Here is a 288,358-nt window from a genome sequence, read left to right as displayed (position 1 = left end):
GTCTGCCCTGTTCCCATGATGCACTGGGCCAGGGACAGACTAATTTGCATGTAGCCAGGTTCTGAACTGGGATGGTGCAGTGAGCTAAAAAACGGTGATGGATCAAGCCCTGATCTGTTGACTGGGTAGGAGTGTTCTGATTAACTCAGATACTCTGTCCATCACCTTCCCCTTTTTGAAATTATTTTGGCCACCATAAGTGTGGAAGGGTATGCTCAGACATGAGTCCCTTGCTCACTGCACCATCAGGATTCAAGCAAGCCGGGCCGAAGACGGCTGTAATGCCAGAAACCGGTCCCCGAAAGCTTGTTTCCTTTCCAGTAAAGAATTGGCTTGGTAGTTTGGTCTGCCCTGTTCCCATGATGCACTGGGCCAGGGACAGACTAATTTGCATGTAGCCAGGTTCTGAACTGGGATGGTGCATTGAGCTAAAAAACGGTGATGGATCAAGCCCTGATCTGTTGACTGGGTAGGAGTGTTCTGATTAACTCAGATACTCTGTCCATCACCACCCCCTCTTTGAAATTATTTTGGCCACCATAAGTGTGGAAGGGTATGCTCAGACATGAGTCCCTTGCTCACTGCACCATCAGGATTCAAGCAAGCCGGGCCGAAGACGGCTGTAATGCCAGAAACCGGTCCCCGGAAGCTTGTTTCCTTTCCAGTAAAGAATTGGCTTGGTAGTTTGGTCTGCCCTGTTCCCATGATGCACTGGGCCAGGGACAGACTAATTTGCATGTAGCCAGGTTCTGAACTGGGATGGTGCAGTGAGCTAAAAAACGGTGATGGATCAAGCCCTGATCTGTTGACTGGGTAGGAGTGTTCTGATTAACTCAGATACTCTGTCCATCACCACCCCCTTTTTGAAATTATTTTGGCCACCATAAGTGTGGAAGGGTATGCTCAGACATGAGTCCCTTGCTCACTGCACCATCAGGATTCAAGCAAGCCGGGCCGAAGACGGCTGTAATGCCAGAAACCGGTCCCCGGAAGCTTGTTTCCTTTCCAGTAAAGAATTGGCTTGGTAGTTTGGTCTGCCCTGTTCCCATGATGCACTGGGCCAGGGACAGACTAATTTGCATGTAGCCAGGTTCTGAACTGGGATGGTGCAGTGAGCTAAAAAACGGTGATGGATCAAGCCCTGATCTGTTGACTGGGTAGGAGTGTTCTGATTAACTCAGATACTCTGTCCATCACCACCCCCTTTTTGAAATTATTTTGGCCACCATAAGTGTGGAAGGGTATGCTCAGACATGAGTCCCTTGCTCACTGCACCATCAGGATTCAAGCAAGCCGGGCCGAAGACGGCTGTAATGCCAGAAACCGGTCCCCGGAAGCTTGTTTCCTTTCCAGTAAAGAATTGGCTTGGTAGTTTGGTCTGCCCTGTTCCCATGATGCACTGGGCCAGGGACAGACTAATTTGCATGTAGCCAGGTTCTGAACTGGGATGGTGCAGTGAGCTAAAAAACGGTGATGGATCAAGCCCTGATCTGTTGACTGGGTAGGAGTGTTCTGATTAACTCAGATACTCTGTCCATCACCACCCCCTTTTTGAAATTATTTTGGCCACCATAAGTGTGGAAGGGTATGCTCAGACATGAGTCCCTTGCTCACTGCACCATCAGGATTCAAGCAAGCCGGGCCGAAGACGGCTGTAATGCCAGAAACCGGTCCCCGGAAGCTTGTTTCCTTTCCAGTAAAGAATTGGCTTGGTAGTTTGGTCTGCCCTGTTCCCATGATGCACTGGGCCAGGGACAGACTAATTTGCATGTAGCCAGGTTCTGAACTGGGATGGTGCAGTGAGCTAAAAAACGGTGATGGATCAAGCCCTGATCTGTTGACTGGGTAGGAGTGTTCTGATTAACTCAGATACTCTGTCCATCACCACCCCCTTTTTGAAATTATTTTGGCCACCATAAGTGTGGAAGGGTATGCTCAGACATGAGTCCCTTGCTCACTGCACCATCAGGATTCAAGCAAGCCGGGCCGAAGACGGCTGTAATGCCAGAAACCGGTCCCCGGAAGCTTGTTTCCTTTCCAGTAAAGAATTGGCTTGGTAGTTTGGTCTGCCCTGTTCCCATGATGCACTGGGCCAGGGACAGACTAATTTGCATGTAGCCAGGTTCTGAACTGGGATGGTGCAGTGAGCTAAAAAACGGTGATGGATCAAGCCCTGATCTGTTGACTGGGTAGGAGTGTTCTGATTAACTCAGATACTCTGTCCATCACCACCCCCTTTTTGAAATTATTTTGGCCACCATAAGTGTGGAAGGGTATGCTCAGACATGAGTCCCTTGCTCACTGCACCATCAGGATTCAAGCAAGCCGGGCCGAAGACGGCTGTAATGCCAGAAACCGGTCCCCGGAAGCTTGTTTCCTTTCCAGTAAAGAATTGGCTTGGTAGTTTGGTCTGCCCTGTTCCCATGATGCACTGGGCCAGGGACAGACTAATTTGCATGTAGCCAGGTTCTGAACTGGGATGGTGCAGTGAGCTAAAAAACGGTGATGGATCAAGCCCTGATCTGTTGACTGGGTAGGAGTGTTCTGATTAACTCAGATACTCTGTCCATCACCACCCCCTTTTTGAAATTATTTTGGCCACCATAAGTGTGGAAGGGTATGCTCAGACATGAGTCCCTTGCTCACTGCACCATCAGGATTCAAGCAAGCCGGGCCGAAGACGGCTGTAATGCCAGAAACCGGTCCCCGGAAGCTTGTTTCCTTTCCAGTAAAGAATTGGCTTGGTAGTTTGGTCTGCCCTGTTCCCATGATGCACTGGGCCAGGGACAGACTAATTTGCATGTAGCCAGGTTCTGAACTGGGATGGTGCAGTGAGCTAAAAAACGGTGATGGATCAAGCCCTGATCTGTTGACTGGGTAGGAGTGTTCTGATTAACTCAGATACTCTGTCCATCACCACCCCCTTTTTGAAATTATTTTGGCCACCATAAGTGTGGAAGGGTATGCTCAGACATGAGTCCCTTGCTCACTGCACCATCAGGATTCAAGCAAGCCGGGCCGAAGACGGCTGTAATGCCAGAAACCGGTCCCCGGAAGCTTGTTTCCTTTCCAGTAAAGAATTGGCTTGGTAGTTTGGTCTGCCCTGTTCCCATGATGCACTGGGCCAGGGACAGACTAATTTGCATGTAGCCAGGTTCTGAACTGGGATGGTGCAGTGAGCTAAAAAACGGTGATGGATCAAGCCCTGATCTGTTGACTGGGTAGGAGTGTTCTGATTAACTCAGATACTCTGTCCATCACCACCCCCTTTTTGAAATTATTTTGGCCACCATAAGTGTGGAAGGGTATGCTCAGACATGAGTCCCTTGCTCACTGCACCATCAGGATTCAAGCAAGCCGGGCCGAAGACGGCTGTAATGCCAGAAACCGGTCCCCGGAAGCTTGTTTCCTTTCCAGTAAAGAATTGGCTTGGTAGTTTGGTCTGCCCTGTTCCCATGATGCACTGGGCCAGGGACAGACTAATTTGCATGTAGCCAGGTTCTGAACTGGGATGGTGCAGTGAGCTAAAAAACGGTGATGGATCAAGCCCTGATATGTTGACTGGGTAGGAGTGTTCTGATTAACTCAGATACTCTGTCCATCACCACCCCCTTTTTGAAATTATTTTGGCCACCATAAGTGTGGAAGGGTATGCTCAGACATGAGTCCCTTGCTCACTGCACCATCAGGATTCAAGCAAGCCGGGCCGAAGACGGCTGTAATGCCAGAAACCGGTCCCCGGAAGCTTGTTTCCTTTCCAGTAAAGAATTGGCTTGGTAGTTTGGTCTGCCCTGTTCCCATGATGCACTGGGCCAGGGACAGACTAATTTGCATGTAGCCAGGTTCTGAACTGGGATGGTGCAGTGAGCTAAAAAACGGTGATGGATCAAGCCCTGATCTGTTGACTGGGTAGGAGTGTTCTGATTAACTCAGATACTCTGTCCATCACCACCCCCTTTTTGAAATTATTTTGGCCACTATAAACCGGTCCCCGGAAGCTTGTTTCCTTTCCAGTAAAGAATTGGCTTGGTAGTTTGGTCTGCCCTGTTCCCATGATGCACTGGGCCAGGGACAGACTAATTTGCATGTAGCCAAGTTCTGAACTGGGATGGTGCAGTGAGCTAAAAAACGGTGATGGATCAAGCCCTGATCTGTTGACTGGGTAGGAGTGTTCTGATTAACTCAGATACTCTGTCCATCACCACCCCCTTTTTGAAATTATTTTGGCCACCATAAGTGTGGAAGGGTATGCTCAGACATGAGTCCCTTGCTCACTGCACCATCAGGATTCAAGCAAGCCGGGCCGAAGACGGCTGTAATGCCAGAAACCGGTCCCCGGAAGCTTGTTTCCTTTCCAGTAAAGAATTGGCTTGGTAGTTTGGTCTGCCCTGTTCCCATGATGCACTGGGCCAGGGACAGACTAATTTGCATGTAGCCAGGTTCTGAACTGGGATGGTGCAGTGAGCTAAAAAACGGTGATGGATCAAGCCCTGATCTGTTGACTGGGTAGGAGTGTTCTGATTAACTCAGATACTCTGTCCATCACCACCCCCTTTTTGAAATTATTTTGGCCACCATAAGTGTGGAAGGGTATGCTCAGACATGAGTCCCTTGCTCACTGCACCATCAGGATTCAAGCAAGCCGGGCCGAAGACGGCTGTAATGCCAGAAACCGGTCCCCGGAAGCTTGTTTCCTTTCCAGTAAAGAATTGGCTTGGTAGTTTGGTCTGCCCTGTTCCCATGATGCACTGGGCCAGGGACAGACTAATTTGCATGTAGCCAGGTTCTGAACTGGGATGGTGCAGTGAGCTAAAAAACGGTGATGGATCAAGCCCTGATCTGTTGACTGGGTAGGAGTGTTCTGATTAACTCAGATACTCTGTCCATCACCACCCCCTTTTTGAAATTATTTTGGCCACCATAAGTGTGGAAGGGTATGCTCAGACATGAGTCCCTTGCTCACTGCACCATCAGGATTCAAGCAAGCCGGGCCGAAGACGGCTGTAATGCCAGAAACCGGTCCCCGGAAGCTTGTTTCCTTTCCAGTAAAGAATTGGCTTGGTAGTTTGGTCTGCCCTGTTCCCATGATGCACTGGGCCAGGGACAGACTAATTTGCATGTAGCCAGGTTCTGAACTGGGATGGTGCAGTGAGCTAAAAAACGGTGATGGATCAAGCCCTGATCTGTTGACTGGGTAGGAGTGTTCTGATTAACTCAGATACTCTGTCCATCACCACCCCCTTTTTGAAATTATTTTGGCCACCATAAGTGTGGAAGGGTATGCTCAGACATGAGTCCCTTGCTCACTGCACCATCAGGATTCAAGCAAGCCGGGCCGAAGACGGCTGTAATGCCAGAAACCGGTCCCCGGAAGCTTGTTTCCTTTCCAGTAAAGAATTGGCTTGGTAGTTTGGTCTGCCTTGTTCCCATGATGCACTGGGCCAGGGACAGACTAATTTGCATGTAGCCAGGTTCTGAACTGGGATGGTAAAATGTAATGTAAAATGTAAATGTCTTGGTACTTATAGAGCGCACTGTCACCAGACGGTCACCTTGCGGTGTCGCCTATGCGGTTTCCTGGCGCTGATACTCATACCGCTGTGGAACCCATCCTGGCTTTCCCTGTGAAGTGTCCACTCCTGGGCACACCCAGGGTGAAGCCAGGCATCCTTAGCGCTGTTGGGGCCGGTGTGGAGGCTAAGCAAGCTATTGCCCAGAGTTGCAGCGTGGGGCCCGTGATTAGAATAGGCACCGAGGCGAGAATTAACAGGTCCGAGGAAATTGAGCCTAAGACCCCGCCGAGGCAGGAATTGAACCCTGGTCCCTGGCCAGAACTCTGCATCAGGGTCTGCCGCTCTAACCATTGAGCCACACTCCTCCATCAAGCCCTGATCTGTTGACTGGGTAGGAGTGTTCTGATTAACTCATATACTCTGTCCATCACCACCCCCTTTTTGAAATTATTTTGGCCACCATAAGTGTGGAAGGGTATGCTCAGACATGAGTCCCTTGCTCACTGCACCATCAGGATTCAAGCAAGCCGGGCCGAAGACGGCTGTAATGCCAGAAACCGGTCCCCGGAAGCTTGTTTCCTTTCCAGTAAAGAATTGGCTTGGTAGTTTGGTCTGCCCTGTTCCCATGATGCACTGGGCCAGGGACAGACTAATTTGCATGTAGCCAGGTTCTGAACTGGGATGGTGCAGTGAGCTAAAAAACGGTGATGGATCAAGCCCTGATCTGTTGACTGGGTAGGAGTGTTCTGATTAACTCAGATACTCTGTCCATCACCACCCCCTTTTTGAAATTATTTTGGCCACCATAAGTGTGGAAGGGTATGCTCAGACATGAGTCCCTTGCTCACTGCACCATCAGGATTCAAGCAAGCCGGGCCGAAGACGGCTGTAATGCCAGAAACCGGTCCCCGGAAGCGTGTTTCCTTTCCAGTAAAGAATTGGCTTGGTAATTTGGTCTGCCCTGTTCCCATGATGCACTGGGCCAGGGACAGACTAATTTGCATGTAGCCAGGTTCTGAACTGGGATGGTGCAGTGAGCTAAAAAACGGTGATGGATCAAGCCCTGATCTGTTGACTGGGTAGGAGTGTTCTGATTAACTCAGATACTCTGTCCATCACCACCCCCTTTTTGAAATTATTTTGGCCACCATAAGTGTGGAAGGGTATGCTCAGACATGAGTCCCTTGCTCACTGCACCATCAGGATTCAAGCAAGCCGGGCCGAAGACGGCTGTAATGCCAGAAACCGGTCCCCGGAAGCTTGTTTCCTTTCCAGTAAAGAATTGGCTTGGTAGTTTGGTCTGCCCTGTTCCCATGATGCACTGGGCCAGGGACAGACTAATTTGCATGTAGCCAGGTTCTGAACTGGGATGGTGCAGTGAGCTAAAAAACGGTGATGGATCAAGCCCTGATCTGTTGACTGGGTAGGAGTGTTCTGATTAACTCAGATACTCTGTCCATCACCACCCCCTTTTTGAAATTATTTTGGCCACCATAAGTGTGGAAGGGTATGCTCAGACATGAGTCCCTTGCTCACTGCACCATCAGGATTCAAGCAAGCCGGGCCGAAGACGGCTGTAATGCCAGAAACCGGTCCCCGGAAGCTTGTTTCCTTTCCAGTAAAGAATTGGCTTGGTAGTTTGGTTTGCCCTGTTCCCATGATGCACTGGGCCAGGGACAGACTAATTTGCATGTAGCCAGGTTCTGAACTGGGATGGTGCAGTGAGCTAAAAAACGGTGATGGATCAAGCCCTGATCTGTTGACTGGGTAGGAGTGTTCTGATTAACTCAGATACTCTGTCCATCACCACCCCCTTTTTGAAATTATTTTGGCCACCATAAGTGTGGAAGGGTATGCTCAGACATGAGTCCCTTGCTCACTGCACCATCAGGATTCAAGCAAGCCGGGCCGAAGACGGCTGTAATGCCAGAAACCGGTCCCCGGAAGCTTGTTTCCTTTCCAGTAAAGAATTGTCTTGGTAGTTTGGTCTGCCCTGTTCCCATGATGCACTGGGCCAGGGACAGACTAATTTGCATGTAGCCAGGTTCCGAACTGGGATGGTGCAGTGAGCTAAAAAACGGTGATGGATCAAGCCCTGATCTGTTGACTGGGTAGGAGTGTTCTGATTAACTCAGATACTCTGTCCATCACCACCCCCTTTTTGAAATTATTTTGGCCACCATAAGTGTGGAAGGGTATGCTCAGACATGAGTCCCTTGCTCACTGCACCATCAGGATTCAAGCAAGCCGGGCCGAAGACGGCTGTAATGCCAGAAACCGGTCCCCGGAAGCTTGTTTCCTTTCCAGTAAAGAATTGGCTTGGTAGTTTGGTCTGCCCTGTTCCCATGATGCACTGGGCCAGGGACAGACTAATTTGCATGTAGCCAGGTTCTGAACTGGGATGGTGCAGTGAGCTAAAAAACGGTGATGGATCAAGCCCTGATCTGTTGACTGGGTAGGAGTGTTTTGATTAACTCAGATACTCTGTCCATCACCACCCCCTTTTTGAAATTATTTTGGCCACCATAAGTGTGGAAGGGTATGCTCAGACATGAGTCCCTTGCTCACTGCACCATCAGGATTCAAGCAAGCCGGGCCGAAGACGGCTGTAATGCCAGAAACCGGTCCCCGGAAGCTTGTTTCCTTTCCAGTAAAGAATTGGCTTGGTAGTTTGGTCTGCCCTGTTCCCATGATGCACTGGGCCAGGGACAGACTAATTTGCATGTAGCCAGGTTCTGAACTGGGATGGTGCAGTGAGCTAAAAAACGGTGATGGATCAAGCCCTGATCTGTTGACTGGGTAGGAGTGTTCTGATTAACTCAGATACTCTGTCCATCACCACCCCCTTTTTGAAATTATTTTGGCCACCATAAGTGTGGAAGGGTATGCTCAGACATGAGTCCCTTGCTCACTGCACCATCAGGATTCAAGCAAGCCGGGCCGAAGACGGCTGTAATGCCAGAAACCGGTCCCCGGAAGCTTGTTTCCTTTCCAGTAAAGAATTGGCTTGGTAGTTTGGTCTGCCCTGTTCCCATGATGCACTGGGCCAGGGACAGACTAATTTGCATGTAGCCAGGTTCTGAACTGGGATGGTGCAGTGAGCTAAAAAACGGTGATGGATCAAGCCCTGATCTGTTGACTGGGTAGGAGTGTTCTGATTAACTCAGATACTCTGTCCATCACCACCCCCTTTTTGAAATTATTTTGAGAATTTGAGCCAAGGCATCTTTTAATTCATCCTCAAGTCCCCTCTAAAAAAATAGCAGTTCTTTTTAAATCTTGCCAATTGGTCTCCACATTTAGTTTGTTGAACTGAGCTAAATATCCAACTAAATCTCTACTACCTTGTTTTAACTCCAGCAGTTCATTATCACAAGCCTGTGAAGCAGTTCATTGATCAAAAATTCTATTTTGAAATGATCAAAATTATATAAAATCGGATCATTTAGGGTAACCAAAGTCATGAACCACACCGCTGCATCTCCATTGAGATAAGACAATATGAATGCCACCTTTGATTGGTCCTCTGAAAAAATTACTGGTCGGCACAAAAATGCAGGGAACACTGGGTTAGAAAAATATGTGCTTTCCGTGGATCCCCACCAAATTTCCCCGGGTGGGCAGTGGAATAATTGGGGATATTGCATGAATGACTTGGGTAGATATCTCTACAGAAGACGGGTTACTAGATACCTTAGGATTCTCCCTAACACCTGAACCAGATGCTAGTCATGCTACCCACTAATCTATTTTCTGTTTGAGCTGTATTGACTCCTGACTAGATCTCCTAATCTCCTCTCTCAGGGATTTTTTTTCTTCCAATGCACTATTCAGTTGTTTTTGCTTGCCATCAAATACGGACACCAAAGCCTTCAAGTTTGTTCCTTCAGCCATTCTGCCCAGTAGGAGATCGGATTCCCAATTAAGGGAGTAGCACTTCAATCTGTCAAGAAACCTGAATAGTGTTCTCCTCTGGAACGGATGACTTGTCCCAAGTCCACTCCACCACTACATGCAACAAAGCAATTACGCCTGTCGTGAACACTAGCAAGGGGAAAAGGGAAGCGGAAGAAAAAGAGAGAGACTGCCTCAATCATCTGGCGCATCAACTGCAAGTCTTCTTACAGGCGCCTATGAAATAACATAGACAATTATATTTAATTTAGGTACATTTCTCTTTTAATCTCTTTCTAAAGTCTCTTCAACTTGAGTGATTCTCTATTTACTGGTCTAGTCATGAGGGTAGCCCCTCTCTATAGTGTCAATAGTTAAAATGTAATCATGTAGAAAACCTTAGTAGAGAATTAAGAATGAGTATTCCAATTCTATTGTAATTGAGGGTTGAATGTTGCTCCCTAAGTTGCTTGAAAGGACTCTATTGACTTTATTTTCTTTATATCACCAATTGATGTTTAATGTCTCTTGTAAAAGTATTTTGATTTATTCAATAAAGAATTCAGCAAAATTTAAATTGACTGAGCTCAGTAGTTGCTAGATTATACATATACGTATTTATATATATTCTCAATGGGGAATGACAAGAACACACCGACTAACGGAACTACTGCCAGCAAAGCGGGAACACTGCATGCTGGGAAATGCGGTCCAATTGTGGAGGCAGAAGTGAGTCCGTGCAACATTTTCCAGGCAACCGACACTACTTTAGTGATCAGGCAGCATAAAAGACTGAGAATGGAGGACTGCAAGCACCAGTGGCGAATTATAATACTGAAGGGCATTTGATAAAGGACACTTCTGAAACGCGTCATGCCCAATATTAATAAAGATTGATTGAATCATGAGCCCCGCCGTGTCGCCTCAATCTGCTTCTGGTGAAGAAGATTACCTTGGGAAAATTTAGCGTGTCAGTGATGGCTCGCGAGGATGACCCTCCCTGAAGTGTCCTAGGGAGTCGCTGGTTTGCATGGAGACTCCCCGACCGCCCCGCACGATGCAGGACACAGAGAAAATGCTACCAAGGGTAGTCCATACCTGTATGGAGAGACGCCGCTACTTCATCGGTGTTTCCGACTCTGGGGCATGCGGAACTGCGAGGCAGAGAGTGAGGGACATGAACATCTGTCAAAACGCCCAGAACAAGTACTCCAGTCCTCGCTAGGGTTCGTTGCAAGTCTGCTTCTCAATGGGGAATGACAAGAACACGCCGACTAACGGAACCACTGCCAGCAAAGCGGGAACACTGCATGCTGGGAAATGCGGTCCAATTGTGGAGGCAGAAGTGAGTCCGTGCAACGTTTTCCAGGCAACCAACACTACTTTAGTGATCAGGCAGCATAACAGACTGAAAATGGAGGACTGCAAACACCAGTGGCGAATTTTAATACTGAAGGGCATTTGATAAAGGACACTTCCGAAATGCATCATGCCCAATATTAATAAAGATTGATTGAATCATGAGTCCCGCCGTGTTGCCTCAATCTGCTTCTGGTGAAGAAGATTACCTTGGGAAAATATATATATATCTATCTATATATATATATATATATATATATATATATATATATATATATATATATATATATATTGTTCGTAAAAGTTGACGCAGAACCTATTTTGATGAACTCCTTATGTTTTTGTACACTCAGCGGTTATAAAAGTTCTCTTATTTATTTCTGCCTGAAACAATGGAGCAAAAGATACACAATAGATGGACGGAATGCAGAACAAATCAAAACATTCACCCCCAGTCAAGAGATCTGGGTTAAATCCATCATTCTTTTTCTCACCATGCCGCCCCAGTTTAGACCCGGCCATATGCAAATCATTCTTGACCCTGTGCCTCATGGGAATAGTCCAGCCCAAACAGCCAAGCCAGGTCCTCCCTGGACCGGAAAGAAGCATCCTAGAACCGGTTTCGGGTTTCACCCCTCTTCAGCCAGGAGAGCTTGATTCTAGTGGCACAGTGAGCCCAGGACCCACGTCTGGGCATACCTGGTGCACTTAGGGCGAGAAAGCAAATAACAATGGTTCAGAAACCTTCAGGTACTGTATCAATGTGTCTCGAGCGCTAACAGATGCGCCCACTAGACACTGATAACTAGAACACTCATACTTGAAGAATCTGAGACCGCTTCTGTTCACAGAAGGTTCTCTTTGCTTAGGAATACTACTCCTCTTCTTACAAGTTTCCCCCCAATGTCTTCCAGGCATTTGCAGGGCAAAACACTTATCATCATCATCATCATTGATAACTTTATTTCGACCACAGGGGGCCATAAAAGTACATCTTAAAACAGACAGTAAAACATTAAAATCAATTTTTAAATAATACATAATTTAAGCTAAGAACACAATTCATATATATACACATATTTACGACAAAACACTCATGACTAAAAATAGAATTAAACCATCTAAATAGTTATCAAAGCGATGCATGACATCTGTGGAAACCTTTAATCTAAGTTCAGATCATTATAAAGGTTCTACGGTTGATCCACATACCATGTAGAAAACGGGAAACGGCAAATACAATAGGTGGATGGGTGTCGTCCTTTAGTACTCTGAGCGCATTTTCGCAATCGCGAAATCCCAAATTCCTGCAGATAGGCTTAACCCAACGGTTACGAGACAAACCGTATGCAGGACAAAAGAAAAATACATGACTTTCATTTTCCAGCGGGTATTCACACGCCGGGCACATGGTACTTTTGTTTGCATCCCATTTACTGGTCAGTGACCTTAGTGGCAAACTGCCCATTCTTAGTTGCAAAAACAGCTTTCTCGCTTGGGCAGGGTAGATCATGTCAAGGAATTCCTCCTTCTTATACTCTACTTTTATATCGAGGAATTGAGTTGTCAATCTCCCAGCAATCGTGCTGGCATGAAGAGTCAACAAATTGTGGGACCTATACCTTTTCACCAGATCAGCTCTGGTATAGGCCGGACAAGCTAACTCCGGAGATTCCCATAACTCAAGAACACCGATCCGTACACACAGATCCTTAATATGAGATAGCCATGGAATTTTCTTTGACCTGGATGCAGCCCATACTTCCTGAAACTCTGCACGGTACGGGGCAAGCTCTGGAACCGACCAGAGTCTTCTCCAGTAGGTTAGAGGCCTCAGGGCCACCTCCTCTTCCACGGGAAGAAGCCCAAGGTCAAGCCTTAATGGGACCAGGGGGGTACTAACAGGTAAGGCAAACAAATCTCTCATGAATGAATGTTCAACCCTTGCCAAGCTTTTTGGCCGGTAGTGTCCCCAAAGTTCTGCTCCATATAATGCGGCTGCTCTGGCTTGTACCTTATATATTTCTACAGTGGGGGCAGCTGGCTTAGAGGCAGATGATCTATAAATTTTGGATAACCCACCCACAGTCTGTGTCAATTTCAATGCAGATTTCGCTAGCTGTACGTCCCACCCCAAGTGTTCCTCATGAGTAATACCTAGATATTCAAAGGTTTTTACTCTCTCAAGGGGTGTACCGTTCAGGGCCGGGTTTGGTCGCGTCTGCCTCGGAGGGTTAAAAAACATGAACTTTGTTTTGGCCAGGTTGATATCCAGCCCACTTAAGGCACAAAAATTTGCAAAACCATCAAGGATGCGTTGGATACCAGTGGCTGTTCGAGACAACAGTAGAGTGTCGTCCGCAAACATTAGTGCAGGCACTCTTCCTGTGGCTAGTCTCGGGGCATCCGTATCCTTTATGCCTAAAAGATGTTTATTAAGCCTGTTAATATAGAGGCAGAAGAGAGTGGGAGCCAGCACACATCCCTGGCGTGCCCCCCTTTGCACTGGAAAACATGCTGACAGTTCTCCCACTTTTCCACATCTAACCTGCGCAAAGTTTCTTGAGTGTAGTCTGATCAATACTCCCAGAAGGTAGTGTGGCATACCGAGGTCGTGGAGGACTCTCCACAGTTTGTCCCTAGGGACCAGATCGAACGCGGCCCGCAGGTCCACAAAAATGAGGTAGAGGCTGCCACCCTCCACACTCACTGTTTTCCAAAAAAGGACCTGTAGCCGAAAGATCTGATCGATGGTAGATGTACCTGTTCTAAAGCCTGCTTGTAAAATACTCAGGATCTCGTTTTCCCCTTCCCATAACTGAATTCTATCCAGGAGTATCCGCCCAAATACCTTCTGCGGGATATCTATCAGGCTAATGGGCCTGTAGTTCGAGGGTTGCAGAGGGCAGCCTTTTTTAAAGATAGGAACTATCTCTGCACCCACCACGTCTCTGGTGGGTCTGTCCCCATTAGGATCACATTAAACAGGACGCAGAGATAAGGAGCCCATAGTTTGGGTTCAGACCGAAACAGGTCCCCGGGGATTTTATCAAGCCCCGGGGCTTTGTTGGGTAGTAACTTCGCGATGGCAGATTCCACTTCCAAGATCGATATCTCCTGGACCCCCCCCCCCAGTTGGTGCTCGTGGAGGAGGTTCAGAGACACCAACTCGGGATCGACATTGCATGGTCGGGCGTAAAGGCTGCCAAAGTGTTCTTCCCATGCTGCTGGGTCTATATTGGGGCTTGCTGCATTCTTCCCACCCCGACCCTCGTTACTAACAATTGCCCAGAATGTTTTGAGGTCTCTGCACTGTAGTTCCGACCTCAACTCTTCCCACTTATCTGCCTCCCAGGACTTTCTTACTCTCTATATAACTTGCTTATACAGCACCCTAAGGGACTTAATCCTGGATTTTTCTTTAGCCTTAATGGCTTTAATCAGATCCCCTTTCAAATTGCGGCAATCAGCAGTATACCAAGGGTGGGTCTTAACTAAGTTTTCCCTATAGGTCTGAAGTGGGAAAAAAACCTCTAACATTATTGAGGCTAGCTGGTTGTGAATTTCAACGGGCCTGTTGTCCGTCCCGTCTACAGGCCCCGTAGACATTACCTCTGCCATGTCACTGAGATGGGACAGGACCTGAAGATATATTTGCGACTGCCAGTTTGGAGAGCCCGTTATGTGGGGCCATTTTATTCTCCGTCTATTGTTGTGAAGGAGAAAAGGGCTGTGGGAGAAAATTTGGTTCTATCATATTATTAGTCAATCCCCAACTCCCTGGCTTTAGGGACATAACCAGGGCGTTATGGTCACTGTCCGTCCGTTGGTTAATCTTAAAATCCTGGACCTTGTCCCATGATCTAGATTCGATCAGAATATAATCAATGATCGATGAATGACCTGCTGTATTAAATGTCACGTTTCCAGTTCTGTCCGATTTTAACCGACCATTACAAGGCCTTACGGATAGAGACAGTGTAAGGGAGTTAATTTGTAGAACCAACAGGGTCCACGCTTTAACTGGAGGAATTAAGGTTTCCGGTATGTTCCAGTACTGATTTGCCTCGTCAGTGTCCTCCAAGCTTAAATTACTGAGGGGTTCAAACTGACAGTTGAAGTCCCCCCGATAATTATACCAACCTCAGGGTCCAGAGCCTTTGCGAATCCCCTTAGTTGTTCGATAACCATAGACTCCTGGCCACTCTGGGTTGGCCTAGAATAGATGTTAATTATGGCTAAATGCTTATTCCCTGGGAGGGTTAGCAGGACACATAGAATATCTGGGGAATTAACTGTCACCTGCTTAGCCGTGGCTCCCAGATGAGTGGCTACCCAGGTACTTAGCCCTCCTGACGGTCTTCCTCTACCTCCTTTTATTGCAGGAAGATTAAATGTGGCAAACCCGCACCGCTGGTAGTTGTCCAGGGCCCACGTCTCCTGCATAAGGCAGATGTCGTGTTTATCCATGAACAAACCCCAGTCGTCAGATGTTAATTTGTTTTTCAGTCCTGCCACATTCCAGAAAAGACGCTGATACTCCCGTTTACCTCGCTGTGTGTTGAACTTATACTTTCACCACAGTTAATTGATCTATACACACAGTCACCCATCTCTGTGGTTCCTTATCCTTTAGATGACAATTCTTATTCAAATGGAAAGCTGAGGCAGTGCAAAGAAGAGGCACTACCTCAACAGCCAAAATCTTCAGTTGAGGTGTACCGCACGTAGCTCACGTGTGCGCATTAACATTTCTCTTTTGTCTCGTGGCCAGAACAACTAGACTGCCAATCTTGCCTCAAAAGATTGATGGCCAAGTCAGAGTGTTTCCCATGCGGTAGTGGTAAACACTGCAGGATATTCTTGAGTAGAAACTTCCAGCAAGGATTCCATTCTTGAACAAAATACTTTTTAACCTAAAAGGAGGTCTTTTGAGGAGCAAACTGTTACATGATAAAGGGTTCCAAATAGGGAAGCCCATTGGCAGACTAGGCCACATAGTGAATTAAATTAATATTGCAAATTTGTTAAAAGAGATGGAGGCATGGCCACAACAAAGAAGACATGCAGGCCTATAGCAAAAGCACACTGGCTGACTACACAAAACGGCCGCCAGCCACATGGTCAAGCAACAAGCAGGAGGCATGGAAAACAAACAATACATGGAGGCCTATGAACATTGACAATACAAAATGGCACCTGGCCTCATGGCATGGGGAACAAAGACAAATGGTGGCCTATGGCATACACACTCACACACTGGCCAAACAAAGGAGACATGGTAACGCAGGAGAACACAACATTCATTCAGCAATGCCAGTGGTGTAACGAAAATTGAGGGCACCCTCCTGCAAAGTACGTGGAGGAGCCCTCCTCCAGACTCACTCAGTGGCTCTCGGGCCAGCGTACTGTGTAAGGGGGCCCCTGGAGCTTGGGGGCAGCCCACACTGCTGTGGGCTTTGTTACGCCAGTGGGCAACACCAAAAACGAAAATTAACTGGGCTATAACATTTTACAACAGACATCCTCTGAAGGCATCAAATATACTATCCCACCTATACCCTGTTTGCAGAAAAAACTTGAAATACCCCAATTTTTTTAATGTAATCCCATGCCGTAACTGATGTTTCAATTGAATTGACACCACAGAAACAGTTGTTTCATGTACCCATGGCCTACTCTCTATAAGGCCCATTGGCAGACTTGGTCACACAGTGAATTAAATGAATATTGCAATTTAATAAAAGACATGGAGAAAATATACTAAACTGTGCAACATTTTTCCTTTACAAAACAAGAAAAATACATGCAAAAAATAAGTAGGCCCCTACTGAAACTGCAGGCCACCCACCACAATACGTTTTCTAAAAAATTGAATAAAAGTACAAATAAATCCTGGTGCATGCCCTAAATCAAACACCCTTTTACAACAGTTTTTGAACATTCTTGTGAAATCTCAAATGCAAAGTCAGTAAATCCAGTGGTATATATGCAGCAGACAAGGAGTGTGATTCTTTCAGGTCCAAATCCAAATGAAAAGTGACCAGGAGATGAACAAAGCATTGGGAGGAGCCTGCTGGACAAGAACAAAGAGTATTGGTCTCTGGGGCACTTCCTTCCAGTTGGAAAAAAAAGAAACAAAAAGCTTTTGCACCATAAAAAACAACTCCGACCCGTTGGAGAAGAAAATCCACTTGAAAAGTCTCCCAGCTGCTTCTCGAACACAGAAGCTGCTCGAGTGGTGCAATTGTGATCGGCACTACATTATCTCGGCTGTAAGTCGTGCAAACGAGTGCAAAATATTGCGCAAGTTCGCTAGCAGCCCGAGATTACCGTGGCACTCGTGAGCGAGCGCCAAAGCAAATCTTGAGCACCCAAACAGAAAAGAAACTCAGCTTTTCTCCCAGTAAGGCAAAATTCAGGAACTCCATGCTCTTCTACGGAGCACAGACTACCCAAATTCCGCAAACTCTGCAAGTGAAGTTCAGCACCTGGGACTATTTTCAAGTGGCCCCCTTCGTCTTTGCGCACCAGTTTCCAAGACCCTCAGCACTCATCCGGGACTCTCCCAAACTTTTCCTGCTGGAACTTTGGACCTGGTCCCACCATTGACCTAAAACAAGAAGGTGAACTTCGTGAAAGCATTGCCTGATTTTATACGCATTTTTCCTCTTTTTCTCAATTGTTTCCTATGGTGTGTAATTGCTCACAAAAGTGATATATTTTCCGAACTTTGAAAAATCATAACTCCAAAAGTACTTACTTTAGAACTGTGTTCGTGGTCATAAACAATCCATAAATACATAAAAAACAACTTTTTAAAATAAATTGGTCTTGAATTTATTCTTGAGTGTGTGTCTCATTTATTGCCTCTGCTTAGGACCACCCTCTGATAAGCCAAACGTCTGTCCCACCCTACCACAAAAAGAGCATTATAACTATCTGCTTTTACTTCTTTGTACCATTTGGGGATTCTCTGGAGTCTCTGCACAGTGTACTTCTTTTTAGTACGCTATATAGAGAGCCAGCTTCCTACAATGAGGACTGCCCATTACCCGGAACACGAGACGCCAGATGAAAGACACACAGCTGCGAGAGCCCAGGTCTCCTTAGCATTGGACTTACCCGTCCCTTGAACACAAGACGTCTAGGTTTATAATTTTCTTTACACACGGTCCGCTTTTGGTTCAGACTACCCACCGGTCCTGCGATATTCATAATCCCTTCACTTAATTGAAAGCCCTGAAGAGTCACATCTAGACATGGTGTGACGAAACATGTGTCGGCTGTTTTTATGTTTTGTTGTACTGATCAAGTTGAAATACATCACTTTTCAAATGAAACATTGGATGTCGACCTCTGTCTTTTCTAAATACGAACAGTGAAGAAAATATTTGTGGTTTTATCAACCATCATTACTCTTGAAAAAGTGTGCACAGGATTTTGTACATTATTTATTGTATGGGTTTTCCCCCACCCTGGCAGGGGTTGTTTGTTCTCCTCTGGGTTTGTTTACCATGACCTCTTTGCATGTTGGCATTTGGTATTGGTATGCATGGATAGCAACCTGCCCATTTTTTATTTGACAGGTCACACTTAGTGAATAATAAAGTGATTGCGATAAAAGTGTGTCTGCCAATTTTAATCACACTTTGTCACAACGTGGAGTGTGATCATCTATCACTTCACTGCACTTACACGTTTTATATTTTTAGTTTGGACACTTTTTCTTTGGGACAAAATGACCACCGATGATGGGAAAAGTGGGCTTATCTGGTGAGTACCTACCAGTTACCCCGTTGGTGGTGCGCCTGTGAGGAGTCATTTTGTCCTGCGCACATTTTTTCACAGTAACTTGTGCTTTATATGGTTTTCTGCTTATTCAGAAAAACATCCCTGTACTGAATGTATTGAGAATTGTGCATGCAACATTTCAGTCATCACCTGTTTTCTTGTAGACTGTCTGTTGGAAAAAGGGTTTTAAATGAAAGGCAAAAAACGTGTTGCAAACTACCTCATACGAAATAAAGAAGAGGAGTAATTGTAAAGTAGAAAACTGCAGCAATACGCATACATTTTATTTGTAAAAGGTTTGCCTTAGAGACCGGGTTTTTGTGTGTATATCACTTGTGAAATGTGCCAAATTTGTTGAAATACTCAGGCCGCAGCTCTCCCAACCCACAATGGGTGCTCACAAGCAAGGGCAGAAATTAATAAACAAATACGCTGCCCAAATACTTTCTGACAAGAGTTAATCTGTCTGCCTTCAGCACTTGGGGGCCAGTTTCTTAATCTTAGTCCTAAACTGTTCTTGAATGCACTGACTGTTCTTCTGATTGTACACTGCCTATGTGCACAAGATATTTTAATTATAGTGCATTTTCTGCTCACCTGATTTGCACACTGGCTCATCGCAAAAGACATTTTAAACATTTAACAGTTTTAATGTGATTTTATCTGATTGTAATGGTTTTTATTAACTAAACTATAAAACGTATTACTATCTACCTAACTCATTAGGGCTTAGCACTTTTTGGTGCTATTTCTACTTAAAACTTTGTTTTCCAATTCCCCTTACTAGATTTTTGTAATTTTGGTGTTCTTTTGTTTATGACATTTTACTCTATTTTTCTAATGTGGTTTGGTTTTTTTGTTGGTGTTTTGACATTATTGCTTTTTTGGTACTGCATAAATACACATTGTCCTGAGTTAAGCCGGACTGTTTTGTGCCTTAGCTACCAGGGGTTTGAGCTGGGGATCTGAGCTGAGGGTAATTAAGAGACTTTGAGGGTTCACACAGGCTAGAGTTGTGATAACTGATTGAAGTGGGCAGTTGTCCACCCCAAACAATATTACAATTTCTTACAGCAATGATGAAGATTTGTAGAGCAGTGTGGGCTGCCATTATCTAAAAAGCTGTCATACAGCGACACTACTTGAAGGAAAGGCAGCAAAACTGACATTTTGCCTCCCATTGCATGACATCCATATCTTCCAGTCTTCTGAAAAAACATCCTCTGCTTCCGAAACCGAATTTTGTGCAATATAACCATCCAAAGATTATATAGATAATGGGAATACTTAAAAAGTACTGTAGTGTTCCTAGGGCAACTTCAATCTATGTTTAAAAATTCACAATGCAAATTTTTTCAATAGAGGAGACAGTCACTCAATGTACAAAAATACAAAATTGTGTTTTATTAAATATTTTCTATATTAATATCATATTTAACTGATTTTGACAGAGAAATTACTATATCATACTAAATGCCTACGGTACTCATTCACATACCCATGCATACAGATCATACATTTAATTACATTCTTTGGAAACATTCTTAACATTTGATTTGTAAGAATAGTGAAAGGGTGATGATACAGCATCCCATTATTAATCACAATGAGATATACAGACAAAGAATGCACCAATAAGAGAGATGTGGCAGCAATTCATCTACGCGCGTTTCAGCAGAGTTCTGCCTTCTTCAGGAATGCCACTTTCCAAGTTTTTCTCTAGTGGAGGTATAATACCTGACAAAGGGTAGAGAGTATTCTGACAAACAAGCTAATAACTACATATGCCGGTCCCGTTGAAAGGAAAGTTCTGGCATTCTGAGCATATATCCACCTCGAGGCTGGAGTAATGCTCCTGATTGGTGAAATTATGCCAATATGTGAGTTTTTTTTTTAATTGTAACATGGTCCTGAATAAAAGCATATAGTGGGGAGCGATGAGCTGTGTACCCCGGTTAAACAGCTGTATAAGTCACAACAGGAGGGTAATCCTTGTTGTGAAGATCACTGTGTCCTCAACTCGCGCTTCCATTTAACATAATGCGGTCCCGCTCAGATCCGAATACTAGCTACTTAATAAGTAACCATGTAATTTACCTTTGAGGGGTTCTGATGACATAAACAATAGGGACAATAATCTATTTGGTCTGTAAATGTCACCATTAACCCAAAGTCTAAATAAAAATCTATGGGCCACATGTGTTGTCCATTTTACCGGTCCCAAATGGCCCGATTCTGTGAATCGGGCTGGTGGCTACCAGTAAATTGCATTTTGGTATGTCTGAACTCCTATTTGCGATTTGGTAACGTGACCGAATCACAATTTGGAATTGCGAATACATACCGATTTGGTATTAGCAAGGGGAATGTTTAGGGCCTCCCTTCCTAATACTGAATCGCAGCAGTACATAGGAATGTTTTGCGACCAAAATGCACAAAGGGACCCCTGCCCCTTTGTGAATGTTCATAAAAATGGTTGTAAGAGCAGGCAGTAGTCCCACGGACCACTACCCGCTCTTTCAGTTTGAAAAAGATAACATTTTATTGGAAACAACAAGGGAAAGGGAGAAAATAAAATATAAATACACATAGATGATAACTTTGAATAATTCCAATAATACATAGATAAAATATATAGCAATATAACAAGATAAATACAAATATACTAAAAATCTGGTCAGGCAATAGAACAATGCATAAAATATAGTGAAACCAGTAATGAGAACAGTGATGAAGATAAGAACAAATGAGAATGTCAAGGGGGTTTCAACACTTCTTGGTTCGAAATTTGAGGTCCAGAAAAAAGTTTAGTATGACGATCTATAAAATCTGTAACTGGGGACCACATAAACAAGCGTTTGGGAGCTAACGAAATTGAGAATACGTAAGTAGTATCTAACCTGTGATTATAACACACGGCATACCACCAAGCCTGAAAAGACAAATCGGCCAAGTTTTTCCAATGTTTGGTAATCTGTTGAAAAGCTACTCCCAAAACCCAATCTATAACCTGTAAAGGTAAAGAACAGCTTGACCAATCCTCAGATAGAGAGCCTAAGAAAATATTGGTAAATGAAAAAGGAACCATCAAATGAAAAATTTGGGTAATTTGATTCCAGACCTTCTGCCGGAAGTCTTGAACAAAAGGGCATGAAAAAAGTAAGTAATTTAAATCAGCATTAGAGGACGAGCATGACCAACAAACATGTGGGAGTTCAACATTGAACTTATGTAAAAAAGGAGGGGAGAGAAGTAATCTATTATATATAAAAAAAGAGTGTTTGCGTGGTATTAGCTGCTCTGTATGTTTTCCTTAATTTGAGCCAAATACGATTCCAAACTGGTATAGGCCAACCAACTTGAAGGTCACGTTTCCAATCCAATTCTAGTTTAGTTTTATTCCCACTAGGGGTTGGTTTATGTAAGTATATATAAATTGCTGAGGCTTTGGGACCAGAACTTAAAAAAGTAAAAGCATTAATGGAAGGATCCATCTGTCGACCCAAGGAAGGGATCATTTTCTGAATTTCTATGTTTAAAGCAGGTTGTAATAGAGTATATTTATTAGAAAAAGAAGTAGGAAAGTTAAACATCCGTTTAGCTTGGGAAAAAGATAAAACTGTGTCATTTTGAAGTAGCTGATGAACCCAGAGGAGGCCTTTTTGTTTCCAAGATTTCCCATATATGGATTTATTGTTAACCAATAGACGATGATGATGCCAAATTGAGGAATTAAGAAGTGAATTGATATCAGAAGAACTCTTTAATAAGAAAGGGCCTAATAATTTATGTGTAAACTTGATAATGGGTGTAACTAATTTTTGAGGTTTCTTGGAAAAAGAAAGGAATTCTGAGAAGGAGAAGGGAGCAATAAAGGATTGTTCAAGTGAAACCCAGAGAGGATAGTCTGCAGAAGGGTTTTTGAGCCAATGAGAAGATTGTCAAAGAATAAAAGCTTTATGGTAAGAACTGAAGTCGGGGAAATTGACTCCACCTTTTGTTTTAGGACGCCTAAGCTTTGCAAGTGACATTCAAGCTTTATTCCTACTCCAAGGAAAGGAAGACTGCAGAGAATTAATTTTTTGAAATATTTGTGAGGTATATATTGATAGGAATTTTAGAATTAGTAAATAAGACAATTGGGGATAACATCATTTTGATGGGATCCAACCTCTCCAACCAAGATAAATACAAGGGATGCCCTCTATCAATAAGGGAAGACATTTTTGAACAACAATTATCTAAGTTAATGGAAACTGAAGAATGGATAGAAGGGGAAAAATAAGTTCCTAAGTATTTTATATGATCCTTGTTCCAAGAGAAATTGGTAGATTTAAAGTCTTCTTTAAAGGTAAATTTAGTTAGGGGTACAATTTTGCACTTGTCATTGCTTAATTTGTAACCATATACTGAGGAATAAGATTGTGTTTCAGATAGAAAAGCAGGTAGTGAAGAAGAGGGATTAGAGACAAACACTAAAATATCATCAGCATAAGCTTTGCAGATAAATCAGCACAACAGATGGCAAGTTATAAGACCCAGATTTATGAAATAGGCGAAAATACAGGGAAAATTTTGGCAAAAAGAACTAGACAAAAAGAAGTTTACAACACTATTAATATAATTCAAGATGAATCTGGACAAATGCATAATAAACAAGAGGAAATTCTGGAAGTTTTTCGTAAATTTTATCTTAAACTTTATACACAAGAAAATGACCACTATTTGTCTGATGTATGTTTGAACTTTGCCATGGAAAATCTCCTACCATCCCTCTCTTACGACCAAAAGCTGGCGTTATTCGTTGCGATTACTTGGGAAGAAATTGAAAATGCACTAAATTCATTAACAACAGACAAAGCAACTGGTTCGGACCTTATCCCACTAGAATTTTATAAGTCTTTTAGAAGTTATATAAAGCGCGATATGCTTATAACATTTCTAGAGGCCCAAAAAGGTGTACCACCAGAATCTTGGGCTACATCAGTAATCATGACGTTTCTAAAAAAAGATAAAGATCCAGTTAATCCAGCTTCTTATAGGCCAATATCCTTAATCAACGCCGACAGTAAAATATATTCGAAAATACTTGCCACAAGACTATCAAAGATAATACCGCTAATTGTTTCTCGTTAGCAACATGGATTTATTCCTAATAGAGATACGGCTGACCATATACGTAGAATCATAGCTATGATGGATTGGGCAGAGGCCTCTAACACACCAATAGGGATTACCCTGTTAGATGCTGAAAAAGCGTTTGATAGAGTGGCATGGCCCTATCTCTGGGACTTGCTATCCATGAAAGGTTTCGGATCAGGAATAATAAATGCATTTAAGGCATTATATAAAAATCCAGTATCAGCAATAAAAATAGGCACTACAAAGTCTGCATTATTCCCTATTCAGCGTGGAACACGCCAGGGATGCCCATCTTCTCCTCTTCTTTTTGCCATATACATAGATATCTTTCTTAATCAGCTAAATAGGGACGAGAATATAGTACCGGTACAGCTAGGAGGCACTGAATATAGAGCTCTCGCCTATGCAGACGACCTGGTAGTGGTTACTAAAGATATTGAAAGAACCTTTTTGAGGATCGAAGAATTAGCGGAGACATTTGGATCTTTTTCTGGATATAAATTAAATTTGTCCAAAACTCAAGTTCTTTTTATAGGTCCAAATCCACCGCCAATTAGAAATATAGTTTCTGAGGCAGTCTATCTAGGAATTAAATTGACTACACCTATTTCAAAAATTCCTAGTCTAAATTATACCCCGATTCTTAAAAAGGCAAAGTTAACCCTGGAAAGAATAAATCATTTACATCTGTCTCTCCATGGTAGAAATAATGTCTTAAAGATGCTTATATTGCCGAAATGTATTTATTTATTTAGAACAATCCCTCTAGAATTTCCTTTAAGCTTTTTTCAAGAAATTGAAAGAAGCGCAGTTAGATTTCTGTGGGGCTATAGAGGCATTAGGAGAGCATATAAGAAGATGATTATACCGAAAGATAGAGGGGGTTGGGCTGCACCACATTTTCTATTCTACTATCTAGCAGCTGTACTTCAATACATGTCTCCGTTGATTGTCGGTAATAAAATCCCTACTTCTTTGGCACTATACCCAAATATATTTGAACTTGTATTAGGTACTGAAGCTAATCATCATTTGCTAAAAATAATAGAACCAAGCTACTATAAAAAACAAAATTTAAGATTCTAACAGCAGCTTATAAAGCTTGGCGAATTATTAAAAAAGTGGTTGGTATCCTCAAAGTCACAAGATACACTCCATTAAATTCAATCCATTGCTTCCCTTCCATATTTAGAGACCAAGTGATGAAAAAATGGAATACTAAGGGGATTTTTTTTCTCTCTGACTTATACACAAATAATTATGATTCGTTACTTTCTTTTGGTGAACTTCAAAATAATTTCAAAATTCCTTCCCATGATTATTTTAAATATTTACAGATTCATAGTTTTTTACACTTACCCTCTAATGTAGCAAGGCAGGATTTAAAGCCAATTTTGCTTATAGATAGCATAACCAATAAAAGAAAAATAGGCTATTATTATAATATCTTAATGACTTACCTTCCGGATGACTTTAATAATTTGTGTGATAAATGGGAAGAGAAATTAGGAACAAAGGATTTATGTTTAAAAGATTCGATTAAAATGGCTACCTCTATCTTATTTTCTGGGCGCACCCGCACTCAACATTATATGATTATGTGTGATCTTTATTATACACCTACTAAGGTTTTGAAATGGGGTCTATTGCGGGAATTAATTGTAATCGGTGTAATATGAGAGGGGCTGACACAATACATATGTTTCACTCCTGTGCAAAGCTTGCAAGGTTAATCTCTGATATTCAAAACTTTATCGAAAACATTTTCTGTAAAACTATTGCTGTATCACCTGAATTATTACTATTTGGTGTCTCCAAAGACTCAATGGATCTAGAACAAACTAACTTATTATTTATCATGATGTCTGAACTGCGCGCATGCATCACGCAGGACTGGATCAGCCCAGAACCGCCGTCGTTCTCTACGTGGAGGGGTCGTTTCTTAGCCAGATACAAACTTGAACTGGCAATATATGCAACCAAGGGAAGAAAAAGGAAACTACTTGGCATAAAAATTTGGACACCAATTCAAAAGTGGATTGATGGAGTAATGACTTAAGAAGATCTATTTTCTTCCATTCTCTATTTTTTGCATCCTGCATTTCTTTTGAATATATTTTTTTACAGAATGTATATGTATATTTTGAATAAGGGAAGGATATGTTATAATCTGTATGAACTTGCAACTCAAATCTCAATAAAAAAAAAAGCATAAGCTGCTAGCTTAACATGCGAATCACCAGAAATGAAACCTTGAAAATTCGTATTTTGACGAAGTTTACACAAATAAGGTTCTAAATCTAAGTTAAAAAGAAAAGGGGATAACGGACAACCTTGATGGACACCTCTGCCTAAGGTAAAGTATGAGGAGGTAAGGCCATTAACAAAAAAAGCAGCTTTAGGGTTTGAATATAAAAGAGATATCAGTGAAATAATTTTAGAACCAAAGCCAAACCATTTGAGGGATGAAAAAATAAATGGCCAGTAGACTGTCAAATGCTTTCTCTGCATCCAATGCTATAGCCGCTAAAGAATCAGATAAATGAGAAGATTTTGAAAGAATATAAAAAAACAAACGAGTATTATCAGTAAGAATGCGACCTTTCACAAAGCCCGATTGTTCCTTACCTAAAAAATCTGGAATTCTAGATTCTATGCGTAATGCCAGTGATTTTGAGAAAATTTTATAATCAATGTTAACCAAGGAGATTGGTCTGAAATTTTTGCAGAGACATGGATCTTTATTGTCTTTAGGGATAAGACAAATGAGAGCTTCCAAGAAGGAACCTGAAGCAGAACCAGACTGTGAAAAAAGAGTCAAGAGTTTATGCAATTTAGGAAGGAGAAGTTGGGAAAAGTGAGAGAAAACCTCAACACTGAATCCATCAGGACTTGGGGATTTGTCCTTTTTAAGGGTACATAGAGCATTATGAAGTTCCTTCAATGAAATATCCGTTTCTAACAATTGAAAATCTATATCCCAGTCTGAGGTATTAACAATAGAGGAAAAGTAGTCCGAGATGGATTGATCAGTAGAACATGTTTCAGGAGTATACAAAGAATTATAAAACGTATGAAATTCTTGCAAAATCTCAGAATCTTTAAATCTAGGTGTCTGTTGAGCATCTAGTATTGAGTCAATATTGAATTTGTTTTTCTTTACTTTGAGATAGTTGACCAATAATTTACCTGATTTGTTATTACCACCATAAAATTTCGCACTCGATTTTAACAAATATAGGGAGGCGTTGTCGGTAGATACCTTATTAAATTTGAGTTTGGCAGCTACAATCTTTTGATTTAGATGTCTAATAGTTATGTTCTAGGGATTTTATTTTAGTAAAAAGGTCTGTGGCGGATTTCCAGGCTATATGGCGCTTCTTAAAGACAAAATTAACGTGCCGCTGCCTTAAAAGCATCACAAATAGTAAAAAAGGGAAGAGCATCTGATTCATTAAAAGATAAATATTCAGTAAAGAAAGAAGTAAAAGAAGATGTAAAGACAAGGTCGAGTAATAGTTAATTATTAAAGCGCCATTGTCTGGGGAAGAAGATTTATGAAGAATGTCTAGAGAGACGGATACCGGGGCATGGTCAGAAATTAGGATGGAACCTATGTCATAAGAAATTAGAGACTGAGAGAGGACATGAGAAACAAACATTTGATCAATATGTGACTGTGAATGGTGAACTGGAGAAAAGAAAGTGTATTTTCTCAAGGGTAGATTGCATAATCTCCAGGCATCAACTAGGTTTCTATGTTGAAAGGAGTGTAAAAAAGCCTTATGTGCTTTGGAGGGAGTAACAGAGGAAGTGGAATTACGCTCAATAAAAGGATCAACAATCATGTTACAATCCCCAGCTAAAATCAAATTGTCTTGAGGGACTTGCATTAATTTCTCTGAAAGGTGGGACCAAAATGAATAATCAGAAATAGTCAGGGCATAGACATTAACTAATGTAAGGGGGGTCTTCCTTACCACTAGTTCTGTAAGAAGCCAACAACCTATATAATCCGTCTCTTGAGAGATAAGTTTAGCCTGAAGAGACTTATGACAGAGGGTAGCAACACCATTGCGTTTGTCATCACCAGGGGAAAAGAAAACACCTTAAACCCAGTCTCTCTTCAACTTCAGGTATTCAGATTCATTAAGATGAGTTTCTTGAAAGATGGCTATATCAACATTCAGTTTAGAAAGATGTGAAAGAACACGTTGTCTTTTAATAGGGGAGTGTAAACCCCAGACATTCCATGTACCAATATTTAATGTCATCTAAAAATCATTAATAAGATAAGTAAGATAAGACCAGATAAAACAATGCATTTATCAAACAGTAACCGTAAATGTATACTAGTGAAACAAAATGTATTAACAATTGAACAAAAAGTAATGTACTTAAACAAAGAATTACTTTTCAAACAAAAAAGAAAGAGACAAGGAAAAATAGTTAAATATGAAACTGATTTGAGAGTAAATGAGGGAAACCAGAGAATAGAATATAGCGAGTAGAATTTAATATAAAGAAACGTCACAGGGAAGATGGAGAGAAAAAATGAGTAAAAGGAAAATAATAAAAAGTAGTGGGTAAGACCACGGAATAACAAGGGAGTAAAAAAATAAAATACAACTTATCCAGCAATACAAGAAGTTTAGGGCACAACATTAATAGTTAAATAGACAATGAAATAATCATCCATACTATGAGGAAGAAGCATTGGTGGTGTCCGTAGTGTCATTTTTACAGAAGTTAAGAAAACTCTTAAGCTTGAGAGGATCTTCATAAGTAGTGGTTTTGTTTCTATAAGTGACCTTGAAAAGACATGGATGAAAGAGTGTATTCGCTTAGCTTGAAAGAAAGTGTATTGTATTCAAACTTTGGAATGTTTATTGAATATAGTGAAATACTGGTCTGTTTGGTTGGTTGCTGAGAAAAGAAGAGAACACTCCTTGATCAGCTATCTAGTTAAGGATGTAGAATTTTAGAGAAGGCACCCTTTGTGTTGTTAAAAACCCATGGAAAGGAGAGACTGTTTAATCTGTATTTTGAAGGTTCAAGTGGATCAAAATAATATTGCCAGAGAATGTGCAGCATAATTCACCTTTTCTTGTTGAATAATTTAGATAACTCTGCTGCGTAAATTGGGCCTCCATTGCTAAATAATGGCCCCGGCAACAGTAGAGCTCTGAAATGTGGTTTGGTGGCTATCATTATGATGATGAAACCCATATTTTAGAGGGACGGTGAAATATTTTCATAATGCACTGGTCCCTCTTAAATATCGGTTTAATTCCACTTCATTTTGTGCAATGAAAGCACCCAAGTTTGTAATATGATAGCTTTTGCTTGTTCTTGTTTTCGCATACATTGTGTTCTGCTGATAGCCTATGCACTATGCAATGTTCTGTCTCTGCTAACATGACAGTTTTACAATTGGTCTCCATCCAGCCCTAAACAGTACTCCTCATAGCCTCTTAATGAAGGGCCAGGCCTACATTACGAGTAGCCAGTACAATTCAGAAGCCTCTGAAAAATCCCAGTCTGTAAAGGGTTCAGAATTTTAAGTTAGGCAAACTTTATTACGGGGTGCAATAAAGTGTAACTAGGCTGTCCGGAATTCGGTTTAAACCAATTGCAACCGACAGTACACTACCGGCTGAAAATGAGCTGAGCCGGTTTAAACCGACTAGCACTGATTTTGCGGGCGTGCAATCTAGACTCTGGAGCAGCTGAGGATCCGAGTGCCCCCGCCTTCCCTCGAACTCAATGGCCCTGCTGGGAGAGACTGGATTGGACCAGCCAGATTTCCCTGTGTGCACCCTCCCATTTCCTATCTCCTTGCCAACAAAAATACACACAGGCCAGCCTTGCCTGCAGCGGAGATTCAGGCAATCTGAGCCTGGTGTAAGCACGCTACCTTTGTGTCATCAGGCTCCGTAAATCAGCAGCGTTTCTTCTCCAGTCCAGTTAAATTATACGTGTGACGTATCTGGATTTGGCACCACCTCACGGTCCCCGCCCACTATGTAATTATATCTCCGTCCTCTAACTTCGACGGAAGGACTGGTGCTGGGACTCCTCGGAGAGGCTGGGCCCCGTCAGCCAATCAGAAGTTACAGCAGCCCTACCCTGGCCCTCCCTTCCAAGCAGTTTAAAGGCCAGTGTGAGTCATCCATTCCGCAAGAAAGCTCAGTGGGTTAGTCAATCAGGTGCTGAAATCTGCCTGAAGTTTGGTGGGGCTGACTTGTCTCTCCATCATTTGGAGGTTGGTAAATGCAGTACCATTGCTTTTGTTATGAGTGATGCACATTAGTTAGTACGATATAAACACACAACACTGTAGAAGTAAATACTGGATGTACCAAAATATTTTGTAGGTTCTGCAGTCTCACCACAGGCAATTAACAGGCAGCGCGAATTGTAAAGCAGCTCAGTGAGCTAGTTCACCGGCCGCGTTGATTTGAGCTCGAGCCCCAATGACTTAAATCTCTACTGGGATCAAGTAGATGAGTCAGACGCATTACATTTTTGGTAGCCCAATACTAGACTTTGATGGGTTTAAAATTCTACAGTACAATTATTTTGTCCCCTTGAGCTGTATACAGGCATGCAAAGCCCATTGTGCTGAAAGGGCTTCAGCTCCTCTCCCCGCCTCCCCCACGTCGTGTGTGTCAGCTTCCCCGGACACACACACAGCCTCACCCGAGTGAGCACTTCACAGGTCTTTAAAAGACCATCTACTTATTCAGGAGGCTTTGTTATGTTTTCACGCCTAATTAGAGCCCCAGCATCTCCACTCTGCCGATTGCTTTAAGAATTAGCACCCATCCCCCGAAATTTTGTCTTAAAAATACCCTCCCCCCCCACACCGAAATTTGTCTCTAGTTGCCTCTGGCTGTATATAATGATTGCTTGTCGTGTATTTCTGTACCGTATTTCTTTTTTTGGGCAGTTTTATATGCGCGAACTCGACTTTAGAGGCTTTAGAGTGCTTTCCATGAGTACCAGTTTCATTACAGACAGGACAGATTAATTTTGTGTAGGCACAGTGAAATTAACTTTTTTGCCCAGAATCACATGATGTTGAGCCGCTGCCGAGACTCAAACCTGGTTCCCCAGCCCAGTTTCAAAGTCGGCAGCTCTGGCCGTTACAGTTTCTTAGATGCTCACAATGATGTTGATGTAAACACAAGAGGACTTCCTTACAGAGAGGAACAGGGAGACGTTTTGACATGTCTGTGCAACTGGAGTCCCGGTGAGTGTTCTCCATACACAGACTGGCTCGTGAATATCTTTGCCTTAGTCCCACAGGGTTTTCAAGTCACCCTCCCCGACACACTTAATATGATGCCTACTCTTTCTTACCTTTATGTCTCAAAACTAAGGGTGTTGCTCAGAAATCTGTCATAAAAGAAGGTCTCGCAAAGGTATGTTAGCTGGGATGACTTGGTCTCTCATGCTTCTGATAAACTGTGTGTTCTTGAGTTCACTCTCGACAAACGGCTTAATTTGAAGAGGTGTTGGACTTTTATATAATTCACAAAAACAACTGTTATCAGGAAATGTTGTAAATGAAAATCCTCATGCATAAATGGCGCAGGAGTTCCTATGCACGAGTGATATTTTATGTGTTCTGGGGAAAAAAAATTCTCTTCATTAATTGCTATTTTCTGTGTACAGTTCTCTTTTACTTCCCTTTTCTTGTGACTGTTTTCTTTTGCTTCTCAAGCAGTCCCCTTTATTCCTGTAGACAGCTGCTTTTTTTAAAACTTCCGGGGTATGTCTCCTTATTTCTATGCCTGTTACTCTTTTACTGCCATAGGCAGGTCAGTTTATCCAGCATAAAGCTGTTCTATTACTTCAGTTATGTCCCCTAGGCAGGCCCCATTACTGCTGTGTAAATCTCTTTTTTTTACTTCACAAATAGGGCCCCTTATGCCTTTCTGCACGTTTTTTTTTCTAGGTCCACTTATTTCTGTGCACATGTCTCTTTTCCTAGTAGCTCAGCACAATACCACTACATACATTCAGTTGGGTGACTGTGTCATTATGTGCAGTGCTGAGATACAGTAAAAATCTACAAAGTGCTTTATAAAAACACATGTGCTTATGCTGAAGATTTGTAAGCCCACACTTATATTGTTACAAGCAAAGCTATATGTTTCAGAATGTGATTTGCTTTTGGAAAAAAGTTCAGGACTGGCGTAAGATATCGCTTGTAACTGTGTGTCCTGCTGGAGTACTGCAAACTATACAGACTTCACAATATGGTACCATAGCATAAGGTGTTCGTGAATTCTAAACCCTTAGCACTACGCATACTTGTTTTTTTTTAGCCTGTATTTATTTTGAAAGTAAAACAACACGTTCCATAATGGTGTTGACTATGAAGCCAGATCTGACAACAAGTGTCCCTTAAGACAAAAGGCCACAGAGTGGCAAACCGAGTCACAAAGTAGTTGTGACATACATCAGGATGTTTTACACGCAGCACATAAGTAAAGCCTGGCTATATTCATACATCCATCGACTAAAGAACACTAACTTTTCTAGCATCAAAAATCAGAACTGGCTCAGCTGCCTACACTGTACATGTAGTGATTTGAGATCTTTGGAAGCAAATCTAAAATGTACCAATGATGACTGTATACTGTCGGCCAAGATCGCTAATGCCAGATTTAGAACTTTTCAAAAAAGTTTCTAATCCTGGGTACATCACTTTTGTTCCACACGTTCTAGTTTGTACATTTAGGAAATTAAAATAAGTGACAACCAATTTAATCTATTATTTTCGTAATTATATCTTCCCACCCACCTCCCCATTACATCCTGGCTTAGGTACTCTGGTTAAAACCAGGGCCCAGACTCAATGTCTTATGTGTGTCTAATGTAAAAGGACAAAGATGCAGTAAATTAGCTAAGTTAAGTGGGTGATGTCTTTCACACTGGCAAGAGAAAATGCTTCTACAAAGGGCAGTGAGGAAGGAAGGCCTGAGTCCTTCAGCTTCTCATAGGACTTTTTTTTCTTTTGATATTTTTAGTTTTGGGACCCGCTCAGCATGTCCGGAGCTGGGAAACGGCGTAGCATGTGCACAAAAAGTTAACTTTGTACTGAGAGGATGAGGGCAAATTAGCCGCTGCGGCAGGAACAATCTAGAATGTATCTGTGTTTATGTTTTTAATCAACTCAACATGCATGCGAAGATAAACACACATCTATTAATGGATAAAGACACAGAGATACAGAGGATTTCCCATGCATGCTGTTTTACTATCCACAAAAATATGGGCATTTGTTAGATCCGCAGAATGTGTATGCGTGTTTGTGTTTTATAATATTTGAAAGAGTGTGAGTGGATACAAGGCCGTTGTTGCTGGGGTATTTGAAATAAGTTTTGAGTTTCTCTGTGCCCCTTCTGTTGACCCAATACCCCTCCCCCAAGCACCCGCTTTGACACTGGACCACCCTAGCACCCAGGACATCTGCGCTTCTTCTGGGCGATGGACACCTAGAGCTTGACAGATCCAGGCTGCTGGAAATCGTGGCCTCCAGGCCTTTCAATCAGACCCTCGCCTGCATTGTATTGTAGAATTGCTGTAGCGCTCTCCTACATCTTGTAGAGGACCCAAGGTGCTTTCTGGTGGGTCAAGTAAGTAGCTACTCTTTTGTGTATGACCGCAAGGGTTGGTAGAGGTGCTTGCTGTAGGCAGACCCTACTGAGGCCCTAATCTACAGTTGAGCTTTAACTTTGGGGGGTAGGGCCCCCATGCAGTAATAATATTACTGCAATCGAGAAGTAAATTGAGAATACAGGAGAAAATAAATTTGGTAAAACATGCAGAACAGCCGTCAATAGAGTAGGGCAGCCTTATTGTGCACACAAAGGGCCTCTCCTTGCCTCTGCTGTGAGTGAACCCCTGCCCTTCTCATGTGCCCTGGTCTGAACTCAGCCACAGTTTGCTGAGGCCCTTATTTGATGGTCAATGTTGAGAGGGCCTTTTCAGAGATAACATTTTCCATGGGAAGGAAGGAGCGAGCACGCAAGACCAAAGACTCACTAAGGAAGTATAGTATGGTGTACTACAATACGTTTAATTTGTAATAAATGTATTTGACCCTCATATACACTGTACGTTTAATGTTGATATACCATGCTCTATCAGTGCAGAAACACACCGGGAAAACACTGTTTCTGTTGTTTTTTATGGTGCGGAAATGTGTAACCACTAATAATCACTGTTTTTTTAAGGTATTGAAATCACTGGAAAACACTGAAAAAACCCCACCAGAATTTACCAAAAATAGAAACTGAAAACAGGAAAGCCTAAGGGTAATCCACAGATTTAGGTATTTCAATATGTCAGAGTGCTGGAATTTAACATGGAAAATTGCTTGGCAATTACTGGAACAGGTTGACTTTATTGCAGTAAGCATAAACTTATTTTTGCTATCCCCCACGAAACTCAGAATAGGTGTATTTTATCAAACCTGAAAAATTCCAGCCTCAGCAGAGCCATACTTTATCAAATACAACAAATATGCACCAAACACTGGTCCTCTCATAAAGGTGGTTGAAGGAAGGTTCCAAAACATGGCTAGGTCATAAAATGAGGGCTATGTACCCACTTTTCCCCTTACTTTGTTCTTCAGCTTGCACACCTTTAATAATGTATTCTGAATCAGATACAGAAATATTGGCATATGTCTTTCAAGAAAATTGAAAAGGAGAATTTTAATTTGTTTAAGACCTGATCTTAGATGGTATTATAATTGTGAGGGTTCAGAAAGATACACATTACTATTTAATATGCCTAGAATAGGGGTTCTTAACCTTTTAACTTGTGAGGACTCTCACTTATTTATCACTGGAAGCCAGGAACCTTGACTTGAGTAATTTCAATTAATTGAACCTCAAAATAATACTCAATATTATAAATGCAAGCATACAAACAACTACACAAATGTCATAATATTTTATTTTGTTTTACAAATATAAAGAAAAAAACTTTCATTTTAATTGAAAGGTTAAGGTTTGTACAAATACAACAGAGGCCACCTTTCATCCATACTGTATTCTGTTTGATACATTTCCACTGCCCCCAAGGGTCAATCTGAAGACATCAACTTAAGTTTTAGTCTCAAATTCTTTCACATTTACACAACATTTTAAAGAGTGGTGGATGCTTTGGAACAAGTGTGGTGTGGTGTGGTGGGGGGTGAAAAATAAAATTAACTTACATGGGACCGCCTCTTCTCCATCCTCTTCTCTCGACAGTGCACTGGCAGAACGGAAGCACCTAGGCTCCCAGACTCTCCCAGCCAATCACGATGCTGCTTTACAGAAGCATTGTGATTGGTCTGAGCACTGCCGTTTGGCGCTTAGAAAGGGACTGGAAGGCTCTACATGTTCCTCACCGGGCTGTGCTTTACAGCCTGGTGGGGAACATGGAAAGTGTGCATGACTGTTTGGCCGGCCCAAGAGGGCCAGCCAAATGGTCATATGCACTTAGGGGAGTGCAAACCACTATTCCCCTTGCACTGGCCAGGACCGCCCGCCCTAACCTGCCTCCGAGTCGGCAGTGAAAAATAAAATGATAATAAAGTCATGTTATTGTCATTTTCTTTTTTTGCACTGCTAAAAGAGCAGTGGGGTGATGCTCCTCTGCCTTAGCGGAGGAGCCACCACTGATTTTAAAATATTCAACTTTATTTAGCTTTTTTATTTATATACACTTTATTAATCTGTTAATATATATATATATATTTTTAAGCAGTTTCTGACCCCCTGAGTAGTGGCAGAATCCCTAAAGGTTAACCGGACCACAGTGTAAGAACCACTGGCCTGGAATATAAAACAATGATAAATTAACATTTGTTTTAACCTAATAGAAGATCTAAACCACAGTCCAACTTTGGTGGAAAAACTTAGGACTTTATGTAAAACACTCACCAGAAATATCCAAATGAAAAAATACATTGCACATGGGGGTTAAGTAAAGTGATTCACACAGACTACTACATTTATCTTGCATGTAAATCTTCATTTCAAAGAGAAATGATCTGCAGGCAGAGCTTTTGCTGATGTGAATGAAAGGCTGTAGTGAAATAAGGGAATGTTTATGTTAAGTACTGATAGCAAACATCTGTAGAGAAATATAAGGTACAGAGGATATAAATAAATATTTACATAACAAACATGAAATATAAACTGAGAGCAAAACATGTGTTCCTGCAATCTTTTGAATAACTGGCACTGGGTGGCAGAAAATTGCCACGCTTTGCTGTGAAAAGGCAAAATGCGATCAGCGATTAGCAGTAGGAAGTATCTGTGCATGAGCCGGAAATGAAATATTTTCAAGTTTGAATGCACACTATACCATATATAACACAGATATAATTAAAACCAGTCAATTTTACATTATATTGTCCGAAAAACATCCTTAAAATTTCCAATGAATACATTACATTACATATATCCACTGTACCCATCACAGATAATAAGTAGTTCAGTGAACTAACGTGCTAAGTTGATAAGATGACACTGACTTAAATGTTGACACAAAAAATTAAATTGTATATGTTATGAATTCGTAAACTGCACATCACCAGGTGGCGTCGTTCGGCTCCGCGTCTGTCGTATGTGCCAGAATGGAGTTGCAGCACCTAAATAGATGCTGCCCATGTGTTCTGACGTCAGTTCTTTCTTTTTCTCCGTCAGCCTAGCGCAGATCGGGAGAAAGCTACCCCTAGCCACTTTTTGGCTAACTTTTTTAGACTTTTTGTCAACGGACTTCAAGCCCTGCGGTTCCTGCCAACAGATGATGTCCTTGATGGATCCGCACTTCGTATGTCTTTGGTGTTTGGAGTGCGAACACAACCTGAAGTCATGCTCCAAGTGCAGGGCCATGAACCCAAAGCTTTGCAGGAGTGGTCCTGAAAGCTGCTGGAGGACTGGAGCTTGGCTCCACGTCTCTCCCGCTCTCTTTCGAGGGGTAGGTCTTGAGAACGGTCGCAGAGCTCACAATGCTTGCACTCAAAGTTGTCTGGGAGATCTTTGGGTAAGTCAGGGAAACACAAGAAGAAGTCACAAGCGTTCAACTTTCGGCCGTCACTCGAAGGCTCTGTCTCCGTAGCCTACTTCTGAGACAGCTCCGCGCCGCCCTCCTTTTCTGGGAGCCAAAGCGTCTCCTGACCAAATCCTAAAGTTCTATGAGGCCATGAGCCTCATATTTGGGCAGCCTGGCTCTGTCGGCACGCCTTCGGGCCACGCTGAGTCAGTCTGGAGACCTGGGACTCAGATGCCAGTGGCTCTGGCTCGGCTCAGGAGGGTCCCCGTGGATCCAGGCCTGGATCCAGATCGACGCCGGTCGATCTCACTCGACCTGCCTCGACATCGATCCCGACGATGATGCTCCCAGCATCGACCGTGCCCCCAGTTGGTGCCGACCACATCTTCATCCCCAAAGTGGACACAGAGCCTAACCAACGTCACTTCAGACACCAGTACGGACGATCGTCCCTGGGTTCATTTCTGGCATTCCTTTTGGGCCAGAAGGTGAGGAAGAGGACTGGAGGAGGCCACTGAACCCTTTAACTGAACAGCTTGAGGAACCGGACTGGAGATTGGACCTGGGTGATGCCAGTGGTCTGGACACTTCCCCTCACACTGGCCTGTTTTCTCACCCTACCATGGCTTCGGAGGAGGGAGTTTCCTATGCTCTGGTGGTGAGGAGGGCAGCTGAGGTCCTCAGCCTAGTGCTCCCTACAGTGGCACTTAGGACTAACCTCCTGACAGAGGTGCTTCAGCCAGCGGCTTCCTCTTCTAAACCCCTTTTGTCTTTCAATGCAGCTCTCATGGATGTCCTCCTGGGCACATGGTCCAAGCCAGCACAGGGGTTCCTGAGGATAGGACGGTTGCCCACTACTACCTTCTTGCTCTGGGAAACCCTGTGTCCTGACTAAACACCCCTCCCCTGAGAGCTTGGTAGGCCAAGCCTCTTCATCAAAAGGTGCATTCCCTTCTGCTCCCCCAGATAGGGATTCCAAAACACTGGACCTGCTTAGGAATAAAATATTCTCTTCCTCCAGTTTGGCATTGCGATCGGTGAATACTGCATGCCTCTTGGGCCATTAATCTCATACTATCTGGCATGTGGATGGTGCAGATGCTGCCTCAGTGCCCAGAGGAGGCCTGGGCCATTCTCTCTCAAGCAGTGGCAGATGGGAGAGATGTAGCCAAATTCACCATATGATGTGGATTGGATGACACCGACTCACTGAGCAGAACGATTGCCATATCGGTAGCTGTTAGATGCTGCACCTGGTTGAGGACTTCCGGCTTCTCAGGGGATGTCCAGTCTTCTTTGATGAACATGCCCTTTGATGGCACTTGCCTTTTTTGGTGACAAGGCAGACTGAGCGCTTGAGCCCTTAAAGGATTCTCAAGCTACTATCAGATCCTTACACCTCATGGCTACCTCGCGCCCATCTCACTCTGCCTTTCATGCATTTCGTGGCTTCTGAAGGGGTGCCCAGCCATGTCCTGTCCAGCCCAGTCACAGCGTCACACAAACCGTTGAGCCTCCGCGTAGCTGCGGACGTGGGACCCAGCGTCCTCGCGGGTCGGGGAGCCAGCACTCTGGGCAGTCCACCCTTTCCCCCCACTGCCGCCTCCAGACCTTCCTAGTCTGACATTCAGGGCCATCAACAGCCATATCCACCATCACCTCCTCCACTGGCAATCCATCGTGTCAGACAGGTGGTTTCTGCAAACAGTCGAGACTACCCCTTCCTCCATGCCACCTATTTACGATCGCATGACGGACTATCATTTAACACTTCTCCACCAAGAAGTATCAGCTCTCTGGGCCAAGGCAGCTATAGAGAGGGCCTCTGTGCCAGCAGTAGGTTGTGGTTGTTATTCCCGCTACTTTCTGGTATTGAAGAAGAACAAAGGACTGCGTCCTTTCTTAGACCTCTGGGCATTCAACTTCTTCCTCCGGATGGAGAAGTTCAAAATGCTCACCCTATCCCAAGTTCTGTCTGCACACAACCCAGGAGATTGGCTGGAGGCGTCGGATTTGCAGAACACCTATTTACATTTCCTTGTCCTGTCGGCCCACAAATGTTACCTTCGGTTCACGGTAGGCCACGAGAATTTTCAGTTCACCATGCTCCCCTTTCGCCTTACTGGTGCCCCTTGGGTGTTCACAAAGGTAAAGGCTGTGGTCACAGCTCATCTGAGCAGATTAGGGGTTCTAGTCTTCCCCTATCTCGATGACTGGCTGTTGAAGGCGGGCTCGCCCCAGGCTTTCATCTCCCACCTCCAGACTACGGCAGACTTCCTGCATTCACTTGGGTTCACTATCGACATGCCGAAGTCACACCTGACTTCCTCTCAGATGCTCCCTTTCCTCGGGACGGTTCTGGACACAGTGCTGTGTAGGGCCTATCCTTCCGAGCAGCGAGTCCAGGTTATTCGGGCTATGATACCAATGTTTCAGCCTCTATCCTGGATTTCAGTGAAAATGACTGAGGCTGCTGGGCCTCATGGTCTCCTGCATCCTGCTGGTGGGTCATGCCTGATGGCATATGCAGGCTCTGCAGTGGCCCTGAAGTTCCAATGGGCACAGCATCAAGGGAATCTTTCCAACTACGTCAAGATTTCGGAGGGAGTGCAGTGGTGGTTCACAAACCAAGATTGGGTCTGAGGCAGATACCTCTACCTTCCCCAAACAGATATAACAGCAGTGATGGATGCATCACTTTTGGGATGGGGTGGCCACCTGGGGGAGGCAGAGATCAAAGGTGTCTGGTCTCCGTCGGAGTCCGGTCTCCATATCAACCTTTTGGCGCTCTGGGCGATCAGACTGACAATAAAAGCATTCCTTTCCTCTCTCAGGGGGAAAGTAGTGCAGGTGTTCACAGACAACACCAATGCCATGTGGTACTGCAACAAACAGGGTGGAGTCATGGACCCTTTGTCAATAGGCTCACCGATTCTGGACGTGGCTGGAAATCTGGACACAACCCTGGTGGTTCAACACTTGGCGGACTCCCTGAACGCCAGGTTGTACGAACTCAGCCATTAGTGCATAGTCGATCACAAATAGCATCTCCATCCGGAGGTTGCGCAAGGTCTCTTTCAGCAGTGGGGAGAGCCTTGGTTAGATTTGTTCCCCTCTGAATAGAATATGTCAGCAGTTTTACACATTGGAGTTTCCAAGGCGGCTCTCACACGGCAATGTCTTTCTTCGCAAGTGGAACTTCGGCCTCCTGTAAGCCTTCCCACCTGTACTACTTCTGCCCAGAGTGCTCAAGAAGAACAAGCGTCTCCGGGCTCAAGTCATTCTTGTAGCTCCAGACTGGGCACAAAGAGTCTGGTACCACGACCTTCTGAGCATGGCCATCGATCCTCCGATCAGACTGCCCCTTTGGGAGGATCTTCTGTCACAGCAGCAGGGGAGGGTTCTTTGCCCAAATCTGTGCAGTTTCCAACTCCTTGCGTGGAGATTGAGCAACTCCACTTGACTGCTTTCGACCTTCCGCCTGAAGTATGTGATGTTATCTTGTCAGCCAGGCGTCCTCCCACTAAAACGGTATATGTCTGTAGATGGAACACATTTGTGGCATGGTGCGCAGCAAAGGTTATAGATTCCCTTTCTGATCCTCTTTCAGAGGTTCTCTTGTATACACTGCCTTTGGCCCAGCAGGGTTCTGGCTTGGGCACTCTTAAAGGATCTCTTGCAGCCTTCTCTGCTTTTCTTCAGCTGCCAGATCAGCCTTCTCTATTCAAATCTCCTATAGTTAACAGATTCTTTAAGGGTCTTACTCATCTGTTTCCTCCTTCTCTATTTGTAATGCCCCAATGGGACTTAAATCTGGTTCTCACCTTTCTTATATGTGCTCCCTTTGAGCCTCTTCATATCTGTCCACTCAGGTTGCTGACACTCAAAACTGCCTTTCTTGTTGCCATCACCTCTGCACACAGGGTGAGCGAGCTGAAGGCTTTATCTTCCAAGCTCCCTTTTCTATCTGTGTATCCGGAAAAAGTGTTGCTTCGGGCCAAGCCTTCCTTCCTTTCTAAGGTCGTCATGCCTTTTCATGTGGGGCAATCTATCACTCTGCCCACCTTTTATCCAACCCCACATCCCTCCAATAAGGAGGAGAAGGAAGCACTCCACCATCTGGACCTAAAACCTGCATTGTCTTTCTATCTTGATCACACAAAAGACTTCCAGGCGGATGATCAACTCTTCATTGGCTATGTGGGTGCCAAGAAAGTTCAGGCCGTTCAAAAAGAACCATCTCCCAATGGGTTGTCCTCTGCATCAAAATATGCTATGCTTTGACAAAGAAGGACCCTCCTGTGGGGTTGCGTGCTCAGTCCACCAGAGCAATGGCAGCAATAACGGCATTAGCACATGGAGTTCCAGGACTTGTCATCTGTCAGGCAGCAACGTGGGCATCCTTACACAAGTTTACCAGACACTACTGCCTGGATAGCCAAATCCAGAGGGATGGGCACTTTGTCCGTTCAGTTTTCCAGGAATTTTTGGTTTGATCTTGGTTCACAGACCCTCTACCTGGGATGGTATTGGTGGGGTATATATTCTAAGGTAAGGAATCTACAACTAACAGTCTCTATCAGATGAACAAGTTACTTATCTTCGGTAATAATGTATCTGGTAGAAACATATGTTAGTTGTAGATTCCTTACTGCCCTCCCATCCGCCCCACTCTGCGAATTGATTTCTAGGGATAGGGACTCTTAATGGGCCCTAGTTTTGACGCACCAGTGGTCAGTGTCTTTCATGGCTCGGCACTTCTGGCATGGAAAGTCGTGTTAGGAACTCATGGCAGTGTGCATGGACAGCATCAATGTAGGTCCTGCAACGCCGACGACGGGCCCGGAGCAGACCGACGCCACCTGGTGACGCACAGAGGTACTGCTGAAGAAAAAATCTCCGCATCCAGATTGACGCCTGGGGTAAATTCTAAGGTAAGGAATCTACAACTAACATGTGTCTCTACCAGATACATCATTACCGAACGTAAGTAACTTGTTCTTCAGGTGAAATCTTTACTGTGACAGGAACCCCATTTTGCAATGTTCCCTACATCCTATTTCTTAGGGGTGACCTTGTTCTTTCAGTTAGCATGATTTTTTTATTTTGAACTCAAAACTGCTAAGACCTTCACAACCATTATATTTAGTCTGGTATTTTCCCGATTAAATGCAGCAATGAGAGCTTGCAGGTTCCAACAGGTGCTTGTGTGAATATCATTCAAAGCACACCTCTGCGTTTAGGCAGCATGACCGCGCAGATACTATTATGTGTATCGTGGCCTCTTTTGCAGAGCTGCACACGGTTGCGCCAGCTGTGTTTAACAGTGGTGGAATTTGGTACAAATTATGAGTATCAAATCCTAGGCAATCAAAACAGCAGTAAATGGAACAAGTATGCAGGGCAAAACACTAAGGTGACACACTAATATAAAATCGATATCTTTTTAATGAGACAATGTAATAAAAAATCTTTTAAAGATCAAACATCAAATTGAAACACAATACATACAAGATTAAATACACAAATAAAAAACAACTGTTGCTCTTGATGAAGAACAGTAAAAGAAATGGAATTAAAAAACAATATTATGACAAAAAGTGGCAATTAATATAATCTCGACGCGCGTTTCGGCATATAAAGAACGCCTTCTTCAGGAGCCACACAATTTTTTAAAAGCAGGTTTTCCAAAAACTCCCGTAGACAGTCTCACGATGAAGAAGGATACAATTTGAGGACTTCTTCGTGATAGATATAATTAGTCTTAAAATCAACCATAGGGCAACCTCGCTAAAAGCGGGTCGTGCTCTCCTATTCTGTAATTGCTCCAGGTGTAGAAATGGCAAATAACGTCCTGGAAGTTTTCTGGAAACAAGCGATAAATGTGCCGTACGCAAATGTTTTTCCCTGTCCTAGGAATTGTAATATTTTCCATCCAGGAGGTCCTTGTTTTTTCACATATTGGAATTGGGTACAAAGACGGTTGTACACCAAAGTGAATGCACAGATACTTAAGTTTATTGTGGCTAGAGTATCCTATATCAAAATAGGATTGAGGTTTTTGGAAGCTATAACCGTTCGTGACTTACTAGACATAGGTGCGCTTGGCAAATGACCCTTTTTCTGCCTGAAAGTATAGTTTTCTAGCAGTGTTGTTGACAAGCCTTTTGATCTCTTTTACTGAAACTGAGATGTCCCACAGGCTTCCAACCTGCAACGATAGTTAGGAGGTATCAAAAGATCTTCTAAAAGCTGACTCAAAGAGTTACGTGATGATTTCTATCCAAGCATAATTAGCTAGAGTTGGCTAAAACCGATCTGCCTACAATTGGGCACACGGAACCATCGGGAAGCCTTGCGTATCCTAAAATTGGATCCTAGACCACTCTTTGTCTGTGGAGTGGCACATTTCCTAAGGGACATCCTTTTCGCCGCTTTTCACCTGCTGCCACATCTCATGACGGGCTAACTGTCCCAGGAGTACTTTCTCCCTGAAGAGAGGGGCTGCCGGTGCGCATTTAAGAGCCCCAGGACACCCACGGCGCAGGACACCCTTTCCGCCTCTTTTTACCCGCTGCCACATCTCGTGAGGGACTACCTGTCCCAGAAGTACTTTCTCCCTGGAGGGAGGGGCTGCCTGTGCGCATTTAAGCACCCTACAAAACCTGTGGCGCTGAACATTCTTTTTGCCGCTTTTCACCTGCTGCCACATCTCGTGAGGGACTACCTCCAGTGCGCATTTTAGCACCCTTCAACTCCCGCGGCATGGGACGCGTGTGGGACGTGCCAGGTCTAAGCCTGGGCCAAGGGTGGGCCCGTCATTGCCAGTAGGGTTACCAACTGGCATGGGTACAAATTCAGGACGGTCAGTGTAAAAATTAAGGACAAAGGGTCAAAATTCAGGACAAAAATTCAGGACAGAAGGTCAAAATTAAGGACAAACATTTGGGACAAAACATAAGTTTTAGAGACATATCAGACGACATGGCACAATAATATATAAGTAAGTAAATAGACAACCAAAATATATACAAGTCAAAATTAGTTTATATAAGGTAGAGCCAATCGTGCACTCCACAGTTTATCAGTATGCGTGCAGCTTTGCAAAGCGACATCGGGCCCTTTCTGCAATCAAGATTTGTGCTAGTAACAATAAACACTAATAAATAGTATTTTTTTATTTGTATGTTGAAATCTTTCTTTTAAATGTACAGTGAAAACGCTGTTAGTTATTTTATTTTTATTTTCTCCAGCATGGCGCCAAGACAAAAGCAGAATTCTTTGCACTAGTCCCATGCAGGAGAAGGCACACCACATGCTACTACAATTGGGCCCATTGTCATTCTAAAGTGCTAATCAGCTGTAGTCTCAGAATGACAATGGGCCACTCCACAGTCTGCACGGGGTCCATGGAGGGGCCCCTGCAGGCAGCCTCTGCAGTTTAAAAGATTACTGCGAGAGGCACCGAGTGAAATATTTTAAACTCATGGGGCCTCTCGCATGGGAAACAGCGATACTTACTGAAATTTCCCATTTCGATTTTAGTATGATGTCTGTAAGGCATCTGTAATTCGGGATCCCCAAATTACGGACGCCTTGTGGACAGCATACTAAAATGACAGACGGTCCATGAAATTTACGGACGGTTGGTCACCCTAATTGCCAGGAAGAGGCAGGGCAGGGACACCCCCATTTCATCTGGTAATTTTACAGCTCTCGGCGGGTTGATTCTGGATATTTAAGGTAATGTGTTCTCCCTCCCTCATTGTTTTTTCTTCCGAATGCTGGCGGTGTCCAAGATCAGACTTTGCATCTCCCTAATCACAAGCAAGATGGGAATTGTCTGCTAACTTGCTTAAGGACATTGTTATAGACTGCCGATGTTGATGCTGATTGTTTGTTTTCCATTTCATTTGTTAGCTGCGAGAGCCTGTTGTCCTCCTTGTAAAATCAAAACGTTTTCTCAAGTTAGTGCCAGTTTCCCTTGTTTTACCTAAACAGGCTATAGTAGTAGGGGGGAGAGCTTTTTAAGTGTATTCTCATTTGTGGTTTGATATAGTTTGGAGATAAAATCCCCCTGTTTATTATTTCACTGTAACAACCTGACATCTATTGTTGGCAAGGGGATAGGGCCTAGTTGGCCTCTGGTTATCGCAGCTTGTGTGACCGAGGCCACTGAAGTATGGGGAAGAGAAAAACTCTGAAGGGGCCAGGTGGAGGGCACACGGGAAAAGGAAAAAAAGTCAGAAAATCAATGAAAACCCCAGGAAGCAATTGTGTCCTAGAGCATATCACCTACATTGATGGTCTGATTAGCGAGTGCGGAGGAAATTTAGAAGTTTCCTCAGCCACTCTCACTGATCGACCCTCTTTAAGTACTATTAGTTCCAGTCGCCCTCCTGCTATTCCAGCGATGTTTAAAAAGTCACTCCCAAAGGGGACACCACAATGCGTCCCAGAGGCTCCACTCCATACAGTAAGGGTCCACACTCCCCCCACGAACCTCATAGGTACTCCTAGTAGGATCATACTACAGCCAGAAACCTTTATCCCCTGCATAAACAGGTTTTCTCCCCTTTTGGACTTGGCTGCTGATTCTGAAGAAGGCAGCCCCCAACAGTCCTCAGACGCATTTGATGTGACCACCTCAGCACCACACTCCGAATCCCTGAACACACACTATCTTATCAAAACGCTTAGAGCAGAAATAGGGACAATGAAATGCATGATCGAGTGCCTCACTACACTAGTCGAGTCATTGTTGTTGCAGAATGGCCCAACCGGCAGACACCGCTTTAAAGGATCCCATTTACCATTGGCTCATCCAGTCCAATTACATTTCTGCTTCCTAAACCCAAGCATCACCAAAACTTACTGCCAACCGAGTCACTCATTCCTCCAACCTAGCGGTTGCGAATGGGTCCACGAATTTGCCCTGGGACCAGGAATGCATTTCCAGCCCTGGGTCACTCGATGCCACGTAACATCCGGACTCAATCTATTATTTCACTCTTCCCAACCACTCAGAAAATGTATATGATCAATGTTCCGAAACTTGGTAAAAGGAAAGGGCACAAGGGGGAAGATTCCAAGACGAATGAAGTAATCATCTGGTTTCGTCATGTCAGGGGTTGCCGCTCGGTGATTCGTGATGACATTATCAGGGCGCAGAGGTGTAACTCGTCTACTAAGCCACTTGATTGTATTGAACATATCCTCAAAGGAGCGGACTTGGATGAAAACCTCCTTGCCCTGGAATACCAGACAAGAAGAACCAGCAGATGCACCAACCCCAGGAGGTGTATAGATGTTCGCAGATGATACCCTGTTGGTATCTAAGACCCCAATGGGGTTGCAGCGACTATTGAATAGGTTCCAACTTTTCTGCAATTCTAGGGGGTTGGTAATTAACACAGCAAAAACAAAATTTATGGCCTTTAACACACATAAGTCGTACAGTGGCAGCCCCTCACTTGGTGGAACTCCCAAAGATAGAGTTGGCACCTTCGATTATCTTGGTGTCCGACTCGCAGACAATATGTCTTAGAAACGCCACCTAGCTAAGATGTTGATGAATCACAAAAGGGTAGCGGGATCACTTGGGAAGAAACATCGTTCATCGCACAGCAGACCAGTAGCTCCAGCTCTGCAGGTCTACGATGTGAAGGCAGTTAGTACAGCTCTGTATGGAGCAGAGTTGTGGGGCTTTGAAAAGGCCCATTACCTCTGCAGATCCAAGCACAAATTCATTAGGGATTTAGTGATGCTGCCCAAATATGTTCCACTTACCCCCCTTTTGCTTGATATGGGCAGATGATCCATTGGCGATGTGGAAAGGCTTTGCCCGCTGCTCTTTTGGGCCCGCATCAGATCAACCCCTGAGCTCTCACCTCATGCGGATGCCCTATCTGAGGTCATCAGGCTTGATACAAGGAGAAAAGTGGGTTGGATTTCTGGTGTAAGAAAAATTATGTTAGTTTTAGGGCTTCAAGCACATTGGGACAAGTAGGACCCGCAGAGGAAAGAAGAGCTCAAGCGTCTCTACTGGGAATGAGAGGAACTTAGTAAACCAAATGTGGGGAGATTAACTGCAAAATGTTATCTTCACGAACAGGATAGACACATAGGGCCAGATGTAGGTAGCTAAATACTGGTCGGTAATACAGAAAATCGGTAGATTTCAGCGTTACCGATCGGTATTAAGCAATCTCCAATGAAGGAAAGGAATCGGTAAAAAGGAATCGGTAAATACCGATTCCTTATTACCGATTCCTAATTTACCGATTCGGAGTTACCGAACCCCCAAATACCGAATCTGTAAATAAGAAACGGTAAAAAACAAGAAAAGAGATGTCGAAAAATTCTGTAATACCAAATTTCCACAAATTCGGTATTTAAGAGTCGGTAATTACCACTGACCCAAAGCAGGTGGTAATCAGGTGCACTGTATTTAAACAGCGCCACAATGCAACAGTGTGATCACTATGGCGGCCCTCTATGTTATTGCAAGGCGGCTACGGCTACATACAGCAGGAGTGAGGATTTGGAGACGGGAGGAGCGTGTTTACAGACAGCGTATCACACTCTTCCAACTGACTGAGGCAGAGATCCATGCAAGGTACAGACTACACCCCCATACCATCCTGGACCTGATAAGGGACTTGCACCCACTCCTGGAGCATTCAACACCAAGGGCGCACGCTATACCACCACATGTGCAGGTGCTCTGTAGCCTACACCTACTTGCATCTGGCAGTTACCAGGGGGTGATAGCTGCAGTAGGTGGTGTGTCACAGAGTTGCCTGTCCCGTTTCTTTAACAAGTTCCTGGATGCCATGATGCAGAGAATGCATCACTACATAAACTTCCCAACCACACAGGCGGAACTGAAGAAAACCAAGACAGACTTTTACCAAAAGTCACAGTTCCCGCATGTTATAGAGTGCATTGATGGGACACACTTTCCAATCTGTCCAACTGCAGCCACTGAGTACATCTACCGAAACAGAAAACCCACCCACTCAATTAATGTGCAGGTAATCTGCGATGCAGCCAACTTAATCACTGACATTGTGTCCAAATTTCCAGGGAGAATCCACAACATTTTCCAGAACAGTGGGATCTACACACGCCTGGCTGTGGTAGAATTTAGAGAAGGATACCTGCTAGGTAAATTACTGTGCCACACCCTGATGTATACTACAGATGAATGTATTGGTGACTGTTATTAATGGCACTGTCTTCCCCACCTAGGTGATAGCGCATATGCTGTGCGGTCATTCATCCTCACTCCTTACCTAACCCCATCAACCCCAAGTGAGAGACAATACATTGTGGCGCACAGATCAACATGCAGCGTTGTGGAGCGCACGTTTGGACTATTGGAGAGCAGGTTCTGCTGCCTCCACAAAAGCTGAGGCACACGTCAGTACCTACCCATCATCTGCTGCAAGATCACCACAACTTGTGCTATGCTGCATAACCTTGCCACTAAGAAAGGCACAGCAGTTGAATTAACTGACTCTGAGGACAATGATGATGAATTTGCACAGCCAAAGCCCAATGCAGCAGGAGTGGCGCCAGCACCAGATGGGAGACAAAGACGGGCTGAGATCACACGCAACTATTTTTGAGTAAGTAAGGAGACACAGCCAGTTGTTGTATTTGAATGACGTAGTTTAATATATTGGCACTACGCCACCACATGAAGGGCTCAACATGGCAGTCCTATTTATAAACACCCTACAAAGATGTCATGGGTTAAGTCACCCAGTTAGCTAGACTAAGTGTGGCTTGCATTACCTCCTGCGGCCATGCACAACACTGCTGCATTTGCTTTGCAGACTGTCATCACGGGCAATCAATCCAGTGCCAGCACCTTGACATCTGCTGCTCCTCCTGGACTAAGTTACAGGGGGCGTTAAACTGCTGCGACTTGTTGTCTCCTCACTGTCCCCCACATCACCTGCACCAGTATTGGCACCCTGAATATTTAGGAGCACTTCAAGTGCAGCGGCCACTGTCACAAGCCCCTTGACACATCACGGCTGCAGTGTGCCATCCCTTCCTGCATGGCCACAGAGCGCCTGCAGAGCAGAGAAGTGGCAGTGGAGAGGCGGTTCACCGCCTTGGTATACTTCTCCATTTTCTGCCTCTCCCTGCGCCGTGCCATCCTGTCCTCATCAAGCTTGCTGCATAGCAGCCTCACTGACTGGGACATGTCCCTCATGCCCTGAGCCATGTCCCTCATGCCCTCAGCCAGTGTTATGTTCATTGAGCAGATGCCCTTCTCTATAGTCTGCATATTTTCTGTCACATGTCTCATCTGCCGCTAAACTGATTGGATTGCTTTCCCTTGCAGGCGCTGGACCTTTAACATGTTCACCTCCAGACCTGCAAACACACCATGCTCCTCGCCCTGCAAAGGTGGACTGGGTTCCCTAGCCCTGCGGTGTCTGGCACCTGTGTGTGATCGCTCTGTGGGGGACTGTGATCCTGCATTATTGCCATCCACTGGCACCGTTGACTGTCCTTCACCCATGCAGTCTTCCACGGACAACTCCATCTCTTGGAGTCTGGCAACTGCATGCCTACTGGGTCTTGGTAATGCCGGTGGTGACGCTGCTGGTGATGCAGGTGGTGGTGGTGTTGTTGCAGGTGGTGGTGGTGATGCCTGTGGATGTGTTGATGCCGGTGGTGGTGTTGATGTGGTGTGACCTACAGTTGAAATGGCCTCCTCCGTTCTCTCCCTCCGGGGTGCCTTCCCTGCCTTGACATGTGCAGACCTGCGCGATGTCTGTCTCACCTGTGGAGACAAATTGTACATTAGCTCACTTGTCTGGCAGCATTTTGAAAAAATACATGTTCATGTCTGTCAATCGATATGACTGTCCTCTGCTTGCTTATCACTAATGTGTGGCACATGCCTTTGTGTTCAGTGGGATGACAGGTATGATAGGTCTTACACTGACTACATCTCCCATAATGCATTGCTGGAGTTGACTAATACATGTACTGGAGTGGGATTCAGACTGCCTCATTGAGGGATGGCGTCAGGAAGTTGGGGGTGCTGCTTGGTGTGCATGCATCTTACCTTGTTTGTTGCCAGCTCTGGCTGAGCTGTCTGCATCCCCAATCCCGCTGACACTCTCAGGCTTAATGGTGGACCCCACCAGCAGTTCCAATGCAGTCAGTGCAGGTGCTCTATTTCTTCCTCCACCTTTCAGGCTGGCTTGTATTTTACTTTCGGCCATCTTCTTCTTTGCCAGGCTCCTGACGTCATACCACTTTTTCTTGAGTATGTCTATTTCACGGTGAGTCACTCCAATGGCATTTACATTTTCCTGTATTCCAATCCATATTTTCTCTTCTGGGATTCTGGCACTTGCAGTGACTGTTTCCCAAACAGCTTTGTGTGTTATCTTGCAACCTCCTCAATCAGGACCTCCAGCTCCCTTTCACTAAATTTAATTTTTCTTTTCCTTTCTGCATCATCATTTTCACTCTCCATGTTGGCCATCCTACAGTTTGTGTCAGGTAATGTTCTTTCAGTTGCTCCTGTGTTCTCCTCTGCACTCCCTGCCTCTCCAGCAGATTCTGATTCAGTGCAGCTGCATAGGTGTGGCCACTTCCTGGTTGGGAGGTGATGTGGATGCACAGGATTGACTGAATCTTCAATTGCTGTGTTTTTTAAGTTACGGATTCGGTATTTACCGATTCGGTATTTGGAATCATTAATACCGATCGGTATTAAGGAATCGGTAAATTTTACAGATTATTACCGATTCTGTATTTTTTTCAGATTTTTTATCTACATTGGAAATACCGATTTCTTAATACCGATTCGGTAAAATTCGGTATTAAGAATTCGGTATTTCTATTTTACCTACATCATGCCCTTAGAGCCCTTTTTAGATATAATCAAGGTCCCTTGGGACAGGACCTTGTATATCCACTTGAGGCTTGGGACACTCCCCGATCATGACATTACAGCTAACTGGCACACATGCAACATAACATCTAAGAACTGTCCATGCTGTAAGGCCTTGGTAGAAAGCGTTGCCCATGTTATGTTTGCTTGTCAGGCATACTCCACACCAAGGGGGAAGTGGCTTAAACTGGTTTGTCAAAATTTGGGCACAAGGGACCATCACACTGCCCTGTGCATTCTAAGAGCAGACCCTAGACCACTCTTTGCCTGCAGTGTGGCTAAGCTTTTAAGCCACTCGTGGTCTATAAGACGAAAGATCCTGACGGGAAAGCAGTAGTCGATAGTAGTTAGTAGGTTGCACATAGCTGATGGAGGGCTCTTACGATGGCAAATCATGGTTTATTATATATCTTTGCACATGCACTTTATTGTTATTAGTCTCCCCATAATGCAATTCTAAACTGGGCCTATATGCTGATGCACCAAAATAGATAGCATTTTGGTGCACCTGCCTCCCCAATCTAGAATGTGTTTTATGTATGTTTTTATTCTATCATGTTGTATAATTATGATATTTACAGCTCTATTTGCTGAACAGCATGCTGTGCTTTGGCAGCAGCAGGATATTGGGAGCAATTGATTGTATATACCTGTCTGAAGCATGCCATTGTATTAATTGTACTTTTTATATTTTTGTACTCAGAATGGTGTTTTATAGCTTTTATGACGTGAGCTGTCGAAATAAAGCTCATACAACAACAACTATGCCACATGTGGGGTATCAGGAGGAAGGTATTAATGGACGACCAAGATGTCCTATGGATTACCAGCTTCTCCTCCTATTTTTTCTGAGATATTCCTAGTCACAATGCACAAGCACTTTAACATAAATAACCACTATGTATTTTATGGTTATACATGTTGTATTTTCAACCTAAATGAATTTTATTATAGCTTGTAAAAACGAGTCTGGATGAGGAACTGCTTCCCAACCGGCTCTTGATGAAAGAGCATGGCACACTTTTGCTAGCCTATACTCAGGATCCTTCTTCAACTGAGGTGTTGTATGTAGTTGTATTGCACGTCCAAATCACTGCACACCATCTGCTATGAGGTCCCATTACTGTCGAGGGAAAAGCTTGCATGTTTATTGTAATGCCTGTTGTATGTATAGCTCATTCTCACTTTTTTACCTGTATTTAACTGTTTTTTTATCTTTTATGATACGTGTCGAAATAAAGGTTATACAAATAATACATATAATTCACCACTAGGGTAGGCCCCTAAACAACCCAGAGGACAGGGTGCAGCGTAGTTAAAAAAGCTGGACGTCTACTTTTAAGTTTTACTTGTCCTGGAAGTGTAAAATTATTAGATTCATTTGCAAGTCCTACCCCTCCCATAGGATGTAGTAAGCAATAACTTTCCATTAGGAGCAGTTAGGAATGTTGAGTTTGGTATGTAAAGGATTGTAACTTAAAGCCCTCTATAATAGCAAAGTCAGATTTGAAGTCACAATTCTCAAAATGCTACTTTTAGGGAGTTGGTATTTTCTTGTCCCAAACAATTAGTGTAGGCTGCCTGTATCCTGAGTGACATGACTTATTGTAGATGGCACTTCGTGTTTGTGTATTGCTTCCAGACAGACAAAGGAAAGATAGGAGTGGTGTGGCTCACTGGTTAGAGGCGGCAGACCCGGGAGCAGAGGACGGCCCGGGACCAGGGTTCAATCCCCGACGCGGCAGGGTCTTGGACCAGGGTCAACGGACTCGATAATTCTCGCCTCGGTGCCTACTCTAACTAGGGATCACACTCGGCAACTCTGGGCATTAGCTTGCCTCATCTCCACAACGGCCCCCCACATACGCCGGGGATGCCTGGTTTCACCTTGGAGATACCCAGTAGGGACCATCACACAGGGAAAGCCAGGACGGGTTCCCCAGCGGTCTACAGCGCAGAGATACTCCTTCGGGAGTCGATTCTAGCACTTTAGAAACCCACAATCAATAGGTGTTGGCAGGATAGGACATCTCTGACTTGATGAGGGTGGGGAGCTGTCACCTACCACGCATGTACATCACAAAGGTCTGCCTGAGCACACTCAGAAAATGTTTAACACTAGTTTATTGTGACCCCCAGACAATCTAGGGCCAGAGCTGTGAGGCAGGAAATTCTAAACACCTCTAAGGGTGAAAACCTCCAGAGCCTTCTCCAACTTCAAACTGTGCCTCAGACCCAACTATTCAGTACATCTGTAGAGGAGTCAGAAGAAGTGCGTGCTGCCCTGCCAGAGGAATGCTAATCTGTTGCTCTATTTCCGAGGGAAGGACTGCACCTGCATCTTGAACCCAGGACCACCAAAGTGACTCCAAAGGCCAGTTGGCTGGCCTCCTGATCAGAAGCCTCAGGGACAGAACTAGCCCCAATCACCTTGAACCCAGCACCTTGGCCCAGTCTGATGTGAGTCCTGTCCCCAATTGGTGTCACCCCAGTCCTGGACCCTTAGAGGTGGACCTGAAGGTACTCTGCCAGCTCAGCTGTGGTCCTGTGGGCGGAACCCATGCAGCACGACATACCTTCTCTTAGCTACGCTTCAGAGCCATCACTGCACAGCACATCCCCAATGCAGAACTTCACAATGCAGCCTGCTGTCTCCTCGGAACTACTGCTGCACAATACATCCTCGACACAGGCCTTCACATCGCTAGTCCTTCCTCGATGGCATCCTCAACGACAACGCAAGGCTCTGCATTGCAAGCCCCCAACATCTTTGGAACTGCCAGTGCACGATGCATCTTTAATGTAGGACTTCGCATCGCAACCCCTTAATCAATGGCATCCTCTACGACGACACAGCACCTCACATTGAAGTCTTGTAGCTCCTAGCAACTGATGCTCTGTGACACATCCTCGACGCAAGATCTCGCAAAGCTTCGTAACCAGGATTTAAAGAACAGCGGGCCTAACTTGGTCCCTGTACCCAGCCCATGCTCCATAGTGGTCTGCCTGAACATGTGACTTTGTCCCTTGTCCAGCGCAACCAGATGACCATAGTTGGCGCTTTGTGCTTCTAGGCATTATTTTTTTAACCTTTGAAAATACATATCACCAGTTCTACTAGTTGGATTCTTGTAATTTTAGTCTCAAATAATTTATTACATTTTTATATCTTTGTCAAAAATTGTGTGCAACTTTTCCTGTGTTGTGTTTTCACTTTATTACTGTTTGAAGTCCTGCATACATAACAAACACATTGCACCTCAGTTAAGCCTGATTGCTTTGTGCCAAGATACTAGAGGGTAAGCACAGGTTAATTTGGGGTTTACTTGTGTTCCACCTTGGCAGAGATTGTGGTCTCTGCTTGACTAGGGTCTCATCCCTCTGAAGCAGCTACCCAATTTCCAACATTGGTATTCAGCGGTGAGGAATTGGACTTGTGTTTGTTCAGTTCCATACAGTAAATTTTATAACACTAAAATCCCAGATAAGGAATTTTATATCAATTTGAGTTTTGTAAGTTCTCCTTGATTGGCTCTTTTGCTTTTTCCAAATCTATTTTCATTGCTACCTGTCTATCTGTAACCATACCTGCACTAATGGAATTTGAGCTGGCCAACTTGAATATATACACTCTGGTTGAACTCAGAGATTTCTTTAAGCAGAGGGGATTGCAAATCAATAAAGACACCAACCAGTTAGAGCTTCAGAAAGTTCTGAGGGCCTGGACAGATGTCCATTAGTTGCTGAGAGCAACAGAGGATACAAATGAGGAGGATCATAGGGACAAGCAGAAACAGGGTCTGGATACCAGCCCTGAGATGCAGCACTCAGAGGAAGGGAAGGCCTCTTCTTCAAGTTGGAACTCCATACCAGAGCAGGAATCAGTGTATCTTTGCATGTCTTGTCCCCAGAGGAGATGGCAGAGAGGAAGACAGAGAGAGGATTTCAGCTGCAAATTGCCACACTCTAGAGGGAGGCCATTTGCCATATGGTAACTGTCCTCATGCCTGATTATGATCAAATGTTATGAAAAGAAGCAAATCCAGGTGGAGTTATGTGGACATTTCTTACTGGAACATCTGAAAGCTGGTACCATATCTTGTTGACTACAGATACACAACATCCATCATATAAAAAAGGTTATAGCTGCATAGGTACAAAATGCAGTAGGGATTTCATGGGGTTGACCTTTGAAATGGCACAAAGGTTGTCAAAACAACAACTGGAAGAGATTATGAGCCTTGAACAAGAGATGAAGGATATTCAATCAATAAGTATAAAACAAAAGGGCTCTAAATTTGAAAAGGAAAAAAAGAACTTCAATCTTGAGACAGTTTACCCCTACTTACAAACAATCTTTATTCCCACCAGACTCAAAAGGGATTTCTTCCAGAATATCAGGCGACATCAAGGAGGCAGTTTATTTCTTTTTTGGATACTTCTTCCTCTTCAACAGTGGAATCAGATACAGGAGAAGGTACATTGAATCAAAACCAACAGACAAGGAATCAACCATCTTCTTCTTTTTGAGGGTGAGGCCACCAAGGAGGTCAGGGATGAAACAGGTACATAAATTAGACATGGGAAAAGACAACAGGACTGCAATTCTACAGCAATCAGTGAGCCCTTCGATTATTAATCTTTCAAACAGACCACTGTGTATGGCTGAAGAAAGTGGTTTGGAGAAAGGGTTGTCTTTTGTACCAATGAGACATACCAATTTTGTGAAAATGAAGACAGAAGTTTTAGAATTCTGCAGAAAAATCTGATTGAAATATTTTTTTTTACATCATGATATTCCGCCTAACAATGAAGCGAAGCGCCTTAGAAATGAATTGTCTTTTTGTCCGCCACTGAACACTATTCCAAAAGAGGTGCTTACCTTTATACACACTGTAATTTCAGCCATACAGGATATGGAAAAGAAGAAAAACGATGTAAAATATAATTGCTCTAAAATACAAAGGGAAGCATTGACTACATTGAAAACGTTCAATCGTAATTAAGCCAGTGCACACAGGCTGTGTCATTGTCGTTTTGTCTATGAAAGATTACAAAAGAGAGGGGGAAAAACAGGTACTGAATGAAGAATTTTACTGAGAAATATAAGGAGACCCCACGAAAGAAATCCAGGGAGAAATCACAGAAATAGTTAAACAAGGGTTTTGACCGAAAGAATAATAAAAAAATAAATACATAAATCTGTGTATACTGGTACTGTACTTACTTCCTAAATTGCATAGAAATCTGACAGCCCCCCAGGACGTCCAATAGTTTCTGGATGCGATTCGTTGCTTGAACCTATAGCTAAGTACATAGATATTTTCTTAAAACCTTTTTTAGAAGGAGTAACTTCATATTTAAGAGACACTATGGATTTTAATAACAAGGTCGAAGGCCTAGATTTTTGTGCCCAAAACCAGAGATTTGTCACACTTTCATACTCAGATACCACAAGAATATGGACTGGAGGCAATTCAATCTTTTTTGGACACTAGACCCAGACCACATCAGGTTCCTACTAAGTTTATTGTGGATGTGGCCGGATTTGCATTAAAAAAGAGCTATTTCAAATTTGGCAAATACTTTTTCCTCCAGGTAAAGGGGGCCACTATGGGCTGCCCCTTTGTGCCGGAGCTAGCCGTGTTGTACATGGCTAAATTTGAAGAACATTTTATTTTTCAGAACAATCCTTTTCAACATCATATTTCTAAATGGCTACAATTTCCAACATTGTTTGCGTTTGAACCGGCCACGAAGAATTACTGAATCAATTTTACTGCTGGCTAAATAAAAGGACATCTGACATCAAGTTAAGTCTTCACCATGATTCTTCTAAAGTTACATTTTTGGACGTTGAGGTGATTATAACAAATGGACAACTGAGGACTACATTACATTCTAGGCTAACTGACAGAAATAAGGCTTTACATTATTTCAGTCATCATCCTCAAAGCCTCCATGATAATGTGTCGTTTGGCCAATTTATAAGGATCAGAAGCAATTGCTCCAACACATTTTATTACTTTTTTCATGGCAATAATTTGATTTATAAACTGACAAATTGTGTATACCCTAAAAAATTGCTGAAACATTCAAAGAACAGAGCATTTTGGACCCTGCTGGAAGAACTATTGATTAAAAAGGATCACCAAATCTGAACGCTTTGTATTTGTGTCAACGTTTTTCACTAAAACTGACCATCTTAAAAGGATGATTAATCAAAATTGGCATTTAATTTCTAATAGAAATTAGTCTTTCAAGAGACCACTATTAGCGCTAAAAAGGATCACAGCATTAGAAGTCAAGTAGTCCGTGCATGTACTCAGCCACCTTCCGCAAAAAGCACTTTGAGACAAGTTTAGAATCTTTTTCTCGTAGAAGGACATCACAAATGTGGAACGTGCATCTGTTGTAACCAGACGATAGAGGTATCTATGTTCTTACACAGAAATGTAGTTTGGAAACATAAAACCTTCACAAATTGCAAAACTAAAAATGTTGTGTACGGGGTGATTTTTCCTAGCGACAAATTAAACGTTGGAAAAATAAATCAAGAAGTGCACCAGAAGGATAACCCAACATAAATCCAGGATACAAATAAAAAGTGTCTACAGCTTCATTGGTTAATTATTGGGTTACTCAACAACATTTAGAGAATGATTTACATTGGACTGTACTCTCAGTTATTTGTCCTTATCCTCGTGGCAGAGTTTTGGAAAGACTATTTATTCAGAGAGAAGCCCATTTGATTGTCTGGTATAACATGGCAATAGATGGATTAAACACAATGGCTGAGCATCACAATTTGTAATATTAGATAATATGAATGAATGAATTGATTTATTTATTGTGTGGTTACTTAAAACCATTACAGTATGCAACATTAAAACTTGTAGCAAAAGGAAAGTGCAAATCATTGTTAAAAATCAGATTTAGGGGGCGTGGTGAAGATGGCGGCGGAGTAGGACGTGCTTCTGAGTTCCTCCGGCACCACAAGATACTTAGCCTTGTTTAGCACCCTCTTGGGGTCCCAGCTACCCGTGCTTTTTACCGCCTGTGATCCTGTGGCTGCCTAGGAGTGACGGGTGGTCTCATTTCGTTCACCGGGACGGTGATCAGCTGCGGCCAGCGGTGGGGCCTGTTTTGGCAGTGACTGGAGGTGCGGCCTGTACCGCGGCTGAGTCCGGGTGTTGGTGTGGGCTCTGGCGGCGGGAGTGCCTGAGCCGGAGAGTGCGGCGGACCTGTGGAGCTGCCTGGACCGAGGTTGGCGGAGTCGGCGCCTCTGGTTGCTGCGGGAGAACAGCCCGGGGGGTGCAGCGGCGGCGACCCCGACGCCTGAGAGTGACTGATGCGGTGGGCAGGCGCCGGGATCGGGTTGACAGGACTCGGCTGCACTGCCCACTCGAGGTCGGGGCTTCTGGGCCTGTGTGGGCCTTCCATTCCGGTGCTGCCCACAGACCACCGCGCTGCAGGTACTGGGGTCAGCATTAGCTTTCCTCGGCAAGGTGAGGAGGTGGTTGAGCCTCGTTGAGCTGCCGGCGTGAGGGCAGCGGCTGGAGTGGGGCTCCTGAGTGCGGGCTCCGCACCCACCCGGCGGCGCTTCTGGAGGACATTGGGGATAACACGGGCCGAGATACTGCAGTAGGCCCTCGCCGGAGTGGTTTACGGCCCGGTGGGGCCTGGCTCCAGAGGGTAGAGAATCAGTCTGGCCCATCCGAAGTGAGTCTGCAGAGGTAAACGGCATCAAGGGCGGACATACCTGGTGGCCTGTGGAGCAGCGGATGGTGTGTGGCGGGTGCCTGGGCAGCAGGGGCTGACTACGTGGTGCTGATACTGGATTGCCCCCTACCACGGAGGACGACTGGAGGGGACCGGAGCGAGGCTAAGGGGTGCTGCTACCAGATTACCCCCACGCTCTAGCGGGTGATTTGAGGAGAGCTGTGCGTGGCGGGCCGCGGCGGGAGCGACCAGTGGTGCCCCGTTTGCAGCCAGCCTGGTGGATCTCCCCCGTGGTATAGCCCAAGCACTGCTCCTTGCGTGTGCTTACCGCCCGGGGCCTTTGGAGGAAGGGCTGCATGGAGCGTAGAAGTGGCGGACCCGTTGCCACGTGCAGTTCGCCCTGGGATCTGGCACGAGGGGCCTAGTCGGCTTGACGCCTGGTGCCCCCACCACAGGTGTATGGAACTCGATAATTCTCGCTCCGGTGCCTACTCGAATCACGGGGTCACACTCTGCAACTCTGGGCAATAGCTTGCTTAATCTCCACTACGGCCCCTCGCGGCGGGATGCCTGGCTTTCACCTTGTGGACACCCTGCCGGGGTTTCTCACAGAGGAATACCAGGACGGGTTCCCTAAGCAAGCGCCAGGATGCCCTTTGGGTGACAGGTTTGCGCTATATAAGTACACCTACATTTACATTTACATTTACGGAGAGCCCCTGATCCGTGTGGCGACACCCCTTGGACCAGCATCGAGGCCCCAAGTAACGTGAGGAGTGGAACCGGAGAGCACAGCTAGCGGTCCGCATTGTCGGAGGACGGTGCAGGGCCGCTTCTGGGGCGGTGTGGTGCAGCGCAGTGTCTGCATATCCGTGGACGGCCCCCCCTGCCTTGACGGAACTCTGGGGGCCGGGCGAGCATCGGAGGACTGGGGGAGAGAGAGTGCACCCCAGGTGCGGAGCGCGAACTCTGTCGAAAGGAGCTCCGGGCCTGTGGAGACCCCACCACATTGCCCCGTGCAGGGATCCCCTAATGGACATCAGTGACGAGCAGGCCCCAAACAGCACAACAGCGGTGAGGCGCAGCGGAGCCACGGGACGCGATAGGACCAGAGGTAGTAGTGCCGGATCTATTGAAAGGGGCCTGGACACTGGCTTTGGGGTTGCACCGGCTGATACGACTCTCTAGGCCCTCATTGCAGTGTGGAGCGAGGGGGCATTAGACGGATGTGGTGACCCCCCTTATCATACTCAAGATCTAGCATTGATGTGAGCACCAGCAGTAATGGCGTCAACCAGACTGAAAAAAGATAAACCTGGGAGAGACGGGATGCCGAAGGGAGTGGTGCAGTCCACCTCGCCAGTCCCCGAAAAATCCCCGAGACGGGGTGAGAACGAGGAACCCGCGACCAAGGCCTTCATGATTGAACTTTTCAAGGCCATTAAAGAAGACATATCAGGGCTGCGCTCCCAACTGGCCTCGGACCTGCGTGAAGTGAGGAGGGACGTGGATGGAGTGAGGGAACGTGTCACAACGTTAGAAGACCACGACGTGGGAACAGCGGAGGACATTCACCGACTTCAACAAGACGTAATTCGCCTGACGGAGCAAAACCTCGATCTACAAGCCCATACCAAGGACTTGGAAAATAGGTCCCGTCGCAACAATATCCGGATACGCTCAGTGCCTTGGAAAGGAGATGGGTCGGATTTGCGGGAGTATGTGGAGGCACTCTTCAAGCATATCCTGAATGAGGAGGATCCACAGGCCATACGAATGGACCGAGTGCACCGCGTTGGTTTGCGGCGAGGGCCCCAGGCGCCTCCCCCTGACATATTGGTGTGTGTGCATGACTTTCAACTGAAGGAACGGATCCTCCGGAGGGCACGCGACTTAGCTCCCCTCCAATTCGGGGATCATCGCCCCATGTTATATCAAGATCTGGTGGCCTCTACTCTGCAAAAACGGCGGGAATTCAAGCCTGTTACTACATACCTACAAGAGCTAAAAGTGCCCTACTCCTGGGGGCACCCATTCCGTCTCATATTCCGTTGGCAGAACAAGTTGGTCCAGGTGCGCTCTCTGGTGGTGGCATTGGATCTTCTGGGCTTGGAGCAACCTGACTCGTCGCCAGGAGACAGCGGCTCAACTAGCAGGCGACGACGGCGCTCTGCAGAGTGGCAGAGAGTGGGCAAACCCGTGTCGGCGGGGAGGCCCGGCCTATCAGCAAGGATGCAGGAGAGGGGTGCCGCGGTCGCTTCTGTGGCCCTGGTTACTGACGCAGCAACGGACGACGGTGAGGCGGCCTCATGAGACCGAGAGGGCCATTTGCAGGCGCCGGAGGGGGCTACCACTACGAGGTAACACTTGTGCTTTCTATCCATGCTCGTGAGGGTGGTCGATGTTACGAACTGGAAGAAAATTGACTGGTGCCATGTTCCCCTGTCCTTGAGACTTGTCTTCCTCTGTTATGGGTATTGTGGTTTTCACTTGGCGAGGAGGGAGCATACAGGGCAGAGAGGCCACACGGAGCCGGTTGGTCTTAGTACGACCGGGTGGTCGCACGCTGCACTCGTGACCTGGAAGGTGATGGCAGGTGGGGGAGCCGGCCATTCGACCACTCAGCACGGATGGGTGGGGCGGGCGACCTGTTGTACCACTCCTCCCGACAGTTTCCACTCCTTGTAATGTTAGTGATCCAACTATTATTCCCAGGCCGCATCACGCTCCTGCCTCTGTTCCTATCCATAGCTTAGGCCTTGATCATCTTGAAGTTCCTGAATCTAGCAGTGTACGGCTGAACTGTGATCTTCTTGATGGATCAAGTAACAGGGTATCAGCCGTGAAGCACAGGACCCATGGGAAGATCGAGTTTTTATTCTGGAATATCTCAGGGATTAAGGATAGGGCGCTAGATCCCTCTTGGTTGGAGTTTGTAAGCCCCTTTGGTTTCTTGTGTTTTCAAGAGACTTGGTCTGTTGAGCCTATTCATCTAAATGGGTATAAAACCTTTCATGCTGCAGCCCTACACTCTAAACGTGGGAGGAATATGGGTGGACTTTGTATTTATGTCTCGAATTTGATGGGTGTGGATAACATTAAGGTAATTAAGATGGGAAACTGTTATCAGATTTTACTAATCCAGTTGGTCTCTAAGGTCGATATCATCTTGATTTATATCTATAACAATCTACCTAAGTGCCTTGTTTCAGACCTGGTTTCTACCATGATTGATGACATCCATGGGATTATAACCTCGAAGGGGAGGGACTGTATAATTGTTTGCGGGGGGGATTTTAACCACAACTTGTGTGGACAAGATCGGGGGGGGCTGTGGACTCACAGGGGCGGATGCGGACGTTGTGTCTCCACACTTTTCCCATTTGGATGGGGGTGAATTTTTGAATGACATGCTGGCAACTTTCAATTTGGATTTTGTTAATAGGATGTGCAACCCTTGTGTGGAGTTCAGTGCAACCTTTGTGGGGAGAGGGCTTGGTACCATCATTGACTTTATTGTTGCCTCCGTCAGTCATGCTACCTGGTTTGCGTACTTTACCACTCATTCTGTAGGTTTTAGTGACCATCTTCCCCTCTCCTTTGCTATTGTTTTACCACATGTGAAACATGGTTCACTGATTGAAAGACTGTCCTGGCTAAAAATATGCGATATGCCCAGACAAAATGGTTATGCGATTAAGTGGAATCGGATAGATCCAGAGGCTATGCTTACCAAGATAGTTATGGGATCTCTCGCCTCAATTGAAATGTGTCTTGAAGTAGAGACTTCTAACGAAGATATCTTGTCAGCCTTCGAGGTCATTTCACGGACCATTCGTGACAGCCTGTCCCGGTCGGGAAGAGCTTGCAACTCCAGGCCGTCTACTAATTCCTGGTTTGATGCTGCCTGTTCCAGGGCGCATTCTCGCCTCAAAGCTGCGTTACATAATATGGTTAGGGATCCGTCCGAAGTGGCTTTGTGTAGGAAAGCATATCGCCTAGCACGGATCATCTGTAAGAACAACATCAAAGTCGCGGCTTGGAATGATCTGGCCAATGCCGCACAATCCAAGGATAGTGCCCTATTTTGGCGTGCAGTTAATGCACCATTTTTTAATGAAGCTAATAATGCAAGGGTGGAGGTTGCTATCAACGAAAACTCCTGGATTGACTTCTTTTCAGAAGTCTACAACCCGGAGGGGATTTCAAAGCTAGCCGATATAGAGGACATGGACATGGAGGCATCCCAGACTTTTTGCCAAATTGATCTGGGTATCTCAGTTGGGGAAGTATCCGCTGCAATTGTGCAGAGCAAGGGGGGTAAAGCTCCAGGTATTGATGTGGTTCCTATTGACATTTTTAAACATTCGGTCGACTTTTGGTCCCCAATTTTGCAGAGAGTACTCGAGGCAATCTGCGAACGGGGGTTTCCCAAGACCTGATCCGACTCGGTTATTGTCCCCATCTTCAAGAAGGGAGATAGGGAGAGCCCCTCCTGTTATCGCCCTATCTCCCTTCTTGACTCTTTTATGAAGAACAGGGAGAGTTGTTTTGAACCGGCTATTATCTTGGGTAGAAAAAGCAGGAGTGTTGTCCCCGGTCCAGTACGGCTTCTGCGAGGGGAAGGGCACCGTCGAACAGGTCCTGAACTTCACACTACTACAAGGGAACTATGTTCAGGCCAAGGCGGGCAACCTTTGTGCAGCATTCATAGATCTGAGTGCTGCTTTTGATTGCGTTAAGCACGAGTGCCTGTGGAAGGTGTTAGAAGATCTTAATGTGGAGGAGGCCATTATTTCGTTCCTAAGGCAACTCTATGCAGGGGCAAGGGCCAGAGTGAGATTCAGAACCGGGGGTGAGTGCACCAAGCCCTTCCACGTGAAGCGTGGAGTGAGGCAAGGGTGCGTTCTCGCGCCTCTTCTTTTTAACTTATATACCAACGACCTAGAGGATGTTTTGGTGTCCAAAGTTATCGATTCACCCAGAATTAATTCTAAACAAGTGGTTTCCCTATTATATGCGGATGATGCCGTCATCATGGCCAGGACAGAGAGAGGTTTGCAGACAGCCCTAGATGTCTATATTAATTTCATGGACTCTAGGGGTCTGAAACTGAATGTAAAAAAAACCTACGTGATGACGTGCGCCAGGGGCAAAACTAAAACCTGCAAGCTATTTGCATGCAGGATGAAAGTGCAGGCAACCAAATCCTTTTCCTACTTAGGTGTTGTTCTTGAGGGTGGGGGACATTGGGGTCCGGCTATTAGGAGCAGGACCTTGTCTTTTAAAACAGCGATTGCAGCACTCATGTCTTTTTCATGCAAGATGGGCAGAAGACCCCCTGAAATTTTACTTAAAATCTATTTGGCCAAATGTGTTAGTACAGCCATATACGGTGCTGGTGTCTGGGGCATCCAAGATACCAGGGAAATTCAAACATTAGAAAATGCTTTTCTTAGGTTAATTTTAGCGGTACCTTCTAGTCAGTCTGTATATAACTGTCACGCTGAGTTGGGTGTTCGCCATATCAGTGACCTGATAGCGATGCAGCCTCTGTTACTCTGGCATAGGGTTTGGACCGCAGCAGATCTGGAGCTGAACAGAGAGATTATTCGTGACGTTATGGCACTGGATAAATCAAATAAAATAGCTTGGCTAAACTACATCCAAAAGTTTTGCCAAGACATGGGGTACCCTGAGTTCTTTACTGTACCAGAGGGTTTATGTAAGGTCACGAGGAAAGATTTAAAGAACACCTGTTGGTTCCATCTGGAATCCCTGCGGCTTGGGGTTGAGTTCAACAAAGGCTCGGTCGTGCGGCACCATATGTCGCTAGTATCTGTTAACATGCAACCCTATTTGAATTGGTGTACAAAGGGATTCGACAGGTTTTTACTTACAAGATTTAGATTTGACATTTTCTTTCGCCTTGTCTCATTTCCCAAAACCAATGACTGGGCAAAAAAGCTTTGTAAGTGCCCCTGTGATGGGGAGGCTGAACAATCAACCCTCCATGTGATTTGCTTTTGTAAATTTTATTGTAAAGAGCGAGCCCGTTGGGTTAAACCTCTTCTGAAAAATAGCGGGACATGGTACCAGTGCCGCCCAGCCTTACTGTACCTGCAGTCGTTACATGATGAACTGAGTGTGGCCACCATGGTTGGCTTTTTAAAGAGTATTTTTAGAAAAAGGAAAAGCTTAATGTGCTCAACAATTACTACACCTACAGTTTTCTAATTGTAATGATTTATATGTGACAGTTACTGTTTTATTTATGCACAACATGTATTGATTTCATGCTGTGTTGCTTTTATGATTTTAAATTTTTGCTAAAATCGAATAAAGCTTTTCTACTACACTTGGGGGTGTTGGGGGGTGAGTGGGGGGGTGGATTAGGGGGGGTAGTGGTGGTAGCAGGGGATTGATCAGAGAGCTGACTCCGGGGTACTCACGAGCGAGGTGGGCCAGTGAGGGGGGGAGGGAGCATACAGGGCAGAGAGGCCACACGGAGCCGGTTGGTCTTAGTACGACCGGGTGGTCGCACGCTGCACTCGTGACCTGGAAGGTGATGGCAGGTGGGGGAGCCGGCCATTCGACCACTCAGCACGGATGGCTGGGGCGGGCGACCTTTGAGGAGCAATATCAAAGGAACTCCCAATGATGCCACTAACTTTACGGACATGGAATGTTAAGGGGCTGAATTCTCCCCAGAAGCGCCACAAGATCTGGAAATATGTAATTGATCATCAGTTAGACATAGTGCGCCTCCAGGAGACCTACCTGGCCAAGGACTCACGCCTTAAGCACAAACTGTTCCCGCTGATATATAGGTCCTCCGCCGCCACGAAGCAGAGGGGGGTGGCCCTTATGTTCCGCTCAACCCTACAATTCCAACATTGGGGGTACAGAGTGACAAGGAGGGACGATGGGTAATGGTTAAGGGCCTCCTGCGGGGCAGACTCTGCACCTTCCTCGTATGCACCCAACACTGGCCAAAATGTCTTTCTCCATACCCTGTTGGGGAAAGTCGTTGATTTTGCTGACGGGACGCTGATCGTCATGGGGGACTTCAATCTAGTGAGGCAGAAGGACCTAGATAGCACTCACTCACAAAGGTCAGACACGGGCACGTTTTCCCCCGACACGCAAAAAAGGATTTCTGACATGGGCCTTTATGAGGCCTGGCGCTTCCTATACCCCCAATCAAGAGACTACACTTTCTTCTCCCACGTCCACCGCTCTTATTCTCGAATTGACCACTTCTTCCTGAGTCAGTCCCTCCGAGGGGACCTCCGGGAGGCCAAGATATTCCCACTATCTGTTTCTGACCATAGCCTGCTCGTGGTGGGCCTCCGGTGGGGCACGAGGAGTAAGGACAGCCCTAGGTGGTATTTCCCAGCTTCCCTGGTCCGGGACAAACCCTCCTGTAACACGTTGCGAGGACTTATAACTGAGTTCTTCACACTCAATGACCCAGGGGACACCTCGGTCTTCACCACATGGGATGCCTTTAAGGCGTGTTTTCGCGGGCACTGCATGGCACTGAATGCTGCTCTTAATCGGCAGCGCAGTCGGGAAAGAGAGCAGCTAGAGGAGGAGCTATCCACATTAGAGAAAGCGCATAAAGAGAACCCCTCCAGATTAGGGTTGCAGCAGCTAACGGCCGTCAGAGTTAAACTCCGGGCCCACTATAATAATAGAGCCGAATACACACTGCTGAAACTACGGCGTCTTTCCTACTCCCAGGGCAACAAGGTGGGGAGACACCTTGCCAGGCAGCTTCGGGACAAGAGGGAATGGGAATACGTTGGGGGAATTCAAGACACTAGGGGGGGAGTGACGCATCAGGACGAGGCAAAGGCTGAGCTATTTGGGGCCTTCTACAAGACTCTTTATGCAGGGGATAACCTTGACGTTACTGCACAAAGCGACTATCTACAGGGATTAGCATTGCCCCAGGTTTCAGCAGAAAGGAATGAGGCGCTCTCTGTCCCCCTCACCAGGGAAGAAGTATTGGCTGCCATTAAGGCTTTAAAACCCCACAAGGCCCCGGGGGCGGATGGGTATACGGCCATTTTCTATAAGACTTTCGCCTCTGAACTCTGCCCATACCTAGTCCGGCTGTTTAACAGCTTGGCGGAAGAGGGCGAGACCTCTTGCACAATGGCCGAGGCACTAATAGCTATCATTCCCAAACCCGGTAAAGACCCTAGTAAACGCGCGTCCTATAGGCCGATTGCCCTCTTAAATTTGGATGCGAAGCTTTACTCCTCTATCATTGCCCAGCGGCTTAACGACTGCCAGCACTCATAGACCCGGACCAGTCAGGGTTCATCAAGGGGCGCAAGACCCATGATAACACACGACGGGTGATACACTTGATTGAAAAGGCCAATAAGTTTAAAATCCCGGCGGTTCTGGTGGGCCTGGACGCCGAGAAGGCGTTTGACAGGGTGGACTGGGGATTCCTGTTCCGCACACTGGCCGCCTTCGGCTTTTCATCCAAATGTTTAACAATGATTCGGGCGAATTACCTCTCCCGCCTATCCCGAGTGGCGGTGAATGGCCACCTGTCTCCCTTCTTTGAGCATTCTTGGGGCACTAGGCAGGGGTGCCCACTGTCGCCGCTGCTTTTTGCCCTTAGCATAGAGCCGCTGGCAATAGCGGTGAGAGCCAACCCTGACATTCGTGGACTACCCTTCACTGGGGAGTCTCATAAGATTACTCTCTTTGCGGACGATGTCCTCCTCTCCCTCTCTGATCCGGCCCACTCTCTTCCTTACGTGCAAGCCACACTGGAGTGCTTTGAAGCGGTGGCGGGGTTCAAAATTAATTATGACAAATCTTACGTCCTTAACCTCACAATCCCCCAGTCTGAAGTTCCCCATCTCAAGTCGCTAACACCTCTTCCGTGGACTGATTCCTCGATTCAATACCTGGGGATCCACTTGACCCCCACGCTGGGGAAACTCTACTCTACTAACTTCCCTCCGCTCCTAGCTAAGATCCAGTCCGACCTGTCCCTATGGAAACCCATGTTCCTTTCCTGGTTGTGGAGGATTTACGCAGTTAAAATGTCCTTCTCCCCAAGCTCTTGTACCTATTCCAGGCCCTTCCTATAGACCTCAACGGGGAATTCTTCAGGCGAGTGAAGTCTATGATGCTGCGCTTGATCTTGGCAGTTCGGGCTGGACTGTTCCCATGAGGCACAGGGTCGAGGCTGATTTGCATATAGCCATGTCTGACCTGGGGTGGTGTGGAGTGCAAAAAAACAATGGATTTAGGCCCAGATCTCTGTACTGGGGTGAATGTATGACATTGTTCTGCATTCTGTCCATCAATTGTTGTTTTTGCATTTGTCACCCTGAGTGGGATGGGTATGCTCAGACGTGAGTCCCATGCTCTCCACACCACTGGAGTCAACCTATCCAGGCTGATGAAGGCTGATAGTCAGAAACCGGTCCATGGATGCTTGATTCCGGTCCAGGAAAGACATGGCTTGGCAGTTCGGGCTGGACTGGCCCCATGAGGCACAAGGTCGAGGCTGATTTGCATATAGCCATGTCTGACCTGGGGTGGTGTGGAGTGCAAAAAACCGATGGATTTAGGCCCAGATCTCTGTACTGGGGTGAATGTATGACATTGTTCTGCATTCTGTCCATCAATTGTTGTTTTTGCATTTGTCACCCCGAGTGGGATGGGTATGCTCAGGCGTGAGTCCCATGCTCTCCACACCACTGGAGTCAACCTATCCAGGCTGATGAAGGCTGATAGCCAGAAACCGGTCCTTGGATGCTTTATTCCGGTCCAGGAAAGACATGGCTTGGCAGTTCGGGCTGGACTGGCCCCATGAGGCAGAGGGTCGAGACTGATTTGCATATAGCCATGTCTGACCTGGGGTGGTGTGGAGTGCAAAAAACCGATGGATTTAGGCCCAGATCTCTGTACTGGGGTGAATGTATGACATTGTTCTGCATTCTGTCCATCAAATGTTGTTTTTGCATTTGTCACCCCGAGTGGGATGGGTATGCTCAGACGTGAGTCCCATTCTCTCCACACCACTGGAGTCAACCTATCCAGGCTGATGAAGGCTGATAGCCAGAAACCGAACCTTGGATGCTTGATTCCGGTCCAGGAAAGACATGGCTTGGCAGTTCGGGCTGGACTGTTCCCATGAGGCACAGGGTCGAGGCTGATTTGCATATAGCCATGTCTGACCTGGGGTGGTGTGGAGTGCAAAAAAACAATGGATTTAGGCCCAGATCTCTGTACTGGGGTGAATGTATGACATTGGTCTGCATTCTGTCCATCAATTGTTGTTTTTGCATTTGTCACCCCGAGTGGGATGGGTATGCTCAGACGTGAGTCCCATGCCCTCCACACCACTGGAGTCAACCTATCCAGGCTGATGAAGGCTGATAGCCAGAAACCGGTCCTTGGATGCTTGATTCCGGTCCAGGAAAGACATGGCTTGGCAGTTCGGGCTGGACTGTTCCCATGAGGCACAGGGTCGAGGCTGATTTGCATATAGCCATGTCTGACCTGGGGTGGTGTGGATTGCAAAAAAACGATGGATTTAGGCCCAGATCTCTGTACTGGGGTGAATGTATGACATTGTTCTGCATTCTGTCCATCAATTGTTATTTTTGCATTTGTCACCCCGAGTGGGATGGGTATGCTCAGACGTGAGTCCCTTGCTCTCCACACCACTGGAGTCAAGCTATCCAGGCTGATGAAGGCTGATAGCCAGAAACCGGTCCTTGGATGCTTGATTCCGGTCCAGGAAAGACATGGCTTAGCAGTTCGGGCTGGACAGTTCCCATGAGGCACAGGGTCGAGGCTCATTTGCATATAGCCATGTCTGACCTGGGGTGGTGTGGAGTGCAAAAAAACGATGGATTTAGACCCAGATCTCTGTACTGGGGTGAAAGTATGACATTGTTCTGCATTCTGTCCATCAATTGTTGTTTTTGCGCTTTATCTGGCAGGGAGGTCGGGCGCGCTTCTCCTTCGCCATCCTCCGCAGACCGAGAAAAGAGGGAGGCGTGGGACTGCCCGATGTCCACTTGTATTATAAAGCTGCACAACTCCGTATACTAGTAGAGTGGTCACAACAAGAATCAGAAAAACACTGGCTGCACATGGATAGGAGCGTTGCAGGGAGAACGATCTGGGATTTGGTGTGGAGGCCCAAGTGTGATAGACCCAAGAATGCCTATGTCAGTACCCCCACTAGCACCACCCTGAAGGTTTGGGACTCAGTCTCCAGCGATGACAGGTGGACCACCTTCCCCTCCCCCTTCACGCCCATAAACTTTAACCCCGCCTTCCCCCCAGCGTTAACCGAGGGCCCCTTTGAGGCTTGGAAGAAGGGCGGGTGCTTAGTGCTCACACACCTATTTCACAACTTTGACCCACTCACCTTTGAAAGCTGTAGGAGGGACTACGGGGTCCTGGAGAATGAGCGATACCACCATGCTCAACTACTACACTGGGTGCTCTCCTCCCAGGTGAGGGAGGCGGCCACTCGGCCTCTCACGCAGTTCAAAGCTTTCTTGACCAAGACTTCCACCAAGAAAGGGGTCATCACTTTCATATATGGGTTCCTACTTTCCACTGCAGTTACCCCTAGGCCTCGGTATATGACCATGTGAGAGGGGGTCCTTCAACAGGACATTTCGGACGCCGAGTGGACACACTTATGGTCAGACATTGCCAAGTTTAATCATTCAGTGGAGCTTAGGGAGGCACACAAGAAAACCATGATGGACTGGTACCTACACCCGCCAAGCAGAAATTGATCTTCCCGGACACTTCCGATAGATGTTGGAGGGGGTGTGGGCTCTTAGGGGATTTCCAGCACATTTGGTGGGACTGCCCCATTATTCAGCCGTTCTGGGAGGAACTTCTCGCCCAAATTAAAGATATGTTGGGATACCCCATACCCACCTCAATGGCTTCCACCCTGTTGGGTCTCCGTGATCCTTGTCTTGAACACCAGACTAGGGCGGATAAGAGGATCATGTGGCTCAGCATCGGAGCGGCCAAAATTACTCAGGCCGCAGCGTGGTAGAAGAAGCACCGGCCACCTCTCTTTGGCATGCGAGGCTTTGGAAATTGTTGAGTATGGAGAGGATGGCAGATATTTTTCTGGACGACTTTAAGAACTTTGAGTTTCACTGGTGCCCGCTGGTCGCTTTCCTCTCCAAGGGCCTACCATCCGCGGTGTGTCCTCCTGGCGTTCAAACTCTCCACTTGTTTCAAATCTGAGTCTCTGCCGCTACAAGTCTGGTACCCTGTACTTTGCAAGCTGCTACCACCACTTGGGAGAGGGGAGGGAGGGGGAGAAGGGGAGGTGAGGGGGTTTTGTTCGTATTTTTTGTTCATTATGACGTCTCTCATATTGTTCCCTTATATTAATGCATGCCAAGTCACGTGTCCGCGGATGGTTCTGATAGCGTTATTATAGACTGATTGTGGTCAAATTACCGGGAGGCTTAGGCGTTAGTTCGCATTGATATGACCTTGCACAACCGGGACTCTCAGCTATCCTCTATGTACAATGCAAGCCGGATGGTGTCTCTCGTATTGCCGGACGGCACGTCTCAGGAAACCACTCTATATGCTAGAGGCTTGACCACAAGGTCCTTTCTCCAGCTCATCATGCTAACCTCGGGCTGCTGCTCATGCTACTCCCTGCGTGGGATGATGTGTGGGATTGTCGCATGTTTTTTTTACTGTTCAGCACTAAAATGTCAATAAAAATACCTTTGACGAAAAATCAGATTTAAAAAAAAAAAACCTCATAGTATTTAAGACCGGACCATCAAAGTGATCTGTGCACACGCGATATAGTTATAATGTTTAAAAAAGAACATCCTGACAGGATTAGAGCTTGAAGGACCCCATGATGAATCAACTGTTCAGGGGTGGACAGACCTCTGGGAGGGTGACCCTGATATTGTGGAGCACCCGGACTGTTTGTCAAACTCTGCTTATGCAGACTTGTCATTCAAAAGTGTGCGAGTATTGTGTACAAATTTGACAATGATTGCCATGTCCTTCACAATGTCCAAAGTATAGAGCTGATGGATGGCCTCCTTTACTGTGCAGGTGCCCAGTTGAAAAAGATTAGGTCTGAGGTAAATTCTGCAGACCTGGTGAAAGGCTGGGCAGCATAATAAGATGTATTCCCGGGACACTCTTTCATAATTGCGAACAAGACACTCTATAATGCCCGACCGTGCTTTCCAAGATGGATATAGTTGTTTTAAGGGGAGCGTAAGTAGTATTGCTGCTACAATCCGATGTAATGCTTGTCTCCCCACGGTCTGCATGAGGTGGGGCTTATGAGTGAGGAAAATTTGAAGGAGACATAGGGTTTCATGAAAGTCTCTGGCTGCCAAGGATTCCATGTCCGAAATGCGAGAGCGGGAGCATAGTTGTATTTTTATTGTTGTTTTAATGGTAGCGTAATTGATTACATTGGGATCCCAATTCTCTATCTCTAATTGAAGATGATCTTTGGCTACAATAAGACTGGCATACCAGGAATTGCTCGGTTTTAAAAAGATGGATTTATGAGGGCCTTCGTGGAATTATCAGGCACCGCAGTTGTTAAGTAGAAGTATTTTGTCAAGGTGGCCAGCTCTTCTAATTTTTGTTGGTTGAGGTCAAATTCGAGGCAAATCAAGGTGTTTCTTGTACAGGCTGGTAAGCAAAATAATCTTTTTGTACGCTGTGCAATGTATTTTTTTCCAAGTTCTGTGCAAACATTCCCTGTAATGCCTGTTGCGCATTATTGAGTGATGGTAGTAATTGGCCCTCAATACCCTTTGAATTGCCATGGTTGTTGGGCTGTCTAAGGTGGCATATAATTTGCAGAGAGCATGTGTGACCCTTTCCCCTTTCTGCCTTAGTTTTTGTAGATGGACCCATGGGTCTCACTGAGCCAGGCCCAGAGGTAGTTATAACTTTGTACACAGTCAAAATCAGGGGGCCCAGCCGCCATTTACCAAGTTTTTTCTTCAGGTGTTAGCCACAAATCACTATTTTGGACTTGCTTGCATTGGCTAGCAGCTCATTTTTGGTATTATATTCCGATAAGGAGGTGAGAGCTTTTTGGAGACCTATTTTAGTGTGATCCAAAAGAACAAGGTCATCAATGTACTGCATCATATGGATCTTTGTGTAGCCAATCTTAGAAGTAGTAGCTAGAGATGCTCCATGAAGTGCTTGGCCCAAGTCGGCAGTGTACAAATTGAAAAGCATCGGTCCCATGACGCAGCCCTACATTAACCCCCGATCTGTGTCAATTTTCTCTGTGGCAGACTCCCTGGAAAGTTTGACCCTTACACAGGTTCGAGAGTACAGAGATCTGATTACTCATAATAATGTCAGACAGATGTTCCACCATGCCAATTTCTGCAAAAGGACTACCCCATAGAAGGCTGCAGAGTAGTCGATGAAACAGGCGACGAGCAGAGGAGAGCGATGGGCCAGCACTTGTTGGGCTAAGTATGACAGGGCTGTGATGTAGTCAACGGTTTAGCCCCCTAGCCTGAACTCCATCTGCTAAAATGGCAGGAGACCTTTCAGTAATTTCCTATGCTGATGATACCCAGATTGTGGTTTCAGTGTCAAGTTCACCTTCAGACACAGCAACACAGTTCTATACCTGCCTTCACTAGGTTGGGGACTGGATGGCCACTAACTGTTTGAAACTAAATTACAGTAAAACCGAGGTCCTACTCTTCAGCAGCAACACTAATTTCTGGTCCCCAGCTCTGTGGTCTTCGGAGCTGGGCACTCTACCCATCCCTACAAAAAAGGTAAAAAACCTGGGAGTCACTTTCGACTCCATGCTCTCCTTTGAGGGCCATGTAAACCAGGTCACCTCTGTATCTTTCGTACACTAAAATCCTTCCATTTATTCCTGTTAATTTACGGAAGTTAGTGGTCGCGGCTCTCATCCTGTCCAGGGCCGACTACTGCAACAGTCTTTTCATCAACCTTCGGATGAAATGTCTAACTAAGTTGCAGAGTGTGCAAAATGCTGCTGTGTACTTTTTGCTGAACATTCCTAAGCATGAATCTGCCTCTGCGGCACTAAAAGAGGTACACTAGTTACCAGTGCAGAGACGAATCAAGTTTAAGGGTCTCTCGATAGCATTTAAAGAAAATCATGACATAGGACCTGTCTTATTTAAACATAACTTTCACCTATACACTTCTGCTCGCCATCCATGCTCAGCTCACATTCACAATCTGGAGATCTCCAGGTTCAGGAAAAGCTTCTGGGGTGGGAGAAGCTTTCTGGTCGGCACAACCAGACTCTGGAACTCGCTTTCATAGAAGGTAAAATATTAAACTCACTTGTTAGCCTTCACAAATGTGTTAAAGACATGGCTATTCAAACTTTGGTTCTGTGTTAAGACCTTTAGGCATTTTTCACCTTATGAGCTAGAGCCTTGACACCCTCTGGTAATTGTATTGCGCTTTATAAATCTCTTTTTCATTTCTTTTAAGTGAGAACCCAATCTGCTAATTCCTGCAAGAGTATGCTCCCATATGCCTTACCCTCAATGTCCAGCAGGGCAATCATCCGGCAATTCTTTGGGTCAGTATTTGACACTTTTTTGAAGATTGGTTGCAACAGTGAGCCCATCCAGGAATCTGGGAAGTCCTCCTGAAGCCTACATTCTGCATATAGCCGTGTAAGGTTAGAGGACCAGAAATCGATGTCCTCCCTGAAAAGCAACCCATTAGGGCCGGGCGCTCCATTTTGCGGAATATTTTTTAGGAAGGTACGAACTACTGCCTCCTCTGGGAGTGTTGGATCTGCCAGGGGGCTCTGCATTGACGTTATCCGCCCACCTCCGTGGTATGGTAGGCCCATTTAAAGAAGTGGCTTTCTGGTCGAAGGTGTACAGAAATTTCACATGAGCTACCCAGGTTTTGGCGTCGACTGAGTTCTCTCTGCTCGAAGTCTCATGAAGTAAGTTATTTAAATATTGCCAGAATTCTTGCGACTTGTACGGCGCCAGCAGCTTGAAGATCTTTGGCCATTTCATCACTGTGGCTTCCCGTTTTAACTTCTAAACAAGTTGCGAGTGGATCTGCTGCTAATTGCAGCTGCTTTTTGGCGGCTTCCGTTTCGGTTTTTTGATACGCCACCTGTTTAATTTATAATTGCTTTGTGCATTGGTTGATCGCTGGAACTTGACCAAGGTGTGTGTTGATTCATTTGTAATTCTGTAAGTAGTGCTTCCTGGCAGCAGCGTGGCCAGTTCGTATACAAGTTTTTCCCTTTCGCTTATGAGTGCCCGCTTGTTTTGGCCAATCTGCCAGCTAGTCCATGCGGATTTCCATAGGTCAAATTTGTTGATGGACATCTGCCCCCATTTGATGTCCTGAGGAGCCTCCGCTGTTCTTCACCCTCAGACTCTCTGATGGGGAGAGAATGTGACGGAGTTCCACTGTGGTGGTTAAGTGCAACAGCAAGGCAGCATGATCACTTTCACTCCATGGGAGCACTGCTTAACTTAGCATAAATTTTCATAGCCACTCGCTTAGTAAGATGTAGTCTAAAGTAGTCTGGTTGTTATAAGTAGGTACGTGGATCATTACTGGCATGTACACTGTAGATGAGGAGTGAGCTGTTGCCAAGTTATACGTCCGAAGGAGGGCATTAAATCACCCTGTGCTCCTTGAGGGGTTGATATCGGACTCCTGTTCCCCTATATTATGCGTGATGAAGTCCCCAAGAATAATGGTTTACATGGATGCAAATTGTGTTAGCAGAGTTTCAATCTGTTTGATCAGTCGAGTGAGCTTGTCCTTGGGGCCCTGGCCATGAGGATTATATTATACAGGAGTTCTTTATCTCTGTAAAGTGCAGCTTTAGGCCATGCTTGATGTATATGGAGATACCCCGAAAGGGTCTCCTGAATAGATTGAATTTGATTGCCGGTTTAAAAAATTCTGCATAGCCTGCTAAGGGGATGGGTGCGGTTGCCCATGTTTCTTGGAAACAAATCAGATCGGCCCCTTCGAGGAGTGTAGTCACCGATAAGCTTTGCAGAACCTTGTGCATCCGAGCAACGTTCCATGTCACGATGCTTAACGTTTGGGTGCTTCCTAATGTGCTTCTATGGTGGAAAGGCCCCCTGCAAATTGGGGGCCAACATTTTATCGGCCAAGTTGGAAGCAACCCAGCTCCAAAAAGCCGAGTTTGGGGAGGGTGGAGCACAAAAGGGGGGGAAGGTTTTGGTGATGGAGATGACCTGTCTGCTCCCATGAAAACCATCAACCCTGCACTGAAAATTCCTGTTTGCTTGATCAAGAGTGCATTCCCCTCGGCTGGTCCCCCTCAGTACGCAAGCTGTGGGCGTGTTCTTCGGGAGTGTCTGTAAGATGAATGGGTACTTCTTATTTTCAAGCATCCGAATATCAATTCTCCATTCTGCGAATTGTTCTTTTTCATTGCGTACATTTGCAGCTGTATTCGAGTTGGCCCAAGTTACAATAGTTTGTTTCTTCCCTGATTGAGAGGGCAAAGAGACAAACTGCACCCTGACAATGTCCCTACTGGTATTGTGAGACAATGACTGGGTATGTTCGAGAAGTTTCAGGATATTAGTCCTGTTGAGAGTGTCAATATTTCCTTTTGAAGTGTAAAGCAGAGTCATATTAGATAATATGGTACCATCCAGCTGGAACATTGATTTGCACAGTAAATTAAAATACTACAATATTTTTCCATTCAGACTCTACGATTGTTGCCACAATTGCCAGTAGCATTAGTTAACTGTAGAGTCTGCAATTCTATGTCAGGACACGGAGGCAAGGATTAGGCATTTCTTTCTTCTTTTAGCAGCCATTTTAAAGAAACAAAAATCAACAAAGGACCTCATATCCCATAAAGCCTAAGAAAACCATCAAAAGACTCCTACCTCATCAATTGGTGTTGACCCCGTTGGACTCCCTCTTTCTATACTGCTGCAGCCGGTGTCAGTCAAGTGGAGAAACATTTCTCTCATGTTTTCTCTTCAGTGTATTGGTTTTGTTTGCCAGAAAAATACGACTGATATGCAAATGGAAAGCAAAGACTCCGCTTGACTCCAGCGGCCGAGGCAATGCCTCATCGCTCCTAGGCAGCCACGAGTTAATCTCCTGCGAAGCCAGAGGCCGCAGTGTATGGCGGTCCGCCAGTCACCAGACGGCACCCCTCCACCGTCCTGCTGAAGCGCCTGTATTTGATCTAACGTGGGATTGAGAGCGTGTCAGTTAGCGCCTCCGCCCGCATTAGGCAAGTGTTTAGGTTTTCCCCAGCCAAACTGGAACTAAACATTCTTGGGGGTAGGTTTGCAGTCTGCTTGTTCCTGCGTTTAGGCAGACATGCCCAGGTTGTCAATTTCTCTATCCTATTTGAAAAAAGGGCGTCGGTCTGCTTTGGTTGTGTTGCAGGGATTCTGCGCAAACACAGAACTTTGCTTAGGATTATGGGACTTTAGTATATGGGGACTGAGTCGTCCTACCACCTTAGTAACCATGAGCCCAGGACCGACTAGCTATAGTGTCTCACTTGCTCTCCTACTCACTCACAGAGAAACAAGTGATTAGACACCCCAGAACACAAATCTCCCGACTCTCTCAGGAATCGCGGTTGCATGACACACCCTTTCGCTCATACTCTTGTATTTGTCCACAATAAGATCTGACAGAGACACAAACAAGTTTAAAATTATTATTTTGTCTAACATGCTCTAATATACAATATACATGCCACGATAAGCAGGAAAATGCATAACACAAATACAGTCAGCATAGCAATTAGTCCGCAAATCATGAAAGGGGCTATCATTATAAAAAGAGAGTGTGGCCTAACCGCCCTCCCCTTGTATAGAAGCAGAATGATTAAATATTTGAAGATCTCTGGGCGTTATCCACAGACCCCATATGTCAGTCTATAGATGGTGGCTCTACATTATAGAGAACTTTTTCCAAATTATCCTGATCAATTTGATATGAATTTACTGCCACTTTCATTTGCGATAGTTTCCAAAATTCATTATATGCTGCATAAACAAAATGTTTGGTGCGAGGGGATTTTGGACCTAAAAGGAAATCTGTAAGATCAATTTCACCCGACAAAAGAGAAAGATGTTGTTTGACAGACAAGAGCGTGGAATGTTCCCACAACTGTTGACATAATTTACCAACAGAATACGCGGTAACTGTATGAGATTGGGGGTGACGAGGGTCAGGTCCTCTTTTACTGAACCCTTTTGTGTCATTTGTAAAGCGTAAATGACAAGCATTGGCGTCCATAGGCCACAGCAACCAACCCGTAGGGTCATTACTAGATGAATTAAGAGTACAGTTTTGAAACATAACAGTCAAGTCCTCAATCATGTCGTTGGTATGTATATGCCATGTGTCATAGTTAGCAAAGATGGAATAGAAGGAGTATTTACATTTTTAGCAGTAGCTAAACCGAACCAGGTAGTTTGCTGATCCATCTGATTGAAAAATATTAGTTGAGATGGTATTAAACATGCACAATGCCAACCTTTTGTACCCCAAATAGATTTTAAATCAACCATATCCTTCCAGTAATCATAACCTTTCAGGGACAAATCGTTTATGAAGGAAGAAGAATATACCAATTTAGTGTGGGTAAGCATGTATTTGTTGTGGGTGGGCATATTTAATTTGTAAATATTGGACTCTGGGTTGCATAAATTGTAACCAGTAAAATATGTAAACTTTTTCTGTGTTATGGAACTCCTCTTAAATGGTGTTGGGCAATGTTCTCATTGCATATAATTAAATTGCGCTCCCTGAGTACTGATTTTGTGTAAGAAGTGATGGCCATAATGTTGGTAGCAAAATAAATCTGCATAATTTGTGGAATTTAAATACAGATCCTCAGTATCAAATACAGTGTAATATTGCAAGTCATAAAACAGTGAGTAAACAGCATTGACATCCCAATAATCGGAGTGCATTCCAAGTAAAACAACATCACCCAAAGAAACTCAGAAGATGTATGGAATTTGCAAGGTTTCCATAGGACCATATACATCGAATGGCACTTTATCCCAAATGATGCCATCAGTGATTGAAAATTCTGAAATATTAACTAGGGTTTGATCTCTCTTCATTTTATGTGATAAAATGTGAGGGCCAGTACTCTGTCAACCAGTTCTACAGCAGAGAGTTCAAGTAAGTATTGGCCATAAATCAATAGGAAAAAGACAGTCACAAATCCAATCCACTTGAGGAGGAGCACCATCATCAATACAATCCTGATGTACGTCCATGGTGGGACAAGGTAAGTTCTTTTTAACCAGGAGATGAAAACACAAATCCCTGTAGGAGGCACCGTTACAGACGAAGACAACGAAGATGTATCCGAAGAAAAGTTATCTCAGTCCATTTAGTAACCACCGGAACTGAGCTGAAATAATGGGGGCTATTCTTCATTGGATGGTGGATGTATTATACTTACTGGCATGTCAACTGTAAGTTCAACTAGAGGGGCAGCATATTCGTTTTTCACAGTCATAGATGGAGAAGGGAAAACAGGCAATAAATCAATTGAAGACTACATTTCCCCACCCTTGCCGGGGAGAATTCAGAGAAATAGAATTCATCTGATGAAGTGAAACATCCCGACTTGGAATGCTTGTAGGCATACTAGTGAGTATCGGCAATATGGTGTAACTTGACATGTGTGATGGAATTTAATCGATTATCTTTGCGACCAGGTAGCGGAGGTAAGATCATAGTATGGGTGCCTTTTAAACCAAGAACAGGGACAGACGCATAGTACGATGGACCAAATTCTTTCTTATTCCCCACCTTCTCTCAGACCAGATCACCAATTTTAGGAAGCCAGCCTGAAACCGGGATCAGCACTGCTACATCCGTGGGCAAATGAGTTTTTGCAAGAGTATTACGATTCTTTTGTTGATACTGTAACATAGCACAATGGTTATCTACGTCAAATGTTGCGGCAGCCGCCTCAACGTCTAGACCGTCAAGGTTTGGCACAAACATTTTAATGCCAAAGAGAATTTCATACGGGGTCCACCCACCCAGAGATCTTCTAGGGAGATTATTTAGTGCACGTTGGACTCCATGTAGATGAGTCACCCAGCCCCGACCAGTACCTAATACCCTTGCTGTTAAAGATTGCTTTAAGTCACGGTTCATCCATTCCACAACAGAATTGCCCTCAGGCTGATATGGAGAGGAGAATTGCACTTGCACCCCCATAGACTTAATCGCATTTGCCTTAGAGGCAAAAGCCGGACCTTGGTCTGAATGAAAGGTACCACAGGCATACGTCCTGACAAAGACACGCACATCTTTTGTAACAGTTTGAACATCAGCACTGCATTGTGGCCAAACCCAAAGGAACCTAGTGCACAAATCCACTGCAACCAAAATATATTTGAAAGCATTGTCTGATGTCAAAGGACCACAGTGATCAAAATAAATACAACGGTTGATTTGAAATCTAACGTTGAGAATGTGGTGGATGTGAAACAGTAGAAGGAAATGTCACAGGAAAGAACATATTTATGTATCTGCTGGTATACTCCATGCCACCAAAAACGTTGCTGTAAAAGCAAAATGGTTGAGTCAGTCCCGCATGTGTAGAATCCATGCTTTCATGGGCAGCCACAATCAAAGAATGCCTGTGGTCCTTGTTGGGCATCAAACAATCCCTAACTAATGGAATAGTTACAAATGGAATTTGCTCAGGTGTATAAGAAGGTGTAATGAGAAAGGAATCCTGGGGAAACTGTGTTCCCTCCTTCGTTGAAGCAATAGCTGCCAAAATGTCATCATCAATTTTAGTCATAGACCTAGTAACAGCTGCTACTGAGCATGTGGCCACTGCAGTGCTGCGTCATCACATCAAGCACAACCGTGCGATGCTTGCGTGTCGATGCGTCTGTGTGTAGGCCTGACCTCTATTGATTGGTCGAATCAAGCTCAGGGGGAATAGTATGCTAACCCACTGCGCCTGGTCTCTTGATTGTAAAACTTTATTGTTCCTGTTTAGGTGGTCACGAAAGACGATACCGAGATAATGATGGGGACGTCTTCGTTGTGTCCAGAAAAGTGTAAATAAAGTGCAGTAAAGCTGCACAACTGGGATTGAGACAAAAAGGAATGGCTAATTGGTAACTTATTTATATTATGAATGTAAACCTCACTGGGGGATTTAATGTGAGACTAAGAGGAAGAGTGCGAATGGCTAGTCAAATCGTGGCTCTTTTGGTAGCACCCTGATCGCCATTAGTAGGTTAATTCTGTGATCTAAATCCCTAACTGGGCAGACTTGTCGAATACAGTCCCAGCGGGGATTAACATGTTTATCAAGGGTAATGAAACAATGTTATATGTCAGAACCTGATCCCTGTTGGTGAACACAGTCTATGAACAGTGGACAGAAAGGTTAGCTCTGATGGACTGTAAGGAGAAATCATGCAGTGCAGATGACCTCGGCATAACAGAATTCCAGGGGATATTATCGTTTAGCCCCTGTTTGTGCAAGGATAGTCTGTAAATCCAACTATGTTCTTTTTCAAACAGGAGTTTATTATTATCAAAACTGGATTTAATCTGTTCAATAATTGTCCATTTGAGATCATTGGTTGTGTGTTTTTTTTGCAGTAAGTTTTCCGTAATGCGTGTCATGCTTCTTTTGCAGCAGATGTTGCTTCTGTGCTCATTGATACGCGGTTTCCCTTTCCTGCTGGTCATGCCCAAATATCTGAGACCACACGGGCATGTGATTAGATATACCATGTTCATGGAATTACAGTTAGTGTGTGATCTCATTGTCTAGATTTTGTTAGGCTCCAGGTCTTGAAATTTTGTGGGAGATGTCAAATGACAAATGCTGCAATTCCCACAGGGATCATGTCAAGTCACCACAGGGAGCCCCCAGGCATTGAGAACTGAGGGATTGTGGTCACATTCGGTTGTTCTGGGGCAGGAGGACACCAGGTAGTCCCTCAGACTTCTAGCTCTTTCAAACGAGAAGAGTGTTTTTTCCAATTTTCTGTTGTTAGTTTGTAAGATTCTTCAGTGCTCGTTGATGGATCTTGTTACGGCATTAGACACTGGGCTATAGGTTGTCGCACAGGTCAAGGGGTCTCTGTGTGGTGTCTAGGGATGTCCTCTAGTAAAGCATCCCAGGGCTGATTTCTAGCTTGTTTACGGCTTTGTTAAGGATATGGTCAGGATATCCACAATTTCTCCGTTTTTTGGCAAGAACAGTTGCTTGGTTAGTCCTCAAGTTTGCTGCAGATTCCTCTTATGCGAAGATATTGTCAGTAGGGCAGGTTCTCTCTGAGGGCCCTCGGGTGAAAGCTAGAAAATTCCAGCAAATTGTTCGGTGTGTAGTCCTGGTCTCTAGTTTGTTGTTTTCTATGGTGATGGTAACATCCAAGAAGACCATTTCTTTCCTATCAAAGGAATGGGTAAACTTAAGGCTGATATCACGATCATTAATCCATGCCAGGAAATCTGTCAGTGCCTGTTCTGATCCTTGCCAAATGACAAGAACATCATCTATGTATCTCTTTGAGATAAGAGATACACTTTCCAGACTGATTACTTGGGTCCAGTATATATTTCTGTTCTAAATCATGGACGTACAGCCCTGCAACACTAGGGGCAAAGGTGCTGCCCATCAAAGTTCCTGTTTGGAGGAACAGGCCCCCCTTATACTCAAAAAAATTCTCTTTAAGTGCCAATGTGGCAAACTCAATATTGAATTGTCTGGGTGTCCGGAAGTTCTAATTTGTTTCTGCTGGGACATTCCTAATGATGTTCATCATGTCATCTTGTGGGATGCTAGTGTACAAGCTCTCAATATCGAGGGTCACCAAAATGGTGGTGTCCTCATCCACTGTCATGTCCTATAGCGGGTTCAGAAGGCTCTTAGTGTCCTTTAGGTAGGTGGGAGTTTGTTGTATGAGGGGTTTCAGAAAAAAATTGCAAAAGCGAGACAAGGGTTCCAAAAGGGACCCGATTCCTGAAACGATGGGACGGCCAAGCGGAGGGGTTCTGTTCTTATGAGTCTTAGGCAGAGTGAAAAAGGATGGGGTTTTGCTGTCCCCTGTAATTAAAAAATCTGCATCCTGTTTTGAAATGTACCCATTAGCTTCTGCATGGTCCACCAGGCTTCTGATCTTATTTTTCAGTTTGGTGGTGGGGTCGATAGTTAAAGGGGTGTAGTTAGTGCGATCATTAAGGAGGCGTCTGCACTCTCTTTGGTATTCTGTCTTATCCTGTATGACCACCCCCCTCCTTTGTCCGCTGGCTTGATTACAATGGTGTTGTTAGCCCGTTGGTGTGACGGGCTAATGTCTCTTCCTTGCTTAAGTTCTTGATACTCCCTTTGTCTGCTACTACCTCAACATCATTGAACATTGCCTGCTCAAATGTGAGAATCTCTACAGGAGTGGTGTGTGGTGGAGGGTAGAATGTAGGTTTTAGTTGCTGTTCTGTTTCCCCTGTGGGAGTGGTGTCCTCCAGTGCTTCTTGTTTTTCGAAGTAAGTTTTTAATCTCAGTTTTCTGAAGAATTCAGACAGTTCGCAATACAAATTGAATTTATCGAGACGGGCCGTAGGTACAAAGCCCACTCCACGATTGAGTATTTTTTCTTCTGTAGGTGTTAGAGTGACTGAGGATAAATTGGTGTTCAGACTCTCTGGTTGCTTGTCCCTGCCTGTTGTTCCTGCGACTTGCTGTGGGTGTTGATCCCTACTGAATCGTCTTCTTCACAATGAACTTGGTTCAACCCTCTCCTCTTTCCTCTTCCTCTCCTGCCTCTCCCTAAGAAAAGCAGTCTGTATGTGTTCTGAGGGAAGATAGGAGGGTGGGGGGCATGTAAAAAAGCCAGATTCCAACCCATCATTGAATATTGATGATGTGGAGTGAAGTAATTCAGGAGGCCTCTCCACGGCTGCATAGGGTATGGGGGCCAAGGTTGTTGTGTGTTGTGTCTGTTTCTCCCCCTTTGTCTTGATTTAAAACTACCTCTACTGGACCCAGTATTGGTGGAGAAATCGTCCTCAGAGACATCTGAGTTGTAGTTATTCTTGGTAGGAGGAACAAAGTCTGGACTTACGTAAGGATACTTTTTGTCAAAACAAAAGTATTTCAGGTCTTTCTGAAACTTCTGGATTTTAGATTGTGTTAGATTCTCTTTATATTCATTGATTTCCTTGTTCAGTTCATCCAGTTTCTTTTTATAAGCGGTAACAGCAGTATTAAAGTGGGTTTCAGTTAGTTGGATCTCCACCAGCATTGTCTAAGATAATCTCAATGCCATTTTTATATTGAGAACTAACCAGTCGCGTGTACAATGCCATGCGATCTGGGCCCATTCCTTTCTGAAGGTTGCATCCTCCCCAAAAATTTGGGGTGCATTTGTGACCAATAGGCTTTTTGATGCTGTGTTGTTACAGAGGTATTCTGTTAGAATGGTGCCATGCAAGATCGTTCTAATTCTGTTACGCTTTTGCTTAGTTAATTTATCCCATTCTGTTGTCTGGCTGATCGTTTGTGCTATGTTAGGATCAGCAAACAGTGAGGGACCTGCAAGAATAGCATTCACCTCGGCGTCAGAGAAGGCCAAGCGCTGATTCTCCGCCATGACAGTGCTGGATTCTGTAAATGATTTTATACTCCTCCAAAAGGAACTCTTGCAGCTGTGCGCTACCTCACTAGTAAAAACAAAAAGAGAGAAAGGGAATTCTAGTGGAACCACTCTTGTTCCTCTTGTATTTAACAGATACACAAAAGAAAGAGTGAATCCAAATGATAAGCAATACCTGAGGAGTTGAAAAAGTGTTTTAAAAACAACCCTCATTCACCAACCTAGTTGGTGACATGCTTCATCATAGGGTTCCCACCTGAGGGGCCGGAAGCCTCTCGGGTGTGCTATGACGCCTTGTTACAGCGGAGCAGTTTGTTTGGGATATTCCGTGGTTTAGCATCCTATTCCTCCTGAGCTTGATTCGACCAATCAATAGAGGTCATGCCTACATGCAGACGCGATGACGCGTAAGCATCGCGCAGTCGTGCTTGTCGTGATGACGAGGCACGCCTCTTGATGCACCCATGGTGATGTAAATACACCTGACAGGGACCCTACAGCATTCATGGGGTCCCTGTTCTTGGCATTGTGAGTATGAACATAAATGCTCCAGTCTTGAGGTACTTTTTATCATGCCGCTATCGCATTTTGACTTAATACCCTTCCTTGCCCCCCTTTTCCTAGTGTGTGACAATAGATCAGTACCCCCCGCTTGGATCCATGGGGTAGGAATCATCTCTGGCCCATGTGAGCATTGATAGCTTTTTCTCCCCCGTGTTCCAGTGCCTACTAGTTTTACTATATGGATTCTGTTATGATTGTTTCCCCCCGCTCCTCATCTAAATGAAACGGCCAAAATCGGCAACACGTAATTTTCAAGGTGCCGGTCTACTTTAACGACAGCACAGTGCACTGAGCTTTTGCCGACTTTTAAGCAATGCTTTGGAGATAAAATATAGTCTCATAAACACAGATATGGATAGTGCTAATACTGATGCACTTCACAAACAACCACAATAGGCACAATAGCCTGTTATGAACACGTTTGAACCACACGTTTGCCAGCATGAGAGTCATTGCACTCACTGTGTCACAGCGTCACAGTGGACGTTTCATAAGAAGCCATAACTACCATGATATGTGTTTTCTCTTTCAGAAATTACTTCCTTACAGAGATATCGGAAGGTCTCAAACCTAACGGTACTCATTGCCACTGGTGAGGGTGCACCTTAGCGTGTGCATACCTCCGTGGCATACGTGGTCCTGAAGATAGCCTCACAAATTGCACATGGAGGCTGAAACATGTAGACCGGCTATCACTTTCTCACAAAATATGTTTCTGGCCAATTTTACCAGTTAATACATCCACCAGCATAATTTATTTAATCTTACCTTACTTCTCCACTAGTAAAACTCTTTTTAGGGTAAGTAAAGTAATTTGAATCATCACAGTGTCACTTTGTCACTTTTTGCACATCCCAAACAAAATCCCGCTCCGCAGTAACCAGGCGTCGTAGCACACCTGAGAAGCATTCGGCCCCTTGGGTGGGAACCCTATGATAAAGCATGTCACCAACTAGGTTGGTGAGTGAGGGTTCTTTTTAAAACACTTTGTGACTCCTCAAGTATTGCTTATCATTTGGATTCACTCTTTCTTTTGTTTATCTATTAAAAGTTTGTACACAGTAAAAGAATTGCACACTACAAGTGTAGGCACTTAAGGATCAGCCCATTCAAGAGCTAAAAGCGAAGCACATAACTTGGCCAATTGTGCTGTGCAATCCTGAAGGGATTGTGTGTGCACTTAGGAGGATTTAAATTCACTGTCTTCTATTGTGCCTACCACTATAGTGCAGGCAGCAGATTAAGCATATTTAGATCCAATGGCTGGCTGTGCAGACCCATTGGTGTATATTATACATCTGTACTGATCAAGAGGGAGTAGTGATAATGGAGGAGGATGAACATGTCCATACTGTAAAAAATCTTTTGTTTGCACAGAAGGATCAAAGTCAAAGTTGATATCAGCTGACGTCAATGAACTAGCGGATTGCATCCAACGAGGATACAGGGCTTTAGAATTGGGTACACTTGCCTTTGTGACAGCTTCTAAGGCAGGCGCCGGCGAAACCATGAAAATGCGTTTTCCCTGAGCCAGATAGCATTCCTTGAGAATCGCCATCTGTACAGCTGTCAATATTTTTCGGTCGAAAAAAACGCATCTCAGCAGGAGTATACAAATGCAATTTATAAGCTATTGCAACTGTGTCCCCTTCATTAAAAGTCACGTAGGTGAATCCTAATGCTCCAGATACAGTCCTTATGACCCAATTTGTTGTATTATCTCTAGTTAACAAGAATTGAGTCAAGAGTGGGAAACAACCGTTACAACGCATGCATTACAATGCATGCTTTTACCCCACATGCCATTACAATGAAATGTCTTTCGGTAGGGGGGTATAAGGTGTTGGATTTAACTCCAACACCTTCCCTACTGTTGCACAGACTGGAGTTGGAATAGTAAATTATACTATTCCAAACTCCATTAATAAAATGGGGTAACCCAAACGATCTAGGACCTGGGTAAGTAACGATATTATAAAACAATGGTCCAAAGACTATTATTTCACAGTGTCACAATTAGTCAACAATTTCACATTTCATTGGTAGAGTATAATATTCTACTCTTAATCAATTAATTGGACAATCTCACAGCGCAACAGCAAAATAAGTATTCAGTGGTGATTTATTCATTTTTCTACCACTCTTAAATGATGTAGATAATTATTACAATACATTCTGGGTCATATTGGTTGCCCCAAGAGGAGCGTGCAAAAATAGAAAGAAGTGATAAGGTTCTGTGATAAGAAAAGAAAGGAATTGGCAAAGAATTGCAAAGATACGTGACATAAAAAACAGTTATATTATTATACACAAGGATCCATAGTCATCCCTATATTAAGACCTGGCCTTTTTTTTAAAGTCAGACTTAAAGTCATTCAGAAACCTATATTGGTAATTGTGGTGCACAAGGGAGTAACAATATATAGGTCCAGGTAAAGATTAAATGGGCGTCGACGTTTCGACTCGACTTCGGGCCTCACGGTGAGTTAAGCCTGGGCCTTGCGAGTCTTCATCAGGACTGTAACGGGCAACCATATACCGTTGGGTGACCCTAAGAGACAAGGACATTGTCTAAGACAGCTGTTGCCAAAATAAAACCGTTTATGTCGAGTAAAAGAACAAGGGTCGGTTGCTTACCCTAACGGTGAGGAAGATTCTGATATGTTTTTTTGTTTTTTTCTTGATCAATGAATGAGGGTCCTCCTAGAATACAATATAGTTTCATGAGGACCTAAAATACCAAACCACAGCCTCATACCAAGTGTGGAGGGAAGGGTTAAAAAGATTTAGGAGATCACCTTGTTGTTCGTGTATCAAACGGAGGAATCTCTCTGGAGTTATTCAATCAGAAGTTTTGCCTTGCATAGCGACTACCTATGGAAAAACCAGTAACTATTCCAAACTCCAGCGCACCACCGACAGCAAGTCGTAAAAACTTGTGTCGTGATGGCATGCAGAGTAAAAGAATGGGTTGAAACGTCATACAACCGTCGCGAACAGATCAGACTGCAAAGACCTAAGTACAGCGGTATGTTCCGAAAGCCAACTGGAAGAGGAAAAAGAAGGTTGTAACAATGTATCTAGCGGTTTGATACCCTGGGCATAATTAGGATTGTAGGTCCTGCCGAATTTCAAGAAACCCAGCAAAGAGTGCAGTTTTTTTAGGGTAGATGGAGGTTGCAATTGAGAACATTTCTCCTAAAAGTGGAAGGCCAGCCCCCTACCATTGCTATTGAGCTCATAACCAAGGTAAAGGACAGCCAAAAAGGCAATATGCGACTTCGCAAAATTTTATTTGTAATCCAACATCGCAAAATGTGTGACAATGCAATCCATGTGCATGAGATGTTGATTTATATCATCCTCCGTCAATTATATGTCATCGATGTATGAAAAAGGATCAGGGTACATTTCATGTAAAATCAACACAATGCGTGCCGCAAACACTGCGGGGCTATTCATATATCCCATGGGTAATCTCGTATATCGTCTTTGATTGTCTAGAGTGCTGAATGCGGTCAAGTCACGGCTGTCAGGAGCCAATGCGTGACAGAAAATTGTAATTGGAAATGTCCAACGTAGTTCAATTTTTCTTTCAAACAATGTTATTTACTAGTGCCGAGCTGTGTGTTTTCTGTACCGCAAAAGTGCAAACATGACTGTTCAAGTGCCTGTAGTCTAAAACTATACAATATGAACCGTCCGGTTTCAATATCAGAAAAAAAGGGGATTATTCATTGACGCAACACAGGGTTCAATCACACCCTGATATTCCAATTGAGTCAGAACGTCACAAACAGACGCTTTAGCATCACTTATAATTGGATATTGCGGTTGGGCCTCTGGTGTAGAACGCAATGGAATAACATGCACTGGCGAATTCTTGTCCCAACCCGCCTGATTGCGATATAATGCAGGAGTTAAGGCCAAGGCCCACTCCAAAGCGTAAGCATTTTTTGTCTCCTCTGTGACATATTGTGAGAAATATAGTAGAATAACCTCCTCTCGCCTAGAGGAAGCGGGGACGAAGGGGGGAGGCCAATCAGGCTCCACAAACAAAATATCATAAGAAGATGTTAGATTGTCCCAAAAGACTGCCTTGACAGTGCGTTTAATATGACCTTCAATTAGGAGGCTCATTTCATAAAGCCTATCAGGAGGAGCTACACGGTTTAAACGGTAATAAAAGTGTCCGTTGCTTTTGCTTCCAGATGCTGGTGGAGTGTCTGCCGCACTATGGTAACCTCCGCCGCGCTGTCAAGGAGGATTACCGCCCAATCCTATCGAGGAGGAGGGTTCTCACTATCTGAGACATACTTTGCAGTCAAAGCAGCAACTTTTTTCTTCTGAAATGGGGCTCGATATTGAGGTGGTTCCTACTGCTTGACTTTCACGTCAAACTGGCACTGGTGGCCTCGCCTCGATTGTGTGGACTCACCTTGTCTGCGATCCTGTCACCTTCCTCAGCCGAATTGTTGATCTGATGATTGCTGAAAGGAAAGAGGAGAAAGGGGATTAGGAACACGGAACCTCTCGGGTGTTTTAAGTTTAGAGCGGTCACGTAAATCATATCTACGTTCAGAAGAGTCAGGTGGAGTTCAACCAGCACGAGAACTAGATTTCTGCTGTTGCTGCCGCAAATCTTTATTCCATGTCTTTTTTGGAAAGACTGGACAACCCTCCTTCTCTGGAGGGGCTCTACTCTGGTCAGACCCCCAAATTATTGCGTCCCTTCGATGTATACATATTTGCCATAATAATCTGCAACTGTCGCTCGCAATCAGCGTCTGCTACCGCCGCTAGGCGTTGGCGCACCTGCAAGCAAACTGCTTCACCTTTAATGTTGTCAGAATCATATCAGAGACAATAGGGAACATTCCCATGAATGTCATCCCAGCCATGTGTTCATCCTGTACATGTTTAAGCACGCTAGGCAGTATGCTCATGGAGGGGGTGCCAAAGCACAGGGTATACACTGAAGCAAACACCATCCCCCAGGTGTTGCAGTCCCCCAAAGGTGAAATCAGACCACTAGGTAAACACATCGTAAGGATTCTGTGTTTCTCAACAGGAGATGTGTGTAGAAAAGCAGCCTCATGCTGCTCCATTTTCTGTGCTACCCAAAACGGTAGGTCTCACGATTCTGAGGACTTCTGCCCATCACAGAGTGGATCATAATATGACTAATCACAAGATCTCTGCCCTGCACTAGTGCTAAAGGCGTAGCTCCAGCAGGAGCTACTAAAGGGCACAAGACCTAACTTGTATGACTCGTCTATAAAGCTGAATGACTTGTGCAATATAGCAAACATTGAGATCATTTGGATGTGCTGTAAAAACAGCCAAAACTGTCCAAGAAGCCCCATCGATACTTAAGGGGACTATACGAACAACAGAGACAGGGAGAGGAAGGGTGCCATTAAACCAAATATTTTGCTCCCAGGACGTCAACGGAACTTCAATCATCGTTAAGGATAATACGCTGCCGGAGGAGCAGCGGCCGTGTAAGCATGGAAAAAATTATCATTACCATCTACAGCAGGAACAGTAACCCAAGAATACAAAACCTTGCATTGATCCGCTGGATCCGCTTCAACCACAGAAATAAAGGTAGCCCCCAAATTCGGGACCCCGTGCTGAGTGAAATCATTTGTAACCGCCGCCTGGCTGTGTGCTGGAATAGTGACCGGTTGTGCCATGTAAGAGATAAAAGAGTCAACAAAACAGTAGCGCAAAACAGGTCTAAAAAACCTTATAAACTTCAAGCTTGAAAAACCTACAGCAATAGGTGTACCCTAGAAATGCAGGAGGTGAAGCCCCCCCACCACGGACATCTCCGGGATCCAGTGAGAGGGTATGGTGAGCAAACACAGGCACTACTCTGTGCTTTCTTGTATAAGTACCAGATCAAACGTTGGCGGCGCCATGTTGCAGGGAATCTGCGCAAACACAGAACTATGCATAGCATTATGGGAGCCTAGTGTACAGGGACTGAGTCATCCTTCCACTTTAGTACCCATGAGCCCAGGACCGACTAGCTATAGTGTCTCACCTACTCTCCTACTCACACAAAGAGAAACAAGTGATTAGACACCCCAGAACACAACACTCCCAAAAGGGATCGCGGTTTCAAGACACACCCTTTCGCTCACACTCTTGTATTTGTCCACAATAAGGTCTGACAGAGACACAAGCAAGTTTATATTTATTTTAACCAACATGCTCTAATATGCAGTTCACGTGCCACAATAAGCAGGAAACTGCATAACACAAATATGGTCTGCATAGCAAGTAGTCCATAAATCATGGAAGGGGCTGACATAATAAAAAGACAGCATAGCCTAACCTCCCTCCACTTGTATAGAAGCAGAATGATTATATATTAGAAGATCTCTGAGCGTTATCTCTAGACCCGGTACCTCAGTCTATGGATGGTAGATCTACATCATAGGTTCCGTTATGCTCTTCTCCCTATGAAAAGTCCCTCTCCAAGTGTCCGCTACCTATTCTTGTATTTCAATAAGGCCAAACAACAGCTGCATCGGTATGTTTTGTCTAGGTGCTAGGGCCTGACCAGACAGAATACCAAGGGGCATTGTTGATCAACCTTGCTCACAATGTTCAGACTAAATCCCAGAAACCCGCAGAGTGTGAACAGAGCAGTAGGTTCTCATGTGAAAATTAACAAAGAGGCATTTGCAAAATAAACTCGTGTAGTAACATGCACAAAGCAGCGGACAGTCTGCAGCGTGCTCTTGCTAACTTAGAGAAGACAACAATGTCCCCATGGGCCATGTGACAGTCGATTAGACCAATTCACCCTGCAGGGACTGTGCAGGGAACTTGGGCTGCCTCCCAAAATGTCTGTGTGTGCATTGTCATCCCTCCCCAGTAAATAGCTTCCCCCTCCTGGGGGTTATTGATCTTTGGGCCCCAGCCCAAGCAGTGTATGCCACCTTTCTACTTACCTTATACTTACCTCCAGCCCTCAATGCCTCCCGGTATGCTTACCTCGTGGAGGGTTTTGATGACTACCACGAAGAAGAGAAGAACATGCAATATTTCCCGGTCACAGATGACTTATGTGATGCGGTGGATGCCTCCATAGTCAGAGGGGTCTCAGAAGCAGTGGCCCAGCTGGAGAAGAGATTAATGGACCTGGCACAAAGATGACTACAACCCCTCGCACCGAGACAAGAACTTCCTTGGCCCTCGGCCCCTCAACCTCCAGAGCAGGTCACTGGTCCCCCTTCTGAGAGCCAGCGTAAATGCCCACACCCTGACGGGGTGGACCTGGATGTTTTTGATAGAATGAGGCAGGTGTTCCTGGGGACCAAGCCCCCTTCCCCACCGGCAGAGACTCTGCAGGACCTACTGCCACCGGAGTGAATCGGGCTTGGCTGCCTCTCCTCGGCCCTCTGATAAGTCCCCTATGTGGTCCGATGGCGACTCAGACCACCACCGATCCTGGCGCCCCTCTCCCTCCCGGCTCCCGAAGCCCACCAGGGGACTGAGACCCACGAGATGCCCAATTGGACCTCTTGGAGCCTGAAGAGCTCTTACACCTCTGGTCCTTGGAGTAGATCTCCTGTGAGAAGGTGGCAAAGTATGTGGCCGGTAGCGGTCACCCCAGAGATTGATGCTCAGATGGCGACTTTCTTAACCAAATACATCAAAGGCCCAAAGAAGGGCATTGACCGGTCTTGGCGGGCCTGCCAAGACAAACGGTCTAACCCAGGGTGGTGTGGAGTGCAAAAAAACGATGGATTTAGGCCCAGATCCTTGTACTGGGGAGAATGTATGACATTGTTCTACATTCTGTCCATCAACTGTGTTTTTTGCAATTTTCACCCCGAGTGGGCTGGGTATGCTCAGACGTGAGTCCCAGGCTCTCCACACCACTGGAGTCGAGCTATCCAGGCTGATGAAGGCTGATAGCCAGAAACCGGTCCTTGGATGCTTGATTCCGGTCTGGGAAAGACATGGCTTGGTAGTTCGGACTGGACTGTTCCCATGAGGCACAGGGTCAGAGCTGATTTGCATATAGCCAGTGTCTAACCCAGGGTGGTGTGGAGTGCAAAAAAACGATGGATTTAGGCCCAGATCCTTGTACTGGGGTGAATGTATGACATTGTTCTACATTCTGTCCATCAACTGTGTTTTTTGCAATTTTCACCCCGAGTGGGCTGGGTATGCTCAGACGTGAGTCCTAGGCTCTCCACACCACTGGAGTCAAGCTATCCAGGCTGATGAAGGCTGATAGCCAGAAACCGGTCCTTGGATGCTTGATTCCGGTCTGGGAAAGACATGGCTTGGTAGTTCGGACTGGACTGTTCCCATGAGGCACAGGGTCAGAGCTGATTTGCATATAGCCAGTGTCTAACCCAGGGTGGTGTGGAGTGCAAAAAAACGATGGATTTAGGCCCAGATCCTTGTACTGGGGTGAATGTATGACATTGTTCTACATTCTGTCCATCAACTGTGTTTTTTGCAATTTTCACCCCGAGTGGGCTGGGTATGCTCAGACGTGAGTCCCAGGCTCTCCACACCACTGGAGTCAAGCTATCCAGGCTGATGAAGGCTGATAGCCAGAAACCGGTCCTTGGATGCTTGATTCCGGTCTGGGAAAGACATGGCTTGGTAGTTCGGACTGGACTGTTCCCATGAGGCACAGGGTCAGAGCTGATTTGCATATAGCCAGTGTCTAACCCAGGGTGGTGTGGAGTGCAAAAAAACGATGGATTTAGGCCCAGATCCTTGTACTGGGGTGAATGTATGACATTGTTCTACATTCTGTCCATCAACTGTGTTTTTTGCAATTTTCACCCCGAGTGGGCTGGGTATGCTCAGACGTGAGTCCCAGGCTCTCCACACCACTGGAGTCAAGCTATCCAGGCTGATGAAGGCTGATAGCCAGAAACCGGTCCTTGGATGCTTGATTCCGGTCTGGGAAAGACATGGCTTGGTAGTTCGGACTGGACTGTTCCCATGAGGCACAGGGTCAGAGCTGATTTGCATATAGCCAGTGTCTAACCCAGGGTGGTGTGGAGTGCAAAAAAACGATGGATTTAGGCCCAGATCCTTGTACTGGGGTGAATGTATGACATTGTTCTACATTCTGTCCATCAACTGTGTTTTTTGCAAGACAAACGGTTAGACATCATGGGCCTCTTGGTGAAAATCTTCGACATTGTGGAGGACACCAAAGCATCCGGGCCCTGATTTCCCCAGATGTCCTCTCCAGTTGGCCACAGCGATCAATTATAATCTTAGGCAATGCCAACTGCGCCATTTCTACAGAAAGGCACAGATCGTTGCTCATTTAGCTGGACCCAAAGTCAGGAGAATTAGCTACATCAGAAGCAGGCCAGGTTGCTCACGGCGGGCCCTTTGGTGACCCATTCATTTAAGAGGTTAGCAGATTTGTTTCTACCTTCAACTCCCTGGATAAGGCCCAGTTGACTGTGAAGCTCATTTTCAATGCACGGGTTTCCAGCGGGCCGACTGTGCTAGTGGTGGTTTGGTTGGCCATTCCTCTCAGTCTGCTTCTGGCAGAGACCAACAGTCTCAGAGGGTACAGTGGCAGGATTCGTCACGCTTTGGCGGATTCTACCCCACCAGAGGTCAATCCTGGCACAAGGGACAGCGCAATGGCTCTCAGGCGTCAGAGCCTCCTCAAGCCATGGTGAGTTCTTTTTTTTCCTCAAGCCATCGCTTGGGTGGCAGGTTGGCACACTTTCTGGGCAACTGGCGGGCCCTTAAGGCCGACGCTTGGGTGCTACAAACGGTCCAATGGTTGTACATGGACTTCAACAGCTAACCCAGGTTTGCCCTTTGGCTCGGCTTCACTTTTCCGGCAGGGAGTCCACCCTCATCCAGCGAGAAGTGCAGGAGCTCTTGAAGAAATGGGCTATTCACCAATCCTCCCCTCACCCCAGGGATTTTTAAGCGATCTGTTCTTTGTACAGAAACTGGATGGGGGTCAGCAGCCAGTGATAAACCTCCGAGAATTTATGAGTGGTTTGTCTACCACCACTCCAAGATGGAGAGCTTTCAACTTCTCTGCGACCTCTTGCATTTCAATGACTGGATGTTCCCTATTTTTCAGCCGCACCATCACTTCCTCCAGTTCCAGTGCCAAAGTCAACACAGACAAATGTTGGCAGTGGTTTTCCAAATGTAGCCAGCACCTCTATTGTGTTTGCACATAATTAAACAATTTCTATTCCTTTTCAAGGCATGCTCAATGTCTTTCCACCGTGCCATCCACAGTGGTAATAGATGTATACAGAATTCTCCATATACATAAGCAATACAAAATAGCGACAGAGCACAGCACAGAAAAATATTTAACTGACTAGACAGAGTTAGAAAAAGTTATTTAATACAAAGAACATGAAAGGAAAATAACACTCTGTCCGGCATATTGATCTTCACCACTGTAGTTAGATTTTTTACAGCAATGGCACAGCCCACATGTGTTTCGTCACCATTTGCAACTTTTTCAAGGCTGTTACAATGATGTTTTAATGTTTTCACTCTTTTTGAAAGACTTGCAACAAAGTTTTGTGTTTTGTATAGTGTGCTCAGTTAGAGTTCCTATCCCAATTCATCAAGATCATAGTAGGTAGTGGGAAATAGGAGTAGAGCATGGTAGAGAGAGTACAAGAACTCTCAGAAAACACCTCTGTGTTGAAAGCTATGTCATTTTAGATCCATGCTCAAGAATGTGCACACACCCTTATTGTGATAAATGAAACAAAAGATTTGAGGGGAAGAGGAATCAGAAAGATGCCATCAGACCCGTGTCATATACCCGTGTAATTCACTTCTAAAAAAACCTCAAATGTTAATCAAATACCTTCTGCAGCAAATGGTCTTATCTTTTACAAAAAAACTACAAGCGTTCAAATTGTCCTTAAAACCATAGGATATGGATAACGGATGTCCAAATCCTTAGTACAACGTCCGATTGTAGATCAACACTGAAAAAAAATCCATATGTGCATTCGTTTATAAATGTCCCTAGGACTTTATAATTAAAAAAGGCGTTGGCCAAGAACACCAAAAATTCCTGTCAATAAAAGATCCCTTGATTCATACTTATTCTAGTGCTAACTGGCATAACATGTATTATTTAATCTGTGCCATACCTCTCTATCTATTCCTTAATAAAAGATATACCATTCGTCTCAATGGACATTTAACACAATGCAGTATTAAAATTAAGACCGATCCTATGTTCCTCGTCACTGGTTTAGACTGGTTCACCAAACTCTATATGTCTATCCTTTATGCTTGCCATATTTATCTAACACAACCTCTGGCATTTAAGAGCTCAACAAATTCACTTACATAATAATTTCACGTATGTAGTTCCCCAAGTCAGGATGAACAGTATAAGCAGCTACAGCTGCACGTGGTCGACGTCCCCGTCGTATTTACACGAATACAGTCACTGCAACATAAAAATACGTGAACATATAGGCAAAGCTCGATGGTCGTATATTGAAAGCCCCCCTTTTTTTAGCAATGTAATGCTATAGTGCCCTGTTGGCAGACTATGTATGATTACACATTCCAAACTCACCTCCTACGGGCGGGTTCCAGAATGTAGGTAATCCATTGAAAGCACAAAAGCAGCCGCTGTTGTACCCGCTGTATACCCTTTGTCTATATAGAGTATGGTAGCTACAACATAAAGTAAAGCGGCTATGTACAAAAGTTCCAATCTCGTGCACTAAGTATCCATATACGCTCTCTAATATCGCATGCCCATCATGCTCCCTCTGATTTTGCCCCGTACATGAAGTTCACCTCAGTCTGACGTTCTCGAACCCACGGCACAAGTCAAGTAGTTACCACGTCCCGTGCCACCAGCCATTTAAATTTTACAAGGCACCTCCCCGACGTCGGGCTCGCCTAATTAGTGGAAACAAACGTGCGCGCGTGCAGGTGATGGAGCGAGATTCAGAAATGTTTTCATTTCAGCTCGTGAAGTCACACTTCCATAATTTAATTAATTATGCTAACAATTTGTACTGCATGAGTATTAATTCAACCTAGTTCTAAAAAGTTGCATTCACTAAAGACACGAGGGTTATTAACATGTGTGCTCATAAACGTGCATTATGTTGCATTTTCATTTATGTGGAAAATAATAAATTAATCTTGTTTATTGTTATGTCATAACTAATAGCAGCTGTTTTAAATAATGGCATGAGCTTATTTTGCTTTCTTGTCTATGTGGTGTCTCTTTACTCTTTACAGGTGCATAAAGAATCCTGTTGGATTAAATGAAGAATTGTAGATATAAATGCTGCTTTATTTGTGTGCTTCAGCTAGGTAATTAAGACTAATGAGTTAATCATTAGCTATGGTGGGTGGCAACAGAACAAACTGTATTTCTCGCATTAATTATTTTCTTGTGTTTATTTATATAATAGTTATTGGAAAGTGGTTTTGGGCCTAGTGCATTCGTGTTTGCTAAATTCTGCTCGGAGCAAAAGAGAGTCCATGATGGAAAAATTCCTGCTGCCTGAAACAAAATATTGTGTTGAGCTAACTGTTCTTCAGTCAAGCAAGGCCAAGGCCAGGAACCGGCAGAGGAATATGCGACAATTTCATATCCGAGGAAGCAATGATTTGTTTTCGTTTAATGTTGCAAACTGGAGGAAGCCTCGTTGTTCGAAAACTAAGACAATGGACTCTAAGAAAGTGACGGAACTGATGTTCTAAAAATTTGAATGACACGATGGTGTCACTTGACAGCCAATGGAACTCTGAGTTCAGCAGAAAATTATACTTTTACTTAGATTAGCTTAGCGTAGAAAGGTATAAAAACTCCTCCCCGTGGAAGAGGAGGGTTGCTTATTGCTGACCTTTGATGGAGGGTGTCGTGCAGATGAACATTCCTTGGAGCACGTAAGAACTCACAAAAGACTTTACTCTTTATTTCTTTAATATAGCAAACGTAGTTAGGGACTTAGGATTTGATATTACCAAAATGATATTTTCTATTTGAATGATACTTTTAAATTTCATAAAACTGTTATAATTATTTGCAATGATTGTAATAAAAATGCTTTAATAAAGATTTTTAATGCATTTATTAAATAAATAGTCAATAAAAATCTTACTTTGAAAAACAAGCTGGTCTTGTTATTTCATGAGGTTAGGTTGCCATTAGCAAGATCTTATCGCCACAGTGGCTTAATTAATTCATAGGGTTTTGTAAAATATGATGAATTCATTTACCGCAGTTGTATATAAATGTATATAATTTGTGAATAGGTTAATTAGGTCACATGATTCAGTTGGTCAAAATATGTCATTGTTAGTTTATGGGCCTTGTGATTGATTTATGATTAATAGTGATTTTTGTGAAAGTAGGTAGTGTAGTTTATGACATATTTCTTATAGGCCGCTGGATCACAGGCGTCATGCAAAACGGTCGCCATTTTGGTAGTTTCTTCATGTTCACAAATGCCGTTATGAAGCAGGTTTGGCTCCCAGTCTAAGATATATGTTTATTCTTTAATACATGTGCATATTAGGGAATTTACCCCTGATTCTCGTATCTTTATAGTGTATATTGATAAGACCGTACCCATTAAAACCTGGAGGAGAGTTAGTAGGGAGCTGGATTAGTATAGAAAGTGTGCCAAGGTCATACCTTCAAGTTTGCCTCTCCTCCGTTCAACCTGTCATCAGTACCGTGGTGTTTCACCCAGGTTTTGCACCCGGTAGTGGAGAGACTGAGAGCTTAGGGTCTTTGAATGTTTGTATACCTGGACCACATGCTGTTCATGAACCAATGTCCAGGGCATTATCTCATCAGCTGCAGTCTGCAGTGGAGCTCCGTCAGTCTTTAGTATTCATAATCAATCAAGTGAAGTCTAGTCTTCTGCCTGCACTCTCAATCACTTTCCTAGGATTCAGGATCAATTCTGTGGAGGCCACGCTGAGTCTCCCTTCTAGGAAAATTACAAAGATCCTTCTCGAGGTATGGCAGATTTTACAGAAACCTCTTGTCGGCTGCGATGCAGGCTATCATCCCATGTCCCCTTAATTTTTGAGCTCTTAAGAGACTCATGGCATCGCACCTGCCCAACAGGTACCTGTATCTGAGGGAAACAGCAATGACAACGCTGGTAACACCATGCGGGTAGGCTACAACACGGACATTACACCGTCCACGTTGTTACCACGCATGGCATTACATCGCAAGTCATTTCTACAACTTGCGCTAGATGGCGCACTAGACCAGGGAATGTGTTGGATTTTAAATCCAACACATTCCCTGCTGTTGCGCTAACTTGAGTAGGAAGAGTAATTTATACTATTCCAAAGTCCAGCACGCCATCTAGCCCAAGTCGTAGAAACGACTTGCGATGTAAAGCCATGCGTGGTAACAACGCAGACGATGTAACATCCGTGTTGTAACCTAATGCTTGGTATTTGCTTGCGGTGTAACATCACATATTTGTATCCGAGGAAGCAAAGGATGAGCTTCACTGGTGGCTCTTGCACATGGATGCATGGAACAGATGGGCCACATTTGGCTCCCAACCGGATATTGTGATCGAATTGGACACCAGTGGTTCAGGCTGGTGAGCCCATTGTGGAGAGTTCACGACAGGCGGCGGCTGGTCTGTCGCAAAATGGTCTCTTCACATCAACTGTCTGGAGTTAATGGCGGACTCCTATGCAGTACGATGTTGGACTAAGGACTGAGCCCAGTCCTATGTCCTTTTGAGAAAGGACAATGTAGCGGCGGTACACTACATCAAGCACCTGGGAGGAACTCGTTCCAATGGCCTTGGCAGATCGTGCCAAGAATTTTTGGGAATACTGCCTGGATCATCAGGTTTCAATGACGGCGGAACATCTCCTGGGGTCGTCCAACCAGGTAACAGATTGCCACTCACACCACCTGCGGGACACAAGTCTGTGGAAATTGTTTGCCCTGATGTTTCATTCCCTGCAAGCGCTTTGGGGTCTTTTCATGACCGATCTGTTCACATCTCGTCTCGATCACCAGCTTCCCCGGTATTTCAGCTGGAGACCAGACCTGGGAGCAGTGGCCAGAGATGCCTTCCTACAGGATTGGGTGGTGGAACAGGGTTATGCCTTTCCCCTCTTTGCCATGATAATTAGGCTGATGATGCAGGTGGGATGACAGGAAGCGGATTTGGTGGTGATCTCCCTGATTTGGAGATCGCAAATATGGTTTCCAGTTCTGATGGAACTTTCATAGGCTTCTCTAATTCATCTACACCTGCTGCCTTGTCTCCTGCACGATCCGACAGGCAATCCTTACCCTCTAGTTGCGAGCGACTCTCTCCTGCTCATGGCGTGGAAGATTACCGGTCTCAATAGCAAGTCCTGGGCTTTTTGAGAACCACTGCGGACCTCCTCGGGCGAGCTAGGGCGGACGATATGGTTAAGCGGTACCAATCGGCTTGGTCTCGTTGGGTGGGTTGGTGTCTGCAACAGAGTCTGGATCCTGTGGGGACAATCATTGTCCACATCCTGAATTTTCTAGCCTATCTGGTATCAGAGGGAGGACAGTCAATACCTTTCGGTCTGCAATCTCGACTGGCCATGCAAACATGGTGAATCTCCCAGTAGGAGAACATCTGTTGGTCAGGAAGTTCTTACGTGGCATCTGGTTATTTCTCCCTCTGGAACCGAGGTGCTCTGTCCACTGGGATGTCAACAAGGTCTTGAATTTGCTGTCAGGATGACCGAGGAATAAATACCTGTCTCTAAAATAGTTGTCATGCAAACTGGCCATGGTATTGTGTCTGGGTTTCGGACTTCAAGGCCCTGGATATTTCAGGCATTGTTTCACTCAGGATGGAGTCACCTTACATGCGACTCGGCGCACCAAATGCCAGTCTCGTGTGATCTTCTATCTGGTCTTTCCGGCGGTACACAAACCTTGTTAAGTAAGGTGTATCAAACCCTATGAAGCCATGACAGTGGAGTTGCGACCTCATGGGAAAAAACAGTTGATTATTGCTTTGAGGAGGCGCTTTAGGGTAGTCTCATCCCCGACCACAGTGCGAAGGGTACAATGGGTGATGCCAGAAGCATGCATCAATACAAAGGTTTTTGGAGCACACTCAACAAGAGTCGCAATGGCTTCAAAAGCCTTTGTGTTAAGAGCTCGCTTGGAGGATATCCTAAATGCAGCAGACTGGTCATCAGATTCTACCTTCAAAATGTTTTATTTTAAAACTGTCTCCTCTATTGAGGCCTTATTGGTGGATAAGATTTGAACTAGCATAATCCTCTCCTCCGTGTCCTAACATAGTACAAAAAATGTATTAGCTTCCGTAACGAAAGTTTCAATTCTATTAAGGACACAGAAGCGAGGATTAGCTCTCCCACAAGATGAATCATGACCCGCCCCGGTTATCGGATCTATGTCTTAATGTAAGTAAAGTTTTTTTTCCTGGTTTCTAGTTTGTAGTTAAATAGAGGTGCTAAGTTGGCTAATTATCATCAGATGCTGAGTTTCAGTGTTTCATTGCTCCTTTTCTGTTAATAGGTTCAGAGTCCTCGAAGCAGGAGTGATCATCTTCCACTGTCGGCATGGTCGCAGGAAGAAAGAGGGTGTCCGAGGAGGGTCAAGACCAATTAATGAGGTGGGAGTTTCCTTATTGGACATTATTGTTTTTTTCTAACTTGATGGCTTTCTCTGGCTTCATGGGATATGAAGTCCTTTGTTGATTGTTGTTTCTTTAAATTGGCTGCTGTTGAATTAAAAGAAGAAAGTAATGTCTAATCCTCGCCTCTGTATCCTTAATAGAATTGAAACTTTCGGTTATGAATGCTAAGACATTTTTCATTCATTAACATATTGCAAAGGTTTTTTTGGGTTGACTTTTTTTGGTATTTTTTCTGCAATTGTTTTTTCCCCAGAATGTCATGTTTGGGCACCATCACAGGGTGCAAAATAGATTTGAGGGATTGTGTGTGTGTTCTGAACAATGCAACAACGTACACAGCTGAAGCATCAATGTTGTGTCAGCAACGTTTTGTAGATTATACAATGTGCGGCGAGGATTATTGTACTTAGAACAATCTTTTTCGGTAAAGAACGACCACACCTTCCTTCTTGGGCATTCAACCAATAGCATTCCACAACATAAATATGTGCCGGTTGCAACACGTCAGTTGCAAGCAGGACTGCAGTGCAGAACAGTGGCATCGCTACAAACTCTTCCGGCTGGGAAATTAAACAAGTACAGTACAGACTTTTTCCCAACTATACTCATGTGTTCCAACAATTATAGCAAATACTACAGTGTTTCGGTGTATTTTATGCAAATGACGGGTGACGCGTCTTTAATGTAAGACATTTTTTTTAAATACATAATAGTTTCCACAATAAACAATACACAACTGTGTTTGGGTGCTTAGTTAAATCATCTAGCTGTCGATCAGTCACGCGCCTTTGATGATTAGAACAGTTTGAGATATCAGGATTGCTGCATTTAGACTTGGAATCAAGTTTTTAAAGGTTGTCTTCTGACTGTTGCAGGTCCTGTACAAGGCTATTAAGGATTGGTCTTCCTACCCCGTGGGTTTTTCAAGAAAGAAAAGACTCGTGTGAGGAAAGTGAGGGGTTTGCAATTGATGTGTAGGGACTTTTAACCAGCAATTCCAAGTTTAGATTAATGTAATTGGGTTAAATTTATGTTGCTGTAGGAGGAACCCTGACTGTTTGGCTGGTAAAGGAGTATCTAGAGCTATGTTTTGTCCTGATTTGGAAGTTGGCATGTGAATAAGTCAAATTGTAAGAGGTAATATGATGTGTGTATGTATGTGTAAACATAGTGTATGGTGTATTGCACAATGGTGTCATGTAGTTCCTACAAATAAGGAGGCCTATTAGGATGGCGGTCGGACTTGCGTCCGTCCGCCACCCTCGAGGTGGAGGGACCGTCCGCAGGGGCAGTGGCGGTCCCTCCAACGCAATTAGGATGTGACCGCCACCCTGGCGGTCACATCCCGTATCTTTAACCTTGCGGCGGGTGCAGCTTGAAGCAGCACCCGCCGCAAGGTTAAAAATGCATGATTTGCATTTACATGCACAACGCGGGAGTCACCGCACGGTGCCTGCCGCTTTGTGCATGTAAATGCAGGGGGTACCATAGGTACCCCCCATGTGCACCCCCCCTTCACCCTGGGGGCCCACAAGGGGCCCCCAGAAGCAAATTTCCACATGCTTTTCCACGTCGGAAAAGCCGCCGCGGAAAAGCATGTTCAAACACACATCCTAATTTGGCTGACGGTGTTTTGCAGACACCGCCACCAAATATCGCTCCACACCCCGTGGATCAGCGGCGGACGGACCTGCCGGCCACCGCTGTTCACACCTCCATCCCACCGCCATCCTAATCTGGCGGTGTTTTTTTTCTGTGACCGCGGCGGTGAATCCGCATCCTCCGGGCCAGCGGTGGCTTCCACCGGCCCGGAAGATGCGGATTCACCGCCATCATAATTGACCCCCTAGTTAGGTTCTGTGCGTTTTAGAAAACATAAACTAATGGATTGGTGTCCAGACTTATTCCAGACCCCCCCAAAGGATATGTTAGTCTGTAGACCAGTTAGCTCAAAGTGCCACGATAAGCCCCCATCCTGACCAAGGAGTGAATAGTTTCTGGCAACTATGGAACATGACAAATCTGACCCCTCAGGGACTGTGGAAACAGTGCAGTATTTTTTTCTCAGTCACTTGTGCTCACTTTGTCTCAGAGAGATACACAGAATAAACAGTGGGGATGTTTTCAATGAGCATTTATTGACCCAGCATCATTCTAGTATAAAATACGTGTGCTGCAAGAATCATTAGACAGAAACAGATATATACAATTATAAGCAAAAACAGGGTAAATAAAAAGTAGAATTCTACCATTGTGCTAAAAATATGAATATATGCAGGCATATAGATACATGGCAGTAATCATGATTACTCCTGACACACAAACCCTAACTGAATGTACCTAAATCTACCTAGCATGTATGTAGGTGCAAAGCCACAAATCGTCCTAGAAATGAGCCAACCCCATTACCTGATGGGAGAGAACTTCTGGACCAAGAGTTCCATTCCCACCTTAGGGCGTAATGCCCCTGCCCTTCGTTAGAGAGTAAGGTAGCGGTCACCCCAGAGATTGATGCTCAGATGGGCCTTTCTTAACCAAATACATCAAAGACCCAAGGAAGGGCATTGCCCGGTCTTGGCGGGCCTGCCAAGACAAACTGTTGGATATCACCGGACCCTTGGTGAAAATCTTCAACATGGCGAAGGACGCCAAATCGTCCGGGGCCCTGATTCCCCAAGCTGTCCTCTCCAGTTGGGCGCAGAGAGCAATTATATTCTTAGGCAACCCCAACTGTGCCATTTCTACAGAAAGGCGCAGATCGTTGTTCATTAAGGTGGACCCCAGGTTAGGAGAACTAGCCATGTCAGAGGCAGGCCAGGTGGCTCTGTGTGGGCTCTTTGGTGAACCAATCAAGAAAAAGGTTAGCAGATTTTTTTCTACCTTCAACTTCCTGGATGAGGCCCAGTCGACTATGAAGCGCATTTTCAATGCGCAGATTTCAGCGGGGTCGGCTGTGGTAGGGGGTGCTTGGCTGGCCATTCCGCTCAGTTTGCCTCTGGCAGAGGCCAACAGTCTCAGAGGGTACAGTGGCAGTCTTGGTCTCAAGTTGGACACCCCATAAGGGATGTCTGACCACTGTTTGCTGGAGTGTCTGCGTGGAGGTACTTCAGCGTCTTATGTCAGCATGTAATCTTCTCCTCTGCTTTGCCCAGCAAAGATGTGGTACATATACACCGGAAAGGTACCTTCAGGGGTTCTACCTAGATGTGTCATTGTACTGTGGGCCTGTTGGCTTAGGATAATGATAGTGGTGACTTTTGTACAGAGTTATTATGCAGAAAATGGTAATCCTGATGTCATACTAAGAATCCTCATGCATAATAAATGAGGCTAGTTTTCAAAGAAAATCACACAACATTTATTCAACACCTAACTGGGTAAAAGGCCAGCACCAGAGCCGTTAAGTAGAGATAGGTAGGGCAAATGTAGGTAAAAGGTTGTGCAACTAACTTAGCCTATATTTGGGTACATTGGCTCATAACAATGGTATGTGCATAGAAAGTCAATAAGCGTGTTTTTATTCTTTATTTTTTCCATTATTTTGCTGTGCTCAAACGTTCTGAGTCCTGAGGAGAACTCTCAAAAAAGGAAAGGGTTCAAAACACATCAACAGCAGTTTCACTAAACAAGTGCATTTAAAATAAGTAGTACTGGAGCTCAGTGTTACTAGGGTGTTTACCTTCGTACTTCGTAAGAGTAATACATTCTACCTGAGTCCCGTAGAGGAACTGTTTGGTCATAGCCCACTTAGTTAGGAGCTATGAATGGTAATACAAGATAACAAAATACATCAAGCTCCTAAAGTGCGACAAAAAGTCAGAACTTGGGCAACATATTCTTTGATTGTTTTTTTGATTATGTTGTTGATTATATGTGCTCTGTGTAAACAGATTCTCCCCCAAATTTGTTTTTCAATATTGATCCAATAAATGGTGGACCCCAGTAATTCAGTTGTGTGATCACGAATTGAAGTGAGTTTGTGAATGTGTGTCAGTACTGGCAATTCTAGTGTTGTTTGACTTTTAGAAAGTTGCTATTTTCTTGTCCCAAGAATTTGGTGTCTGCTGCCTATATGCTGATGTACATGACCAGGTGTAGCAGGCAGTTGGTGTTAGACCAGTCAGCCTTAGGGTGGTCTCACACACATTTTTGCCCTTTTTGCCTCCCATTTTTATCCTATATTTTGTTGGACTTAGGACTCTGGGCGCCTCACCACTGCTAAACAGTGCTGAGGTGCAGGTGCTCTTCCCTAAAACCTTGTGAGGCTGGCATATCTGCCACAAGCCACTGCTACCGCAGTAAGGTTTAATCCTCCAAGAGGCTAACATTGGGAACCTCCCCTTATGGAATAACTTCTGACAGGGACCTAATAAGTCTATCATGTTTGGTCTTGTTGGACTCGGGGCGGGGAACCCTTTCCAATGATATATAGGGTTTGGGCATTACTACGCTAGGGATCCCACTTTTATAAAGGGGACCTTTTCCTGCCTACACTTAGATTAGGCTCTGCAGACTCCCCCCGCCCATCTGCATACTGATAGCCTGCCTGGGTTGGGAGGTGGGAGTGGTGATTCACACCTTCTTCCGTGGGATGAGCTGTGATGGGCTGTCCACTATAGCCTTAAACGCCTGTCTCTCGTCACTTTGACAGCTAGGTCAGGGAAGGCAGGGAACATACCAGAACTCCCTGGACTCTTCCAGAAGCCCCTGCCTCAGACCCTTCCAGAGACTTCCACCACTTTCTAGCCCCATGACTGTAGAATATATAAGGGAGGGTCCTGGCCTCACATTCTTGTTACACTGCTGGACCTGGAAGAATCCCTGCTGGAGTGAGGACTGCTGCGCAAGAGGATTGCCACTGGGAAGGAGGCTGACTGCTCTAAGGAACTGCTTCCCCACAACCTGCTGAGCTGCCCTACTGTCTGCTGATCCTGCCCTGCATGGGAGACTGCAACATCACCACCAGAGTGTCTCCACAACATCCCAAAGGAACTACTTTTCTTTGAACAGCATTTTAAAGAGTGTTCAACCTTTTAAAGATTGCCTTTTTGGGACTGCACCCTTTTGAAGCTAAAGGAAACTACCTGTCCTTGGACCACAGCGTTTTAAAGACTGCCCTTTGGAACAGCAACAACACTCTCAAGATTTGCCCTGCAACGCTGTGCCTTCCCTCAGCACTGCTTGCCCCGTGATCCTCCCAGGGCTCTGTGATTGCCTCTGCTTCTGGCGCAAGCCCACTGAAACTGGCCCTGAGGTCACCGCCACTGGGACAGGAGCGCGCTGTGTAGCGCTGAGAAGCAAAGCGCTGTGTGGCAGGAGGCTCCGTCGTTGCCCCGGACTTGGAGGCACTGTTAAGCGCTGTGCTAAAGGAGCGCTTTGTGGCTGTGACCCCCACCCGTGCAGCGCCTGCTGAGCCCGAGGCCCCAGGGGGAGAGGAGCCTCGCACCCGCGCCCGCAACCACCACCCCAGGTAACGCCTCAGTGCAACCAGGCTGCTGCGAGGGGACGGGGTTCGGGTTGGCCGGGTACCTGGAGTGTGAGCTTTGTGCTTGGCTGGGAACCGTCCTTCACTGACCGGCCTACGGGGGCATAATTACTTGGTAATTGACACTGGGGCATTTTGTTTAGCATTACCAGCAGCGCCTGGGCAGCCGCACTTCCTACGCTGGGAACATCATTTCTATGAGAGGCACACTTATTACGCTACAAGTGAACTTTGGCCTAAGAACCTTCCCACAGTGAATTTTTACCATAAGAACCTACCTCAAGTAAACTTTTGCCATCCAAGAACACTGTGAGAAAGACATTACCAGCAGGAGCCCTTGGCACACATGAGCTTTTGGTGATTTTATCAGGCCTGGGAACTGGTTACAATCCTATTGATTATTGATCTTGCTTGGAAACTGGAATCCTTGTTATTATTGATCAGGCCTGGGAACTGGATTCATTCTTATTGATTATTGATCTTGCTTGGAAACTGGAATCCTTTTTATTATTGATCTTGCCTGGAGCTGGATTTACCTGCTTTTGATTCTCGCATAATTTTTAGATAAAGAAATTCTTATTCTTATACAAAACTGGTGTGGTGTTCCTTTTGGGAGTGTTTTTACTGTGTCATCGCCATTGTGTGTTGCACAAATACTTTACACATTGCCTCTGAAGTTACGCCTTTGCTGCTCTGCGCCAAGCTACCAGGTTAGAAGCGGTGGTCCCTACTTGGACTAGGGTACATACCCTGGCCAACTAGAGACCCCGGTTCTAACATTGGTGATCGAACGGTGGGATAGGACTTGTGCTTGTGTAACACCACGCAGCGACGCAGTGTACACCTCAACCCTACACCTGACTCTACTGAATTTTTGTCTACCTTCTCCAATTGGCATTTTTGGAAAATTTTAAAAATTCTCCCTGACTGGCTGCTCTTTTTAAAAGTCCTTTTGCCTAAGTCCCATTTGGTTTTCTCTACAAACGTCTGAGGCCCTACCTAGCAAGATGGAATTCGAGCTGGCTAATCTGGAAGTTTGCACAGTGGCACAACTCAAGGAATTCTGCGAGGAGAAAGGGGTGCCCTTCAAGCGAAGCGCCAAGAAGGCAGAGCTTCAGAAAGCCTTGAGAGCATGGGTAACAGCCCACCCAGAAGGAGATGGGGACGGGCAAGGACCGGAAAATGACACCACAGGAAATCTTGACCTACTGCACTTGGCGGGAAATGGTAATTTGTTACCAGGGCAGGCAGTAGTGTGTCAGTGAAGAGCCTGTCCTTAGAGGACCTGGAGGACAGGAGGGAGGAGAGACAGCTCAGGTTGGAGCTTGCGGGAAAAAGAACTTGCCCATGAGCTCAGCCTGAAGGAACTGGAAATCCGGGCCCTAGAAGTAGGGGCCAACAGCAACAAGAATGGTGGCAGCGTACCTATGGAAGCTTCACGTGAGTCCAGGGTCTTTATGCCTAAAGATGTGATGGCCAGTTTTAAGGTGGGGGATAATATTGATAAGTGGTTAGCCGCCTATGAGGTATCTTTAAGAGCCCATGGGGTCCCAGAGAGTTATTGGGAGGGTGGTTTGTATACGTACCTACCTCCAGATGTTAGGGACACCCTCCTTTACCTAGAGAAGGAAGACCAGACTAACTATTCTGTCATGAAAGCTGCATTGCTTAAGAGGTTCGGTCTTACCCCTGAGAGGTATAGGCAGAGGTTTAGGAATAGCCACAAACTTCCCACACAGAACTGGGTAGACTTCCTGGACTATGCTAGTAAAGCTTTAGATGGTTGGGTGCGGGGCAGCAATGTGCATGACTATGAAGGGTTGTATGACTTGTTTTTAAGAGAGCACCTTCTAGAGAAATGTTTTCCAGAGCTGCGCCAACACCTGGTTGACCGCAAGTTGACCAATCCTAGGAAGCTTGCGGAGGAGGCGGACACCTGGGTCAGTACCAGGGTGTCCAACAAGGGTTCTGGGGGGGACTCCCAAAGGGGTGGTCAGGGTTCCCACCAGAGGAAAGAGGGGGGAGACAAAAAGAAAGAGTTCTCCAAAGGCCCCCAAAATAATTCACAAGGGAAAGGGTCTGGGTCCCAGCCCCAATCTGGTCACCAGAAGCCCACTTATCCTGACAAAGGTCAGCAGCCCAGAATTGTCCGGTGCTACGAGTGTGGTGAACTTGGACACTACAAGGGGGATCCCAAGTGTCGCAAGAGAGCACCACAGCCCACTGGAGGTAAAAACCCCGGGGTGGCTAGTGTAGCGCTTGGGGAGGAGCTGTCCCTAGATGATGGGAGTGAGGGGGCAGGGCTTGTCCTGGTATCTCTGGGAGACAGTGAGATGGTTCCTAAGTTCCATGTGCCCTCAAATACTACCAAGTATAGGCAGTGGGTCACCCTCAATGGTCGGGGGGTGGAGGCCCTGAGGGACACAGGTGCCAGCATGACTATGGTAAGGAGTCAGCTGGTGTCCCCAGAGCAAATAATTCCCGATGCAGTCCATCCAGTTGTGATGGCTGACAACAGGGGGGGTCACTATCCCATAGCACAGGTTCCATTTGAGTGGGGAGGGGTTTCAGGCCTTTTAAGAGTTGCTGTGAGCCCTGCCATGCCAGTGGACTGTCTGTTAGGGAATGACCTAGAGCATACTGCCTGGAAGGAGGTAGAGCTCAAAGCGCATGTGGAGATGCTGGGGTTACCGGAGTGGATTTGTGCTACCACACGGTCTATGGCTGCCCGGAAAGGGAGTCAGCCAGGGCTGGAGCCTGGAAAAATGGCCCAGCCAGCTGCTAAGAAGGGAGGAGCCCGAGGGCGTGGGAAGCCCGCCCCGGGGCAGTCACCCCGTGAGATGGATGGGGCACCTGAGGAGGTTGCACCGGAGTCCACGGAGGGGGACGTTGCTCCCTTGGGGGACCTACCTACCCCTGCAGGGTGGCAGGTGGAAGGAGGGCCCACCAGGCAGGAGTTTTGCCGGGCACAGAAGGAGTGTCCTACCCTTGAGGGCATGAGGCGACAGGCCGAAGCCCAAGCAGCAGGCAATGCCTCCGCGAAGTATCATATTTACTGGGAGGATGGGCTCCTTTACAGTGAGCCCAAGGCTCCTGTGCACGGGTCATCAAGGGCCTTAGTGGTCCCCCAGTGCTACAGGGCCTTTCTTTTGGAACTGGCTCATGAGATCCCATTGGCAGGACACTTGGGCCAAGACAAGACCTTTGCTAGGCTTGTCCCACATTTTTATTGGCCGCAGATGAGGATCTCCTCAGATGCATTCTGCAGGACCTGTCTGACCTGCCAAGCTAGTGGGAAAACAGGGACTAAGCTGAAGGCTCCCCTGGAACCGCTGCCTGTCGTTAGCACCCCCTTTGAGAGGGTGGGCATCGACATTGTTGGGCCCATGGATCCACCGACTTCTTCTGGTCACAGGTTTATCCTAGTTCTGGTGGACCACGCCACCCGGTACCCAGAGGCTATTCCTCTGAGAACCATCACTGCACCTGCAGTGTCACGGGCCCTGATGGGGATTTTTACCAGAGTGGGTTTTCCCAAAGAGGTGGTGTCCGACAGGGGTACCAATTTTATGTCTGCCTACATGCAAGCCATGTGGAAGGAGTGTGGGGTTACTTATAAGTTCTCCACCCCTTACCACCCACAGACCAATGGTCTCGTGGAGAGGTTTAACAAGACCCTAAAGGGCATGATCAGGAGTCTGCCTGAGGAAAAAGTGGGACATCCTCTTGCCCTGTTTGTTGTTTTCCTACAGGGAGGTACCGCAGAAGGGAGTGGGCTTCAGCCCCTTTGAACTTTTGTACGGTCACCCTGTTAGGGGACCTCTCAGTTTAGTGAAGGATGGGTGGGAGAAGACTCCAAGGAGGCTTCCCCAGGATGTAGTGAGCTACATGCTGGCCTTCCGTAGCCAAATGGCTAAGTTGTGGAAACAAGCTTCTGACAACTTAGAGGCCAGCCAGGCGGTAATGAAGGAATGGTACAACCAGAACTCTCACCCTGTGGAGCTAGAACCTGGACAGAAGGTGTGGGTCATGGAGCCTGGGGAGCTTAGTGCCCTCCAGGATCGCTGGACTGGCCCTTATGATATATTGGAAAAGAAGGGTAAGGCCACTTACCTAGTGGACCTTAAGACCCCCAGGCAGCCCCACAGGGTGCTACACGCCAACCGCCTGAAACCCCACCATGAGAGGTCTGAGCTCACCTTACTGATGGTGACTGATGGGGCAGAGGAAGAGGAAAGTGAACCTCTCCCGGACCTCTTTGCTTCCAAAGAGAAGGATGGATCGGTGGAGGGAGTGGTCCTCTCACCATCCTTGACTCCTGAGCAACAGAGGGACTGTTGCCAGGTCCTGGGGCAGTTCGCCTCAGTGTTCTCCCTTATCCCTGGGATTACCCACCTGTGCACCCATGATGTGGACACAGGAGACAGCCCCCCTGTCAAGTCCAAGTCTTACAGGCTGTCCGATAAGGTGAAGGCCAGCATCCAGAGTGAAGTCACTAAGATGCTGGAGTTGGGGGTGATAGAGCCCTCCAACAGCCCTTGGTCCAGTCCGGTGGTTCTGGTACCAAAAGCTGCCCCACCGGGCACCACACCAGAACTTAGGTTCTGTGTGGATTACAGGGGACTGAACTCTGTGACCAAGACTGATGCTCATCCTATCCCTAGGGCGGATGAGCTCATTGACCGACTAGGTGCTGCCCGATACCTGAGTACTTTTGACCTCACGTCAGGGTACTGGCAGATCGCCCTAACAGATGGAGCTAAACAGAGGTCCGCCTTTTCCACCCCAGAGGGCCACTACCAGTTTAGGGTGATGCCCTTTGGACTGAAAAATGCTCCTGCCACCTTCCAGCGGCTGGTGAACCGGGTCCTCTCCGGTTTAGAGGCCTTCTCTGCTGCCTACCTGGACGACTTAGCTGTCTTCAGTAGCAGCTGGGAGGACCATGTGGGTTACCTCCAGGAAGTGCTTCAGGCTCTGCAGCAGGCAGGCCTGACTATCAAAGCTAGCAAATGCCAGATAGGGCAGGGGTCGGTAGTCTACCTAGGACACTTGGTAGGAGGGGGCAAGGTGCAGCCCCTACAGGCCAAGATAGAAACCATCCTGGCTTGGGAGCCTCCCAAAACACAGACTGAGGTCAGGGCATTCCTGGGCCTCACGGGTTACTACCGCAGATTTGTCAAGGGCTATGGCACCATTGTGGCCCCCTTGACTGAGCTAACCTCGAAGAAATACCCTAGGAAAGTGATCTGGACAGAGGCTTGCCAAAAAACCTTTGACTCTCTAAAGCAGGCCATGTGCATCGCTCCTGTGCTCAGGGCCCCTGACTTCTCCAAAGAGTTCATTGTCCAAACGGACGCCTCAGAGCATGGCATAGGGGCGGTACTTTCGCAACTCAACGAGGAGGGAAGGGACCAACCAGTAGCCTCATCTCCAGGAGGCTGCTCCCCCGAGAACAGCGGTGGAGTGCGATAGAGAGAGAAGCCTTCGCGGTGGTCTGGGCTGTGAAGAAGCTGAGGCCATACTTGTTTGGCTCCCACTTCCTTATTCAGACTGACCACCGGCCCCTCAGGTGGCTCATGCAAATGAGGGGCGAGAATCCCAAATTGTTGAGGTGGTCCATTTCTCTACAGGGGATGGACTTCAGGGTGGAACACAGACCCGGAGTAGACCACGCCAATGCTGACGGTCTCTCTCGGTTTTTCCGCCTTAGTGATGAGAACTCCCTGGAGGTTGGGTAGTTCTCCCCACTTTCAGCTGGGGGGGACATGTGTTAGACCTGTCAGCCTTAGGGTGGTCTCCCCTACATTTTTGCCCTTTTTGCCTCCCATTTTTATCCTATATTTTGTTGGACTTAGGACTCTGGGCGCCTCACCACTGCTAAACAGTGCTGAGGTGCAGGTGCTCTTCCCTAAAACCTTGTGAGGCTGACTTATCTGCCACAAGCCACTGCTACCGCAGTAAGGTTTAATCCTCCAATAGGCTAACATTGGGAACCTCCCCTTATGGAATAACTTCTGACAGGGACCTAATAAGTCTATCATGTTTGGTCTTGTTGGACTCGGGGCGGGGAACCATTTCCAATGATATATAGGGTTTGGGCATTACTACGCTAGGGATCCCACTTTTATAAAGGGGACCTTTTCCTGCCTACACTTAGACTAGGCTCTGCAGACTCCCCCTCCCATCTGCATACTGATAGCCTGCCTGGGTTGGGAGGTGGGAGTGGTGATTCACACCTTCTTCCGTGGGATGAGCTGTGATGGGCTGTCCACTATAGCCTTAAAGGCCTGTCTCTCGTCACTTTGACAGCTAGGTCAGGGAAGGCAGGGAACATACCAGAACTCCCTGGACTCTTCCAGAAGCCCCTGCCTCAGACCCTTCCAGAGACTTCCACCACTTTCTAGCCCCATGACTGTAGAATATATAAGGGAGGGTCCTGGCCTCACATTCTTGTTACACTGCTGGACCTGGAAGAATCCCTGCTGGAGTGAGGACTGCTGCGCAAGAGGATTGCCACTGGGAAGGAGGCTGACTGCTCTAGTGAACTGCTGCCCCACAACCTGCTGAGCTGCCCTACTGTCTGCTGATCCTGCCCTGCATGGGAGACTGCAACATCACCACCAGAGTGTCTCCACAACATCCCAAAGGAACTACTTTTCTTTGAACAGCATTATAAAGAGTCTTCAACCTTTTAAAGATTGCCTTTTTGGGACTGCACCCTTTTGAAGCTAAAGGAAACTACCTGTCCTTGGACCACAGCATTTTAAAGACTGCCCTTTGGAACAGCAACAACACTCTCAAGATTTGCCCTGCAACGCTGTGCCTGCCCTCAGCACTGCTTGCCCCGTGATCCTCCCAGGGCTCTGTGATTGCCTCTGCTTCTGGCACAAGGCCACTGAAACTGGCCCTGAGGTCACCGCCACTGGTACCGGAGCGCCCTGTGTAGCGCTGAGAAGCAAAGCGCTGTGTGGCAGGAGGCTCCGTCGTTACCCCGGACTTGGAGGCACTGTTAAGCGCTGTGCTAAAGGAGCGCTTTGTGGCCGTGACCCCCACCCGTGCAGCGCCTGCTGAGCCCGAGGCCCCAGGGGGAGAGGAGCCTCGCACCCGTGCCCGCAACCACCACCCCAGGTAACGCCTCAGTGCAACCAGGCTGCTGCGAGGGGACGGGGTTCGGGTTGGCCGGGTACCTGGAGTGTGAGCTTTGTGCTTGGCTGGGAACCGTCCTTCACTGACCGGCCTACGGGGGCATAATTACTTGGTAATTGACACTGGGGCATTTTGTTTAGCATTACCAGCAGCGCCTGGGCAGCCGCACTTCCTACGCTGGGAACATCATTTCTATGAGAGGCACACTTATTACGCTATAAGTGAACTTTGGCCTAAGAACCTTCCCACAGTGAATTTTTACCATAAGAACCTACCTCAAGTAAACTTTTGCCATCCAAGAACACTGTGAGAAAGACATTACCAGCAGGAGCCCTTGGCACACATGAGCTTTTGGTGATTTTATCAGGCCTGGGAACTGGATACAATCCTATTGATTATTGATCTTGCTTGGAAACTGGAATCCTTTTTATTATTGATCAGGCCTGGGAACTGGATTCATTCTTATTGATTCTTGATCTTGCTTGGAAACTGGAATCCTTTTTATTATTGATCTTGCCTGGAGCTGGATTTACCTGCTTTTGATTCTCGCATAATTTTTAGATAAAGAAATTCTTATTCTTATACAAAACTGGTGTGGTGTTCCTTTTGTGAGTGTTTTTACTGTGTCATCGCCGTTGTGTGTTGCACAAATACTTTACACATTGCCTCTGAAGTTACGCCTTTGCTGCTCTGCGCCAAGCTACCAGGTTAGAAGCGGTGGTCCCTACTTGGACTAGGGTACATACCCTGGCCAACTAGAGACCCCGGTTCTAACATTGGTGATCGAACGGTGGGATAGGACTTGTGCTTGTGTAACACCACGCAGCGACGCAGAGTACACCTCAACCCTACACCTGACTCTACTGAATTTTTGTCTACCTTCTCCAATTGTCATTTTTGGAAAATTTTAAAAATTCTCCCTGACTGGCTGCTCTTTTTAAAAGTCCTTTTGCCTAAGTCCCATTTGGTTTTCTCTACAAACGTCTGAGGCCCTACCTAGCAAGATGGAATTCGAGCTGGCTAATCTGGAAGTTTGCACAGTGGCACAACTCAAGGAATTCTGCGAGGAGAAAGGGGTGCCCTTCAAGCGAAGCGCCAAGAAGGCAGAGCTTCAGAAAGCCTTGAGAGCATGGGTAACAGCCCACCCAGAAGGAGATGGGGACGGGCAAGGACCGGAAAATGACACCACAGGAAATCTTGACCTACTGCACTTGGCGGGAAATGGTAATTTGTTACCAGGGCAGGCAGTAGTGTGTCAGTGAAGAGCCTGTCCTTAGAGGACCTGGAGGACAGGAGGGAGGAGAGACAGCTCAGGTTGGAGCTTGCGGGAAAAAGAACTTGCCCATGAGCTCAGCCTGAAGGAACTGGAAATCCGGGCCCTAGAAGTAGGGGCCAACAGCAACAAGAATGGTGGCAGCGTACCTATGGAAGCTTCACGTGAGTCCAGGGTCTTTATGCCTAAAGATGTGATGGCCAGTTTTAAGGTGGGGCATAATATTGATAAGTGGTTAGTCGCCTATGAGGTATCTTTAAGAGCCCATGGGGTCCCAGAGAGTTATTGGGGGGGTGGTTTGTATAAGTACCTACCTCCAGATGTTAGGGACACCCTCCTTTACCTAGAGAAGGAAGACCAGACTAACTATTCTGTCATGAAAGCTGCATTGCTTAAGAGGTTCGGTCTTACCCCTGAGAGGTATAGGCAGAGGTTTAGGAATAGCCACAAACTTCCCACACAGAACTGGGTAGACTTCCTGGACTATGCTAGTAAAGCTTTAGATGGTTGGGTGCGGGGCAGCAATGTGCATGACTATGAAGGGTTGTATGACTTGTTTTTAAGAGAGCACCTTCTAGAGAAATGTTTTCCAGAGCTGCGCCAACACCTGGTTGACCGCAAGTTGACCAATCCTAGGAAGCTTGCGGAGGAGGCGGACACCTGGGTCAGTACCAGGGTGTCCAACAAGGGTTCTGGGGGGGACTCCCAAAGGGGTGGTCAGGGTTCCCACCAGAGGAAAGAGGGGGGAGACAAAAAGAAAGAGTTCTCCAAAGGCCCCCAAAATAATTCACAAGGGAAAGGGTCTGGGTCCCAACCCCAATCTGGTCACCAGAAGACCACTTATCCTGACAAAGGTCAGCAGCCCAGAATTGTCCGGTGCTACGAGTGTGGTGAACTTGGACACTACAAGGGGGATCCCAAGTGTCGCAAGAGAGCACCACAGCCCACTGGAGGTAAAAACCCCGGGGTGGCTAGTGTAGCGCTTGGGGAGGAGCTGTCCCTAGATGATGGGAGTGAGGGGGCAGGGCTTGTCCTGGTATCTCTGGGAGACAGTGAGATGGTTCCTAAGTTCCATGTGCCCTCAAATACTACCAAGTATAGGCAGTGGGTCACCCTCAATGGTCGGGGGTGGAGGCCCTGAGGGACACAGGTGCCAGCATGACTATGGTAAGGAGTCAGCTGGTGTCCCCAGAGCAAATAATTCCCGATGCAGTCCATCCAGTTGTGATGGCTGACAACAGGGGGTCACTATCCCATAGCACAGGTTCCATTTGAGTGGGGAGGGGTTTCAGGCCTTTTAAGAGTTGCTGTGAGCCCTGCCATGCCAGTGGACTGTCTGTTAGGGAATGACCTAGAGCATACTGCCTGGAAGGAGGTAGAGCTCAAAGCGCATGTGGAGATGCTGGGGTTACCGGAGTGGATTTGTGCTACCACACGGTCTATGGCTGCCCGGAAAGGGAGTCAGCCAGGGCTGGAGCCTGGAAAAATGGCCCAGCCAGCTGCTAAGAAGGGAGGAGCCCGAGGGCGTGGGAAGCCCGCCCCGGGGCAGTCACCCCGTGAGATGGATGGGGCACCTGAGGAGGTTGCACCGGAGTCCACGGAGGGGGACGTTGCTCCCTTGGGGGACCTACCTACCCCTGCAGGGTGGCAGGTGGAAGGAGGGCCCACCAGGGAGGAGTTTTGCCAGGCACAGAAGGAGTGTCCTACCCTTGAGGGCATGAGGCGACAGGCCGAAGCCCAAGCAGCAGGCAATGCCTCCGCGAAGTATCATATTTACTGGGAGGATGGGCTCCTTTACAGTGAGCCCAAGGCTCCTGTGCACGGGTCATCAAGGGCCTTAGTGGTCCCCCAGTGCTACAGGGCCTTTCTTTTGGAACTGGCTCATGAGATCCCATTGGCAGGACACTTGGGCCAAGACAAGACCTTTGCTAGGCTTGTCCCACATTTCTATTGGCCGCAGATGAGGATCTCCTCAGATGCATTCTGCAGGACCTGTCTGACCTGCCAAGCTAGTGGGAAAACAGGGACTAAGCTGAAGGCTCCCCTGGAACCGCTGCCTGTCGTTAGCACCCCCTTTGAGAGGGTGGGCATCGACATTGTTGGGCCCATGGATCCACCGACTTCTTCTGGTCACAGGTTTATCCTGGTTCTGGTGGACCACGCCACCCGGTACCCAGAGGCTATTCCTCTGAGAACCATCACTGCACCTGCAGTGTCACGGGCCCTGATGGGGATTTTACCAGAGTGGGTTTTCCCAAAGAGGTGGTGTCCGATAGGGGTACCAATTTTATGTCTGCCTACATGCAAGCCATGTGGAAGGAGTGTGGGGTTACTTATAAGTTCTCCACCCCTTACCACCCACAGACCAATGGTCTCGTGGAGAGGTTTAACAAGACCCTAAAGGGCATGATCAGGAGTCTGCCTGAGGGCCTGAGGAAAAAGTGGGACATCCTCTTGCCCTGTTTGTTGTTTTCCTACAGGGAGGTACCGCAGAAGGGAGTGGGCTTCAGCCCCTTTGAACTTTTGTACGGTCACCCTGTTAGGGGACCTCTCAGTTTAGTGAAGGATGGGTGGGAGAAGACTCTAAGGAGGCTTCCCCAGGATGTAGTGAGCTACATGCTGGCCTTCCGTAGCCAAATGGCTAAGTTGTGGAAACAAGCTTCTGACAACTTAGAGGCCAGCCAGGCGGTAATGAAGGAATGGTACGACCAGAACTCTCACCCTGTGGAGCTAGAACCTGGACAGAAGGTGTGGGTCATGGAGCCTGGGGAGCTTAGTGCCCTACAGGATCGCTGGACTGGTCCTTATGATATATTGGAAAAGAAGGGTAAGGCCACTTACCTAGTGGACCTTAAGACCCCCAGGCAGCCCCACAGGGTGCTACACGCCAACCGCCTGAAACCCCACCATGAGAGGTCTGAGCTCACCTTACTGATGGTGACTGATGGGGCAGAGGAAGAGGAAAGTGAACCTCTCCCGGACCTCTTTGCTTCCAAAGAGAAGGATGGATCGGTGGAGGGAGTGGTCCTCTCACCATCCTTGACTCCTGAGCAACAGAGGGACTGTTGCCAGGTCCTGGGGCAGTTCGCCTCAGTGTTCTCCCTTATCCCTGGGATTACCCACCTGTGTACCCATGATGTGGACACAGGAGACAGCCCCCCTGTCAAGTCCAAGTCTTACAGGCTGTCCGATAAGGTGAAGGCCAGCATCCAGAGTGAAGTCACTAAGATGCTGGAGTTGGGGGTGATAGAGCCCTCCAACAGCCCTTGGTCCAGTCCGGTGGTTCTGGTACCAAAAGCTGCCCCACCGGGCACCACACCAGAACTTAGGTTCTGTGTGGATTACAGGGGACTGAACTCTGTGACCAAGACTGATGCTCATCCTATCCCTAGGGCGGATGAGCTCATTGACCGACTAGGTGCTGCCCGATACCTGAGTACTTTTGACCTCACGTCAGGGTACTGGCAGATCGCCCTAACAGATGGAGCTAAAGAGAGGTCCACCTTTTCCACCCCAGAGGGCCACTACCAGTTTAGGGTGATGCCCTTTGGACTGAAAAATGCTCCTGCCACCTTCCAGCGGCTGGTGAACCGGGTCCTCTCCGGTTTAGAGGCCTTCCCTGCTGCCTACCTGGACGACTTAGCTGTCTTCAGTAGCAGCTGGGAGGACCATTTGGGTTACCTCCAGGAAGTGCTTCAGGCTCTGCAGCAGGCAGGCCTGACTATCAAAGCTAGCAAATCCCAGATAGGGCAGGGGTCGGTAGTCTACCTAGGACACTTGGTAGGAGGGGGCAAGGTGCAGCCCCTACAGGCCAAGATAGAAACCATCCTGGCATGGGAGCCTCCCAAAACACAGACTGAGGTCAGGGCATTCCTGGGCCTCACGGGTTACTACCGCAGATTTGTCAAGGGCTATGGCACCATTGTGGCCCCCTTGACTGAGCTAACCTCGAAGAAATACCCTAGGAAAGTGATCTGGACAGAGGCTTGCCAAAAAGCCTTTGACTCTCTAAAGCAGGCCATGTGCACCGCTCCTGTGCTCAGGGCCCCTGACTTCTCCAAAGAGTTCATTGTCCAAACGGATGCCTCAGAGCATGGCATAGGGGCGGTACTTTCGCAACTCAACGAGGAGGGAAGGGACCAACCAGTAGCCTCATCTCCAGGAGGCTGCTCCCCCGAGAACAGCGGTGGAGTGCGATAGAGAGAGAAGCCTTCGCGATGGTCTGGGCTGTGAAGAAGCTGAGGCCATACTTGTTTGGCTCCCACTTCCTTATTCAGACTGACCACCGGCCCCTCAGGTGGCTCATGCAAATGAGGGGCGAGAATCCCAAATTGTTGAGGTGGTCCATTTCTCTACAGGGGATTGACTTCAGGGTGGAACACAGACCCGGAGTAGACCACGCCAATGCTGACGGTCTCTCTCGGTTTTTCCGCCTTAGTGATGAGAACTCCCTGGAGGTTGGGTAGTTCTCCCCACTTTCAGCTGGGGTGGACATGTGTTAGACCTGTCAGCCTTAGGGTGGTCTCCCCTACATTTTTGCCCTTTTTGCCTCCCATTTTTATCCTATATTTTGTTGGACTTAGGACTCTGGGCGCCTCACCACTGCTAAACAGTGCTGAGGTGCAGGTGCTCTTCCCTAAAACCTTGTGAGGCTGGCATATCTGCCACAAGCCACTGCTACCGCAGTAAGGTTTAATCCTCCAATAGGCTAACATTGGGAACCTCCCCTTATGGAATAACTTCTGACAGGGACCTAATAAGTCTATCATGTTTGGTCTTGTTGGACTCGGGGCGGGGAACCATTTCCAATGATATATAGGGTTTGGGCATTACTACGCTAGGGATCCCACTTTTATAAAGGGGACCTTTTCCTGCCTACACTTAGATTAGGCTCTGCAGACTCCCCCCTCCCATCTGCATACTGATAGCCTGCCTGGGTTGGGAGGTGGGAGTGGTGATTCACACCTTCTTCCGTGGGATGAGCTGTGATGGGCTGTCCACTATAGCCTTAAAGGCCTGTCTCTCGTCACTTTGACAGCTAGGTCAGGGAAGGCAGGGAACATACCAGAACTCCCTGGACTCTTCCAGAAGCCCCTGCCTCAGACCCTTCAGAGACTTCCACCACTTTCTAGCCCCATGACTGTAGAATATATAAGGGAGGGTCCTGGCCTCACATTCTTGTTACACTGCTGGACCTGGAAGAATCCCTGCTGGAGTGAGGACTGCTGCGCAAGAGGATTGCCACTGGGAAGGAGGCTGACTGCTCTAGTGAACTGCTGCCCCACAACCTGCTGAGCTGCCCTACTGTCTGCTGATCCTGCCCTGCATGGGAGACTGCAACATCACCACCAGAGTGTCTCCACAACATCCCAAAGGAACTACTTTTCTTTGAACAGCATTATAAAGAGTCTTCAACCTTTTAAAGATTGCCTTTTTGGGACTGCACCCTTTTGAAGCTAAAGGAAACTACCTGTCCTTGGACCACAGCGCTTTAAAGACTGCCCTTTGGAACAGCAACAACACTCTCAAGATTTGCCCTGCAACGCTGTGCCTGCCCTCAGCACTGCTTGCCCCGTGATCCTCCCAGGGCTCTGTGATTGCCTCTGCTTCTGGCGCAAGCCCACTGAAACTGGCCCTGAGGTCACCGCCACTGGGACCGGAGCACCCTGTGTAGCGCTGAGAAGCGAAGCGCTGTGTGGCAGGAGGCTCCGTCGTTACCCCGGACTTGGAGGCACTGTTAAGCGCTGTGCTAAAGGAGCGCTTTGTGGCCGTGACCCCCACCCGTGCAGCGCCTGCTGAGCCCGAGGCCCCAGGGGGAGAGGAGCCTCGCACCCGCGCCCGCAACCACCACCCCAGGTAACGCCTCAGTGCAACCAGGCTGCTGCGAGGGGACGGGGTTCGGGTTGGCCGGGTACCTGGAGTGTGAGCTTTGTGCTTGGCTGGGAACCGTCCTTCACTGACCGGCCTACGGGGGCATAATTACTTGGTAATTGACACTGGGGCATTTTGTTTAGCATTACCAGCAGCGCCCGGGCAGCCGCACTTCCTACGCTGGGAACATCGTTTCTATGAGAGGCACACTTATTACGCTACAAGTGAACTTTGGCCTAAGAACCTTCCCACAGTGAATTTTGACCATAAGAACCTACCTCAAGTAAACTTTTGCCATCCAAGAACACTGTGATAAAGACATTACCAGCAGGAGCCCTTGGCACACATGAGCTTTTGGTGATTTTATCAGGCCTGGGAACTGGATACAATCCTATTGATTATTGATCTTGCTTGGAAACTGGAATCCTTTTTATTATTGATCAGGCCTGGGAACTGGATTCATTCTTATTGATTATTGATCTTGCTTGGAAACTGGAATCCTTTTTATTATTGATCTTGCCTGGAGCTGGATTTACCTGCTTTTGATTCTCGCATAATTTTTAGATAAAGAAATTCTTATTCTTATACAAAACTGCTGTGGTGTTCCTTTTGTGAGTGTTTTTACTGTGTCATCGCCGTTGTGTGTTGCACAAATACTTTGCACATTGCCTCTGAAGTTACGCCTTTGCTGCTCTGCGCCAAGCTACCAGGTCAGAAGCGGTGGTCCCTACTTGGACTAGGGTACATACCCTGGCCAACTAGAGACCCCGGTTCTAACAGTTGGTCTTTGTGTATTGCTCCCAGACATTGTGACAAAGGGAGGATAGGTTCTAGCAAAATGAACCATCTCTGACTGGGGGAGTTGTCACATACTACACATGCAGATCACAACGGCTCTGCCTGAACACACTCACAAAGGGTTTGACACTAGTCTATTGTGACCCCCATCCAATCTGGGGCCAGAGCTGGGAGGCAGCAAATTCCAAACCACTCTGGGGGTGGAAAACTCCAGAGCCTTCTCCAACTTCAAAGTTGGCACTAGGTATAAATATTGGAATCTCACCCCCAACTCTTCAGTACACCTCGGGACCTGTGGAAGACACTCAAGGACTGCGTTTTACATGTTTTGGTAGTGACTCATACATTTGTCTCTTGCAAGGCCTATCTCTCCCATAGGATTACTTTGGGTTCCCTTATTACATTTAATAAGTGGTAGCTTGCAATTGGAAGCCGGTAGGAATGTCGAGTTTGGTTTCTTGTAACTGTCAGCCAACTGTAATTGTCAAGTTGTATTGTAAGTCACAATTCTGAAAATATCACTTTTAGAAAGTTGCCATTTTCTTGTTCCAATCATTTGGCATATGCTGCCTGTACCTGGGTCACACAACCAGGTGTAGCTGGCAGTTGGTCTTTGTGTGGTGCTCCCAGACAGTGAGACAATGGGAAGATAGGTGTTGGCAGGATGGGCAACCTCTAACCTGTTGAGGGGCAGGGCCTGTCACCTACCACACTTACACATCACAAAGGCTCTGCCTGGGCACACTCACAAAGGGTTTGACACTAGTCCATTGTGATCCCGGGCAATTTTGGGCCAGGGCCGGGAGGCAGGAAATACCAAACACCTCTGGGGGTGGAAACCTGCAGAGCCTTGTCCAACGTCAAAGTGGGCGCCAAGTATAAATATGGGACCCTCAGACCCAACTCTTCAGTACACCTCTGGACCTGTGGAAGACTCAGAAGAACTACTGTGCTACTCTACCAGAAGGACTTCTACTCCGTTGCCCTGCTGCTTGAGTGAAGGACTGGACCTGCATCTTGAACCCAGGACCACCAGAGTGTCTCCAGAATTTTAATTTCCTTACTAATTTTCTTCACTTTAGTTTTTACCAGGTTGAGCTCTAAGGTATTCCACTTTGTATAAATAGCAAGTATATCAAGGAGTCGCAGAAGACCTACTCCTGTTTTACTCATAAGGAGCAGGTCACCTGCATATATTATATTTGATAGTGGATAGCCCCTTAGTTTGGGTGAGTGCGCATTCACAGGGTCTAGCTCTCCTGATTGGCCTGAAATAAACAGATTAAAAGCAAATGGGGCTAATGCCACCCCTGCTTTAGACCAGAGGAGATGTACATTTTCAGGAGAGCTTGTTGCCATCACATATTTTCAAACAAAGCCATGTATCAGTATATAAAGAATGAATGGTTCTGAGTTGTTTATGCAGGATCCCAAAAGCTGTTAATTTCTGCCACAACAGGGACCCGTAGGCCTGGGCAGAGTTTTGCAGTGCAGTACTCCGCAAAGTACCCAAAAAACTCTGCCGGGCTATGCAAAGCTCCACAAGCGGCGGAGTATGGGACGTTGCTGACACTGCTCACACAAATTTTTTGCAGCAGGAGTTTGCCCGCATTGTAAAATCTGCACAAATGGCACTACGCGCCTTTCTGCCGCTTGAGTAGATATTCTACTTGAGTGGCAGCTTCCTCAATGCGAGCGTCAGATCTCTCAATGCAAGGGGTCACGACTGCCCCCGCATTGAGAAATGTTGCTGGGAGGAGGTCTAGCGTGTGGTTTATCTCACTCACCAACTTAACTTTGGCGAGAGCAAAATCTTTGCTTCGCTAAGTTTTCTGGAAGTCTGTGCAGAACATAGTGTTGGCAAAACTATGCGAACTACGCCAGTGGAGTTCTTCACCTACCCTTACGTGAAATACAACCAAACACTATCTTGAAGTCTACAAAACAAGTAAACCATGTTGTTTTGACGGTGAATTCATTTTCAGTACATAAACCTAGGGCCAAGAGGTTTGAGAGTTTACCTAGGCATGGGCGAAATCCAGTTTAGTTCCAGGGAATTAGATTTTAACTATCAGTACAGGCTTGAAGGTGCTGTAAGATAAGACTTTCATAAAATGTGGCCTCTTTATCTAGGATGGCAATCAATCAATAGTTGGCAGGAATACTTCGGTCACAGCCTTTGACAATGGGGTGTATTATTAATTCCTTCCTCGAATCTGAGATGGGTCACTGTGACCACTCTGAATGTTAGAGCTTGATTAGATTTTCAGCCCAGAACACCAGGCTAGCTTTGAAGAGTGCTTGGGAGAGGGTGTTTGGGCCTAAAGCCCCATCAGCTAAACTTTTTTTTAAAGTATTGCTTCTAGTTTCTCAGAGAAATTGTGTTGACCATTAGTGACTGTGATCAATGTCATGTTCAGGAGGTTTGTTCGTAGATGAGAGACTGTTATGGCAGAGACCACTTCTGTAATTGTGTATACAATGTGCTTTGCCCCCGGTATTGCACTAAGGGTGTAGTGATTTCTCAGATATGTTGACCAGGTGTCTGTATATATATTTGCATTATACATTCTTGTTGGGCCCTTTTCTATCTAGTTAATAACTTTCTAGAACTATTTCAAATTTGTATGTTTACTGACATGAAGTATTTTCACCCAATACGGGCCATTATACTCTTTCTTGGCTATCAAACTGATTTTTTATATACATGCCACTACTCTCTCACCTTTGTTTTTTGCTCCTTTTGGTTGTGATTGTATTGTAGTTTCTCTTATTCTCTATTTAAACACCTCTTTTGTATTGCAAGATCCTTTGTCTTCTGGGTAGGTTGTTACCTCACCCCATTCCTCAGTAAGACCACCAGCGTGAAACCTACAGGAACTGGGGGTGCAAATCCAGGGTGGCACAACATATGCCCCCCTGCATGCACCCTCAGGCCTAGAAGTGCTTAGTTGCCTCTCCACCCCCCATGTAGAAAGGCGGGGCCAGAATCGGACACGCCACATGTCTGGTTGTCGTGCCGGCCCCCGATGACAAAACGGAGGCGGGCCCGTCGCGTGCAATAGCCACGCGACGGGCGCTCCTCATTAGTGATTCGTTGGTCCGGTTCGGGCCCCGGAAGTGATAATAATCACTACCGGGGCACGCATCGCCCAAACACCTGGGGCCGGTTAGAACCGGCATGGCCTGGGTTTTTTCTGAGGCTAATAAAAGGCTGGGGAGCGGCGGAGACTGTCTTTTTGCTCGCCGCTCCCACAGTCTGCAGCAGGGCCCAGCCAGGCTCGCTAGGAGGCTGTATTTTAATTTCTTTGTTTTTCTCTTCCAGGTGCATCAACGGCTCAGTGGAGATTCATAGCCTCACTCGGAGGCTTAACATCATTGTGTGTTTTTTGACTCAGGTCAGCGCGGGAGAAACCCAGTCCAGTGAATCCTGAGCTGGTTTTGAAGCAGGGAGTTCAGGGGGACACAAAGCGAAGCGGCCAGTGCCGGCTCTCTTCCCCGAGCTCAATTTTGAACAAGCCGGGAGTTCGACGGGACCCGCGTGGGATCAACAGAATTGTCTGCATCGTGCGAGTCAGTTTGTGCGCGGGGGCCAGGGCGTGAGCAGCACGATTGGGGCAGTCTCCATTGAACATTTTTACCGCATTTAAAATCCGAGCTGAGTGTAAGTCTGGTGTGTTGCGGCGGGAAAAGCGCAATTTGCAGCGCGAATGGGGGCAGTCTGCATTTAACACTTTTACCGCATTTAAAAACCGAGCTAAGTGTAAGTTGAGTTTGTTGCGGCGGGAAAAGCGCATTTGCAGCGCAATTGGGGGCTGTCTGTTTTTTAAGAATTTTACCGCATTTAACAGCAGAGTGGAGTGTAAGTCTGGGTTTTGCTGCGGGACCAGCGCATTTACAGCGCGACTGGGGGAACTTGTTTATATGTCCCTGTAACAAGCACAGAGGGGGAATTGACACCAGCACCAAGCAGCCAGGTGCATTGTAGGCAGCTGCCTCGGTTTTTGGGAGTTACAGCTGCTCCTCATCCTCGCTTGGAGACCTCACTTCATCTATTTTGTTTTGTGTTCCAGGCAACAGATTGCAGAGATAAAGAACAGCTGAAGTACTTCGTTGTGATCTGCAGCTGAGCACCAGCTTGGTTTTGGGACAATTTCTTCTTGGATCTGCAGGTCATAGGAGGGCCTTTAAGGGAACACGGACAGGCTTGCATTCCAGCGCTTCTGGGAGCCACGCAGGTTTAATAATACTCACCTGACCCACTGGATTAGCTGTTGAGCGTGGCTCTGGTTGCGTGGGTGCTTGTGGCCGGTCGTGTACCTCCTGCATTTTATAAGGTAAGGGCTCGGGCAATGTCCCAGGCCGTGGTGTGCAGTGGGGTCTGCTAGTGTAGACTGCTCCAAGGGGGCCTTTTTCAGCTTGTGGAGGGCATTGTGTTTAATTTGGGGTAGTTGGCCACACATTCCTTCACAAGTGTTTTCTAAAGCAATTGTTTACATTTTTTAAGGAAAATGGCCTGTAAGGCAAAGCAGGGTGAACAGCGTTCTCACATGGAGAATTTGATGAAAGCCATGATGCAAAAAATGGTTGATATGGAGGATAGATTAAAAAAAGGTTGATGAGATGGGACAGGCCATTGCAGACCTTAGAGAGAAAGATGATGGGCATGAGGAGGTAGAAGATAGGACCAGACAGTCCAAAGTGGCCCCCAAGGTGGCGTTCCCTCCCCTTCTCAAAAGGAGTAGAGCTAGAAAAGGGGGGGCATCGGAGGATGAGATGCGAATGGACCCATTGCACCAGTGGCCCTTGTGCCAGTTCCTCAGCCAAATGGGTGGAGCCAGGTCCATCAGGGGGAAACGATCCACCAGGCGGGGTTGGGGCTGTTCCTCCAGCAGCCACAGGAGGGCCTCCAGGAATGGCGGGTCGTAGTCCACAGGCTCCAGTTGCCCCTGTGGGTGGGGTCCCGATGGGGGAGTCCCCAGTTCCTCAGGATTTGGTATCTAATTTAGCAGTGGTCCTCCCTTGGTTAGGTAAGATTGGAAATTGGTCTCCGGCAGCCGGGATATCTGGTGGCGGGGAGGACTTACTTGAGAAGGCCAGGCAGATAGTGCCTTAGATGGACGGGGCATCTGGGGGTAAGGCGGGGGAAGGGCTTGGTGCGCCAACCCCTGTCAATCCAGTGGGTGGAGCACTCACTGTTTGAGCCAGCAAAAACTTGCCGGCAAGCATCCCAGGTGTGGATCCTGCGAAGGAGAAGCCAGCAGAACCAACGGATCAGTTGAACTTTGCATTGCGTGTCATCCCTATGGCACGACCATTTTTAGCGATCCACCTCACAAGCCATGTCAGGTCTCAAAGAGAAACACCACCACACCAGGCTGTCTGCTGAGGTTAGGCAGGATATGCAGATTTGGATGGCATTCCTGCATGACTTCAACGGCACGATAATATGGCCCGGTCCACTCACTCCTTCCACTAAGTTAGGTTTAATGACTGACGCTGCGGATAGTGAAGGATTTGGGGCTATACTGGGTACCGAGTGGGTGGCACAGCTGTGGCCAGCATGGTGGGTAGATAAAGATTTGGCAGGCAACATTGGGCTTTTGGAGCTCTTCCCCATCTGGGTGGCATTGGCAGTGTGGCCAGAGCAATTACATAATCAATCTGTGGTGTTCTGGTCAGACAACATGACAGTAGAGGAATGCATCAATCAGCAAGCAGCGTGGTGTAAGAGGATCCTCCATTTGTGGAAATAAATAATTTTGTGATGCATGAAGTTGAATATGCAATTTAGGGCTAAGCATGTCCCAGGGGTGTTAAATCATCCTGCTGATGCACTCTCTCACTTCAAGATGCAGGTATTCAGGGCACATCTCCTGGCTGTGGCAGAGAATGCCACATCCTTCCCAGAACAACTTTGGTAGATTAGTGCCCCCAACTACCGGACCTCGTGGCAGCTAGCCTAGCACCCAGGACCAGGAGGGCAAATGAAGGGGCGTTTTGGGCATACTTTACCTTTTTGGGGAAGGAGTGGGCGGAGAAGTGGCATGACATGGCCCGTTCTTGCTTACCTGGGGGCATTGAAGAATGAGGGGCGCTCAGTGGCGGCAGCAAGGCTGAACGTAGCAGCGATCTCTTTCTGCGCGCAAGCAAGGGGATGGGGGGACCCCACTAATAGTTTCACAGTCAGGAAAGCTCTGAAGGGGTGGCAGCGCCTCCAAGGGTCGCAACCAGACACAAGGCGGCCTAAAGGGGTTAATCTCTTGGCATCTATACTGGGGACTCTTTATCAGATTTGCAACACTGAGGCGGAAGTTCTTTTGTTCAGTGCCGCCTTTTCATTGGCATTTTATGGCGCATTTAGAATTGGAGATCTGGTGTCAAAAAACAAGCAAGATGGGCAGGGAGGTCTGCAGTTTAGCCATGTTAGGATACAAGCTGACTCTTTGTTTATATCTATTCAGAGATCCAAAAACCGACCAGGAGGCCCACGGGGAGGGAGTGGTGCTCCATCAGGTGCAGGGGAACCTTTGCTGCCATATCACCAACCTGGAGGCCTTTCTGAAGGAAAGGCCCAGGAGGACAGGGGGGCATTGTTAATTCATGCTGATGGTACCCCTCTCAAGAGGTTTCAAATTAAAAAGAGTCATGGACATGGCAGTACAGAAGGCAGGTCTAGATCCCAGCAGCTTTGGAACACATTCGTTCAGGATAGGGGCTACCACTGAAGCGGCGGCAAGGGGTTTCCCCTGGAGCGTGGTGCAGAAAATTGGCAGGTGGTCCTTCAATTGCTGTAAGTGCTATGTGTGGTTGCATATGTTATGAGAAAGGCACAGGTAGTTTTTCTGATGCTTGGTTTTCCTTTCTGCTCATTTTACAGTTTCTCAAGCCTGTCACACAGGGGGATAATGGCGGCAGCACAGCAGCAACATGGATCGGCGCAAGACGGGTGCACATCCCGGACCAGGGAACACACATCGTCTGGGTCATTGGTCAGTCTTATGTGAGACGTTTAAGTAACTTTTTTCTTTCAGGCAATTATGAGACCAGGGCAAGAAAGGCTGGTTTTAGGATATCATTTCATGGACGGGGGGACTGAGCTTTAGTCAATTCACGGGCTTGGTGTTAAATCTGCTAGATAGGGAAAGGGCTCGCCCCAGCATTATTAACCTGGGAGGGAACGATTTGGTACACCTGGGTAGAAGGGGGCTGGTTGAAACCCTAATCACTGAAGGGGGTTGGTTGGCATGGTTATGTCAGAATCCATCCTGGTTTGGTCTCCGATGGTGCTGAGATTCCAATGATAGGGGGAGAGTCTGTGAGGGCTTTGAACCATTCAGTAAGAAGAATTAATAACAAAATGGAGAGGTTATTTAGGGATCCACATTAACAGACGACCGCCAATGGGTGCATCAGGTGGGAGCCGTGCTTCTTAAAAGACGGCATCCATCTGTCCAAATTGAGTAATGAAATCTTCATGGAAAACCCTACTGGCTTGGTTAGTTGGTTTTAGAGACAGGGCATGACGTTCCAGTGAGCGTTGGGGGGGCCTGAGAGTCGGGCAACTATGGAGGCCTGTGGCTGTAAGGTCATGATTGAAGAGCATTACATTTAAGGTCCTTAGAGGGCGGCGCCATTCTTGAATGGGGTCGCCTAAGGGGGAGGGATACGTATTCTCTCTGGAACTCCAGGGGCAGTTACAGCCGGTTGGCTGGATGGATGTGGGGAGAGGGGAGCTACGCTTTCCAGTAGGCTAGTTGGCCACCCCACGGGAAACGGCCACTACAACGCGGCCGTTTCCACGAGTAACCATAACCACGCATGCTTTACAACGCATGCGTGGTTACACGAAAAGCCTTTACCACGCATACCTTTACTACGAGATACGTAGTAAAGGCATGTGTGCAGAAGGAAACAAAAAAAGGGGGGGCATGGGGGGTCTCCCCCACCACCCAAAAAAAAACGTGGGTTTAATAAAGGGGGGTTGGGGGGTCTCCCCCCAAAAGAAACTCACCTGATTCAGAAAGATGAAGAAATGTGGAGGCAATCGGCGTCGTTAGAAGAAACAGAAAGACATTTCCGTTTCCTCTAAACGACGTGAAACGTCACATCGGAAGGGATTGGAAAGAAGAGGACATGGAGAGGTGTAACGTAAGGAGGAAAGAGGGGGTGGTTTCACAGGGGAAAAATATAAGGGTTAATTTACAGTGATAGGAGATATCCTTTACCATAAAAATGCCAATAACATGCATAGTTTCACAACGAAAAACGTTGTAAAAATGTGCGTGTTAAAGGCATTTTCGAGGTAAAGGAGATGCGTGGGAAAGGAATTCCGTTGTAACGCATGCGTGGTAAATGCATGCGTTGCAACGGAATTCGCTGTAACATCATACAACCCACCCCACACATGCACAAGGGCACAAGTAAACAGCGCATAACTGCAAGGGCCCCTTATGGAGATAATCTACGGAGCATAGGTGGTGATCGGGGGGAGTACCCTCCCGGTGAACGGGCCCCCTGCGCATGTGCACTTCCGGTTGGAGGGCGGGCGTAGTTTAATCAGGATCTGGGGCCAGCCATTGACCTTGCCATACTGTCAAACAGGGATACGCAGAAAATGTAAACATTTTTTGATTATGGTATCTTTAGATTCGGATATGAATGTTTTTATATTAGAGATATGTTAAGGTTAGCAAACATGACATATGTACCTATCAATGTAATCAATGTAATGCAATGGTTTTCTGCGTATTGTGTAAATAATGTATATAAAAATTGTTTTATTATTTTTTTCAATAAATATGGCCGGGGGGCTTACCGACCCCCTAATCCCAAAATTCCTTGTGATAAATGTTTTGCCGTCTTAGGGTTGAATGGGAGGTGGTAACCCTGGTGTGGTATATAAATAAATAATACCGGATCTATTTTTGAATGAATAAATGAATAACAGATAGCTCAATAAATAAGAGTCAAGATTCGAGGTAGTAGGAGTTTTGCAGGTTTAATACAGCATAAGGACAGGAACAGGACGACCTGCACGGGAACAGGATGGCAGCGCTGCCAGGGGCAGGATCGGAATCGGCGTAACATTTAATAACAGTGCACGATCATATATACTAAAACAGTTGCATTACAATACATACGATAGGCGGAGCAGTGGGTGTGGTCAATAGCAGTCGCGAAAGATAAGGGTGAAAGTAGGTGTAACAGGGCGTATACATAGACATGTGATGCAAACGTAACAGAATATGTCATAAATGGGGCGGAAACATGGAGGGGGCTACCTAAGGAGCCGGGACCTCTGACCTGATGGTGCGCGCAAACTGGCAATGACGTGTTACTAGGAGAAGCTGGGGGCTACGAACTCTGTGCTAGGAGCAGAGACTGAAGTCTGGAGAGTCAGGGCGACATGTACCTAAACAGTATCTAGTATCTGATGTTTAGAGAACATGTTGATAGAATCCAAAAGTTATCGGGGTAAAGGCGAACAGACTCTAAGACTAGAGCATGCATTATTCTACATGTAGTGCGTGATGAAGAATATTAAATGACCATTAAATGCAGTATTTCTCTTACATGGAGACGTAAAGGCTAGACAATGACGGAAACTATTGATGCAGTTCAGTAGCTTAGGAATGCAGAGAAGGAGGGCTGAACTGATAACTGGAATCATAACATACTCTTGGCAGACTCAGAGGCAGAGCTAGGTTGAGCCGGGCACTGCGAGGCAGGAAGTAAGTGAAGGGTCGAGGATACAGGTGGGGGCTGTATCGCTCCTCAGCGAGGCTTCAGGAGACAGGAGCTGAATCTGGTATCCGGGCCCTTTTGAGGCCTAGAAACGGAGACTTTACAATGGAATAACGTGCACACTGAGAAACGTGGCAACGTAGCTTTACATAGGCCTGATATTCGTAGTATTCACGAGAACTGGAAACTGACATACTAAAGGTGGACACAACTGTAATTGCGTCTTTAATCAAACATGGGGAATACATATGCATATTAATCATGCACAGATAACATATGATGGAGGACGCGTAGGGACACAGAACATGGCAAAATTTACTTTTCCACATTCCCTCCTTGTCACTACGTTTCCTTCAGGAAACATCAATATTCATGATACCATCTATCATTTCATACAGTATCATTTGCTCGTCTCGAATTTTCTTGGAACGGGTTTTAGAACGGGGCTGGGGACTAGGAATACAAGAGGTAGCACAAATGCCGCAAATCGCAGGGCCACATTGTATACAGAGGCAGCAGCTGAATATGATCGCTACTGTAATACCTAGAAAGGACAAGACTTTCCATCCCCAAGCGGAAATTATAGTCCTAAACCAACCGGACCATGTCCAGGTGCCTGGATCTTGGTGTAACAGATGGGCAATTTTATGGAGTCTGGTTATAGCTGAATAAACAGACGGCGCGTTATTTGGAATGAAAATGCAGCAACTAGATCCGATGACTCTACAGGCCCCGCCCCTATCGGCCAATATGACGTCAAGGACGAGACGATTCTGGAGCACGACAATTCTCATAAAGGATTGTTCTTCGGTTAAATTACTTAGAGCAGAAGTAGTCTCAATTACTACTGCTTCGAGTGTTCTGGTTAATCTACGTATCAGTTTACTATTCACGACTGTACCTAAATAAGGGAAGACACCTTTATTGATATCTATATATTGTTCTAGAGCAGTTTCAGTATAATCGACAATCGGGAGGTTTCTCTTGTGTCTAGTATGTACTAGGTGGGAATTCCTATGGTAGTCGGGTGGGGCTAGAAAAACCGGTGGCAGTAGGAAGGCAATGTAACAGGTTCCCTCCCAATCGAGGGGCAGACGAACATATGCGGTCTGACCACAAATAAAATAAGAATGACGTGAAGCTTTGAAAATAGATTTCCCACTGTCACTATACTTGACAATAGTAGTACAATCACTATGTCCTACATGTACGGAACCATTATTTCGGACACATAATTCACCTTTGACTGGTAGTACTGAAATAGTAGGTAAGTCTGGAGTAGTATCAGACTGAACATTCAGGACCATGAAATTCGAAGAATAATTACCTAAATTGTAAACTTCGTTTTCTAGATCTAACCCTGTTCTGTGGGGAAGACCTTGCTTGTCTGGGAAACATGTACTGTTAAGAAAAGACATATCTGTTGAGGATGACGTTAACGTGGACCATGCTCCACACGAACCATTATGTGAAAATGGATAAGGAAAGAGTGGCAGAACTCCCTTCGGTGTCTGGAAAGGGGGGAGTCGACCACACACCCAACAATTAGTGGCATTGCTGGTCTGGTGTGAATAATGTAACATGCGGATAAAAGAGTTGTTACGCATAGCGAGGCGGTAAGAGAGTTCATGAGGAGGCAGATCACTAAACGTGTGCTCTACTGTAACATTAGAAGACTTATTTACATGAGAAACTGGAAAATACAGGTAAAATGCATAACTGGTGCAGGAAATCATAATACTGAGAAATAATATGAAACATAGAAAAACGATACATCGGATTGAGTTTTGACTAACTCTCTCACTATGGGGGTCTATTTTATACATGTCAGAAACCGGTCTAACCGTTTCACCTAGGGGAGGACTTAGACAATCAAACTGGCTGACTTATTTTACTAGACCTTAACTTGAGCTTATACTCCTGTTGCGGAGTTGTCTCTAACTGGGAAGGGTTCGTAGCAATGTCTTTTGCGGGACAGTCCTTAAGAATAGTACTTTGGCAGTCTTTAGAATCCTGGGAAATGTTCTTTGAGACTGGCTTCAATCCATAAAATTTTTTAATATGCGAAAGATGCACCCAGCCTTTGCGTCCCTCCAACTTCACGGCTGTACGGGTGGCGAGGAGGACCTGTCGGGGCTCCTTCCAGCGAGGCTCCAGTGGACTTGAGCGATCGAAATTTCGCACTAGGACCATGGATCCGGGAACGATTTCATGCGGTGCCACCTCGGTATTGTCTGGAAATGCGGCGGCAACCTGTGAACGACAAGAGTTGAGGGCAGACATCAAGGAAGCTAGGTAATCTGTCAGCATATTACTTGAAACATCGGTAATACTTCGAGGTCTAGGTGTACCCCACATGTTAGGGGGGCGGCCGAAAACGACCTCATACGGGGACAGACCTGATCTGGAATGTGCGACCATGCGCATATAGAACAAAGCGACTGGCAGAGCTACTAGCCAGTCCACACCTTTCTCTTGACAAACCTTTGCAATTCGGATTTTCAGGGTCTGATTATGTCTCTCTACAAGACCGGCTGCTTCAGGATGGCGTACACAATGGAACTTCCACTGGTACCCTAACAATAGGGAAACATGCTTCATGAGTTCAGATGAGAATGGCTGGCCGTTGTCAGAATACACGACTCTAGGGAGTCCATAACGGGGGAAGAACTCACGAACCAACTGCCTGGCAGTGGTCGCAGCTGTGTAATCTGGAACTGGATATGCTTCTGTCCACCTGGACAAAGCGCATACCACTACGAGGACATACTTGAAACCTCGACATCGCTCCATCTGAATATAATCCATCTGGAGGACTTCAAAAGGGTGGTCAGGGGGCTGGAATCCACCTTGTTCCACCGGGACACTTTTACCTGGATTGAACTGACAACATATCATACAGGTACGGACTTTCTGCTTGGCTGCAGCTCGTAGATGCTTGTTGAACCAAATATTCTGGATACTGTCTAACATAGCTTTCTCTCCTAGATGTGCTGGACTATGTGCGGTATTGATAATGACTTGAACCATAGAGTCGGGGAGAAACCATGTGGCTTTACCCTTCGTTACCCATCCCTGATCTGTCTGGACCCCTCCTTGTTCGGACCATTTCTTGATTTCATCGGGAGTAGCGTGTAACTGGATATCTATGACATCTTGAGTAGGGTCCTTAACTGTCATACAGGTAGTCAGATCTGGAGTGTATGTCGGTGTCTTATTAACTGGAATGTCTGGAGTCTGAGCTGTAAGCTTGGCTGTTCGATCTGCTAGATCATTACCTTGGGAAATAGTGTCAGTAACTTTCGTATGTGCTTTGCACTTCATGATAGCAATGGATGTCGGTAAATGTATTGCATCTAACAGAGCCTGAATGAGGAGACCATGCTGAATCTTGGTTCCGTGAGAAGTCATGAAACCTCTTTCCTGCCAGAGCACTCCAAAGTCGTGTACGACTCCAAATGCATAACGTGAATCTGTGTAAACATTAACTTTCAGGTTCTTGGCGTGAATGCAGGCTTGTGTCAGAGCAACTAGCTCTGCTGCTTGAGCAGACAGGGTGTCAATACGGTGTGTTTCAATAACTTCAGTGTCAGTAGTCACTGCATACGCGGCTACTAGTTCTCCTGTACTTGTTCTCATGCATGAACCATCCACATAAAGTGTCAGGTCGGGATCTGGTAATGGAATATCTGTCAGATCTTGTCTTGGCTTTGTCATGATGTTAACTACTTCCACACAGTCGTGTGTGGCAGGATTTGGATTAACTGACGGTAACAGTGTAGCAGGATTTAGGACGTTGCAGCGTCTGATTTCTATGTGTGGCTGAAACAGTGTCAATTCATAACCTGTTAAACGTGCAATTGTCAAGTGCTGAGTTTGTGTTCAGTTTAAAAGAACTTCCACGGAGTGTGGGACTTGTACTGTCAGGGAGTGTCCTAAGACTATGGAATCACTTTGTCTGATAGCTAGTGCTGTGGCTGCAACTGACTTGAGGCACGCAGGCAGAGCCTGGGCTACAGGATCTAATGTGCTCGAAAAATAAGCACAGGGCTTGTATTGTCCTGCTTGATCTTGTGTGAGAACAGATAATGCTGTACCTTCGCGTTCTGTGACGAAAAGTGTAAAAGGCTTACTGTAGTTCGGTGTTGCTAGAACTGGAGCTTGACATAGGGCTTTCTTTAACTCATTAAAACTAAGTGTATGTTCAGATGTCCAAGGGAGGACAGTCGATACGGCTGCCTCCTGTGTCGTTAACTGTATCAGTGGCTTGGCTAGAAATGCATACTGAGGAATCCATTGTCTGCAGTAAGAAGTGAGGCCAATAAAAGCACGTACCTCCTTCTGGGTCTTGGGCTGAGGAAGACTCGCTATTAACTGGATACGGTCAGGTGTCAACTGCCTACCCCTCCTGGACAGTAAGTGTCCTAAGTAGACCACTTGCTGGACACAGAATTGAAGCTTAGAAGGGGACACCTTGTGCCCCATCTCGGCAAGGAAATACAATACTGTAAGTGAGGCTCGCTCGCAAGCACGTTCAGAACGGGCTGTGATCAGTAGATCATCGACATACTGGAGCAGGGCAGTGTCAGTTGGCATGTGAATATTGTCTAGTTGTCTCTTAAGTGCTTGACTGTAAATACTAGGACTTTCTGTGAAACCTTGAGGAGCTCGTGTGAACATATAGCTCCTTCCATTTAAACAAAATCCGAAAAGAAACTGGCTGTCTGGATGAATGGGAACACTAAAAAATGCGTTCTTGAGGTCTATGACTGTAAAAAATGAAGCTTCGGAATCAATGGCTGTCAATAGGGAAGAGATATCTGGGACAACTGGGTACTGGGGAATAATACATTTATTAAGCTCTCGGAGATCAATCACTAATCGATATACTGGAGGTGCATTTGGATCAGTACGTTTCATAACAGGAATGATCGGAGAATTGCATACATTGGAGTCAGTTTCTACAACTACTCCTTGAGCCATGAGCTCGTCAATAATTTTGGATAAGGCTGCTACAGCCTCAGGTGGCAATCTGTACTGTCTGATTCGTGGCAGGACTACACCTGGCTTGAGAGTCACACGATGGGGTGTGATTTGCATATAACCAACATCAGTTGGACCTTGCGCCCATAGATGCTGCGGGACATTGGACAATCTGGGATCAAAATCTCGTAATACATAGTGACCGTTGAAGTCACTTAGGAACAATCATAATCCCTCTGGGGAACAGCATATAACTGCACCTAATTCTTTCAGTGTTTTAATGCCTAATAGATTTTCTGGACATGACTTAGTAAGTAACAGGTCAGTAGTGCGGGACAATGGACCTACTTCTAGAGTAACTGGCTTTGAAATTTCATTTACAATAGGTTTTCCTGAAAATCCAAGGGAAACATTTCTAGAGCCTGAGAGCGGAGCCCCTGGAACTTCGGCGTGACTTATAGTGGTCCTACTTGCCCCTGTATCAATCAGAAACTTTCTGTCTTTCCCTAGTACTTGACTATGAACATAGGGACCTTCTTGATCTACAGGTATCTCGATGAGAGGCAAGCCTATCTCCCTCTCTAGGCTGTTTCATGAATACGGTTGATACTCTGGATACTCGGACTGTGCATACTGATACATCTGCTGTGTAACATGCTGTGTTGCAGCAATAGGCTGCGGTACAGTAACTGTCTGTGGTGCATTCTGTGGCTGAGAAGTCTGTGAAACTTGTTCTTGTCTAGGCGGACGTGGTCTTTCTTTAGTCTTACCAGTAGCTATGTTGTGTTTCAGAACTACACACTCGTTTATAAAATGACCTGGCTGTTTACAATAATTGCATGTCCCTTTAACGGGAACTGCAGGATGACTGGCTTGATTCGGACCCCTCTTCTGACTGTCTTGAGGAACAGATTGTGCAACTAGTACTTTCATTTTCGTGTCTTTCATACGTTTCCTTTCATGTTCTTGCTCTTCTCTGATTCTATTCTGGTGATATTGAAGCATCTGTAACATCTGGGACGGGGTATTAGCTTGCCAGGTACTTTCGACCTTCAAAACTCGATTCTTAACTTGTGGACTTGAATTCTCGACTAATTTAGTAACAAAAAGATGAGGGTATGACTCACTACTTGTCTTGAGGCCACTGTTTATGATAAAACATTTTTCAAATCTAGAATAAAAATCACTAGTGTCTTCGTCTTGTTTCTGTTTACAGGCTGAGATTGCATCCCAGTCTTCCTTTTTAGTTGCTAATAGTCTGGGCAAAACTTGTATTAATAATTCTGGTAATTCTTTACATTTATCTCCAAGACCGGTACCTGGTACTCGTGCCTTGTCTTCAGCTTCTAGAACTGCCCAATCGATCTTTTTCTCTCCCACCTCCCATTCTTTTTCCTTGAGTTTCTCATATACCCCTGCGGGCAACAGGACTCTTAACATTTTAATAATATCTGGATACGTGTATTCTCCCATACGGAGCATGTCTTTTAATTCTCGGTGGAACCCTGCTGGATCTTTGTCATGACAGGGAATTAACTTTTTCATCTCTAAGAGTTCCATCTTTGTGATCGGGGTGTAAACAAACACTCGTTGCATTTCACCACCGTCTGTCTTAACTGGATGCACTTCTCGTAACGGATTCTGTCTGTCTATGTAAAAGGGTTTACTTTCTGGGGGTGAGACATGAACAAAATGCGGGTTCAAAAACATACTATATTTGTGGCGCTGTTCTAGAATGACACTAATTAAATCGGTACCTAAACCTTTCCATTTATACTGGAGTAACTCGTTCAGGACATCATGTAACGGACCTGGATCAGAATGTTGACCCTCATACAATGTAATGAGGTGCTGAATCATATACATACCCGCCAGTCGCTGCTCGGCTGGGGGCATTTTCAGAAACATTTGTGCCACTATTTCGTCTGGAAAAGTGGTAGAATCAGTAGTCCATCGGACTGCTGATCGGACTAGTTCTTGTTCATGCATGGTACTTAACTCGCTATAACCGATTCGTGATTTCAGAATGTGATCGGTGGCTTGAAATACTTGTTCTAGAGAACCTTGTTCTGGTGCTGAATGGTGAAAAACTGGCTTGTGTTCTAGACGTAAATGGCGATCTGGGAATCTAGATTTTCCTACATACGCTATTCTGTCGGGATTCTCGTCCTCTACCTCTTCTGTAGAAGAGTCATTTTCTTTCTCGCTTACTTGTGCTGCTTTACGTTGTTCGTGTAACCTTATTATTTCTTTACGAATTTTCTTGTACATACTCTCTATACTACCGATAGTCTTGTGCTTACCCTCGGCTATATTATCACTCCACCTTGTCAGGACTTTCATTTCGGCTCGATCTTTGGTCGGATAATCTTGTTCTCGTATTAGACAATTAATCAGAAACTTTAATAGCATGAGCTGGACTTCAACTTTTCTTTGGCACATGACGTCACTAATACTTTCTGGATCATTCCCTGTACGGATGAAACGATATATTCTGTCTAGATCTTCTTTCATATCTGGTAGGGTAACTAGATACTCGGTCACCTTTCTTACGCGTAATGAATATAAAACCATACTATCCTCGCCTGGGACTGGATCATAGCCACATTCGTTAAGGGCTTTTCTTATTTCTGCAACAGACTGATATCTGGGCGTACGCTGTGACGCTTGTGCATGTAATTCGGCTAACGTTAAGCGCTTGTGTGGCGGCGGGGTTTGAGGAGGACCTCCCCCTGCAGCCCCTAAACTAGAGTCGTCTACTGATGCTCTTCGTCCTGGCAGAGTGGGAAATGGAAATGCAGACTGGACTTGTATGGCGGGCTGGACCGGGGGTACCGTAACAGGTACTCCGGTGTCTGGAGGAGCGGGAAGTGCCTGATTTACAGGGACTGGCGGAGTAGTAACAGGATTTGCATATTCTGGGACTGTGTCGTCCAAATAGGACGAGATGAAAATATCAGCTGCGGTCGGTTTGTGACGTAGCTTGGTCGGAACTAGTGGTGGCGGAAAGTTACTGGATGCCTCCGGGGTCGCTTTTGGCAAGCCCTCGGCAAGAAGAGGATACATACCCTTAATAAGAGCATGCCTCTGTCTGTCTGACTGTTCGGTTTTAACTCGTTCACCAATCTCGATTAATTCCCTTTCTTGGGCTCGTTCCAAGGATTCTCTACTTAATTCTGACTTTCTGATTTCTTTTTCGGTTCTTTTATGAGATTCTTTGCGCCATAACTCGATGGCATCTTTCTGTGACTGTCTGGCTTTCTTTTTCCATAATGCTTCTTCTACTCTCATGATGCACTCGGCATCCCATGTGCCTGACACAGGCCATCTATACTTTTCCTCTAACTGTTTGGTATACTCGACCCATAAATCTAGATACAATATGGCGCTTATGCCATGCTTCTGATACATAAAATGACCTGGACTGTCCCTAGGCGGGACAGGAACTGCTGCTTCTAGCAGAGCTTTTCTAGTTCTTAACTGACGCAGTTTTGAAAAGAGCGGCATGACTGAACTATAATCTGGACACAATACAATACACAATAAACACGATAACTACTTCACACTCATACCACGACATCAAAGTACATGAAGAACATTTAAAATAACTGTTCGAACAGAATACTACCTGGAATACGGAACACAGAATACATGAATTTTCTCGAGAACAGAACTGACTAGAACAGAAACTAGATGCACTGCTGAAACAGTACGAAACTTACCGGTCTCATAAAGAGACACGTCAGGACCCGCATCCACCGAAGTGGACACTTCGTTTTGTGGGTCTGTGTACCACCAACCCACAGACCAGAGTCAATTAGATCGACCCTGTCTAGATACTACCCCAGTAATGGTACTCACCGGGCAGCAAGAACGGAAAGCCTCAGACTGGACGGGACTGCTTGGACGCCGGACGGACGAACTTCGGACTTCTGTTACGGGTGGGCCTCCGGATACCTCGGACCTTGGACTCTCGGCTTGGGCTCTGGTCGGGACTCGCCGCGTTCCTCCACCGTCTCGTCTGGATGCTGGACCGCCTCCTCCGTCTCCTCCGTGGGCCTGAGGGATACTTGAAGCAGAAATATCTGCCGGTGCGCAGAAGAGTTCCGTCACGACTGCAGAGGGTCAGGGGGTCGGCGTGGCTTCACCGACGCGTGGGGAAAGGGCAAGTCCCTATTCGGGCGCCATTATGTGGTATATAAATAAATAATACCGGATCTATTTTTGAATGAATAAATGAATAACAGATAGCTCAATAAATAAGAGTCAAGATTCGAGGTAGTAGGAGTTTTGCAGGTTTAATACAGCATAAGGACAGGAACAGGACGACCTGCACGGGAACAGGATGGCAGCGCTGCCGGGGGCAGGATCGGAATCGGCGTAACATTTAATAACAGTGCACGATCATATATACTAAAACAGTTGCATTACAATACATACGATAGGCGGAGCAGTGGGTGTGGTCAATAGCAGTCGCGAAAGATAAGGGTGAAAGTAGGTGTAACAGGGCGTATACATAGACATGTGATGCAAACGTAACAGAATATGTCATAAATGGGGCGGAAACATGGAGGGGGCTACCTAAGGAGCCGGGACCTCTGACCTGATGACGCGCGCAAACTGGCAATGACGTGTTACTAGGAGAAGCTGGGGGCTACGAACTCTGTGCTAGGAGCAGAGACTGAAGTCTGGAGAGTCAGGGCGACATGTACCTAAACAGTATCTAGTATCTGATGTTTAGAGAACATGTTGATAGAATCCAAAAGTTATCGGGGTAAAGGCGAACAGACTCTAAGACTAGAGCATGCATTATTCTACATGTAGTGCGTGATGAAGAATATTAAATGACCATTAAATGCAGTATTTCTCTTACATGGAGACGTAAAGGCTAGACAATGACGGAAACTATTGATGCAGTTCAGTAGCTTAGGAATGCAGAGAAGGAGAGCTGAACTGATAACTGGAATCATAACATACTCTTGGCAGACTCAGAGGCAGAGCTAGGTTGAGCCGGGCACTGCGAGGCAGGAAGTAAGTGAAGGGTCGAGGATACAGGTGGGGGCTGTATCGCTCCTCAGCGAGGCTTCAGGAGACAGGAGCTGAATCTGGTATCCGGGCCCTTTTGAGGCCTAGAAACGGAGACTTTACAATGGAATAACGTGCACACTGAGAAACGTGGCAACGTAGCTTTACATAGGCCTGATATTCGTAGTATTCACGAGAACTGGAAACTGACATACTAAAGGTGGACACAACTGTAATTGCGTCTTTAATCAAACATGGGGAATACATATGCATATTAATCATGCACAGATAACATATGATGGAGGACGCGTAGGGACACAGAACATGGCAAAATTTACTTTTCCACACTGGCACCAGTAAAAGGGGCCATTCGGTAGGGATTGTGAACATAGTAAGACCGGGTCTAGGCTGTACCTGGCCATATCATGGTGGGCTCACCACTATGAAAGGGGCGGGAGAAAGCCAACTCATATATTGCATGGCAGTGCCACCGCATCATAATCAGAATATTGTAGCTCCTGACCGCTGCACCGGGGATCCTGGATCCCCAGTGCACGCAGCAGTCCTGTGGCGGTCCAACCACCACACTTTTAATTCTGTGGGCGGGCCCGCAGTGTGGCGGTGGTCAGACCACCACCACGAGTATGGCATTGCTATTGACCGCCATACTCGTAATAAGGCACTTAGTATTCAACTGGACTTAAAACGTACAAGTCTGGTAAAGAAAGTGGTCTCAGTTCATGTATCAACTATATGATGACATGCTGTTACAAAATGTGGCTTCTGTGGGACTCCAGTATTGGCTGGATCATGCAAAGTCCTATGCGTTGCTGAATAATCCAATGGATAATATGAACAACACCTTTGTACTTTGAAACAATAAGGGCAAATTACAACTGGTATTTGGAAGCAACGAAGCTGGCGATAGTCACCAGTATAACTATATTGGTAATCCATTGAAGGCTCCCAGAGTTGAAGTATCCTTGTGCTGGCATAAATCTGCATCACCCAATCGATTTGTGGATTGCTCTTTTAATGCAGATCTAGCATCAACACTAGAGAAACATATTTATATTGGATGTTCGGACAATTTTAATTATAAATGTAGTTAAATAATATTTTTCTATCTACTATATCTATATTTTATGTGATGTTGGGAATGTTGCCATTACGGGACGTCTGTGGTGCCCCCCCATGATTAGAAAGAATAGGCAGTAACATATTTGCCAGCTGCATACAGAACTGTTGCATCATATGGTGTTAGACTGCCATGGAGCAGTACAGTATTATGATATACTGTCACTCGCTCCAAATGGTGGCATGTTTTGCTGGAGAAAATTGATTGTATGCTCACATTTTCAATAATATTTGGTATAGTGTGTTACCGATTCAGTATATTGATTCATGATTTTCTTAATTATATATTTTTTAAATTAACATATGTATGGTTAGTAAAATGCTTATAAATGAGATCAAAATAGTGACCTGAATGGCACGAACTACAAGAGAGATTGAAGCAATCCAGGCAAGAACTAATATCATACTCTGTTCTTAGACCATACCATTATTTTGTGAAAAATGAATAGGATGAACCACGAAACAAGAATAAACATAGGTTTATTCCCCACAACTAGGAAAAAAATGGTTAGGGCAGGCACCATGGACATGATTTAGTAGACGCCAGGATTGCAGGTCTGCCCTTGTAACCCTGGCACTGTCTTTGCTACCCCCTGTTTTCAGTGGTGGAAAAGCCAATGCCAAGAACAGAAGGCAAATGGTGGAACTCAGCTCTGTAAAACAAATATGTATACAGCTGTGCAATGCATACTCTGCTGAATAACATTTAAAAAAATACCAATTTTTAAACAACATGCTTCAGATTTGTTTATTATTGTGAACATATAGAAAATTATGTGTTTGAATGAAAACCTCACCTTTGTGATGCAGTGAATAATAATTCCTTACAATTGCAGTAACAATGCAAAGTAATAGCTTATATCAATAATACTGTGAACATTGGCCTGAAGAAGGAATGACGTTTGGACAAAACCAATAATTAACGAAGAAAAAAAAGTCCATCTTTCTGTAATTTAGTTATGCTCAAGTTATATACTATTGATTCAGCGTTTTCTGGGACCCCTCTCTTACCATATATCTTCATCCGATGAACCTTTGTTATCCACAATGTGGGGTGAGGAGAGTTAGTAATTCATCAATCAATATCAATTAACAGTGCAACACATTTAGCTACACAAGGACGGCCAGGAATCGGTAGCCAATGTTAAGAAGGTTTATTACAAATTCAAAATCAAGTTAAGATACACAAATCTTAACACCATGCTATAAAATTACAGAATAACAGGCAGGCCCAACCTATGGAAAAAATTGAGGCGGATCAACATAAAGCATCAAAGCAATTCAGTCGCAGCAATACAAAAGATCAAGAGGAGTATCTACTGCCAGAGAAGAGTCACAACTGTTGTTATCTATTCATGGGTAAATCTAAATCACCTAAAGTAGAGTTCCAGCTAAAAGGATGGTTCTATCTAAATCTAAAGAATCTTAGGCATTTCCATAAAGTTAATAAGAATTAGGCAAGGAAAAAGTATCTAGGAAAGGTGTCAGCATTTCAGAAGCTCAGTCAAGAGTCTTCTTGGGTCAATTAAGTAAGTGTTAGCCTAAAGGAACACACCCGCCGAAGAATCAAGGAAAGATAGAGGTTCAAGCCTGTCAAAGTCCAAGGAAACTGAATGGTTAGAGAAGTGTTTGGGGGAAAGTCTCTGAAGTGATCTAAAGGGATGTCAAAAGTGATCTGAAGGGGCATCTGAAAACGATCTGGAAAGCATCTAAAGGGAAGTAGCAAAACGTCTGAATGGCATCTGAAAAACATCTGAATCTCCAACGGTGTGAAGACTAAGTTATAACACACAAGAGTCTTTTTGGCCAACACCCTTTTGCATACATCATCAGGGGTCTCATTTTTCTTTCTTTACTTCTCATGTTGTAGACTGCAAACATTGCAAAGGATCCCCTATGACATGGGAATAACATCTTATTCTCACACAGGCCAGGTTGAATCATTGCTGATAAGGCCTTTCAGTTAATACTCAGCCCTCCGTGTTCTTTTGTCGAGTTCTTCTTCTCAGAGTCTATCTCTGGTATAGTAATGTATCTATTCTTCAAATAACAATGAGTGTGAATACCTGGAAGAAATGTCATATAAGCAAAAAATGGAAAACTATATTTTATGCTGCATGAAGAATTATAGGCCTAGAAGGTGAACTTAGTGTTTTAGAGCGAGTGTGCACATTTAAATGTGTGTTCACATTTAAACACCAATGAATATGAATGAGCATTGCATTAGGTTCACGTTACATAAAGCATACAGAAATTATTTTGAATAATTATGTGTAGGTATAGCTAAGAACTACATTATGTCATATATGAATTATTAATGCACACGTTACATTACCTTTTATCGTTTCTACATATAAGGATGGCTTAATAATTCCTTGTTAAATAGAGTTAAACATATAGTTTGAGTAAGTTCACTACTCCTACGGAAAATGCACTTTAGTAATAATGTCAAATGCAACACTAATATCATTAGATCATATAAGAATCAAATGCTAAATGCACTTTTTTCTCAAATATCTGTTATGAAGTTTGACACAATTGTGATGTGTAAAAGATGGGCAAAGCTTTGCTTCGCCATTCCCCCCTCTGATGGCAAATCAAGCCATCACATCAATAACTTTTTTAGATGGACAAATAACATTCTGGTTGTTTTCATCATTTTTCTCCTAGAATCCTCAAGAACGTTCATGTCACCATAATATTGGCTTTGTCTCTCTTCTAGATCTATCTCTGCTCCTTTTCTCTTCACTCCTTTCTTCACTTGTGCACGTTTGTATCCCTTATAGATTCCAAACAAGAATAATCCACAAAGAGCAATTATCATTAAGGGTTTCAAAATGCTTCCAACAATTCCTCTACCTAGGTTTCCAAACCATCTGCCTATAGCAGAAAATCCATTTCCTATTGTTTCCCAAGCACCTGTTGCTGTCAACCCTTTCAAATCTTTAAGTTACTCATATTGATATGTATTTCTTCAAATCCTTACTCTCGTCTGGAATGTAAGTGCTACATTGTTGAATGTTTGACATCACGCTAACTCAACCTTCTTTTGCGAGAAGGACGTCTAATGCAAGACGATTCTGCAAAACCATTGATCTGTTGCAACCATTTCTGGATCTATAACAAAAAATCCTCCAGCTGTACTAGTGGATAACTTATCAACTACAGTAGAAAGGTTTCTAATCTTGTGTGAGTTAAGTGTCACTCCTTCAGATTGTATCAAAGCACCAAAATCATCACCTACAATTTCACTAGCACCTCTTTTGTTTCTCACATGTTGTTCCACATGATGAGTCTTTGGAAAAAGCTATCCCCATGTAACATGTTCCATATCATCTCTTGGGTAACTTGTAAAATCGATTTTTTCACAAATGTAATAAGCTCCAGGAAAACAGGATCTGCACCACCTAAGTGTAATCCCCAATTCCCTCGAACTTCAAAGGTATGGTTACATTCACTATTGCCTACAGAATTTGTGTCAGTTGTGGATTTTCTAGTGAATATACATAATCTCCCTTCATGTTGCCAATTTAAAGTTAATGAGGCCATATTTCCCACTCTTCTATGATTATTGCTGTCTTTAGTCCATCGTGGCAAATTTAAATGATTTGTTGCTTTAGCTTATATGTCTTTTTGTCTGTCTTCCACTGAATCTACGAATTTCTTTTCTACACCTGTTAAGGGAAAATTTGCATTATGTATATGTGCAGGAGCTGTATTTAATGTCACGGTGGGACTAAAGAAATGTCCCACTATCTCAGAGTTTTTGAGCATCAGGCTGTCAATTCAAGTGCTTCAGTGCAGGAACTTCTGAAAAAACCAAGTCATGATTCAGGTAATAGTATTGAAAATGGCCCTTCCCATTGAATAAGCTCAGCAATAAGCTACGGGTAACTCCATATGTCAAGGGGAGATGATGCTATGTAATCCCCTCATCAACTGATGCAGGTATTTGCATGCAAACATAGCAATTCCGAGCATCCACAGTGTCAACATATTCATAAAGCATTTTTGAATAAACATTCAATGAATATTCTCATCTAGAAGTATCCACATGTAATTCTTTCGCATCTACCGCAGTTGTCAGTAGGCAGTGGAGTTTGATGGGCACGTTTAGATCTAAGCTCCTCTACCTGTAAAGAATAACGTAAACTCAAAATTACAAGTACAGCAACTAGTACTAAGGTACTCTTGCTCTCTTTGGTTTCCTTACTGTTGGCCCTTCTTCATCACTGTCATTCAGGCCAGATCCTTCAGTATCTTCTGGGATAGTGTGTGGCATATGCACTTCAGATGCACTTCAGACAAAAGGTGTCTCTCCCTCTCCCTCTCTCTCTCTAGCTCTCTCTCTCTCTCTCTCTCTCTCTCTCTCTCTCTCTCTCTCTCTCTCTCTCTCTCTCTCTTTGTCTTCTTGGCCACCGGTCTCCAGGTACAACTCACATTACTTATGCACTAGGCCTTCACCAGGGTCTGAATCTGACGCAGTCAGCACTACTCGTTGGGACTGTTTTTTACCGACTCCAACTGTTGGCTCTCTCAAACCTCACCTCAGGCTGAACATGTGCTGTCCCAGATTCTTGATGATCCCCAACAGCTTGACTAACCTGCTCCCTCTTTCTCACTGTAACCACCGGCACATCAGGAACAGGTGCTGTTATTTCCTCAAGGTGAGAAGTGGCTCTGCGGGTATGAGCAGCATGTAACCAGTTAGGGAGACCTCCACACATGTAATAACCTTGCCTCGCTGTTTGTCGAATCGATTTTCGAGGCGTTCATTTAAATTGGGCTCTTCCTGTCACGCTCGTTGCCTCCCCCTGACTCGGTACCAGCCAGAGGCAACGACGGACAGGTTTGCACCAGGAGCAACATCCATGTTGATCCGCCGGTAATAATGCTTGTGCCTGGGCATGTAAGCATTAGAGCTAGTCCTTTAAGTCTTGTTTTGGTTTTTTAGGTTATATGTCCAACTACAGCCGTACTAGTGGCCACTATAGAGATTGTGAGAACAAAGCTAGAGAATTGGGTTCGCACCTGACTGGTTAGGGCCATTCAGGGTGAAGATGAAGGAAGCAAGTTTCTCTCTGAGAGGCTAAGAATACATGAGCCTGAGCATACTATGTGTATAGGACAGAGTAGCATAGTTCCAAGTGTTCTTTCTGCTGTCTTTAAAGCTCGGGATCTTTTGCTTCCACAGAGCGGGGTCTCACTATTCCTGAGCCAGGTCCAGGAGAGGTGAGGTCTGTTCCCCTGACACACTGGGTGAGTAGACCACTGTCCTATAGACCGTTTTTAATGTTTCCTGGACAGTGCAATGGGTACAAGGATGATTCTAATAGTGTGGTCATCATATGTTTGTTGTTTCAGATGTCTGAGACACCAGGTGACACGGAGAAGTTTAACAGATGATGGAGAATAATATCCTTTCTTTGTTATCACTTCATTTCTTTTGAATTAATTTAGCACATTATTTACCACTTGCAGTAGCATTTACAAGTTAGAACAGAGGCCCTGAAGAAAGCCTAGGGTCCTATTCCCAAGAGGCTGAAACATGTTGGCCCCCTTGCAGGTAATTGGTTAAACTGCAAGATATATATATTACTGCACTGTTCTTGTTTTTAACAGGAAGAGGCCCTTCCTTTCCTAAATAAAAAATCCTTTTCTTGTGGTTCTCTATCCTATTTTAAATTCACAACTTTCATAATTTTTCTTGCACTGCACTTGATCCCGTCAGATCAGAGTCACATGGTTCTAAAGTGATTGTGGGTCGGAATCCCATTTCCTGATAAAGGGTACGATCCCTGTCTCAATGATCTAGAGACATGCGACCCTTATAGGATTACCAAGTGATAATATTGATCATACAATCTTTTGATGGGAATCCTAAAAATGTGCTTCCTCTACAATCATTGGTGTCCTACATGTTTGATATTCCTTGTCCCAAGCCAGAACTAGTTAGCCTTGGCTGCATCTGGTTGTACTAACTTAGACTTCCAGTTAAGTACATAGAGATTCTTAATAATCCTCTCTTTTTCTAGACCCCTAGGTTTCTTTGTTGTATAAGACCTCCACACTGCACAGCTGTTGTAGTGACCAGAATCACTTGGTATATCCCACACCACCTAGGCTCCAAGCACAACTTGCGCATTTGCTTTTTCACCGTAACCTAGTCGCCAGGACCAAGGTCATGGCACTGCTCCTGTTGTGGCGGAGTCTGTAGCCTCTCCAACCTGGTGAGACACAGAATGCACCACATCAGCCAGTTCTTTGCAGTAATCAAGAATAATGTAATCTGTAATGTTTACAAGCACATTCCCAGGCACAGCTGTCAGTCTCATGCTTCTTCCCATGATGACCTCGTGGGGAGCAATCCTGTCCTCTTATTTGGAGTACTGTGAAGACTCATTAACACAAGAGACAATGCATCAGGCCATTTCAGAGGTGTCGAAGCACACACTTTTGCTAACCTGGATTTCAAAGTGCCTTTGACTTACCCCACAATTCCAGAAGCCTCTGGTCGGTAACTGCAGTCGAACCTCTGTTCGACTTGCAATAGTGCACACAACATGTCCAGAACCTCATTATTAAATGAGGTCCTTGATCTGACTCCAGAGAAGTTGGGAAGCAGAATTTTGGTTTTAACACCCTCAACAACAACTTAGCCACTGTGAGACTACCATTTCTCTTGATCAGGTAAAACTCAACTCAACATGAACAGGTGCACACAATCACTATGAGATATCTCAACCCATTACAGACAGACATCTAAAAAAAGTCCAGTTGCATCCTGTTGAAGGGAACTCATGATCTCCCTCTGTGACCAAGTGTTACTTATGTTCTTCTGCCTACATTCTGTTGTGTCCACATCACGCATCTGTGGAACAACCTTTTAGCCATCAGTCTGAATCTTGGGTTAAACAATGTTTGCCTGAACAAGCGCATCATGGCTTCTCTCCCTATAGGTGCAGGTTCATGATAATGCCTCGCCATAGGAGATAGCAAGCTATCTGGCAAACACAGGTCTTCCATCTCTTGCAACCCAAATGCCATTCCTTTTTCTTTTGACATATCTGACTCTAATCTTGCCTTGCTGTTCTGCTTCTGACTCTTCTTCCTGTAATCTCTTAACCCCCTTCCTAGTATCAGTTGCAGTCAACAACTGATTGCAATTTGTGGCATCCGATTTTTCATTTTGGTACTCCTCAGTAAAGTATTTAGATTGCAGTATCTCGCTTTCTCATCAGTGTACCTATTGACCACTGTCACATAGCCAGTGCCATTTCAATGTGTGTCACACTTCACGAACCCAATCTGGGCTGGTAACTGTAAAGCATGCAAGAGATTGTGAACACTCTCACCATTTTGAATTGGTGACCACAAGGAGATCATAAATCGGCGTTGGGAACGTAACTGTCCAAAGTTGTGAACGACACAAAAGCCATACTGAGTCTCAGTGACAATTGTCACCCTTGGCTGGTCTAAAACACAGCATGCTCTGGTAAGAGCAATCAATTCGACTTGTGCTGAAAATACTCCTTGAATCCAGGAGGCTTTGACCACACCTGACACAGAACAGACAGTGTAGGCAGCTCTCAGGTTTCCATCATGGTCTCGTAAATAAGAACCATCAACAAACAGCACATAATCTAATTCAGGTCGTGGCACATCATGTATGTCAGGTCTCAGCTTGGTGCAGAGGTTCAGTAACATCAAGACAGTCATGCTCAGCTTCACCTTTAACATTTTCATTTCCAAGGTTGGGCAATAAGGTAGCAGAATTCAGTACAGTACATCTCCTCAATGCGACATTGTCTGCACCAAGTGGGCCTTGTTCATACCTGATGAGATGACTATTAGATGACTTTTAGTCAGATATTGTGTTCTGGTACGAGTTAAAAGGATTTCTACAGAATAAGGGACAAAAAACCTCAGTGAGTAGCCCATGACAATGCTTTTGCACTGCTCGATGCTGGCACCTGTTTAAGCCATGGCTTTGAGACTGTCGGGCAAAGCACTAGCTATGGGATCAAACGTGGCAGAGAAATAAGTCACGGATCTGCGGGCATTCCAGCGCATCTGGGATAGCACTGAGGGAGCACTGTATTCTCTCTCACTGCAATACAAAGCAAAACATTTAGTATATTTTATTTATTTATTTATTTATTTAGCTTATAGAGCGCGACAGATACCCAAGAAGGGTTTCCCGGCGCTAACGAGACAACAGGCTATACAACTGGGAAATTACTGTAATGTAGAGAGTTATTGATCAAACAGCCAGGTCTTTATGGCTCTGTGAAAGCAAAAATCACTGCGTTCCATTCGGATAGTCAATGGCAAAGAATTCCACAACTTTGGGCCTAATAAAGCAAAGGACCTGCCTCCCATTCTGGTAAGGCGAATTTTGGGCACACTAAACAGGCCAAGGGATGAAGAACGCAAGCAACGAGCAGGAGTATACATATGCACCAAGGATTGTAAATAACTCGGGGCCAAACCCCATTTTATTTTGTGCATATAACTAAGAGTTTTAAACTTAACTCTACTCTCGACTCTTAGCCAATGTAAAGAGCGGAGATGACCTGACATATGTTCCCTTCTATGACATTTACAAAGCAATCTTGCAGCAGCATTTTGGACAAGCTGAAGGTGTCTGATAACCGCCAGTGATGCCCCTAAGTAGAGGACGTTACCATAATCTAACCTAGAAGTGATCAGGGCATTGACTACTGATTTCTGTGAGTCTTCTGGCAACATCCAAATAATTTTCTTTAGCCAGCGTAAAATGATGAAACATAGGGCAGTTAGCTTTCTAACCTGGGGCTGCATAGTCAAGCCTTTGTCAATAGTCATCCCTAGATTTTGCACCTGGTCAGAAGGGGTGGGGAGGGCTCCCATTTCTACCGGCCAGTGTCTAGGACTCCAACAGTCCTGCTTTGGACCTAACACAAGGACCTCAGTTTTCCCGCCATTCAGTTTGAGCAAATTATCACTCATCCAATTTGCGATTGTCCTGAGACCGGATTGTAAGAGGGAAGGAGACGCTTGATCAGAATTAGATAGTGAAAACGCAATTTGTGAGTCATCTGCGTACATAAACATAGTCAAACCTTTACGTTCTGCAATCCGTGCAAGAGGGGTTACATATAGGTTAAAAAGCAAGGGACTGAGTACCGAACCTTGAGGTACACCATAAGGAGACAGATGAATGTTAGAGGAGGCCGAGTCTGAGAAAATTTGAAAGTTCGCATATTAAGAAAAGATGAGATCCAGTCAAGGGCAAGACCACCTATACCCATTGTAGAGAGGGACTTTAATAGTATAGTGTGAGAAATGGTGTCAAATGCTGCGCTGAGATCTAACAATATCAGCGCATCTGTGTCCCCCTCTATCCAGCATAAGGCGTAGATTCTCAATAACGCCCAACAATGTGGTCTCTGTTGAGAACCCTGGGTGGAACCCTGATTGGGATAAATGAAGTAGAGCATTTGCCTCTGTAAACTGGGCAAGATGATAGTGAACATGACGCTCCAGAACCTTAGAAAAGGCAGGCAAAAGGGAGATGGGTCTAAAATTCGCCAGCACTTTCGGGTCAGCCGATGGTTTTTTAAGCAATGGTTTTACCATGGCATGTTTCCACATAGCTGGAACATTGGCATTTGATAGAGATTGATTAAGGGCTCTACATACTTCAGAGAGTTGCGGGGTGTCCAAGAGCTTCAGTACCGAGATTGGAAGTGGATCAGCCGGTGATCCAGATTTTAATTTACCTAAAATATCTTTCAGGCCTTGCACATTAATCTCAGGCCAAGAAGTTAGGGGCTCATATCTCAAGCTTGATTGAGGGGCAATGGCCAGATCCGTGTTGCCATTATGATCCATAAGATTGTCACTAGGTAACTGATGCTGATTTGCTATATCCAGGTAAATAGTATTAATCTTCTTTGTGAAGAAACAAGCAAGATCCTCACATTGATCACTACTCAAAGGCAGTGGACAAGCAGTTGTTTGGGCACCCGCAAGTTCTTTGACTAAGTTAAATAGTATTTTCGAATTATTGGATGCCTCCGAAATAGTCCTTGTAACATAGCGCGCTCTGGCTATTACACAAGCCTTGTGATATTCCTTAAGTTCCTTCCTATAGGTGAGCCCTGCTTCTGGAGAATAGTCTTTCCTCCAAATGCGTTCCAGCCTTTTGCATTTGGATTTCTCTATTTTTAGTGATTCATTGAACCATAACGCAGGAGATTTGTGGACACCTACTTTTTTGTACAATACAGGAATACACGAATCAATCGCCTCCTTAAGCCACCGATTTACTTTGCAAGATACTGTTTCCATATCATCTGAATCTAGAACAAGGCTCAGAGGGTTGCAGTCAAGGGCTTTGTTTAGAAGATTCATGTCAAGCTTTTCCCGATCTCTTTTCCCGGTCATAGAAGTCTATCAGGGATGACCACACTAAGCTTAGATAGAAAATGATCTGTCCAATGTAAAGGTAACACGGGAAAGCAATGTATGTGTGGGAGATTGGACAGGATAGGATCTAATAAATGACCACCGCTGTGAGTAGGACCCACATTCCACAGCATTATATTCATTGCCGCAAGGTCATCCAAAAGATTTTTTCCTATCTTGTTATTGGGATCCTCTAAGTGAATATTGAGGTCACCTAGAATAGAAAGATTACTAGAGTTTACCAAGCTCGATGCAATAATGTCCAAAAATAGTGTAGTCCAGGACTGTAATGGACCAGGCGGCCGGTAAACTAAGACTCCACTAATTTATTTAATTTATTTATTTATTTATTTATTGACACTTATAAAGCGCAGCATATACCCGGAGGTGTCTTGGCGCTGATTAATTTGCAAGCTACAGGTGATACTAAGCTTAAATGCTCTAACCCAGTGCACCAAAAATGAAACTTATTTGGTAAACAGCCATGTCTTCAGTTTTTTGCGAAATTGGAGCAATGTAGGACATGCTCTTATGTCCTGAGGCAGGGTGTTCCAGAGTTTGGAAGCTGCTACCACAAAACGACGATCTCCCCAAGCGACTGTCCTGGTGCGAGGCACCGTCAATTGGTTGCTATTGGAGGATCGAAGATGACGAGATGGTTGGTAAAGACACAGCTGGTCTGTTAAAAAATGCGGACCGTGTCTATTTAGTGCCTTATAAACTATACACTGTGATTTGAATCTAGTTCTGTTCTGAATCGTCAGCCAGTGCAGTCTTGTTATTGCGTCTGATATGGGTGCAAACTTTGGAATTCCAAAGAGCAAGCGGGCTGCCGCATTTTGTATTGTCTGCATTTTTTTTATGACTCCAACTTGGGAATTTAGGAAGAGCCCATTACAATAGTCCAGTGATGTAAGGACCAACGAACTCACCAATGTTTTGATAGCAGTTATTGGGAGGTAAGGGCTTATTTTCCGAATCATGCGCAGTTTGTAGTAGGCTGTGAAAGCAACTTTGTTGGCATGATCCATGAAATTTAGATGGTCGTCAAAAATAACTCCCAGGTTTCTTACTTTAGTCACAGGTTTAGGAGGGGCACCAAACGTTTGGGGCCACCAAGAAGAGGGCCAATCCGGTGAAAGTTGTCCAAAAATCATAACCTCCGTTTTTTCTGAGTTGAGTTTCAGACAATTTACGGCCATCCACTCACCTATCTCTATCAGTCCTTTTTGGAAGCGTTGGGCGACCTCCCCTCCGTCACCTCTTATGGCCATGACCAGTTGTGTATCATCCGCGTAGGAGGTTAGGCTCATCCCATGTGCCTTGATGACATTGGCCAGGTCCGACACATAGATATTAAACAGTGTCGGACTCAGGGATGAGCCTTGAGGTACCCCACACGGTTGTGTCAACTTGGCAGATTGATAGGGGCCAAGAGTGACGGCCTGCGTTCTATCAGTAAGAAAGGAGGTGAGGAGATCTCTTGCCGTGGAGGAGATGCCCATCTTCCCGACACGGTCGACCAGAATACTGTGGTCGACCGTGTCGAAGGCCGTCGACAGGTCCAGCAATACCAGGACTGCTGTCCCACCCTGATCTCTTATTGATCTGACATCATCAGATGCTTTAATGAGGGCGGTCTCGGTCCCATGATATTTCCGAAAGCCGTACTGAGTGTCATCTAGCAGTCTGTGTGTCTCTATATACTCGGATAACTGTATATTCATGGCTTTTTCCACCACTTTGGCCATGAACGGAAGGCTGGCAATAGGCCGATAGTTTTTTAACTCAGTCTTATCGGCGCTAGGTTTCTTTAAAAGTGGTTTGAGCAGTGTAGTTTTTAAATTATGAGGGTATGTCCCTGAAAGCAGGATGGAATTGCATACTTGCGTCAAGACTGGTATAATCGAATCCATCACTGGTAAAAGAGCCGACAGCGGGCAAGGATCCAGCATGGATCCAGATTTAACTGTCGAAATGATATTTAATATATGGTCTTCGGTTAGTGGAGTGAAGCCAGTAAAAGATGGTGCTAAGAGGGATTTTGGGACCTCAGGAATAACGGTAGTAGCCTTGGTATGGGTAGTTTTAGCAGTGAAGGCTTGATAAATGTCATCAACCTTAGCAAAGAAAAAGTTGGCTAGAGCGTCACACATGTCTTGGGAAGGGGGTGGAGTCAGGTCAGGGGTGTTGCATGAGAGAGATTTAGTAATGTCATATAGTTTTTTGCTGGAGTTCTTTGCCTGCTCAATTTGAGTCAAGTAGAAGGATTTTTTCACCTTTATAATCATAGTTTTGTATACCGCCAATGCGTCTTTATATCGAGTCTTGCTCGCTGGGCTGTAAGTCTTTCTCCATTGTCTTTCCCAGTGTCTATTCTGTTGTTTTTGATGTTTTAGTTCGTCCGTATACCATGGTGCAGTTGGGATAGATCTGTTCTTAGATATTGTCTTGATGGGAGCCAAAAGATTCATGGCATATCCCAACCAATCCTGGAATAGTTGTGTGGCCACATTCGAGTTAGACGTGATTAGCGGGCAAGTATTGTCCAGCTGGTTTTTTAAATCTGACTGGTTGATATTATGCCATGCTTTAAAAGAAACTGACTCAGAGGGGGTGGTGACTTTTACTGGGATTTTATTTATAGCCAAGGTACAGAAAACCGCGTAGTGGTCTGTCCATGGCATAGGTAAAATATCCGATACCTGGAGCCCCTGGACACTGGAAAATATGCCGTCTAGGATGTGACCCGCTCGATGAGTGGCTGAAGTGACCAATTGTTGGAGCCCCAGGGTTTCCATATCAGAGATGAGGGCCCATGTCTCTTTATGGTTATTATCCTCTAAATGAAAATTCATATCACCTAACACTGTAATAGAATCCTCTAAGGCCAGAGATTCTAAAATTGTACTCAAACTGGTTAAGAATCCTGTCTTGGCTCCTGGGGGCCGATATAGAAGTAGCCCTTTGAAGTTAAAAAGCGGGCTAAGTTTAATTACAAACATCAGAGCCTCGCACGAAATGTCCGGTGTTTGAATAACTGTAACCTCCAGCTAAGCGTAAAATTAGGAAGCAAAGCAAGTTTAAAAAGAGCAGCTTCGCAATTTATCCGGGAAATTGGTTCTAGAGTACACAGCAACAATTTTTTAAAGATAATCGCAATGCCCCCTCCAATTTTCCCCAATCTGTCACTCCTAACCATCGCATATTTCGATGGAAGAGCTTCTGCAATGTCGGGCCCAGAGCTATTATGTAGCCACGTTTCCGTAAGAAACAAGGTATCCAGTGATTAATCGGATAAAAGATCGTAAATGTTTCTTTTATGCTTGCTTAAAGATCTGCAATTCAGACTGCCGAAAAGCCAAGTTGGGGAGGATTTTGGGCAGGGTGAAAAACGGCGACATAGTTGAGGGGCATTCAAGTGAAAATTACATGTATGACAGGAACTGGGGTTCAGCCCATCACAGGCCAGAATATTATAATCAGTATTTACCTTCGTCCTTAGTGCATATAATATGTCAGACGAGTAAACCGTCCGGGTCAAAGAATTTTGACCAGGGGTCGTGGGCCCCGGGCCCGGCCTGGCGCGGACATGCGCAGACAAGCTTGCCTTTGGCGCCCCCGCTGCGCACGTCCGCTGCGCGGCCGGGAGATGATGGCCATGTTATGCAGATGAGTGTGGGAGGGGCGAAGAAAATAGAGCGTAGCCCCCTGTCTGCTTCCCCCAAGATGTCTGCCCCCTGACAGTTCCGAGCAGCAGCGCCTAATTCGGCTGAGCAGGGAAAATGAAATCGAAATAAGGTGGGTAGCCACTCCAAATAAAAATGAACAGTTTTTAAAATGCAATTCTGCAGTAAAATTCTAGCGAACTCGCTTTCCCGGCTTCCGCCTCAGGAAAGGTGCATACTATCTCGCAAGCGGCGAGGGTTTGGCCTCAATTTAAGTACAGGTGAGGGCGGGAGGGGCGAAGAAACTAGAGCGTAGCCCCCGTCTGCTTCCTCCAAGATGTCTGCCCCCCCTGACAGTTCCGAGCACCAGCGCCTAATTCGGCTGAGCAGGGAAAATGAAATTGCAATAAGGTGGGTAGCCACTCCAAATAAAAATTAACAGTTTTTAAAATGCAATTCTGCAGTAAAATTCTAGCGTACTCGCTTTCCCGGCTTCCGCCTCAGGAAAGGTGCATACTATCTCGCAAGCGCGCGAGGGTTTGGCCTCAATTTAAGTACAGGTGAGGGTGGGAGGGACGAAGAAACTAGAACGTAGCCCCCTGTCTGCTTCCCCCAAGATGTCTGCCCCCCTGGCAGTTCCGAGTACCAGCGCCTAATTCCGCTGAGCAGGGAAATCGCAATAAGGTGGGTAGCAACTCCAAATAAAAATTAACAGTTTTTAAAATGCAATTCTGCAGTAAAATTCTAGCGAACTCGCTTTCCCGGCGTCCGCCTCAGGAAAGGTGCATACTATCTCGCAAGCGCGCGAGGGTTTGGCCTCAATTTAAGTACAGGTGAGGGCAGGAGGGGCATAATCAGGCATTCCCAGTACCACGGCACAGCAGATACATTCTATCAGCTCTGAAAAGGCAAGCAATGCAGCTGTCTTACCATGGTACCAGATCTTGACACGTTTTTGTGTGTCAGCCTTTGAAATGTCTTGGCCATCAGAGAAAAGTTGAGAAACCACTTTTGACAGTAGCCCACCATTCCCAAGAACATTCGGACTTCTTTCTGGGTTGTTGGCAGATTCCTTTCGGAATCACCAAGACTCTTTCTTGTGACACCTTCCTTACTCCTTTCTTAATGTGATGTCCTATATAGAGGACTTCTTTCTTACAGTACTGCAATTTGGTCGAGGACACTTTATGCCCATTCTCATCTAAGTAGTTCAACAAGGCAATCGTGTCTCTCTTGCAAGCCTCCCGCATATTTGATTGACAACACCAATAAGTTGCCAATGTGCTGGACTAGGACTGAGTCATAGGGCATCACCAGAGACTTCAGATTCCATTTGACTATTTGATTAAAAACTGATGGGCTCTCCGTATACCTTTGTGGGATGTGGCACAATGTCAAAACACAGCTGCTGGAACAGCAAATGAAAAGGAGATGGCTATTTTCCTGCAATGGAATAGAGAAGAAGGCTTGACACAAATCAACGACAGAGGACCACTCGGCCTCACATGGAATCTGAAACAAAATCACAGCTAGATTCGGTACCACAGGACAAGAAGGAACAACATTGGAATCAACCTTTCACAGGTCTTGGACAATGCAATACTTTCCCATGGGTTTCTGTAAACCCATGATGGGTGAGTTACATGGACTCCACATAATTTCTTTCAGAATACCTTGCTCAATCATTGAGTCAATCACAGGAGTAATCCCAGCAATGGTATCAGAGGTCAGATCGTATTGTGGGATTCTCGGGTACTCAACATTAGGCTTCACTGTAAAACAGACCGGTTCAACCCCATTGATGAGACCTATGTCTGTCCCTGAAATGTCCCAGACTTCAGGTGACATTGTGTCTTAGCTCTTGTGACAGATCATCTTTTGTCAACATTGGGTACAGTCCGATTTCTGATCTCTGTTACCATTAATTTGCAACTCCTACGGCTTGGATTCTTTGTCCCCAGAGGGGTAAGTTGGGAACCTCTGATGTTCTCACAGTAGAGTGGGTAGCACCAGTGTCAATGAGGAATGAGACGGGATTCCAATTTACCTCACCATCCATGAATGGTCTACCTCTAGGATTGCACCAAGTATGCAATCCTCCTCACCCCTCAGGCCCTTTTATTGCAACAGGTCAGAGCTGTAGTCATCATCTGTTATATCACTGAGTACTGTTGAGACGTACTCTGATTCACAAACAGAATGGTGTTCACATTGGGAACGTGATTTACATACACACAAATGCGTTTTCATGTCGCATTGGGGCTTGTGAAACTGGCGTCACCTAAGCTTGGGGTGCATTGGGATTGTGAACTCTCTGTCTGTGTACTTGCTGTGTCTGTACTCTAATATTTCCCCGTGATGGTACAAATCTACCATTCTGAACCTGATTCCCATTAGCCATGTTAGCAGTATTAAATCCGCATTCACGCTTCTAGTGCTCAAGCCTACCACAGACGTGGCAGAGATTTGACTTCATCAAAGTCAGCACATTAATACCTGTACTCGGCTCAATCGGGACACCTCATCCTCGACCATGCTGTGGAAACCCATGACCACCTTGCATCATCAGGACTTCCTTTTCATACACTGCCTACATGGGACCAGTATTCCCAACAAATTGTTGATTCTGACCTCGCAGTGCAGCTTTCATTTGTGCTACAATTAATTTGTCCCTCAATTTCTTGTGTTTCATTTCCAATTCATCACTGCAATTTTTGGAATATCTCAGTATCTCCTCAATGGGCTTACTCTGCCATTAGATCAAATTCTGCTGATTCATGGAACTAACCTCTGGTTTCAATCCATACGCAAATCTGTAAACAAAATGTACCAGATCCTATGCTTCAATGGTCTCTGTCCCTCCGAACTGTTTAACTTAATGTCTGTAATTGTCTTTCATAGTATGGGGCTCATTAGGATGGCGGACGGAAGAGCCACCGCGGCCCTGGAGTAGGCGGAAAAAGCCTTTTCCGTGTCCGCCTGCCGCGGATACTCCGTCCGCCATATCAGGATAGGAAAACGTGTCAAATTTCCGTCCGCGACGGAAAAGCACGCACCGCCGCCGAACTACACATGACCACGTGGCGGACGGAACACATCCGGAGGCCCCGCCGTACGTACTGACGTCTAAGACCGTCCCCCAAATCAAGATGGCGGAAAACACACATAAATCCGCAGCGGAAAAACAACCTGTCTGAACACGGCGGAATCCCCACAGCGAACATAGGTGACATAGCAGAGATACCCACCGCAAGCTGACCACCACCATGGACCCAGCGCTACACGCTTTCCCGATGCTCTTCGCGATCCACCACGTCCTAGTCATGGCCCACTATGGACGACGACGCAGGTAAGGCACAAATCATTGGCTGTCTGGAGGGGAATACCAGCAAGGGACGTGACGTAGGGAGGGGGAGTGTCATGTTACCGAAACCACTGATGAGAAGCATATACGAATACACATTTGTAGTACGCAAGCAGGAATGACAACGACAGACCACGAGACTTGATAGACTACCTTTATTGTACAAAATAGGGGTATAATCACAGTGTATGCGTGAGCATGGGCAAAGTGGGCACCAGAGCAGCCACATCATTGGCAGTTAACGAGAGGGCAGAATGCAGTATCAGAGCTTCAACAGGGCATTGTAGAGTACAGAGCAGGTACATCATAGGCAGGTAACGAGAGGGCAGTATGCAGTATCAGAGCATCAACAGGGCATTGTAGAGTACAGAGCAGGTACATCATAGGCAGGTAACGAGAGGGCAGTATGCAGTATCAGAGCATCAACAGGGCATTGTAGAGTACAGAGCAGGTACATCATTGGCAGTTAACGAGAGGGCAGAATGCAGTATCAGAGCTTCAACAGGGCATTGTAGAGTACAGAGCAGGTACATCATAGGCAGGTAACGAGAGGGCAGTATGCAGTATCAGAGCATCAACAGGGCACTGTAGAGTACAGAGCAGGTACATCATAGGCAGGTAACGAGAGGGCAGTATGCAGTATCAGAGCATCAACAGGGCATTGTAGAGTACAGAGCAGGTCCATCATAGGCAGGTAACGAGAGGGCAGTATGCAGTATCAGAGCATCAACAGGGCATTGTAGAGTACAGAGCAGGTACATCATTGGCAGTTAACGAGAGGGCAGAATGCAGTATCAGAGCTTCAACAGGGCATTGTGCAGTACAGAGCAGGTACATCATAGGCAGGTAACGAGAGGGCAGTATGCAGTATCAGAGCATCAACAGGGCATTGTGCAGTACAGAGCAGGTACATCATAGGCAGGTAACGAGAGGGCAGTATGCAGTATCAGAGCATCAACAGGGCACTGTAGAGTACAGAGCAGGTACATCATAGGCAGGTAACGAGAGGGCAGTATGCAGTATCAGAGCATCAACAGGGCATTGTAGAGTACAGAGCAGGTACATCATTGGCAGTTAACGAGAGGGCAGAATGCAGTATCAGAGCTTCAACAGGGCATTGTGCAGTACAGAGCAGGTACATCATAGGCAGGTAACGAGAGGGCAGTATGCAGTATCAGAGCTTCAACAGGGCATTGTGCAGTACAGAGCAGGTCCATCAGAGGCAGCACGTGAGAGGGGCTAAGTGCATCAACAGTCCATTGCACAGAACAGGTCCATCAGAGGCAGCACGTGAGAGGGGCTAAGTGCATCAACAGTCCATTGCACAGAACAGGTCCATCAGAGGCAGCACGTGAGAGGGGCTAAGTGCATCAACAGTCCATTGCACAGAGCAGGTCCATCAGAGGCAGCACGTGAGAGGGGCTAAGTGCATCAACGGTCCATTGCACAGAACAGGTTGATAAAAGGCAGCACATGAGAGTGCAGAATGCAGTATCAGAGCTTCAACAGGTCATTGTGCAGTACAGAGCAGGTCCATCAGAGGCAGCACGTGAGAGGGGCTAAGTGCATCAACAGTCCATTACACAGAACAGGTCCATCAGAGGCAGCACGTGAGAGGGGCTAAGTGCATCAACAGTCCATTGCACAGAACAGGTCCATCAGAGGCAGCACGTGAGAGGGGCTAAGTGCATCAACAGTCCATTGCACAGAGCAGGTCCATCAGAGGCAGCACGTGAGAGGGGCTAAGTGCATCAACAGTCCATTGCACAGAACAGGTTGATAAAAGGCAGCACATGAGAGTGCAGAATGCAGTATCAGAGCATCAACAGGGCATTGTAGAGTACAGAGCAGGTACATCATAGGCAGTAAACGAGAGGGCAGTATGCAGTATCAGAGCTTCAACAGGGCATTGTAGAGTACAGAGCAGGTACATAATAGGCTGCACAAGTACGTGTCCCTACCAACCCGTCACAGGAACCACAAGAGTGCCACGCAGTTCTCAATGGACACACCATGTGAAATAACATTTGAGTGAAGTGTTCAGCACCTCACATCACAGAATCAGGGGGACTGCGTGAACTACCTGCCTCGGACACACTGGCAGCACCAGCAACAGGAGTGTGAGACACAGCCACAGCCCGAGTGACACACACATGGGCCACGGACCCAGACACACTGGCAGCACCAGCTACAGGAGTGTGAGACACAGCCACAGCCCGAGTGACACACACATGGGCCACGGACCCAGACACACTGGCAGCACCAGCAACAGGAGTGTGAGACACAGCCACAGCCCGAGTGACACACACATGGGCCACGGACCCAGACACACTGGCAGCACCAGCAACAGGAGTGTGAGACACAGCCACAGCCCGAGTGACACACACATGGGCCACGGACCCAGACACACTGGCAGCACCAGCAACAGGAGTGTGAGACACAGCCACAGATGTAGTCACTGACACGTGAGCCACTGACCCAGACAGACTGCCAGCACCAGAAACAGGAGTGTGCAACACAGCCACAGATCTTCTAACTGACACGTGAGCCATAGACCCAGATACACTGCCAGGACCTGCAACAGGAGAGGGCACAACTGACACTGTGCCACCATCTGATACATGAGAGTCAACTGCACCAGCGCCACTGGGACAACTGAAATGATGAGCCACTGGGCTGTATGGGCCAGGAGGCAGGGTGGGCCTGGGAGCTGGGGATAGCTGACCTAGAGCCAAATCGGGGTTGGCATGTGTCAATGGTGTGTGTCTGCGTTTCTTAGGGATGTGTGAGTGCACCCTGGACAGGACAGGACTGCCAAGTGGTGGGGACTCCAAAGAATCACCACCCACCATAGGTGGAGCATCTGCTGCCGGGGATCTGGTTTCTGGGGACGTGCTGGAGCCTGCTTGTCGTTTGCTCTGTGCCTGCCGCCTGGACTCGGAATCATGTGTAATGGGGGATGCAACTACAGGGGACACCCTCCTCTGCTTCTGACTGGCCTGGATGGGAGTGGAGGTACGGGGGGACTCCGCCGCGGAGACATCAGTTTGGCGTTTAGTAGAAAACATCAGCCTCAGTGCAGCCAGGGGTGAAGTATGCCTGTCCTTGATTGCGCCATTGTCCATGCTAGATGCCTTGACCGTAGGATGTGCCTTATCCTTAGGTGGAGTGTTGTCTCTGGATGTAGCCTGTGCCCTGGTCGCCGCCCTGTTCCTGCCAGCAGACTTGTCGTCTGTGGTGCACCTGTCTCTAGTAGAGACCTGCTCTCTGTGTGTGTCCCTGCCCTTGGGAGATGGACCTTGCTCTGCTGTGGGCCTGCCCTTGGGAGTCTCCCTGCTCTTAGTAGGTGCCTTTGTCTTGTCCCTGCCCTTGGGAGTGTCCCTTTCCCCTGCTGTGGGCCTGCCCTTGGGAGTCTCCCTGCTCTTAGTAGGTGCCTTTGTCTTCTCACTGTCCTTGGGAGTGTCCCTTTCCTCTGCTGTGGGCCTGCCCTTGGGAGTCTCCCTGCTCTTAGTAGGTGCCTTTGTCTTCTCACTGTCCTTGGGAGTGTCCCTTTCCTCTGCTGTGGGCCTGCCCTTGGGAGTCTCCCTGCTCTTAGTAGGTGCCTTTGTCTTCTCACTGTCCTTGGGAGTGTCCCTTTCCTCTGCTGTGGGCCTGCCCTTGGGAGTCTCCCTGCTCTTAGTAGGTGCCTTTGTCTTCTCACTGTCCTTGGGAGTGTCCCTTTCCTCTGCTGTGGGCCTGCCCTTGGGAGTCTCCCTGCTCTTAGTAGGTGCCTTTGTCTTCTCACTGTCCTTGGGAGTGTCCCTTTCCTCTGCTGTGGGCCTGCCCTTGGGAGTCTCCCTGCTCTTAGTAGGTGCCTTTGTCTTCTCACTGGCCTTGTCCAAGGTACAGTCCATGGACATGTGAGTATCCCTTGCCTTGGGAGTACCTTTTATGTTGAATGCCTGTGTAGCTCCTGAAGGCATGTCCCCCAACAACACTTGTGGATCCTGTGTGTGTACTCCAGTGTATCTGACGTCGTCTACGTGAACAGATTTAGCTGATCTAGGGGATGGGGTCTGTGCCCTGCGTGCCCTGACGTGCTGTCTGACGCTGCTTCTAGTGCAATAACCTGTATTTGAGTCCTGCTCAGAATAATCACTACCCCCTGAGACATCCAGTGGTGTAGATGGGGAAACAGAAGTAGCACCCTGATCATGCGACTGTACTATTGCAGACGACACACTGCTTGCCAATGACTGCACTGTCCTGTGTAGACCTGCAAGATCGCCATGCATCCCTTCCATGAATGCCACCACCTGCCCCAACTTCCTATCATGGTCCTGGAAAGCATTTGTCATATTGGTCTGCCCCACACACAGCTGTCGCAGCAGATCAACGGCCTCAGCACACAGTGCATTTTGGCTCACCGTGGCAGGGGCAGCGGTGCCTGCACCGAACGCCACTCTGCTCCCCCTACTCCTCCGGCCACGAACAGTACATGGTGCAGTTGGCGGAAGTGTGGGCCCTGTGTGCTGTCTTCCGACAGAAGGTGATGAGTGCCCACTCCCAGTCTGTGACAACAGTGCAGGCTCACCAAGAGTGTCCGACGAGGAGGACGATGGTGTCTCCACATGCGAGTCCTCAGGGACGGTCCTGTCCCCCTCTCCGGCGCTGGCCTCCTCTGTGTCAGTCTGCGTGTGTGCGAAGTCTGAGCCGGACTCATTTCCTCGACTACTCTCCACCGTCTGTGGCTGAGTGTCCTCTGTCATAGCTGAAATGCACATAAAAGATGTGTGAGTCATGGGCAGACTGACGTACAGAAGGAACAGGATTGCCAAATTACATAGCTGACAAAGATTTTGTAGCCCTCATCCTGCACACGGCCCACCTCTACCAGTCATCCTCACATTTCCTGCCATGGGGCCATGGACCACTAGGGGATGTGCTTCAACACTCAACTACTAAGCAAGTGGCGTGTCAACATGGCGGACCTGGATGTCAAATGAGAACCACCCAATGGGACCAAAATGGCATCACAGACATACATACGCAACACGGAACTCAATAGTGTGTCTGTGCACCAATACATGCATAGCACTCACAGGTTTCCTACACAGACAGTATGCTCACCGCTAGTTTGCTGTTGATCGGCACTCAGACGTTCGGCCAGTTCAGGATGCGTCACTGCAATGATACGGTGCATGAGAGGGGTCATGGAGCGTCGGGCCAGACGGGGCGTCCTTGGAATCAGGCCCAGTGTTACTTCCGCTACATTCTTGCTCAGCCTGGAAATGTCGTCCCAGCGTTTGTTGTTATATTGCGGAAGATGCACTGCTAGTTTGATATGGTTACTCGATAGTTTAAACGTTAATGAAATTTAGTGGTGCTCAGCCTGGAGGCGTCGAGGGTCCGACGGCGCCAATAGAAATAATTGCGGACGTACGACTAGAGGTGCTCTAGTTGTATCCCATGGTTGGCACTCAACATTAGTTGTCTTTCCTTAGAGTAAGAAAACGACTTCCATTCAATGTTTTCAAACTTTGATCATTTATTATTTGCTTCGTTCAAATATTTCATCTTTGAAAACTCAGTTCGATTTCAATATAGATCATATTGATTCTTTGCACAAGTGTGGACATTGTCATTCATGTGGGTCCAATGCATTTCGGGCATAGATGAAAAGCCCTTCGTCAGGGAATTGACACTACAAATGATAATAACGACATATTTTAGTCTGAAATCAAAAAGTAAATATATACAGACAACCATACAGAACGGAAGCCAACATTAGTCAACACAACGTGATCCTATTCAAACTCATGCCGTTTGAAAAACTTTTGTGTGCGCAGCATGCAAATAATGGCTCAAAGTGACAATGTGGGGATCAGACAAAATAAGTAAAGGACAGACTGTGTGGGATTACGTTTAAACCGGGTCTGTGGTGGAGTTGCCAGCGTGAACATGCCATAATGTTACCATTGCACTTACATGTCGATTGTTTGATCGAGCTCGTACGATCTGGAAAAAGAAAATGAACAGAGAACCGTCAGCGCCTCTGGGCGTGCGGATTCCAAAAAGGCTCGCTTCTAATAGTAGTGGATTTGTAACCACTCACCTGGAAAGAAATTCGGTTGCGAGTATTATCGGCCGGTGATTTTCTGTTTGGAAACGCCGGTGAACGCAAAGGGTTCCCGCGTCAGTTTCGAATAGATACCGCGATCACATGACTAGTCACGTGTAAACAAGGTGAAGAACAGACTGGACAATGGCAATGGTTGAGAGGCCAGAGCCTCCACATTCGCTTTCGAAGCCAAAGATGTGGACCAAATATATTCCCTCATCAGGGAGGAACTAACACAGGAAACATCAATTCGATCGAAAGAGCAAAACATAAAACAATTACTTTACCTGTCAAAAAGAAAAACTAATCAACAATTACATGCAAGCACCCTCATCAAATATCACAGAAACCAACGCATACCCCGGGGACTACGAATTGCACTTAAACCATCACTATGTAAGCACTCAAAGAAATTCCAGGAACGCTGGTACGAAATACTGAATAAGTGCTCATTGGATCTCATCCTTCTAATCATCCAAGAGCTTTCTTCCATCTTGGAAGAAATTTCCAACGAAATAGAGGAGACATCGACAGAATTATCAAAAATGATGTCCGAGGATGAACTCAAAACTACCTTAGAAGATATTAAAAACCAAATTGACCGTCACACCAGAGAGATCAATGAACGCAAAGTTAGAAAATTTAAACGAGATACCTTGGACTATAGACTGGGAGAGGTCTATACCTGGGCTGATGTTTATGCCCAAAAAAGACGAAACCGTCCCTATACCTCCAACACGGATACTTCATCTACCGACAGCGAGGCAAGTCAAAGACCACGGAAACCACAAGGTACACGAACCCCACAAGAGCCCACACCCACAGTGGAACCAACCACCAGTCGAATACATGAAAGCAGTCCTTTTTTAGACCAGGGCCAAGCCCAAAAAGGAGACCCAGGAGAGGCAAAAGAAAAGGAAAAAGAGAAAGAAAGGGACCCTCCGAGTACCAGAAGTGCAACGATTTCAACCAAAGAGAAGGAGAAGAAACCAAAGAAAAACTAACCTCAGAACATCTAGTAATCAACATCAGTGACCAAAAGTTTAATGCATACGAAATGAAGTTATTGGAGAAAGGTACTTCATTTGTTCCCACCACCTCTACAGACCACCTGGAATTGGAAGTTAGTTTTTTTAAGTTGATGAGAAAACTTAAACTACGTCATTTTTTCGACAACATAGTACCAGAACGCCCACAGCAGGACAAAGATCAATTACTGGGACTACGTCCACAAAGTTCATTTCAAGCTCCTACCAGCCATAAAACACTCGATTTGTTTGAAAATTTGGTCAAGCAAGACCTCATGAAGATCAAACATGTGAAACCCAAAAACAAAAATATGACACAAAAAGATTGGGATACATTGAAAAGGATGGCAAAGAACAACAAGACCATCTTCACCAAAGCTGATAAAGGAGGAGCGATCGTTATCATGAACATAGTAATGTACAAGGATAAAATCACCGAACATGTGACGGATACAGCAACCTATAAACAATTGGATTCCAACCCTACCATGGAATATTTGAATATTTTAAAAAACATCATCGATCAGGCGTACAAACAAGGGACCATTACAGATAGAACTAAAAACTTCCTCATTACCACTAATCCGAGAAGTCCAATCCTTAAAATGGTACCTAAGATTCACAAGAATCTCACTAACCCACCCATGAGACCGATCGTCTCCACAGTAGGTAGCCTACATCAACCTATCGGCCAACTGATCGACAGGTACTTACAACCATCAGTTCAAGCTATGGATACATACATCAAAGACACGACACAGTTTCTTCTCAAACTTGAACAAATCAAACTCCATTCCACTGAGATAGTAACCCTATGCACTGCAGACGTTTGCAGTCTTTATACAAGCATACCCCACAACATGGGGATAGAAGCTTTGGAATCTGCGTTGTTGAACACTGATTTAGACCACGATTTCCAAGTATTTCTAATGGAACTCATGCATTTCACTTTATACCACAGCTACTTCAAATCTCAAGAACACTGGTACCAACAACTAACCGGGATGGCTATGGGCAATTCCGCTGCACCCGTATATGCGAATCTATTCATGCATTGGTATGAAACACAACATATCCTGACGAACACAAACTGGACCAATCATTTGAAAATGCTAACCCGATACATTGACGACTATTTCATCATATGGGCGGACACTGAGGAATCACTGAGAACGGAACTCATTAAATTCAATACCATTGACCAGAGGATTCAACTGACCTGGGACATTTCGACAACATCGGTTAACTTTCTAGATGTGAAAGTTACAAGAACACCGAACGGATTTACCACAGACCTCCATGTAAAAGCCACGGATAGGAACAACCTACTGTTACATTCCAGTTTTCATGAACCGAACTTAATACGTAATTTACCTTATTCACAAATGGCAAGAGTGAAAAGGATCACCTCGGACACAACTACACTCAATCAGAGACTCATGGAAATGTCACAAAAGTTCACAAAGAGAGGATACCCCGAGACCCTCATCGAGGAAACCAAATTGAGAATTGACAAACAGGATAGACCCAAACTGTTGACACCTACTACGAAAACTGAACAAACACGCATAGTAGTGGTCTCAAAATATTCCACGAGCAGCTATAAATACAAACAAACCATCATGAAACATTGGGCTATACTCAATATGGAACCAGATTTCAAAAATGCATTTATCCAACCTCCAATATTTGCATATACCAGGGCTAAAAACTTGGGAGAAATCCTTTCACAGAAACCAGAGGAAAAGACAACCTATACAGGTACCAAACCTTGCCTAAATTGCGGCAACTGCAATAATATAATCAAGGGCAACACCATCAACCACCCAAGTCAAGGTCACACCATCAAACTCAAAGTGAACGCAACATGTGATACTGCAAATTTAATTTATGGAATAAAGTGCCCATGTGGGAAAATGTACATTGGGAAAACCGAACGCCGAATTAAAGTCCGTCTCACAGAACATAAATCGAACATTCGATTAAGAAATTCCAAGTCAGCACTATCAGCCCATTTTGTTGAGAAATCCCATAATGTTTCTCAAATCAAATTTATTGTACTTGAAACCGTAACTAAACAAGAAGGGAGAGACAATAACAAATTCCTACTAAGAAGGGAAAACTATTGGATTCAGAAACTATCGACCCAGAATCCCTTGGGATTGAACGAGAGAATAGAATTTGCATGCTACCTGTAAAGTGTTTTGCTACCTGTAAAGTGTTTTGCTCTGAACACCGAGCTGATTGATAATGTGTATGTTCCCCATACCATTGACACACATCATTTCTCCAAACCCTACCCCTCTTCGTTTTTTGAGTTACCACCCACCATTCACATCCCTGATTTATAAACATCCAACACACCGATTTCCTTCTTTTTATTCATATCCCCTTGGTCGGTATTATCACCAATATATGGGAGTCTTTTTTCCAATATACTCCTCAACCATTGCCATTGTCCAGTCTGTTCTTCACCTTGTTTACACGTGACTAGTCATGTGATCGCGGTATCTATTCGAAACTGACGCGGGAACCCTTTGCGTTCACCGGCGTTTCCAAACAGAAAATCACCGGCCGATAATACTCGCAACCGAATTTCTTTCCAGGTGAGTGGTTACAAATCCACTACTATTAGAAGCGAGCCTTTTTGGAATCCGCACGCCCAGAGGCGCTGACGGTTCTCTGTTCATTTTCTTTTTCCAGATCGTACGAGCTCGATCAAACAATCGACATGTAAGTGCAATGGTAACATTATGGCATGTTCACGCTGGCAACTCCACCACAGACCCGGTTTAAACGTAATCCCACACAGTCTGTCCTTTACTTATTTTGTCTGATCCCCACATTGTCACTTTGAGCCATTATTTGCATGCTGCGCACACAAAAGTTTTTCAAACGGCATGAGTTTGAATAGGATCACGTTGTGTTGACTAATGTTGGCTTCCGTTCTGTATGGTTGTCTGTATATATTTACTTTTTGATTTCAGACTAAAATATGTCGTTATTATCATTTGTAGTGTCAATTCCCTGACGAAGGGCTTTTCATCTATGCCCGAAATGCATTGGACCCACATGAATGACAATGTCCACACTTGTGCAAAGAATCAATATGATCTATATTGAAATCGAACTGAGTTTTCAAAGATGAAATATTTGAACGAAGCAAATAATAAATGATCAAAGTTTGAAAACATTGAATGGAAGTCGTTTTCTTACTCTAAGGAAAGACAACTAATGTTGAGTGCCAACCATGGGATACAACTAGAGCACCTCTAGTCGTACGTCCGCAATTGTCCCAGCGTTTGTGGCAGTGTGTATGTCGTCTGTTGCACACCCCCAATGCCCGTACTTCCCGTGCTATGCTCCTCCACAGGTCCTTGCGAAGGTGCAGCTTGACCTACCATGATGGGAAACAAAAGGGTTTAAGTCAGTGGACAGGTGGCCTGTCACACACATAGGGGCAAGACGTAACTGTCAGCAGCCATGCACAATCAGGAACATATGTCTAGCCCACACTACACAGCTAAGATAGAAATAGGCCAGATAATTTGGCCCCCTCATGCACACCAACATGTCCCACACTGCACTTACCACCCGTCCTGGTGCACCGTAGAGGCGTCCATAGTTGCGGAGTACACCGTCCACGAGGACATCAAGCTCCGCGGCGGTGAAGGGTCGAGACCGGATCTCTTTGCCTCTCGACATGGCAAGATCACGGAGTATGGCACTAGAGCAGCAGTCGGTGGTCAGCTCAGCAGCAGCAGCAGGTCGAGGTGATGGTCACAGGCAGCAGTCGGTGGTCAGCTCAGCAGCAGCAGCAGGTCGAGGTGATGGTCACAGGCAGCAGTCGGTGGTCAGCTCAGCAGCAGCAGCAGGTCTAGGTGATGGTCACAGGCAGCAGTCGGTGGTCAGCTCAGCAGCAGGTCGAGGTGAACAGGCAGCACTGGTCCCCAGGGTAGGAAGTGTCATTTTGGCCAACACACATATATAGGGCCCTCAGCACGTGTCAGTGGCATACGTCGCCAGCAATTGGTCAGCCCTGGAAGCGTGATCGTGAAATGGGCCAATGACTGGCCCTGTTGTTGCGGTGCACTGCTTCCGCTACTTGCGATTGGCCATATGCGGCCAGCGTCCCTCTTCCCATTGGCTGCATGTGCAGGGACCGTCACGGGCACACATCGGCAACCGCACGTGCAAGCCTCAGGTACGGATGCTTCAGTTGCAACAATGTTCTATCACTGGCGCCTCCATGGCGGTGCACGTACTCAGCGGGGGAGGTGCAGGCCTATACACCCTGTAGATGTACTCAATGGACATGCCAGTTCATGACCCCCCTTACAGTCACCTTGTATCATCCACCGTACACCGGCCGGAGCGGCCGGGCCTAGGACGGCCGTGCCCGGCCATGTACACAACCGCCGTGCCCGGCCATGAACACAACCGCCGTGCCCGGCCATGAACACAACCGCCGTGCCAGGCCATGTACACAACCGCCGTGGCCGGACATGTACACAACCGCCGTGCCCGGCCATGTACACAACCGCCGTGCCCGGCCATGTACACAACCGCCGTGCCCGGCCATGTACACAACCGCCGTGCCCGGCCATGTACACAACCGCCGTGCCCGGCCATGTACACAACCGCCGTGCCTGGCCATGAACACAACCGCCGTGCCAGGCCATGTACACAACCGCCGTGGCCGGACATGTACACAACCGCCGTGCCCGGCCATGCGGTTGTGTACATGGCCTGGCACGGCGGTTGTGTTCATGGCCGGGCACGGCGGTTGTGTTCATGGCCGGGCACGGCGGTTGTGTACATGGCCGGGCACGGCGGTTGTGTACATGGCCGGGCACGGCGGTTGTGTACATGGCCGGGCACGGCGGTTGTGTACATGTCCGGCCACGGCGGTTGTGTACATGGCCTGGCACAGAGGTTGTGTTCATGGCCGGGCACGGCGGTTGTGTACATGGCCGGGCACGGCGGTTGTGTTCATGGCCGGGCATGGCGGTTGTGTTCATGGCCGGGCACGGCGGTTGTGTACATGGCCGGGCACGGCCGTCCTAGGCCCGGCCGCTCCGGCCGGTGTACGGTGGATGATGCAAGGTGACTGTAAGGGGGGTCATGAACTGGCATGTCCATTGAGTACATCTACAGGGTGTATAGGCCTGCACCTCCCCCGCTGAGTACGTGCACCGCCATGGAGGCGCCAGTGATAGAACATTGTTGCAACTGAAGCATCCGTGCCTGAGGCTTGCACGTGCGGTTGCCGATGTGTGCCCGTGACGGTCCCTGCACATGCAGCCAATGGGAAGAGGGCCGCTGGCCGCGTATGGCCTTTGGGAAGTAGCGGAAGTTGAGCACCGCCATGGCGGCGCCAATTATGTTATCTTGTCAGACGCTGCACCGTGATGTGTTGTGTGCAGTTGCGTCATGAGGGATGTGAGCGTGATAGGGAAAGGTCATATGTCATACAATATAGCATGTGTGTCCATACAATGCCCATCGGTCGGCACACAATGGGCAACAGATGTGCATTTGTACGTGTTGACGTCGGGTGTGACCCTACAGACGTTCTTACATCTTCACAACTACACAGTACATCACGGCTGTGTGGCCAAATTATGCATCTGTTGTCAGTGTCTTGTTCTGGCGAGGTGACTACAGTGGTGGTGGTACACATGCATTCCGTGTATGTGTTTTGTACGTTGTGTCACCATGCATGTAATTACCGTATGCACATCATTATTGGTGTTGCCATTTGTGCTTGATGACATGGCGTGTGTATAATTATCGTTTGTGTGCATGCAGTTGCATGTGTGTCTGTGATGTGGCTACTAAACATTAGGGTGAAGACTGAAGTTTTGTCAGTAAGGTTCACATGTGATGGAGTTGTACACGTATGCGTTGTTTGTAAGTTGACCTAAGTTACATCTCTCTCCCACACAGGAGGGCTCCAAATGTGCATCGGCCATACACTGTGCTGGAGGATATGGTTGACGAGGAGGTGATTCGGAAATTCCGGCTAGATCGACGTCGGTTGCTAGAGCTTGTGGCTCAATTGTCTCCTCATCTGCAGCCACGTAGGACGTATCCTGGGTCGATTACACCCACTGCAAAGGTCATGGCGGTACTACATTTCTTTGCTACTGGCACATTTCAGTACAAAGTTGGACATGCCGGGGGGATGTCACAGGCCATGTTCAGCACGGTTCTTCGGGATGTCTTGACAGCTATGATGCTGTACAAGAATGACTACATACATTTCCCACGGCCGGAAGAGTTGCCAGCTGTCAAAGCTGATTTCTATGCACTGGGCCACATACCTCACGTTGTGGGCTCAATTGATGGCACACACATCGCTATCATTCCACCACGGGCACGGGAACAAGTGTTCAGGAATCGCAAACACTTCCATTCGCTGAACGTGCAGGTGGTGTGCCTGGCAACCAACATCATCTCCCATGTGTGTGCAAGATTTCCTGGATCCGCACATGACGCCCACATCATGCGGAGCAGCATTGTCCCACGACTCATGGCAAATCTGCGACCCGGTCAAGCGTGGCTTGTTGGTGAGTGTGCAGTGGGGACTCTTGTGAACTCTGTGTTGCATGGGGTACCCACCATATCTTGTTGTGATGTTTGTCTCTGTCATCCCCCTACATAGGCGACTCGGCTTACCCAAACCGGCCCTGGCTCCTCAGTCCCCTACGTAATCCGAGAACAGCGGGTGAAATGCGGTACAATGAAGCACATGGAAGGACACGGAGAGTCATCGAACGTACCTTTGGACTGCTAAAGTCTAGGTTTCGGTGCCTCGATAAGACCGGAGGGGCCCTGCCTTACTCACCAGGAAAAGTGTGCAGGATCGTGATTGCCTGCTGCATGCTCCACAACCTGGCAGTACGCAATGACATTGAACTGCTGTTGGACCCTGAAGACGAAGGAGTTCCTCGGCCTCCCATCCCACCCATGTCGACTGATGAGGATAGTGGTGAGGAGGAAGGTGTGGACCAGAGGCGCCAGCTCATAGATCGCTACTTCCCTTGAATATGAGTAACTACCTCTAGTGGCGGTTGACAATGCCTCATGTATGTTTGCTGGTGTTGTGTGGATGTGGGGTTAATCAGCTGTGTGTTGTTTGTGATGGTTGCATATGTGTGTCTTCATGTCTTTGGACATACAAGTCTCCATGATGTGTGTGCTCTCATCCCATGCTTTTGTGATGGTTGTCGTTTGTGTAATGTTGCTGTGCATTGTGTTGTGATGTGTGTGAATCTGTTTCCTGATGTGTGTTTGCTGTCTCTGATTTTTTCTAGGTCACTCCCGCAGCGCCATGATCATGTACGACTGTGATCCCTGAACCTGTTTACGTCTGTTTCTGAAGGCAATCATGTGAATAAACATGGAGGCAAAACATCATTGTGTGAGTAAGTGCAATTTATTTACAGGTTGTGCTTCTGTGCTGGTGAATATTTACAAGTAAGTGGGGTGGAGGGAGTTGGAGTTGAAGGTAATGGCAGATGAAATGTCCGTGCTGACACCACATTGGGGGGTGTCAGGGTAGTCCAGCAGACCAGTGGGAATGATTGTCTATGGGACAGGATACTTAGCTGGGTGAATGTCTGGCACAGGCAGTGACATTGTCATGGTCGTCCCCTCTTGGAGCGTGTGGATGGCGCTCCAACACTGCTCTCAGCCACTTCCTGCCTCGGCCGGCCCCTCCGTCTCTGAGGTGGAACAGAGTCAGCTGGGAGGGCAGGTTGTTGATGGGCCACATCCGTCGCCAGGGGCACAGGTGGTGGTGGCGGCGGTGGAGGCGGAGGTGACGGTGGCGGGGGAGGCAGAGGTGGCGGTGGAGGCAGAGGTGACGGTGGCGGTGGCGCTACGACACTTGGTGGAGGGGGGGGGGTTGTTCCGGCCAACCCATTCCCTCCACATCGTTGCCTGCTGGCCCATGATCTGCAACATCTGGCCAAGGATGCCACAGATTTCGCGCTGGATGTTGGTGTTGTCCACTGAGTCCTGGTGTGCACGATCAGCGTTTGCCTGGGACCGGTCGTATGACGCCTGGCACCTGGCAAGGGCTTGTAGGGACTGTGCCACTGGATGGGGTAGCTGTCCTTCCTCTGCACGGCGGTGTGTGGCTCACCTGATTGGCTGATGTCCCGTTGCCTGTGTTTGTGGCCCACTCACCCTGCTTGTGTGTGAGGCCGATGGACCAGCGTCGTGCGCTGGGTTATGCTGGGTGGCACCGGCAGGAGTCGTGGTGCTGGTGATACTGGTGGTACTGGTGGTACTGGTGGTACTGGTGGTACTGGTGGTGGTGGGGACTGTGCAGATCACAGAGACAGGTGTCGCTGGAGTCACACATGCGACGTTGGTCGGTCCCGGGAGTCCCTGTGAGCCAGATGGCCCTGGCTGCGTGCTTGGTCCCGCTCCATCCTCCGCACCGGAGCTGCCTGTGTCCTCGTCACCAGAGAGTCCTGTAGGTGTGGGAGGCGAGGCTGGCGGCCGGGTACTGGTTTCCCCAGTCAGTTGACGATCACCTGAGGGACAAGATAGAGCTGGTCAGTAATGTGGACATTACATGGTTATATAGATTTGTAGACATTTCTGTTTCCTGTCGCACACACCCCACCCTCCACCACCACCACCCTCCCCGTGAACATGGGGGCCTGTTGGGAGTTGTAGTTTGGGCCTCTCACACACCCCACCCTCCACCACCACCACCACCACCCTCCCCGTGAACATGGGGGCCTGTTGGGAGTTGTAGTTTGGGCCTCTCACACACCCCACCCTCCACCACCACCACCACCACCCTCCCCGTGAACATGGGGGCCTGTTGGGAGTTGTAGTTTGGGCCTTTCACACACCCCACCCTCCACCACCACCACCACCACCCTCCCCGTGAACATGGGGGCCTGTTGGGAGCCATGGACATGTTAGTGAGTTGGTGTCCAACGTGCATGGGTTGGGGCGTAGGAGATGTTTCTTCTCAGTTGTGTGAGCCTGACCATGTCGTGCTGATCGTGGTGCTTGGTTTGTACTCACCAGTCTCTTCTCCTTCGTCAAGTCCGTCTAGGCTCTCTGGATGTAGTATCACCAGCACCTTCTCCTCCCAATCGGTGTAGGGTATGGGCTCCGGGGGTGTGCCACCGCCAGTATGATTGGCTCTAGCAAAGTTTTTAGCTCGGATGCCCTTGACCCTGGTCTTCAGGTCATGCCACCGCCTCTGAATGTCATGCTTCATCCTCGGCACAGTCCCCGACGCATTCACCCGAGTGACGATCCTGTCCCACATGTGGTTCTTTTGCGCCACGGACGTCTGCTGGACTTGGGCCCCGAAGATGTGGGGCTCAACAAGGATTATTTCATCTACCATTACCCTCAACTCTGTCTCCGTGAATTTAGGTTTTTTTTTGGGTGCCATGGTGTGTGGTGCTCAGTGTGTGAGTTGAGTGAGTTGGGGGGTGCAGGTGTGTGGTGTGTGATGTGTAGGATTTGTGTGGTGGGTGTTTGTGTGGTGGGTGTGGTAGGGTCGTGGGTGGGTGTCTTCTATGTGAGTTTGCAGTATCTCGAATTGGGCCTCTTGCTAGCAGCAATGCTGTGATGCAAAGGATTGTGGTAGCGTGTGGGTGTCATTTTATAGTCGTGTCTCAATGGTTGTTGGCAGTCAGGTGGTAGGTGGGCGTGTTGACTAGTGTGCATTATTGGATAATTGGGACGTGTCATGGTGGCTTGTGCTTGGTGTTGGTGTGTGGGGGGGGGCGTTGACAATGTTCGTATGTTTGCTTTGGACTTGCGGTACACTTTCTAACATTTGTTTGCCGCTAGGGATGTTGTGCGTGTTGGCCTTCCGCAGTGATGCTGTGGTTATCGTAGCATTCTTTCCGCCGCGGACGTGGATGGCTGTGAGTTCCGTGGTACGGGCGGATTTATCCTAATTGCGGCCACGGAGTATTCACAGGTATGGCGGTACATGTGTTATTTTCCGCGGTCATTTCCGTCCGCGGCAGTGGTTGTTCATTGGACTCCGTCCGCCGCGGACGGAGTTGGATGTGTTCCGTCCACCGCGGACGGTGTTGGTTATGATCCATCCGCCGCGGTCGGAGTTTCGTGACATGATTATCCTAATCCCAACCGCGGAATCTCCGCGGCGCAGCCGGGAGTAAAATTTCCCCCACCATGGCGGACAGTACCCATTTCCGTCCGCCATCCTAATCGACCCCAATGTGTGTACTGACTCTTTGGACTCTTTGGTTGTTCTGTCAATCTTGACTCAATCCATCTCCTTAGGAGATATGTTCGATTTCAGAAATGAACTCACCTGATTTAACTTTTTCATTACCAGTAGGGACGAAGCATGTGATACAGGATGTCTTGTCAGCTCCACTTCAGGCCACACCACAGCAATTTTGCCTTCAACCCACAAATCACCTGGAACCACAATGTCAAATAAGGTATCCAAATCATTACATAGAGCTTTTGATATTTTTACAAAGCGATCAACCGGCTGTACCATCCACTAGTTTCTCTCTCAATTTTGGAAAATCATTTGTCAATAATGCAAGATCAGTCCTGCTCTACAGTATATGGACAAACCCTCCAATAGGCACTCTCTCATGGGAAGCATGTGTACATCTTCATCTTCCTCCTCTGTTCCACACGGAGACATTTGTAACCTAACTTTATTTGGTTCCTTTTTCTTTGACCATCTACCTTTCCATTTATCTAACTCATCCTGCTTTCAAGCATAGGCAACTAATTCCTTGATCTGTAATTTCCTTCCGGGCGCCTTCATATCTGTGAGATCTCTGTCACTACAGCTTAACCTGTAACTGCTTTATAAGGCTTTAGATTTCTGCAAATCAATTCCATATCTGTGAGCCAATTCAGACAATATCTCATGCGCCTGTCCTATACATCTGATAATGTCTTTGCACAGGAACAATGGTACATCATCCTGGTAAGTATTCAATTGTGACATGACAAGAGTCCTGATGATCATTTCTCCAAATTCCACTTTAAATTTAGCCACATCCATTACTCTTTCTCTTCCCGGGTCCTGAATATTCCCTCTACTAGTTTCAGGATTTCCTCTTCCAGTCAGAGTGTCTATCCCTCTGAGCCAATCGTCAAATTTGCAGGCAGTAAGAGCTGGTTGTTCAGCTGGGGTATTAAGAAGTATCTCTCCACTATAAGTACCACTACTTGCATTAGGTGGCAAATTCACAAGGGACATGTCAGAAGTTTGTGTTCCCATAAGTATTTCTGTTCTAGGGGTACTGTATTTCACGTTTGGAAGCTCATTCGTTCTAGGCATTAAAAAAGGTGATGATCTCTGAGGAAATCTTCTAGTTGGGTCAAACTGTGTCTTCGGAATGTAGGGTCTGCACTTGCAGCACATGGGTATTCCCTTGTGTTGGAACCATAGGAGCCTGAGGAATTGGCCTCAATGTCGAGCCCACTGAATTGCTAGCTATAGTATTCATTCCAGTAGGAACAGCCAAAGCATGTTTAGTATTTCTTACTTAACGAAGCTTATACAAATGAACTACAGGAACAAATATAACAGGAACAGTCAATGCATTTCGGACATTAGAGCATGTGAAGTCGAAGGGGCTGTCTTTCCCGAATTCTCTCCTGTCAGATTTGGATTCATATTTACGGATGCCTTAGGTGCATCAAAAGCCTCACCCGTAGGTACATTACTAGATCCATCAGTCTCTATTACATTGTATGGAGGTGGAAGTGGATGCATTAACAAATATTCAGTTATAGAAGCTCCCTTTTAGCCGCTGTCACTTTCCTTAGCTTTATTCTCTGTCTCCTGTGTCTGTCTTGTTTTTCATACCCATGCGTTTACTTTTCTCTTCCTTTTCACTTGTTAGTGCAGAAGATAACCTAGCTGCCTCAATCAAGTCCATTCTCCAGGATTTCTCCTTTGCATCCCATCCAGCATACGCACAAGTGTGTATGGCCTTCTTGACTCTTCTTTGAAATCTCTCTCTCTGTCTATAATGGGCTGTATGTTCCAGAGAATTAAGTGCTTCGTATTGTGTAGGTCTAGGAGGCGGTTTCATTTCATACAAAGTCCTTACTAAATGTTCAATAAGCCTCAAAGTAAATGTCCCATAACGAGGAAATGTCTATGCACCATCTTTCTCAGTGATATTATGCCATTGTGCAAGCAAAACACATGTGTGAAGACCCATGTCTATCGCCACAATATGACCTGGCATACCTTTGGGTGATGCCTTGTCCCCTTTTCTAACAGGCACTGTCAAATCCCTGAAATTCCCTAGCACATCAGGGCAGTCACACCACTTATGAATTCCACAAGAAACTGAAAATCTGGCTCTTCACCTGAACCTCCATGCAGAGCCCGCACCTACTCAGTGCCTGGATACCCTGATAGGTGATTAATTGGCTCTCCTCAAATCCATGTTACATTATTTACTTACCAACACAATTACACACACTCACTAACTCTGGGCCTTGGTGCAACTACTCCTGCTACACCATTGATAGCTACACCCACGACTCACTTCCACTTCCTCTCACATCCTCCAATCAATTGCTTGTTCTAACAATATTCATACTCCTCCACTCACTCCCTCATACTCACTTTCACCTATTCATTCACACTCTCAAACTCTGATTCTCACTTTCACTCTCATTGACACACACTTTCACTCAATCTCATTCACTCTCACTCACAAACAAACTCACAAACCCATAGACATACTTAGAGAAATAACTTTTTTGTTTTACTTACCTTCCTTTCTTAGCTAGCAACTCAGAGACTCCATTGCAGCAGCAAAGCAGGAATCTGGTGCTGGGCATTGGAACCAGAAAGCCATGATTCCCAACGAGGAGGCGGACAAAGCAGCAAGGGCAGGATTGAAAAGGGGAAGCCCCACCTCAGTCCCTCTCCCTGCTTCATGATAGGACTGGAAACACAGGCCCCCACATGCGCAATCCAGACATCCATCCACAGAGTAATATAGTTTGAAACACTTTGCAGCTGGATCGTGCCTCAGCCCTCTCCCCCTCCTTCTGTCATCAGAAGCCTGCAGAGGAGGCAGAGAGCGCTGACCTGTGCACTGGCAGTTTTCATAAAAACACGACCCGTGTTTTCATGAAGACTGCTAAATATAAAAAAGCGCAGTGGCCTCACAAGAGGCTGTGGGGCTGCTCGCAGAGGCCCCTGATAAAGAGCAGCTGCTGATTAGTAGCAAAATGGTGGCTTCACAATGATGCCATGTCATGCAGGTACTCTTACAGGCCTGCAGTGGTGGGGTGCAGCACCTCACTATGCTCATCTGCCTCAAACTTGCTATAGGAAAATGGAGTATTATGTGATGATGTTGGTTAGGCTTCACCATGCAATACTTTCACAGACCCCAAAGATGGTCCTTGAATTCACAATAATAAGTCCTTACCTTAGTCCTGGTAGAATAGCAAAGATTAGTCAGGCTTTACTAAAGGAACATGTGTTTAGCATTTCAGACTACCAACATGGGTGATAAGTAATTGTCACAACTCAATAGAAATCCGACACCAATTTATTAAAAAGAAGTGTATTTTTATCGCAGTTTAAACACCAAAATGAACATGATTAGTTTCATATAACGAGAGTTATGGATTTTAGAAGGAAACATAAATCACAGCAATTCAGTAATGCAGAATTTTAGCATTGCAGCCAGTTCGAAAAAGTGGCAATGACAATCAGTCACTTGCAGGTCGAGGTGCATGGGACCTGGGCAGGGTTAAGGTGATGCGAGTTTCAGGACCAAGCCATAAAGTCAGTTTAATTTTACCTGGCCCGTGCAGCCTGGGTGCCGAGTTGTCCTGGCTGTCTCTGATGCTGAACGGGAGCCATTGGGGAGTTGCTTTTACCGCTTAAGCTGTGCTGTGGAAAACAAGATGCAAAAACACAACAACAGAGTTGTTGCTGACATTGGTCGAAGGTCAGAAGGAGTTCCCACTAGGTGCAGCGTCAAGTGCAGGGATCGGTTGCCAGACTGAATACCAACAAGCCTTGGCAGTTGTAAACTTTGTAGAAAGGTACTACGACATCCGGCAATCCTGAGAAACACAGTTTCTGCCTATAACTTCATGGAAGGCAGGACTACAGTTCCCACAATGCACTAGACCATCTGGATGTAGGCGATCCCTCAGAGGGCTTGATGGCCAGCTTTTCTTTGAATCCGGCGGTACAAAAGGGGGTGGTGATGGACGGAGCATCTGAACCAATCAAACACTTACACCCAGTCAACAGATCTGGGTTTAATCCATCACCGTTCTTTAGCCCACTCTGCCACCCCAGTTCAGACATGGCCATATGCAAATCAGTCTGACCCTGTGCCTCATGGGAACAGTCCAGCCCGAACTGCCAAGCCACGCCTTCCCTGGACCGGAAACAAGCTTCCTAGGACCGGTTTCTGGCATTTCAGCGGTCTTCAGCCAGGCTTGCTTGAATCCAGTGGCAAAGTGAGCAAGGGACTCATGTCTAAGCATACCCTGGCAACTTATGGCGAACAAAGCGGTACAAAAGGGGGTGGTGATGGACGGAGCATCTGAACCAATCGAACACTCACACCAAGTTAACAGATCTGGGTTTAATCCATCACCGTTCTTTGACTGGGTGTGAGTGTTTGATTGGTTCAGATGCTCCGTCCATCACCACCCCCTTTTGCACCACTTTCTTTGAATCCGGAGCATGGTTTTACCTTCAGTTTGCAGGGCCTAGTGCCACTAGTACAGGAGAGTCTGAGTGTGTTTCAGGCTCCTACTGGAGTCCCTCTGTCTGGGAGACCTGAGAGTTATAACAATGTTGCCAGTGTGCACTCGTGGTAATAGCTGGATAAACAAACAGAGTCAATTTAATCAGTGTGCATCCTTGCCAGTACGCCGTGTCCAAAGGCGCCAACTAAACAATGGGACACGTATGCTGGGAGGGAGAACCCCTCCAAGCTGGCAGGAGCACAAATCAAATAACAAAAATGTTATTTATTGCTTTAGAGCAATTTAGGTAAATTCGTACACTTAGACTGTTGCTGGAACTTCTTATTTGATTTTATTCAGTCAATTAATGACATTCTACCAGTGGTTACTCTGTAGCCAAATCATACTCAGTTGAAAACCAAAAATCATGGTCCCACTGCATTTCGGGTCAAGCGTGACCCTTCATCAGGGCTCACTTCAATAATTTCCGAAAAACGAAACAGGAGATTTTTCAAAAACAGCTCAACAACTCAACTGCTTAGACAATTGGAATATCTCAGTAGAAAAGAAATCAATCGGAGACTCCATGCAAAAACCCTTATCCAGTATTGTAAAGGCAAGAGTTCCCAGAGGTTTACGTATCGCCTTGAAACCAATGCTGTGTAAAACTAATAAGGCCTTCATGGTTAAGTAGGGTCATATAAGCTTGCACTTACATGCCCACATCTTTAAAATAAGTCACCCTGTCTCCTAGACTCAGCAGGCCTTTCTCAGGGGTGACTGACATATATTAAAAGAAGTTAATTGACTTTGCCACATATAAGGGAGGCAAAGTCAAAATGGAGCAGTTTACACTGTTCCTACAGTCTGCAAAGGCAGGCCTGCTGTCAGTAGTTTATTTCGGTCGCTCAGGGTGGCACAAACAGTGCTGCAAGCCCTAGGGACCTCTTTACCAACCATGCCCTGGATACCAATGGTACCATATACTAGGGGCTTACAAGGGACGTAAAGTCCTTGTCAATTGGGTTGGCCAATTTACACATAACAGTTTTAGGGAGTGAGCACTGACACTGGGACCTGGGCAGCAGGCTCCAGTGCACTTTCAGAGTCATAACCTACATCATGGGAGCAAAAGGTGTGGGGTGACTATGCAAAATGGGCTCTTTCCTACACTTGCTCTTTCGCTCAGTTTGGTAGGGCTGGACATGCGCACCACAGCAGGGACACACATGCAATGCATTTTTCTCCTAAGCTCAGCGAGGACTGTCAGGTTCTGACCTCTCACATTCTACCACCCAGAAGGTCCTTGCATGCCTCTTGCCCTTTGCATTTGGATGGACAGTCATATAATAGACTGAAGAGGCAGGTCACAATGATATTCTAGATAGACCGCATCTGGCACATCTCCCTTCCATAGATTTCTGCCGCAGCAGCATGTTGTTCCCCGGTCTGCTCTGCTTTCATGTGTACTACCTTTTGATCATCCTTACCGTCTCTGCAAATGGCAGTTGCTGGCTTGAGCCAAAGGGAGAACAGTGCCTGCTCAAAGTTCAAGACTCATTCACATTTCAAAGGATCAAAACCGGTAAGTGAAGCTCTATGGACTAAAACACCTACTTAAGAAACATAGTCCACCTGACTACCCTCTTTTCAGAGGCCACCTAGTTTAAAGCTCAAACTTGGTGCTCAGAGACAAGTACAAAATGTAAGATTTTTCTTTAACTTTTCTTTGCTACACAGGCCCACTCTTTTCTTCCTATGTGCTACAGTGCATTTTAACTTCTATTGCATTACCCATAGGTACTCACCTAGACCTCAGCACTGTTCATCCTTCCCTATTATTTCTTGTCAATCTTTCCACATGTCTCCGTTATCTCTACTGTTTCCTGCCATCCTACCTTTTCATTTTTCTCTTAGCGTGCCCCTTACCACACCATACATTTCACTTTTGTCTTGTTTCATATTTAACATTGCCTCCTTGTCTCGGCATGGTCTTCCCTGCTCTTTCTAAATTTCCTCAGTACAAATGTAGACAAAAAGGACATACCAAAATAACATAAAAGCAATGAACATAAAAATATTCACAACAAAGCATACTCTGTGAAGAATGAGGGTGTACCATTGAGAGGGGAGAAGACGACAAGGTAGATAGAGATCAGCAGTGTGTCCAAACTTATAGCACAAAGTACCATTCAAAAGGTTCTGCTCAGCATCAAGAAGCTCATTTCATCTCCTATTTTATTATGGAAAAGAAGTTGGTTCTTCCTCTGGAAATAGGTTGAACACTTAAAAGACATGAACAAATTCTTGCACAGATAAAAAAAAATTCTTGTGAATACAGACATGGTAGGGCTCTGCAACAAACAGACTTCATCAGCTTGTAGAGCTACTCTCCTCTGCAGATAAAGGTGATCTCCAGCACTGATGCACCCAAGTCCCTGCAAACATAGTGCTAAACCAATGCACAGATATAGTAGAGACTGTGTACCCATTGGTAATTTCTTTAATTGAGCTGTAGCTAAGAACCTTCATTCATAGCACTGCTGCCCTGGGCAGACAGAGCTAAGCTCCTAAAAAGTATGCAGCTGAGCTCCACTGCGGACAGTGCCGAGTCTTTGGGCAGGCACAGATCGAGGTGAGCCAGATCACAGGTATAGTTGAGCTCTTTCAGCATCCATTTCTAATATGTAAAACATTTCTATAATGTAAAACCTGAGGATCTGCGGTCCCCAGGGGACAAATAATAGCATTCATAGTGGATTGAAGGAAGGAGAATGATAAAAAGAGTGCGGCCCTAGAAAGACAGATTAGGGAATTGGAACACCACCAACTCCAAAAAACCAACTCAGTGGTGAAACGTCACTTTGAGGAGGCCAGAGAAGTATTTAAACAGAAACTAACTTGGGAGGGCTATAGTAGAGGTCCAGGAGTCCAAAGCAGGGTGTACGAACTTGGTCATAAAAAAAGGAAACTAATCCATAGGTTGGTCACTAAATCACTGGACAATAGATTCATACCTCGGATATGCTAAAAAAGAAGGCCAGTTGTCAGATATACAGACTAGATGGCCAGTTATCTCATGACACAACAATTAGCCGAAACATTTGCACATTATTACAAGAAACTGTACAGTTCGATCCACCCATGTAGAGCTGAACAACAGAATCCCATAGGAGCTGATTTGGTGGCCCCAAGGCTTTCCAGGGATGGTAAGACGGAACTGGTTAAGCCTCTATTAAAGACGACTTGCTCAAAGCACTGCATGACTGAGCTGAGACTGATACTGGCTTTCTTGTAGACTTCTGTGAAGCTACAGTGGTAGTCCTTCCCAAACCAGACAGACCACTTACGGACTGCGCATCATATAGGCCGATCTTCTTAATAAACATAGAAGTTTAACTGATGGCGAAGGATCTGTCAAGTAGATTGGTTACTCAGGTGAGATCTCTGGTACATATGGACCAAAATGGCTTCATGCCGACAAGGAGTACAATGTTTTGTCTTAGACGGCAAAACAACATACTGAATCACCTGGGCTCTGTGTTCTTTATTACAGCTGGATTTTGATTCAGTTGAATTGCCCTTCCTACATGTAATTCTAAATTAACTCTGTACCCAGGTTCTGTAACTACATAAAGCTGACTTATGCCGCTCTGTGGGCCGGAGTCAGGGTTAAAGGGGTCCTTTCTCATAAATTTTCCAGCGGCATCCGGACCCAACAGGGATGCCCTCCCCCCTTTTACCCACTCTTACGATAGAACCTTTGGCTGAATTGATGCGGAGGGACACACAGCTTTGGGTCTGAAGTGGGAGGCGGGCACTAAGGACCGAATTTCTTTATAGGCTGACTATGTTCTTGTATACCTCCAACACCCGAACCAGTCTATCCCACGACTGATCCGCCTTGCTAGAGGTTTATGGTGAGATGGCCGGATTGTGTACGAATTGGAAAAAGTCAGCTACATCCAGGTAGTGGGAGACCCTCTGGGTTTGCCACCTGGGTACCCAAATATCACAAACCTGCTGGCTAGGCTACGGGAGCAGTGGGAGCCTGACCTGGGGCCACTGGATGACGAGAACTGGATGGAGGCAAAAATGGCAGCCCGAGAACTGTTGATTCTCACCCGTCTGAGATTTATACAGTTTAAATACTTTCATAGAATGTACTATACCCCCGAACAACTGTGGTGGATGGGACAGGGGAATGCTCACACTGTCTCTGCTGTGGCCAGAGCAGAAGCACCATGAGTCATGTGGTGTGAGAATGCCAGCTGATACAGAGATACTTGGATTCGGTTCTTAGGAATTTGGAAGAGATGATAGGAATTTTGTTTAACCGGGACTCCCAAATTGGTAATTCTGGGAGCATTGTTGGGTTGGGACGGGAACTAAGAACAGAAGTTATTGGTTGGAATTGGTTGTATGCTGGCCAAATGAGGTATCGCTGGGCATTGGAAATCTAGCAAAGCCCCTCCAATTTCGAAATGGTTACAGGGGATGGATTACTGCTTCCTAGCAGAAGAAGAGATATTCCGGTCCACGGGTTGCCCCAAGTACAACAAAATCTGGGGTCAGTTGAGAGAATATGATGGCCTCCTGGGCTCTTATTATCAGGAGAAAGATACTCAGGCAGAGGAAATATGGAGAGCTAACTTGAGATACCGTGGAAGACTCCTGTGTGGTACAAGACATTGACCTAAATTCTCACTGTGGCGGCAGTGGACAGGGGAGGAATGATGTAAAGCTGAGGGTACGACTCCTGGTCAACTTTTTTGACGTGCTGATTCAATCACTTGCACACATTCCTTTGAGGTACTGTTGGGGTGGGCCGGGAGGTGGTGGTGATGATTTGCAGATGAGTTATATGATTGTAAGGTTTCTATTAAAGTTTCATAAAATATTTTTTTTTTAAATACATTTTTTTTTATAAAAACCTGAGCTTCTGTGTAGACTGAGAAGCCAGGACCAGCAAATATTATGTGAGGGTATCAGACGTCTCTCACCCGGGTAATCTTCTACTTGGTCTTTTTCTGATAGGGACAGAGGAGGAGAAGGTCAGATGGAGGATGACGGAGAGAGAAGGTATTGAGAAAAACGATTGAAGAACAAGAGAGAGAGCAACAGGGTAGATAGTAGGGAAAGAGAATTCAGCCTTTTTGAAAACATAGACAGGTGAGAAATAGAGGAGAAATAAATGAGAGGACAGTGTGACTTAGATGGAAAAGAATAGACACAGTCTCAATCAGGAGGCCCCCAAGGTGAGAGATGTGTGAACAACACCACAACAATTATGCTAAGGTAAAGCTTGTTATGATATGTTAAGGGTATTTGTGAAGTGTACAGTTCAACATAGAGAGTATCCTGTTGCTGAGAAAGCAGGGGTTACGTGAGCTGTAACCGGTCCTTCCCCAGTGAAGATCTATATTTTCAGTCTCTTTAAGTACTGCGGAGGCAGCTTTAATGTGTAGGAGCAGGATTTTCCGGGCTTTGGGTGCAAGGTAGGAGAAAGCACAGCAGCGACTCCAGTTCTTGGAATGTGGAGGATGTGTGTGAGCAGGAGTCTGGTAAGCAGATGTGTATAGTTAATGTTATGTTAATAAGGATTTATTAAGCGTGCAGCTCATCAAAATGAGTATCCTGGAGCTTACAGGGCAGTAACAGAAAAAGTAGAATTGAGGAAACAGGCTACTTGACAATGAACCAGGTTTTGAGCATTTTCCTAAACAGACCTTGATCCTTTGTGAGCCTAAGCTCTAAAGGAAGATTGTTCCAGCCGACTAACCCGAAGAGAGAGAAAGACCACCCGCTGACTTTTGCAAGGCGGACTCTTGAAATAGTGGCAAAGCGGTTACTGGATGATCGCAATTTTCTTGAAGGGTTGTAGTAGGAAATCCTAGAGGACAGATTATCTGGCCCAGTGTGGTGAAGCGCTCTGTGCACCAGAAGAGAAGTCTTAAATAGAATCCACTTGTGCACCGGAAGCCAGTGCAAATTTCACAAATGTGGAGAATTTTGCTCCCTTCGAGGCAGACTGAGAGCAAGCCTAGCAGTAGCTTTTTGTACTGTTTGAAGTTTCCTCACAAGATATGTGGCAGACCTGCATATAAGGCATTGGCATAGTCCAGCCTGGATATGACCAAGGCTAAGTCCACTGTAATCCTTATTGGGATTGACAGGAAGTGCAGAAATTTCTTGACCATGCGCAATATGCCAAAGCACTTGCCTACCACTGAATTAATTTGATTATGGAAGGACAATTTATTGTCAAATTTCAAAATATCACACCCAGGTTACTAACTGTTTCCACTTGTCTGTTGGGTGGACATGCCTCATCAGGCCAGTGTACTTCCAACTTGTGGTCAAGGGTGTGCCCCACACTGAGCCCCTCAGTCTTCTTGGTATTATATTTCAGCTGGAAGAAGCTCAACCAATGGAAAACGTCTGAGAGACATGGTTTATTAGCATCTTGTTCTACTGGAACAACCCTTGCCAAAGGAGAAAACAATTTGGCTAAGTTAGAATAAGAGATTATCTTGGCCCCGAATGACTCAACCAATTCGACAAGGGGAGTCATGTAAATATTAAACAGAGTGGGGCGGAAAGCCGACCCCTGAGGAATCCTAACTGAGGCATATTTTTTCTGCCAGAGAAGTGGGGAGATAACCAAACCTCTTGCCTTGTCTCTGATGCTAATCTCCTGTCAGTCGAGCAGCCTAGAATGTGGGACTGTGTTGAATGCTTCTGAAAGGTTCAACAGGACTGCCCTTCCGCCAGCATCAATGGTGCTTTTAATCAGCTCAGAGACCTCCAAGAGGGATGTCTCTGTGCTGAATCTTGGCTTGAAGCCAGATTGGCTGGGATGTAAATGTTTGTTGGTCTCAACATACTTAGAGAGCTGGCAATTCACAAACTTTTCCAGCAACTTAAAACGTGCAGGAAAAGGTGAAATGGGCCTATAGTTGGTTGGAATATCTGGGTACGCACATGTTTTTTTTAAAAGAGGTAAAAATGTAGCCTTCTTTCAGCTGGATGCAACTGTAGCTGTAGCCAAGGATTTGTTTAGGAGGGCGTTCATAATGGGATAAATAAAGTCTCCTCCCAGTGCCAGGAGAAAAGAGAGACAAGGATCTGAAGGGGAGCCAGATTTAAGATTAAGGATAGCCCATCCAGAGTCCGCCAGAGAAATTGCATTAAACCCGGGCATCCAACAGGACACCGAATTAAGAGATTGAGTTGATCGGAAAACCTCGACATCCAGAGACAAGGTTATTGTTAGTTTATTCTGGATTTCCTGTATGTTGTTGTGGGAAAATGAAGCCAATTCTTTACACCACATGGCCGAAGGAACCTTGCTGCTATGGCATGCTGGGTCCAAAAATCTTTTACAATCTCCAAAATGTCTCTATATTTTTTACTTTTATATTTTGATCCTGCCTACATACTACTCTCCCTTTGTATGGTTTATCATCAAAACGTAACTTTTGAGAACCTTTTTATACAATGCTTTAGCCTCTTCACGGTAATTCTTTTGCCAATCTATATCAGCCCTCTTACATAATTTTTTTGTGTCTAAGCCCATCACAGAACAAGGGACTCAAAACCCTATTTCTGCTAGGTGCACAAGCTGGGCGAGGAGCCAAAATCTCCACAGAAGTACACAGCCAGTTGTCAGCATCTGCGAGTCAGAATCAATGGAGCCCGAAAGGATTGGTTTGTTATTTTCCAGGACAAGCTGCAAACTGCTTTGAATAATCTTAGAGAAAAGTCTAGTATGGCGAGAGGGAGCTTGGGTCCCTAAACTGCCCTGATGAGAGATAAGCCAATCGAATTAACTCCGATAATGCTCAGCCCAAGCCAAAGGAGTAGGGTCTGGCAGTGATAAGCTAGGATTAGAAAAAAAGGGAAACATCTATTACAACGTAGTTATTACATTGCACAGCTTTTACAACGCAACTGTTACAACGCAACTGCCTTTACATCGCATGCCACTACAACACATGCCATTACAACGCATTATAAAGTAAGTAATGGAGATCTTTTAGTTTTAGGGTGGGTATGGGTTTTGGGGTGGGAATTACTGTTGCACTCACTGGAGTGGGAATAGTAATTGTTACGCCTACACTATCCAACACTTACCCTACTGTTGCACTCACTGGAGTGGGAATAGTAATTTTTACCCCTACACTACCACAACACTTACCCTACTGTTGCCCTAAAAGTATTATGCGTTGTAATGGTTAGCGTTGTAATGGTATGCGATGTAATGGAATACTTTGTAAAGGTAGTTTTTAAAAATGCGTTGTGATGGCATGTGTTGTACAATCATGCAATGAATTGGTAGTTGCGCTGTAAAAACCGCGTTGTAAAAGCATGCGTTGTAAGTGTTTGTGTTGTAACGTCATATGTTCGAGAAAAAGCAAATTGATAGTATGTCCTCCTGAATGAGTGGTGTTGACTACCCATTGAAAGAGTCCCAACATGCAGATAATGTCCATTAGGGTGCTTGTATCTTTATCTGACGAACAATGTCAATGAATATTGAAATCCACTAGTGTAACACAATGGAAAAATCACAAAATAACCTGAGAGATAGCTTCATTGAGGGAGCTAAAAAATGGCTCAGCCGACCTTGTAGGTCTATAAATCAGCAGGCACCCTCGATACTGTTGGGCATTTAGTGAAAGGCAGAATCACAACACTTCTGCTTCCAACAGTTCTGAAACTGTGAAGGAGGAGCATGTATAGGTGTCCTAATAAATAATGGCAATGCCTCCTCCTCTTCCAGAGTCTCAGTCTAGATTCAGCATTTTGAACTCAGAGGAAATAGTCATTTCTACAACCGGTTTTGATGATGCCGACAGCCATGTCTCTGTTATAAATAATATATCCGGATTTTCGTCCAAGAGAAGATCATGGACCAATGCTGCATTCTTCTGAAAGAAACAAACATTAATAAGAAAAGCTTTAAATGGGCCCTTGGCACTACAGAGGTGGCAATAGTGCAACAAAGAGTATTCTTTAAAGTTAACGGTTTAGGCTCTAACATAAAGCCAAAATGGTCACACAAAGAACCATTGGCCAGCAGTTCGAGATCGAGTTTCATGGGTCATTTCATAGGAGAGTACAAGCCTAATGAGTCCACACTTGAGTAAGGCATTCTTACCTCAGCTTCTTTGGCAAAATGGCTGGTGAAGGGCGACTCAGGGTCGCTTACAGGCGCAGACAGGCTTGCCTTTGACGCACCTTTGATGCACCAGTGGCGCGCCTGCTGCGCATCTGTGCTTCCACCATCTAAAATAAGGAAGCTACGGCAGGGCGAGAAGTACAAAAGCTACCCGCTCACTAAGCAACTAGAGAGGGAAATCAGCAGTGAGGTAGACTAGCTGAAACCGCCCTCATGACCAAAGAAAATGAGCACTAACGCTGCTTAGAAAATGCCCTCCACAGTCCACAGATGTCTGGTAGGTGTGTTGAAGTTGATGCAGTACACCTACTACAAGAGGACCGTATATCTGTGTGTAAGCAGTTTTAAGAGTGTCGGTTAGTGAATGGAGAGCTAGTGGAGGTCTTTGACGGGCGGGTGATGTGAACATAGGGGAAAGCCTGGGTTTGAATCTGGCCACTGAGTTTTGTATGGTCTGAAGACTTCTAGCAGTTAGACAGTGATTCCGACAAAGTTCTTTGCTGTATTCCAGCTTGCTGATGATGAGGGTCTGGGTGACCATTTTGCGTTCTGCATGTGTTGACAGGGAGCCATTTGAATATTTCAAAGACCATTTTGAGGGTGTGGAAGCAGGCGGTGGTGACTACAGTGACTACATTTTCTAAAGCAAACTTTACAGCACATTTCACCCATTTCTTTTGCTCCCTACATCAGAAGTCTGCCTTTCACTGTGCCACTGGGCAGTGCTTATGCTGGCTGTGGATGGTGCCAATACCAATCTCCAAAGAAATATTTCGGTCACCAGCACACATTTGTTTTAGCAAATTAAGCACTGGGTTGGAGTGAAGGGGTTGCACATGTGACAAATTCACTTGGCAGCTATGTTTTAGAATTGTAAAAGGTGGTCTAGACATTTGCGAAATTGTGTTTTGCATAGAACATCAAACATAAAGACTTCACATACTGAAGAAGTTTGCATTTTACATAATCACTTTCCTGGCTTGTTTGAAAAAGCCCTCCCAAGCATAAAGCTTGTGAGGGCAGCCCAACTTCAAGGGTGCATTGGGAGGGATTTCTTGTGAGAGCCACTGTTAGTGCATTAGCTCTAATCGTAAATGTTTGGCTTTGTGTCACCACAAACAAAGGAAAGGACTCCAATCATGGTGCCCTCAAATCATGGTCACCTCAGTGGACAAAAGCTCTGCAAACTCCCCTATATTGATAGCTGTACATTTCAACTTCCTGCGAGATAGCCACGGGCATTTGTTCAGGTGGGCACTGGCTGAAACTACAGGAGCTCTTTGAGAGCGGTGCAGCTTGGTTATGGGCATGCACACACTTTCAAAACAATTATTTGAATAGTATTCGAAACAAGAACTCAAGTGTGGCCGCTCATTGTGCTGAGGCAGGGCACACCATAATCACGATTGCGGTTTCAGATATTAGATTTGTTTTGATCTGTATTGTGTTACAGTGTAGTGTGTTTTATCTAGGTACCTGAAGAAATTCCTATTCTTTGCCCTTGTGTGGTTATAAATCACTAATGTCCCTACAACAGCATAGAAACCCTTTTCATAATTCAGTCATAGCGCATGCTGTCACATTAAGCAAGCCTATTCCTCCAGCCCCCTCGAAAGCACACCGAGTTCTTAAACAAATCCAAGCCTCCAGCAACCTGGGAAATCCCCGCTGCTTTGTTTTGATTTCGTCCAAAGAACTCCTGTAAAGCACTGTAAGAATGACCAGTTCTTAGTGACATCTTTATTGACGTCTTATGTCCAGCCTTATGTCAAACCCGGCACCTTTCAGGTATAAATATACCAACGTTGCCTTAAGCAAACACACGGTGGTGATGAATCTGGAGCAGCTACTACTTGCCCGAGAGCACAGCTGATGCGAGAGCCCACGGACGCTGCCCCTCCCTTTTGACGCGCTGAGAAAGACGCTGTCTTTTCTCCTGCCGAGAAATCCAGCCTCCGGCGTTTCCAGCCTACCCTTGCGGGTGACTGGGATACCGAGTCCTGAGGGAGAGATACCAGCATCCTGCCTTCTAATACCCAGGTACTGAACTGACTAAACCCTTACAGAGAATTCTTGAGTCAGATTCTTGGCAATGCAAACTTAACTTAAACTGCTACTTACTTACTCCTTCCCACGTATTAGGCTTAGGTCAGGTACACCGGGGTAGGCGTAGTTAGAAGCACCAGTTGAGTACGATTAGTCAATGTATATATGTATGTATCTATTTTATCCATTTTAGTATCATATGGCTAAGAAACCATATCAATGCTTTTCCAGTATTATTTCATAATCCTGCTTTTACTGTATGCATTTTACTTAACTATAAGTATTGCAATTGTAGCAATTCATTTCTCTTGTATGAGGAAAGAGACTGCTCAATAAATAACACCTTTTATTGAAAACGCCCGTCTCTCTTTTTCTCTACAATCTGGTGAAACTAAGTACGCACCTTTGACTGAGTGAAATAGCTGTCTTTTGTTTTCACACGACTCTAGAGATATACTCTTATTCAGGGAGAGCAAAGTTGTCATGTTTTATGGTTGTCAGAAACTAAATCCCTTCTTGACTATCCAGGGAGGTTAAACTCCTCCTCGCTTATTTGAGAAAGTTTCTAGTGAACTCTGAGCTAGCTGGCACAAAACTTAAGTCTAATATAGTCAGTAGAGACCTAGTTAACCTCAGTCCTACGTCTACACTACTGAAGATATTATTCCAATGCGCAGAGCCTATTGGGACTATAGGAACTACACTACATGGCGCCCAACGTTTGGTAAGGCGATAAATCTAACTCAAGATGTTAGAGTAACTCAGTCGTGCTTTTTCACACAGACCCTTTCTCCCGTAAATACTCCAAAGACGTCTGGAGTGGGTCAAAGGTTAAAATCCGCCCGAACTTAGTAGGAAGAGATTTCTATGTATAGTTTTTGGTTTATTCAACGTTGAAGGATATAGTGTTCCAAAATATTGTGCACCTAATCTTTGTTTCCTTGAAAACTTAATCTGCAACAAAAAACCTTCTTGTCAGTAAAATGTCAGACAATGAAGAAGAAAGGGAGGCAGCTAGAATAGCAGCTCGTCTCCTAGAGGAAGACACAAGTCTCCTACAGCAAGACCCGGATGCAATACTCATCCCGGTCAGTATAAGAAAAACTATACTCTTAAACTAATAAAAAATGGACTAACATCGAGAGGTGGTACAGTCATATTCGTAATTGAGGCACATGAATATCAGCAGACAGAGGTATTCTATTCATGGATAAACTTTCCAGCAGCAAACGCTGTCACACATGAGTTCCACTATTACAAAATAGAGGAACCACCGGATATCTACACTCCTTTCGAGGAGGTGGAAATCCCATTAAAATACCAAGAGCACCTGCTCCTGTTTAAAGACGCCCTAAAACATAATAATCACATCACCAGGCTTGGTCCACTAGGTAGACCAGGAGCAACGTGGCCGGTTCTAGCGAGCTACACACCACATCCAGACATTGAAAAAATTTCAATACCAGAACTTTTGGTACAGTTAAAACAACTGATTAAAATACATAGACAATTAGTCCAATATGTAATGCGGACTTCAACAGTCCAACCAGCTATTAACATTCCACAGCTGACCCCTCATCAGGGGAATACAAATAAAATAACACCACAGAACATACAGTCGTGTCTGGGTAAAGTACCCGCAAAACGGGAACAAATTCCATTCTGGTTAGCACAAAAAATCACTCAAATAGAGGTAGTATTTCCGGATACTACCCCTACTGAGAAACACAGAATTCTGACTATCTGTCTTCCAATGGGGATCGCACCACATGTGGAGGACTGTGACACTTGGGGCACAGTCTTTGCTTCCATTTACAGAAAAACACATGGTGTTCCGTCCATGGCGGTAATACCAGATGTGCTAAGACAAATTCAAAACGAATACGGTCCAGAACCTGCTTTAACTCTGGGTATGAAATTACTGAAAGACTTCAAGCAGGTCTCAGCTTTATTATTATCTAACATAAAAGGAGAAGCAGCATCTGTGGCGATCCGCCAGAAATTGAAAGAAACAGATATAGCAGAATAGCCATTTGAACTTGCCAGAATCATAGAAAAATCCTATGAAGAGCTAGGAAGAGATAGTTTGGGAAACCAGTAAACCCCCAACTAACTGAAAATCCTGAAAATATATTTATTAAAAATAATTTAAACACTCCAAAAAAGAGCTGGGATGGAAATAAACAATCCACTCCCAAAGAAAAAAGATTCCAGTCCAGAGGAAGGTCTCCTCGGCGGAGAGAAAGATCTCCGGACCAAGGACACAAGTCTCCCCAGAGGGAGCCCTCTGAGAAAAGATACAACCTTAGAAATAGGGATAATTTGAAAAAAACGGATAGATATCAAGATATTGATACACGTCCCTCTCGATCTTTTCAGACTTCCTTGCAGAAATCGGAAAGAAGAGGACGGTCAGAACACAGGGAAGAGCACGTCAAGCCCAAAGACAAGGAACCTGCTCATCAAAGTAAAAAACTACAATTTCCAAAAAAGAAGGCAGCCAGCATTAAAATAATCAAACATGCCGAGGATCCTGAGGACACAGCTGAAAAACAGAGAAAGGGCTCAGACAATGCTAGACAGCGCAGCAGAAGTGAGCATAGCTCGCAAGATCCTGATGAATCATCTGGAGGCAGTAGACACGAATGAATACATTCAGGTGGAAACTGCAGACACCAGAGTTAGCAAACCTCATAAAATATATGAAATAACATTACGTATAGAGGGAGATAAGACTAGGAAAATTAGGGGTCTATTTTGGGATAACCTCTCCAAAGGCTATGACATCCTTTTAGCTGAAAAAGACTGGCCACCGGAGTTTGTCAGGGAGTGCCCTCATGGCGAAGAAATGATTATGCCTGCCTTCTCAAATCACATTCCAATTCATAAAAAATATACACTTGCAAGAAAGTGGGCAGTAGCCCAAGCTCCTGCATTATATAAAAACCATGTTGGATGGGATGAGGACTCTCCTCCTCACAAAATCCAGTTAAAAAATCAACCAACTGCACAAAGGCAGTACCCAATTAAGCAAGAAGCTACAAAACAGGTCAGGGAGATCTTAGATCAACTTGAATACCAGGGGGTGATTGAAACATGCACCTCACAAATGAATAACCCTTTGTTTCCTGTCTCCAAGCCAGACGATTCATATCGTCTAGTTTTGGACTACAGACACCTTAACTCATGTTGCAAAACCTTTGCAGTACAAAACTCACATAGTGCAGCACTAATGAATAACATCGTGCGCAAAAAATACAAAACAGCATTAGACATCTCTAATGGATTCTTTTGTCAAAATATAGCACCTGAAAGCAGGTATTTGACCGCTTTCTCAATAATGGGCTCGCAGAAAAAATTCTGTCGACTCCCACAGGAGTTCAAGAACAGCCCAGGATTATTCTCAGCAAGAGTAACAGAGTTACTACAAATGTATGATGATGAGGCATTATCTTATGTCGATGACATCTATCTAACAGATGATGACTTGGATACTCACTTGAAAAGAGTGAACACCATAATACTTGGGTTCGCAGCAGAGGGTTACAAATTCAACTTTAAAAAGTCGCGAATTGCCCATCTAACTGTCCTGTTTTTAGGATATGAATTATCAAGTGAAGGCAAAAGCCTGGCAGACAATTTCTTAGAGAAATGTGCTGTATTCCAAGCACCAAGAACGCTGAAAAACTTGCAATCAATTCTAGGTTTCCTGAATTTCGGAAGAACTTACATTCTAAATTATGCAGAGAGGGTTAAACCTCTCTATGAACTAATAAGACCAGATTTTAAAACAATCAATTGGACTCAAAAACACACAGAAATTTTGAGATCATTGCAAACAGACATGTTAGCTAAAACAAAATTGAAAACACGCGATAACACTCGCAACCTTGTAATCCGAGTCATCCCAGGAAGATGCGGATTCACATACCTGACCTCTAATGAGGGAGAAACAGTACCAATAGCATACAAATCACATTTGTACACAGAAGCTGAAAAAACATTCAGCATTAAGGAAAACATTGTTCATGCGGTTCAAACAGCTGTAGCAAAATAAAGAGACCAAGCTGATGGCAGACAGATTACTGTTAGAACAGTAGAACAGCCTTTGAGGAATTAACAAGCCCATGTAATTTACCTACTGTGGCATTAAATCCAAAATGGATACAATGGGAAAATTCTCTTGCTACAGACAAAGTGAAATACTATTTTGCCCCAGAAATGAAAAAATTAAAAAATCTAGAATATGAAAGAGAATATCCTCTGCCAATCGACATTCGGCCCATACAACAGTACGCCTGTGTAATATATACAGACGGACATGCACAACCCTCAGTTTGGGGAAAACAAGCCTATAACGCCACATGCGAGATTGTTAAATACGTGTGGCGCGGAGATAAATTAAGACCTCTGGTAACAAAATCACACTCTGTGGAAAATAATTCAGATAAACAAACTGAAATAATAGCGTTGAAAATGGCGCTAGATAATGCGGATCGCGAATTCCCGACACTAATAGTGTGCGATTCATATTACTGCGTCAAATCATACAATAACGACTTGCAGAAATGGGTTCAAAACGGTTACAAAGATGACACAGGTGCCACAATAAAGCAAAAATCGCTTTGGGAACAAGTAGTTCTTTTACAAAAAGAACTACCAAAGACTCACGTGATACATTCATTGAGTCATGAACGTGATGGCGTTCTCGTTTCAGGGAATTCATTGGCTGAGACAGCCACAGCGGAAGCAACTAAGCCGGCTTCCGTAGCTACAAAAAAGCGTTCAGGAAAATACGTAGACGGGGAAACGATGCTGGCGGTAAAAACGTCTTCAAAAGGCGACTGCGCAGCATTACCCGTCAACTATCCACTCAATTATACATACGTAATCGATGCAAACTCCGTTCCTTTTGCTCAAATCCCTGGAGTGGGGGATAGAGTAATTCCAAACATGAACAGGACAAACTTATTAATAGCAGACGCACATATGGGTGAGGGTCTAAGACACCTTAAGATTAAGGAATCTCTGAAAGAATTACAATCAATATACTGGTGGCCGGGAATGAGCCAGCAACACTACAAATTTGCATTTTACTGTAAAAACTGCAACAGAGACCGCAGTGGCCAAATGCCCGGAGCACTACCAATGCCCTTCTTTTAGAGATCACATAAATTCCCATAAAAAATGCGTTTCATTAATAATATCATTTCAGACTAGTTTCACTTAAAATGTAGACCCCAGCACTCGGCTGACATCTGAACTGTTATAAAAAGATTTGCGAGTCTATAGCGGCATAGACGCAATTGGCATGCTACACTCTGACCAGGGTCCTGCTTTTAGCTCTCGAGCTTATGAGGAGGACGTGACCAGCATGGGCATTGCATTGCGGGAATCTTATCACTTCCTTCCTGAGGGAAATGGGATGGTGGAAAGAAAAAACCGAGACATAAAGCAATCTATAACGGCAAAGGTATCAGGTTCGGGGGTTGGGTGGGTCAAACATTTAATAAGAGTCCAACGTAGTCTTAATAATCTGCCAAGAAATTCTCTAAAAGGTTTCAGTCCGTACGAACTATTGTACGGGACTAGAATGCATATCCAGGACCTCAATAGTCAAACTTCAGTGGTAGAAAGAAAATGCTTTTATATCAAAGATCGTTTGGCTATTTTACAGGACTTAAATGAAACAAGAAAAGACCTGAGCAACATAAAGTTGAAACAACAGCCAACAGCCACTGAAGAGAAACCACCTGTCCCAGCAAGGCCTGTCTGGATTCCAAAGATTGGGGATCTGGTCAGAGAGAAAATCGCGGTGAAGAAGGAATTTGGGCCTTCTTACAGAAAAGCAGTACCTGTCTTAGCTGTCAACGGAACAAGATCAGTTGTACTACCGCCCCTTGCTGGTAAAAGGGAGAACCGAGTTGTATCCATCGACCTGGTTAAACCGCAATCATGTGGCCAATAATAAGTAGTAGGCCAAGTGGACTCCCAAGAAGTAGCAGAACACCAAAGTTTGCTACAAATCAAGAGGTTCAAACTGAGAGACTAATCACATTTGATAAACCTACAGTGAATCAACAAGGACTATGCAACAAAGCCATGGAACTTATGCCTCTTGAAACCCAAATTACAACAATTCGTCAAGAAACACCTGTCTACACTATGCTAATAAAACAAGGAAAAATCCAGAAGCAATTCTAATAATTGACAGAACTGCGTCAGGCTACTTCATCAACTTCGATGACTTTCCTGAGGATCCGAGCGAACCTGAGGAACAGCCAACGACAACAACAACTTTTAAAGACAAGACTAAAGAACTCTTTCATCAACTAAAAGAAACCTATCTGATTTCTCCATGGATTGAATTTTGGGTGGTGCTAGGTGTACTTTTCCTCCTGCTTTGGCTCATCATGGTGCTATGCTTGGGACACTTCATTGAGGGAAAATATGTTACAATGGATACAGCAAGCCAGAATATCAACCTGGTCCTAAAGCCACACAAGTCTTCACACATCGAGAAAAGAGAACTTTCTTCAGTAAACTTCCCAGCCAATCCATTACCTTTGTGGGGTAGCATGGGACAGAACAGAGTACGATATATATGGCCCGGTCGAGCTCTTGAAGTATCCTCATCAATTTAAGGTTTCATTAAGTGACTTTGTAAAACCGAGTACATTCTCTGATGATTGGGACTTTGAAAGTATTAATGATATGATGTCAGACTTAGTTATGTCAGCAACATTTACAGAACATGATTATTTACAGCGTTCATCAAATTATGATCAGATGTACTGCTACAACCACTATGGTAACCATTAGTTGCATAAATCTGCTCAGCCTAGAAATGTTTTAAATTATAATCAATGGGAACATTGTGCAACTCCACTATAAGGTAGTTCAAAAACATTCTATGAGAAATTCCCATACTTCTCAGGGTTTAACACAAGTGAAGCAGAAACATTTTATTTCAAATTGTTAAATAAGACAGGAATGAAAACCATGATAACAAATACAAAATTAATCTATTCAGAATCCTTTTATGAAAAAATGAATACATTTGTTTTTGATTTTTGGAAAAATAACATTGAAACGAAAACAATCTGGGGTACTAAAGACTGGCAAGTCCGAGGTATAGAATCATTATTCAGAGCCTGTATGATCCCAGAACAAATTATATTTCTGAATGACACAATTCAACAAACAACCTGTCTTGGCCTAGCCAAAATTAAAGACTTAAACAAACCGTCTATTCCAAAGCCATCACCTGATAGTAATAGCACTACAGATGTTGAAATAGACGTATCCCATATTTTTAACCAAAACAGAACACATCCTGATTGGAAGAAATGGTTGATCTGGCCCACAGACACAAATAACTGTCAATATAGATTCCTGAACAAAATACAGGGGTTCAAATTGACCAGGCCAGACCCTAGATACTCCCAGCGACAACATCCAGGGATTGTAACAACATACAGTGTAGGTAAACTATGCCTTGAATGGCTACATACATCCACACTGGCAGAAATTAAGCAACACTTAACTTTACTTAAAGAAGGTGCTGACTTGCGTGATTTCATTATCGGACCACGCAAACAGCGTCAAAAACGTTTCATAGCGGCCTCTATATATGCAGCTTATAACGAAGTTTGGAAAGAAACTCAAATTAAAACAGCAGAGAAAATACGGGAAATTGACCGTATTGATTTGGAAAAATCACTTTCTGTTGTGGACAATGGGTTAATGACTCTGTCTTCCAGAATATATTCACTGGACAGGATTGTATCATCTGCAATCGATATAATAGAACAGGACATGCTAATGTTACAACATGGTCAGTCCCAATTGCGTTCTATTGTACAGCTTGGCTGGATGCTACAAAATCTGCGTTCAGGCTACGTGCCTTGGCGTTTAATCAACACAACGTCACTGTTCTCTATCTTTAACCTTACTGATATACAAATCAGCTTGGCACAAAAGGGAGCAGAATATACAATTCTGAGCATTGAAAAACTTGAGAGATTACCATTGACAATGTCAGAACGACCTGTCATTGAATGTATAATACACGGGATAATAACTATTCCGATAACAACTTTCCAATTTCGATACTGCCAACAGTATATACAGGCAGGCCAGTATGAAAGGTTGGGTAAAGGATACATCAAGTCATCATGGAAATTACCTTACACTCACACATGTTATAGTGAAAAAGGCCAGAATGTATTTCTTAGTGGTGATAATTTTGAAAAATCACTAAGTGGTACACTTCTGTGTCAGGGTATAAATCTACATGGGGCCTGTGAGGGGACTTCAAATAACCTTTCATGTCACCAGCTTGGCACACCTACAACTCGAATAGAGCCATTCTTTAGACGGCTTTCAAACGGGAGCTACATTCTAATAGTGGACCACAAATGTTGTGGCTTGGTGCCAGGAAAAGCTTATCTGGTAAGGGTAACGTCCAGGGTCACTTGCTGTGAGCAAGTATTGTATCCCAACGACACTCCAGACAGGGAGGGAAAAATGTGGCCCAGTTTGAAAATCCCTTCTATTCGAATTGATACTTTAAGCAGAATGAAGTCTGTTCTTCTACAGACGCCAGTGCACTTGATGTCATCAAAAGAAACGTATGATCTCCAAGTTGCAAGGACAACGGCAGAGATACATAACCTTTTATCAACAAATTGCCCCCTACACTTCGCAGAAATGCTAAACGAAATCTTAAACATTTCTGATACGAATGGTATCGCGAGTGTATTTAAGACAATTTTTTCGGGACTGTTGACACCTTTCAAAGCAGTCCTGGGCATCTTTCCTAATTTTGTCCATTCACTCTTTGGTGGCCTTCCACTCCTGTTGGGACTCGTAGCAGGCATTTTATTTTTGATTCTCCTGCTTCGTTATGGCAAGCCACGTCACAGACAAAACTCCAGCAACAATGGAAGAAACGATCCTAGCTATACGCTATCGGGACCGCATAACTAAAGTCCTTGGATTAGCCCGGCTAAGAGATCTGAATATGACCTGGTTTCTTTCATTCAGACCCATCTGGCAGAACTGTATCTTACCTGTGTTAAGATGTATGCTGTGCGGAGAAGAATGCGTGTTAGACGTCTGTCTCACACTACAATCAGAAGTACCATTGGATACAGATACTTTGCTAAGTCCAGTAAAGGCTCATGGATCGTGTTGTCCCCAGCGGTTACCCATCCTGATGACGGCATTCGTTGAGACTTCACTACTGCGATTAAAGGGTAGTGAAGTGCAAGATGAGAGCAGCATCAACCAGGTACGACCTTCTGTGAGCAATGCTGATCAATACATCGATGATAGCAATCATTCTCACGACTGCACAGTTGCGGCATTTTCCAACTTGGTCGAACTTTCACCTGAAGCGGTAAACTGCTTTTTTGAAAATCTGTCTGAAATGATGTTCTCCCCCGAACAGAAAGAATAAACTTTTAAGCAAACGAGCACTCAGCGTTCCCTGAACTCTGTATTTGGCCTACAGCTTTGAAAAACAAAAAGCTTCTGAAAATATTTGGAACTGTTTTGACTTCTTCCCTTGAAAAACGAAACTATTTTTCCCCCGATTCCAAAATATTTACCTTTTTTTAAGGCACTCATCCTCTGCTTAAAGTAGAACTATTCTTAGAGAACAGAGCTTCTATTTTTAGGAACTCTAGAGACAATATATTACCTCAGCCTCTAGCATACTTACAAATAACTGTATTTATATGTGATGGAATGGTCTCGCACTTTCTTTTCTGTATTAAGAGCCATTTCATGTGTAATTTTCGCAAATCATTCATGCTGATATATATGTGCATCCTTTTTAATGAATGATTACACTGCTTGAAAGTATACAGTACCTATACTCATTTTTCGTCTACTTCGCATATACCATTTCAGATGCAAAATAATGTATTTTGGGGTGGATCGGTATACACATGCACCGTTAGATATGTTTACTATTGCTTAGTTTAGTAATTATGGATATGAATTCGTGGAGTGGGTGTAGTGTGTTTTATCTAGGTACCTGAAGAAATTCCTATTCTTTGCCCTTGTGTGGTTATAAATCACTAATGTCCCTACAACTGCATAGAAACCCTTTTCATAATTCAGTCATAGCGTATGCTGTCACATTAAGCAAGCCTATTCCTCCAGCCCCCTAGAAAGCACACCGAGTTCTTAAACAAATCCAAGCCTCCAGCAACCTGGGAAATCCCCGCTGCTTTGTTTTGATTTCGTCTAAAGAACTCCTGTAAAGCACTGTAAGAACGACCAGTTCTTAGTGACATCTTTATTGACGTCTTATGTCCAGCCTTACGTCAAACCCGGCACCTTTCAGGTATAAATATACCAACGTTGCCTTAAGCAAACACACGGTGGTGATGAATCTGGAGCAGCTACTACTTGCCCGAGAGCCCAGCTGATGCGAGAGCCCACGGACGCTGCCCCTCCCTTTTGACGCGCTGAGAAAGACGCTGTCTTTTCTCCTGCCGAGAAATCCAGCCTCCGGCGTTTCCAGCCTACCCTTGCGGGTGACTGGGATACCGAGTCCTGAGAGAGAGATACCAGCCCTCCTGCCTTCTAATACCCAGGTACTGAACTGACTAAACCATTACAGAGAATTCTTGAGTCAGATTCTTGGCAATACAAACTTAACTTAAACTGCTACTTACTTACTCCTTCCCACGTATTAGGCTTAGGTCAGGTACACCGGGGTAGGCGTAGTTAGAAGCACCAGTTGAGTACGATTAGTCAATGTATATATGTATGTATCTATTTTATCCATTTTAAAGTATCATATGGCTAAGAAACCATATCAATGCTTTTACAGTTTTATTTCATAATCCTGCTTTTACTGTATGCATTTTACTTAACTATAAGTATTGCAATTGTAGCAATTCATTTCTCTTGTATGAGGAAAGAGACTGCTCAATAAATAACACCTTTTATTGAAAACGCCTGTCTCTCTTTTTCTCTACAATCTGGTGAAACTAAGTACGCACCTTTGACTGAGTGAAATAGCTGTCTTTTGTTTTCACACGACTCTAGAGATATACTCTTATTCAGGGAGAGCAAAGTTGTCATGTTTTATGGTTGTCAGAAACTAAATCCCTTCTTGTCTATCCAGGGAGTTTAAACTCCTCCTCGCTTATTCGAGAAAGTTTCTAGTGAACTCTGAGCTAGCTGGCACAAAACTTAAGTCTAATATAGTCAGTAGAGACCTAGTTAACCTCAGTCCTACGTCTACACTACTGAAGATATTATTCCAATGCGCAGAGCCTATTGGGACTATAGGAACTACACTACAACAGAGGTTACTGCATGCATCCTCGTTTGTTTAGCTAGATTAAAATACCACAGATTTTGAATGATTACACATTGTACTTTTTGTAATTTTTACTTGTTTGATGTTGTTTTTATTTCATAAGATCACGGTTGAGGTGTTATTTTTCCCTTTGAGCATTTCAGTTATAAGGTTACATTGGCATCATTTATATATGACAGACAAATGTTTTTTACACCTGATTTGTGCTAGTGACGGGTTGAAGTTACACCTGGCTCACTGCAGTGTTTATTTTGTTATTGGAAGACATGTGCTCATCATTTTGCTATACAATTATTTTACTTTGTTGTCGTTACCCTTAAGGAAGGATCGTTTGGCCCAAAATGGATTAGGTCTTTGAAACCATTGGATGCACGAACACTGAGAGCGAGATGGCGGCCGTGACCTCGGCTGAGTAGGCTGGTGCGGAGCCTCCCGGGTCCCTACCACCTCCGCTCTGGCTATCCCACCCCGGGCTACTTGAAGTAACAAGTGAACTTCCATAAAACTACGTGCTTGGCTTTTCCTACGTGCACGTCGCTTACCTCCCGCCTTCAGCATCTCAGAGTGAGACTCTCTGCCAAGTTGCTGTGGAGCTGGCGTGTTGTTCTTCACTCTCCCGCACTGATCTCGTCAGGTTTTATCTGGCGGGGCTTTCGTTCGGCAAGTCGTGGCAGCCAGAACCAAACAGCAGGAATGCCGCCGAAAATCACAGCAAAAGGCGCAGCGGCTGCATCAAAGCCTCGCAGCTCCACGCGGAATGCAGCTGAAGGGGAGCCGAAAAACCCGGCGTCTGGTTTGGCCGTGATCTCCGTGAAACTGAGCGTTTCAAAATCCCCGCCTTCCTCTATCGACATCCCCTCACTTCCAGCATCAAAGAAAGGGCAGAACACGACGGAGAAGAAGGGGCAGACGCTTCCGGAACTGTTCAGTCTTTCTCTTCAAAAACAGACGACCTCTTCTAAAGGAAAACAGATAATGAAGTCTTTGGCCGGTAAGGAGTCGAATATTGAGACGGATACTCTGTTTCTAACAACACAGCTACAGTTACCGAAGCTAACTTCAGATTCAGCGCTTGTTAGTGCCATTGAAACTCCTGACTCCGATCTGCACTCTGATTCTCAGCAGGTTAACTTACTGTTATCCCAGCATTTAACTAATAACGATTTAAATAAGGGGCGCAGGCACCGGCTCACATGTTGGGATAGAACAACTCAGCTGCTGCTCTCATACAAAAATCAAGTGATATGTCTAGTACTGCATCAATACCTCCAATCCAATGCATGCTGGGAACTGTAGTTCAGCCATCTATTCTATCTGATGTCCATTCGGTCTCTCCTCTGGAGCAGGGTTCTAATCTGTCATTTACGAATGGTACAGTCATTATTCCAGAGTCTGGTCTCGATTCAAGGGGGTCTGAGAGCACCGAGCCCAAGGATACATTTTATTCAGCTTCGGATCATTCATCAGATGAGAAGGATCCAGAGTTTGATGTTGAACTTGAATGGTCTGACTACGATAGTGAAGCAGGGGATTGGCGCCTTAGTGAGGCTTCCAAAGATCTGAAAGCTGTGAGCGCTGCTAATAAAGTTCGTAAAGCCCCCTACCTAAGGGATTGATAAATACTACCGGCCTATAGAATATAGTGTTAGACCAATCTGTAATTAACAATGGGGCTACACCAGTTAACCCCTCTGGAACGTCAACAGAAGCTCTTGAGGATATTACCCTTTCAACAATTTACCAGACTATTATCTCCCATAGAGAGGCCACAAGACAGGAGAACATCCGTACACAGGGGGCCTGCCGTAGAATGCAGAATTCCTTGCGCCGAGTGGTGAAAACATGCACTGACATTACTTCCAGAGTTGGGGAAGCTGAGGAACGGATTTCTGCGTTAGAGGATGCAGTAGTGGCCCAGAAAGAACTGACAACAGAGATTAAGGAACAGCGCACTGATATTTTATGGAAGCTCACGAAACAATTTAAGAGTCTTAGGAATCGAAGAAAATTTAGAAGGCAAAGACCCTCTGCAGTTCATAGTCGAACCTTTTTCGGAGGCATTCCCAGAAGTTACACAATGGGATTGGAATCTAGAAATACAGCGGGCACACCGGTTTCCATTTCAGCAACGGCGTACTTCAGCTTCTGGCTCCAGTAAAACCTTCCTGCGTGCCTTCCTGATATGTTTCAACAATTTTCTTGCACGTGAGAAAATAGTTGATCTAGCCAGACCTGATAAACAGCGGACTGCGAAGGAATGTCAATTTTTTGTGCGGCCTGATTTCTGTCCAGCCACAGTTGAGAGACGATGGCACCTTCGTCAGCTGATGCCCCTCTTTCAGGCTAAGGGTGCTCACGTTTTTCTACTCTTTCCCTCTAAGCTGAAAGTGATATGTAAAGGGCAGACCAAGTACTTTACATCAGAGATATTGGCCAAGGAGTTTCTGGGGACTATCTAGCTCGAACTGCCTTACTAAATTTAATTTGTTCCACTAAAATTTGGATTGATTTGGGATGAGATACCTGTTTACTTTCAAGATTATTGACTCTAGATGACCTGACAGATAGTTTGCTAGGGGTTGCTTTTTGCCTTTTTTGTCTATCTAGTGGTCAGATCTTCCGTAGAGCTTCAATGGGGGGGGGGGGGAGAGGGGGTTTCGGGCTTCGGGAGGCAGTGGATCTCACCAACCTGACCATCAAAAGGACCATGGTCCTGTTGCTCTATATGGGGGGTGGGGGGCGAGGGGGTCTCAGAAGGTGGGGGTGGCTCTGTGGGGAGTTTGGGGGGGGTCTGGGGTAGCGGTGTTTTGGTGGTGGGGGCTCAGGAGGCTGATTTTGTTTCTAGTATTTCTTTTTTGCTTGGGAAACATGATTGATGCGATTTTGACTCAAATGTTCTCTACACTATGTATATTGTTGTTTAGAGGTCCAGTAATTTTGGTATACAGCATTATTAGTAAATCGAGTTTTGCTGGCCATTGGTTTTTCTACTTTTTGAATGGGGGGGTAGGCTACGCTGTGTCACATGGAATATTTGTGGTTTAAATGATCCTAAGAAGCGTAGGATGTTTTACAAGATTCTCCAAATTCTACAGGCTGATCTTTTCTGCTTACAGGAGACCCATATCCCGTGGACTAAACGTAGCTGGTTAAGATTTCCTGGATACGAGTGGGTTGCTTGTTCTAGACAAACATCTACAATTAGGGGTGTAGCTATTCTCTTAAAGAATGGGGTTGGATCTATTAAAAGGGTCAAGGTGGATAATTTTGGAAGATGGGAAATTATTGAACTTTTGGTGAATAGATCTCCATTATCAGTATGCTCAATATACGCTTCCCATTTAGATGATCCACAAGTTCTCAGGAGCCTAAATTTGGAATTAGTGGGATGGCCCAATCCAATATTATTTACTGGCGATTTCAACATTAACCTTTCTAGCCAAATTAATCTTCTAACTTGTCGTAATTATGTGGGCCAAAAGCCTCAAGTATTTAAGGCTCTCCAAATTCTTGCGTTGGACCATGGTCTTATAGATCTATGGCACTTTCACCATCAAGATCAGGATGGATATACATTTTATTCTGCCCCACACAATAAAATGCTACGCCTTGACTATGCCTTTCTTTCCGATCAAAATGCCTCTTCGGCACACATTGAAGTTGCCCCCAGGACCATATCTGATCACAATCCCATAATTATTGATCTTTCATGGGACCGTCCCTCTAATCAGATTAGGCTGTGGACTTTTGAGAGAAAGCTCCTTATAGATCAGCAATATCGGGAGCGTATGGCTATTTGGATCCCAGAATTCTTTGATATTAATAGGGGTACTCCTTCCGACTCTATCGTCTGGGATACATTTAAAGCGGCCTTACGTGGGGAAACTAAAAACTTTGTCTCTTACCGCTGGAAACAAGCACAGCAACATACTAAAGACAGACTCATAGAGCTGCAGCAACCTGAACTTGAATTATGTAACAATATTCGTCTGGGGCATGATGTATCAAATACTCAGAAGGCGGTCACTATAGCTAAGTCTAATCTGTTAGAACCTTTTTATCAAGACCTAGCAGCCAAATATGTTCAATTTCGTACTTTAATGTATGAGTTCGGGGAAAATTCAGGCAAGGTACTTGCAAAGAGACTACAGCAGAGGGCTATTGCGAACCGAATTGTCCGAATCACAGACCAACAGGGCTGCCTGCAAGAGACCCCGGAGGGGGTCCTTGATGCCTTCGTGAGCTTCTATACTAAACTATATACAGAAGACCCCAGCATGGTTCAAAATCAAGTTGGCCTAGATGACCTCTTTCGCCCCTTAAATACCATGCGGGTAACAATGGAACAGAATGAAGTCCTTTCAGCACCCATCAGTTGGGATGATGTAGCAACTGCTATTAAATCTCTTTCTAATGGTAAGGCTGCTGGCCCCGACCTTATCCATCTCGAGTTTTATAAGACCTTCTCACCACTGTTCAGACAAGAAATGTTAGCGGTTTTTAGGGCTGCCCAACTTGGGGCTATTCCTGATTCTTGGCGCCGGGCCACTATCGTACTGTTTAAAAAAAAGGGCAAAGATGAGCTAAACCCTGCCTCATACCGGCCGATTGCACTTATTAACACAGATAGTAAGATCTATTCTAGAATTCTAGCTTTTAGATTAGCCCAAGTTATAGTCCCCCTAGTTTCAATCCGGCAGCATGGTTTTATTCCCAGAAGGGACACAACAGATCATATTCGGCGCGTCATTGCCCTTCTTGATTGGGCTCAGGCTACAAGCTCTCCCCTCGGGGTGATCCTGTTGGATGCCGAGAAGGCGTTCGACAGGGTCTCCTGGGGGTATCTCTGGGCGGTAATGCGTTGGAAGGGATTTTCTCCCGAGTTCATCCAGGTTCTTCAGGCGCTCTATCTGGCCCCAACCGCTGTAATTCGTATCTCAGGGAGAGAATCTGCTTATTTTTCTATTAGTAGGGGGACTAGACAGGGTTGTCCCTGTTCCCCCCTACTATTTTCCCTGTTCATTGATCCCTTCCTGAGTATGATCGAAAATTGCCAGGGGATTACTCCAGTCAGGCTTCGCGGGGTGGACTACAAGGCATTAGCGTATGCCGATGATATTGTTGTACTAACTGACAGTGTTGGCTCATCTTTTACAGCATTAGAAAGGCTTGCGGTTCAATTTGGTGCTTGGTCCGGGTATAAGCTTAACATCTCAAAGACCCAAATAATTCAATCCCCAGCTATGCCCCTTTCGCATGTTCCTATAATCAAAGAGACTACATACCTCGGTGTTCAAATCTCCGCTGATGTTGATCAGATCCCAGACCTAAATTACCTCCCGGTAATTGATTCCTTACATAGGAAACTTGAGAGAATGGACCATCTGCATCTTTCTTTATATGGACGTTGTAATATCCTGAAAATGCTTGCTCTCCCAAAGTTCCTATATCTTTTTAGGTCCATTCCACTTCTAATCTCTAATTCAACACTAGGGAGAGCTGATAGAATATGTCAACGGTTTATTTAGGGGTATCGTAGGCCGAGAAGGGCCACTAAATGGACATGTCTCTGTCTCCCCCGGGAGCGTGGTGGTTGGACCGTTCCTAATCTGTTATATTATTATTGGTCCGCCCTGATTCAGCACTTTGGCCTCCCTCTTCTTGGGGATAATGTTGAGATTCCAATCTGTATGTCTCCATTTATGAAATAGCACTTGGGGACGCTGCAAAAGGGGTATTAACACGTGTACTGGAACCCAGTTATTTAAAAAAAAAAAAATTCAAGATCTGCTGGGCCTTATTTTCTGTATGGCAGAAAATTCGTTCTCGTCTGGCTATTCCAAAACTCAATTATTATACCCCATTAGATGCCACTGCCTTGCTTCCTCCAGTATTTTATGATGGTATGATGGCGAAATGGAGGTCTCTAGGGCTGAAGGGAATTGGTGATTTAGTCCACTCCGATCAATTGGCCCCTTTCTCCTTTTTGAAGGAGAATTTTCATTTACAATCTAACTACTTTTTTAAATATTTACAGACAGATCAGAAGCTTTTTTGACAAGAACCTCTCCAGGAACCCCAATCTGTATGTAAAGATCAATCTAATTGAACTAATTCGGAAGGAGTCTAGAATTAGTTCTCTATACCAAAGTCTTTTGTCAGAGCTGCCGGATGACCTATCTGCTCAGAATTCAAAGTGGGCTGCTAAATTTGGTGTTCCAATACTAGACCTGGAATTTCCGCTTGAATTAGGTAGATCTGTTCTTTTCTCTGGCTCACTGCGCACGCAAAATTATATGGCCATGTTCAATCTCTATCATACCCCTGCAAAAATAGCGAGTTGAGGGACTTCCGGTTCAACCACCAGGGGCTCTTGTCCTAGATGTAAAATGGTCTCCGCTGATGCCATACACATGTTCTACTCGTCCTAATTTAACTCTTTTTTTAAGCGAGGTGGAAGCTTTTCTCAATCAATCACTTCTAATACCGGTTAAAATTTCAGCGGAATTAATCATAATTGGATATGAATATTCAACCAGTTCTCAAAGAACACAACATCTATCAGCGTTTTTGTTTATTGCAATGGCTATGATCAGACTGTGTATCACATCGCAATGGCTAAATCCTGAAACCCCTACCTTTATCCATTGGAAAGCTAGGATGCTTGCATGGTATAAATTAGAGTCATCGGTACTGTTGTTAAGGGGGAGGAGAAAGAGGTTATTGGCATCTAAGAACTGGGCTCCTCTTGCGGATTGGCTCTCTCAGTAACTGTGTCACTCTATGTTTAATTATGTTGTGTACTTATTTGGTTATGTATATCCATGTTTTCTTCTTCTGTATCAACATGTGTTCCTAAACTATGTACTCTGTTTTATTGTCTCTGATGCCCTGTTCTTTCTTTTGAAAATTTAAATAAAGCAACAAAAAAAAATGAAACCATTGGATGCTACAATTGGATTTGAATGGTTCCAATGGTCATCTTGGGGCTATATGAGATGACAACTCAATGTTAATGGAAAAGCATAAAATGTAATGCAATTATCATTAAAGAAAAATCAACAGTAGCTAATCTGTTGGCATATTATTTCTAAAAATCATCACAAATTGATGAATTTACAGGCCACACATTAGTGCATCTTGAGACTGGGAAGTGGACACACTGCCAGTGATAGTTCAAGTTGTAATGGTGTGCAAATTGATATGGTGCGCACACCAAGAGGGCACATGAAATCAGAAAAAAACGTTTGAAATATTTGGGAATACAAATTTGAGCACACTAACAGAACATTGTTACATGCACCCACTCTCCTACATGTTTGTCTATTCACAGTTCTCCTTTTGGCTATCTCATTCTAATCTTGCAAAAGTGTCTTATGATGTCGATGCTCACCATAACAGGAATACATTTTATTTTTACATGGCTTCTGCTCCTTCACTAATATCGCTGCCAACACTACTTCACAAGATGAATTTCAGTTGCTGCATGCACACATTTTAAATATGTGCATCTTTGCTCAACCTTTTTTCATTTGGAGAGAATGAAACCATGACTGAGTGTAAGTTTGGCTGAGGTGGAAGTGTGTATTTTTTATAAGAAAATTAACCTAGAGCTAACAAAATGGGAACAGTCTGTCTAGTTGTAATTTATGATATTGCCTAATTTCTCTCACAGCAGTGCTTAGTCATTATAAAGAAGTATTACAGGGCCAAAAACCCTCAAAAGATTCCTCAGCCATGTGAACGCTAAATTAAATAACAGAAATTACCACATTAAAAAAGATACTCATCCACACCACGAACTCTGCACCACCTGGATTGGTACAATGGAGATGATTGAGAAGTCATAACATCCTTTAGTAAAAATGTCTGTCTTACATGTTTGGTGCTTTTATTGCATAAGAAGCAGTGGTATGAAACCCATATGCTTCTAAGGAACAATAAAAAATATTTTACGGTTACGTGTGAAATACAAATTTTGTCTTAATAATGGTAGACCCCAAACCACTGTGCACAGTTTTACATTGTCCAGTCTAATAGAATTATACTGTAAACCATGCAGCCACAGATTCGCATAAATCCACTGATCTCGCTCTTGCCTTTTGTTTTATCAAGAATTTATTTGTGACAGGTAAACAAAACCTCAACATTTTAGTTCTAGTCAACGGTCATTGTTAGGTGCATTTTGAATAAGGAAGGAGATGTGGTCTAGTGGCTATGCTGTCGATCTGAACACCTTGGTTTGAATCCAGCTTGGAACTGATTGAAAATTGTGCAGTTCCAGGAAATCACTTAATCACACTGTGCCTAAATTTAAATATGTGAGATACAAGTGTAAGTTTGTGTAACAAAAAGATTTCAACCACCACTTGATAAATCCAAATATTTTATCATTTTCCATCACCTCCCATTATGTGAAGTGCTCTGTTGCTCCCGGGCTAGGTCCATGCTATAGAAATACCAACATGTGCTTGCTTTTACATTGTAAACAGGTATTCAGCTTATTATTCCTTGTGATACCCCTTCCATTTGAGTTGTTGGGGAGTTCTCCTCATTTTGTGACAGCAAGATACAAGCCCTTCATGATTTTCTTTATCCTAGTTTATTTTTCATACCTCAAGTCTACTTCTTAATGTCGGTGGGCACACTTACTTGGGCACATAGGGAGATTTGCTACACACTCAACTTCTTGTTCCATGGAACCATTTTATCATTATCCAGTTCATGCAACTTTTAATCAGAAGCAACACTTTTCCAGTAACCCTTCAGTGCTTTCTTTTCTGTGCTTGCGTGGTACCAACCATCCATCAGACATCCGAACCTCTGGTGGATGGCTCTGCTAATGCACCTCAATCCTGACCTACAGTACCTTCACCACTCACTTTTAGGAACAAAACCATTGCAAAGAGTTCTGCCAAATACCCTTAATCCTGCCCTGTAGCACCAACACCCTGTTCTTCTATAAACAAAATTTACAAGCTCCTCTTTCAGAATGACCCATTGATAGTCTCCAGGCCCTTCACATTGCCATGTCAGTATAAGAGCCTCCAGGTCCTTCACATTGCCATGTCAGTATAAGAGCCTCCAGGTCCTTCACATTGCCATGTTTGTATAGGAGCCAAAGCACCCCAATCCTGCCTTGGCAAAGACTGGGCATGATGCTGCCTCTATTTGCATTTAAGGACCTGAAGGCTGCAAATTAACAGCCCGGCATTAGTGCATTGTTTCACATATCGAGGGAACACTGCATTCCGCCAAAGCGCCAATTGTTATAAGGCACTATGAACCCAGACACACTCTCCTGCCTCAGTCCTCCCTCCTGTACCTCTAATATGTATTGGTCTCCTACTGATCTTCCTATCCTCCTCACCTTATTTACCCTCTTTCCATCATCTTCTCCTACTCAATCCTCCTCTCCAGTGCCCCTGAGTCTGACGAGCAAAGTAGTGCCCATCTCTGCAGCTGCCTTTTGAAATCTGTGAAGTCTGTCTTCCATCTGTCAAGCAGCGCTGCATTCACAACAGAGGAAGTCTGGAGAATCAATTCCACCAATGCGGTGCAGACGTGAAATGCACCTAAAACGTAGTGAAAAGTGTAAGTGGATTGCTCTTCTACCAGGTGACACATGTCACATGTAACTCATCCAGTCGGTCCTATTTCACCACTTGGAGTCAAGCTAGCCGGGCTGAAGAGAGGTGTTACCTCGAAACCGGTCCGGTCCTCGGATGCTTGATTCCGTTCTGGGAAGGGCATGGCTTTTGTAGTTCGGACTGGACTGTTCCCATGGGGCAACAGGGTCAGAGCTGATTTGCATATCGCCATTGTCTAACCCAGGGTGGTGTGGAGTGCAAAAAAAACGATGGATTTGGGCCCAGATCTTTTGACTGGGGGAGTGTGTGACATTGATCCACATTCAGTCCATCACTTGTTGTTTTTGCAATTGCCGCCCTAAGTGCGCTGGGGATGCCCAGACGTGGGTCCCAGGCACTCCACACCACTTGGAGTCAAGCTAGCCGGGCTGAAGAGAGGTGTTACCTCGAAACCGGTCCGGTCCTCGGATGCTTGATTCCGTTCTGGGAAGGGCATGGCTTTTGTAGTTCGGACTGGACTGTTCCTATGGGGCAACAGGGTCAGAGCTGATTTGCATATCGCCATTGTCTAACCCAGGGTGGTGTGGAGTGCAAAAAAACGATGGATTTGGGCCCAGATCTTTTGACTGGGGGAGTGTGTGACATTGATCCACATTCAGTCCATCACTTGTTGTTTTTGCTATTTCTTTAGCGAGCAGCATTTTGCATTCTGGGACTTGAGGTTTTGTAAGTTTTGGGTTTACGTTCCAGCATGCAAAGTGTTGTTAGCCAAAATGTTACTGACTGATGCTGTTAGTTGTACATAGTATGAGAGCTGACTTGGTAACTATGAGTCTACAGAAGCCAACTGGACCTTCTCAGTTATTTATAAGGCAAACGTAGCGTGTGTAGTGTATTGTATTTCAGATACCAACACATCTTCCTTGTGAAAGATTCCTCTCACCTCCAACTGATAGGACTACTTGTGGCTCGATGGAAATTTCTGGGCTAAGTAAAGCCCTTTTCTATTTCTGTATTTACATACAAACAGTGTTGGCTGAGCAAGGTGACTGCTTTTTCCCTCTCTGCCATTCACCTTACTGCCTTAGGAAGACACTTATAGTTTCACTTTCATGTAATAATTCAGCATTTATTCCCTAGTTGCTTGATTGGGCATTTTTTTTGTTATTTCTTTCCCTGCATGAGGGGCAGTGAATTGCAGAAGACTGCTCAGTTTTATAAAAATCTATAGGATCAGAGGCTGAAATCAGCAGGCAGTAGGTCTGCCAAACAACAGTAGCCCACTGCCTAAATCTGAGCTGCTGGCAAGAATGGATCTTTAGAACAATGTGAGCCTTCCGAGCTACAGGTAAGAAACTCATCCACACACTTTTCCTGCTCTTGCAGGGCACAGGAACAAAGAGAGTCCCTCGTTCAAGGGCTTTTCATACATTCCTTGTCCCAAAGTGACTAATAGTCTTGAGAGTCAAGCTTGGATTGGTTGATGATCACCTTAAGGTGGGCTATAGTCCTGGATGAAGCCTTCTGGGTTGTGCCTGTGATGATATAGGATCAAGAGTCAGTCAGGGCTGACTGCATTGGCTGTCTGTCTGCGACTTTGTGCTGAGTCCTGTCTCAAGCTTTTGGGTCTCTGTAGGTCTGGTATACATGTTTTTTCCCTTGCATACCCAAGAAGATACCCGAGTGATCAACCTTCCCGAGTTTCCAATGAAAGCATTGCACTGAAGGATATGCTTTCTCTGACCAGGAGCATGGATTCACCGACGCCCTTCTCTGGGCAATTGTTCATTCCCCAGATTAGAAAAGACCCAGTCGATTGCATTGTTCTCAGGCTCTCCCTTTCCATGTAGGCCAATGGGAACATCTGGATGGTGAGCACTGGGCTACCTCATTATAACTGGGAACTCTGAGAGCAGTGGGAAAGATTTAAGAGGAAGAATGGGGCAAGAGGTACCAAAGCTTACTCTTGTAAGAGCCACAGAGAGACCCTGACAGCGGGTCCGCTTCAAATGTATCTTTGTCTCTTGGGATGGTTGTGTGCCATAACAATTCTACTACACCAGTATGAACTAGTTTCTGAATGAATAATCTGACAGTAGTAGCAATTGGGCAATTCTAGACTTTGGACCAACTCTCAGCTCTGTCTTTCCAACTGACCAATGACAATCCATATAATTAACAATACACACTTTGGGGGCCACAATCAATGCAACACTCCTGGAAGCGTTAAGTGTGTCATTAGTTATTACTAAAGTATAAAAAAGTGATGGATGGAATGCTTGAATTAATCTCAACCACTGATAATTACTCCGGTCCTCATCCCAGTTCATCATTGTTTTGCACACAATGCCACCTCGGTTTGTACCCAGCCATGTAAAAATCGTTCTTAACCCTGCTCTAATGCGAACAGACTATCCTGAACTGCCAGGCCAGGTCATCTCTGAGCCGGAACACAAGCAACTTATGACCTTTCTCACCCTGATTTGGGCTCATCAGCCAGGTAACTGAGATGGTGTGGTGTGCAAAATAATATAGGACTGGGATGCAGCCCGAGTAATTATTTCATCCTGCTGGAGTACTGATACATGGCTCACCTCCCATTTTTCATACCTGTAGCATACGACAAGTGAATCGGACTGCTTCAGCAAGCGTTTTCTTCTGTAGTCTCCTTTGATGGCTCCTTAGGTTCTGCAAAGCTTCTCTGATGTAGTTTAGTAGACCCCTGCTCTAGCTTTGGGGTGGTGGTGGTGAAAAGCAGGCAGCCCTCAGTGTCTAGGCATGCTGCCGTAGATCTTTCAGCTCTTTGTGAAATGTTTTTGACCCATGCCCTGGCACTATCCAGTCTACAGTATCATGATGGCTCTTTGTACTTGTTGCTAACAGATATCCCAGCTGTGATCAGAAAAGCTAGGTATATTGTTCTTTCTATGGAAGCCAATGGAGCATCATTTGGTATTACTGGCCCAGCTGAGCTTAGGCCGGGCATATTTCATTTGTTAAGTCTATTAAAGCCAGTTGGGAAAAGTCTCTTCTCCTGTCTTGGACAGGATGTATCCCTGCGAACACTGGTAACTTTGGACATCTGGCCCAATCATCTTAGTGTTTTAGAATTTTGATTAGTGCATGGGGAAGAACATTCAAGCAAATGCAGTAATCTGTGATGGATGATCCTTCCTTCCTGGTCCCCAACCACATTGCAATCCATTTTTTATCCATATAGGTGGAATGTATGACGTTACAACGCATACATTTACAATGCATGCCTTTACAACGCAGTTTTAACATCGCAATATCCTTTAAAGTGCATTCTTTTACATAGCATGCCATTAAATCGCATTTTCAGAAACTGCCTTTGCAACGCATTCCATTACATCGCATTATACCTTTACAACGCATACCATTACAATGTATACCATTACATTTTATTTAAGGTAAGTGTTGGATAGTATAGGGGTAATAATTACTATTCTAACTCCAGTGAGTGCAACAATAGGGTAAGTGTTGGATAGTGTAGGGGTAAAAATTACTATTCTAACTCCAGTGAGTGCAACAATAGGGTAAGTGTTGGATAGTGTAGGGGTAAAAATTACTATTCTAACTCCAGTGAGTGCAACAGTAGGGTAAGTGTTGGATAGTGTACGGGTACTATGCATTGTAATGGTATGCGTTGTAATGACTTGCAATGTAATGCCTGCGTTGTAGTGACATGCATTGTAATGACATGTGTTGTAGTGCCATGCAATATAATGGCTGCGTTGTAATGACATGTGATGTAAAAGTTGTTGCCATGTAATGACTACTACGTAATGGTAGTGCTATGTAATTTTTTTTTAAATATATTTTTATTGCAGAATCAGGAAGAAAAACATCCAACAAACCAACCCGTACACCAACAGTCCCCATCATACAGTGCAATAATAATACAGTACACAGCCGATCGGCCCACATCCCGGAGGCTGGGCGGCGCATCAATAAGTCAGTTCACTGGAGGTACCTCGGTGCATGCCCTATTCGGGACACAGGTCAAGTATAACACTTCGTATCCGCTTTTATCCCACAACAACCAACCCACACTCTCCATCAGATCCCAGGCCACTCTAATGTCATGTCACTAAAGCATCACGAGTACTATCCTGGGCCAATCGGTTCCGGGAGGTTGCCGCTAGCTGGCAACCCGCTCCTTCATACAACTCCCTCCCAGTGCCCCCCCCCCAACTGCTGCTAATGCGGGGTTCACCATCCCCCTCCTGCTCTCGGGTGACAACTATCAGAAAGCTTTGACAAGCAAGTAGCCACACGGAACCCCTGGTTATAACTGATCAGTGTCCTCGCTTACGGTGAGATAGTCCCTCAATGCCTGCACCACCAGCTCCCAGGACCGCGCCAGTTCCAAGCACTTCTCGTTGCCAGCCCTAGTCGCCTGGCGCATTCGTAACACACTCTCACAGCTCGACCACCTCACCAATTCATTCCTCCACCTCCGTACAGATGGCCCCTCTTTAGACTTCCAATGCCACGTGATCTCACGCTGTGCCAGTATCAGTCCCAACCCAATGAATTTGCTCGTAACCTTGGTCTTTTTGGTATGCGGGAACCAAAGAAGTAGGCATGCGGCCATGTCAAAATCTACCTCCCGATCCGTGACTGCATTCAAGAGGTCCCCTATCTCAGACCAGTAGTCCCCCAATTTCGGGCAACCCCACAGCATGTGGTCAAGATCCACCTCAGGTTCTAGACATCGCGGGCACATGGCATCAAGCACCTGGAAATGTCGCCGCAACCTCTCCGGGGTCAAATACGCCCTATGGAGCACAAAATAATGCACCTGTTGGAATCTCGCATTCCTCGTCCCCTTCCAGGTCCTGTGGAGCACCTGACCCCATACAGAGTCCGGGATTTGCCTACCGACGCTGGTCTCCCAACGCGACTTCAGTTCAGCCAACGGGGCCAGACCTTCATTTAACATCCTATTGTGGAGGCAGGTCACCGCCTTAACGGTGCCCGCGGCCATCACTACATATTGGCACACCGTCGTCACCTCCGGCTCCGTCAATCCGCCCCCCCAATGCCTCTGCAGGGCCGCAATAACCGCCGCATGCAACAGGAAGGTACCACTCGGCAGGCCGAATTGCTCCTGCAAGGTTTGGAACGGGGCCAGCGTCCCGTCCACATAAAGGTCACCTACCATCTGCAAGCCCAGGTCCTCCCACTCTAACAATTGGGACCAATCACCCCCATGCGGTAAGGCAGTGAGCATTCCCAGCGGAATCTCCGGCGCGTACGGTCGGCGCTTCCCAGCCCTCTTCAGGTGCCTGTTCCAACATAATCTGAGCGTCCATTCCTCCATCGTGAGGTCCCTACTGGCCAGTCTCTGTTGCATCACGATAGACGACAAGACATACCTCCGAATGCCAACCCCCCGGCCATCTTCAGGCCCCCTGAACTCTCTGGCCACGTTCTGCGTCAGGACCTGGAGCTGCGCTGCCAGATAGTATAGCTCATAGTCGGGGACGGCCACCCCTCCCTCACACTTGGGTCTCATCAGGGTGGTCAATGCCACCCGTCTGCGGCCGCGGCCCCAGAGAAAGCCGGTCACCAACGTCCTCAGCTCCCGAAAGACACCCTGCGGGATCCACACCGGCAGTGTTCTAAAATAATAGAGGAGCCTCGGGAGTGCCACCATTTTCAACAGCGCCACACGGCCCAGTACAGACAGCGGGAGAGAGGCCCAGACGTCCATACTGCCTCTCAGCGCCCTAACACAGCGCCCCACATTCCCCTCAAGGAGGTCCGCCGTGTCATGGTAGATACGCACTCCTAAATAAACAAAACAAGAGGGCTCCCACACTACCGGCCTCGTGAGCTGCGGGCAGAGCGTGGTCTTCCGCAGCGGAAACACACAAGTCTTAGTCCAGTTCACCCTGAGGCCTGAGAGCCTCCCGAACCTGTCCAGCATGTCCACCGCGCCCTCAAGAGCCCTTCCAGAGTCTGCCAGGTACAGTAACAAGTCGTCGGCATACAACGAAATATAATGCGAGTCAAGCCCCAGCGCAATCCCGTCAAAAACAACTCCCTGCCTCGCCTGCGCCGCCAGCGGTTCCATTGCTAGAGCAAAGAGCAGAGGAGACAGCGAGCAGCCCTGCCTCGTGCCCCTGCAGACCGGATAAACCGAGGAGACCAAGGTCCCTAACCGCACCCTCGCCTTAGCCGAAGAATAGAGCACTTTCGTCCAGCCCCGGAACCCCTCCCCAACTCCGAACTTCGACAGCACACCATCTAAAAAATCCCATTCCAAGCTATCAAACGCCTTTTCAATATCAACCGTCAGCACTACCGGGCCTGGATCCGCCAGGGCAGCACTATCAATAACCCCAATCAGCCGGCGGATATTCATCGAAGTGCTCCTCGAGGGAATGAAACCCGCCTGATCCCTATGCACCAAAGAGGTCATCAGTGGGAGGAGCCGGGTGGCCAGGATTCGGCTCAAAATCTTATAATCTACAGTCAGCATAGACAACGGACGAAAAGAAGAAACATCTAATGCATCCCTGCCCGGCTTCAGCAGGGGCACAACCAGCGCCTCCGTCATAGAGTCAGGCAACCGCCCCAATTGTTTCGCCTCCGCATACACAACCTGCAGTCTGGGAGCCAACACTTCCATAAATTTGGCGTAGAACTCGATCGGCAACCCATCCACCCCAGGAGTTTTGTTCCGCGCCATATGACTAATCGCCCCTCTGATTTCCGCTAGGGTTACAGGGCCCCCCAGATCCCGTGCGTCCTCCTCATCCAGTACCGGTAAAGGGATCTGAGCCAAATAATCGCCTATGTCCGCGGCATCCACTTCGAGGTGGCTGGTGTACAGGCTCGCGTAGTAGGACTGAAAGCGCCCCAGGACCAACGATTGCGAATGAACCACCTCCCCATCCTCCTGGCGCACACTCATAACCGGACATCCTCTAGGGTTCGGATCAGCCAACTTCGCAAGGAGCGTGCCCACTTTATCTCGCTCGTCATGCACTTTCACCGCATACAACTTATAATCATAGCACCGCAGTCTCTCTGTCTCTGTCGCCACCGCCTCCTTAGCACGCAACAAGCTATCCTGCAGCTCCGGTCGCTCGGGCCGCAGCTGTTCCACCCCTCTCAGCACTTCCTCCGCCTTCGCGAGGTCATTCCGCACTGTACCTCTCACAGTCAGGAACTGACCCATACACACCCCCCTCACCAACACTTTCATCGCGTCCCATTCATTCGCTCTAGTCTCTGTCGACCCAGCATTAACCGTGAAGTATTCGTCTATACCCTGTCGGACCGTGTCACAGAACGCCGGATCCTCCAGCGTCTCCAGGCGAAGTCTCCATGTAGGGACCGCCGATCTCGCCAGCTGCCATTGCACAGAAATCAGCAGTGGGTTATGGTCCGAAATGGTTCTAGACAAATATTCAGAGTGAATCACCATCTGCGCCAGAGACTCGCAGCATAACACTGAATCCAGTCGAACATGCAGATCATGAAGCGTCGAGAAGTAGGAATAATCTCGAGTTTCAGGGTGCTGCGCCCTCCACACATCCACTAAGCCCCACCTCTCCTGCCAGTCCCTCCTGTGGGTCGCAAGTCTGCGCACTGGGGAGTCTACCAAAGGCGGGTGTGACCTGTCCAACAGCACATCTGAAATGGAGTTAAAATCCCCCGCCAGCAATACAGGGCCTGCCAAATAATACGCTAAGGAGCGCGATAAATCCTCAAAGAAATGCGCTTGATCAGCGTTGGGGGCATAGATGTTACATAGCACCACTTCCCTACCACACAGGCGTCCTTCCACCACCACATAACGACCCTCCGGATCTATCCTTTGACTTGTGACTTGGAATGGTGTGCCCGCTCTGATCCATATTAATACCCCTCTGGCAAACGCTGAGTAAGTCGTGCCAAACACCTGACCCCTCCACCTCCTCTGTAGGGCCCCACATTCCTGCTGTGTCAAGTGAGTCTCCTGAAGCATCGCTATCTGAACGCCCCGCCTCACCAAATATGCATGTACCTTGTGGCGCTTAACCATAGTTCGAATACCCCGGACATTCCATGTGACACATTTCAAATTAGGTAACGTCCCCATAGAGCATCAATCCCAACAGTGGCGCACGCCAATAAATGTGACCCGCATCGCAGCAATTGCACAACCCGTCCGAAACAAACCCCATAACTCCCAACCCCCCCCTCCCCAGGACAGGGCCTAGTAACCCAGCTTCAGCCCCGTTCCAAACCTCAAACACCCAACACATCGCACTAATCTGTGGTCGACACCACAGAAGACCTTAAGGGTCTGATAATAATAATAATAATAATCCACATTTGTATAGCGCACAATCACCCGTTAGGGTCTCTAGGCGCTGGGGGCCGTCGGGAAGATTAAGCAAGCTATTGCCCAGAGTCACATGGTGCTGGGCTAATCTGCCGCCGGTGCCGGGGATCGAACCGTGATCCCCAGATTCCAGCGTCAGTCGCCCTGGCCGCGGCGCCACACCTCTGATGAGGACAATGGAGCACCGAACCAGGACGACAGAGCAACCACCCCGCGCCCACAGCCCCATACTGCCAGAGCAGCCCCAAACCTGGCAGTCCAATAGAAGTCAGGAGCGTCCAGGCCTGATAAGAAGTGCAGCGGCCATGCGCCTCAGCCATTAAAGATACCATCAGATGTCTGTGGGGTAACCTCCGGCCCCTGCGCTCCCCCCTCCTCCGAGCCGTCACCACCGGACTTCTCACCTTCACCATCCGAAGCCGAACCCCTGGAGGCGTCATCCCGCTGCGAGCCCGTGATGTTCGCCGTGGCCTCCAGCGCACTCTGTCTATCGGCTAGCATTTGCGCCTCACGCTCGGCCCGTTGGCGCCTATTCCGGGAGCGGATGCGCTGCGACTTCCTGACCCTGACCGGTTGCTCACGATCCCTGGCAGGCCTGTGCGTTCGATCCGTCCCTGCACGATACTGTTCCAGCCAGGACCATGCTTCATCGGGTGTTTGGCAAAAGTGAGCCCTGTCGTCAACAATGATCCGCAGCTTGGATGGAAAAAGCAAGGAGTATTGGATCCCTTCCTCTCTCAGCTCCTTCTTTACCGACAAAAAGGACGCCCTGCTCCGCTGTACCTCCTGCGTATAGTCCGGAAAGATCGTCACCTTGCTGTTGTCCACCTGGAAGGGCCCATGATCTCTCGCCCTTTGGATCAGCAGATCCCGATCCTTGTAGTGCAGCAGTCTGGCCACCATCGGTCTGGGCGGTCGGCCCTCCAGGGGGGGCTTCGCGGGCACCCTGTGCGCTCTTTCCAGGGAGAAGAAGGGGGAGAGGCCCTCCGGCGCCACCACCGTGCGGAACCAGTCCTCCAAGTAGGCCACCGCATCACCTTTCTCAATTTTCTCCGGAAGCCCCACCACCCTCACGTTGTTCCGGCGGTTGCGTCCTTCCGCGTCCTCTGCTCGACGCTCCAGAATCGCCAGTCGGTGGAGAACGTCATCAAGTTTATGCTCCGCCGTGACCACCGCCGGTTTCAGCTCCTGGAGCAGTTGTTCATTAGATTTCACACGGTCAGAGAGCTTGGCGTGATCCGCTCTCAGCAAGCCAAGCCCGGACGCCACCTGCGCAATATCCTGGTGCAACTCATCCTTGGTGGTAGTGATCGCGGCCAAAATGGCATCAAGACGGCGGGTCAGCCGCAGCTCCTGTGGTGAGGGCTCCGTTGGGGCATCGCCATCCGCGGCCTCGGACGTCCCGTCCCCCCGCTCATGAGGCGCAGCGAGGCCAGCCCCCAGCGCGGCCATCTTGACGACGGGAAACGTGCCCCCCAAACCGCCTCCTTCAATGACGGTCGGCTGCAGCCGCCCTTCCTGCCTTCCTGTTCCCAGGGACACCCGGCGCAGCCCAATGGCAGTTCACACGATGCACAGCTCCCCCGTCTCCAGGCAGTGCCAAATGTCCCCCCAAGGCGCTCCGTCGCCAACCACCAGCTCGGGGATGGACGCCGTGCAGCCCCACCGCAATCTTCAGTGCGTCATCCAAGTGCAGGGGCTAGGGGCACGGGCCCCCACGGAAGACTGGGAGGCAGGGGCGCCCCACCAGGCAATTTGAGCCCCCCGCCCCCGGCGGCACCAGATTGCGCTGCGTCAGTACACTGCGGGGTCCATTCACTGCCCCTGCTGCTTCACCCCCTCCTGCGGCCAGCCGGGTGTCCACTTGCTGTGGGCAGCTGCCCCCTCAGTACACGGCCAACTCGCCGTCCTCCTCCGTGTCCCGGCGGTCTCAGCCTCAGTATCCCCTGAGATGGGTCGGCCACAGTCACCAGCCGCGCCGCCACCGGTGCAGCGCGAGTGAGGGCTTCACTCTCCTGCCGTCCAGGCGAGCAGGTGGGGGAGGGGCACCGCTCGCGCCTAGGCAGCGCCACCGTCCTTTACCGTCGCTCCGGTCCCGCTTCCTCGGGCCCCTCACCAGCGCCCTGCCTCGCAAGGGCTCTCAGGTGCCTCAGGTCGCTCAGCACCCCACAGCGCGCCGCTCTCCAGGCGCTCGCTCGCTTGGCGCCGCCATCTTGGCTTTGTCCTTCAGCCGCCTCGAGCAGGACGGCAGGTCCGGCCGCTTGCAGCGCCCAGGGCTCCGACGGGGGTCAGACGCTCCCCGTTAGTTCAGGGACCCCACCGGAGCTCAAATCCAGCTGCCAGGTCAGGCGGGGCCAGCTATTTCAGGAGTTTGACGGGACTCGGCGCGGAGCGACTCGCTCACGCAGCCATCCCGGTCGGCGCCGTAACCACGCCCCCAGGGTAGTGCTATGTAATGACTGCTTTGTAAAGGTTGTTTCCCTTACAGGTGTCATCATTTTTCACTGTGATGGTTAGCAAGTTAGGAACCTACTGAAGAATCAAGCCCTGGTCTAAGTTTCTGATGCTTCGGGGTATAGTCATCTTGGCAGAATCTAATGGCTTGCGTGAATGCTGTGCCAACTTTCATTTTACTATGCTGTCTGAATACCAGAGCAGGTGAGCTAAGTCTCATAAGAACTCTGAAAGACCTCTGGTCATAACATGCGCTGTGGCTGTGGATTGGTGCAGGGATACCCCCTATGACGTTGCATTACTCTGGCTCACTCAGTCTGCTGTGACCCATACTGCATGGTGCTGATGTTCTATTTTGCTTCTTGCCAGGGTCTGATATCTCATCATTGCCTCAACATAATAAAGTTAGTTTGTGGACATTGTCAGGAAAGCAGGCTGCTGAACAGGAGTTGCTACTCACAGGTCTCCATTGTAGAAAGTGGCCTGAGTTGGGGTTCAGAAGAAAGAGAGCTAAAAGTACAATGTTGCCACCTAAGTGTGGGGAATGCAAAAAGAACAATTGATGGACAGAATGCAGATCAATGTCATACATTCACCCCAGTACAGAGATCTGGGCCTAAATCCTTAATTTTTTTGCTCACCATGCCATTCCAGTTCGGACGCAGCCATATGCAAATCAGTCTTGACCCTGCGCCCATTGGGAACAGTCCAGCCCGAAATGCCAGGCTAGGTCCACCCTGGACTGGGCACAAGCATCCTTGGACTGGTTTCGGGCTTTCAGCCCTCATCAGCCAGGATAGCTTGACTCCAGTTGCATGGCGAGCACGGGACCCACATCTGGGCATACCAGTCCCGCTCGGGGTGACAAATGCAAAAAGAAGAATTGATGGACAGAATGCAGATCAATGTCATACATTCACCCCAGTACAGAGATCTGGGCCTAAATCCATAATTTTTTGCTCACCATGCCATTCCAGTTTGGACGCTGCCATATGTAAAACAGTCTTGACCCTGCGCCCAATGGGAACAGTCCAGCCCGAAATGGCAGGCTAGGTCCTCCCTGGACTGGGCACAAGCATCCTAGGACCGGTTTCGGACTTTCAGCCCTCATCAGCCAGGATAGCTTGACTCCAGTTGCATGGAGAGCACGGGACCCACATCTGAGCATACCAATCCCGCTCAGGGTGACGAATGCAAAAAGAAGAATTGATGGACAGAATGCAGATCAATGTCATACATTCACCCCAGTACAGAGACCTGGGCCTAAATCCATAATTTTTTTGCTCACCATGCCATTCCAGTTTGGACCGAGGCATATGCAAATCAGTCTTGACCCTGCCCCCAATGGGAACAGTCCAGCCCTAACTGCCAGGTCCTCCCTGGACTGGAACCAAGCATCATATGACCGGTTTTGGGCTTTCAGCTCTCATCAGCCAGGATAGCTTGACTCCATTGGCATGGAAAGCATGGGACCCACGTCTGAGCATACCTGTCGCACTCGGGGTGACAAATGCAAAAAGAACAATTGATGGACAGAATGCAGATCAATGTCATACATTTACCCCAGTACAGAGATCTGGGCCTAAATCCATCTTCTTTTGCTCACCATGCCATTCCCGTTTGGACCCAGCCATATGCAAATCAGTTTTGACCCTGCGCCCAATGGGAACAGTCCAGCCGGAACTACCAGGCCAGGTCCTCCCTGGACTGGAAACAAACATCCTAGGACCAGTTTGGGCTTTCATTCCTCATCAGCCAGGATAGCTTGACTACAGTGGCATGGAGAGTACAAGACCCACGTCTGGGCATACCAGTCCCACTCGTGCCCAGACATGGGTCCCTTGCTCACTGTGCCACTGGAATCAAGCTAGCCTGGCTGATGAACGGTAATACCCAGTAACCTGGCCCAGGATGCTTATTTCCGGTTCAGGGAGGACCTGGCTTGGCAGATCAGTCTGGACTGTTCCCATGAGGCACAGGGTCAAGACTGATTTGCATATGGCTGGGTCTAAACTGGGTGGCATGGTGAGCAAAAGAACGATGGATTTAACCCAGATCTTTTGACTGGGGGTCAACGTATGATTTATTTAGCATTCCGTCCATAGCACTTTTCACCCTAAGTGGGATGGGTATGCCTAGACGTGGGTCCCTTGCTCTCTGTGCCCCTGGAATCAAGCTTGCCTGGCTGATGAAGGCTAATACCCAGTAACCGGTCCCAGGATGCTTGTTTCCGGTCCAAGAAGGACCTGGCTTGGCAGTCTGAACTGTTCCCTTGAGGCACAGGTTCAAGGCTGATTTTCATCTGGCTGGGTCTAAACTGGGGTGGCATTGTGAGCAAAAGAACAATGGATTTAACCCAGATCTCTTGACTTTGTGTGAATGTATGATTTATTCAGCATTCCTTCCATCATTTGTTTGTGTAGCACCTAAGTGTGGGGGGCATATGCTTGCAATAAAAAAATAAGTGAAAAATTAAGCAAAGCAGTGGGTGGCCATCTTGGAATGGTATTGTGGTTGGCGTGTCATTGTATATAAAGCTCCAGTATAGATGTCACATATATAAACAACTTCTCAGACATCTTGAGATTGTAAAAAACTATACACTATGCAATATACCACAAAAGGATGGCTGTTCAACACACATCACACTGGGTAGTAATCTTAGAATGCTATTGTGTATAATGTATCATTGTTGTACTGAACCACGATAGTCAACATGGCATGTCAAACTCCTGAACGTAGCAGCCATTTAGGAATTATGAAACAATGATGCACAATGTGCAGAAATGTTTCCAAGATGGCCACTTGGTTTAGAAGCAGTTGCCTATCTGATGTAATGCACTCCAAACGAAACGAGCAGCAAGCAATTTGCCTGGTACCACTGTCCGGGGAACTCTTAAGAAAAAAATTAAAAAGACAAAGAAAAAAAGGAAAGAAAGGAAGGGGATCGTTAAAAAGAGAAAATGAAAAACTAAAGGCCTGGCCCACAAGTAATGCACTTATTTTCAGGCGCATTTGAACAGGTGAAATGTCATTATTTACAAGGGACTAGAATCAGTTGCTGAATTGGGCTGGTTTATTGCCCTATGTACAATCTTCTACTCCCAGGTCCTGTCAGAGGGGGTATATGACACCAAAATAATCGCTTAATATGCTAATCTGAGAGCTTTCATGTAAAGAAATTCCAGTATACAAGCTTTAAATCAATGTAATTACATGTCATTGGTAAAAGCCTATTGGTTTTAACATGTTTTTCATAATAAATCAGTCAAGCATATGACATCTGATAATCTTTTCTCAATTAACCAATTGACCAGCAGCTTTCATTATTGGCTTGTCACCATAATCAGCACATGCCTACTGTAATGAGCATATGCTTTCCCACAAGGCAACTATCAGGCATATAATCATAAAAATGCACACATGTAGAAAACCAGATTGGGCAAACCATGCACAATATGCAAAGAGAAGTTAACAAGAATTAGCACAGTGCAAATAGTCTAGCCCCAGGATTTGTCAGAGGAGGTAACCAATACTGAAACCCTTCAGTAATATATTAATTTGTGGCTTTTTAATGTAAAAAAAAAATACCTAAAATAGTATCAACACGCTTTACTAAAGTTTAATAATAATCTACCCCTAAAATCCTATTGTCTTAAACATATGCATTTCTCAATAATTAAGTGAGACCTACTGCATTTGTTGCAACTTCGTTAGAAACATATCAGACCTATGGCATGTGGCATAACTTTCATCAATTAACCAACAAAACTTAGGGCCAGATTTCAAGTCTGCGGTCCGAGTGCCGCCAGACTCATCATGGCTATCTGACCTCCTCATTAAGACTTGGGCAGTCAGACTGCCATGGGACCACCGACACGTCCAGGGAACCCCTGGTCCCTGGCAGTAGGGCGGCAGTCCTGAGGCTTCAATATGCTTGGCGAGACCACCGCGGTCCTGCCAAACATATTACGAGTTTCCTCTCCACCATGGTTTTCATGGCAATTCCACCACCATGAAAACCTTGGCAGAGAGGAAACAAAGGGGGCCATACAGGGCCCCCTGGTGCCTCATGCCATGTGGATACAAATCCTCTGTGCATTCACATCAGTTCCTGCATGCCATGGACTTTATAGCCCATGCCGTGCAGGTACTGTTTATAGCGTTCGCATTGCTGTGCCCATTTTTAGAGGCACCATCTTAGCAACGCCAAAAGCCAGCCCACCAGACAGGACCGACCACGGCTTTAGCGCAGCGGGAGCTTGGTGGTGGCGTACCGCCCGCTCCCGCGGTGCCAAAGGTCATATTCAGGCCCTTAGTGTGTGTATCATTGGATTGTCAACATAGCCAACAGCAGACTGCTTTATTGAGCATGTTTTCTCACAAGGTAGCCATCAGGTGTATTGTCCGAGAATTACACATATGTAAAAAAAAATACAGTTGGGCAAGCAAATTACAACCCCTTTTTAAGAGGGCCCAAGAAGGAGTATCAAAATGCAAATCACACTACAAGCAAGTTTCTCAGAAGATGTAACAATCCACCAAAACCATTGCCTACTCTGGTAGTCCGTAAGATTCCAGATGGCAAAACACTTTTATACAGGCTTAAACGCAGCGTAATAATATCCCACATTTAAAGGCAAATTGGCCTTAACATATGCTTTCCACAATAAATGTGAGGCCTAAGGCAGCGGGTGTACCTTATCTCAATTACCCAGGAAGCCTTCCCTTATCACTTGCTTGTCACAAAAACCAACAAAGGCCTACTGTATCGAGCATAAGGTTTCTCAGAAGGGAAAAGAAACGCTCTTGCCTCTTTTCCAGTGGATGCACGCGCCGACCGTTAGTAGACAGGAAGATCGTCACGTGGACGCACGCCATGCCCGTCTTCCAACGCTGCTTATTGGAGCTCATGTTCTGATAAACACATAAGTTCACAACAGCGGCTCTTTCAAGCCTGACATAATGAATCTGGTATCAGCACGAGATAGTGACTCGAGATAAAGCATCACTCTATGATCTATATGTTGCAATGTGGCCACCATGCCTAATATTTTGGGTCATGTAGGTTTTTTTATACAGCACACTAAATGACTCGCACGTTTTAGCAGTTTAAAGGATGTTATCGACACAAGTGAGAAGACAAGTACACCCGCCATAATTGTGCTATTTCGTTTACAACTTACTACGTGTAGAATTATAATTTTTAGTTATTGTGAGGAGTACTTTGTTGCAATCGGTGTTTTCTTTGTAGTAGGCACATGTTCCATTTAGTCGGACATCTCTTTTGTAAAGCTATCAAGCTATTCTTTAGTAAACGATGTGATGGATGTCATTATGCTAATTAATCAAAGGTTCAGCACTTATCCCTCCAAGACATGCAAATGAAACGAGAAAGCGGAAACAATCAACTGACTGATCTCAAGAGGAGATCTTAACGCCCGACTGTTAGCTTTGTGGGGCATTCCGAGAAAAAGATGAATCTTTTGTGCATTGTGGAAAAGGAAACGAGACCTGCGACTGTCGCACTCGCTCACAGCATTTTGGATAAGCAACAAACTACAAGAGGGCCTTCGGGCACCACACAGTGCTAATACCACATGAAACTGTCTGAAACATGTTTCCATGACTGGAAAGAGGTCAGGGATGAGGCACGAGTGTAGAGCGAGGCACTCCAAAAAACGATTCCAGAGTGGTGCCTGCGTCATATGACTGTATTTTTAAGAATGGAGTATCTTAACACGTGTAAATGCATCCACCTGACATGTTTTACTGTTTAATTACTAGTTTCAGTCCTGGTGCATATTTGGGATTTTTGAAGATTTTTGAAGATTTGGGAAGTTAGGGCCTGATTATGAGTCGGGCCCATGGTGGCTGTGCGGCTACCCGCGCACCGGCAGTCCGACTGCTGTATTTCGAGTTGGGTGTTCGGACTACCATGAGACCACTGCTACCGCCAGGGATCCAAGGTCCCTGGTGGTTTTACATCGGTCTGAGGCTCCCAATATGCCGGTAGTGACGCAACACCACCACCAAGCATATTACGAGTTACCTCACCGCCAAAGTTTTGGCGCCAGTGAGCCCGTCCAAAAAACTTTAGTGGTTGGGAAACTAAGGGAGCCCTACAGGGCCCCCTGTTGTCTCAGGGCCATTGAGTGCATGCAGGGGGACACATGGTGTTGCCCCATGTGTGCATTACCCTAGCTCCTGCACAGCATGGACAGCACCAGTCCATGCCATGCAGGAACGGGCTTTGGCGTTCCCATTGCGGTGCCTTTTTAAGGCTCACTGCTTGGGACCATGAAAGCACTCCTAATCTGGCGGGTGGACGGCGGTCGAGTTTCCATCAATCAATCAATCAATCAATCCATCAGTGGATTTGTAGAGCACGCTACTCACCCGCGAGGGTCTCAAGGCGCTTGGGGGTAGCTACAGATCAGTCAAAGAGCCAGGTCTTGAAGTCCGTCCTGAACGAGTGCAGGGTAGATGAGCGTCTGATGTTCACAGGGAGCTTGTTCCAGGTCGTGGCTGTGATGTAGGAGAAGGCTCTCCCACCCGTTCTGTTTCTGGGATTGCGGGGCACTTTCGCCAGAGAGAGTTCGGCGGATGGAGGTTCCTCTTGGGGACTTGGAAGGATACTCTCTTGTTGAGGTATTTGAGTCTGATGATGTTGAGGATTTTTAGGCGTGGGTGAGGAGTTTGGCAGTGTGGGAGCAGGGCGCTGGCATGACGGCCCACTGCCAAACTCATAATAAAGCCCTTAGACTTTAGCGGGCGGGTTACTTCGTCACAACGGTCTGGATATCCCGTCCACCAAAATATAAATTATTTTATATCCTATGGGATTTATATTTTGGCAGTCAGGATATGTGTCACCTATGTTACGGAGTAACCTGTCCGCCAATATCTAATGCAGGCCCTAAATCTTTAAAACACAGCATTGCATGTGAGATTAACCCCTAGTTCCCCCTTTTCACCCTGACTCCCAAAAAGCAGAAACTGGTTCCCTTTTTTCCTCGACTCCTTAACAATATGTGCTCTTCACAAAGACACATTAGGTACACTTACCTTATTTTGTTTGCCAGTTAAAGAGGTCATTCAGCCCAAAAAAAGCAGTCATCAATAGCCTACACCTCGTTGCACCAGATTCATCCTACACAAATTACAACTAATCCAAAATGCTGAAGCAAGGCTCCTTCTCTACCTTTAACTGTGATGTATTCCTATAGGTTCTGAATCGATCCCCCTATTCCTGACCCTATTCTGGTTAACAAACTAACAAGTTAACTAAGTAGTCAGCCCATGAGGCAGAAAACCCCCATGATGCAGATACCGTTATCTGACGCAGTCACACTACGGCACAGGAACGTGTTATCTGATTAGGTCATAACGCTTGCGATCTAATTAGACAAGCGATATTCCTCCAGCCCCTGATAAGGCATACGGAGTTCTCATAACAAATCAAACCTATGACAACCTGGGCAAAACCCTGCGGCCATTGTTTTGATTTCACCGAGAACTTCAGTAAAAGAATGTGCTAACGAGCAAGTCGTATGACATCCTCATTGACGTATCTATGTCCATCCTTACGTCAATCTCGGCACCTTAAAGGTATAAATATTACCGATATTGCCCTATGCAAACACACGCGTGGTGACGAGACGGAGCAGCCATACTTGCCGAAGCGAAGAGCAGAGCAGACCCCGCTGGTGCAGCCCCGCCTTTCTGATGCGCTGAGAGAAGCTGCTTTCTCCTGCCGAGAAATCCAGCACCGGCGTTTCTGGGTAGCCCTCGCAGGCAGCCTGGAATATCGAGACCAGAGACGAGAGATACCATCCCTCATTCAACCTAGATTCCAGGTACAGAACTGAATAACCCCTCACAGAGAATTCTTTAGTTATTCACTTGGCAAAAACAAACTTAACTTAAACTGTAACTTTCTATTCCCGCCCACATATTAGACTTAGGTCAGGTACACGGGGTAGGCGTATTTAGAAACACCAGTTGAGTACGTTTAGTCAAATGTATATGTGTATGTAATATATTTTATTCATTTTAAACATCTTATGGCTTAGAAACCATATCAATGTTTTTACAGTATTATTTTATACTATTGCTTTTAATGTATGCACTTTACTTAACTATAAGTATTGCAATAATATCGATCCATTTCTCTTGTACGAGAAAAGAGACTGATCAATAAATAACACCTTTTTATTGAACACGCCCGTCTCTTCCTTTTCTCTACAATCTGATGAGACTAAGAATGCACGTACTGACTGAGTAAAATAAATTGCCTTTTGTTCACACGACTCTCGAGATATACTCTTGATTAGGGGAGAGCAAAGTTGTCATGTTCTATGGTTGTCAGAAACTAAATCCCTTCTTGTCTAATCAGGGAAGTTAAGTCCTCCTCGAACATTCGAGAAAGTTTCTAGTGAACTCTGAGCTAAGCTGGCAAACCCAAAACTTTAAGTCTAGTATCGACAGTAGTAGACCTAGTTAACGTCTGGTCTAGGCCTTTACTGCTGTAGGTATTATTCCAATGCGCAGAGCCTATTGGGATGATAGGAACTACACTACATACCCAAGGCAACACATGACTCCAGTACTGCAATCACTCCACTATCTGCCTATAGCTAGGATGACAATAGTCAGGGAACTCAAAGGCACTCTACATTGTCCACAGAGCCTCCCAAGGATATGGAATACTCTATATAACTAGAAGTTAAATTCCAGCAAACAAAACAGGACACTGTCCCCTAGGCTTGCACCACAAATAATCAGATTACCTTACCATAACAAATCTTTAGGAGGCAGTGCTTTCTCAGTACAATCCACCAAGCTCTTGAACTCACTTCCAGCCAATATTTGAAGCATCGAGGAAGATATATACTCCAGAAGACAGTTGAAAACGGGGTTGTTTTCAAGATAACTATATCATCCCACAACCCTGGATTTGGACCCGGAAAGATAATCACACCTTCTAGTTCACTCTACAGTTTACATCCCACAGATCTGGAGCAAACCAGCACAATACTTTCTATACCCAGTTAAGCTAAGAAGGTCTCACTTATGGTTAGCCTGGGTATTATATAGTAATGTCAATTAATTTATTACCCTCTGGCCCACACTCATTTTACTATAATAACATTCAGCATTTGCAATGAGTCTTCTGCATTACTCCACCAGCCAATAAACCAGCCATCAGTAACTAAACAGACATGGAATAACTAAAGAGATCTGCCACATTCTGCTGGGCAACCAGAGGACTCTAGTCTAGTCCACTATTGCATGCATAGTGCTACACACTATTACGTTTTTGTTACATCTCACAATGACATTCAGACATGCAATGATAGTAAATTAGCCCACCACAGCAGATCTCCTTCACAATTTCTCTCTCCAACCATGCCTGCTCAGTACCAAAAACGTTAAATAAAATATTTGAATTAGAAGACTATGATCTTGAGAAATACCATAAAGAGCCCTGCAGAGCTGCTCAAAACTACCAGCCTACTAAACATTATAACCAGCGCTCCTCTCTTTCACACCTCTTCATCCTCAACACTGCTAGGAGCACTGCACCCCATAACACGATAACTGCACCTCAATGGACATCATGCACAATATGGAAGCACTGCCAATACACAGGATCAAAAAACAAAGATAACACCCTTCCAACACACACTTTCCACAGGAAAGCTTGTTGCCCATGTAGGCAAGCCCTGCATGCCCCACATAAGAGTAGCAAGCACTATATAAATGCTGCAATGCGTTAACATAATCCCCCACAACCAGGATGCCAGAACATCTCTTTGCCTGAGTATGTCCTAATAGGGTTTCAAGGCCCACTGGTCATCTTTCACAGGATGAGCACCTTGAAAGTTAAACATGTTTGTAATTGTGTAATTGCACTCACCAAATATGGTTGGTAATATGATATCCCTGGCATAGACTACCTCCTCCGCGACCCTTCCTGTACAAGTCAAGAAATCTAGGGGTGAAGAGTGTGTGGTTGTGCTCAATGCCAGCTGCTTTCTTTTCACTCACTTTCCATGGTGCCTTAAGCCTTATGTATTCGTCACGGGACCCTTCTGGCTGCACGGAAACTTCAGTAGAAAATACATGCGCCCGCAGTGCCCAGGAGGGTAACAGATAGTTTAATGCTCTGGTTGTGTTTTGTATGTTGTAATTTCTTCCTGGAAGTACCCCGTACTGTAAAAAGCACAATGAAGTGTTCATTGGTGTATAATAAATAGGGATGGGAGGAATTTGCATAATCACGTTACGCAAATCTCCGCGAAACGGTAAAAAATCTCTGCGAACACGCAGAAATTCCGCGAACGTGCGAAATTGCTTGTTTGCAATGCTTTTTTACTGTTCGCAATTGCTGTTTGCGTGCTGGGGGGAAATATCTTGTGAGAACGCAAACAAGCTAAAAATTTCGCGAAGTTGTGGAACGCAGAATTTTGGACATACTCGCGTTCTCCGCAGAACGCGAAATTACCCAAATTCGGCAAATTCTGCAAGCGGAACGGAATTTACCGCCCAGGCCTAATAATAAACCACACAGCCAAGCCAAACACAGAGCTGTTTTTAAATGTCATCAGGCAGTGAGATGGCTTTCTTGGGCCATGAGGTGTATTACCACTCACTGCTTTCCATGTCACAGTTCATATGTATGTATAAGGTAAGTCCTGACTCTAAACACAGGTAGTGCATGTGCCCCTTTGCACAAAAGCGTATTCAAACTCATTTATTCAAGTATAAGTTCAATAAGTGTATCTTAGTTCCCTGGCCACTAATTTTCCGGGCCTGACTTGTAGACATATATCATTTTGGCACTATTTTTTGTTTTTACTTGCAGGCTGTTGCCATTTTTATGACCCTGCGACATATTCCTCCGTTGCCTCATTTTTTGTTTTGGTCATTTGGGCCTCGCCATGGTGGTGGTTTGCTCTTGGGAATTTTATAGAAATCCGGTAATGTCTCAACAATGTAGCAAGGTGTTTTTATTGAGTTAGAGCCTAAGGGTGGCGTCCATAGTGCCAATTAGTCCCAATCGACACCGATGGAACACACACTGCACAAACAATAAAACATAGAATAATTAATACACAGACACTCCAAAGTGTCTCAAACATAATACATCATAAAACACATTTCCTTTAGCTGACCTAAGAAAACATGAGTGCAAATAATAAACATACCAAGAGAAAGTAGATTTAAAATATCGCACCCATTTCCTATTGTTCGACCTAAAATAATTGTAAACATTAATGAATCATGTTGCCCATCCCTAGAAAACAGAAAATATGCATTGATAAAGAAAACACCAGGCCCGCATTGTAGGAAGCTGGCTCTGTATATACAATACTACAAAAGTGAGGTATAGTGTGCACAGAGTCCAGTGGATCCCCAAAGGTAGGTAGAGGTTAAAGTAAATAATATCTTCCTCTCTATTTGTGGTAGTGTGGGCGAGCAGTAAGACCTTATCAGAAGATAGTGCTAGGTATTTATTGTGCACACTCAGGCAAGAAATGAGTACACACGCTCAAGGACTGAATTTTGAGCAATTTGTTTTGTATAAAAATAATATTTAGGTATTTTTTTCCTAGAATCAAGCCCTGCCTGGTACAGGTAAGTATAAAAGTACTTTGCAAGCATATGCAGTTTAAATACAGTTCGAATGCAGTGAATCGCTTAATAGAATATTTACTTTGGATGTATGACGTTACAACGAATGCTTTTACCACGCATGCCGTTACAACGCGGTTTTTACAACGCATACCATTACAACGCATAGCGCTTTGGGGTGCTGGATAGTGAATAGTTTAATTTACTATTCCAACTCCAGTCCCCGTGGACACTAGTGAAGGTGTTGGATAGTAAATTAAATCTATTCCCTATCCTAGAGCGCCCCCCAGCGCAATGCGTTGTAATGGTTTTCGTTGTAAAACCTGTTTTGTAAAGGCACTGCGTGGTGAAAGTTGCGTTGTAAAGGATGTTTCCCAATTACTTTGTATTCACAAATAGTCAGAACTACTTTTCAGTTACTTTTCTTACACAGCCAGGTATCTCTAGGTACTAGGCTGGTACATTTCCTGCGGGAAGGAAAAAGGAGATAATGCGTTTTGCAAGCTCATTACAAGTTTACAATATTAGTCACAAGCCACATTTAGTTCTGAGAAGACAGTACTCGATTTACGGGTGCATGGGTAGGATTCGGTCAGATGGGCACTCGAGTCACACCACCAGTGGCACGGAGGCAGCCGGGTGCAGTGTGTGGGGACCACACATTAGCAAACGGACTAAGTATGTTTGTGGGTGTGGAGACTGCAGCAAGCAGGCCACCAGGTTTGGAAACAAAAGCTCCTGGGGTTGAGGTCAGCACAGTGTGGCCAAATGGCCAACACAAGAACTACACCGCCAGTGGCACAGAGGCGGCCGGGTGTAGGATCCAGCCTGGGTCGAAGTTGCAGATACGGTCGAGGGGTCCCTCGGAGTCAGTCAGCAGCTGATGAGGCAAATGGGGCCTTTAAAAGTCATCTTCTTGTGACCGCAAGGGTTCAGAGATGGAGTCGGTCAGACAGTAGCAGTTGGTCTTTATGGGACGCTTCGGTTATGGAGTCGGTCAGGGGATTGCTTTCGGTCACGGTTGAGGGAATTCTCCAGTTGTTGGCTGCAGATTTGGCTTAGGAGCTTGTAGAGGTTCAGGGTACACTGGAATACAGGCTAGGATCACCTGGGGCACCACCTGAGGATTTTGAGTCACTCGGGCTTGAGCACAGGGCACCGGGAGCGGAGTGTTGGGGACTCACAGAATCAGCCGGAGTCGTTGGTTTTGTGCAAGTCCAGTGCTCACATGAGACAGAGTCTGTTTAGTTGCAAAAGCAGAGCAGGTCCTCCAAGTTTTTGAGGGCTCCTTGCTACAGGACACACTGAGGTTCTGCTGGAGGAGTCTTAGGTCGGGACAGGCCGGTAGGGCTGGGGCCAAGTCAGTCGGTATCTTCCTCTTTTTCTTTCAGCGTGGCTGTACAGTCCTTATTCTTCTTGCTTCTTCTTGTTGACTCTGGTCTGAGGAGGCAAGGTCCAGGGTTGCCCCTAAATATTGCATTCAGGGTTGTTACTGATATGTACAGGTCGGGACCAATGGGTCCCTTCCTTGGGGTGGGTACACCCACTATTATGACACTCTCCAGTGGGAGGGGGGCATAGCCTCACTCTGGTTGGCTGGCTCACCCATCTGTAAGATGGCAGGGACTGAGAGTTAGGCTTCACCTTGCCTCTCCCACCTGAGGGGTGGGGTTGGCAAAGGTGGGCACACTTCTCCTCCTAAGTTTGGTTTTCCCGCTGATTCTCCTGCCCAAAGTGGTGGCCAGAACCTGTGGGGGCCAGTTGCTGGAAGAGGGAAATGGCTGGGATAGCTCACGAAGGCACAAGCCTTTGAAACTTCCCCTTCATGGACCCTGCCCATGCTAGGGGAGGAGGCTTGACACCTCGTCCCAGGATGTGCTTTGTTTCAGGACCCCAAGAGCAGCAGGTTCTCTACCCAGGGGTCCAGAAACATGTCTGGTGGTGGCAGCTGGCGTGCAGCCACTCAGCCAGGACTCCTGAGTTAGGTAGTTTTTCAGGGGGTACCTCTAAGATGCCTCTGACTGCATTTTCCATTAGATACCAAACTGGCATCAGTGTGGGTTTAATGTGCTGAGAAGTTTGATACCAAACTTCCCAGTGGTCACACTACCAGTGACACGGAGGCAGCCGGGTGCAGTGTGTGGGGACCACACATTAGCCAACGGGCTAACTATGTTTGTGGGTGTGGGGACTTCAGCAAGCAGGCCACTAGGTTTGGAAACAAAAGCTGCTGGGGTTGAGGTCAGCACAGTGTGGCCAAATGGCCAACACAAGAACTACAACGCAAGTGGCACAGAGGCAGCCAGGTGTAGGATGCAGCCTGGGCTGAAGCTGCAGATTCGGTCGAGGGGGCCCTCGGATTCAGTCAGCAGCTGATGAGGCAAATGGGGCCTTTGAAAGTCATCTTCTTATGACTGCAAGGGTTCAGAGATGAGTCGGTCAGACAGTAGCAGTTGGTCTTTATGGGACGCTTCGGTTATGGAGTCGGTCATTGGTTGCTTTCGGTCGCGGTTGAGGGAATCCTCCAGTTGTTGGCTACAGATTTGGCTTAGGAGCTTGTAGAGGTTCAGGGTACACTGGAATACAGGCTAGGATTGCCGGGGGGACCACCTGAGGATTTTGAGTCACTCGGGCTTGAGCACAGGGCACCGGGAGCGGAGTGTTGGGGATTCACAGAATCAGCCGGAGTCGTTGGTTTTGAGCAAATCCGGTGCTCACAGGAGACAGTCTGTTTAGTTGCAAAAGCAGAGCAGGTCCTTCGGGCCTATGAAGGCTGCTTGCTACAGGACACATCGAGGTTCTGCTGGAGGAGTCTGAGGTCGGGACATGCCAGTAGGGCTGGGGCCAAGACAGTCGGTATCTTCCTCTTCTTCTTTCAGCGCGGCTGTTCAGTCCTTATTCTTCTTGCTTCTTCTTGTTGGCTCTGGTCTGAGGAGGCAAGGTTCAGGGTTGCCCCTAAATACTACATTCAGGGGTGTTACAGATAGGTACAGGTCGGGAACAATGGGTCCCTTTCTTGGGGTGGGTACACCCACTATTATGCCACTCTCCAGTGGGAGGGGGCGTAGCCTCAATCTGGTTGGCTGGGTCCCACATCTGCAAGATGGCGGGGACTGAGAGTTAGGCTTCACCTCGCCTCTCCCACCTGAGGGGTGGGGTTGGCAAAGGTGGGCACACTTCTCCTCCTAAGTTTGGTTTTCCTGATGATTCTCCCGCCCAAAGTGGTGGCCAGAACCTGTGGGGGCCAGTTGCTGGAAGAGGCAAATGGCCGGGATAGTATGCTTTGGAATTTAGAAGCTCAACTTCCCATTTTAAAACAATAGATAAGATATTTAGGAGTCCAAATCACACAGGATATTGAAAAATTAACAGATAGAAATTTAGATAAAGTAAACAAAGAAATTAGCGATTCTTTAAAGGGTTGGTCTCTTCTTCCTCTCACATTAATCGGAAGAATAAATATCATAAAGATGATGCTTCTCCACAAACAGTTTTCTTTTTTTTCAGAACATTCCCCTAGTTTTTAGGGAAGTCAAGCTCAGAATATTCCAAGCCAAACTTAACTCCTTTGTATGGGCCTCGAAGGGTATTAGGATCTCATGGAGGAAACTGAGTAGGAAAAAAAGCAAAGGTGTTTTGTGCGGCCCAGACTTGAAGATTTATGCATGGACCTTATTACTTAAAGCAGGGATAATGCTTTTTAACTGTCCAGATGGATCGGAAGCAGGCATAATGTTTAAGGAAATGTTGATAGGAATTCAAGGGGGCCTACATGGTTTCCTATATAAATATGGTGACCCGCGCTTTTTAAAAAGGTTCGATTGAAGATGCTGCGCGATATGGCTCTTACTTGGGCCAGAGTAAGGAAATCTCTGAAACTCGCATATTACTCAGCCATGGCTCCAATTTGGGATTCCCCTGGCTCCCCAGAGTGGACCAAGGACAATCTCGCAAAGCCGCTGTTGGCCGTGTGATATTAAGTACTGGTTTCAGCTAATGCCTGATGGGATGCTTGTATCCTGGGATGAGATTTCTATTATGACTGAAAATACCTTATCTAAGTTTAAATACTTTCAAATAAAGAGTTGGAGTCAGGCTGTAGTATCGCAAGTAGGAATAACACATGTTTTGGAGGATCTGCTTCAAGGGAAGAGCAGGAAGATAAAGACAGCAACCTTCTATTTGGTCATTTTTGAAGCAGAAGACAGCGATTTCACCTTGCCAGCTCATTTGTGGGGAGAACATATTTTGGACGCAGATTTGGAGAAGCTATGGCAAGTATCTTTTGACTTACTACACACTACAGTCTCTCCTGCCAATTTAAAATGCAATCATTTCTTCTCTCTCCACAGAGTCTATTGGTCCCCTGCTATGATTTCTAAATTTTTGAAAGGCACTACCCCCTGTTGTCCAAAATGTAAGATGGAAAAAGCAGATGATCTACATATGTTTTTAACATGTCCGGTCTTGTATAATTACTGGTGTGTGCGGTATCGGAAGGTATGGAAAATATGTTTAAGTTTAATATACAGGTTAGTACCACGCTCATAATTTTTGGTATTCCTTTGAACTATGAATTATTATCTCGAGATGTTAATAAGTTGCTTCTCTATTTAATTATACTAGCTCATAGAGAAATTTGTAAATCCTGGTTAAAAGATACCGCACCCACCTATTTAGACTGGATTAATGCAATTAAACATACCCTGAAGCTAGACAGCACAAATTGGAAGAGTAAGAAGCATTTTTGGATTCCGTGTATTGCTTGGTTGGATAAGCTTAAAAAAACAAGGTCCAATGATTATGCCTTTTTGTAGAACAAAATACACTAAGATCAGTTCTATGGCGGATAGTTAGATGAACGGAATTGACCTTCACTTTATTAGGCTATCTACAAAAAGTGCTTCCAATAAGATCTTCGGAGCTTATAAATATTCCGGGGCACTTCTGCTGTGAGTGGATGGTAACAGTTGAATGTACTTCGAGAACATCTTTTGGCGTAGGAGGACCAAAAACATAAAAAATAAATGGCTGGGATAGCTCACAAAGGTGCATGCCTTTGAAGCTTCCCCTTCATAGACCCTGCCCATCGTAGGGGAGGAGGCTTGGCACCTCGTCACCAGGATGTGCTTTGTTTCAGGACCCCAAGAGCAGCAGGCTCTCTACCCAGGGGTCCAGAAACATATCTGGTGGTGGCAGCTGGCGTGCAGCCACTCAGCCAGGACACCTGAGTTAGGTAGTTTTTCAGGGGGTGCCTCTAAGATGCCCTCTGACTGCATTTTTTATTAGATTCCATACTGGCATCAGTCTGGGTTTAATGTACTGAGAAGCTTGATACCAAACTTCCCAGTGGTCAGGAAGTCCATTATGGTGCTGTGGATTCGTAATGACAACCTCCCATATCATATACACTTTATGGCAATACTGCACAATGTTCAAGAATAGACTTGGACACTGTAGGGGCACAGGGTTCATGCACCTGTGCCCTCACCACTGGTATAGTGCACCCAGCCAGAGGGGTGGCTTACCTATGTCAGGGCAGTGGATTGTAGGCACGTCACACAGGGATGTGTGTCATGTCGACTCTTCACTGTGTTTTGCACCAAGACACACAGCCTGCAATGACAGTGTGTGTGTGTGTGTGTGTGTGTGTGTGTCTAAAGATACATGGCCTCTAAGGGTGGCACACTAAGTGTTGCAGCCTTAGAAGACTCCCCTGGTCACAGTGCCCTTGGTACCTAGGGTACCTTTTATAAGGGACCTACCTGTGGCCAGAGAGTTGCCAATTGGGGTTTGCAGCAGAATGAGTTTAGAGAAAGAACATAGGCCCTGGGTACCTGGTTGGCATCAACCCAGGTCACACTCAGTCAAAGTACATCAACATTAGGGAAAAAGTGAGGGCAACCATGCAAAAAGGGGCACTTTCCTATATGAACTTTATATCCGACCCTTAAGGACCTGATGGGCAATCCTCCTCTCACCCCTTTACCAGCTGCATGTCAATACTGCTCAATCCTTCAACACTAGCCCCACCACCATTCTTCATTACACTTTATCTCACTACCGTCTGCTGCCTTACCTCCAAATTCTTATTACTCACCATCATGACAACACTTAAGTCCTCACTACCAGCCCTCTAACCACCCAGTCCATCATCTTTCTTATATATAGCAGCTCCTCTCCAGCTTCATCTCTGCTCAGTGTCTACACAACATAGTTGCAATGAAGTTTCCACTCACAAATTAATTTTGGATAACCCAAAGCCATTCCTCCTCAACTGAAGTTCATACAAATCACCTGACTTAAAAAATTGTCTATTGCTTCCTTCTCGTCAAGGTCTCCAGGCTCTTGCATCAAACATTTTAGCCCTACCGAAGTCAACTTTGTGCAAGCCTCTCTTCCCCCTCATAACATCTTTTCTTGCTTATCGATATGAGGAAAGCCTGCACCATATCTTCTGCCATCCTCTGTACATTCTCTCTACAGCTGAATGTCATCCAACTAGCTCCCTCAATTAATCTGTTGGCCTTCTATGCCGTTTTCATACATAGAAGGTTACATAGTCCCATCCTACTGTTTTTCGCACCACAACCCTCTAAAAATACCTTTGTCTTGGGCAATATCAATTGTGTACCATTATTGGAGACCAGTATATAGTGATTTCCCGCCTTCATAAACAAGCATCTCAGAACCTTTATGGTCTTAGAGGTGGTAATATCCCCCATACAAAATTTCCTACAGCCATTTTAGGTGCTCAAAAACCACTGAAGTCGCAAATTAGGCAAGCAAGAATGCAACCCGTATATCTTTCAACCCCTCTCGACACTTGATCATCTAGTCCCAGACATGAAACCTCTCCTTGACTCTCTAGATGATACAGGTCTATCCCAATTGGCAATGGTATTAGAATGTGACAAATATCTTCTGTAAGCACAAATTTCTCATGCCCTCATGATTTCATTGCCCCTGACTGAGTTTGCTGAAACATTCTGATCTCTGTGCAAACAGTAGTTTATGCAGGGATGAATATTATTAGTTTTGCACTAAACACCACACCCACAATTTTCCTCTGAAAATTTTCCGAAGTTCAGATCTGCTTAATTTATCTGTTGAAAATGTGAAGGAAAACTCCAATACATGTATTATTTGGTGTGCTAAATGCTGATTCTGCTCTTGATTCCTTGTCATGTGCTCTGGTTTTCTACCGTTAAAATACATAATAGTTAGTATTTATAGCACCCTGTAGATACCTCACCCGGGGCTAATACTTTTACCAAGTACAGTTTCCAGGTGTTGGCAGGGGCTGCCTTTGCTGTGGTTCCTAGGGTCCTTGCTGTACTTCTTTTTCTGGCTGTGCTTGGTCGTCCCTCCTTTAAAGCACAATATCTCCTTTCGGTGTTGGTTGTGTTGTGCCTTCCCTGATGTGTTACTTCGACATGGTTGTGACCTTCAGAGCTCTGGACCTGGCTACTCATTTTTTGTACCAGAGGTTGTTGAGTTGGGACATTCTCAGGTTTCGTTTCTTCAGGAATTTCTGTGCTCTGTTGGCAGCAGTGGCCCTATTCTGTGGTTTGGTTCTGTTTCTGTTATTTTCCTTGGGCATTGTTTGCCAACTTGTTGTGCCGACCTCCAAGTTTTCTATATGCATCTTATTTTTGTTTCAGACTATGATTGAATTTCTGCTGGGTACGTTGTTGGTATCCTGAGTCATAGTTTCTGGATTCCTTGTTTCTGTTTGTGTGTGTCTTCCATGGGCCTCCATGTATTATTCCTATCCAGCCCTTTTTAATCCTTTTGACTTCTTCAAACAGTTGTTTTTAGGTTTAGATGGGTGTAGCAGTGCTGTGTTTACTCATTGGCAATGTCCATCTTACGAGTGGTGTCTTACCATCTGTCTTTGTGATTTTCTAGCAGTGTGTTTACATGTATCCTCTGTGATATTTGATGGATGTTTTCTTTGTGATTCATGCAAAGTGCCCTGTTACTTTATGGGTTGTTCCAGTAGGGTTACTTGGTACATTCCCTTACATAAAGACTATTAACGCAACAACGTGGTAATGTCCTAAATACTTATGAATAATTTTCGTTACTCCTAATCTAACCTTCCTCATTCACAAGTCCCAGGTCTCTTGGGTGCTTTTTTCCCATAATTTTTAATTGATTTTTGCAAGATTAAAAACACCATATCATGACAACAATAAATCAATGCATACGCAATTTTCCAATATTACAATAACATTGTGTGGTAAAATCATTCCCCAAGCCCCCAACCCCCTAATGCTACTCATATATTCCTGGTTCCACAGTGTTCGTTTGGGCGAGGCCTCTTGTATGCTTACCACAGAATTGAGTTGTTGATGGCAGAAACATCCGCACAAGTAAATGTGACTGAATTAAAAAATTAGATTTTTTTTTACTGTAGGGTTGCAAGTAATTTGCCTGTTGACAGGGTGAACACTCGCCTCACGCAGATGTATTGTAACAAAAAAAGTTTGACTTGGAGGAATAAAGATTTTTGGGAGTAATTGGGACATTATTGAATATGTAATTTTTGTGAATTACATTTTTTTTGTGGTGTTTTTTGAATGAAAAGGCTTCTTTTTTCAGACAGGGAAATGTTTATTGAAAAGAGTAAGTGAAATATTGGACTATGGTGTGAGTGTTTTTTTTTGTAAAAATAGTGTTAAAAATACATTCTGTTTGTAGAAGAGAGATCATTTTTACCATTCTGTCTGCAAAGTTCCGCTACCAGTCAGGCCTTTTTGAAATTTGAATGGTAATGTTTATTCAATTCTAATGAAGAGCATGCTTATTATACAAGGGAAAGCTTAGCAAAGCGTCTGTCATTGTCTAAATGCCCAGTCAGGCTTAGAAACATATTTCCTGACGGGAAAGAAATAAGAGTGAAACGAGGACTATCACTGGATGAAATCAATATTTTAAAGGAGTAATGGCATATTCCTACAATCTCTGTGAAATATTTTTAACCACTGTTTTTGCAATGAAAGCAATCAAACTTGTAAAAGCTTGCAGAAATATCTCAAGGTTGACACAATGCACCATAAACATGTATTTATTCTTAGTTAATAATATTATTCACCTTTAAAAAAAAAAAGCAATATTTCTATTTTTTTATTACAACTTTATCAGTTGTGTAACTTCCTCCCCAGGGTGGGAGCATGCATATGAAATACGGTGCCATATGTGGCACATTCACATACACTGTCTTTAATGCATATAATCAATGAAACTACCCGAATGCCGAGACTGATATCATTTAATGCATCACTCACTCCTGAGGTCACACACGCCTGCTATGATCAACACCAATTTATTACTTTTTTGTTTACTTTTTCTTTTGATCTGCAGTTTTCTTTTCAAAATATGTTTCCAAACTAATAATAAAAATTTATCAACACTCTTTTCAACATATTTAACATTACACACAAAGGAGGACATCAATTACATCTACAAATATGAAAATAGAGAAAACAAGTAAATCATTATATTCTTCGCAACGAAATACAATTGCACAGAAAAAATCTATACTTAAAAAACACTAATAGCACGGCCTAGGTCCTGTTTTTTCGAAAAGCAATTTATACATAGCCTGCCAAATTTCTTTAATTTTATAAAATATACATATTTCGAAGTGGGCTAACACCAAACAGTGTCAATATTGGGCTCCGAGTAAAATCAAAAGTCCTTTAAAAAATAAAATTTGTTCAGAGCAACAGTATTAGAATATGGAAACACATGTTTGGAAAAAAATGTTAATGCGTTTTGGACTCCTTTATATTGATTATTGGGGTTCTCCTCAGGACTCAGGACCCTAGAACACTGAACGAAGAAACACACATAAGAAAAACTTTTATTAAACCGAACATTTTACTATCAACTGGTCATACAATATCATCCATTCAACCCCTCTAAATTACGTTTGTTATCCACGCAGTATTAGCTTGAACAAAAGTTAGTTACCCACTAATTCAAAAAATGCCAGACACCTACATTGAACAAATTAGCTGGTCACGCTACGTTGTATAAGCTTTAGGTCTATGTAAAAATGAGTTGAAAAAAGCACTCACGTTTATCTGTAAAGAAGGATTCCCATCTTAGGGCCACATCATTCCTATTCATGTCTTCACTAACCTACAACCAAGAAATCCAATTACCACTGAGCTCTTAGTGGCAACTTATTTCTAAACAATCCGACGAATAAAATTCATCGCAAGTCGTTGCTCGGTGAGCTTAGACAATCTCATATGCGGCAGTTGTACTATGACTGAATTGCAATCCTGTAGACTTCGTTATACTAACCTTCTACCACTCACAAGTCAGCGTTGTACTTTGTAAACGAATCGAAAGTGTGTGGATCGTTTCTGGAAACGTGCCCTTTCTCTGTTACTTGGGCCTGCGTTCCATGATTCGGAAATCCTGTTTGTTTTCCTCACTCTGAAAAGCTGGAACAATAAAGATTTTCTTTTTTTAAAAGGAAAGGGGGGACAAAGCCATGAAAAGAATCAAATTAAACAAACACCGCACTGTATTTAGGGGTTTATTAGGATGGCAGACTGGCCCATACATGCGGCGGTCCCACACCACAAATCAGAATGCGACCGCTACCATGGCGGACGCATTCTGAAGTGTAACATTGTGGTGGGTTTTGCTGAAAGCAGCACCCGCCGCGATGTCAATATGCTATGTTGCGCATTCCACAGCACTATGTGGCAGGCACCACACGGGGCCTGCCACGTACTGCTGTGAAATGTAGGGGTGTCCCAGGGGTACCTCACAAGTGCACCCTCGCCTCCCCCAACACAAGCGGGGCACGCAACGGGCCCCCAAACACAATCCCCGCCAGCCTTTCCATGGTGGTTACACCGCCATGGAAAGGCTGTCTCCAGCCATCTTCGTAATTTGGCGGACGTTGCCTGCTAGGCACTGCCACCATTTTACTGGTGAAGACTGCTCTGCCAGGCAATCCTAAGGATTGCCTATGGCGGTTCCGTGGCGGACGGTCTTTGCGACCCTCACAGTCGCAGTGAGATTTACCCCGCCATCCTAATTTGGTCGGGGGAAACTGGCGGTCGGCGCATGGAAGGACCGCCACCGCATGGCTGGCAGTCCTTGCACCATCCCAATGAGCCCCTTAGTCTGTTTTTCCACGAATGGAAACTAAGGTAGAGGCAACTGTCAAAAAGAGAGAACTTTCTATGGAACATAAATGGCTTATGGTTTATTGGCACATAGGTTGTAAAATTGTGCCGAGGCCAGTCCATTGGTTTTTGGGAGTTGTAGTCATTAAGCATTGTAAAACGAAGCTTATAAAGAAAGAAAAATTGTTTCCCTTTTGAAAAAAATAAAGTTCAACATATCCAATCATGGCTTTGTTACAAATGTTGCAGTTCTGTCATTTCATTCAGCCCATCAGTGACAGTGTTGAATTTGACAATTAAATATGCTTCCCGTTGAATTAAACCTATTGCTGGGTCTCCTCAATGCTCTGTCTGGATTTTTGACAATACCGTCCATTTTAACTCAGATTCCAAATGTTTGGCGTCCAGCCAGTGGTTGACTAGAGGGGCAGAAAGGACCTTCTTTCTGATCCTGGAGTTGTGCTGAGTTATATGTTGACGCACTTTTTGGTTAGTTTTCCCCATATTCAGTTTATTGCATGGACAAATGATTCTATACACCACATTTTTGGATTTGCAATTTGAAAAAGTGTTCTGCTTCCAATGAATTTTTTTATGAGCAAAAACTGTCCCTTCAATAGTAAAGTGACAGTTGATGCACGTGCCACATTTGTGATGTCCCTATATTAGTTGAAGGTTTAAGAACTGTCTCATTGTGTTTTTTGCGGATATTCTTGAGGTAGATGCTCTGACTAACTGGTCCCTTAAACTCTTTTATTTTTTTTAGAGCAAACAGGTGTTTCTTTAATGATGGGTCCAAATGTTCAAGAAGATGCCAATTTTGATTAATGATGTTTATCAACTTGTTCGTCTTTTTACAAAAAGTTGATAGAAATACTGGACATTCCAATTTCGATTGAATCCTCTTCTGGAACAGTTCTTCACATGGTGTACACCATGCTCATTTCATAGTTTTAATGTTTTAACAGTTTTCTGGAGTAAACTCTTTCTGTCAATTTCTCAATTAATTTTGTTCCTTGAAAATGGTAATCTTTTTTGTCAGAGCTGTTTCTTCTGATCCGTAAAAACTGCCCAAAAGGTAAATTGTCTCTGAGACTCAGAGGATGAAGACGTGTGTAGTGTGAAGCGTTATTTCTGTCAGTAGGCTTGATATATAGTGGGTTTTTTTTAAAACAGCTGATGCAACTACATCAACGTCAAGAAATATAATTTTTGATGGATCATGTTGTAAGCTGAATTTTATATCTGGTGTCCTGTCATTCAACTAATTGTAAAACTGGTAAAGTGAATCTTCATGACCTGTCCATACATGAATGCATTATCGATGTATTGTACCCATTTTGACACCTGATCTTGGAAATGGTTATTGATAAAGCTATTTTTTCTTCAAACGTAGCCATGTACAGGACTGCTAGCTCTGGTCCAAAGGGGCAACCCATGGCCATTCTCTTCATTTGAAAAAAGAATTCAACATTACATCTATAATAGTTTGTTTTAAGAGCAAAACTAACCACTTTAATGATAAAGTCAGTTGAAACTAGATGTGGCCTTCATCTGGGGTCTAGAAAAAATTCTATGGCCTCTATGCCATCGACTTCTGGTATCTGTCCGACACATTGGAGTATCCAGGTGGTAATGTCACACTTTTATGCACTTTTGGCAGCATATATATTACTGGTATTCTAGGGTGTTTTTAGAAGAATATTATATTCCTTTGGTCTGATGAATTCTTGACCATATCCTTGTTTTAGTATATTTGACAAGTCTCCCTGAATTTCTCGTGTTGAATCTGATGGAAATTCTTTGTAAAATTCTGTGTAGTAAATTTGTCTCTCAACTTCTTTTTTGTAAGTGTCACGAGCCAAGACCTGAACCACAGGAGCCGATGATGGTCCCAATACCCCACCACCAGTACTCCACCCAAAGAACTAAACCTTCTGGACATCGCACTGATAGAGGGGAAGGGGAAGTGGATAACAAAGAGAGACAGCCTGATTGTTGATGTTGACACGCTGTTGGATCAGCCAAGGCGGTACACTCCTTAATGCTGTGCCTGCAGTAATAAAAATATCATAAACAACAATACCTTACTGTAGTGATATTAATATTATTATTTATTATTCAAACACCTAATTACCATTTGCCTCAAGGCTATTGCCTCTCTCTATAAGTTATAGTTTTTTGATGCGATAGTGATGCACCTGAAATATAACGACAAAGCTATGAACTATTTCAGCTTCTAATCTATAAAAATTATGTCTATTTTATATTTACTCTAGTTAAGCACCCTAAATGCATCTGTTAACGCTTTAATATTATACAAATGATTAAATGAATTTGACTACTGAGGTCTTAGTTTTCCTTTTAAAATGAGGCAAGTCCAAGAGCATTCTACACCAGACATGTAGAAATTAACATAAGAGCATAACAGTTGGACTGTCTAGTAGGGTGTCAACAGACACCTCTTACCACCGCAACCTCTGGAACTGAATTGAGTGGTTCGCTAATTCTCTTGACACAAAGGTCTCTTCTCTGTTGGTGAGAAATACAGCTTACAGTTACATCCCATGTCGTGCATGCGTGTTGCTTGCTACTTTTCCAAGACACTGAAAAAACTCTAAACAATGACTACACTACAGCATTCCTGAACCTAACGCCACAGCATCTCTAAATTGTGAAAAAAATATTGTCAAAAAATAGCTTCTTGGAAGCAACCGACATAGCGCATTAACAGAAGCGACTTGCTTCGTTAAGCTGACGGTTGAAGTGCGCAGTTCAATTGTCTACTCGCGCATTAAGCACCTGGCTTGACGCAAGTCTCAGAAAATTAGAACGCTGACCCATTAATCTGGTGGGGTGAGTGTCCGCCATATTGGATTTGTGTAGAATTAATAGGCTTTGCTTAAGAAAGAGTTTTGTGATCTTTAGTTTATTCTTTTTGTCTATCACTGGACTGTGTTAAGTCAGGCAAATCTTGACAGTACCTCCCTCCAAAGGGGGTCCCTTCTCTTTGAGTTTTGCTGGATAGTTTTTGTGGTAGTTTTTAATAAGTCTAGAGGCAGGAATATTCATAGATGATTCCCAAGACTGTTCTTCTGGACCATAACCCTTCCACTCAACCTGATAATACAGTTTCCCTCTGGACCGCTTTGAATCTAATATTTTGCTAATTTCATATTCTTCATCTGACTCTATGGTTATTGGCATTGGAGTCTTTTTGAGTCTCACGTTGGGTGGATTTTTTTTAGAAGTGAGACATGAAAAGCCAGATGAATTTTTAACTGTTTTGGAAGCTGTAATTTAACCACTACTGGATTATTTTTTTTGTTAACTTTGAAAGGACCAATAAACCTGGGTTGAAACTTTCTGTTTCCTTTAAATTTCAGATGTTTAGTGGACAGCCAAACCAGATCTTCTATGTTAAATTCAGAACCCACCCTTCTTTTTTTGTCTGCTTGCTTCTTGTATGATGCTATAGCCTTTTGCAAATTCTCCTGAGCTTGTTTGTGAGAGTGTTTTAACTGCAATAATAAGTTCTTAACTGCTGGAACCATTTAATCTTTTTTCCCTGTCTTTAAATTAGAATGCCTTCCGGAATTTAGATAAAACGGTGTAAAACCAGTGGAGTCGAGTACTGCATTATAATACGCAAACTCAGCTGTCCAAAGTAAATCTGACCAGTCTCCCTACTGTCCCAACAGATAGAGTCTCAAATACTGCTCAAGTTCCTGATTTACTCTCTCTGTCTGACCGTCGCTTTCTGGGAGGAAACTGGTGGAATACCGCGTGTCAACTCCCAAGCCTTGTGTAATTTTTTCCAAGATTTTGACACAAATTTAGTTCCCCTGTCTGAGATGAGAACATTTGGAACTCCATGAGCTCGAATGACATGTTGATTGAACAATTGGATTAACTGTATGGCTGTCGTTACAGCTTTGAGTGGAACAAAATGACTTATTTTGGAAAATGTGTCTACCAGGACTAAAATAGTGGTGTAACCCTGACTAGGGCGAAGGTTTGCTATCAAATCTAAAGTTACTGTGTGCCATGGGTAAGGTGCATTGGGAAGAGGTTGTAATAACCCTTGTGGAGCTTGTCTGTTTGGTTTTCCCTTAATGCATAGTTCACAAGTCGATACATACTGTGCCAAATGAGCCGCCATCTCAGGCCACCAAAATGTCTTTTAGATGTAAGGTCTTTTTTATGCCTTTATCACCCACCAATGAATCATCATGACAGCTTTGTAGAGCCTTTTCTTGCAATCGTTTTGTTAGAAGATACAAAGCTTCCTCAAAATATGGAAGACCCTCTTTAATGTTTTTCCTTTCATCGTCTCTGGCCCAGTCTTTTAAGCTCTGAAGCAAACAATGATCATGAATTTCCTGGGCAAAATCTTTTAAATCGATAACTCCAATGATTTTATTCAACAGAATGATTGGTTCTTCCGAAGGAACTTTCACGTCATCCGATATGTTCGGCCAGGATAACGCATCGGCCTTCCTGTTTTTTGCTCCTGATTTGTACGCGATCACAAAGTCAAATTCAGAAAAGTATAGTGACCACCAACTGACGGGGAGTCAAAGTCTTGGCTGATTTTAAAAACTGCAAATTACGATGATCGGTAAATACCGTGACGCAGTGTTTGGCTCCTAATAGGTAGTGACGCCAATCTTGAAAGGCTTCTTTCACTGCTAATAACTCTTTGTCAGCTATTGAATAATTGATCTCTAGTTCTGACAGCTTCCTGGATCGATAGGTGACAATATTCCTCCGGTGGCAAAGTCTGATGCATCTGTTTCCACAAAAAAGGCTTGTTCCGGATCTGGATGTGCCAGGATAGGAGCGGTGATGAAAGCCTTCTTAAGGAACTGAAATGCTATTTCAGCACCTTCTAACCAGACACATTTTCTCCCTTTCTTTAAGAGCTGGGTGATTGGGGAGACCTTAGCGGAGAAGTTAGGAATAAACTTCCGATAAAAATTGGCAAAGCTACGAAAACTTTGGATTTCTTTTACATTTTTTGGAGAAAGCCAATTCTGTATGACCTGTACCTTGGCAGGGTCCATGGCCACTCCATTTGCCGATAACAGGAATCCAAGAAATTCAACTTGCTCTGCGTGGAATGAGCACTTCTCTAATTTCACATAAAGTTGGTTTTCCAATAGTTTCTGCAAAATGGCTCACACGTGATTCACATGATCTTCCATGCAATTGGAGAAAATTAAGATGTTTTCAATGTATACAACCTCTATTCTATCGAGGAATTCTCGGAGGACATCATTGACTAGGTGTTGAATGGAGGCTGGGAAATTGCTCAATCTTTATGGCATCACTTGGTATTCGAAAAGGCCATATTTCGTACAATAGGCCGTCTTCCACTCGTCGCCTTCGGCGACTCTCACCAAGTGATAAGCCCCTCGGAGATCAAGTTTGGTATATATTTTGGCCCCTTTTACTTAATATAACAGTTGAGAGATCAAAGGCAGAGGATTCCGATTTTTTATGGTGACCAAATCCAAGGCTCTGTAGTCTATGCATGAGCGAAGAGTACCATCCTTCTTAGGTCTGAAAAATAATGAGGACAAAACTGGTGACTGTGATGGCCTTATAAATCAGATTCTCTGATATTCCTCCAAATATTCCTTCAGGTATACATTTTCTGCTTCTGTTAGAGCATAAATACGACTGCACGGCAGAATGGCCCCTGGCTCCAGTTCTATACGGAAATCGTACTCCCTATGCGGTGGAAGTCGTTCTGCATTTCTTTTGTCGAGATAGTCTTCAGGAATCTCCTTCAATTCAACAACACATAATTGATGGTTGATTTGAGCTAATTCAGTAGCTGGTGACTTCATGGATTTCTCGCTGACATGAGAGAAACAGTTTTTCTTGCAGTATTCTGAAGTCATTTCTACTGTTTTCTTCCCCCAATCAATCCTAGGGTTGTGTTCTGACAACCAAGGTAACCCCAAAATTAATTGGAATTGTGGAGCATCAATCAAATTAAATCTGATGAACTCATGATGACCCTGCAGTCCAATCAATTCTAAAGTTTCTGTTTCTTCGGTTATAGGGCCAGATGTAAGATTTGAGCCGTCTACAGCCTTTACCATCTCGAAGTGTTTTTTCTTGATTGCCTGGATTCTGATTTCCTTTGCATATTCCAAGTCGCAAAAATTGCCGGTGGCGCCTGAGTCTATCATTTCAGACACTCCCTTGACTTCACAGAGTCCAAATTTAACCGTACAAGACACTGTCAAGTGTGGCGCCGCCGATTGTAAGGTGTTTGCCAATCGTTGTGATTCCTGAGTTGACTCTCTATCAAATCCCACCAGGGCAACTCCTTCTACTGATGGGATCGGTCTTTTAACCCCTGGTTGGTTTTAGGCTTTTTGGGACAGTCTCTCACAAAATGCCCTGAGGCCCCGCAATATATGCACAAGTTTTTTGATCGTCTCAATTCCTTGTCATCCTTAGAAAGAGGGCCTCAAACTGAGCCAATTTGCATTGGTTCTTCACCTATGGAAATGTCTGATTTATTATTTTCTGATTTGACACGATCGAATTGAGGAAAATAAGCACAAGTCTTTTTTCCTTTCGGATTTCCCTTCGAAAATATGATGTTCAATTTGCGGCACCAGACCAATTAATTCAGAGATATCCTGTGGTCTTTCTAGTATTTGTGCTAAGGCGTCTTTTAGTTCATCCTTTAGACCACAATAGAAGATTGCTGAACGTTTGCTCTCTGGCCAATCGGTTTCAATAATTAGTTTATTGAACTGGGCAATGTATGTGACAAGATAACGATTTTCTTGCTTCAAATCTAGCAACTTGTTGCCAGTAGCCTTATTTGCAGTTCTTCTATCGAAAATCCTTAAAAACTCCTTTTGAATAGTTCAAGATCAAATAACGCTGGATCATTCTGCGTTATCATGGGCATTGACCAAGCAGCTGCATCGCCTCTCATGTAGGACAGCATGAAAGCGACCTTGGTTTGATCCTCTGTGAACACTGCTGATCGGCATAAAAAATGTAAGGAGCATTGAGTTAAGAAAATTTAGGCCTGATGTGGATCACCGGCAAATATTTCTGGTGTGGCTAATGGCACTAAGGGCGCAACTGAATGTATGACTTGAGTCGCTCCCTCGAAGGCCGACCTTCTATCTGAATTCAACCTTGGTAAGGAGGAAGTCTCTGAAATCAATTCCTCCATCCTTAATCTAATCTGTTGGGTTTCTTGTTGTGACCTCTTAACTTCCTCTCTTAAACTCCTATCTATTCTCTTCAGCTGAGTGTGTCAGCTGAGACTGTAACCCATCTAGTTTGCCCGCTAACGCCTTAAAATCAAAGCCTTCGGCCATCTCGACTCAGGTGGAAAAGTCAATTGGCACTTCAATCTGTCACGAGTCAAGACCTGAACCACAGGAGTGGAAGATGGTCCCAATATCCCACCACCAGTACTCCGCCCAAAGAGCTAAACCTTCTGGACAGCACACTCATAGAGGGGAAAGGGGAAGTGGATAACAAAGAGAGACAGCATGGTTGTTGATGTTGACACACAGTTGGATCAGACAAGTCGGTACAATCCTTAATGCTGTGCCTGCAGTAATGAATATGCCTCTCTTTGTGTTTTAGAAATTTTGTGATGGACACATTTTTTTTTGTTTTCCATATGTTGAATGGCTGATAACACTGTGTGCTCGAAGACTGACATATTTTTGGGTATCTAATGAGGAGGAGGACTAAAAGTCAATTTGTTTCTGAGTCCAGTAATTTCCTTGATTAGTGCATAATCATTATGTAAAAAGAAAGATTTTATTTAAATCAATAGGCAAAACTCAATGACTTCTGTTTTAATTTTAATGAAATCTGTCTGTTTTACAGGTACAAAGAAAAGGCCTTTCTACAAAGTGCTCTTTCTATTGTAGATAGCTGGTCTGTCTGATTAATTAAAAATAGGAGAGATCATTGATTTTTTTAATACTGTTGTCTGGTTGTCATTTCCCATGGTTGGTTCACAAGTCTGCTTTTTCCTTGTGGGCTTTGCTGACCTCTCCCTAAAAATGTGTTTGTCGGTTCGTATTTTGTTGGTTGTAGTTTGAACTAGTCTCTACTATATCTGATTTGCCAGTTGAAGAAGATGAAGTGTATGAAAAAGAAATACATTTCAGTTGTGATCTGGCTTGAAAATCTGAAAGAAATGTTTGAGAATCTCAAGTAAAAATTCAGTTGCAGGTAAGGATACGTTTTTTCCAAACTAAAGTTCTTTTATCTTTCTTAAATTTCACTTTTTTTTTTATTTATTGTAAAGTGCTTGAATTCAGCAATCTCTTTTTCAAATTTAGCAAATAAAGTTTTAGCATCTGTTATCGACTGATTGTCTTTTAGCTCTTGTTCTAGCTTGGCTATTTCAAGCAACTGTTTATCAGATAATCGTTGCGCTGATTCAATGGTCAATACCATTAAATCTCGACTGCATTTTGTGCCAATACAGCTATAGCCTTTTTTGTAGACCGGATCCTCTGTAAAAATTACATGGGTATTCCGTATCTGTAGACTACAAGGGATTGTGCCTGCTTTTAGATATTCTATTAAAACGTGTCCATGTAATTATGTTCTAATTTGTCTGCCATAGTTACCATAGTTTCTATTAGTAGAAAAACAGCCTAAATACAGCACGGTGTTTGTTTAATTTGAATCTCTTCGTGGCTTCATCCCCCCTTTCCTTTCTGTAAATAAAGAATCCTTATTGTTCCACCTTTTCGGAGTGAGGAGAAAACACAGAATTCCCGTCATGGAACGCCAGCCCAAGTAACAGAGAAAGGGCATCTTTCTGGAAACGATCCACACACTTGCGATTTGTTTCCAAAGTACAACGCCGGCTTGTGAGCTGCAGAAGGTCAGTATAACGAAGTCTACAGGATTGTAATTCAGCCATAGTACAACTGCTGCATACAAGATTGTCTAAGGTAATAAAGCAATGACTCGCAATTTTTATTTGTCAGATTGTTTGAAAATAAGTTGGCACTAAGAGCTCAGTGGTAATTGGATTTCTTAGTTGTAGTTTAGTGAAGAAACGAATAGGAATGATGTGGCCCTAAGATTGGAATCCTTGTTTACAGATCAATGTAGGTGTCTGGCGTTTTTTAAATTAGTGGGGAACTGACTTTTGGTCAAGCTAAGACAACGCAGATAACAAAGGTAATTTAGAGCCGATGAATGGATGATACTGTATGGGCAGTTGATTGTAGAATGTTCGGTTTATTAAAAGTTTTTCTTATGTGTGTTTTTTCTTTCAGTGTTCTAGCATTCTGAGTCCTGAGGAGACCCCCAAAAATCAATATAAAGGGGTCAGAAATGTGTCAAATTGTTTTCCCAAACATGTGTTTCCATATTCTAATACTGTTTCTCCGAACAAATTATATGTTTTGAAGGACTTGTAATTTTCTCGGAGCCCAATATTGCCACTGTTTGGTGTTAGCCCACTTGGAAATATGTATATTTTATACTATTAAAGACAGTTTGTGGGCTATGTATAAATTGTTTTTCGAAAAAACCGAACCTAGGCCGTGCTATTGGTGTTTTAAGTATAATTGTTTTCTGAACAAGTGTATTTCGGTGCGAAGAATATAGAGATGTATTTGTTTTCTCTATTTTCATATTTGTCGAGGTAATTAATGTCCTCCTTTGTGTGCAATGTGAAATATGTTTAAAACAGTGTTGATAAATTGATGTTTTGAAACATATTTTTAAAAGAAAAGTGCAAATCAAAAGAAAAAGCAAACAAAAAAGTAATAAATTGCTGTTGATCATAACAGGCATGTGCGATCTCAGGAGTGAGTGATGCATGAGATGATTTCAGTCTCGGCAATCGTGTTGTTTCATTGATTATTAGGGCTAGCCAGACTGATTATGGGCCAAACTCTGTGTAGTTTAATTGATTTAATGTTTGTAAGGGACCCCTAAGGAAGGCCTCCTCAGCCCAGGAGGCAGGGTGCAATATATGTATGGTGTGGACATGTAAGTGCAAGCCTATATGCCCATATAGTGGCATTCCCCATTGGAATCCACTATAGGATTTCATGGGCTGCCAACTGGAAACCCTCAAGATTTACTGTTCCGTGATAGTTCCACTAAAATACGTCATGTTTGGTACCAAACAACGACGTGCCTTCCCTCCCCTGACTTGATTCTTGTGGCCTGGGTGAAATGGCATGTACCCAGAGGACACATTAAAGGTTATCCCCTGGTTGCCCCAGCTTTACTGTGCTCTGGCCACCAAGACAAGGTTTTGACCTCCTGCTAGGTAGTGTGATCGCTCCCAGGAGTCAGAGAGAAAGAGTGGGCAGGAAGAAGGTCACACCTCCCTCCTCCTTAGATGGGTAGTGATTTTGCACTTCAGAGCGATGAGATTCAAAGACTACACAGCCTCTGATATGCATCTGGGATGTCCCCTGGAGGAGGAAACAACACACCCTTGCCCTAGGTGTGCTTGCACTCAGGCAATGCACTAAACTAGCTATGCAGGAGGTGTACACCCCCAGGTAGTCTGGCTACACCTCTAGGGTGGGCAGCCTTGTCTGTACAGGTAAAATCTAAATTTGCCATCTTGGGGAGGGCAGTAATAGTGGGTTCTGGGTAGACAAGATGACCTACACCACCGGATGTGGTCACCTCAGGAGTGGACTAGCTGCAGGGACTAGCTGCCCATTATCTACTAGTTCCCACACCCCTAACTAGGATTTAAGGGACCTCCTGACACCAGAACCTCAGATCTGAACAACTTACTTCAAAGAAGGACCAAGAGGAGACCCGTGTGGCTAACAAAAGGACTTTGCCCACCAGCACAAAGCAAAAGAGGGATAATTTGTCCCTGAAGCAATAGACTTGGAACTGAGTGAACAACCCTTGTCCTTGGCCAAAACGCAACACTCCAGAAGAGAAGGAACCTTGTGGAAGCCGGAAGCATCATTAGCCTCCGCTGGACTAGTGGCACTGGACCCCTGCAAGTATCAGATAGAAAATGCTCATCGTATCAAAAGAATCTCTTGCCATCGGGCCTTCCGATGGATTGCCCAAATTGAGGTAATCCAGTGCATTCTAGTTGTAGTCTTGCCTGCCTCAAAGTCTTAGGCCACTACGTTACTCCCCCTGGACCCTGTGAATTTCACAAGCTTTTCGCTATGCTTCCCGCTGCCAAGGCTTGTTGGTTACCATTTTGATTCTTGCAGCACAGTGAAAGCGGTAAAAACTGCACCACCCGCGGCTCCTGTTCAGCATCAAGGACAGCCAGAACAACTCTGTACCTGGACTCCACGGGCTATGTTAAATTGATCTGACTGTTGTGACCTGGTCCTAGGGCCCGCGTGACCTCCCCCCATAAGTGTTTAAAGTAACTCGACCTGCAAGTGACCGATTGTTACAAGTGGATTTTTCGATTCACTGCAATGTTATTTTGTCTATGTATTTTACTGGGGTAACATCCTTTACCCCACAGGCAGAACCACAACCTAATTTTTACGCCACAGTCACTACTCTGACTGCAACGTTTCCACATGTTCCTTTACCTCGCATGCCGTTACAATGACTTGCGTTAGGGACATATTGTTGGACCAATACCTTCCCTTCTAAAACATTGACTGGAGTTGGAATAATAATTTATACTATGCCAAGGGCCAGTGATCCTCCAAGGCAAGTTGTTGTAACGACTTGCATGGTAAAGGAACGTTTGGTAACATCACAGTCAGGGTAGTGACTGCTGAGAGAAGGCATCCATTTTACTGCACTTATTTAATATTGCTTCAACAATCTATAAATCTGTTTATATGTATGATATCTCTATCATTTTGGTGTCTAAATTAAGAATAAAATGCACTCTCATTTTTATAAATTGGTGTTGAATTTCTCTCGATTCGTGCCAGTTATCGCCCATGTTGGTACTCCGAACTGCTTAACACATGTTCCTCCAGTAAAGCCTAACTGCTCTTTGCCACTCTACCAGGACTGAGATAATGATTTATTAGTATGAATCCAAGGACCATCTTTGGAGTAATGTGATAATATTACATGGTAAGGCGACCCAGCCATACCACATAATATTCCACTTTCCTAAACTGATGTTACAGAGGTGGGGATCCTGAACCTGTGTTAAACAGTACCACTTGGTCATAAGTGATTTTGCACAAGAAATCCACTTCATTGACTTTAGCATCATATTTTTATTTTTTTCTAATTTGATTGTTATGGCCCTGTGTAGACCCCCATTCCATTAGGTACATTTTAAACGACTTAGTAAGTTAGGAAAAGTTTTAAAAGTATTTTTCTACATCTTTAATAAGGTCCCAACTATTAAGTAAAAGTTAGGCTGAGTGGAGGCTGCTAAGAATCTCGGCCTGGCAGTCATCCCAGCACTGAAGATCATGGATCTATAGGTATTGTGCAAAGCAAGGGACCTTAGCTACAAAGTGACAGCTAAAAAGGAGGACCTGGAGAGGATCCTCAGCCCCTATGCGAAAGAGACAGTAGAGAGGTAGGGCCATGCCTCAGAAGATGATCTGGAAGGGTGGTAGGACTCCTTAAGGATGAGCTTGACCAAATCTCCCTGGAAGAGAAAAAACTTGAACTTGAGGAGAAGAGAAAGGCCCTTGAAGAGAGAAGTGTTAAATTGGGCCTTTGGCCAAAAGATGGTGGCAGTAATAATAATACCAGTGACAAGGAGGAATCCTTTGACCCTAAGAGCCTTATTGTGAGTTAAGTGATGGTGAGGATATTGACAAATGGTTTTCAGCCTTTGAGGTGCGCGACGTCTGGACATCAGTGCTTGGAGATATTACTAACATCACTGGCCATGCCCCGGCTAATACGCCTATGGATGCCCATCTGTGGTATGTCAAGGAGATGTTATGAAGTTTGGCCCACCAAATACGAAAACTATGAAATACGTAGTAGATGGCCAATATATCAGTCAGGTAGGTAAGTTCATGTATGTGGGGGTCCAACTGGACTCTGAGTTTAATTGGCATTTACGTGTAACTCTTGTAACTCAGAATGTTTTGTCTTTTAATAGAGCGATATTCAGCATTGGAGATTGTTCCCGCAGGCTTGGGTGCACTCATATTCAATTGATCTTGGAAATTTACAGGACCATGTGCATCCCACTAGTGAGTTATGGCAGTGGCATTTGAGGATATGGCCAGGTTGTCCCACTTCAAGTAGCTGAAAATAAATTCTTAAGGGGCCTTTTGAGAGTTCCACAAAGTATACCTTACGAAATTGTCCACGAAGAACTAGGTTTCGATTTTTTGATGACCAGCTTCGCCTTGGTCCTCTAAAGCTTTGGAACTCAATCTGGGTGAAGGAGGAACTTAGTTTCACTAGACGAATTCTGCAGGATTGTTCAAAATTTGAAAAATCCTCCCTGATCCCATGGCTGGGTATGTGGAGCGTACCTTGTGGGCTCTAGGGAGGCCTGATCTATATGATAATCCTTCTGTCATAACTCGCTCTGATGGCAAATGGGTTGAAACCACTTTTAGGGACAAATTGGCATCAGAATGCAAGGACTTTACACTAATGTAACAGTCCACGCAACATGCAATATTAGTGAAAACTGCCAGTAATACAGAACCATATTTGACCTGGAATGTGACACGTCATCAACACCGCATATTGACTTATTTCAGGTTGAACTTATTTCCCCATCTAATACCTTTTAATCATGGTTGTTTTACGAATTCGGACTTGCCCCTTTGTAACTGTGATAACACGTCGTTCAATGATACATTACATGTTGTCATGATCTTTCCAAAATACAATAAATTGAGACATACGTTTTTACGCCCAATTTTAAAACCATTGAATTTAACTCAAGTTAGGCCTGCCTTACTGTTTTTACAGCTGGTCAACTCTCCCCTTATTTGTTTTTCTCTTGTACGCTTTTTGATAGGGGTATTAAATTAAGAATGAACTTGGTAATGAAAAAACATATGTTTTTTTAATGACTTGACTTTCATGAATTTATTTGTAAAATCAAATAAAGATTTTGAATGAATGAATGATGTCAAGGAGATTTCCCCTGGGGTCTATCGGCTGATGGCGTTGATTCTTCAGCTGGCCAAATGGTGGTGGGGTTGCACAGGGGCAGGAAGCAGGCTCCAGCGAGGAAAGCGTGGCTGCATGATGCAGCTCTGTGCAAGAGTTGCTGGATGCATACTGGGAGCAGCATTCGTTTTCATCTTGCACTTTTGAGAAGCGTCTGTGAGACACACCTCATCGGCATTCTTTAATCAGTCTGAGGTCTAGTGTAGTAGTTTGGTTTTTGTGGCTCTTTCAAATGGCAAGGTGGCAGGACTCTGACCAGTTGTGGAGTGAGGAGTTGATCGGTATACACGAAGGGCTTTACACATGGCTTGGATAAGATCAATTCCCTCTATCAATGATCACTGAATTACCTTCTTGAGGGTGCCCATGAATAGTTCAACAACACCATTGGTTTGGGGCCAGAGAGGTGTACTCTTTTGATGCTTGACATTGAGTAGAACAAGAAAGTCCTTGAACATTTTGCTGTTGAAAGGCGGACCATTGTCGGATTTGAGAATAGAGCGGAAAGTCCACTCTGCTGAATGACTGTCATGGGTTGTCGATAACAAGTCTTGAACCAAAGGAAAGCGCAAATATTCATCAATGACTACCATGAGATGATGTCTATTTCCTAGAGGCCCTAAGAAATCAACTGCAACTCTCTCCCAGGCATGCGCTGAAAGGTCAGACATTGTCAGTGAATGCTGTGTCATCTTTGAGGATAAACATTTACATAGGTGGCACGGTTTCAGCTCTTTCTCAACTTTGTTCATCTTAGTGAGAGAACCACACTCTGGACCTAATTACAAGTTTGGCAGTCCATAGAACTGGCAAACTCGTGGTGGAGGTGCGGTTGCAGTAATAGGACTGCCACAACCACCAGGGATCCGCAATCCCTAAAGGTGGCACAGCGGTCTGGGGACACAATATGCGGCCGGTGCCATTGCGGCACTGCCAAGCATATTACGAGTTTTCTCACCGCCACAGATTTCACAGTGGTGAGTCCGCCATGAACCCTGTTGTGGTGAGAAAACTTGTTCCCCAATGGCCTGAGGATGCATGCAGGGTGGCACATGGTGTGCCCCCATCTGCATTCATCCCCTTTCCTGCACAGCATGGACTGCGGAGTCCATGCCGTGCAGGCACAGGCTTTGGCGTTCCTATTGTGATGCCTTTTAATATGCACCGCTGTGGGAATGCCAAAGGACCGCCTGCCAGACCACGATAAAACTCGTAATCTGGCAGGTAGGTGTCGGTGAGGTTTGGCAGTGTGGGAGCATGGTGGTGGCATGCCGCCCCACTCCCACACCACCAAACTCATAATCAGCCACTCTGTCTCTTAGGGCTCTTTTGTTGGCTACAATGCCATGATGTCCTTTATGGGCCAGTTCAACGATTTGCTGTCTCAAGCTCACAGGTATGATGATCCTCGAGCCTCTTAGTATGATACCTTCTCGGGTGATGTATAGCTCATCCTGTACATTTAGAATTTTTTTAATTCAACATCATCAGCAAAGGGTCGAACACTTTTCTTCCAAGACTGCATTGTAATGATGTCTTTGAGAATGAGCATGTCCTTATCTGCGTTTGTAGCAGCAATGTTGTGTTCAATGGCTGGAGCTCCCGGCATGCTGGACCTTACAATGAAGTTGATATGCTCTTCAGCTGCTATGAACGTTGAACTCTGGCCATGTAGTGGCACTTGTGACATGTAGTCGCCAGGGTTTTAATCTTTTCCCCAGCTTGTATACAATCACATAGCCGTATTCTTGCACTCGCAATCCCCACCTCTTGATACAAGGAGGCATCCTAGCTGTCGGGTTTCCGAAGATAGCGAGCAAATGCCTGGTGGTCTGTGATGATAGTGAAATATTTCTCATATAAAAACACATGAAAATGTTTGGTGGCCCACACTACAGTCAGACGCTCCTTCTTCAGCTGAGAAAAGGCAAATTCTGTTTGAGACAGGCTTCTACTGGCATGGGCTACAATATATTCTTTTGAGCAAGGATTGCCCTAAGGCCCACCGGCTCGCAACTACTGGGATCCCAGTATGTGACTTGATATCAAAGTGGGCCATTTCAGTTGCATTGTCAATCGCATGCTTTGTGTCTTTGAAACTTTGGTCACATTCAGGGGACCACTGGAATGGGACATTTTGCTTTAAGTTTCTCAATGAGGCACTCACTGTAGCAAAGTCACAAATGTATCTTGAGCAATAACTAGCCATGGCTAAAAAGAATAGTAGCATGGTTACGTCTTGTGAGGGGCATGTAAATGACAATGCTTGTACTTTATCTAGGTCAAGAGTCCTTCCCCATCAGAGAATATGTCAGCAAATAATTGCCACACTTGTTTAAGCGTCTTGTCCTGCTCCTTTTGTGATGTCCCAAAAACCAGTATGTCATCACTGTAATTGAAAGCATGTATGACAGGTTGAATTGCTCTGCAAATGACATCCTGAAATGATCTCAGCAGCTGAAGATACTCCAACATTTTTGTATCTGAAAAAAAAGTCAAAAAAGTAGTAATGTTCCTGCAGTTCTCTTACAACTCGAGCTAATGATATCCTTTGTTCAGGTCACGACAGAAGAAGACTTTGGCTCCAGTCAGCTGTATAACCATGTCTCTGATGTGGAGACCAGATTGTCTTTCCCTCTCAATTGCTTTGTTGGCTTGTCGCAAATCAACACAAGTATGCATTGTACCTCCACTGTCCTTTTTGGCATCACAACTATGGGTGAAACTCACAGTGTAGGACCAGTGGAGCATTCAGTGTTGTCATATTTCAACAATGTTTCTAGTTCTTTCTCAATGGCTTCTTCTATGTGGAAAGCGACTCTGCGGTGCCGGTGGGCAACAAGGCGAATGTCGTCATCAATATAAAGTTGCACTTTCATTGTCTTGAGACGTCCTAGGCCCTGAAACAACGAAGGGAACTGGCTCACAATTTCAGACTAATAACAGAAGTTGTAGTTGAGAGGTATGGGTCCCATATCAGCAGCAGTGGCACAGCTAAGTAGGCATGCACTCAATGAAGTTCCCTGAAGAACATGAATCACCGCTTGCACTGACGTCATTTCATGTCTCATCGTTGCTGTAAATGACCTTTTCTCTGTAATGGTTTAGACGCAACCCATGTGTATACCTTTGTGTTTTATGGGGTAAGGAGTGGCACAGGAGATAAGCTTTTACATTTTTTACTGCCATGATATTAACGCACCACTATCAATAAAGCAGGTTATATGGCAACCTTTTGCCTTTAATGTAATTTTAGGGCAATGTCCAAATGAAATGTTCCGCTCTGTTTGGTGCTTCTCTTTTGACTTTTGATCATCTTTGAAAACAGCTAATCCTACATGTGCATGTCGTTCTTTGGTAGATATCGTCAATGCACATTCCTCTACTTCACTAGCACTTTATAGTGATGTTGAAAAACCTATGAATTTGACGATGATTGACTTTTTTTTGCTCCTACTTGTCGTAACTGGCGTTACCTTATGGCGAGAATGTTTCTGGAACATTATGGTGTCCATTTTCTTTTCTCGCTATGATGCATGTGGGTTTTCCTTTGCTTTGCAGACCGGTATGAAGTGTTTTTCTTTCCCGCAGCCATTGCATGTCTGTCGCATGGGTGAATATTTACCTTCATGGGGAAATGAAAACCCACATCAGGAGAATAACGTCTTTCTTTGGAGACACAATTTGTGCACATCTGTTCTGTGCTTATGCTTACTTTTCATATTAACACTGATTCATTGCACGCTGTTCCTGCTCCCTTTTCAGCAGCTTCGCGATCTGCTCATTCTTCTGCCCTCGCAGCCACGAGTATTTTCTCTAAAGTGAATGTCTCTCTCACCATGCGTCTTCTGAAAGAGTCTGAGAGACAACCATCGATGACTCTGAGTCACATGGCTTCTCTTCATTGAAATCACAGAACTTATATTGTTTAATAAGTGTGTCATGTCTCTCAACAAACTCATCCATTTTTTCACCAGCCTGTTATCGTGCTTGATTGAAGATGTACCTTTTAAAGTCTGCATTCGTCGTCAGATACAACTTGGCTTCCAACGCTTTTTTATCTTTTGGTACAACATTGCATCACTTTGTGAGACTTTCTGTAGCACTTCTTTCACTACATCACAAGCAAGGTTTCTAAGATAGTTAATAATGTTCTTATTGTCTTTTTTCTCTAGCACATCAATGAAGTAATTGAACATTTTGATCCATGCAGCCCACCTGGCACCTAAGTGCTGTTTCTTTGCTGTGTCAAACGGTGGTAGTGGCATCAGGAATGTGGCTGGGTTATAGTTCACGCTCCCTTCTGCTGTCATTTGGAGTATTTCTGTTCAGGCAGCGCTCATTGCATAGGATACCTCCGACAACTCCTGCATCCATCGGCTTCGCGCCTGACCCTGGGTCGTCTTGTCCTATTCGAGGTTGTGTTGCGTTAATAGTCTGTGCCGGTAAGTGAGTTTCTGTTTACATACCTGGTTGTTACTGTTTTCATTGTTTGCTTCGTATGGGTGATGACTCTGTGTTATGGTATTAAGGGTCTCTCTGCCAGCAGCCTTACCAGCAAGTTTCTGGTGAGCTTCTTGAATGTGCTCCTCTGCAGGGAATGTATGACTGTAGAATGAAAGCCATAAGGCCGACGGCTTCTATTCCGATTCTTTGTTAACTAAACTGTCATCATGACGCCATTTTCTAATACGAACTGTAACAGGACGCATGCACATACAGTACAAATAATTATACCAATGCAATAAATGTATAAATCACGCAGCTGGTTTCTACGCAAAATTTTCCAGTAAATTATTCCACTTACGTTTTTGCACATTGTAATGAGGCAAATCACTTTAGTGTTTTTTAGAAATTATTGCAGAGGAATTCTAGTTTACTTTTCCCGGCTAGTGCCCAAATGCAGTGAGGTAAATCACTGTTTATTTATCATGTCGAACTTTGCCCAAAACGTAATGGCTTCATTTTTATGCCCATAATGGAAAGCATTACACAAATGTTTTTAAATAATAGTTACCTTAACCCAGTCACAATCCCAGTTTCTCCTGCTAACCGCAACGGTGGTGACAGAAACATCATTTAATAGAGCCTGTTACAACGTAAGAATTGACATAAAATACAGTCACACAATTTCAAAATATAGATCGTGCCAGGTGGTAGATGACCACATTTTAATTTTATTGTAATTAAATTTCCCAATGATAACGAACATCTTGCATCATCTCATCTTCCATGTTGATAATTTCCCGTTCTATTTTGACAGTAAATACCACCAGACGTATGTGCCACCTAATGGCCAAAGTAAGTGCTGCAAATGCTTTAATATCAAAGTATTGTGCGTTCTAAAGCCATGCGTGCATAACACATTTGTTTTGCTCATTGAACCGGTGAAAAGACGGGTTTGCTGATGATGCTGTTGTTCTGCCGGTTTTGGAATAAAGGCTTTGCATTCCAAAGCCTTCGTAATAATGGCTGTTTCCCACTGCAGGACCTTCAACTTCATCAATAGCCATAGTGGAGAAGCGTGGCTCAATGGTTAGAGCGGAAGACACTGATGCAGAGGTCTGGCCCAGGACCAGGCTTCAATTCCCGCCTAGGCGGCTCTTGGACTCAATTTCCCTAGACCTGATAATTCTCGCCTCGGTGCCTAGTTCAATCATGGGTCCCACTCTGGGCAATAGTTTGCTTAATCTCCACAATGGCCCCAGCAGCGCTTGGATGCCTGGCTTCACCTTGGGGGTGCCCAGGAGTGGACATTTCACAGGAAAGCCAGGATGGGTTCCACAGCGGTATGAATACAGCGCTACGAGACCTCTGGGTAGAAGTGTGCTATATAAATACAAACACATTTACATTTACATATATATATCGGCTGCAGCACCACCACCACCAGTAGACTGCTTTTATCATTCGGGGAGCATGTAGCACGCATGAGCAGTTTTCTGTACCGTTGCAAACTCTCGGGGCAAGCAGCTTTGTTTCTTTGGGGCACGTATCCCCTACTCATCTCCAGTTGTAACGTCCTCCCCAGACTGGGAGCATAAACATGAAATACGTTGCACATGGAGTTCTGCAATATACGTCTTTATACTTCAACAAATAATCACAGCCTGCACAAATTGCATCCTAACTTGTATACCCACAAAGTAACACCTCCTAGAAGATTACGTAATTCCTGTTCTGTGTTCACCCAGAGCCGCAAGGGTCCTAGCACGCATAAGTTCAAGAAACTACAAGTTGTACACACCATTACTGCTGTGAAAAAAGACATTCAGTACAACATATAGAGCAATATCAGAACATTTTATAGATTTATAAGGACATCAATGTTGGTACAGGTCTCAAGTTTCAAGAATAAAAGTACTTTCAGGGTAGGGTGGATATGGCATTCATACCCCTGTTGGGCTTGTGACATCAGTGCCTGTGTACAGTGCCACATCCCAGTTTGGAGTATGCACACCACAGCATCCCTTTGTCAATTAACCATCCTATTTATTGCATGTAGAACAAAATTGCTACCTTAAAACACTAACGTAGTGTGACAGATATCCCTGCAATAAGTTAAGGGGGTTTAGGTCTCAATTTTAGCAAGATTGAGTCCTTCAATGTGGTACAACAGGTGCACTGTTTCTTCATTAATGGATTGTTATTTTGAGTTCCCTTTCATCCACTTCATCACTCTGGCTAGTTAGGCAGAGCTATTCAGGGCCTCAGAGCATTACCTTGACAAAGTTGTTTGTATTTTTGCAAAGAGAAGGGCTAAATGTGCAGATGTATAGTACATTATTTGGGGGGGGTCTTGACATTAGATTAAATAGACATGCCTCAAATTAATGTAGCAGCTATTACAAGTATGATAACTTGAATACACTGTGCAGTATACACTGGGTTCAATTGAAAACCAAATTGAACTTTGATGGTAATAAACGTAATGACCTTACAATTCACAACAGAAAGGCCATCAAAGCCACAGCATACAATCCTGAGATTACTTTGCAGCCAGCAGATAAGGGAGGAACAATTGTTGTTATGGATACCTCATTCTATCATGCTAAAGTAAATGCACATGTGGGCGACAGTAACACCTACCTGAGACTTACTTATGACCTGACATCTCAACTTCAAGGTATGCTGGAGGAGCTTTTGCAAAATGCATTGGATCACAGAACATACCAAAGAGTTTTTGACCACTAACAACCCACATCGACCAAAGCTGTATATGATACCTACAATCCGTAAGGATGGGCAAAATCCACAATTTCGCCCAGTAGTCTCAGGGTGTGGTTCACTTTTTGACCCACTGGGAAAATGTTTGGATTATTATTTACAGCAATTCGTGCAAGGTTGGCAATCATATTTGAAGGATATAACTAATTTCCTACAGAAACTTAATTGCATTGAGTTGGAAAATCTTGATAAGATACTTCTATGCACTATTTACGTGGCAACTTTGTATACATCTATACCACATAAAGCAGGCTTAGAAGCAGTGGAATGGGCCTTACTGCAGATGGGAGACATTGGTATGGAGATTTTCCTACTACAGTTACTAAAATTCAGCTTACACCACAGCTATTTCTTGTGGCAAGGACAATTTTTTGTACATCTAACGGGGACCTCCATGGGTTTTTCGGGGGCCTCCACGTATGCAAATACCTTTATGACTCAATTCTAACACACTAACATTATGACTAGGGCTCCCAGTTTTATGATATTTATCTTTTTACCATTTCCGTCTGTATTTATCCATATTTATTTTTGGGGCATTTTATCTGTATTTATCCACCTTAATTTTTGCAACAAGCAAAAGACGACCCTACAGTTAGTATTATTCCACATTTATTTAAATTGACCCCATATTTATAATGGAAGAACAGATCCCTGCTTGAATCTTACCTTGGACTCCTGTTAAATGGTGTTGCTAGTTCATAGGAGATGGAATGGGGTGGCCCAGCCGCTGCACACCCTAACGGGTGACCAGAAACGCTCTAGAAATGCACCACTGATTGATTGACTGTAAGACGAACTAACAGCTAGGTTCAGAAAGGGCGGATTTCCTCCTTCCCGAGCACATGGCAATGAATATGTTGTTCCAAATTCTGTGATAGCAGTGATGGTTTGGAAGTCAGACATATAGTGCTTTATAGTGCATTGCGCCTCGCTTCTGCTATTTCTAGGATATGCAAGTAATATGTCTAGTGTCTCTTCCCCTTTTGCTCTGTGCCCATGATCTGCTCTCCACCTGCTACCCTTGGGCACTTGGTTTTATCAAAATAAATTCTGCCAGTTACATGATGCCTTCTTGAACAGTGAAGCTCGTACTAGTGCCAAGGTTAACCCTGATATTGATCCAGAGTATGGAACATCGGTATCCTATAGCACAGTGGGTTGGTGTGTCTGTTGTGTACACCAAGTAGGAACTCAGGCCATGTGATCAATTTTTAGCAAGGCTACTCCTCCTTTCATCCTTCCAAGATGCCTGCTACTTTTATGTGGTTTACTGTGCTGAGAAATAACATCCCAGCATGTTCCTTGGAGCTCTAACACTCCACAGCCTGCCAGGCTCTCAAAGAGTCTGACAGTTCAGGCGCACAATGCCCATTGGGCTCAAAGGGCTTTAACCCCCCTCCCCTCCCCCCCCATCATGTGTGGGAACCCGGGCTGAAACAGCCTCCCGGGCACACACAACAGCCACGCCTGAGTACTTCACAGGTCTTTAACAGACCATTTATGCGTTAACAAGGCTTGCTGTTTTTCACCCCTTCTTAGAGCCCCTGCAGCTACACTCTGTATATTGCTGGAAGAGTTAGCCCCCCCCGATTTATTTAGTAGCCCCTCCCAAAATTTGGCTCTTGTTGCACCTCTACTCTGACTGCCAACCTACAAGAAACCCTTCCAGCATTCCTCTTGAGCCTTACAAAGCAGGGGATAGGTGTGCCATGTTGTACTTTTCAACCACGTCTTGACACTCCCCCCCCCCCCCCCCGAAAAAAACGGACTAAAACAGAAAGTTCACAATGACAGTAGTGGAAACGGGACTGCTGGTGTAATGGGTGTCGGGGGAGATAAAATGAAGCCCCCTTACAATTACTATCTTGTCAGGTCACTCCAGAAACGGCACCTTCTCCTCAAGAAGGTGAGGCTCACCGATCGTCAATGCAGCTTTCCCCACGATCAGAATCAAACTTCTCCGCATCAGAAACAAGCTCCCATAATTAAACCTGCCATCTTCCAGAAAGGTCAGTGGTGAAATAACATTACACGCCAAAGTACAGCAAGCAGCAGTGGGCATCCAGGGAGATAGGAGGGGCACGGCCTGGCTCCATACTGGGGCGAGAGGCACAGGGGACAAGCAGAGCCGGGCTAGGGAAGGGCACAGCTGGCAAGCGGAGGCTGGGGTGCGAGGTGCATGAGGCTGACTGCTACGAGGTGCACAAGGGCTTGCAAGAGGCCCTGGGAGAGCGGAGTAGCGGCCCTAGCACTTCCTGCTTCTCGCCGACACCTGCCGCTGTTCCCTGTACTGCTGCCTTCTCACTCTGGATACGACTAGGATTGGCTCAGGGTCACGGCCGTCACTAAAAGACCCTGAGCCAATAGGTCAACAGTAGGTCACTAAAAGACCCTGATTGGAATAAAATGAAAGGAATATCAAGCATCAGGAACAGGGGCTTGGCGCAGCAACTCTGAAGCACGGCAGCGCGGCAAAATTTACTAGTATTTTGCCGTTTCTAAATATAAATACAGACAAAGGAAAAATAGTTTTCTGTCTGTATTTATATGTAAAAATCCGTATAAACGGAAAACCGGGAGCTCTAATTATGACCAACCCAAAATGGTGGCAGAAAATCAAAATGTACTGTCGGTACATCGACGATATATTTATTGTGTGGAACGACACCAGGCATGTGTTAACCAAAATGATTGATACACTTAATACCGTTAACCCCAGGATACAATTCACTTATAACATTGATGAACAGAGGATTCATTTTCTGGATGTTCTAGTGAGTAAATCAGCTACAGATACAGTTTTCAACACCCAAATCTACAGCAAACCCACTGACCGGAATAACGCATTGGCATATACAAGTTTCCATCCAAGGAGCTTGACTAACAACTTGCCATATTCACAATTCATCAGGATCAAAAGGATATGCTCCGATCCGAATATTTGCACACAGAAACTCAATGAATACAAACAACAATACCAGGAACGAGGTTATCCAAATGCGGTACTGCAAGATTGTTTAAACTGTGTTCAAAGTAAGCAACGCCGGGAACTATTATCAAGCAAGACAGTCTGGATGAAAGTAGAATAGTGTTTGTGTCTAAGTTTACTACTTCCTCGAACACAATCAAAAAGATCATTAACACCAGATGGGAACTATTGGAGAGTGAAGAAGACTTTAATGGTATTTTTCAACATAAACCATTATATGCCTACACCCGGGGCCGTAAATAACATACTATTTTAACTACTCCGGAACAACCAGTTAGCAAGAAGATATCTCAAGGAACTCAAAAATGCAACAACTGTATACATTGCAACAATGTCATCACTAGCGATGTTTTAACACATCCATGTACGGGTAAACAGGTGCAATTACGACACACCAATGATTGCAACACGAACAATGTGGTTTACTGCATTAAGTGCCCTTGCGGTAAAGCTTATGTGGGGAAGACGGAGCACAAAATAAAGATATGGATTGCACAGCACAAAAGTAAAATCAGGACTAGACGTTCCAGCTCCACTTTGGCAGTTCATTGGCATGAGGCAAAGCATACAATGTCACAACTCAGGTTTCAGATAATTGAAAAAGTGATATCCCAGCGAGGGATTGATAATACAAAGAAACTATTGCAGAAATAAATCTATTGGATTAAGTATTTGAACACTCTGATCCCCACAGTTTTAAATGACCGTTTAGATATGAGTTTGTTTTTTATAATGGAATAATGGTGAAATGGTTTTGTTGTTTTTGACATTTTGACCAGACATCTCGATCCTAGTAAACATATCAACATAGCTTTGAGTTCAAGTATAACAGTACTTACACTATTGGTGACGGGTAATGCACAGATGAAGCACTTCATTGTAATTTTGGATTCTAGCTCTCAAGTATTGAGCTAGCAGGCTTTAAGGTTAATGCTCTATATTCCCCATTGGTAAGGGTCATATTCTAGGACCACGTGATGATAGAAACATCTTACATCTTTTATACTATAGGTCTAATCATAGGGTTTTGTTTTTCCTGTAGTCTTTTTAGCATCTACTATTATTTGACAGTGACGTTCTATCACTCACCTACCGGGTGTGGCGAGTTTTGTAGATGCTGACTTAGGAGTAACCTTCTTCAATATATGATTGCACAGTATTTCTTATGTGCCATTGCACATTTTTCATTTATTCAGAATACTAAACATCAGGAAAAGTTTGATCTTGTGCTACAGATAGTCTCACCTTACATTCAGCCGAATATCGTGTTGTATCTGTACGAGCATTCTTTTCTGGTTTATATCGCTTTTACGTCTCAATAGTTTAAGTTCTGGATACATCAGTACCACTTGCATACATGCTTCATTTTATACAATCGCGGTAAGATGGCGGCTGTGGTTTTCATTCCGTAGTCCCATTTCTATTATGATGATGAAAGAGGTTAAACTGCCCCGTACACGGCACGGAACACCGGCATTACACAGACTAACGGCCTTCACTCAGGATTACAGTGTAAATACCATACCATACCATAACAAAGATTTTATAAGGCGCTTGGCTACCACCAACGCAGTGTCCCGGCGCTACGAGGTCAGAAAGGGAGGAGAAGGAACACGCTAAGGCAATTCAAACAGCCATGTTTTCAGCGCCTTCCTAAAAATAGGTTCTGAATCTGGTTTCCGCAGATGGTAAGGCATAGCATTCCAGAGAGTGGCCGTTCTCACTTCAAAGGCTCGCCCGCCCATCCTGGCTTTAGAGAAGCGAGGGATATGGAGAAACATCTGAGAGTTGGAACGCAGGGTCCTGGACCAATGGTATTTCTGAAGTCTTTGTTTCAGATCTCCTGGTCCTCTATCTCTTGTGGCTCTAAAAGCAAGAGACAATGCCTTGAAATCAATTCTCCTTTTCACAGGGAGCCAGTGATGGCTTCGCAGATGAGGGGAGATGTGGTGGTGGAGGGGCACATTTCTAATAAACCTAGCTGTGGCATTCTGGACCTTCTGCAGCCTATGGATACGATAGGGTGGCAAAACCTAAATATAAGCTGTTAGCATAGTCCAGCTGAGATGTAATAAGGGCATGGACAATAGTGGCTCAACAGTCCATCGGCAACAGATGAAGAAATCTTCACAAGGTTTTGAGTTTCCAGAAAATGCTCTGGAAACTTGACCTATCCGAGCCTTGGCCGACAGTTTCGAGTCAAATTTAAAGCCTAAATTCCTGACTGAAGAGACAAGAGTAGGAGGGGGATTCTACTGCGTCGGCCACCAGGGATCAGCCATTGGGGGTGAAGGTTGGTTAAAAAACATCACCTCTGTTTTATCAGTATTTAATTTCAAGCAGTTGTCAGTCATCCAAGAGGAGATCTTAGTTAGACAATGCCTGAAGCTGTCAAACGCCGCCTTAGCAGTGTCTTTAAAGGAAAACACAAGCTGTGTATCGTCAGCGTAAGAAATAATTCTCACTCCTCACTCCACAATGTTCCACAACGATGCAAAAGGAGCCAGATAGACATTAAACAGGGTAGGGCTAAGTGCCGAGCCCTGCGGGACTCTGCATACAATGGAGTATGATGAGGAGACATGAGGGCACAAAAAAACCTGTTGAGGCCTCCCCTCCAGAAAAGACCCGAACCAGTTTAAGATGGTCCCCGAGATACCCAGCTGTGCCAGACGGTCTATAAGAATAGAATGTGAGACCGTATCAAATGCTGCAGACAAGTCCAACAGCACGAGCATGGCACAGCGTCCCTGGTCTAGGGATTCTCAGATGGTTTCTGCCACCCCCAACAGCGCAGTTTCAGTGCTATAGCCTACCCTAAAACCCAACTGGGAATCGTGGAGGAGATTATTGGATTCCAGATAGTTGGAAAGCTGTCTCTGGACTTCCTTCTCAAATATTTTTGCAGGTGCGGGCAGCAGGGAAATGGGACTATAGTTCTTGAGTAGAGCAGGATCTGCGTCTTTCTTTTTCAGAATAGGCAGAACAAAGGCATTTTTCCAAACAGAGGGATAAATCTCTTACATTAAAGAAGCGTTCCAGATAACATTAAGGTGTGGATTAAAAAAAGGGGCCAGCTGGTTAAAAAACCTAGCAGGACAAGGATCAAGAGGCGAGGCAGACTTAGTTCTAGTACGGTCAAGCAAGGACAAGGTCGGGCAGAAAGTTCGTAAATTAGGCCAGTGACACAGGGAATCCACAGCCAGTGAGGAAGTTGTACAATCCTTTGAAGCCGGAAAGGAAGAATATATAGAGTGAACCTTCATCGTGCTCAAGGTGGCTTGAGGTTTCATAAAATCTTGCACGATCTTGAACACTTCCTTAGATTAATTATCCAACTCTTTAATTTGCTTCGCTAGATAATTCTTGATAGCCAGGCGTTTAAAGGCATGGATTTTTTTTTGTGCGCTTTTGAATGTACTCTGTGCCCCTGGATTGTAGGTCTTTCGCCAATTGCGCTCCAGCTTTTTACAGGCGCTTTTTGCTAAATGAAGCTCCGAGGAGATCCAGGATGTAGAAGGCTTTTTCCTGGCCAGTTAGACTATTTTCAAAGGAGCAGTAACATCTAGGGAAGAAGCAACCCACTCATTGAAGAAGGTTGCATCCATGCTAGGATCACCTGTCAGCCAAAGTGTGGAGTTATGTAGGATGGGACCTAAGGACTCGGAGGAAACTCTCTTCCAATTTCTCTTCTTCACCAACTCTGGTCTGAAGCTTTGTTTCCCACTATTTCTTAGCAGGTTGAACGGGACCAGCCAGTGTTCTGACCATGTTAGAGGCAAAGTAGGCTCAACCTTAACTGAAGAGTCCTTAAAAAAGATAAGGTCCAACATATGACCCACCCAATGAGTAGAGGCCGTAATCTGCTGAGTCAAGTTTAGTCCACCCAACATCTCAGGCACTTGGATTGCTAAGGTACAGTCCACTTCATCCATATGGACATTAAAATCGCCCAAAACTGCGAAGTTGACGGGTCTCAGCGAAAGATCAACTATAATGTTACCCAATTTTAAAAGGTGGGCGACTGTCGAATCCGGAGGTCGATAGATCACAGTGCCCGCAAAAGTATACCCTGGTAAGATTTGAATAGAAAAAGACATGGCCTCAATTGACCCCACATTCTCAATTTTTTTACATGAGAATGTCCATCCATCTCTAAAAATTATAGCTATACTTCCTTCCCGCCTTTTATCCGCACGGTTGACCATAGAGATCTTAAAGCCTGCGGGAAGCGCAAGCAAGATGTCCGGGTAAGAAGACTCCGTCAACCAAGTTTTTGTTAGAAACATATGGTCCCAGCGATTGGACTCAAGGGAAAGCCAAATGTTCTCCAAATGTTTAGGGAGTGATGTGCAATTTACCAAGCAGGCTTTAATGGGAGACTTCCCCTCAGCCATATCGAGGATAGTTGTATTAGCATCAGTCTTGGTGGTAAGTCGAAACAAGGCGGAGAGCTCTTTGCCTTTTTAGAAGTACAGCAGTTCACATATGTATGACTTTCTTTTCAAGATTCCTCTCACTTATACGCTTTGGTTACACAGGAACCACTTTCTCCTACTCTGTGAGGTAAACGAGACTAACAGCGCTTTAGTATTGCTGAAGCTAGGCATATGCCATATGGCCATAGCGATATATTTACACAAGATGTTCTTCATGTTACCGATACTGGTTCTAGAAGTATGGAAGGTGGTCAGTCATTGTATATTTGCGTCCGGTTTTATATTGGGAAGGTGAGTGTTGTTTGAGTCATTATACGGATTGTTTAATGAGTGTTTCTAGGACATCATCATTAAATTGTTGCTCTTCTTTAGGACACACCAGCGATTTTTCGCCTGAACATCACAATACTTATCAATCAGGTACTTACTTATTTTTATTAGGACTTAGGGGTCTATGTGGCTCACTGGGTGTTTCTGCACTTTGTTCCATTATGTTTTGAAACATATTCCCCACGATACCAACTCATTCATGTTATTATTAAACTTCCACAGAAAGATGGTTCTTTTAGACTTGGGAATGTAAGGCTGTTTCATATTATGTTGCTCATGATCTAATATATGGGCAACTGGGAATTGTAGCTGATGCCTGATCGGCAATGTTGATGGTCTTGAAGCACATGATTTTTCTTTTCTCCTTGTAGATTGGCCCCTGAGGAAGGGACTAAAATGATAAAAAATGAATTTGTTTTATAGGACATGATGTCACTAGTAGAATTGTTGATATGTAAAACATAATCATGTATTGATTGTACACTTATTGTTTGTGGGTATGATCTTGATTATGATTTGAGACTATGTCTTAATAATAAGAATACAATTGTTGAACGATAGACCTTGTTGAATTCTTTAAGGCTGAGAATTTTGAAAAAATGTGGGGGTTCAATCAAACCCAGTGTATAGTGCACAGTGCATTCAAGTTATCATACTTGTAATAGCTGCTATTGAGTCAACACATGGTATGACGGCAAGTGTAGCACATTAGCACCATCCATTTAGTGAGAAAACTGAGTTAAACAGGTTTGTTTGAGAAAATGAGTTAAACAGGAGTGCTCCCCCAAGTTCACCTGCATCAGATTAATGTAGGTAAGCCTCACAAGGAATTGTTGAAACTATTCCAGTTTCCATCAACCAATATTCTCCTAGTTTTGCGCATTTCTATTCCAGGTGATAGATGTCTTGTATTTTCTTTGCTATATCTAGGGCCCTTCTTGTTTCTCCTGGTTTTATCTGCATAGGTGCTCAGGATCAGGTATATACAGTATAAGAAACGTAGGACTAGGTGTACTAAGCATTTTAACAGATGCATACAGGAAACGGCCTTTACAACGCGGCCTTATGTACGCATGTTGTTTCCCCCCAAGCTAAACAGCGCTTGCCTTAACCACACATATGCGTAGTTAAGGCAGCCGGCATTCTAGCTGCCCAAGCAGGCAGAAGGATCGCTGCAGGAAGGACCGGGACACAGCATGGTAAGTTGGGCTGGGGTTGGGGCGGGGGTAAGGTTTAGGGGAGGGAGACGGTTTTAGGGCTCAGAGCAGGGGGCTGGAATCGGGATAGGTGTTAGGGCAGGGGGCTGAGTTTTAGGACTCAGGGCAGGGGTAATGGGCATTTTTCAGGGCAGGAGGCAGTTTCTAGGGATGAGGGTGGGGGAGCTAGGTCGGGGTCGTTTTTAGGGCACGAGGCCCAAGATTAATCTCAGTGCAGGGACGAAGGGACAGTTTACAGGGCAGGAGGCAGTTTTTAGGGATCAGGATGGGAACGCTGGGGGTCAAGGTAGATTTTAAGGCAGGGGGCCCAGTTTTAGGGCTCAGGGCAGGGGTGAATGGGCAGTTTTTAGGACTCAGGGTAGGGATTTGTTTTGGGCTAGGGGACTGGGTTTAGGGTTGAGGGTAGAGGTTCGGGAGAGTTAATAGGGCCGGGCGGGTAGATTATAAAGCAGGAGGGCCACATTTTAGGGCTCAGTGGCGGAGGATTCTGGGGTGGGATCTTTACCACACATATACCTTTACCAAACATGCCTTTACAATGAAATTTGTTGTAAAGGCATGCGTGGTAAAGGCATGCATGGTAAAGGCATGTGTGGTAAAGACATGCATAGTTTAGGCATGCCTAGTTGTGTCCGCTGTACTCCAAATTTGCTGGCCTTCAGAAAGGGTCTGAAGACGTGGCTCTATGGACAGTGATCCGCTTGTTTCTTCTCTATTTTTCTGCCTTGCCCTCTGTAGTCTGCTGTGGGTTAGAAAGCGCCGGGACACTCCTTGGAGTAGCCGAGCGCTATATAAGACACCCATAACATTAACATAACATTAACACAACTGATGGATATGTGCTAATTCTTTGTTTACAACCATTAAAATCCTTTTTCCCATGTACTAATCCCCTTTTAGAAGTCAAAAAGGTTTTGCCCACTCTTTAAAATTAGACTCTGAATGGATAATGATTAGGTACCTCAACAGGGCATGTTGAAGGTATGTCTTCCAAATGCAGATTAGGTATCTTGGTTAGATTGAAGATTTACCTCAAAGGAAGTGGTAATGCATTCACAAAGGGTAAGGGATCCCATTTAAGAAGTGTCCTATTAGTACATGGGTTGGTTCCTAAAAATCTTTAAAATCTTTACCGGCCACAAATTTACTGATAGCAATTTGTGGCCAGTATTTTGTGATCAGATATTCGTTCATCCGGCCTTGAATGGCAGCAGCTTGAAACTAGTATTTCTAGACAGCTTATTTGTGGGGTTCAAAATAGTAGCCCATTCAATGTCCGTGGTCTCGCTGGCAGTGTCAGTATTCCATTTAATCTTAAAATCTTCTTGGCTGGTTTTGGCCATCTCTTGTCAGTCCTAGTATATTCATGTTAAATCTGGGGGTCTCAAGTTGGCAGAGGTAGGTACAAATGTCCAAGTAGGGGCCCTTGCTTCTAGTCAGGTTAAGGGGGATACACTCTTTGGATAACCCTGCTCACCCCCTTGGTAGCTTGACACAAGCAGACAGGCTTATCAAAGGCAATGTGTAAAGTATTTGTACCAACACTCACAGTAACACAGTGAAAACACCACACATGGACTCCACACCAGTTTAGAAAAATACAGTATGTATCTAAACTACACAAGACCAAAACGACAAAAATCCAACATACACTGTTCCAAAATAAGAATTTAAAAAGAGTTCACGGGTTTGCACCAAAATGATCCACAGTTGTGTCACTTTTAGCCCAAAGTACCTGTAGATGCGACAAAAGTTCCAAGCGGGGGAGTTGATGCCACAACCCCGCTGCAAGCAGCAGGCGTGTTGCATTGAATACGGTCTGTATGGGGGCGATGCGATACCTTCTATGGATTCCGGTCTGCAGGTTCCCCAGTAGGAAGCGTCTCGCACAGGCACGATGCGACGATCTTTGGGGCGGCGACGATCTGCGGTGCAGCGGCGATGCACGGCGCAGCATTGATCCTCTTCTGCAGTGGCCCGTCAATGCGTTAGCGCTAGACTCTGCGACGATGTCCACAGCGACGGGATGCGGTCCGCAGGCAGGCGGTGCGACAGTTCTCACAGCGACGACAGGCTCTGCAATGATATTCGCAGCGACAGGAATTTTCCCGCACCGGGGTGATGCGCTCCGCAAGCTAGCGACGCGTCAGTTCTTGCGCTGTGACGATATGCGCGGCGACGGGAATCTTCTCGCACTGTCGACGATGCGCTCCGCGAGCGATGCGTGTACAATTGTACATCTTCTTTTCTTCTTTTCTAGCTCCCCAAACAGCAGGAAACAACCTCCAGAGGCCCCGCAACTGGATCAAGCACTCTAGGCAGGTCAGAAATCACACAGCAGAGTTCAGGGGGAAAGCTGGGGGTGAAGTCCTTTTGTTTCTGGGACTTCTAACCAGGAGGCCAGCTCTCCTCAGGCCCTTAGAGATCTCTTCAAGCAGGGGACACAGCAACAGCAAAGTCCTCCCCCTCTCCTTGGCAGAATAGCAACTGCAGGTTAGCCTACAAACACACAGCAGGGCAGTCCTTCCTCTTCAGTCTCCAGCTTTTCTATTTGGCAGAGGTTCCTTCTTGATTCCAGGATGATCTAAAATCTTGGGGTCTGGATACCCTATTTTGTACCAATATTCTCTTTGTTCTCTGAAGGCAGAGAGGCCTTTGCCTATTCCAAACCAGTTCTGGTCGGATGTATGACATTAGAACGCATGCTTTTACATCGCATGCTGTTACATCCCAGTTTTTACAACGCATACCATTACAACGCTTAGCTCTTTGGGGGGCTGGATAGTGAATAGTTTAATTTACTATTCCAACTCCAGTCCCCGTGGACACTAGGGAAGGTGTTGGATAGTAAATTAAATCCATTTCCTATCCTAGAGCGCCCCCCAGCGCAATGCGTTGTAATGGTTTGCGTTGTAAAAGTTGCGATGTAATAGCACTGCGTGGTAAAAGTTGCGTTGTAAAGGATGTTTCCCGTTCTGGTCAGTCCTGGAGCCCTCTCCTTTGAGAGAGAGGGGCAGGGTCGTCAGCCGCCCAGCAGGAGGTGGAGCCAGCGTTGTGGAAGCCAGTCACAGCCCTATTCAGGCCCAAGTGCTATCCCCTTCCACCACTATTCAGCCTAGTGCTGACTCGCCCAGCCTCCTGAAGCCACCCCAGCCCCTGTCACTCACAAACCAGACAGCCAATTCACAAACAGGCAAAGGCACACAGAAAGGTCAGACTAGTAAACAGGCCCTTTCTAAAAGTGCTGTTTTCAAACACAGGATTTAAAAACCATCCTTCCTAAAAGATGGGTTATTACATTCTGAGCTCAGGGATACCAGACTTCAATTTCCTATCTTGCTCCTATGGGAAGATATGCAGGTAAACAATATACACAGCATTCCCTATTCTAGCCTATGGGCAAGATAGCCTTTCAATAGTGAAAAACGAAATGGGCAGTATTTCACTATCAGAGCATGTCACCCATACTAGTACATGCTCAACAATGTACATACGTTAATGCCTGTATTGGTTCGGCTGGGGGGGTGGAGGGTCGGAAGGGGTGATAAGTTGACCTGTGATGACATGACTGTTTTGTTGCCATATGATAAAATGAAAATAAAAATGTTTTTAAAAAAATAATAACAATGTAAATTCACTGCACCCTGCCCAGGGGGGTATCTTGGGTCTTCCATTGGGGTGTCCAATGTGTACAGAAAGGGAAGGGTTAGGCCTGGCCAGTGGGGACACTGGTCAGGTCAGTATGGCAGTTAGCAACCGCACACAGGCACTGCAGTGGCAGGCCTGAGACACTGTTTTAGGGCTACTCATGTGGGTGGCACAATCAGTGCTGCAGGCCCACTAGTAGCATTTGAATCACCAGCCCTGGCACATTCAGTGCACTTTACTAGGGACCTACTGACGAAACAAATCCGCCAATCATGGATAACCAATCATAATAACAATTTACCCAGGGAGCACTTGCACTTTGACACTGATCAGCAGTCGCAAAGTGCCCAAAGCATCTAAACCAGCAAAAACGAAATCCAGCACAACATCAAAAATACAGGAGGCAGGGGCAAAAAGTCAGGGGAAACCACGCCAAAGATGCCAGGTCTAACACGTGTCCCCTCCAGCTGAAAGTGGGGAGAACTACCCACCCTCCTGGGAGTTCTCATAATTAAGGTGGAAAAACCTGGACAGACCATCAGCATTGGCGTTTTCTGTACCAGGACGGTGTTCCACCGTAAAGTCCATTCCCTGTAGGAAGATGGACCACCTCAACAGTTTTGGGTTCCCACACCTCATTTGCATTAACCATCTGAGGGGCCTGTGGTCTGTCTGTACCCGGAAGTGAGTCCCAAACAGGTAGGGCCTCAGCTTCTTCAGAGCCCAGAACACAGCAAAAGCTTCCCTTTCAATTGCACTCCACCTCTGTTCCCTGGGAAGTAGCCTCCTACTAATGAAAGCTGCAGGTTGGTCCAATCCCTCATTGTTCAGTTGTGAGAGCACAGCTCCCACACCATGCTCTGAAGCATCTGTATGCACTACAAATTCACTGGAGAAGTCAGGTGCCTTGAGCACAGGTGCTGTGCACATGGCAGTCTTCAGGGTATCAAAAGCAGTTTGACAGGCATCGGTCCAATTCACTCTCCTGGGCTGCTTCCTTGAAGTTAGCTCTGTCACGGGGGCAACAATGGTGCCATATCCCTTGATAAATCTTCTGTAATACTCAGTGAGACCCCGGAAAGCTCTCACCTCTGTCTGGGTCTTGGGGGGTTCCCAAGCCAGAATGGTATGTAGGGGAGCCACCTGGCCGCACCCTACCTGGTGTCCCAAGTACACCACAGATCCCTGCCCTATCTAGCACTTACTGGCCTTGATAGTGAGGCCTGCCCTTTTCAAAGCCTTCAATACTTCGCAGAGGTGTTGCAAGTGTTCCTCCCAAGTGGAGCTGAACACAGCAATATCACCCAGGTAAGCGGTGCTGAATTCCTCCAGCCCGGACAGTACCTGGTTGACCAGTCTGTGGAACGTGGCAGGGGCGTTTTTCAACCCAAAGAGCATGACAGGGAACTGAAAGTTCCCCGCTGGCGTTGAAAACGCAGACCTCTCCTTGGCCCCCTCAGTTAAGGCAATCTGCCAGTACCCAGATGTTAAGTCAAACGTACTGAGGTACTGGACAGCACCCAACCGATCCACGAGCTCATTCGCTCTGGGGATGGGTGTGCATCAGTTTTGGTGACCGCATTGAGCCCGCGGTAGTCCACACAAAACCGGAGTTCTGGAGTGGCACCGGGAGCAGCAGCTTTTGGTACTAAGACCACTGGGCTAGCCCATGGGCTGCTGGAGAGCTTAATTACCCCTAGCCCCAGCATCTTGGAAACCTCTTCCTTGATGATGGCCCTGACCTTGTCAGCTACCCTGTAGAATTTCTGCTTCACAGGTAGACTATCTCCAGTGTCCACATCATGGACGCACCAATTGGTGACTCCTGGGGTGAGAGAGAACAGGGAGGCAAACTGACCCAACACCTGGCAACAGTCCCTCTGCTGTTCTGGGGTCAGGGTGGGCGAGACGACCACTCTATCCACTGACCCATCTTGCTCCTAGGATGACAGGTGGTCAGGAAGAGGGTCACTATCCTCTTCCATCCCAGCATTTGTAGCAAGGAGCATTGTCACATCAGACCTCTCAAAGTGGGGTTTGAGGCGGTTCACATGTAGGACCCTCAAAGGGTTCCTGGGAGTCTGCAAGTCAACCAGATAGGTTACATCGCTCTTGCGCTCCACCACCTTGTATGGCCCAGTCTACTTGTCTTGGAGCACACAAGGCTCTACCGGCGCCATCACCCACACCTTCTGCCCAGGTTGAAAGTCGACCTGAGTCGCATTCTGGTCATACCATCTTTTCATTTCTTCCTGGCTAGCTTCAAGGTTTGCCTGAGCGAGTTTCCTGAAGCATTGTGTGTAGTTGCAGAAGGCCAGCATGTAGCTGAACACATCCTGGGGGGTCTTACCAGGGGATTTCTTCCAACCCTCCTTCACTAGCCTTAGAGGCCCTCTCACAAGGTGGCCCTACAGGAGCTCAAAGTGACTGAACCCTAAGGACTTCTGGAGCACCTCCCTGTAGGCGAACAACAGGCATGGTAAAAAGATGTCCCACTTTCGTCTCATGGGCTCCACCAGGCCCATTATCATACCTTTCAGAGTCCGGTTGAATCTCTCAACCAACCTGTTTCCTTGAGGATGGTAAGGAGTGGTGAACTTATACGTTACCCTACACTCCTCCCACAAAGACTTCATGTACCTAGACATGAAGTTGGTACCTTGGTCGGAGACCACCTTTCGAGGAACCCTACACAGAAAAAGATCCCCATCAATGCACGGCCCACCACGGGGAGTGTGATTGTCCGGAGAGGGACAGTTTCCGGGTACCGGGTGGCGTAATCCACCAAGACTAGGATGAACCTGTTGCCTAAGGCTGTCTTGGGGTCCAGTGGGCCCACAATGTCGATGTCCACCCGCTCAAAAGGGGTGCTCACCACAGGAAAGGGTCGGGGGGGGGGTGCCTTGCACTTCCTGCCACTCTTGCAACTTGCCTGACAAGTCTGGCAAGTCCTACAAAATGTACCAATGTGCTTCTTCATCTGTGGCCAGTAAAAGTGGGTGACAAGCCTTTGGAAGGTCTTGGCCTACCCCAGATGTACTGCGAGAGGCACGTCATGAGCCAGACCCAGGAGGAAGGCCCTGAAGCGCTCAGGTACCACTAGCACACGGGCTGCACCGGGCTCAGCGACCTTAGGCTCACTATAAAGTAACCCATCTTCCCAGTAAATGAGATGATCCTTGGACTTGCCACCTGCTGCCTGGTCTGCAGCCTGTTGCCGCACACCAATGAGAGAAGGGTATTCCATCTGCGCCTTGCAGAACCCCTTTTGGTTACTCTTGTCCCCCCACTCTTCTGCTGGGGACCCTATCCAACTTTGGCTGTGGTACCCACAATCCCCCTGTGGATCCTGGTGCTGGTTTAGCGGTCGGCCTCCTTAGCAAGCTCAATGGGGTCAGTCAGATTGCTGGCTAAAAGATGCTGACACAGCTCTGGAACACATAGACTACTCAAGTGCTTCCAACTAATTAACTGCAACAACCCCTTATAATCAGTTACTCTGCTGCCCTTTATCCAACCTTCCAGTGCACGCGTGTACAGATTCGCACACTCCATCCAAGACTCTTTCTTCTTGGAGTTTCTAAACTGTTGCCTATACTGTTCTGGAGTAAGTCCGTAGCTCAGGTATTGGGCCTCCTTCATATTGGGATAGGTCATGGCACCTGCCAACTCTAAGCGCTCTAGAGCACTCCTCCCAAAAGCCTCAAAATATTTCCACAGGCCCGCCCCCAATGCTGTTCAGGCACCCCATTCATTCTCAAAGCAATCTCATAAGAGGTGAACCAGGCATAGATATCCTCACTCCTATTATAATTCTGTACCAAATCCTTGAGGATATACACCTTACCCCCATGCACTGGCTGTGCACTGTCACCATTTTAGCCAGGCTCTGCCTGCTTGGCCTTGATATCCACCTCCCTCATGCTCAACTCATGAGCCAAAAGCAATTTCTTTTCTTCCAGGGCACGAACATTCTTGCTCTCCTCTGCCATCCTTACCCTTTCTTTCTCTACTTCAAATTGCTTCATATTGATTCTCATGACTTTCAATTTGTGATATCTCACTCTTTGATTCTCCTCCAACTCTTCTGGAGTGAAGCCCAGATCGTGGGGCTGAAAACCATTCCCTCCACTTGCATCATTTCCATCCTGGGCCTCCCACCAGGCCTTAAAGGCTCTCTGCAGATCATTCTTCCTAGAGCTGCTTTTCATGGGGCAACCAAAATCTTTGCAGAATTGTTTAAGCTGATCAACTTTGTATGAATGCAGATCCTCAATGTGAAACTCCAATTCTGCCTTCTCACTGGTTGCCTTCTGAGACATGATGCTTTTCAAGAGTTACTCAAAAATAGAACCAAAAATAAAAACACGCTATGTGGTTGCATAGTGGTCTGCACTAGACTAGTGATGTAAACCAATTACTGTGGGTCAAGCACAAATACAAGTTCAAATCCTCACCGCTGACCACCAGTGTTAGTTCTGGGGGTCTCTATTTGGCAGAGGTAGGTACCAATGTCCAAACAGGGACCCTTGCTTCTAGTCAGGGTATGGGGGATACACTCTTTGGATAACCCCTGCTCAGCCCCTTGGTAGCTTGGCAATGTGTAAAGTATTTGTACCAACGGTCACAGTAACACAGTGAAAGCACCACAAATGGACTCCACACCAGTTTAGAAAAACAAAGTATCTTTATCTAAGCTACACAAGACCAAAACAACAAAAATCCAACATACACTGTTCCAAAATAAGACTTTTAAAAAGATTTCAAGGGTTTGCAACAAAATAATCCACAGTTGCATCACTTTTAGGCCAAAGAACCTGTAGATGCGACAAAAGTTTCAAGCGGCAGTTGCACTCCTTCACGCGATGCGTCACTTCGGTCTGTATGGGGACCTTGTATGGATTCCGGTTTGCAGGTTCTCTGGTAGGAAGCATCTCGCACAGGCACGATGTGACGATCTTCGGGGCGGCGACTATCTTCGGTGCAGCAGCGATGCGTGGCGCTGCGTTGATCCTCTTCTGCCGCGGCAGGCAAGCGGTGCGATGGTTCTGACAGCGACGACAGGCTCTGCGACGATATTCGCAGCGACAGGAATTTTCCCACACCGTGGTGATGCGCTCTGCAAGCGAGTGACGCATCAGGTCTTGCATCGGCAACAGGCACTGCGACGAACTTCACGGCGACGGCAATCTTCTCTCACTGTCGACGATGCGCTGCGCAAGTGAGCGATGCATGCAAAATTGTAGATCTTGTTCTTTTCTTCTTTTCCAGCTCCCCAAACAGCAGGAAACAACCTCCAGATGCCCCATAACTGGATCAAGCACTCTGGCAGGTCAGAACTCACACAGCAGAGTTGAGGGGGAAAGCTGGGGGTGAAGTCCTTTTGTTCCTAGAACTTCTTAACAGAAGGCCAACTCTCCTCAGGCCCTTGGAGATCTCTTCAAGCAGGGGACACAGCAACAGCAAAGTCCTTCCCCTCTCCTTGGCAGAATAGCAACTGCAGGTCAGCCTACAAACACACAGCAGGGCTGTCCTTACTCTTCAGTCTTCCACCTTTACGCTTTGACAGAGGTTCCTTCTTGATTCCAGGATGATCTAAAATCTTGGGGTCTGGGTACCTTTTTTTACCAATATTCTCTTTGTTCTCTGAAGGCAGAGAGGCCTTTGCCTAGTCCAAACCAGTTCTGGTCAGCCGTAGAGCACTCTGTTTACATGAATCCTTCTTTCCTTTGAGAGAGAGGGGCAGGGTTGTCAGCCGCCCAGCAGGAGGTGGAGCCAGCATTGTGGAAGGCAGGCACACCTCTATTCTGGCCCAAGTGCTATCCCCTCCCACCACTCAAGATGGAGATGCAGCTATTCAGCCTACTGCTGACTCACCCAGCCTCCTGGAGCCACCCCAGCCCCTGTCACTCTCAAACCAGACAGCCAATTCACAAACAGGCACAGGCACACAGAAAGGTAAGAATAGAAAACAACCACTTTCTAAAAGTGCTGTTTTCAAAGAGAGGATTTAAAAAACATTCTTCCTAAAAGATGGGTTATTAAATTCTGAGTTCAGGGATACCAGACTTCAATTTCCTATCTTGCTCCTATGGGAAGATCAGCAGGTAAACTTTATACACAGCATTCCCAATTCTAGCCTATGGGCAAGAAACAAATTGGCAGTATTTCACTATCAGAGCATGTCACCCACACTAGTACATGCTCTACCTTTCACATACACTGTACCCTTCCCGGGTGGGGCGGGTGGGTACCTTGGGCCTTCCATAGGGGTGTCCAATGTGTACAGAAAGGGAAGGGTTTGGCCTAACCAGTGGGGAAACTGGTCAGGTCCGTATGGCAGTTAGCAACTGCATACAGGCACTGCAGTGGCAGGCCTGAGACACCATTCTAGGGCTACTCATGTGGGTGTCACAACTAGTGCTGCAGGCCCACTAGTAGCATTTGAATCACC

Source organism: Lissotriton helveticus, chromosome 3_1 (assembly GCF_964261635.1).
Source record: "Lissotriton helveticus chromosome 3_1, aLisHel1.1, whole genome shotgun sequence".
In the NCBI taxonomy this organism is placed as follows: Eukaryota; Metazoa; Chordata; class Amphibia; order Caudata; family Salamandridae; genus Lissotriton; species Lissotriton helveticus.
The sequence above is the reverse complement of the archived record's forward strand: the minus strand, read 5'-3'. Positions refer to the sequence as shown.